This window comes from Tetrao urogallus (genome assembly GCF_951394365.1).
Source record: "Tetrao urogallus genome assembly, chromosome: 10".
Taxonomy (NCBI): domain Eukaryota; kingdom Metazoa; phylum Chordata; class Aves; order Galliformes; family Phasianidae; genus Tetrao; species Tetrao urogallus.
Window position 1 is genome coordinate 11,254,512 of NC_136823.1, and position 288,358 is coordinate 11,542,869.

At 46.2% G+C, this 288,358-nt stretch overlaps 4 protein-coding genes across 6 annotated transcripts; 2 read left to right on the forward strand and 2 right to left on the reverse strand.

Annotated features, from left to right (window-relative positions):
* Nucleotides 1-3,469: 3,469 nt before the first annotated feature.
* GRIP2 (glutamate receptor interacting protein 2) lies at nt 3,470-217,574 on the reverse strand (the record flags this gene model as incomplete). The annotated part of the gene is made up of 24 exons (XM_079540181.1): nt 3,470-3,658; nt 6,187-6,333; nt 7,325-7,561; nt 9,840-9,960; nt 12,655-12,808; nt 14,446-14,622; nt 16,467-16,606; nt 20,273-20,417; nt 20,706-20,851; nt 21,627-21,693; nt 28,382-28,462; nt 29,104-29,249; nt 33,664-33,850; nt 34,016-34,168; nt 34,721-34,846; nt 38,143-38,312; nt 38,872-39,019; nt 42,982-43,127; nt 43,578-43,653; nt 43,945-44,031; nt 46,677-46,822; nt 47,616-47,751; nt 50,365-50,445; nt 217,520-217,574. The coding sequence occupies 24 exons, from the start codon at nt 217,572-217,574 to the stop codon at nt 3,470-3,472; spliced, it is 3,261 nt and encodes a 1,086-aa protein (XP_079396307.1).
* Nucleotides 217,575-231,021: 13,447 nt separating this feature from the next.
* CCDC174 (coiled-coil domain containing 174) lies at nt 231,022-241,708 on the forward strand (the record flags this gene model as incomplete). 3 transcript variants are annotated; one of them, XM_079540189.1, is made up of 11 exons in its annotated part: nt 231,022-231,063; nt 231,551-231,655; nt 232,471-232,571; nt 234,110-234,168; nt 235,387-235,567; nt 236,814-236,909; nt 238,166-238,302; nt 238,628-238,722; nt 238,927-239,074; nt 240,392-240,532; nt 240,837-241,708. In XM_079540189.1, the coding sequence occupies 11 exons, from the start codon at nt 231,022-231,024 to the stop codon at nt 241,706-241,708; spliced, it is 1,977 nt and encodes a 658-aa protein (XP_079396315.1). The 3 variants fall into 3 exon arrangements, with proteins under 3 accessions (XP_079396315.1, XP_079396316.1, XP_079396317.1); XM_079540190.1 differs by having other exon boundaries at nt 240,395-240,532; XM_079540191.1 differs by having other exon boundaries at nt 240,404-240,532.
* A 4,500-nt stretch (nt 241,709-246,208) lies between these two features.
* Nucleotides 246,209-249,724, reverse strand: TMA7 (translation machinery associated 7 homolog). The gene is made up of 4 exons (XM_079540206.1): nt 249,699-249,724; nt 249,569-249,624; nt 248,215-248,302; nt 246,209-246,367 (listed from the first exon to the last, which is right to left on the reverse strand). Exons 1-4 carry the CDS (start codon nt 249,712-249,714, stop codon nt 246,333-246,335), a joined length of 195 nt encoding a protein of 64 aa, XP_079396332.1. The 5' UTR covers nt 249,715-249,724; the 3' UTR covers nt 246,209-246,332.
* A 1,479-nt stretch (nt 249,725-251,203) lies between these two features.
* Nucleotides 251,204-254,346, forward strand: CCDC51 (coiled-coil domain containing 51; the record flags this gene model as incomplete). The annotated part of the gene is made up of 3 exons (XM_079540198.1): nt 251,204-251,521; nt 251,848-252,012; nt 253,570-254,346. 3 exons carry the CDS (start codon nt 251,204-251,206, stop codon nt 254,344-254,346), a joined length of 1,260 nt encoding a protein of 419 aa, XP_079396324.1.
* Between the last annotated feature and the right edge of the window lie 34,012 nt (nt 254,347-288,358).

Sequence of the window (288,358 nt, forward strand, 5' to 3'; positions counted from 1 at the left end):
ACACAGCCTGCAATGCCTGGGCCGAGCAGCCCATCACTGGTGCAGACACTGCAACGTGTCTCAGGTACAAAATAATCAGCCAGAAGTCCCACAGCACCACACAGAGCTGCTGCAGGGCTCCATGCTCCAGCTGTGCGTGGCTGTGACCTGCCCTGGGCTGGATCCCTCGGCCGAGGCCTGCAGGCTGCCGTTAGCAGGCAGCTCCCTGCTCACCCGTGTGTCCCGGCTGCACTGAGCTGCCCTTTTCTCTCTGCGTGAGGCAGAGCCCTGCGGTCACGTTGCATGGCTGGGTGTTCAACCTGACACGGCACCGGTGCCTGGGCTGGCGCTGAGTGGCTTTGGCACGGCCCTGGTGCCAGACATGTGAAGGGCTCTGCTTGGCAGCCTGTGCCCCGAAGACAGCCAGAGATGACCGATAAGGTTTGTTTACATGGCAATGATTCCCAGCTCTAACCAGAAGTGTTTCCATGCCTGACCTCTGATAATTCCTGTGCTACCCACTTGGTGGTGAAGGGTTGCAAAACACAGCTCACCCTTTGCTTGCCAGCGAGCAGCAGTTCTTGATGGCTGTATCTGGGGAATGTAGAGCCTGCACTGCGTGTGCTGGAAGTGTAGCAGTGTCCCTTAATCCCTCTGTAAGCAAAGGGAAGATAGCCTCCCTGTAAGGATGTGAGCTCTCCCAGTGGGTTTGTGGCAGTCGTCTTTTAGACGCCTGGCTCCAGAGGCTGGATAATTTGGCTCCTGCAGTGCAGCATCGTACTGGCTCAGGTTGTGCTGGGGAGATTCAGGTTGCACACAAGGGAAAATCTTCCTCTCTATAATAGTAGTCAGGCACTGGAATGGGCTGCCCAGGAAGGTGGTGGAGTCACGGAGCCTGGAGGTGCTCAAGAAACATTTACCTGTTGTACTGAGGGACATGGTTTAGTGGGTGATATCGGCGATAGGTGGATGGTTGGACTGGATGATCTTACAGGTCTTTTCCAACCTTGGTGATTGATTCTATGACTCATGGATCTTGGGAATCCAAGTGCCCATCAGGTCACCTCCTTATCCCATCCCTGGGGGTTACCATTTACCAGTTACCAGTGTTACTTTGCAAACACTGCCACTGCCACTTCACAGCCACCGTGTGCATTGCCACACAAATATTTTGTCATGAAGTAGCCAAGGTTTGAACCACGGAGGCTTCCAGTGTGGCCAAGTTGATGTAAGCAATATTATAACCATGTAAATATCTCCACAGCCATGGAGTATGGGCACCACAAGCATCTGGATGCAGAGAGCTGCAGAAAAAGTCCCCTTATCTGCAGAGAGGGAAGCAAGTGGTCCCAAATCCCGCTGCTGGGCAGCAGCGAGTGCCAATCCAAAGCCTGCCCTGGGAGCCCTATGAGTAGTGGTCCCACCAACCCCATGTTTTGCTCATTGCCCTCACGTGGGTCCTCTGGGAAAACAGGGCTGGATGAAGAGTACTGCCCTACTCCTGTCCTCTAGCAGAATGAAACAGACCCACAACACGTGCATTTCATTTGTTTTTATTTAATTAAAAAAAAAAGTCATTGCAATGCCATTTAAATACAGAGATTTACAAATAGGTCCAAAACAGGACTAAAATATTTTTTGAAATGCTGTACTTTTAAATATTGTGCTTTCATAGATACATAAGAAAATCAGCATATAAAAATACTTTACAAGGAATACACTCTAATATATGGATAAAAATACACATTTAAGTAATGCATTTCATCTTCATATCATTCAAAATGCATAGGAAGGGATACAAGGACCAAGTTTTTCTTTCTTTTTTTTTTTTAAAGCCTTTAATAAAAGTCTTCATTAAAAACCTATGAGAAGCCCCAGCGAGCTTCTGCTGTTCAGAATATTGCATATAAAAACACTTTCGGCTGCACTGTCAATGCTCCACAGTATCAATTATGGCACATCATCTAGTTGTGGCAGCAATGGTATGGGATATTGCATACTTGAAGAGAAAATGGCTACAATGACAAGTAGCTGGATGGGACTGGACATGCCTCAAAGAAACACCCCACTATGCTGGGCTATTGTGGAAGGACAGAGCTGCAAAGTAGAGATGGATGCAGAAGTGAGTCCTGGCTCAGCAAAATGAGGAACGTGCTGCACACAGCTCTATGGCACCCGAACACAGCCCTGGTACGGGGTGGTGATGGAGGAAATGAAATGGTGAGTGGGGGAATGGGGGCAGTGGTCACCAGGGCTGCTGCCCACAACCATGCAAGTTCCTCACCTCCACCATACCACCACACGTGAGCCTTCATGGGCAAAGCAATGCCAGGGTGCCAGGATGCTAATGTCATCATAAAGTGCTAAGACATGGAACACAGAGCGCAGCTCACATCTGCCACAGGAGGAACTCACAGCAAAGAGAGGAGGAGGAGGAGCCCACAGCCAGATGGACTGTGTCTCCTGCAGACGGGAAGCCGATGCAAATACCTCAGCTGCCTCCTCCCCATGGCCTGGGGGCACACAGGGGCACAGGGACAAGCAGGGGCACCATGCTTGGAGGCCATGGAAAGGCCAGCAACAGGCAAGGGGTTAACAAAACAAAGCCACCTAGGCACTGCTAGTGCAGGTGGGGGCAGGGGATGCACAATCTCCATCTACCATGGGACTTCTCACATCACTGCCTGGCAGGGGACAAGAAGGTTCTATTAATTCAAAACATCAACTGCCCTAGATAACCACACTTCTGCTTTTTACTTGCATTATCTCCATAACCATCTGAAAAACAGTAGCAGGCATTTAGGGTCTTCAGCCTTGGGCACAGCCTTCTGCTCTAATAGCCGCTGTGTGGCGCAGACAACTGCACTGCTGATGGTGAGACGAGGTGCCCTGGGCAGTGGGCAGTGGGCACTGGGCTGAGCCAGCCCTGCTGGGGCAGCGTGGAAGGGGCCAGCGTGAGGCAGCTGCAAACATAAATTTCTGAACAAGAACTGCACCTAGACACCATCAAGTGCATTTTGAATTGTCTTTAAACAGGGCCCTCCATAGCCCGATAGCAGGAGAGAAAGGGACTGCAGGAATCAGTGTATGGAGAGTGTTTGGAGGGTGGAGCCGGGTACAACAGAAAAAGAATGGCATTTCAATCTTGCTGTATGTGATAAACAGAGCAAACAAGGATAAAAATAGCACCATGTGTGTCTGTAGGATGGCCAAGGCCTGAAGAGCGAGGAGGTGCTGGGGCAGGAGACCCCGTGCACCACAATGCACTGGGGATGCAACAGCTCACCCCAGCCCCAGAAATGCACATCCAGCTTCAACCTTCCCAGCAGCGTTGGGTGGCCTACAGGTGACAGCTCACTGAAGACCCACCTCCCCCCTTGGAGCTGATGATACACACAGCATTTACAAATACCAGTGCAAAAAACAGGAAGAACACCCCAAATACCAGAATGGCTCAGCAGAGGCCCCAGGTATCATCCGCTGCGGCTGCTCACAGTGTCTGGACGCTCGCCTTGACCTCGGCGCGGGCTGCCTGTGCCAGCAGCTCCCCGTTCCCCTCCGGAGGAGCGTTGGCAGCCAAAGGGTTGCGGCTGATCACCAGGTCCAGCTTGTCTCCAGCCTCTGAGATCAAAGGGACAGTCAGACAGCAGTCAAAGTCTCTCGTTCGGACGCGATTTACCTGTCGGGATGGATTTAGGATGTGCCATAGGGAGGAACAACAGAAACAGCAGGTTTGTTAGACAGAAAACACAAGGCTGGTGCTAAACCCACACCTGTGAAAACACACAGCGCCTGGGGGACTCTGACTGAGGGGTCACAGCAGAGCAGAGCACTGCCTCCCTCTCCCCCCTCTCCCCCTCTTTGAGCTGGGCACATCCTGCCTTAGCAGAGGAATGGCTCTGTAACTGGTAGAGGAAAGGGGAAAAAGCCTGGATCAGGCAGAAATCCTCACCCCTGGAGTCTAAGACAGTATTACACCTTTTGAACTCTACAGGGCTCAAAAATCAATTCTCTAGGTCAAGTCTCTGGGATAAAGGTTGCTATATAATTTTTTGTCATCATGGCTTTCACTGGCCTTAAATCTGTGGTGTAGGGCATTCAGCACCTAGAAAACAAACACAGCACAGACCGTGAGGCTTCAAATGACCACTTCCAGCTCAGCAGGCAGTAAATCAGGACTATACTGAATAGCTCCTGCTTCTCCTCACACCGTTTACATCTTTCATTTTGGAGGAGTCCAGATGCATTTCACATGGGCTCAAGAAGGTGGCTGTGGAGGCTGCAAATCCTCTCTGCAGGATTCAGCAGTGTAAGCACTTTTCCTGCTCATTTGAGCATCCTGAAGCACGTTTCTAGGCTGGGTCACTTGCAGGAGCCATCCTGGCTCTCCTGCCTACAGCTCCCAGAGCACCTGGGCTCGGTGCCACGACAGCCCCAGGATGGAGAGGGCTGGCAAATAGCATGGGGAGGGGAAGCAGGGAGGGGAGAAAGGAATTTCCCACCCACCTTTGTAGTGAACATAACCCCTCAGGCCAGGCGTTGATTCCTTCTCAGGATAAGGGCTGGATAAGTCCATGCAACCCTTGCATCCAAAGCCCTTTCTCAGGATTAATGCATGCCCATAGAGCTGGGCAATGTGATGGCAGCAGTGCCACCCTGCCCTAGCTGGCAGCTACACAGCTGAACTCGGTACTGCTTCTTATAGATGAGTGACCAGGGACAATTTCCAGGTTGCACACAGACAAGAAGAAATAACCCACAAGCTTGCTTTGCCTTTGTTCCATGCTGGCTGGGCAGCTCCAGTGCAGAAAAGCCATTAGTGCAATGCTGTGCTCTGGGCAATCCATCAGTCAAGAGGCAGAGGGTCCTTTGCAGGGACAACATGTTTTGTGGCCTTCAGCATTGGAACTTGCTTGCAGACACATCATCATGCCCGTAACCAGCAGCATTGTGAAGCATCCTCAGCAACGCATCGCCGTGCTTCTTGCTGGGATTTGCCTGTACCAGCTCTGCAATCCCTCATCCATCACTGCTGCACACGTCAACCCAATGGCAATTGCCTTGTCCTCTTGTAGGTAGAAGCTGTGTGGCACAGCATGTAGGAAGGAGGGGGTCTCAGAAGTCTCTGCTCCGCTGTGTTTCAGGCACACCTCCCAGAGCACTTGGCACTTGCAAAGACCAACACTTCCAACATTCAACAGAAAGGCAGCCTGCAGCCTAATTAGCTTCTTGTTCATTCCTGCACCATCTTTTATTTGAATCCGAGAAGGAATAACTGTATAGCAGCCAACTGGCTAGAGATCATTACAAGCTTAAACAAGGTTCCCCACAGCGCTGCCAGCTCTCCGGTTACCTGATGTACATAATATATTGGCTCTGATCCTGCTGCTAACAGCCACCGCCTAGAAAGTAGCAAAACTAAACATCTTTCTGAGTGCTTCCAAATACGGTCACAATATCTGCATTTCCAAATGGTGGCAATTTTTCCATCAAAGCCACACTTTCCTCAGTCGCTATTTGAGTCGCTACAAAGCAAAACTTGTTATTTTTCGTCCATATAAAGTTCCTTTCCAAACTCCAGAACGCACCGTGCTCCTATTGTCCCTCTGGCAGGCAGATACACCCAAGTTACTTTTATTTGATCAGAGCTTTTATTCTGTTTCTACATCAGTTGCTTCAGATTTAGTGTCTTTCGGAGGAAAATATCCATGAAAAACACTTTGCTTGAGAGATGGTTGTTTCTTAGAAAACTTTTAGTTGTCAAAGGCATGCACAGAACTTCATGAACACTGCTTAACTCCACAGGGGATTCACAAGAACACAGATTGGTCCACACGGTCTAGTTTGTCCAAAAATCACCCTCTTTCAGGATAGGAAAAGGATTGAGGGCGAAGAGGGAAAGCGACACGGCTTTTTGGTTGTTTTGGTTGTGAGCTGCCCAAGCTCAGAAAGACAGCGCTGGGACAGCTCTGTGTGGAGGTGCTCCCTGGGCTGGGTGTCAGCTAGGGGAACCAGCTCTGCTACCTAGAGATTTCTTATACAAAACACAGGTCTCATTGAGAGTTAGGTGGAAGGTGCTCACCTAGTTGGCTAACTATTACCTTTCATTAAAGTTAGTGCTGTCATGGATGGATCTCACTTCTCTCTTCCTCTCAGCCACTCATTCACTCCGTCCCAGCCTCCAGAACTGCATTTTGCATTTATTACCTGAAGCACTCTGTCATATGGCTTGAGGCCACACTGATCTGCTGGCCCATCCGGACGGACCATATTTACATAGACACCTTTTTCTAGCAGGCCATCTGACACACTGAATCCAAAGTCTTCGCTCTCTGGGTCTTTGCGAAGCGTCATCTGGAGGGGCAGAAGCAGAAAGCACACGTTGGAATGCTGCAGAGGCAGCACAAATATCTATACTGCTTAATACTATTCATTAGTTCTGGCTTACTGAGGACAAGAGCCAGGTAATCTAACTCTCTTCCCTAGATCATAATCACACTTCGGTCTCTAAAGGAGATGTGTGCTGCTAGAAGTGTATCTTGGCACAAGGCAGTATCAGGAGCCAGTGGAGGACAAGCAATATCAGGAACAACTGTTTCCCTCCACCACAGTCCCCCCTTTCCTTCTGTGAACTGGGAGTGCATCTCTACCATCCGGCTCCAACTGCATCAGGGTGCTGGTGGCTGGGGAAGCCCCACGGCTGCGTGATCCATGGGCAGGACAGTGCCAAGGGTGATGCCCCAACCTCACCTCCAAACACCTCCAGCACCAGATACTCCAGCAGAAAGAACTCTCACCCTATAACACACCTACTTACTCAGCTCTCCTCCATCAGGAAAGAAGGAGTTTTATTTAAAGTTGCATTTGCCATACCCTGAAGGACAAAAGCAGATCAAACAAGAAGAAGTTGTTTTTCCCAACTGCCCTAACTGCATGTTTCACTGTAAAATCACTAGGAAAGAAAAAGGAATCGGTTTTTGAAACCTCTCCAGCTCCCTTCCCTGCCTGCATTCTGCATCAACAGCTTCTACAGTTAATTACTCCTCCTAATTACCATTGCCTTGCACCACACTTAAACTGGCTGCAATCACCCACATACTGAATTCAAACAAGTATCCTGTCACTCAGGTCCTACCATTTGCACCCCATTTAGGAGAGGCTGGGAATGAAGAGAAAGGGGACAGAAAATAAATGATTTCTCGAAAAAAAAGCAGCTTACTGAATGGTGTGTGCTACTGGCAAAGGGTCAACAGGGAGCATTTTCTATGGGGCTGCAACACATCCATCAGCTTTTCCCATCGAGGTACCACTGTGCCAAGGCAAACCAAGCCTTGGCAACACAGACCTTGTGAAACTCGAGGGGGGTAGGGGACATGATCTCCTGCATCTCCTTCTCCATCTTCTTCATGTCCAGGTTCCTCTCATTCTTCTTGGCAGGGGAGCTGCTGCTCTCAGTCTGTCCGTTGTCACAGCCAGAGTTTGCCTTCCTCAATGGGCTCAGCCCCGATGGGTTGACAGAGTCCAGGAGCAGCTTGCTGCCCTCCAGGCCCAGGTTGTGCACGCTCCCTGTCATGATGGATGCCTGCGGGGCAAGGGCACAGAGTCACTCCGCTGAGGTGGCAGCGGACAGACAACGCAGGAATAAAAACGGCAGAGAGGACAACAAGGGAATCGAGGCAAATGAACGTGCTGACCTCAGGGGAGCTCCCACAGGAACTGGTGGATCTCCAGCCTACCTCTGCGGGCTGCAGCCCGTCATCAGCACAGCGCAGTGCTGGCAACGGCCCCAGGAAGGCAGCACCACTGCTGAGGCCAAGTCAGCAGAGAAATTATCATTTTATCTGTCAGTAAATGGGAGCCTTCAATGAGTCAAACTGAGTTAAAAAAATATGAAATTAAGTAGTTTTTAAGCCTGGTCATCCTTGATAGCATCCATTAAATGATGCCCCTAAGTAGATTCTACTCCATTTGGCAATGCGTTTCGCTAATGAAATTACATTGATCAAAGCTAATGAAGGAGTAAAGAATCCAGTCTGTGGAACCTCAACCGGTTCCAGAGTCTATTTAAACAGCATAATGAAAACCATCATTATGAAGTTCAGGCTCCAAACATCTGCAGTCCTATTAAATGTCAAAAGGTAGCGGAAAGAAAAGGAAAGGCAGGGAACAGACAGCAAAATTCAGCAGTGTTAACCATGGCAAGTCAAAGAGCAATTTCTCCTGCACACAGGGGAAATATCACCTGACTAAATATCTAATCAAGGCCTCTGGTTCTTTTTTGCAAGCTGAAACAATATAGGTAAATAAAGCAGATTCTGGTGGCAGCGATGAAAATGCCAGCACTATCTATGTTATCCCAAATGGAGATGGAAAAATATGGAAATCCTTTGAGTGTGTAGCAGGTTTTTGAGTGTTGTCCACACTCAAGGTGATTAATTTTTGAGAGAAGACTCCTCAAATATGCTAGGAAACTCACAAGCTAAAAAGATTTCCATATTTTATCCATCACTTTAGGATAACATGGGTAGTGCTAGAGGTTGCCTGCATTTTGCAAAATTTCTTTAAATTCTTTTTAAAAGCACTGCTCCAAATGTATCAGCTCCAAAGCCTTTAAGCAGCATGACTCAAAAGCCCACACATCCCTGCAAAAGGAATGGACAGAAAGATTATTTTCTCTGTCGTGGCATTTCATAGTAGCCAAACAAATCCCTTCTTTTGCATTAAGATCCGCCATTATGCAGAAGAAAATCATCTATGCATCATTTCAGAGTGGTACTTTTTCTTAAATAGCCACTGACAGTAATGGGAATTTTACACCCTCTGTTGAGGAAACAAGCACATTGGCCAGACATGCCCAGAAAACCATTTCCAACCCAGATCCAGTGTTACTGGACTGGAGTAGTGTGACAGCTGGCATCTCTCCAGGCACCCTATCAGGCACTGCATGGGGATGCCATTCCTGCACAATCTGCTGGAACAGCAAACCCATTTCCAGACTCCTCCCTTCTCCTCCAACCCTGGGGTACTACTTTAGCTACAGCCCCATCTTTGGGGCAATGGAGGACCCAGCCCCACAAGCCTTCCCCAGACCTCCCGCATGCAGGAGGCATAAGGAGGGAGCAGCTCGTGGGGTTGCACTGCTGGGTTCCATCCCACCAGGCAGATTTGCTGCCCACTGCTCTGCAGTCTCAAGGGAGGCCTTTATTTGCATCCCACAGCTTAGTAATGCAGGCTCCCCATCCAATAACCGGACACAATAACACGACCTCCAAAGCATTTTGGATAAAGAAAAGAGAAAGTGGTTCGTGAAGAGAGGAAACACCTTTATTTCTGCAGGAAGCAATTACTTTCTCAGATTTTTCCAGGGGAAGGCTGGCTGAAAAGCTTCCAATTACCCATTTTACTGAAACAGTTTCCGGCTAAGTGACAGCTGAATGCAAGATGCATGTTGTTCCTGTCTATACTTAAAGCAAGTTTTGGTCCCAATGGGTTTTTGGGAGGCTCATTTTGCTTGGCCTCTAAGTGCTTGTGACAGACAGTATCTCCCCATGTAAGGACTTATCATTTGATAGGGGAGCTTTGCCAACAGTCAGGTGAAGATTGTTGGCCAGCAGCAATTTGCAAAAAGAGCACAAAGTTACTGGTTGGTAATTTCTCGGCTCTGGGGGAAAGAACGTGCAAGCAACTGCCTGATGAGGTGTGGGTACCCACCACACATCCCTGAAATGCCACAACTCGAACCCTTCTTCACACCACTAACAGCACAGCGGTGCTGTGAGCAATCAACACATCTGGGGAAACTGCTTAGCATTCAAGTCAAGAGCAGAACAGATCAGCAGCAAATTCCGAAAGTGATTTACCTCAATCTCCCTCAAAAGTTCAGACTGGCCGCATGTTTCCAAATCCTCCAAAGCTTCTCCAAAAACACGCCAAAAACTATCCTCGTGAGTGGTCTCAAGGCCATTTTGGCGGTTGGGGTATCTGTTGTAACGTAGGAACCAAACATTGTCAGCACTCTTCTGCAGCAGGATGAAAGCCGCGAGGCTACAGCAAGTGTCTCACCAGTAAAAGCAGAGACTTGAAGAGTCTTCATATACAAAAGCAAACAATATGAACTTTTCAGACAAGAGTCCGAACACGAGACCTCCATGCATTTACTAACGGGGCAAGCGTCCTTCAAAGGAAGAATTAAGTTGGTGTAGTGATGTCAAAGTTCAAAGGGTAAATTAAAAAGTGCCTGTAGGAAGATTGTAGGTTTAGGAAGACGTTTTGGTGAAATAGAGAAGTGAAAGAAAAAAGGATGCGTTATGGGTAAACCAGGAGCCTCAGAGACTGTTAGTACAAAGGCTGATGGGATAGAGCTCAGATCTGAGACACAGAACACCTGAGAAGAGAGAGAAAAACACAGAGGGTAACAGACATGGTGAGAAAATGGTAAATACATTAGGTCTCTATGAGAGTAAATAATGCAAAGATGTATATAAAAATGATTGCCCTAGGCTGGACAAGTAAACGTACACTACAGCCAGCAATATCGACAGTGTCAGCATATAACCCATACAAACCAAGTTGCATTTTGCTTTCGGATGGCCAAGGAAGTAAGTTTTTATATTCAAGAAGTCTCTCTGTGCTCCATTTACAGTATGTCGTTTACATTGTGTACAGACTCTCTCCAGTTCTCTGGCTACAGAGAAAGGGAGTACTGACAACCTCTCTCTAGTCTGTGCAAACATGGTAATGTGAACAACATCATCAGCACTCATTTTAACAGAAGCCTCTTGAAGGCAATTTTCAGTGGTGCTACAACAAGGTCACAATACGCTCACTATGTGTCATGGGAGGAGGGTAACATTAAAGCAGCCTTAATGCATCTTCCATGCATCCATTTAGGAGCTACACAAAGATCCACCTGTGCAACATCTGGCAGCAGCCTGCACGGCTCAGTGGTCATCAGTGACACAGGTGGGAAGGGACACTTCTCCACCAGAGCCACTTAGCAAAGCCAAAACATTGTACCTGAGTACAAATCAAAGAGAGGTTGGCTTCAGTTATACGTAATAACTCTTTGGGCTATCAATAGCACACCTTTTCCAGATCTGTATTAACAGCAAAGTCTTTAGCATGTGCTTTGCTTTTCATCCGTTGGTTTAAAGGAGAGCTTGTAGCAGGCATAACCTCAAACGTGCACACTTTTGGTCCTTGTGGGATCGTGGCCTGCCTGCAGAGTGGTATCTGACATGGCTTAATCTAAATTATTTTAAATTCACCCCCTACCTCTTTTAAAGCAGCAGCTTTTAACACCAGGCAGAGAGGTCAAAAAAACACCCAGCAAGACTTCATAAAAACAAACCAAAATTCCCCCCTGAGAAGGAGTTTTCAATTCTTTTCCCTTACTCATTTCCTTCCTCTGCTCCAGGTTTCCTAAGAGGCAAAAGTCCCTTCCAGTTACGGATTTCTTGCCTATCAGATACAACAAACACCCAGGACTTGGATGAATCAGCCCTCACACCACTGGGTCAGCAGGTTTTTCCAGGCTAAGGGCAGCCAGGGTTAGAGAGGTTTTGTTTTTCTCCCTTACGAAAAGGGCTCGGCAGCACGAACTGTTTCACTTGCACTTTGACATCAGGGCTCGGAGCCCTCTTTAGGGACACACAGGGTTTCGAGGGCTCAGATTTGCTAACTTCAGCTGCCACTGGCCTCGCCGGGAAGGCCACGAGAGAGCAGCGACCTCTGTGAGCCGGCTCTCGCTGAGAGGCAAAACAAGAACAAAGTCTCAGCCACTGCCAGCCTTCCTGCCAGCTTGATCATCTTTAAATAGGTGGAAATGGCCATGAGATGTTCTAAGGGTTTTGTCTGGACAAACAAAAATTAAGGGAAAATAATTACAAAAGAAAAGAACTGACAGCAACAACACGACACACACAACTATGGGGACTCTGAAGGATGTGAAGGGGAGGGTTAAGTTACGGGGCAACAGGGCTTTTCTGCTGTGCATGATTCAGAGAGGGGCTGGGGCAGATTCAGCAGGATTTTCACCCCAAAAGAGGCGGCACCTGCAATCTGCTCTGTGTGCCTGGGAGTTGTTGTGGGATTTTTCTTCCACTCTGGCTGAGCTGGGGGGATTAACTTGGCTATGTTCATGCAGCGTGGTTTTGTCTGTGTGTTGGAAGGACCAAAGTGTGGTGGAGAGAGACATCCAGCCACACCTTTAGGACATTTTATCTCAGGTATACAACCTCACACTAGTCCTCCAAGAGCTTTTTTTGGCCTTTTTGGCTTTGTGGCATCAAAAAAGCTTGTGTTGAGAAGCTGCATCCTCATTCAAAAGTCTCTGGCCAACACAGCAGGGAACAGCCCTGGCTGTGCCCATTTGTAACACCTGAGCTAAGAAAGTACTGCAGCCTCTGGTATGAGATGTGCTAAGAACCTGTGGTCCTTGCAGCTGAGACTGTTCTAATTCCAGACATGTGTCACCAGCCCATGGCAGAGATGCCACAGAGCATCTCTGTGGAGGTCGTTTGACAGAGCAGATCACTACTCCACACCCACCCCACAGACGCCTGATGCCACGATGGGGTACTGCTGACCTCTGGCTAACCCACTCCATCACAATCAGTGCCCTCTCATCCCCACATCTGCAGAAGGGCCTCCCTACCTCCTCCCACCCCTCCGCACCTGCTGGGCTTGTCCCAGTCATCTTCACTGAAGCTCCCATCCATGAAGGGGTAGCTTTTCCTGGGGTCCGCAGGAGGGGTGCTGCTCTTTTGCCTGCTGTGTCTCCATTCATGTGGATGAAGGGCAATGCCTGCAGCCTGAGGTATGTACGTACCTAGGCAAGGCAAAAGGCAGGGGAAAAAAGGGGTAACATCTGGTTAGAAAACCCAAAAGGAGTAAATGCCAAGAGAGCTTCCATCCCCAAACCGCAAACTTGAAGCAATTTAGGTTACATACTGCTTTCATTTCAGTCTTTCCAAAGGAGGTATTCTTCCCATATCTTCTTACTCTAACCAAAGCAACTTCTCAGGATCAAATGGGTCCATTAAGAAGAAACTGGACAAGTTTAGCTAAGTTTGCCCCCAAGGACTTTCCCATACTGTGGGATGTCTTGTTCCAGAGATGTAAAACCAACCCTACCAAATCACAAGATCTCCAGGTCTCACGAGGAGCTGTCTGGACAGAAACCCTTCAAAACAGAGCATTCCTCAGCAATGTCGGTGCCAGCTGCCATGGAAATAAATCTCCCAAGTCCCCTGTCCACCTCCTCCTGCCCACTGAACACTTCAGAGAAATCCCCACAGCCTTTCCAAGAAACATCGTTCACTTCCATCGTCCCTGTGCCAAGCGAACAGGAAGAGGTAACAGAGAAACACATAATTAAGGGAGACTTGACCTCCCGCATGGCTAAGAGCACTGGAAATACCCAAAGACATTGCCAGAACTTCTTTTCAAAATGCCAAAGCCTGTTATTTCATTTAGCTGAGAGTTTCCTCTGTGTGTTTTTAAAGGTTAAACTGCTCTGGAGAGAGCAAAGTGCTCGCCAATGTTTTATACCAGGCAGGAGCATTTGCTGCTTGCTATAGCACAGGAACAAGGTCCCTGGGTGCAGGACCCTGCAGCGGACTGGGCACAGAGATGTATGCACAGAGGTGGCCCTTGGGTGCCAGCACTTTCACCTCCTCCTTAAGGAGACAAGGCCTGGATCCCTGGGATTCAGAGCCACCTGGTGGCACGTTCCTGCCAAGCCCAGCACAGCTCCCTGCTCAAACCTGAGCAGCGTTTTGCGGAGGTGCTTTAGGGTTTGTTTTCCTTCAACACAGGCTAATACTAGCTTACATCACTAAATCTGAACTGGATTGTTCTCTAGCGCATTCCTCCAAGTGAAAATTTATTCCCATGATGGAGCATCCTCCATCCCAATTGCATATGTCTGCCAGAAACCACAGCTGAATAGATCTGGCCTCCAAGACATCTGATCACTCACCGGGGAGTCAGAGATGCTGTCTCATAGTATTACCTTAATTATTTTATTAAGTGAGTGCTTCTAGTCACAAGACATTCTTGTGGATTTTAAGACATCCTGTAGAGGATTAATACAATCTACATGGCCTCTCTGGGGAACTAAAAGTGAGCTACAGGCCAAATACTTTGTAAGACATATGGACAGCGAATACTTATCTGATTATGTGAATTGTAAAATGTTTCAATGGCTTTGAAACTGCTGTGAATGGTATGATGCTATCTATGTAAGCCAGAAGAAACAATGCCAATAAAAACCTAAAATGGATGTATCAACTCAGAGTACCACATGAATGCATTTTAAAATACATTTTGTTCCTTGCTGAAAGGGAGAAGCTGTGCTAGCACAGTCAGACCACAGCCTTTGGCTTACATTCAGTCTCCAGGCAGACTTGGAAGCTCTATCTGTCTTTGCCTTGGCCCACAGACCCGTGAGAAAAGTCATCTTACCTTGGCTTCCATACCCAGCATCAATGCCGGAGCCATCCCAGGACTCCATAGCACTGTCTACACTAGGAATAGTGGTAGAGTACATCTCAGACAGCTTGCTTGTTTTCTGGGAGTCCGTCAGTTCGTCTTCAGGGTCACTCACTTCATTTATACTCCCAGACTTCTTGGGATAGGATTCTGAAACCAGAATAAGACACTTTAGAAGGCACAAGAACAAGACTCAGGGAAAGCCTTATGTTGCTGTGGGAGCAAGCTCAGGTACTCCAAGGCTCTTGAAGAACCTCTTCAGCTCTTCAAACGTAACTGAGAAAGGCCTGTGCCAAACTTTCTATTCTAAGCAGTTTCCATTTTTCAAAGTTTCAGTGAGATTTCCACAACAACACAACTTGGTACCAAACTATGGAGCTGAATTTTTAACCTCTCATCAAGACTGAACAATTTTGTACCAATTCAGGGCTGATCACCATCCAAAGAGCCTCCCACATAATCTCAAGACAACAGTGGAATTCCTGGGCCTTTTACTTTGAGACTGAATTTTCCTCTGATTACTGATGAGAAAATGGAAAGCTGAATGGCGATGATGAAGCTCTTCCCTTTCATTATTTTAGTAATAACAGCTGGTGGGAATGACCCCTCCCTGTCCCGTCAGAGGGTGCAGGTTGAGGTGCTGGTTTTGTGTGTGGGGCGACCTCCCCGCTGGGTGGGTCGAGGTTGCTCGGCGGGTTCGCAAAGACGAGAGGTTGGTGATGTGCAGGCCCTTATTATCACTAGACCAAGTTCCCTTTCAGGTAAAAGCTATACAGGGAACGGTTTCTCAGCACAAGCATTCTTGTACAGAACATAACAACCCCATGCAGCGTTACAGACTTGGGGATGAGTGGCTGGATGAGTGTGAAGAAGAGAAGAACCTGGGGGTGTTGGTTGATGCTCGGCTGAACATGAGCCGACAGTGTGCTCAGGTGGCCAAGAGGGCCAACGGCATCCTGGCCTGCATCAGAAATAGTGTGGCCAGCAGGAGCAGGGAGGTGAGCATCCCCCTGTACTCAGCACTGGTGAGGCTGCACCTCGAGTGCTGTGTTCAGTTTTGGGCCCCTAACTACAGGAAAGATGTTGAGATCCTGGAGCGTGTTCAGAGAAGGGCAACAAAACTGGTGAGGGGTCTGGAGCACAAGTCTTATGAGGAGCGGCTGAGGGAGCTGGGATTGTTTAGTCTGGAGAAGAGGAGGCTCAGGGGAAACCTCACTGCACTGTACAATCTCCTGAAGGGAGGTTGTGGTGAAGAGGGATTTGGCCTCTTCTCCCAGGCAACGAGCAGGACACGGGGCAATGGCCGCAAGTTGTATCAGAGGAGGTTCAGGTTGGACATAAGGAAGAACTTCTTCTCTCACAGAGTAGTCAGGCACTGGAATGGCTGCCCAGGGAGGTGGTGGAGTCACCATCCCTGGCAGTGTTCAAGACGCGTCTGGATGACGTGCTGCTTTAGTACTAGTGGTGGCAATGGTGATGAGGAGACAGTTGGACTGGATGATCTTATAGGTCGCTTCCAACCTAGTGATTCTTGTGATTCTTGTGAACATTATAAAGTCCTCATTGATTAAATATCCTGTCAGCTATCCACACCCTGGATCTCCAACTCATAGAACTTAGCTGGGATAAAAATGCTCACTGATAGCCTGCATTTGTCAATGAGGACAGATTATTTTACCACTATTCTAAAAGTCCCTATTTTCCAACCATTCAGAAGATTGCTCATCATGATTAACTGGCAATTACCTTGAAATTTCAATTACACCTGCTTCAATTCTCAGAACGATTAATGAGTCTCCAACTGGCACTTGCCTGTCAATTAATTCAGCAAGTGACTGTGACAGTTCTAAGTGTCAGAAGTGGAAAAAAGAGTATTTCATAGCAAGGATCGAGACACTTGGCTTCAGGGAATGAGATGGGGTTTCTTGAAAAGACCCTTCTGTGTGTAGGGTCTCTTGCAGACTCCCACCCCAAAGCAGGCTCCCCCAACTCACTCTCCATCTGTTTCTTGATCTTCAGCGTTACTGTCTCCCCTGCCATCTGCAGCAGGTGGATTGCTTCACTCAGTGGCTTGCCCTTGAGGCTCACATTATTGATTGCAAGTATTCGGTCACCGATGTGGATGGCTCCGGTTCTGGAGAGGAGAGGTGCTGTTAGGGACTTCATAGAGGCAATCCTCCTCAGGCCATTAAGCTGCTGCTTCAAGCAATAGCAAATTAACTCTCAACACTTTAAACATGTCTAGGTTTCCTCTTGGCATGCTGTATAATCCTGTTCATCAACACTACCGAGAATTTGGCTTACACCAGCTTTTGCCTGTATGTACATACATACAGGTACATGAACGTATGCCCACTTCAGTTTCTAGAACTCTTGGGAGCTGGACATCAAACCAGACTACATTTTAAACTCTTTAAAGTCATGGTGGGGGTGTACATGCATTGCCAGTGGAGCAGTGTCTACAGGTGGAACTGATGAGCAGGTTTCACAGGATGGACAGAAGACAAAGCTAAACTAACAAACCAACAAAAGACCCAGCTTAACACACACAGATTGTGTGGGCATAGATGAGCTGAGCAAGTTGCAAATCAGTTTATGATATCTTTTAAGTTCCCTCCAATGCTCCCTAATGCTGGCATGCAAAAGCAGCAATCCTTTCCTCCAGCACTGCTGCGATGTTCAGCTATCAGAGACCTTGCGTGATCAAGCCAGGAGATGCAAATCTGGACAGTCATATCTTTTTGCCCATGGCAACGTGCTTCTTTCCAAGGCTGTATCCAGTCCAAATTGGACTGCTGCTCCTGCAGAAGTGGGATCTCATACACTGTCAAGACAGCAGGCAAAACAACTCCTTGTGTTTCCCCCTTGTTAGGGGGACTTCAGAGGCATGCTGCTGCAAAAAATCTACTACAAAACATCTTGGATGTGGTTTAGTGGGGAATATTGATGGTAGGTGGACTAGATGATCTTGGAGGTCTTTTCAAACCTTAATCATTCCATGCTTGTATGATTTCACAGCACGTAAATTAAACCAGGAAACCACACAACAACCGGGCAGGACTGCTTGCTCTGCTGCTGCTGAGATATTCAGTTTGTCATAATGGTCCTACACAGCCACTAGATGTCCGTATTGTCCCATCCTAATCAGCCCAAAAAAGCCCTCGGGGAAAACTAAAGTACTCCAAGTATAGATCACACTGCAAACGGAGTATTTGTAGTTTCACCTACATAGTCAAAACCAAACCAAGCTGAACTGCTAGCACTTTAATACGACCCTTCCTGGCTGCAATGCCTTTGATTTGAGCCTCTGCCAGAGCGCTGAGCCAGGGCTGATCTCTCATGAACACTTCTCCCCACTGCCAGCCCCTGGACACCACCACTGCTCTGCAGGAGAACACAGAAAATATTAAAGAGATGTCACATCAAGGGGGAAAAAAGTAAATCAATCCCCTCCACTGTCCACTGCATGCAGGTGGCAGGGATTTACCTTGGGCATGGGCAGAGTCCACAACCCTTCTCAACACGTGCTGGTGCTGAGTACTCCTGGACAAAACCCTCCTGCAGCCTCCTCCTATGTCTGTTTGACCAGGTGGCATCAGAGAAGACTGCCAAGCTCTTGAAATCCTTCAAAATATCAGTGACTACTGAAAAATCACTTTTGGAGTACTATTAAACCTCAACCAGAAATGAACAGCATTGGTCCCTTCCCCACATAGGACAAAAACAAGTCCGATGGCCAAGGGCAAAGTCACCCACAGGCACTGAAGGAAGGGAAACAGAGAAGCCATCACTTGACATCAACCCAACAGCCTGTGCTGCCTTTCTAGGTTTCTATAGGATGGGACACGTACAAGGAGAAAAATGCTGAAGGTCAAGATAAAATCCAAGTCATCTGCATCTGAAGCCTTTTCAGCTAAGACAGCTTGTCACTGCTGTGACAGACATGTGACAGGTCCTAGAGGACACCCTGCCTTCCCCAGCACAGAGCCGCAGTGCAGATTATCCCCCTGTGCCTCCCCAGGAATGCAGCCCCATCCCCACTACCAGATGCCAGGATCCGGCGCACCCCACACCAGCGCTGCTGAAACACATGCTGTACTCCAGAAAAAGGCAGGCACAGCTTTAACTCCTGTCCTTCAGAAACCCATCACACCCTTCAGAGCCCAGCTAAGAGTGCCTCTGGCATGGATCTGGGCACAGTTGACAGGAAAGGCATAAATCAGGATAAAACTAGGAATATCCCTCTTCCTTTAGAAGGCCAAGCCAATCCTTTCTGCCAATCCCAGGAGAAAAATGTGCACCATCTCAGCAGACTATGCACCTTTCTGCAGACAGGCTTCATCCCAGCACTCCTCTCCCTGCAAGGAGCCAAGGTTACCAGGAGAAATCCCCGTGCCGCTCCATCCCCACGCTGCTCCTCGGCACAGGCACCACCATTTGTCAGCCTGCAATAGTGCTGCACAGCTCTGCTGCTCTCCTCAAAAGGCTTTTCATTCCTTGCTGTGTGCCAGTTCCTGATCAAAATTCAGCAGCACCGCAGCACTCGCCTGTGCTACGTTTCTCTGCAGAGCAGTCACCGATGCGCATCTGAGTTCGAAGGAAGAACAGCCACAGCACTGCAAAAGGAACTGGGAGCAACAAAGGTACACAACTGCTTCCATCGCCTGGCAGCATCTGAGTTTCATGTTCTGAACCTCTCTTGTGCTGCCAGTACAGTGCAGCACCGCTATGTAGACAAACCTCAGATACTGCATGGGTAGTGTTCCCTAGGGAAAAAAGACTACATCCTGGTGGTGGGCAGTGATACAAAGTCCCCAAAGAGAAGAACCAAGTGCATCCCTTTTCCTTACTTATTTCTTGGTATTCTGTACCAAAGGAAAGCAATGGAAATGAGCAGCACTACATGTACTAGGAGCTTGAGGAACCTGAGGCAGAAAGATGCACCAAACTGTATTATAGTTCAGCTCAGGAGGAGCTTGGTCTTCGAGCAGAAAGAACTAAAACACCAGAACAGAAAGCAAACTTCCACAACGTCCAGCATTTCACATGAATTTGTTCAGAGATTTTTTGCAGCACAGAGGAAAGCAACCCCATGAGAAGCATGAGTCAGGTCTGCTGGAGTCATCTCTTACAAGTCACAGCACCATACAGACAGAGTAATTAAGATACAGTGTATGACTCAGTTCCACCTTATATTCTCAGCAGTGTCCTGATCCTTTAAATCCCACACATGCATATATATTCAGACCCAGGCACACACAGAGACAACCTCCCTGGCTTCTAAAGGTAAATCTGCAGCTACCTTTATGCAGTACAAATGTCTGCTGCTCCGAGCAGTCCTACAGCAAGATTCCTTCTTACAGAACAGACTATGCAACCAACAAGGACCAGAAGAGCCCCAAGATCTGTGGTTTCCGTAGGCCACACCACTGCCATGGCTATCAGCTGCAGTTTAGCAGCACATGAACATTGACTAGATGGATACAATGCTTTTCAGGGCAGGTAGGCACTCTCCCAGTGCAAGCCATGGCATAAAAGATCACAGACTAGGAAGCATCTGAGTGGAAAAGAGGCAGATAAATACATTCTCTCAGCTGCTGTGTGCAACCAACACTAGATCTGATTCTACCCTGCCTAAAACCTCTCTCACTGCCTCCCAAGGGCACAGTCTTGGCCACCCTACATGTCAAGCACATGGGTCTGAAATGCCAGATGGGCAGCATCACCCTGGACTCAAAGCTTTGCAAACATCAAAATCCCTTGCCACACTGATTTGACCCTTCTGACCCCCAAATCTCACCTTTCTGCCAGCCCTCTTTTTGTCAGGCCCGAAATGACAATGGGATCAAAGGGTTCCTCCGTCCCAGAGATGGTTATTCCCAAGGGACCACCATATCGCTTCAGTTCCACCGTGTAGATTATGGCACCGGTTGTCTCCTGCTCATCTGAAAGAGAAAACAGCAATGCAGTTTTTTATTTTGCCATATCAAAAAGGTCACAGGAAAGACTTGTAGCATTTAGAAGCACAAGCTTTCAGTCTTCAGTTGTGCTCATACCAAACAGGATTTTAACCTTCCAAACTCCATTTAAGGGCACAATAACAAAAATAGACTATAATCAATTGGAAAGTGGTGACCAGAGAGGCAGCAGCCCTTATCTTTGTTAGTCTGCACTACCTACTGGGAAATGTCATTAAAGTGGACAGGCACCAGTTTGCATCAGGATTTCTGTACCAGAGTTATCTTCATCCTTCCTAATCTTCAATTTGACCAGGTCTTCACATTGCCTTAAAATCTGCACAGCATCCTCCATTGAGCAATTGTCGAGTCGGATGTTATCAATGGCTAACAGCTTGTCTCCCGGCTCCAAGGTGCCAGTTCTATGTGGAAAGGAAAAGAAAACTGAAATGCATTTGTATTTGCCTTTCAGATCCTGCAATGCATTCAGTTCTGCAGTAGTGATGACAATATTAGCTTTTTTTTTTCCCCCTCTCTTTGGTCTTTTCTGGTAAACAAGTACAAGCAGGGTCTGAGGCAATTATAATGTACAGAGAGGAAGTTCACACAGAGCATGTATCAGCACAGAACAAGACAGGCACATCAGCTTAATACTCTCACCTCCATGGATATATAGTCTGGGTAGCCTACAGCACTCAAAAATGTGAGTTTTCAGAAAAGGCAGAATATCTGTCAGTTAATGATCACACAAGCAAGTTCACTTAAAAACCAGCCCTTCATGAGTACTAAATTCCCCTGAAAGCCTTGCTAGGAGGTGTTAGAATCAGAGGAGCAGCCAAAAAAGGCTGAGTTATTGGCACAGATCTCCACCAGTGCCCACAATTCACTCGCTCAATTCATCCAGGCAGCAGCTGAAACACAGCAAACTACCTGAGGCATGGCATGTGCTCATAGATGTTAAACATCCAACTTCAGCAGACTTCTGAATCAGTGCCCCCACCATCCTCTCTATTAGCTTAACTTTTCATTCCAAACCCTACTGTGGTCAAAGAGAGACTTCTAGGCCTAGCATATGCTTGGATAACGGCAAAATCCATACCTCAGTGCTATATCACATGGGAATCTGTCTACCTAACCTCTTATTACTGGACTGGATATTTTGCCATAGGTTTGGCAGGTGGGAAATTGTGCACTCACCTATGTGCTACACTCCCCTTCTTGATGTCGGAGATGATCAAAGGCTCCCCAGGCTTTCTGCTCGCAGCTGCAAGAGACAAACAGGAGCAAAACTTAGCCTGCCATCTAAGATGGGAGAAGAAGTTGGGAGGAAAGGAAACGTCCTCTAACAGAATGGTGCTTCACACTTGACTTTCAGGAAGCCACAACCAGGAGAAAAAAAGAAGTAAATCCCTGCAAATTCTTGTTGACTGCCCTCCCCTGATGTTGAAGTAAAAGAGGACAGGAAATTCTCTAGGTGAAAAACAATCCAGAAAAAAAAAATATATGTTTTCCATGGGGTTCAGCTACCCAGACCACTCTGTCATACAACCAGATAACTCCAGACTGCTCTCAGGCGGAGGAGGGGATTCCATTCCTCCTGTCCCCCCACCAGACTGTGAATATTTTCAGCCCATGAGAGATGCAAGCATGCATCTCTGGGAGCATTTGCATTTTCCAATTTGCCTGCAGGACCTGCTGCTCTCTTGAGAAGCCCAAGAGGGATTTATGACTTGACTCCCTCCTGACCCCCCTGCTATCCATATAACAAACATACACCAAGAGCATAGTTCCCACCCTCTGTCCCTCCCTCCAGCCTTGCTGTGGGAACTGCACCACCTCGTTTAAGGCTGATGGAGCTTCTCAGCAAAAACTGCATGGGAAGGAAGAAACCTCAAAGCATCTGAATGTATCGGGTACAGGTCAGAGATTAAAATATCTGCAAGGTATGTGGCATCAATCACAGAGATCCACCTGCCTGAGCAGGAGCGAGAGGGTGCCCCAGAAAGTCAGACATAAAGGAATAAGCGCTTTTACTTGCCAACATCTCTGCTCTGGATTTTTCTATTTGTATTCATTTGTAAGATATAAAAACATATGTGCTATGCCCGTCACCTTTAAGGATACCCTCTCCCATATGTAACCAAACCTTCTGCACCAAACAGTGTGAAATGACTGCCAATCTCAGCTGCAACACAGCTGAGTGTAGAAGTTGGGTCAGAGCAGACCGTGACTGATTTCATAATAGCCATGGCAATGAGACTGCTGAATGATAAGGCACCTGGAGGAATTATTCTCCCCATGCCTTACCGGCTCACAGGCAGTTCCGATCTAGAAACCAAAAGCAGCTTGCAGCTGTGGATCAAAGAGAAATGGATGGATCGTGGAGGTTCACCAAGAGCTCACAGCTGTATTCAATCCGTATTCAGTGCACGGCCCAGCCAACCCATTCACCAATGTACGTCAAGAGGTGCGAAGGCTGACATGGCTAAAAATCAACACAGAAAGACCCACTCTGCCTGAGAAGGTCGCTTGCCATGGGCAAACAGTGCACAGAAACATGCTGCTATCACTACTGCTGTTCTCTTTTTCAACACAGGATGTGTCTTTGGGGCTGGAAGAGGTGCCCAGGCAGTGGTAGGAGTGGCAGTGATGGAGACTCAGCAGCTCGCAGGTGCTGAGCCCGGCACGCGGCGCTGCGTGCTTAATCGCGGCCTAGCCTGGTTCTGTCAAAATGATCCAGGTTTCCAGAAGTGCTTTTCACCATGAGGTTTGTTTATTAGATTCAAAGCAGAGGCTGTGTGACAGAAGAGGGTTAGAGAGAACCACAGTGCTGGCAGAGGGGCTGGGGACAGCCACCCCTACACACAAGCCAAACAGACTTCCTTCAGACCTGCTAAATGGAGAAGGAGAAAGCACAATGGCATACCCCTCTCCCTACCATCAGACTATCCAAACTGTGAACACACAATAGTCCTCTGTTTTAAATAACCATTCAGTCACCGGGTATGATATTGGAAGGCTTTACAAAGCCATCACTATTAGTCAGCACCCATGAGACTGACGGGTAAGTTAAAGGGACTTAATGAACAACCATTCTCTCTAGAGGCATAGGATTCAAAGAGAGAGAAATCTCAAAGCACTGAACAGTCACTCCCTGTTCAATTTAAATACAGTAGTTACTAACTCCGTTAATTCCCCTTTGGCATCCCAGTGCCCTTCCCTGTGAACATCCAGCCTTGCCTCCAGGCCTTGTTTTCCCATCCAAAAGGGGAGATGGCAGCCAAGGAAAGAGGGGAAAGAGAGACATCACAACAGAGACAGAAGCTGTCCTGTAGATACTTGCACCATCTTCTCAGGAGGTCTGGTTGTAGCCCCCACCTGCCAGGACAAACCACTTGGGGTGCAAGTAAGCTCTTTTTCGGACAGATTTGTGGTTTTGGTGGGTTTGCCAGTACAGAAGATAGTTGAAATCCCCCCCAGTGACCCAGAGAAAGCTCCATAAATCAACAGTTGGTGAAGGCAGAAATGTGGGGTGGGGGAGAAACTCACCATGAAACACTGCCTGGCGGTGCTGACAGGGCAGTGATAAAAAGGTGAACTGATCAATACTGTTATTTACTTTTTATAAATTGCTTTCAGTCTCTCGCCACCTCTGCTGGGATTCTGGCTCGCTCGGCATTTACTCTCTGATGGATGACAAGGCCAGAAACACATGTCCATTCTGTGTTTTTAATAGAATGCATAATGACTTGCATTGGTAAATTATTCCCCTCCAAGGAGCACAAGCACATATCTCACACGCATCAGCGCTTCAACCGGTTATAAATGCCCTTCGTTATTGATCAAGCTGAGGCAGCACTCTGCCAACATGTAATTAAAGAAATTGTAATAACACCAAGAAATACATTTAAGAAAGCAAACTCTTATAAAGGGAAAAAACAAACAAAATCTGAAACCCAATAATCTCAGAATAGCTAAGGAATGAGAAAATGAATAAAAGCAAATCAAAATTGATTACAAAAAGCAGCAGTGACAATCTAGTTCCCAGGACCCAACTTTTTCCTCTACCCTTCATTAGTTTTAGCAGCTGGGTAAATTGTCAGTGCCACCAGCAGGACGCTTACACCACCACAGATCTATATCCTTTCAAACCCTTCAGGTAGCAAAGCCTGAACAGAATACCTCACTTTGGTATAAGCATCGCAGTGAATCAGTTGCAAATCTGTGGTTGTGATGTTGGCAAGGCTGTGGGGACACAGTGCTGCTCATGGACACACTGCCAGGCAAGTCCCAGGCTAATCCAGTGTCAGTAGAGCTGGACTGGGTCAGCTCACAGATTCCATCTTCTCACTAGGACAGTGATTACACCGCTTAAGAGACTTCAAGTTATCTGCCTATCCAAATTCCGGTTTTATCATCCACAAGTAGATAACAGTGCTTATTCCTTATCTGCAGTACTTCCCAGCAAGGGCACAGGAATTGATTTGTAAAGATATATAAAGGTAATTTGATAAACATGCTATATAAAGCATTAATGTACAGCTGACACGACAAGTAATTTCAGTGCCCGTTTAAGCAGCCCCAACACCCCCATGCCCTACAGTGAATTTCACATTTGGCCTTTGGAGGGGGTGAATGAGCAGACAAAAGAAGGAAAACAGAAAAGCTATCTTTCGTGGAATCAACGACCATTTTCCAGAGGCTAACAGCAAGTGGATAACTAATTTTAAGAGGTCAGGTGTTGAACGCACAAGAAAACACGGCTATTCGCTTCTCGCTGTTAGGGATTTTAATTTGTGAGAGATTTACAGAAAAAAATCTACAAAGGATAACTGTGTCACTAGAACTGAATGCAGCCAGAAAGATCAGAGCACTACATGCCGTGTGTTCTGCTAACGGAGCCGTGCGGTTCAGGCTAACGAGAGCCAGATCTTCACACTGTTGTGTCAGAAACCTCACGTGGCACTTCTTCGCATCCCCACCACTCACAGCACCTCAGAGGTCTCTACAAACAACTGAACATCACCACCCACACATCCCCGCACTCACCCCCAGCCAGGAGCAAGCCTCTCTGTAAACCCATAGCAAAACCAGCAGAATCTGCCCTCCTCATACACAAACCTCTTGGGTTCTCAGCCCTTTTATGAGGCTTTCCGGCAGATTTATGTTTCCTCCAGCTGCTTTATATGAATTTTTTCGGCGCATCCATCAAGAACCCTGCTCTCCCCCACCTTTGCTCAGCCCATCTCCCGATTAGCTCTGAGAGTCACAGCACAGCAACAACTCGATTGGTTTTTATCTCTGTAGCACTTCTCTGATGAGGTCGTAACACTTCTTGCCTACTTGCCACAAACCTTCCCAAACTGAGGAATTAACCTCCAGTGGGCCTGCTGAAGCCAAGAGATAAAACTCAACAAAAACAACTCATGTTTCATACGATTTCCCGTTCATTGCAGAGGAGTTGGACTGGATGACCTTTAAGGGTCCATTCCAACACCAACGATTATGTGATAGTTCATTTACAGTGTGCCATACTATGATATTTTAGAACAAACCCAAATCTGGATGTGGCCATGACAGTGCAGGGGGTCTTGTACTGATCCAACCAGTTTGTCACCTATTTAATCTGCTCGTTTCCACTTTAAGCAGCAGTTATATGCCTTTCTTTGATAGAAAGAAGCTATAAAAACTCTTTCTAGATCACAACAAACATTCAAATCATTACAACTTGGAGGAACTGAGCAAAACAGAGAAGGGTTATTTTTACCTCTCCTCTCTGCTGCTTGCATCACACTCCTGCATGCACATCCTGTCTCTGCAGGAGGTACTTACCATACATCTGCTTGCTTTCGTTCTGACGTTTGACACAGGAATATTTATCTGCCTGGTCAGATGCAGAGTGACAAAATGATGATATAATTCGTTAGGGTTCTTGTGGAAATAGGTTTATGGGGACTAATTCATGAAAGCAGAATTAGGATTCAACTTTCATCCTTGCTCCCGCATTTTCTGCTATCTCTTGCTCTGTCTGTAGATACAGTTTTAGTTTTGACTCACCAACAATGAAGTATAATCTTAGGTTTTCATGTTTTCATTACTTAAACAACGTCCTGTAAACATGTTCAACAATCAAAAAGATCAAATCTATTCCTTCATTCAGCTTAATCACTGACAGTGGGCATCTAACTATTTAAAACCCAGGGATCGCTGTCTTTTTATTTAGCAGCGATTTCCAAAAAGAGTGTGAAATCGATTTTTTAAACACATTTCAAACGAAAATATTTTCAACATAAAAATATGTTTGAAGTGTAAATGCACATCCAAAGCAGATCCATTTAAGTGAGACTCCACAAATAAAAGCTCATATTCTTGCTAGCAACTTCCAGGTTCATTTTGCTCTCCGGTCCCAAATCAAATCTAAACTTTGAAGCTTAATAGGGGTGAAATCCTCTCCACGCTCAGGCCAGCAGATCCTTGCTACCAGATCCATCATCCTGGGTTTCCACCTGACATTGCAATGCCTACGCAGAAGGTGGGGAATGCAGTGTGAGCTCTGCCCCACTGGGTCCTGCTCTGCCTACAGTGACAGCCATTATGGACACTCCACTGCTTTTGGAAAGCACTCTGGTGTCTTCAAACAGTAAATACTAGCAAGCCAAACATTACATGTTATGAGTATTCACGTAGGACAAAATGGGGAAACTGGGAGAGGAAATGACAAAGTAATCACCCTGTAGATGTAGATGTCTATTCTGGGAAACAACCCACTTAGACCACAACATCTCCAATTAACTCAGCAACTAATGCTGCAAATGCCAAGAAGTAATTGCAAATAGCTTATCTACTTTAATGAAGCTTACTATTAAAGTGCTCTTAGCAACTCAGAGAGGTGATGGACACCCTGCCTCTGGAGACACCCAAGGTCAGGCTGGATGGGCTCTGAGCACCTGATGGAGCTGCTGGTGTCCCCGTGCATTGCAGGGGGGTTGGACCAGGGTTCCTTCCAACTCAAACGACTCTTCTGTGGCTCCATTCCCCAGAGATAGCCGAGTCTGTGCTCCTGAGGGCTGAGACATAAGCTCCCATTACTGTATTTTCACAAGCTGCTTTGTCTGATCTGAGATATGGTAGGTGCCTCTCGGCATGGCCAATCTAAGATGATTCAACTCAGGTTACCTAGCAGTGAAAGATATGACACCATTCACATATGCATACAGGAAAAATTACTGGTGCGAGTCATAAGATTTCAGCATACCCGAAATTTGGGAAAGAATCACAGAATCGTTAAAGTTGGAAAAGACTGCTAGGATCATCCAGTCCAACTGTCAACCTACCAACAGTACTGACCACTAGCATGTTCCTCAGTGCCACTTTACATCTCTTGAATACCTCCAGGGACAGTGACTGAACCACCTCCCTGTGCCAGTGCCTTCACTGCTCTTTCAGAGTTTTTCCGAATGTCCAGAATGCATGGATCTGCCTATGTCATCATCTCCTTACAGTGTCTTCCCCAGAGACGCCAAAAGGTCTTCAAATTAGAATAGACTCCAAAACATAAACAAAGATAATCAACCAAGAGCTAGGAGAAAAGAAAGAGAAGAAAGAAAAAAGTTGATGCCTTGTTCCCTTGGAGCCCACCAAGGCCTGGAAATAAAAACAATATTACTAATAATGTAGCATAATATTTAGTCTGTGGCACACAACAACTGCTCAGCTGCCCCTCAGAGAGGCATCCTTTGCTCTGACCCTTCAGCAGCTGCTTTTCTTCTGCAGTTGCCAGCTCTTGGAGGCAAAAGCCACACATCCACTTCAATTTGGAACAAACTGAAAGCGCTGTGAGTGCTACCAGAAAACCCCACATAATCTTTTTGTCTCTGCTGGGCCTCTCTGATGTGCCATGTTGGAAAGCAGCGGCTCTTGCAACTGCTAGTGCAAGGCTGAGCAATACTTACAGCTGATTGTAATTCCAAGCTCTACACCTCTTTTCTTGGGCAATTTAACATGGAAAGTGCCGCTGCTGGGTATGACAGACTCTATAAAACCAGAAACAGACAAAAAGAAAATAGGAGAAAAGAGTTTTCAGTGGCATGGATAGTTTCTTTGGAACCAAGAAAAAACAAGCCCATCAAACTCAGCTTTATAGGTTCAAATAAGGTTGTTATCTGATGCCCTGAGGACTTCAGGTTAAAATCTGGATTCTCATTAAAAATACATGCCCTGAACATCAAGTGAATTGCTCATATCATGCTGTACTTCAAATCTGCGCCATCTTTGTCAATTAAAATGAAAAAACCCTTTTTCTTTTAATACAAGGCTGCACACTTCAGCCAATAGCTTCAGCTCCCTTCTTGCTTCAAGGCCACAGATTAGTACAAATATTCATATTAATGGTTGAATGCTTAAAGAGTAAGTGGCCTCTTCATCTACTCGCTATGATTCTCTCAGCCAAGTTGTGAGAAGAAGGCATTTATGGAAGGATGAAAGGAAGGACTCTTCACTTTAGTGCACATTAGCGAACAACAGAAAATGGGAAAGGCCCTCAAAGGGTCCTCTCAGTCTCTGCAGTCTAGCGAAAACCTCACAGATTTTTGTAAGCACAATCCCTCCTACAGGTTAGCAAAAGCACTGGTAGAGTCCAGCAGGTGCTGAGGAGCAAGAAGTCCTTTGCAATTACCTGCAACATCAAATTCAATTTCGAGCACCACTTTGTTCGTCAGCGCAGCATCCCGCAGAAGCTGATTAGCTTCCTCCATAGTCCCGTCCTCAGTTGCAATGCCATTGATAGAAAGGACTCTGTCTCCCACTTGCAGCAGCCCACACCTGCAGTCCACATTGGGAAAAGAGGGAAAGGAGGCAGGGATAAAGGAGGAAGGAAGAAAAGAAATAACCCCACAACCAGCCATGAGTTACTTTTTGACAGGTAAATCTGTTAGAACACAGAAAGTAGTGACAAATCCTGCAGAAGTGGCCCCAAACAGATGATAATTCATTCTGCAATGTGTGTCCCAGGGCCAGTACAGCCTGGAAGGTCGCAGGGCATGAAAGCATTGTGGCTGGCTTCACCTCAACATACTTCACTCCCAAACAACATTTTTTGTCATATTTCCTGCAACTTCCAAAGAAAAAAAAAAACAGCAAAACCTTCCTCTACTGAAAGCCAACACCATGGCCAAGACATGCAAGTGATAAATTGCAAGGACATGTGCCCTCCTACCCTACCTAATAGTATACATCTCGTTCTGTGTGCCTGCACCCACTGGAAACCAACCTAATGGCACTGAAAATTGTGCAGAGTCCTCTGCTTAATACATGGCTAATACTGAAGCTACAACCCAATGAACTCACTGAAACATCTCAGCAAATTGGATAATCATTTATCCCTTGTAATTGCATTTCTGGAAGCCTAATGTACATTGATACTGTGTTAACTGCCCTGAAAGGCCAATGTTTATCGGCACATGAACCACTATATTCACTGTCTACCCTCTTCTTCACCAGGAAGGCAATCCTGCACATTACCTCCTGCAGCTGTAATCTGAACTGCATGATGGCTCTACAAAGACAAGAGTTCCCCATGACTGGCCATGGGCAACAGGTTGTTCATTCTCATCCTCCTCCACATTCTTCATCAGAGTACATCTGTTCAGATTTTCCACCAGTCACCTATCTGGAAGGCTGTCCACTCACTTAGCTAAGCATGAGAAAGCACTGATCCATCATTAATGTAAGCTACAGTGTGGTTTCCAAAATAGATTCAGAAATATGGGAACACAATTCACCTCTGCATTTGGAGTTGTTTTACCACAAAGTTTTCCCTTAAAAGGATCAGCTATCCTGTTTTAAGCCTTCTCTAGAGAACCTTTATTCCCTTGCTGTTTAATGATCAAACAAATTCTTTGCCCTGACCTTTGCAGATATCAACTTTGTAGATATTTTATAAAAGACTGTTTATTTATTTTTACTGATCCTTTCATCCACTCTTTGTCACTCACACCTGTTGCCGCTGTAAGAAAAGATGGTACTGCAGCTTCCGAGCACATGAAGGAAACATCAAAGGCAGTGGATACTGGCCGTATTATTCACCTCCAAACAACAGGATGTATATGAAAGGCCAGGTATCGAGACAAAAAACATTCACATCCAAACTGGAGAAAAATGCACAAACAACAGTTTTTGTCTGCGGCCCATCAAAAGCTCATATATGATTAAGTTTGGAGAGAGCCCAGGAAGGTTATCTTGTTAGTGGGAAGGTATTAAACTTGCAACACATTCACTCTGTTGCCTGAGCTCATGCTACCCATGGAAAACGGCAGCTATTTTAAGAGATGTAAATTCAGAAGCGTTTGTTCAAAGAGACCTGGATTAGGACAGACAACTCCATAGAGCATATGTGAATCCAACCTTGTGAATAACTTCATCATTTAATTACAGTCCTTTCCTGAGCTTGCAGATATATATGCTGCCATAAAACCATATCGGAAATACCAGCTCACAAATATGAAGGTGGTGAGTGGCACAAGAGAGAGGTCTCCTGCAGCACTGAGGGGTTTCTTGCTATGGTCACTTTGCACCATTTGGAAAGGAGGAACCAACACAGACATCACTTCATCATTTCAAGGAGGACACAACCTGTTTCAGCCACAAGGTCTGGGAGATTATGGGAACCTTTTACACAGCATCAAAGCAAACATTTACTGCCCTTTCCACCACAGCTGCCCTCTCACAAAACATGGCACTTCTCCATTCAAGGTAGATTTGCTGCGGTGTTTTACAAGCTCTGTTACGTCAGAAGAATTTTATTTCTTTTAATACTGATTGATTTGATCATGGTGGTCTAAATCCCAGTCTTGCAGGTTAATAAAAGTTTGTGAAGTGAAGCCGTAACCTCCTAGCTTCAACTAAAAGAGTGAGAAGACCCAATGTGCCTTGTTAACTCTAGAATTTCACCATCAGTTTCCAACTGCCACGTGTCTCTGTGCTGGGAACAGGGCCCTGGAAGTCAAAGCTCCTGCAGACCTCTCCTTGGCTCTGCTGTGGGATCCTGCATGAAGTCCACAGAGAACTTCCCCAGATTGATGCACACATCTCAGAGATGGGCACTCTCTCGGGAGACCTCACAAAGTACTTCGAGATCATGGGGAGAACTGCTTTGAAATCAGAACAAAAGTTCAATCATCTTCTACAGTGAGAGACAGCACTATGGATGTGTTGGAGTCCATGATGGGAAGATTTCCTTGGGATTGCAGAGATTTGCATTTTGTCATGACTATTTCCTTGGGCACAAAGACAGCAGCAGAATAGCAGAGGTGCCTTGCTCAACACTGAGCAGCACAAATTCAAGCTCTGGGCTGGGTGCGTGCTGAATATTTCCTTCACTGTCATTAGTATGAGTGGTCACTCCAGCTGCAGAGCAAGCACATCACCGGCTGCAGAAATCAACGTGTGGTGCCCTTACGCATCCCCGAGCTGACCTGTATGGATTAGAAGCACACATCCCTGCGTGTTTGCATATCTGTGCCTGTTTGACATCTGTGTGAGCACGCTGATGGGTGAGTCACAGCCCCCAGAAGATGAAAGCTGTGCTGATAACATTACGCAGCTGCTGAACTTTCCTTTTGCAAACTCTTCACACTCAAAAGCCAGAAATATGATGATCAAACAGCTGTCCGAATAGAGCTAGGAAACATGTAACGCAGCAGGAAGCATTGATTTTGGATACTGAGATGGACAAGGCAGATATTCTTCCACTGCTGTCTATGACAGCTGAGGGAAGATGGACAGACAGCTGTTTGTTTGGAGGCAGGCAAGAAAGGAAGAAATGTGCTGTCCCATTTGACCCTCCCTGCTGATAACTAGGGACACACCACTGTCTCATTCTGATTCCGAAGGCTTCATCTTGCACCCAGGAAACAAAACCAGGGGTGGAGTGGGAAAGTCTGTTAGAGACAGGGATCAATAAAGTGTCTACCTTCCAGAGGGGAAAAGCAGCACAGTCTAGGAAAGGAAGAAATACACTGCAGAGATTTAATCCCCAAATCAAATCCATACTGCAAACACAGACAGGACTGCTCCCTTCCACCACAAAGCAGAGGGCAGCAGCCAGGGGAGTGCAAAACCTGCTGGGTGGGAGCCGTGAGGGAGAGAAGCGCGTAGCACATTGAGACAGGCCGGGCTGTGCCATGAGGCTTTGCTTTCAACCTGGCTTTGGCAAGGGGATAAAGCAAAGCCAAGGCAGCTTGCAGCACATCTCCCTTCTCCCCTTGGGCAGCAGGCTTTGTTGCTGCCCGATTTATAAAAGAAGTTCAATGCTTTGCATTGTGAGCCGACTTCACCCTGGTAATAGAGGATAAAAATCCAAAATGCCACCACTTTCACTGCTGTTTGAAAGCAAACAAACAAAAAGCATAAAAGGCTTTTAAAATCCCTCTTAACCTGCATCACTTGGGACAATGCACTTTCCTATGCCAGTTCCATATCCCTGTGCTCCCTGCCTGGACTCGCACACTCGTGCTGCTCTCTACCACCCTGCCACAACCAGGGATGGCACAAGAAGGCAACACCAGTCCCACGCTAGGACCTGGTCTATCCAGCAAGAGTAACATCATTTGAGGGCACCTATACCAGCAAAGACTTTGGAAGAAGTTTAACCAGGGCTCCCATGCTGAGGTTCAGCCTCTGAAGGGCTCATTGCTCTCAGTATCCTCAGAGTCACAAACAGCAGCAATGCTGCTCCTACATTCTGCTGTTTTCCAGCATTTTATGCTATTTTTTCAGATCCTATACCAGAGCTCTCCTTGGTGGTTCAAAACTTTTAGGTCGATTTATGTAGCTGGATTCTGCTACAGCAAAACCAAGCAGATAACACTTTCCAGGGCTCACTCATATACCTTTTTTCCTCTTTCTGCAACTACACAAAAGCTTTATCTTTCAATGAGAAAGAAGAAAAAAAAAAAAAAGCAAAACAAAAGGGATGGGAATGGTGCTCACACACAGACACACACTCCCTCCTCTGAGAACAGCCTGGTGCCAAGACTTTCACCTGGGATGCGAGGGAGGCCGCGGTCAGCCGACGAGTGCAGAAATGGCAGTGACAGTAAACCATGCCCAGTGAAGAATGGGAGATATTACAAAGATGACAGTAAATATCTAAATGAGCCTCTGAGGAGAGAAAACAAACCAAACCATGAAATGGTCAGCAGCAGCACCATCAGCATCCAAGGGCAAGGTCTCTAACCTCTCTGCCGGGCTGTCAGGCTCAATAAAACGGACCAGAGGTGGGGAGGACAGGGTTTCAGTAGCAAAGATGCCTCCCTGGAGCTGAAGTCCGAAGCCGTTCAAAGGGTCTCCCCTGAGCACCACCTCTGTCGTCTCCGTGTGGACTATCTGCCCGCCAGGACCCACCGTGCTGGAGGCCAACGACACTGAGAGGAGGAAAGAGGCAGAAGTTAGGGCAGCCACAGTCACAGGCGGTGCCAAGGGGAGACCAAGGCCCTGACTGCTGTGATGAGCAGGCCTATGCCAGCCAACAGCCAGCAAGGTGAGCACAGCATCACGCCCAACCCATCCCCAGCTCACCACACACTTACATGAGCTCTTGTGCTCCTTTTTCTTCTGCCTCCTCCTCAGCATGGTGGTGCGGGGGCTCATGGGGTGGGAGCTGCGAGGTAGCGTGTTCGAGTTCTGGCAGGGGAAGCCCTGCGCGTTCATGGTGGGAGATGAGAAGTTGGCGGCCACCAGAGCTGGGGAGATACAAAGCATGTTAAGGATGCAGTGTGCTCACCTAATGGGTGTTCACTGAACTTCTATCGGTTTTGAACTGCCTCCTTTTCAGCTTCAGGACTGGGAAACCACAGCTTCAACTATCTGCTGAGCAACGAGGCTCCCTTGCTTGCTTCCCAATTCTAATATACATCTTGCATCAGCAAGGCTGAGCTGGGTGCATTGGATTTCCACATCCTTACATATCACCAGAGCTACCCTCCTTGGTTCACAGCAACTCAAGTTTTTCCCTTGCCTATATGGAAGTGCAGGACTAATGGATGAGAACAAAGGGTCTGCCCAGCATTCTGCTCTAATTGAAGTTAGCAGCTCTGTGTGTCGGGCTGTAGGTACCGATTTTGCACCAGATACTGATTTTGCACCTCAGCAGTGCACCTATGAGGAGGGATCCAACCGACCTCGAAGGAAATAAGTGACGCCCCAGGCTACTGAGTTGGATGTGGAGCAAATGGAGAGGCACAACACAAATGCACACACGTAAGGATCGGGGCAACACCGTGCACAGGGGTTACATTTGCAATAATCCTGTCCAGGCGTCTGGTTCCAAGTGGGCGTCTTGCAGTGCCCAGGGTGGTGGGTGTGACAGTAGTTGACACAGGGGTCCCAGCAGTGGTGGTGGTCACTCTTCTGCACCTTGACTGATGTCACCCAGGAGAGGAGAAATCACGACAGGCATGGAGAAACGAGAGAAAGAAAAGGTAAGAAACTGGGATACTGTAGAGAGGAGACTCACACTGCTTTTGAACAAGTTAGGGAGCAAGCACAGAGTGTCAAGCACCAGCAGCAAAAATGCATCCCCATGTAACCTCATGACACTTAATGCAAAGTGGCAGAAATTTACCCATGCCCCTCAAAAAACTCTGTGTCCTGAGCCAACAGCCTGACTAAGCCGTGCTGGCAGCACACAGATGTCATTACCATTTGCAGGCTGCTGTGCGACATGCAGAAGCTGCTGCCTCTAGCCCCAAGTTTCCAACAGAGGCCATCAGCATTATCCGACAGCACTGGGGAAACCTCCTTGTGCTGTTTCCCACCTTGTTGCCCTCTCCAGATGAAGCTCAATGCCAAGCAGTGCTTCCAGCACTTTGCTTGGCTTCAGCATTTGGGTGCTTAGCAGCTGCTCTTGGCCAGGAATCCATGGCAGGGTGCACATATGGAAGAGCCAGCAGTGGGCCAACTCCAGCTTACCAGAACAAAAGGGATTTTATACTCTGCTGCTTAAAGGCAATTACACAAGGCCACCAACACAAGAAGAGCTGCCAGTGCTATGGCAAACAATGAATTAAGATGTGGCACCAACATGGCAGACCCTTTTCAAGGCCACACAACTGCTTTAGTTTCCACCCTAAATCCACCCCAGCACATGTTAGCAGAGATCTTCTGCAGCGCGACATCTGCTGCCCACGAATCTCTTGTCCCAGGGGACGTGGCTTTGTTTTCATCAGGTAGTGATGCCACAAATCGTCTCTGCAGTGGCCAAAACACACCCTCAGGCACAGGTCCTTCCTCTCACTGACACCCCTTTTGCTCATGGATAGCGTGGGGTCAATTCAGTTATCCTTGCCCAGCAGCACTGGGATTTCTCTCCTGAATCCCTGCACTGTGCTGTCAAGACAGCTCTCAACCTTCCACCACTGGTGCTTACTAGCAACCACCCTTCCCAAATGAAACCTCCTCTGTTCTCCCCCTGTAGGTGGGAACTCCCCCAGCACAGGCACTACTGAGCTTTCTGAAGGTGCACACGAGGGAGAAGGACTCAGCTCAACCCAGTGTCCACGCAGAGAGCTCTTCTAAAGATCATCACTTAGTGCCTTTATCAATGAAAATCCATCTTGTGCACATGCACCACAGGCATCAAATTACTTAGGTCAGATTTTCTGACCAAAACTGCAATTATTTTAAAGTCTTTGTTTTAGTGACTTTAGCATTTACTCTATCAAGCTCTTAAAAGATCCACTTTCAGCTCTGGCATTTCTATTTTGTGAATTCAAAAGCAATCTCAGAGTCAGAAGGCTTTTAAAAACAATCATCAAATGAGTAAATGGAGCTGAATCCAGTCAAAAAAGAGAATTCTTAATAAAATTAAATACTGAGAATACGAGTGACAGAGCTTACGGGCCTATATAAAAAACGGTTTAATCCATTCATATCCATTTGTCTTTAAGTTCTCAGCTATAGCTGACACAACAGAAAAAAATGCCTACGAAACTCGGATGTCACTGCAGAGGGGAAGAAAATAGGTTTTGGACAATTTGGGGATAAAAACCTACAAAAGCCTTCCCCAGGCTTCCCTTGCTTTTCACCAGCCATCCCAGCACTGCTCCTGGGCACCATCCGCTCCCGCTGATCTTGTGAGCATAATCCTCCCACAGTCTTTCCAAATGCCCCCGGAGCGGCAGAGAAAGCTGACTCCATTTGACAAATCCTGTGCTTCAGCATTAGACCACAAAGACTGTATTTTTTTCCTTCTCTATGATCTCTCACGTCCTTAACGGTTTAACCAAAGGGGGGACACTCTGATCTGACGTGTGGAGGTATGGGTAAAAAGCCTCTAGAACACACAGAGCTGTCCTTCATAGATCTTCCTTCTCCTGATGCTGCTGAATGCATACATCCTGAATGGAGATTAAGACCAGGGCACAAATGGAAGAAGTAGAATAGTTCATTTTAACAGCCGCTGAAAAAGGATTATAGCTTTCCATTTTGTCTTGGGCACAAAGGTCAAGTGATCTGTCCCCTTTGTTAAACGGCTTTAATTCTGCACAGATGGGACTGGATGTGTAAGAGATTTATTTCTAGACACGAAGATGTTATTAGATTCTATATTTCACTGCATCATATTAAAGAAAACAACACAGATAATTTCTTCCTTTCACCAAACCTCTCTAGAAGATAACAGAAAAGGAAGTGGGCCAGTAGCTCTTGTGCATCAATATTATTAAAATGCACACACACAAAGGAAAGGTGTTAGAAAATGGTTGCAGAAGGGCTGAGACAGAAACAGCTGAAATACAAGATCTCCAATATGGACAACAGCGGTGGCGAGGCACTGGCACAGGCTGCCAGAGGTGGTGGTGCCCTGTCCCTGCAGACAGCCAAGGTCAGGTTGGATGAGCTCTGAGCACCTGATGGAGCTGTGGATGTCCCTGTTCACTGCAAGGGAGTTGGATCAGAGGGCCTTTAAGGGTCCCATCCAATTCAAAGGATTCCATTAATCTATCACTAACAAAACTGCAGGAAGAGTTGCAATAAATCTAATAGTGAGGCTAATTTCACAAATCTGTATATAGGAGAGCCTGAGTCAGCCACTTACATGGAAGGAAAAACTAAAGGTAGGCAACAAGGATGCTCACAGAGTGAATTCCTGATGATGTTTGAAATTCACAGGTATTTGGTGTTTGATGAGCCAGTATTTCTCTGAAGGAAAAAAAAAAAAGACAACACAGCAGCAGCTCTCATTCAGACAGGCTGGTCCAGAAAATGAAAGCTTGTGTTTCAGCTTTGTTTCCTAAGGAAGTCCAGTGGAATCCTGTCTAGCTGCTGACACGTTCTTTACAAAGCCTTGCTAGGCAAGCAGATGAAAGCTGAGCTTGGAAACGCATTTGCCTGCACCAACGCTGTTTCCCTCCCTCTCCATTAAAGTCTCTTATCTGAGGTACTAAGAAAGCGGCTTGCACAGCACTCAGCATCGCAAAACTCTGGGATTCCCAACGCCAATTTTCCTATTCAAGCACAGATGCTACCTTTTTTTTTTTCCTATTCACATCCTTGAACATCATCTAATCACATGCATTTCATCAAAATATTTTTTTTTTACCCTCCACAGATGTCTGTCTTTGGAGTTTATTACCAGCATTCAAAAGCAATGAGAGCCACAGTAGGGACCTCAACTGAGTTTTGAGAGCAACCAACAGTGATTGCATGGAGGACGTACCTGTTTCTGGGGGCTTCAAAGGCATCCTGCTTTGGTGAACAGGTAATATCTCCAGCTTGACGTTTTCTGAGGTGGCAGCTAAAAGCTGAGTTGCCTCTAGTAAGGAGCAGTGTTCTGTGCTTGTGCCATCGATGGAGAGAATATGGTCACCAACATGCAGTGCTCCACATCTGCAAAGGAAATAGCAAGAGTAATTAATACACACAGCCAAAATTCATGTCCTTGTGGTTGCAAGCAGAAATGGACAATTTCCCTGTTTTGCTTCATCTGAATGTATTTCCACATCTCTGCTTTTGCTTTCAGTTTGAACACGAGGTTCAAGCATTGACAAAAATACCAACTCCAACGGTTCAAGTCTACATCAGGGATGCTGATGCCTTGGGAAGGATCTTTTAAGTTTTCAGTAGTGCATGGTCATAGCCTAGCTCGGTGTTCAACCAACAGGACAGTAAGCCCTACCTACCTGCTCTAAACAGGATGTTCCACAGCTCCAGGACGGTCAGATCTGAGGTTTTTAAATCACAGCTCAGCTTATACCTGCCATGAGCTACATTCACTCATGGTGCAGAGTGTCCACCCATGTTAGGTCAGATATTTTTAGCACGCTTAGAACTACAAACATGTGGACATGGCCAGTTCAAGGCAAGGTGGGGAATAATGACATGACTGAAAAGGGGGCTGAAACGCAGTGAAGGATAGAGAACTGGAGCAGTCTGTTCAGCTCTGTACCTGTCCACCACGCTGGCCGGCTTGATCTTATCAATGACAATGACCTGCTTGTTCCGATGCGTGCTTGTTGTCAGCGTGATTCCTAGCGTTGATCCTGGAGTCTTTGCTATTTCAACTAGTAGAGGTCCCGAAGCATTAGTTACAGTATCTGCAAAACAAGAGAGAAGACTCTTCTCATACAGCCTTTTGCAGCAGCAAAATGTAAAACACAGAAGCAAACAAAGGGCTGGCCAATTCTGCTGACCTGTTTGTACCCGATGGTTTGGATATCCTATAACCTCACAACTCTGCATCACACAGCAAGTTAACAAAGAAGGACATTCAAGAAGCAAAACTGCTTCTGCAAAGAGTATGTATGAGAGTGAAGAGAGATTACAAAATTCACTTGTGAAAACCACCCTCTTGCCTCTTGTTTTTAAATAACAAGATCAAGGAAGAGAATGCTCAAAGTCTGTCCTGCCATCACATCAACCATATTAAAAGAGAAGCACAAAAAAGAAAGATCACAAGGGCATCATTATTTGAGAGTTCTTTCTAAAAAGGCCCAAAGGAAAGAGGATCCCATTTCCTGAGGCATTCAGAAGCTTCACATGCTGAAGACCAGCATAAGTTAGCACCTCCTGGCTACTCCAGCACCAGCACTGCAGTATCACTGCTTGTTTCTGCCTGTGAGAGCAGGCACAGAGCTTCCTACCACATGCTTTGTTTAGTTTGACTTCCATGAGAGCACTTCATGGAAACCCAAACATCAACTTCAAAGGAAAGGCTGCCAAAGCCCCCTGAGATCCTGATGCCTCCTCACTCCTTCATTATTCATGATGAAGCTTTTCACTTCCAAAGCTCTGCTCCACTAAAAACACTGATGCTACTTGGCTTCAAAATGTGATACATGGCTCATTCTAGCACTCTGATAAATGGGAGCATTGATGAGGATCCTGAAAACCAAGCTGCAGCAAGATCATTCCTGGGATTTGTTGAAGATTCTGAGTCTCTGGAGACAGATTTCTGGTTGTGTGGGGATCAGTCAGGGGATCAGTAGACTATGGTCTACTCATAGTGTCCTTTTTCCAGGCGGAGGAAGAAGAAGGAATGAGAGATAGTGAAGACTAGGCAAGGCTTCAAATGAAACACTATTAACTCTCAGCTGAAAAGGACTACTGGACAGACCTGCAGGCCCTGGCTTAAAGCACAGCTCCAGCACAACAAGAAAGTGCCCAGAGCACTTGGGTAAAGCCTGTGGAAGGCCCACTGAGGCCTTAATTAGCAAAGGAAGCTCCAATAGACCAAGGACCTCCAACAGCATCAGCTACATGTTGGTATGGCTGCCCATGTGCATCCAGCACACATCCTTTGAAAGAGATACATTCACACACATACATTCCTTCAGCCAAAGGGAGGAAGATAGGAAAACTGGTCATGGAAACAGAATGCTGGGGTGCTAGACCTCATTTATGTTTGCAATGAAAATAGGTCCCTTCCGTCAGCCCATGGCCCTTCTCAACCCTGCACAGCATGGGCCATCCTGATGTCCCTTTAATCTTCATTGCTGGTGCCACGGACAAAGCAACACATTCAAATACATTTTATAGAGGCATCTGATTGAGAAATACCAGCTGAGCCACTAAGGTTTGACTCAAATCAAAGGTCAAGAGCCTGCAATTTAGCAATATTTGTGAGGCTTGATTAACACAGGGCTATTACACCCAAGCTAATTTAGAACGAAATGCTGAGAGGACAGGGCAGGGCACGCAGTAACCTTCCTGCAGGGAGTCAATGCACACTGCTGCTTTGGCACCTGCCCCATCAGGCACGTCTGCAACCTCAAGCATCCATGGAAAAGGCGCAGCTCTTCTGTGTTCCAAAAGAAAGGCATCTGCTTATTGCCATGTTTATCTGGCATCAGCCAAGGGCCATGTGTCCCAGCCCCTTCGCCAAGAGCTAGTTTTCTAAGCGTAGTGCTCCCTTCTGGCTGCTTGCATTCCCATACTGCTTCCAGTAGCTGTTTTTCCCTTCCCTCATCCTTGTCCCTCAGTTGGTAAAGAGAATGTAATAATTGTGATCTGGGGACAAAGCACTCATCTCTGGTTGCAGTTATTAGCTGTTGCCTGGCAAAATCAGCCGCAAATATTATTAAGCAACAAATACTACATCATCTTGCTTTATGGGGGTGGGGAGAAGCAATCTATGAAGAAACTAGCTAAAAAGAGGCTGTTTTACACCTTCTTGGGAAGCATCTGTTCGTGGCCCACTGTATAGCAGCACAAGATGAATCACTGCACAGAACCCGACTTTGCTTGTGTTCACTCAACCCTGCCAGCTTTAGGTGGGAGAGTTACTCAAGAAGAAATACCGAGACACTTTAACAGCTATTTTTGCTTCAAGTCAGGATCTAAAACAATCAGCTTTCTGCAGCATAGGCACCAAGGGACCACACAAACAACAAAATTCCAAAAAGCCCATTACCCATGCACCACTAAATGTTTGCTTCTATACAGACTGGAAAGCTCTGTGCTAACTGCTGCTCGCCAGAGAGAACAGCCCTCGCTGATCTCTGCTCAGCTACTGCAGTCAAAATCGTTTCCAAAGGTAGAAAACAGAATTTAGGTATTTTTGCCCTGAGAGGGTCTGAGTGCCCCATTCCTGGAGGTGCTCAAGGCCAGGCTGGATGGGGCCCTGGGCAAGCTGAGCTAGTGGGTGGCAACCAGCCCATGGCATGGGTTGGAACTCAAAGATCTTTAGGTTCTCCTCCAACATAAACTGTTCTATGATTTTCTGTTTTCCATAATTTAAGGCTTTCCTCTTTTTCTTGAATGCCAGCCAATCTCTAAAGAGCAGCTGCTCCTGTAACATGGCAGAAGCCAGGCAGAACACAGGTAACTGCAGAGACGTTGGGTTTTCCTTCCAGCTCTCCCAGCACAGCGCATGTCAGTATGATACATGGTTGCCCAGCTCCTGGCAGCCTCTCCACGCAAGGATGCAGCTCTAAAATCAGTACGTCCATCCTTGCAGTATTTTTTCTGAAAGGAAGGGCAGTTTGGGGAACAGAGGCTGAGAAAGAAATGGAAAGCCTTCAGGAATTGCAGAAGGATTTCCATTAGTCTACTGCATCTCTCCTGCATGTTGCACGGAACAAGTCCTGGCACTCTCAGCTCTGTTTGCTCAGCAGTGGGGAGGTATTAAACTCCTTTTGATTTGCTTCCTCGCTGGTAAATCAGAAAATAACCTGATCCAACTCCTGCTCCTTGCTGGATCTCAGGCTCCCACGTGCTGTGCTGGTTTGTGAGATTTGCAGAAGAGACTCCAAACTACTCCAGCTTGCAGCTCCAGTGAAGGCAGAAAACCCTCTGGAGACAGAGCTGCAACATCAAATCTGAGCACACAGCTCACTGAGCTTCCAGAGCCGGCACAGCTTCAGACTCTGTGGTAACCTAAAACTCATTAACTATGCTCCCTGCAGTAACAGCTGTGTGTCACAAAGCCAGCTCAAAATGACTTTATAGTAGCTAATAATAAACTCTTTCCCAGAGCGTGAATCTGAAAATCAAATGGGAAAAAAAAAATAATGCCCTCAAACTCGGTATCTACAGTGTAGATAGATCATTTTTAGAAATAGCCATCCTCTGCCCTCCAGTAAGTTCTGTCTTCTCTAGGGTCAGTCAGTTGGACACTCCTCATTTATTTCAGAAGCAGATCTGAACTGAAAGTTCTAAGAAAAGAAACAGCTCTAGAATTAAACAGGGTCAAAATTCAGAAGCCAAGCCACAGCAATCCAGTGCCTGCTCACAGCTCATTGCCCAGCTCACATCTAATATCGGTATTTTCAGTGCTGGCAGAGCGCCGACATTCCAGCCCACCTCAATTCCAACTTCTCCTACATCAGAAACTCCTTTTTTCCCTCCTCTTCTGAAATCAGTCAAAGTTCCCACTGGGACACATCATCAGATAAGGGCATTTCAAATACCTTCAAGTAAGTCAGCTTTGAACTCGATCCCCTGCTCCCACATAGACAGCAACTTTTGGGCTGAAATCCAGTGACCCCACAGTTGACTCTAGCCCCATGTACTTTGCAGGCAGTCAGAGCAAATGCCACCCCAGTAATCCTGGCCTTACCCATGATGGTCACATCATACTCGATCTGGAAGAGTGCCTCCTGGCTGCACTGCCGCAGGATGTTGAGGGCGTCAGCGTGGGTCACACTGTGCAGAGGGATCCCATCAACGCTCAGCAGCCTGTCCCCAATTTTCAAGGACCCTTCTCTATAGGAAACCATAGGCAAAAGTTATTATTATTTTTTTTTTTTGCATTTATGTGTTTATATATATGTATAATGTCAATTAATTTGATCCTGAGGAGTTGATAGCTTGGGTTATTTATAGTGTCAGGCCCACCACATTAAATTAGCAGCATGACAATACATAGGCTACTTCTGGCTTTCTAACATAGCATCAGCTCTTCATTTGCACAGGGTTAATTAAGTGGCTGCCTGTGGAAGAGCAGCCTCTGATGTTTCCAAAGATAAGATAGGTCACCCTATGAGCACCAGATCCGTTCACCCCTGCACACCAAAGGTTCCACTCCACCTCTGCAGGACGAGCACAAAAGGCCTTGGGGAGACCCCAGCAAGGAGGACGAGAAGGATATTTGCCCAAAAGTGCAGTGAAAGCTGCTAGTCTGTTCTGTGACAGCAAATGCTGGAGGTGCAGTACCTGTCTGCTGGGCCACCCGGCCTCACGTAGGTGAGCACAAGCGGTCTGGACTTGTGCCAGTCTTCATGGGCTCCCCCTGTAAGCAAACCAGGAAAGCTGTAAGTCACTGGAGGTTTGAGACTCTGAATGAGAGTGCTGAGAAAGTAGAGACATTTATCATATAACAGCTGACACAGCTCAGAAGCAAAGCGTGCCCTAGATTAGGAAGTCAGCAGGCCTTCAAGGCTGCACAAGCTGCTCTCTGGGGCACACTTTTGCTTCTTGTCTGTGGTGTGACATTCACCTTCTTTCTTTTCTTTTCCTGCTTCCCAAATCATCTCTGCCAGTGTTTGTACCCCATTCATTTCTCAGCAGAGAAGCCACTAACCTCTGAGCACAAAGCCAAAGCTGTTGCCTTCCTTGTAGAGGGACACCTCAATGGTCTTGGGAATAATGCCAGCACTGCTTTCTGGCACTAAAAGGAAGAGAGAACAACTTGGTTACCCCCAGACAAACCTTTTCTATGCCACTCTGCAAGATAATAACAAAACTCAGCCAAACATCACTAAAATGAAAGTCCATACCCTATTGTATCTTCCCTGTTTAGAAGCACAAAATCCAATCTAGACAGTCTAAATTTTTGCTAGAGCCAACCACCATGGTCAGGGATGATTTGACCAGCTCAGCGTTGTGTGTTTTCTCTCAAGTCTGTCTTGGCTAATACTCTGACATTCAAGTAAAACCCTCCCATTTATCAACCAGCTTTAATGTGTTCAGCATTACTCAAAGCCCAGAAGCTTATGACATGGATGGAAACCTACTTTAAAAAAAAAAAAAAAAAAAAAAAAAAAAAACAGAAGCAGTGTAAGGAGTCGAGCCATGGTTGACCTTAAAGAAAATGAAAATCCCAAATCCTCAGTGCAAAAGGTTGAGGGTTTTTTTCCCTTTCCTCCTACATTTTGACTTTAAAAAAAGATTAAGTGAATCCTTTAAACTGATCCTAGGGGCAATTCAGTAATTTTATATTAAATACACAATACTATTTAATGTACAAAAGTAAAGAGAAAAAGAAAGAAAACTGTTTCTGCCTCTTGCCATCTGCTGCTATTTAATGATTTATTGAAGTACCGCTGTGAATATGAGACAATTTTCCAATCTTCTCCATCCAAAATGGTGCATGGCATTTTAGCTCATCCACTCCAAAAAGATCAATTCACAGTCTTCAAACCGGCTGCAACAAATGGCTGCAGGGATGACTGGAGAAGCAGGAGGCACCCAGGCACATCCACAGCAGCCCTTCCCCTGGCTCAGGAGGGGTTTTGGAAACCAGTTTCCCTTCTGTGCCAACTGTGATCAAGTTGGTCCTCGCTGCCAAGCTCCCCAAGGGCTTGGGACTGCCCCAGTTAGGGTTAAACTTACCCCAAAGATGCACAGCTGAGGCACGGCACCCACGTGCAGACAGGCAGCCCTGAGGACCAGGCTGCAGCAAGGCCAGATATACTCCCAAACCAGAGCCCTGCACAGCTGCTCTGCTCTTGCATTGAGTGCTGACGGGGACACAACCTAGATATACTTCAAAAGGGAAAAGCCTGGGGCACAGGAAGGCTCCCATACCAAGAGAAGGGCATAAAGCATCCACAAACAAGTTGGGAAACGGTCCAATTTCTGTCCTAATCATCCAAGCATGAAGTTCTGCAGCAGTCTTTCATAAGAGCAGTGGGAGCAGAGAAACCTCAGCTAGAATTAATGCTGGGCTTGGTTTATGCATGAAAGAGATGATATGACACAGTGGCCTGAAAACTAGACTCAGACCTGGTCTCTTCCAAAGCAGGAAATTATAAAGTGGGGAGAAAAATGGAAACCCACACACGCAAGCTATTGAAATACACTACATTTCTGGTTTTTGCCCGGGGAGAAAGAAGCGAGTGCACACAGCAACAGCAAACCCTCACCACAGATAAAAGCACACGAGCAACCAACAATGAACTGGAGCCAGGCAACAGCGGACAATTCCTCGTATTTTGCTGTGTGTCTTTGTTTGGATTAGTCACAAACAGCATCAATAATCTCATCTGAGAAAAGTCGCTATTTCAGTGCGTTCTTCCTGCTCAATCAGAACGGAGACATTCTGCCTCGCTGCTATTGATTGAGCTATGCGGTATTGGCACTGCTCCTCAGCTGGAAGGACAGCTGATCAGATTCCTAATAGCCAGGCTCACAGCTAAGCAGAAAGGTTAAGAGTTGTCATCTCCAGCAAGTGTGAGATCATGGAAAACTTGAACCGTGGGGTTTGGCTGTTGGGTTTGTTGGATGTCATTTCTATATTCTGAATTTTTTTAGGTAAATGCAGAAACTGCAGAAGAGCTGTAAAGTGTAAGACAGGTTCATATCTGGGGTAAAAAGCTTAGATTTCATTAGCTTTGTTTTTCCCTTTTTGTTTTTTCTACTTCTTCTGCCCAGTCATTCTCTGTTTGACCCTCTGAATAACAGTAATAACCAGGGAGATCATTTTCACAAAGAAAAGATTGTGATGAGCACACTGTGTCCCACAGCATGACACAAGCCCTGTTTATGTCACCCAGGCTTGCCAGCCTCTGACCCAGGCCCCTTAGCTAGAAAGCAGATCTCCGATCTTCTCATCTCTCTCAGATGAGCTTCCATCTCATCTGAAAACGCCAAACATTTCAAAGCATCTTGAGCAATAACAGCACTTTCTGCCATTCAGAAAAGAGTATCTGGCAATATATACTTAGAACTGAATAAAACCTCCTGTAGCCACACTCCAAAAGGGAGAAAAAAAAAAAATAAAAAAAAAAAGGCAGAAAAGCTGAAGGAGCATCAGGAGGCAGATTGGCCTGTGCTACCAAGTCACTCTGAGGCAAGACAGATCTAATCAGCCATCTCCTGCCGGTGTGCATGAGCAGGCACCCACTGTGCTGGAAAAAGCACTCTGCTCCAACCCCACACTGCGCGGCCGCATCCAGCGAGCACACGAAGGCAGAGCAGCACCATGCCCCCAGGTCCTGCTTCATCCACGGTGACCCAAGCACAAGCCAGCCCATCTGCACCCCAGGTCAAAGCGTGGCTAATGAAAGAGAGCAGGGCTGTCACGGTACCCACCGGCTGGGGGCAGCTCATACTCGACTTCCAGCACCACCCTTTCGCCCACGTTTTTCAGCAGGCTTATGATCTCGTCGTGCCGCAGCTTAGTCAGGTTGATGCCGTTCACCGACTTGATGTAATCCCCAACGTTCAGCTGGTCACTTCTGTGAATGAGGAGGGAGAAAGCAGGGGTAGCACAAAGCCTCCACCGTAACCAGGCTGGCAGTGCGTGGCAGCCTTTGATAACCATGAGATTTTGTGAACAAGGCACCAGGCAGGGCTGATCTCAGCTGTGTGATTGCACGAGCCTGTTCTCAGAGAGGAATGCTAAAATTGAAGCTATCTATCTTTCCTAGTGGCAAATGTTCAGATCTGTACATACAGTAACAATTGCCACATGCACTTTCACAACCTTCTCTTTTTGTTGCTCAATTCCCATTCACGTAGAGCAATCACTCAAAGAGAAGTGTACCAAGAGCTGTCTGAAATAAAATTCAACAGAAGAAAAGAAAACATCTTGCTTTTTGCCTGTTTTCTACAAAATTGTTCAATTACTCCCTCCCTTTCTCTGCTTCTTGGAGCCTTTCTTCTATCATGCTTTTCCTGAGCCAGTAACATTGCTTATACACTCAGTATTCAGAACAGATACAATATTAAACCACTTAGCTTGATCAAGATGTATTGTACCATGCAGCTCTCCTGACAAGGCTGCCTAATTTCACAGAATTCCAAATATCCCTACACAAAAATTCAGAGCATAATTGCACAGAACATGGGAAACAGCTGAAAATAGAAGGCATTTGACTTACTGGAGTAGCAACTTTGCATTGAGGCACTTGGGGAAAAAGGAAAAAAAAAAGAAAGCTTTGTGCCAGTTATTTTAATTATATTTGCAGAACATGTAACTACTCTTCCCCAGCTTTCCTGTGCCCTCTGTGCTCTATATCCATCTCTCACCTTGCTGCCAGTCCTCCTGGCCTCAGGTTGGAGACCCTTGGCTTCCCATCTTTGTCCGTGCCACCCGAGATGGTCAACCCGAGGGTGCTTCCTTCCTTCTTGATCAGCTCCACTATGGTGACCCCTCTGAACTCCTCTGAAACATCAGGAATAAAGGCAAACTCCTCAGTGCAAGGCATATCCCTCCCAGTCCTAAGGACATCCTTATCCTACAGGTGGTGGGAGAGCAGAGCTGCAATTACAATTCATAGAATCATAGAATAATTTGAGTTGGAAAGGACACATAAAGGCCATCTGGTCCAAACTCCCTGCAGTGAACAGGGACACCCACAGCTTCATCAGGTGCTCAGAGCCCATCCACCCTAATGTTGAGAGTCTCCAAGGATGGAGCATCCACCACCTCTCTGGGCAATCCATGCCAGTGCCAATTAGCAGGAAGAGAAAGCTCCACTTTCTTCAAAGTGATGTTGTGATGCAGAGGTGCGTGCTGGTAGACCTGCATGAAAAGCATGGCATGCAGGTCTGGAGGCAAGAGCAAGCAAGGCAAGGCAGGGTAGTGAGGGCTTGTGAGAGAATGAATTCATTGTGTTTCCAGAGTGGTGGCATCTAAGTCCAGGGAGATTACCTCCAGAACTATGTTTTATATGGACCAGGGCGGGTGTTTGGAGGGCTGCACGGCAGGCTCACATTCAGCAGGTGGAAGGATGTTGTGGACCTGCAGTAGCTGCCTGCATGAACAGAACAAGGGAGAACTTAAATGTGGTGATTTTAAAAACACCCTGAGATGTCAATGTAGTCATGAGGTAAAGAAGATAAGGTGGAGAGGTGGGATCTTGCCAGCACGAGGGAAAGGAGGAGAAGGCATGAACTCATTCATCCACAGCAATTTCCCCACACATTTGCAGCTGCTCTAAGTAAGACTTTTTCAGTAATACCCACCTTCTCTACAGTTACAGCTGAAGCCACGAGTCACATTTAAAACATAACTGGTTCAACACAAGCAAGCTCCAGTGCATTTTGCAGGGTCAGGCTTAGGCAGCTGCTGAACCAGTACTGCTCCTCCATTTTGCCTTCCTACAGTCCAACAAGACACTCTTGTTCATCCAGTACCTATGAGCCAAGCCTGAGCCGATGCCAACTTCAATCTCATTACACTTGCCTACAGGCTTTACAAAAACGCTCTCTCTAAACTATTTCAGCTTCAAGACTTGATGTGGAGAAGATGGGTGAGCTTGTGAGGAGCCAGCACTGGCCCAAGGAGAGACCAAGAGTTCAGCTGACTCAGCGAAGAGCAGCTCTGTCTTCATCCACGATGGCACTCACACAATGGCACTCACACTCTGCTCAGAGGATCAGCCCTGGGACAAATCAGATGACTTTCATGCCAGCTTTTGAAAAATTTGTCTACATCATGACCCATCCACCTCCACTCTCTCTGGGTGCTGAAATCCCCCACTGTTTTACAGGACAAACACAGCGTCCCTCACATAGGGCAACTTTCTCCAAAACCACTCAGGGGAAGGCGGTGATGGTTCTGGCAGTGAGAGCAGTCCCATGCCTGTGGACTGAAATTTACACTGCAAACAACCCAAGTCCTGCAAGGCTTAAACGAGATGCTCTGCTCGGAAAGGGAATATTTGAAATATCTTTCATGCTATCATTTCCAGACCAAGGCAGGCTGCCTTAAATGACATACTGACATAGCACACCTGGGCTTCCCTTCTCTTTCACTGGCAGAGCACACAGCATTATTAGGCACCATAGTACCTCATCACTAGCATTCTGCTCCTCATGTAATGCCATCGTGACTCCAGCAATTGCACCTCGCTACATCCTTCCATGCTCTACCTACTTGGTGAAGCACTTCCAAGAATAACCCATGCACCTGATTAGCACAAGTGGAAGACATCTTTGCAATCTGGCCACAGTCTGGAAGGCATTCAGGCACTGCTTCGTCCCTATTTAACATGGCAACAGCAGCTTGTTGAGAAACATCAGGTCCATAATGCTCCTGCTCTTTAATCTCAAACAGTTCTGGTCCCTTGCCATCTCAGTAACGTACTCCTCAATACAGTGACTCAGGAACTCAGGGGCTGCCAGAAACTTTGTGGGGACTCCTGACTGTGCTGGAAGGAATGCCATCCAGCACTATCCTGCACATTTACTCTCAACTACAGACACAACTGATTTGCACAGATGGTGCCAAAAGGAGAGATCATTAGCTCTTCAGTTAATTTTGATCCTTGATAAGGGTTTAAAAATGAGAACTCCCAGAGCACGATTACCCATTGTTGTGAGTTTGAGGAGTATTACTGCTCTGAAAAAAGGCAAGTTCCTGAGATCAGGCTATCAAGATAAGAAATATGGCACGCTGGTCAGTGCCTTTATAAATCTACTGCCACTATTAGAGGCACACACAGACATGGAAGTGAGCTGGTTAAGCAGGACCTGGTCCTTCAAGCCATGGCCTTTAAACATCTGATAAGAATAGTCTTGGATTTCTCCTATTAGTGTGGATTTTGCTATTCAAACAATTAAAGGGCTCTGTTCCCTTCCCAGGCTCCACAATACACAAAGCCAAATCTGTGATAGAGTGTTTAATGATCAGAAGTTAAAATCTTGCCCCGGGCTTCATTAGGAAGGTGACAAGTTGTCTAGAGCAGCCTTTTCAAACCTGCTGGCATACTGCTGGCACAGCAAGGCCAGCACCCATAGCAATGACGTGTTGGAGTGGGAGCCAATCCTTTACCTGGGATGCTTTGCCTCCTGGAGACCAGGGCTGAGTCCATCCCACCAGAGTCCTTGCTCCCCTTCGAGTAAGGGCCATCATCTGGAAGCAGGGCAAACAAAAAAGAAAAAAGGAAAAAAAGAAATTAGTGCCCAAAGCAACAAGCAACAGCAAAGCCAGATCACTGCAAAAAGTTTGTCCATGTTAACACTGGAATTGGGATCATAACCCCATCACAGACTGTAGATGAGAAAAACCATTACCGGCCCTGGATTCACAAATACAGCATTGTACAGACTGTCTTGCATTTTAGAGAGGGAGGGGAGGAAACGCAGTGGTAGTGGTGCAATAGCATTATCTGATTTATTCCTCTGGGAGATAATCCATTAGGAGAGAAGAAAATTCCTTTGCTCCTGTAATTATGTGGCACAGCTGAGGACAGGGAGAGCTGTCACATTCATCTCACAAGTTTTAAGCCTGTCATTATGCTTGTGAAGAAACTTAGGGTTTTTGGAAATGGAGTTATACATCAGGATGCTAACAGGGCACTAAATCACTATACTTGGATGAAATTGCCTATTCTTATAGATGCCATTATTTCAAAGTCACATTTTCCTGCTGCTGTACAGCCTCTGTACAGTATAGAGAGCACCCTCTTTTAAGTGACTTAAAAAAAAAAAAAAAAGAAGAAAGAGAAAATAGTATTATGCACTCTAAAAGCACTGTGCAGCACAATTTGAAATTTAAATGTAAAGTATTTAAATATCTTTGTATTCTCCTATTGGAAGACATATTGCACAGTGGTTACTTGCAACAAAGAGAGCATCCTTCCACACATTTCACTGGCATCTAGCTGAAGTGTCTGTTTGCTGGCGTTTCCTAAAAAGCTGGAGCTTTGTCAATCAATTATTTCCAGTGATGTGCAGTATCAAATGACTCCCACTCTGAGTGACTGCATTCTTGGATTGCCCTTCCCAATCCTTCAGCGGCTGTGAAGGCAACTTCTAAGTTGCCCATGACAGCATAAATACAGGTTACTGAAAACCCCATCCACATACTCCTGTCCACAGCCCTTCAGTAATTTGTATTTAAGTTACAGAAGTGTTTGGGTCTCACTATGTATGAAGGGAACAAAAAACACAGCCTCATTCAAGACAGTGGTCTGTACACTGTGTAATTACAACTGATATTCAGTTTGCTGGCAGCCCACTTTCCTCACAAACAGAAAAATGCTGGTATAAATTGAATCGTGTGGGCTACATTTAAATGCAAAGAGTTGGATTCTACTCAAGGGCTTGAACACTTTTAAAAAGTAAAATGAAACAAGTTTCCAACTAAAGTAATTTCCAAAAAGGCAAAGCACACACACACACACACATATATATATATATATACACACACATTAGTTTTAATTCTTGATGCTCCAGCTGAAGTAACTTCACAAGTTGAACAAAACTCTGTGATTTAGTTGACCCAAATCTACATTTTCAAGCATTAAAAGCTTCAGCTGAAAAATACGCACCCTTCGCACCCTTCACTTTTTCAATCTGTTTTGCAGCCAATAGAGGGATAGCATAGGTGCTCAGATCTTGGACTCTTCTCCTGCATCAGCTTTTCCATTGCCATTAGACCAAGAATTTCTAATAAAGAAAGAATTAGCACTTGGCAGTAGACCATCACCAAACCATGCCAAGTCTCTGCTGCCAAAGCACATTGAACTTTGGTACCCAAGCAGCCAGGACTGCTGTGAAACAGGGGAATAAAGCTCTGCTTTCTGAAAGAAGGAAAAATCAAGCATTCTGACCACGGAGATCTCATAGCATTTCTCAGTGACACCTATAGGGACAAGGTTAATCTGGGCTTAAAGACTGTGGAAAAGTTTAATGTACTTGGGATAGTTAAGTTCCAGCACCTAATTTTTTGAAAACAAAGCAAAGCCACCTGCCATCTCTCCTTCAGCAGAGGTAAAGTTCCAGAACTTTCATCATCTATCCACACTGGCCATGTCCATCTTAATTTCTCTCTCTAGCAAGCTTCCCCTACATCCAGCCTTTCTCTCCGCCATCCTATCTCTTACACACCTGCAGGCAGAAGACAAGGACACTTCAAGAGCACAAAGCAGGCATTTCCAAGGGGAGCATCAGGGCAATGCTGGTCCAGCAGTTCCTGATCCATATTGGTCAGCCCAGCAGCCGTAACCTCCTTTCATTCCTTTCTCAGATGGAGGAGGAACCTCAAAATGGCAGGACATCAGCACGAGATTTCTTTCTCAGCACTGGAAGGTGAGCCTGCAGATGTGCTTCAAAACTCACTGGGATGTACTACATTTGGACTCCCTTTGGTCATGCAGGACGCTAAGGATGATGAGGACCACCCCAGCATGCAGCTACTTTCCATTCAAGAGCATCACTGCCAACTTTACCCAGGTAATGTGCTTGAGGCAATGCTCTGCTGCAGGTGGGAACTCAGAGCCCCCAGGGAGCCACCGAAGATGATCTGAAGCCAACTCCATAATCCGCTGGCAAAGCAAAGCAGCCAACCATCTGCTTCCCATCAACACACCACCCTGGACCAGACAGCCACCAGCACTCCCTGAGCTCTGTTTTCCCACTGCAACCCCAATCACTATTGATGTGAAATCCCATTTTGCTAAGTTGCCCTCTCAACAGCTGTTTCTGGACATGCCCTGGCTGCCATTTCAGGTTGGTGATGAGTTACCAGCTTCCCCCAGCAGCCAACACCCAAAGCCTGATCTGTAGCCACTGTGTGCAATTAGCACTGAGCCCCCTGCACAGTGCTGCAGCCAAATCAATGGCAAATAATTAGCACCACAGCTTCCCTTCTTCTATTTCTTCTCCCTTGAAAACGTTGTTGATTATGCTAAAAATGTTGGGTTTTTTTCAACTCATTATCTAGCTAAAATGTTTGAACAGGAAGGGAAGCTGCCACACGAAGCATGCTGAAGTGTGAATTGGCATTTGCTTGCATTAGCATCCCTGCCGTGTGGCTCTTTGTTCATTTTCAGCCAGTTTCCTGCTCTGCCACTCAAGCTGGTATTAACGGAGATGCTTTAGAGGGGAGGTAGGAGGTTGTTTTGTTTTTTAAAATAAGAAATCCAGCTCTTTTTGCTCTCTCTCGGTCCTTTCTCCTGCCTGGCACAGCACCCAGCTGGGGGAAGGCTGGTAGCCTGACGTTCAGTCAGACCAAAAGGAGTGCCAGCCCAAGCACTGAAAATTCATGAATCCCTTCCTCCCTCAATTTGGAAAGGAACTTTTCTCTTAAGCCTATGTAGTTCCTTTCTTGAGCTACCCATGCTGGAGCCATTAGAGGTATATTTCTCAAGCTTTTCCTCTCACACACAGCAGGCCCAAATTTCTCTAAAGAAAATATTCTGTAATTAGTGATTTTCAAGCAGCAGTGTTACTGCCAGTTCCACATCTTTCAGAAAAGCTCACCAAGTACATTAGACTCTCAGTAACACTGAGCATGCAATGCTTTCTGCACAGTTATCCCATGGGAATTTTTGTCAGTACAAAAAGCTGCTGTAAGTTCTTCGAAAACATTTTTTGCTATTTCAGCATCACGCTACCAGCAGGGAGAGAAGTTTCCTTGTTCTCCTCTACACACATCCAGCCACGAGCTCTTCTTCCCTGCAGCAAGTGTTGCAGAGAAGGAGCGTACATCACAAACACTGACAAAGGAGTTGATTAATAGAAAAGACAAGAACTTGATTTCCCCGTTTCCCATGGCTGCCTCTGGTGAGGATTCTCTTAGGTCTCATAGGAAGTTTGAGCTTACTTTCCCACTCATGCCTTCTGTCTTATGAGTCTCTCCTCTGACCAAGATACTTATTAGACCATTGATCATCCAGCAGCCAGATGGCTGATTTGCAGGGGTCAACTACAAAATTAATTAAATCAATCCTAACTCATAGGAAATCCACAGTTTCCCTGTAAGAGGAATTCCTGATCTTCCAAAGTGGTTTGGTCCATCAAAGGACAAGAGATAATGGCTTTCTGAAGTGCCAGGAGAGGTTCAGGATGGGTATTAGGAAAAATTTCTTTTCACAAAGAGTGACGATGGAGTGGCACAGGATGCACAGGGAGTGGTGGATCCACTTCCCTGGAGGTGATCAAGAGCCATGGAGATGCAGCACTGAGGGATGTGGGTATGGGCATGGTGGGGGTGGGTTGGGCTTGGACTTGGTGATCTTTGTGGTCTTTTCCAACTTAATGATTCTGTGATTCTACAATCTACTGCCCAACTCAGTGAACGCTGGCCAAGGCTGACTTGCTGCCTCTCTGAAATGCTCCTCCAACCCTGTCCTGTGTGGTATGGAGCCAGTGGGGAAGTCCTGGGCAAATTCCCAGTAGCATCCAGCAGCCAAACTGCTCTCAAAAACACCACGACTTTTCAGTTACGTCTCCCACGAGATGTGAGAACAGGCATCAGGAACCTCTGGCATCAGTCAGATCTGAAGCCAACCTCTGCAACAAAATAAAAAGCTTCCTCAGAAAGAGTTCTGATTTAAGAGTTCATTATTCCTGCCTGCAGGGGGGAAAGAAAGGTGTTTTTTTCATTTAGAGAAGTTATTAGTCTATGTTATTAACACAGATCACCTCTTAATGAAAATCGTCATTGGCTAAATAAGATTCTGTGACAATTAAGCTTGCTGTCTGCAAGTGTTCAGGCTCCTGGATCGTCTTAAGACATTTCCTGCAGAGAAAGTGCATTAATCTTGTGGGAAGACCAAGAGGTAAAACCTCCCATTTGTTTAATGGAAAAAAGACAGTTGGAAACAGTTATTTAGCCATACGGTAATTGCACTCCCTATTTAGAGAAATGAATACTAAACCAGCATTAAGAACCAAATGCTGTTCATGCTAACGCAAGACAGTATTTTTTGCTAGCATAGAAGCTCAAGGTTGGAAACAGGAACCCAAGTGACCAAAACTGAGTGTGATTTGATCCATTTTGAGGAGAGTTACTTCTGTAAATCAGAGGATAAATCTGTCTGCAATCAAACAAGGAGCAGAGCGTGGGTCAGGACAACTCGAACTGCAGACACTGGGCATGGTCTCCATAGCATGGGATCTTAAAGTTATCTGAGTACCTGAACGGGCAAATACGTACTTCAAAACTGGATTATAACCATCTTCTTGCAACTTCAGGCACTTAATTACCTTTAAAAAGATCTGTCTCTGATAGGTTTGGAAGACTTTGTAAGTTACCATATTACTAGCTGGAGGACGGAGGAAGACATATATCGTGAACTCCATTCTGAACCTCAAAGTGAGATTTCACTCCCAAAGTGCTACAAGCCCAGACAGGGGCTGAACCATTGATGCTGGAGGACAGCAACAAAATGCCAGTCACTCTCCGAGCGCAGTGCTCCACGTGGCATTGCACATTCTTCAGTACCATTCCCTCTCTAGGAACACATTGCTCCAACTTTGCATCAGAATCAGCAAAGTTAAAGAAAACGGAGAGATCCCAAAGAAATGGTTAAAAACAAAATCTGTTGGCAGTCTCCAGGCTGCATTTCCTAGAGTACTGCAAAAACTGAGCCAGAGTTCATGCTTCTGCCCTACATAAAACCAGTCCAAGTGTACAGCAACAGATACACTAAATCTGTGCTGGCAGGACAAAGCAAGCCACGATTCTGTAAATCATGGTTAAAATCTGCTTAAAAACATGGGAAAAGAAGTCACTTTTGCTTTGGGGTTCTGCAGCACAAATTCATTTTTATGACAATGACCATTTCGCTGACTGCTTCCAAAATAAATAAATGAATAAACCCTATCTTTTAAAAGACCCTGAACTTTCAGGTTGGATATTTGGAAAACATTCTTCTCACAACAAGTCGTGATGCACTGGCACAGGCTGTCCAGGGAGTGGAGTCACCATGCCTGGAAGAGTTCAAGAACCATGGAGATGCGGCACTGAGGGACGTGGTTATGGACATGGTGGGCATGGGTTGACTGCTACACTGGATGATCTTACTGGCCTTATCCAACCTTAATGATTCTATGATACTGTGATTCTTCTTTATTCTCCAGGATTTGAGAATACACCAGGAGAAAAACCAGTGCCCATCCTAGATCTCATCCCCACCTCAGTCAGCAACATAACTCCCAGACTAGAGCTGCCCAGATCCAGCAGGAGCTTGGAATGCTTTTCCACTTCTGTGTACCAGGATCATTATCCAAAAAGTTTCCCCTTATCAGTGAGCTCAGACTGAAATAGACCAAGTTATTTTGGGAGCTGCCCCTCCTTAATTTCATAAATCTATGTACCAGCACATGTGGCACAAATGGCAGAGGCTGCCTGTTGCTATGAACAGCCTCGTATTTTTCCCTGCGCTGGCAGTAAGTGTCCTTACAGCACACATTCACCAGTTACGCAGAAGACAAATGAGGGCCTGGGGAAACGTTTCTTCTTTGACTTTCCTTATCACAAATTTTCCTGAAAGCAAAGCCAAAGAGGATGGCTGTGCTGTATTCCAGCTCCAGCAAGCACAGTTACTAAGTCACCCTGAAGATTACTTTTTTCTCCCCCGTTTGCCCACCTATTTCTGGTACACCTCCCTGAAGTGCTATAAAAATGCACCAGTACCTGCGCCAGCCCCACCGCAACCACGCTTCACTGCTTTCCCTGGAGTAAGATGATGCCTAAGCAGAGGTTGCTGTGGCATCTTCTCCACCCATCTGTGCTGCTCCCATCCAAGCTTGGAAGAACTTGTCCAGATATCAAGGTTATTTCAGGAGAAAGTTGTATGCCTGAATTCACCCTCCCCACTACACACAGCATGGATTTCATCTTCCCACACCCTCAGCATCCCCTTTCTTAAAGCCTGTGTTCATTTATCTACTAACCCTTCTAAGGCATGTATAATTTCATTACCACCTGCTGCTTTATTCACAGGAAACAGATTTATAGAAGATACAATAGCCTATTGTTCAACAAAAAACTACATGCTTTGTTCCTCCTTTTTTTTTTTTTTTCTTTTTCTTAATAAGAAATCAAAATTACTTTTAAAGGAACAATTTATTTCAAGCAACTGTTTTCAACCAGAAACTATGTACGTAATCATGTGCGTATCAGCAGCCTTTGTGAGATCAAGGTATGGGACAGAGGATGCCTCTGTTATATGGCAGGTTGGCCACCAGGAGATAACAGGGTGTCTTTCTTCTCCCCTGCAAACCCTCCACATGACATTGATGTAGGAATGACAGAATGGTTTGGGTTGGAAGGGACCTTTAAGATCACCCAGTTCCAATCCTGCTGCTATAGGCAGGGCCACCTCCCACTAGACCAGGTTGCTCACTGCCCCATCCAGCCTGGGAAGACTCCTGCTTTCAGAGGAAAGGATGGAATTTAAACATTTGGTAAATCAGTAGAAGATATAATTAGTGTATATGTGTGCACACAAAGCCCTTTTTCAGTTGGCTCTGCAGTGAAGCCAGAATTCGGAGAGATTTAATTCATATCAGCTTTCACAGGATATTAAAAACTGCCCAAGGACTGATCTGAGTCCCATCTGATAAGAATGAATGCTGGACCTGCCTTGCAATGCTGAGATGCAGTACTCCTTTCTTTAAATACATAGCATTCCATTAAAAAAAAAAAAAAAAAAAAAAAAGTAAAAAATGAAATGAGGCAATTTAAGAACCTGCACCCACCCTGCCATTATCATCCCGCTGTTATGTATCAGAGGCATTGTGACAGTGCATTCTGTGCCTCCCATTCCTGCCTTGGAAGCCCTCACAGAGTAACTTTATCTAATCAGCATTCCTCAGGGAGCACGCAGCGGCGGACCTGGAAGCAGTTGTTAATTTCCACTCAAACTATATTGAGAAAGGAAGGAAAAGAAATCTTCAAAAAATGACTTCTGTCTTGTTTTTCTATGAAAACTAACTTCTCAGGCTGCTTGTCCATCCATTCACCTACTGTCCTTTTGTGTCTCTGGAACCCAGTGGCCAATATCCTTAAGTGGGGGGAGAGAGAGCAGCTAAAAGAGGATTTTAGTCCTGTAACCTTTCTCAAAACTATTTTGGGTAGAAAAGACTCAAAGTCACGCTCTTGGCAAAGCAAAGAGAATTGCTGTGCAAACAGCTTTAGCCTCACCATCCGCTTTCTTTTGCATGGTAGTGAAAAGAACAAGGAGTGATGGAGGCAAAACTGAAAAATATGGTTTATTTGGTCCTCTGCTCATGCAGGAAATTATACTGTTGTTCTTAAATATCCCAGGGTTGCTTTTCTTCCTCAGATTTAAAAACATCAAGGACACCTCTTTCCCTGTTCTGATGAGGTTATGCTTTCTGCATTACATCAGCTCTTCAACCACTACTTGAAGGACAGACAGGTTGGGTCTTCAGCACAAATAGCATTTCCTATACAAAACCAGAACATCTCCTTGGTGCATCTCTTCCAAAACACCCCCCAAAAAGCCCATACCCAAAAGGTCCATTTCACTCAGTGAGCCTTTTCCACTTTGCTTTTCTTACACACTTCCCCAACAAGATTTGAATTTCTAGTGTTAGAGAATAAAAGCAGAGAAAAGCAGGGAGGAACTTCCCTTCCTGCAGCCCCTCTCACTCTCACAGGCATTCTTATAGACAGCTTCATCAGTTTGTATTTATGAGCAAGATGGAGGCAGACAGACTGCACACTTCCTCACCTCCCTGCAGGTCACATCTGCACGTGCACGCAGTAATATGTGCAGTAATTTTGTTCACAAGGGACAAGAATAGTGCAGAAACCAACTCCATGAGATTATTATTTCTCAACAGCTCTAGTGCTTGAAATGCTGTTATTAAAGATACATTTTCCAGTCAATTTTGCAATTTCTTTTGTTAAGTAGTGCAGAGTGCACTGGGAAGGGTCCAGCAACGAACTAGGAAGACGAAATATTGCTGATATACAGATTGTGTTATCTAAAGAAACCACCTTTCAAAACTAAAAATCAAAGATGAATCAGATACATTTGCAGACTGATCTCTCATGAAAATTATCCAAGTGAGCCGTTGTAATATGGTGAGAAACAACCAATGATGTCTAAAGCCATTCCCAAGGAAGAATGCCTCCTGGATACAACGGTGTTTATTAATCTGGGCAGCAGGCAGCAGTAAATCCTAGCTGACAAGGGAACACAGTTCTCCCTATTAACTCCAACCAAGCTTCCAAAGTTCTCTTCAATACGGAGCTGGATAAGAACCTGCTGAATCCAAACCCTGGGGACTTCCTTTATTTCAAGCAACAAATGCTGTGCTAAATAACTGTGGAGTGAAATCAAATAAAAAAAGACAGCTCTATTGTGGCTTTTTCAGCAGATGAAATTAAAAATTGTCAGTTTATTAAACCATAGCACTCAAATAATTTGTACCACTTAAACCTAGCAGCCACTACTACCTGCTTGTTTAAAAGCCTGAATTAGTCAAAAAGCAATTGCTTTAGTGGCAAAACATCACATCAAGGTTTGTCTGTGGTACACTCAGGCAGGTAGGCTTTTACTTTCAATACCTCAAGGGTTAAAGCCAAAAGAAAAATTATGTATGTCCATAATACAAAATGTTTTGCTTTGTTTCTGAGCAACAAAAATCTCTTTAGGAACAAAACCAATCAATCCTAACACCTGGTTAGCCCTTTTGAAACAGATCATTTCTGCAGCGATGATGACAATAAATTCTTTGACCTATTTTGCTTTTACAAACTCCATTTTGGTCCCTATGGTCTCTGCATTAAAAGTGGTACCTGGTGGCTTCCATCCTCCAAGGATGCATCAGAAGCTCAAGGCAGCACTGCATTGAAGAGAAGGGGAGAAAGCAATCTGATTTATAGAATCATTAAGGTCATGAAGACCTCTAAGATCATCAAGTCCAACTGTTCACCTACCACCAATATTGCACACTATCCATGTCCCTAAGTACCACATCTACCCTTTTCTTGAACACTTTCAGAGACAGTGACTCCAGCACCCCCCTGGGCAGCCTGTGCCACTGCATCACCACTATTTCTGAGAAGAAATCATTCCTAATATCCAATCTGAGCATATGAATCATTGATGGAGAGATAGGAGAGCCAAAAACTGGGGAGGAAAGGCGCAGAGATTCAGCCTAGCTGTGGGAACATGCGTGCCCTCCCCTCCTACCCCAAGAGAAGGATTACCCTCCTGGACATTATGTCACTGTGTATCTTATTGTGACACATGGGAATCTTTCTAAAAATCATTTTGCACCATTGACAGGGGATTCGGAACATGATTCACAGTAATTGGACTAAGCTCTTTGACCTGCATTATGCAGGGGGTGATAATGGACTGTGAATGGTTCATTTGGGCTCAAAACAACCCAGTCTTAAGGAAAAAAAAAATAGGAAAAGATGTAATTTGGGCTACAGTTGGCTGAAAAGAAAAATCACAGTTCAGAGAAAGGTCATTTTCATCCATAACAAAATATGTCTGTGATTCTGGCCAGCTTAGAGCAAAAGTTCCCATTCCCACTTGAAGAATGAGGACACATCAGGAGGATGAGGTGGCAACAAGGCACCGTGCCATCACTCAGCCAGGTAATCCCTTCTGAAGAGGCACTCACTGAAGCTGTGATGTGGTTTTTTGTTTTACTCCTACAGCACTTCCAGGAGAGCCCATGTTAGACGTGTAAAATAAGTGCTCCTGAGGGCACATCAGCACCTGGGCTCAACTTACAGCATGCAGCATGGGGATGGGCTAAGAGTGGTAAGCCAGTCTTAAGGAAACCTTCTATAAAACACAATTCCTTAGACAGTGATGAGTTGAGGAAAAACCCTTCTTACCAGTGAAAAACCTCCTTCTGTGCTAATCTCTGGGAGCAACAGCAGTTTGACAACAGCAACTCCAGCATCGAGGAGACGACAGCTTCAAGTAGAAAACCCATGCAAATCACAAGAGAAGAAAACAAAGGGAGGGAGGGAGGGAAGGAAAAGGTAAAACCACAAAACCCAACAATGGGCAAAAAAGGCACGAGATGCACTTCAGTGCAGTAATATCTAATAAAAGCACGAGCAAGGGACCTGCGGGTGAACTGAGAAAATAGATACAGACAAAATCTAAGGGATCCCATCAACACTAGCATGAAAAAGTTAGAAGAGAAGCAAATACCAAAGCTGTCCATGTCCTCTTTTGCTACTGCACTGATCTTAGAATCACAGCAAGGCTATGGCTCCAAAAGGAGCAATGAACAATCTCAGAATTCACAGCCTTGTGAATCAAGTAACCGTGGCTCTCTACAGAGCCTACATCTTAGAATCGTAGAATCATTTGAGTTGGGAGGAATCCTTAAAGGCCATCCAGTCCAATGGCACTGCAATGAGCAGGGACACCTACAGCTCCATCATCTTGGGTCAGTGCACCAAAATATCTCACAGCCAGATTTGCCTCTGCACTGCAATAAGACTCCCAGGTCACAAACGTTGGGTTCCTCTTCCAGGAGGACTGACTGCTGCTTAGGAGAAAACACAAATGCAGTAGATTGAAAATCAGGTGCTTTATCTTGGATTTGTACTGCATTCCGAAGCAAAGTGTTTAAAAACCAGTGGGAATCAAGAAATAAGGAAGAAGTACCAGACAGCATTAACTGTTTTAAAAGAAAGATTTCCGGCACCCCATTTAGACTCATTTCCAGTTTATCCATGAAGCTCTGCTAAACCTTGCTAAGACTTAATTCCCATAAATGTGATTCTCCCCTCTGTGTTTAGCTAAGTAGCAGTGCTTCAAAAAAAACAAATATCAAGTCGTGGGTGTTGGATTATTCATTCATGTGGTAAAAGCCATTATATATGAATATATACAGATGTACCCACTTCAGAATTGATCTAAACATATGTAGATTTTAGACTCTGACACACAAACCATCCATTATGCAATGGCCCATGTACGTGTCTGGGCTGCTTTTATCCTCAGCTGTGTCAGGAGGATTCGCAGTGAGAGATGGAAGAAGCTTATAGTTAAAAGACTACAGAAAGTTTAAGCAAGAGGCTTTCTTAAAGTGAAAGGAGAGAAAGGGAAAAAGAGAAATCAAAGAGCCAGGCAGTATCAGATTTAGCAGGACAAGATGACGAAATAAGAACGTTTCAAAGCCCAAAGGTATTTGATGTTGGAAATGGTGCGATCTGGCCCCATCAAACCAGCTGTTAAAAATTTACCTGAACTACCCATTGAATCTCACTTCCAGCAAACCCTGCTTCATTTCTGCCCCTCCTCTTGCTCCCCTTGCTCCCCAGAAATCACAGCACCACCATAATGGAGACATCATCTGGAGCAAAAGATAGTTAAGACAACACTCCAGCAGTTACTAATGCACTCCGTTTTGTGCAGCTACCTCCATGCAAACAATTGTCTGATTTGCTGTTGCTTCACACTGTATAGGAAGCAGAAGTCATTGGGAGAACACAGTCTCAGCTACAACCAGCAAAGAAATTCCCAAAAGGCATGGGAAATCCCGGTGCAAATCAGAACATATTGCAGCAAGCAGGGCTCTGCCATCCTCCAAAACGCTCACAGGGATTCCTACAGCTTACAGAGGGTAAGAAGTGGCAGTGAGCTCAGGAAAAATTCAAGTGTAACTAAAAACCACGCAGTATTGGGGATAGAGGAGACTCATGTCAGAAACACAGACCATTAAGTGGAATGCTTCACATTATGCTTCCCAAATACGCACTTAATTCTGATTCAACAAGGCACTTGTGCTAATAAAAATTAAAACCAGCAGGTTCTGTCGAGTGTGTAATGGATGTGTAGAAAAGCAGTGTGTGCAGGTATTTCTAAAATTAACCAGGAATACAAAACCTGACTGCTTCCCAAACCCCCACAGAGCTGGGGGCATGCTGCCCACCACTGGATGGGCACTGCACCTTACCAGCACAGCTCCCCAGTGCTCCTCCTCTACACTGGTGTAAAATGGGTGCAAGAAAGCAGAGCAGGGGCACTGGGAGAAGAAAAGATCAGCTCTGTGAACACTGGATACAGCAGATCCATTTAATGATTAAACAGACACGATTGTTTGCTTATAAAATGCAGCGGCACATAAATCTGCTAGGAGCTAATTGCCTATTATATAGCTCATGGTGCTGCTCGAGTTGGCTGCTGAATGATAAAGGGACATTTAGAAGGAGGAGGAAGCACTTTGTTTCCAGGCTCTGCCAGGGGAGCCAACATCCCCCAGCAACAGCAGGGTCCAGAGCTCACCTGAGTGTAAGGTATGGGACTGAGACACAGGGAGCACTGGGTGACGTGGGAAATGCATTACATTATAGAAATAAACATCTAATGAAACAAAATGTGTACATTCTTCCTATGCCGACAGGTTAATCCGACCCAAATGGGAATGCATTCCATGAAGAAATTATCCCCGATAGATCACTGGGGCAGGAGCAGGCCACACCCCCAGATTTCAGGCTGCACCATCTGCTGTGGTCATTATGCTGTATGGATCTGCCAGTGTGGTGATAGTGGGACCAGAAGGGATCTCCACTGGTACCAGAGGCACAGCAGAATCGTACTGCTGAAACAGCTCCTCTGGAGCTGCAGCACAACAGTGATCACAATCGGAGGTTTGACTCAGACATCTGACACTTGCACAGTCACACAGCTGGTTGCTCAAAGAGAAGCAGGGCCACGAGCTAGCTTGGTGATCTGGCTGGGAAAAGCCAGCTGCTGGAGTTGCACCATCACAGCGCTGCTATGGCAGAAGATCCCTAAGGCTGGTGGACTCTGCTGGAACTGGCAGTTCACATGGCATCAGGAGGGCACTGCAGAAGGAGCAGAACCCGGCAGGAAGTTGCTAAAAAAAAAAACTGAGCACCTGGCTGGCTCAGAGGCTGAGGATGACACCATGCACTGTCCTCAAAACAGCAGCAGGCATAGGACCCGAGAACAACTCCCATCCTTTAGGAAGGAGGAGGATGCAATGAAGCTGGTCCACAAAACCCATTTTCATTCACACACCAGAGCAGCAAGGAGCCAGATCTTACTCTTCATGGCACAAGTTCCTGCCTCTCAGTGTACTTTTATTTATTTCACAACTGCTCCACAGCCCTTCTCACCTTAATGCCAAATATACTCTCCCCAACATTACCAGCTCTTAGCTTATAGCTCCATTAGGATGCACCAGGTGAGCGCTCGTTACACACTGAGATCAGAAGCCAAAGAACTGCTGGGGTGAAAACCACAGCTCCTCCCATCTTTCCAACATCATTTCATGAACTTGCACAACAAGAAGCAGAGCAACTGAGGCACGATTAAGTGGAATCATCTCTTTGTAAGTTGGCTATGCTAAATAACTTTAAAGGCCATTTTGGGATTGCTATGCTGAGCAGTCTAACGATGATTTAACAAAAACGTGTGTGTGTGTGTGTATATATATTCCCCATTCTTTTATGGTTTCCAGGTGTTGGGACCAATTTACTTCACAGCAATTTCTAGGCCTTTTTTTTCCCCACCTCCTCCTCACAGAAACCTGCATCTGCCAACCATGTTGGCATCTACAGCAGCGAGGAAACAAATTTCCCTGTGAAGCAAATTCTTCCAGGATGAATTGAATGAAGGCACAGCTCATAATTGCACATTACTGAAAACATTTCTGATTTAAAAAAAAAAAAAAAAAAAAAAAAAAAAAGAAAGAAAAGAAAAAAAGAGATATTTTTATCCACATCCCCAGTTGAAAATTGCTAGGAAAGATGCTTTTGAAAAGCCGTCATCTCCAAGCATGTAATTATCAGATCCTTGAACAAAAACACACGGCCAAAGAAAAACAAAAAATACTTTCATTGAAATAAAAAACTGGGGTACAGCAATTGTTTGGAATGCAAGGAGAACTGCTGGGAATGGAAATTCACATAACACCCTGTCTGATTTTACATGTCCCTGAAGTTACCAGACCGATTTGAAAATCCAGAGATTAATAAATTTGGCAGCTGAGAACATCAAGCTCTGTTAGTAATTTCTCTTGTTATGAACAGAATAATAATATTGAAAAAAAAAAAAAAGTCAGAAGCAGAGTGGCAGTCAGGCTGTCACAGAACCAGAATCTCCTCACTCCCACGTAAGCACACTTGTCTTGAAACAGCATTCTGCCACCTCGAACAGACAGCCATACAATGACCTGGGGGTCCTATCCTATCAAGGCTTAAGACCATGCACACCCTGATGGGATTACTCACATGCTGAAAATTATGCAGTAGCTGAACTGACAGCTGAAAAGAGCCTTTAATGTTCTTATGCCTGGTAGCACTCAATTGCCAATTGATGAACATTGCTAAGTATTTATTTTAGCTCTACTTTCTCTCCTTCAGTTTTCCAACAACCTCTCTTTCTGATTACTTCTTTCTCATTTTATGCATGAGAAGGTGTTGCAAACACATAAAAATATAGGCACCCTCCCTCCAAGTTGCCCAACACTTTTTTCTGACCTTCCAAGCAAAATTTCATATTATCTACACAAGGATGGAAATCACATCTTAAGCAATAGACACTGGCGTCCGCATGCCTGTACCAATTTTAACACTGATTTTCAAAATAGATCATAGAATCATTAGGGTTGGTCAGAACTGCTAGGATTACCAAGTCCAACCCCAGCCCACCCCTCCATGCCCATAACCACATCCCTCAGTGCCACATCTCCACAGTTCTTGCACACCTCCAAGACAGTGACTCCACCATCCCCTTGGGCAGCCTGTGCCATTGCCCAACCACTCTCTCTGAGAAGAAAGTCCTCCTAATATCCAACCTCTTCTCCAGTGCAACTTAAGGCCATCACATCCTATCCTATCGGTGCTACCTGACAGAAGAGGCCAACCCAAAAATCAAATCCTGCATGCCTCACATACAAAAACTCTTTGGCAGTTTGGCTATCCTTGGCTTACATGGATTAACAAAGTAGAACAAACATTATAAAGAGCAATGAACCTGGACAAAAAGCCAGAAGCCAGGTATAACACATAACATAAAGTCACTCTCCTACTATGGTTACTTGCAGCCTGAATGCACCTATTCCAACTGCAATGAGATTTGCTTCAGCCAGTTGGCAGAGAGGTACATGTGAACTCCAATAGTCAGTCTCCACTAGCTGGAGAAAAAGCCTAACAAGCATGTGCTCAGCTGACACTATGGACCAGTATCTCATAGTCAAAAAAACTTCAGAGTCCTGAACGCCAAATACCTGTCCATCAGCAGGTATTCTTCATATCTCATAGAGGATGGGTAGGATATCGCAGGACAGCAAAGGAGCAAGATGTAGAGTTCAACTTGGGAAAGCATGAAATAAAATGAAACAGAAACAATATCAGAGTGGGAGCAGGAGAATGACAAATTTATCACCTTATCTTCAGTTCCTAGAATGGTCCATCTATGTGCGAGGTGCTGAAAGAAAAGGAGGACTAACCACAATCCTGAATCTACCACAAATAAGCCAACAGTAAGCCCACTCAACTTCCTTCTATAACAGAGCATCATTTCTGGGTAGGCAGAAAATGTAAGCTCTTATATCTCAATTTTAGAAATGCTTCTGACACGGTTTCACATGCTATTTTTATAAGCATGTTTGGGAAGTAGGATACAGATGATTATAAAGTGTACACAAAGTTGATTGGAAAACCACACACTGAGAAAATTCATCACTTACTCACAATCAGAAGGGACGGATGCATTAAATGAAGTTCTGTGGGGCCAATCCCAGTCTGGAAAGGCTCCAGGTTTTCACAAAATGACCTGAATGACTGCAGAGAGATTGCTCTTATTAAGTTTGCTGATGGGCACCAGTTATGAAGGATTGAAAGTAGGCTGGAAAACAGATTTTTGAATAAGTTGGATATTACAAAGAATTTCTTCTGAGAAAGAACAGTCAAGCACTGGCACAGGCTGCCCATGGAGTGGTGGAGTCACCAACCCTGGAGGTGTCCAAGAACCAAGAAGATGTGGCACTGAGGAACATGGTTCAGAGGGCAGTACTGGTGGTAGATGGGTGGTTGGGCTTGATGATCTTAGAGATCTTTCCAATCTTAATGATTCTATAAATCAGATGCTATGAAACTGGAATGATCCAGAAAACAAAACACACAGAGGTGCATTCAAGTAAACAAAATTGGGCAGGAATAATCAAATTAACAAATTCAGGATGGAAAAAAAAACAGATCTAAGTGACAGTTTTGCAGATGGGCTCTTCAGATACTGTGGATCACAAATGAAACAATTCCACAGACACCCCAGTGGTATCTAGAAAGATGGGTATAGCATGGGAAGCCTGTAAATCCTTTCTTTTTACCCATCTTACAAAGAGCCTAACCTTGAATGCAGGGCCTAGACTTGGGTACTAGAGTTCAAGAAAGGCAGAGAACAGACCAAATGAACTCAGACTTCTCTAACTCTCCATCCATTTTGGCTTAAGGAAATTAAATTCATATGATTCAGCTCCAGACCCCAGGAGCTGTCTTGGTACATGCACCCCAGCTTCTTTTCCTCTTCATCTTTCCTTTTGCTGCCACTGAGGCAAAGCTGACAAGTGACGTAAGCAGGTTGATGAGCAGGAGTTATATTAAATAGTGCTATTGTGATAAATTCTTTCATAAGAAAGATAAAATCTTTCTTCATAGAAAATTTATCTGTAAAGATTTCCTCCTGCCTTAGTCTAACTGCACGCTTCAGTCCTCTGTCCTTTCAGACGCTCTCTATTTCTCCCCACGCCTCTTTGGAAGTTGTGATGATCTGGGGCCATTTCAAAGAAAACACAGCACACAGCAGGAAAAATCAGCAGGCAGGAGGAGGCAAAGATCTATTAGATCTCTTTCCTTGGGCATTTTCACCCTGCAAATAAGGGATGCAGCTTGCAGCTCAGTAAGAAAGCACAGGAAATTTGTACTGCTCTTCTTCAATATCACTTATGCTAAAAGCACATCTTCTGAGGGCAAAACGAACAAAAAACAGAGAAGGAAAAAGCACAGAAGGACATACTGATCTACTGTATTTCTTCTTTGCCACTTGTATATGGGAACCTCAGCTGGTCACTTGCAGCAGCAAGGAGATTTAGCTGTCTCCACTGCTCTGCCCACTCCTGCAGTGATCCTGCAGTAAGGACTAACTGAATGCAAAGTTTAGTAGAGCAAAATATAGAACTTCTCTCCAGACTTCAGAAAGGCCATAAAGCATTTCAGGGAAGCCCTACAATTGCAAGAAGGATTTGGAAACACACTATAAAACATTGAGAAATCAGCTTAGTAGACAAGAGAGCTCAATTAAGCCTCAGCAAAATCAAATTCAAAATCAAACCCAATGCACTGTATTCAGTCCCCCTCAAAGCTTCTTTCTGTGCTTGAGGAAAAGGATGGATGGCAGACACAGAACAAGACAGCCATCATTCCCTCTCCACATCTTTGCCCTGTGTCATGCGCAGACGATGGCTCCTTCTATGGGCAGAGGACATCAGAACCTACAGGCACCTGAAAACTCCGTAAGAAGTTTGGGGCTAAGACCAAAAATATTTCTCATTCCTTCACTCAATTTGCAGCAACACAGCGACCATGGAGACTTGCATGAATGTAGGACCAGATGCCTCCTGTGACATGGAAGCAGACAAATGATTCTCCTCCACAGCTGGGATTCTTCTGGCACAGCCAGTGCCAGCCACCCCTGAGCTGGGGCCCACTTTATGGCTCAGCCCCAAGAGCACTGGAACTCCTGCCAAGCTGGTTTTTGATCTTTCTGTGGAACAGCTGCATTCCTGTCCTGCTAAATCATGTGTTTGGGCTTCTTCTGCCTACTGGTATGCATCGCCATGGTTTGGACAGCTTTGAAACGAGCCCCAGCCCCCTGACTACTCACTGCTTGCTGCTACAGCAAGTGCGTATCGCGTCTAGTCACCATCCATTAAGCAACACAACCAGGATGAGCTGCTCTGAACCTGGTTTATTTCACCTCTCAGATTTAGGGAGGAAAAAACCCCACAATTTTCTAGAATTAGGTTCGTGTTTTAAGGCATTGAATATTTGTACACCAAGGAGAGCACAAAGTCAGGCAAAGTAAAATGGTTCCAACACTGTAAATTACCTCTGTACTTCCAACTCCAATGTCTTTGCTTTCAGAAGGGGAACACTTGCAGCAGAGCAGAACAAGCTCCATGCAGTACATTTAGCTGCAACAAGCAGAGCTACAGCATCCAACAAAGTACCTGAACATCACACCCAGCTAGAAATAACAGAGTCTATCCATGCTGGAGAGCCTGGGGCCAGGACCTGGTGCTTGTGACCTCTGCAGAGGTGCCTTTCTACACTGATCTACCCACTCTTGAGCAGAGGTTAAATGGCTACATTAAATTCCACAGAAAAAAGCAAATAGCCCACCCTAGGCTTCCAGAGGTCAGCATCTCATTGAAATGGCAAATTTCTAGCTTAAGCCAAATTATTTGTTAGAAAATGTAGCAGTGTATTACACTGGAGAAGGGGGAGGGGATATGGCAGCAATCCCACCATGGTCAGCAGTCCCTTACCTCCTATTTCCCTGCACCAGCCCTCTTTCAACCACTGCTAAATGCTCAGCCCATTCACATGCTCAACTTGAAAAAGAGAAGAGCTATCATTAGGCTTCACTGAAACAGAAGAGTTGTAAAGGCTCCGCAGTATTTGAAGCCTGGGTTTGCTGATCCTCCAGCCCAAGGCGGTGAAGGCAGGAAGCAGCCTGAAGGGTGCTCACAGTGGTCACAGGGAGAAAATCTTTCCAGAGAAGCAGAGACACATTTTCAAAATCAAAGCAATTAAGTCACAGTTTGGACGCAAAGGTTTGGATTTGTAAACCTCCCCTCTGCTTTGAAACTGTTAGTGGTATTTAAGGTAGTTAAAGGAAATCAGAGTAAGTAAAAGCAAACTGTTGGAGAAGGGAAAAATGTATATACATATATATATATATATATACACACACACACGCACATACACAGACATATATAGGCTCACTCACCGAAGTCTGATTGCAAATCCTTTTTCAGTCCACAAAGCATGTCTGCTGTTAGCTATCAAACCATTCAACTAACTGCAGCAGGCACTCCTTGCTCTCACCCCGACTGCTCTGAGATCACTTTTCGCTGCCACCCGCAGCTGAGCAGCCCTGCAGAACACACACTGCTCCTTGCTTCACCGTAGGGACAGAAAAAGAAATCGTCCTGGACCACAAACAGTCCAGTTTGCAAGAACTCTAAAAATGTTGCAATCCTTCCGAAAGAAATGTCCTTACATGGCTCCCCAGTGTTGTATAGAAATAGGAAAATGAAGGCTACGGTCCTAAAATTCCGTGGTGGTTGGCTCGGATCGAGTGGCCATCAGGCATTGAAAAGCGAAAGTTAGGAGCGCAGTGATTAAAGGGAACAGCTGGTTGGAGGGGAGGCAGCCGGCCAGCCCTGGCTCCAGCAGATGCAGCGAATGCAGAGCGCTTCATTCCCGGCGGCATTGCCCCTCGTGCTGTGCCGGCTGGGAGCAGGCAGCATCCCACGGAGAGCTGTCAGCCCACAGCACGAGCCCTCCTGGGGCTTCCATGGGGATCTCAGGCAGGGGGAGAATTTAAAAAACAAAAACAAAAAACGTGGGGAAAGGGGGACAAGAGAAAAGGCAGCAGCTGGTCCTGCGGAGGTACGCACAGAGCTGCGCGCACAGCCAGCTGCAGAAGTTGGCTGGCGGCTGAGCCTCCAAGTTGCAGCAGCAGAGGAGGCTGCGGCTGCAGCGCTGCCTGACACACTTCCCTCTCCCCCACCCCCTCTTGGCAAGTGCTTGCAGAGCCTCCAGCACCTTTCAAGGCAATGTCAAGCTGCTGTCAAAGCATTACGCTGCCTCCAGAACACACGCCGGGTGCCGGGTGCTCGTAAGGGAGCATGAAGCTGCAGTCTTATGGCCTGCCTGCAGCGCTTTCTGAAAACTCAGCTTAACCCTTTCTTAGGAAGGGCAGAGCAACCGTCACCACACATGCAACCCCTCTGCTTGGGTCTGGGCAAGAGGTGGGGCTTTGGGGCAATGCTGGGACACAGGGACAGGGCAGATGCTCCTTGCTTTACCCTCAAGCAGTTGGTCCTGCACTAGGGGTGGCCATAGGGCACTGGACTGGAAATTGTTTCAATAGACCAGCATCTGCTCCCTTTGCTGCACTGAAGATGCAGTGAGGTGACCTCCCTCAGACACTCGGCAGGACAGGCAGCAAAGCTGCAGCACAACAAAGGTCCCCAAAAGTCATGCTGGGAGATACAGTCTGCATTTACATTCACCAGCCCTGTATCTCACATCCAAAAGGCAGCTTATCTATAGGCACTGCATTCCCCTGGGAACTGACATCATGTATAGAGGCAAGGTTGTATGCACAGATGGTGCAGGAGGAGCACAGCAGCACAAAGGCTGCTTCTCTAGGAGAGTCAGATGAGTTTGAGTCTACTTCAGTGTTTGGTTGAATGTGGCCAAGAGCTTGGAAGTTTTGAAGGAAACTCATGGGCAAGGCTTTTTCCTTAGGAAAATGAAACCTGGATAGCTCAGAAGGGCCTGAACAGCTGGATGTGCTAGCAGGAAGTTCTGCAAACTCCACACTCAGAGTCGGAAATGGGTTTCAGCCTAATGCCAGAGGTTTTTGCTCGGATTGAAAGACTCTAACATCTCTACTTTGGTTCAAACTCAGCTGTTTCACATATAGATAACTTACACAAAAGCAATAAAATTACTAAGTCAGAAAAAAACACTTCCAAAGGAGATATTTGGTCCATAATTAGTTTTTAAGAAGTCATTCAGTCTGACAATAGACTTAATTAGTAATTGAGCTGAAATTTGTAATTAGAAATCTTTTCACATGGCTATTAATGTTTTTCCTGCAAAGAAATCTCATCTTAAGGGGGGAAAAAAAAATATCTACATTTGCACCACAAATATAAGGAGAAGATGCTAATTTGAGAACAGCACATTGCTTTGGATGCATGAAGTGGACGTCTCCATAGGGTGTTTTAAGGCAAAGCTCAAAGCAATCACACTCATGCCACCATAGAGACCTTCCCAGAATATCTGCTGCACTGAGAATCAGAGAATCATTAAGGTTGGACATCAAGGCCAACCCATTCACCTACTACCAATATTGCCCACTAATCCATGTCCCAGTGGAAATGGCAGGAGAGGACAGGTCTGCTACACAGTTGTAGCTGCTTTGGGTTGTGGTGAGAACTGGGCAGAGCTGTCCCATCCCTCTTCTGCCATCAGAAAATGAAGAGGCATTTTGGAATTTCCAATCCAGAACTGTTTGTGCCATTTGCTGAGCTGGCACAGCCTGCCAGGAGCCCGGAGAGGAGCGGATAAAGATGTTTACTCTGTGGTTGCTGGCCAAAACCCATAAACACAATGCTTGCTTCCTGTTTCAGGTGGCAGTATATTAAAATCAGTTGAAGTGAAAAGCTCGAGTCTCTCAAGGGGAAGGAAAAGGGCACACCACACACATCCAAAAAAAATAATAGGCAGCCAGACAGACACATTGTGACATCAAAATATATAGGTGCCATAAAAGACCATGAGGCACCAACCTAAACCATCCGTTTTTTAACAGTCTGCACACTCCAGCTCTTGGCATTAACTTTATGATTGCATGCCCTGAACTAAAAGCTCTCCAAAAACACTCTACCAAACAAGTCTCACCTAAGAATGAGTTACTGACCCAAACACTGTGCCCACTGGAAACAGGAGTAAATTTAGGGGATAGGGGGTGTTACAAAGCCTTTCAACACTGGGTAATAAAAAAACAAACGCCATTTGGTTTTCTTGGCACATACTGCTCCCCAGGAGTAAAGTGGGCATACAGAATGCTTTCTCTGGTTTCTATTCAGTGTAAAAACTGAGCCGAGCAGAGAATGGGCTGAGGAAAGTTCATGTTGGAACAGCTTCCAAGTGGTCCCTATTGGAAACATCCATGTGGGCTTGTGAGGGGAGCATGCAGCTAAAGAGGCAGTACCAGCCCATAAGACATCAGTCCAGAGAAAAGGGCAATCTTTCTTTCCTAGAACAGGCCGACCTTTGAGCAAAATTCATCTGGTGCAAGAAAGCTACCCTTCTATATACATCTGTACTAGCACCTGCTTTTTATTGTACCTAACAAATACTCTGCTGCTTTTGAACTTGTTCTCTTTCCCCAGAGCAAACTTTCAAGTCCTCCCAGAACTTTGGTGGGAGTGGAGCTGGAAACTTCACACAGCCTAAATTGGTTGGGATGGCATTTACAGAATACACTTTTTATGCAAAGACGAAAGAGCACAGCAGAAGGAAGATCAAAAGCTGCTCAAAATGTTAGTGATTTAGTCCACTGCTTGATGGATATTTGTTCCTGTGACTTTAACCATTACTTATTTAATCGCCTCTAAAAGTATCTTCATCAGAAGTCACAGGACTGTGCAACACTACAAGATCCTGCAACGGACCATTTAGCACTGAACATGCTCTGAGCCTGGGAGAACACACACAGCATCTTACATCACTCCACATTAGGAAGTCTCAGGAGACTCTCTGAAGACAGCTGAACGAACGTAATGAACAGTCAGGCAGAGAAAAACGAGGAGGAAAAACACCCAACCACACGCACTTACAGTGCGCCGAGAAACGCCGAAGTTCCAAGCGCACATAAAGATCACATTAATAGCAACAGAAATTGCTTCGGGTTAGGGGAGGTTCGGAAGAGACTGACGCAGACGCTTGCTATTTCTTTTAAATTCAGATCTTAAATTGAGATTTGACGTTGCCATCCCCTTCTCCCCACCAACTTCTTCAGTTTACAAACGCACCTCTACACACTGCGGTCTGCTTTGGGCTGCAGTTCTCCCTGCCAGCCCATCACCCCCTCAAGACTGGTTTCTGGCACAGTAGACCTGGTGCTCCCAGGTGGATTGCTGGGAAGACTGATTTTAATTGGGAACTCCAGCCTGGCTCTGCAAAATCAAGAGGTCTGGGGAGCGTATGCCTCTCCTTGACTGATTTTGGGCTACAGCTGATGGGGAAGAGGAGGAGGGACAAGAAGAAGGTCCATTACCCTCTTGGTGAAAGAAATTTCACAGCTGATTACCCAACTATCCATGGCCCCACACTTGCTCCATTTCACCTGCTCCAATTTTCCTTAGCTGTGCTTATTCAGAAACCCCAGACAACAGCACGGCAGCCTGAGGCTTGCAATGGGGCTTTTCTTTGGCCTAAGCAGATGCCCTGTTTTTTGGAAGCTGACTTAAAACGTAACAGTTCTTTACTTATATATTTCTATAGGAATATGAAAACGGACTTCTTAAAAAGATCTTTTTAAGAAGTCCGGAATTTAAATCATTTCATAATGGAACCAGAGGAAGAACTCTGATTATTCTTTCCTTTAAGTGTGAACTCCACAAGCCAGTCCTAAACATTAACTTATTATAGATAATGAACACTGCGGGATACATTTACCCATCCAGTAGGCAATCAGAGCCATTGCTGCACACTTACACAGAGATGGAGAATGTTGCTGAACGTACTTCCAAGACCCCCCGCCCATCTCCTTCATCTCCAAGCACACTAAAACACTCACTGTACATTTTTCTGCTTAACCATTTTCAAAAGAGCCATCTGCATCTGTCACTGCCCATCAGCAAGGGGGGAAATGGTGGGGGAGAAGTCAGCAGTGAATGCCAGCAGCCTCCTGGAGCTCTGAGTAATGGCAAGAACCAAGCTCTGCAGTGACCCCTCCATGGAACACCAGCAATCTGGCACTCCCCAGTGATGGATTTTGCCTGTGCACCAGCATCACTGATCTATCTGAAACACATGTTAAAGCAGCATGCTCCCCTCTCAGGAGGGAAAGGCCAAAAGCTGCAGTGATTGGATGTTCCAGTTTTTAAAACCCAAAATTCTTGATCTCTTCCCAGTAACCAATGTCCCCCAGGCAACCTTCCTCCCACTCCCTCCTAAGAGCAGGGGAACATTTCCTTCCCTATTCCATGTAGACGTAAACACAGGCACTTTCACCTGCCAAAACTACAAACAGTGTGTTTTCTTGGGGAAAAACATCCCAGTCCTTAGAGAGTCCATCCCTAGGACATTGATTGTTTCTCTCCAAATTGGTTTATTCTTCATTGCAAGACCAGAAACTAATCATAGCCTGCAATGGCTCAGCCCTTTCTTTCTGCAAGCATCTGAGTTGACTTCGCTAGAACATTTTTAGCTAAAAGGAGAAGCGAAAAGGTGCATCTTGAGTCAACAGGAGTCAAGAGCCATTGCCAGAGCCACGCCTGAAGCTGTGCTCTTGCATCACTTCAAAGCATTTTCCAGATTTTGTGGGTTTAACTTTAATGGTTAACCTGCCTCCTCCAGGCAATTCCTCCTGACTGCCTCCTTTAGCTAACACTTCAGTTGTGAGCCCCAGTTGTACAAACAGGCCCAAAACTCCAGTATAAGAAGCTCAGACGAAAGCAGGCACTGTCTGAACTACGGGGAGCAACCACACTTGCAGGTCCTTCACTTAAACCCCTACTTCATGTTACGCAAAGGCTAAGAGCAGTGGTCCTCAGGACAGTATGGAGTACATCCTTCTCCATTAATGCTGTATATATGCTATGCAATTATTTTCTTAATCACTGAACATAAGGGGAAATCCCACCTTTTATCCCAAACTGCGTATTTTTGGATTTGGGTATTCAGAACAGGAATAATTCAGGGCTGTAGACTCCAGAGCTGCTAAGAGGAACAGTGGAAGAGAAATAGGCTGAAGCAAGATCCTCTACTGTACAGCCAGGCCTAATGATGCAAAAGAGCTAATTTGGGGACCTTGTAAGCAGAGGTCACCCCAAAAAGCTGCATCTCAGCTGTGCGATCACACAAGAGAAATCATCCTGAGCACACACTGAAGCAGCCCAGCAGGGAACTGAGCAGGGATGAAGGAACCGTGCAGAAGAGTCACGCCACAGAGGGAAACCAAAACACTCAGCAGCTCCCAACTTGTGGGCTAGTAGGGATCAGTGCTTTAGCATGAGAGCAAATTGTTTGCAGCTACAAATCCAGAGATCTTTGCAGCAGAAGACTGGAAAATTGCTCCTCTTGCTCCAAAAGCATCTGGCACTTGAACCCAAACAAAGTCTCCTTCCAGTAGCAGTCCCATGGGCTCTGGCACATCTCACCCCAAAGAGGAGAGCAATGCTGCACTACAGCTTACAGTGGCTGGAAGGAGAGGTCTGAACACTGAGTCAGTATCCAACATCACTCCTCTTTGTGGAAAGAAAACCTCTGCATCTTCCCTTAAAAGATTTCTCCTGGTATTTTCAGAGATACCGCTGCCAACACATAGGGATAAATAAGCAAGTGGGTCATAAGTTTTCACAGTTGTCACACAGTTTCTTTTCAATGAGTAGCAGTGTAACAATGCATTAACAATAAATGAAATGCCATGTTAACACTAATTTGCATAGTACAGAGCCACAGTGCTTTGCTTCCTGTATTCTCCCTCCAAACTCCTGACCTGCATATGAATCGGGAGGAAATTTAATTGCTGGGGCATCCAGCAGAATCACTGAATTCCTGCTTAATGAGCCTTCATTTGTACTCTCTTGCATCAGACACCTTCTCTCCAAGGTGCTGTGTTAACTAGCTGAGATAAGAAATGTTTTGCAGGGCTATTTTCATATGCATTTTGACAGAAGAAGAAATAGCAGGAGGAGCTCCAACTGCAAAAAGACAATGTTGGTATCAGTCACACGATAAGGCTAGCGAGATCCCAAGAGTACTGAGCCATATTCCTTACAGGCAAAAAAACTGTAACAGCTTTTACATCCACTCGTACACCTTGCAGCATTTACATGAAGCAACTCTTCTAGAAGAGACACAGCACAGCAAGGTGGGATGTGGCCAAGGTCTGCCTGGGAGACAGCCAACCTGCCGAGCCAACGCCAACCGTTCCAGTGACTCAGAATAGCACAGCCCACACCGCCCCCAGAAGTCAGAGCCTCTGGGCAGTTTTGCATTCAGACAGCTCATTGAGCTTACCTCATTCTGAAGTCCTTGGCCGTGGTCAGAGGGTTAATTTCCTTGCTGGGCACCTCAGCCTACACAACTGAACAGTTTCCTGAATAAACAGCCTTGGTGCCTTCTGTGTGGTACAGCCACTGCCAGCAGCACGGGTAGGGCTGGCCACAGTCCCGGGACCAAAGCTTCAAGCCCACTAGATGATACCATGGGCATCAGCCATGGGAAGCACTGAGGGGAGGAAAGACAATAAGCAAAGAGGGATGACCCCAAAGGCCTTGCAGTGATCAGTTTTCTGTCCCAAGGTGGGCCATAATGGAGCCATACACAGCAACAGGCAGCCTCCAAGCAATGGGGGATCAGTGAAAAATAATAAAATATTTTGGCTTTGGAGTGCTCAGAGCTCCCTGAGGGACTGCATTTTGTTCTTATTGTAGGCTTGCAAGATGGGATCAGCCTTCCCCTCCCATCTGGGCCCCACAGGAACAGCACACTGGTAGGTAAAGGTTTATCCTTTTTCTTACGAGTTATGGGAACCTGTAAAAGCGCTGCTCACAGCTCATCATTGACGTGGGTGTAGGCAACAACAGTGGGTCTGTGCTGGTTGCAACAAGCAGAAGATGGACCACAAAGTCTGTCTGCCATTTGTATTATAAAGGGAAAGAGTGGGGAACAGGGTATGGCACAAATCAGGCCTAATATCCCAGGGTAGCTAATTATAAAGGATGTCAATCGACAGAAATAAAACCACATGGTCAATAATAGTATTTTTAAAAAGCTGGAAATTTTAGTCCATTATCTTCCCAGCTGAAAAGCTTTAATTGAAAATGGCTAATCTTCCAGTGGGTTCAGAAAGGGTTTACAAGCTAATTGCTCTCTTTTCCTCAGGATTAACACTGTGTTCTGTGAACAGGGGTGGAGGGCAGCAGATGTGCAGCCTTTACTCTCTTTAATCCAAATGCCCCCACTGCCACAGATGCTCCCAGTGCTGTGCAGTGGCATAATGGAATTGCTTTCTCACACATAAAATGGCTGTTCTGAAATGAAATTACAGCCATCTATTAAGAAGGGAACAATAAATTTCCTCCACCACACATCCCCATCATGAAAGACACAGCATTAGCCTATAAAACCCACGATGGAAGTAAATCTTGCAGGAGAGAGCAGCTAACAGATGGATTTACCATTCTCCTTTCGTAACTGGTAGCCAGTGCCACTTGGACGTGGGCAGAAAAGACATTATCCCGAAATCAGTGGCGTGCTTCCACAAACTTCAGGGTGGCCAGGACCTGGCTGCTGCTCTCTGGGCTGGGAGAAGATTTACAGGAGCTGCTCAAAGATCAACTTCCATTTAAGCTGAGAGAGCACAAATACTTTTGCTACAAGGCAGGGAAACCTGCACCCACCCTCCTTGGAAAACGAGGCATGCAATTCCTCCTTGAAAGATCCAGGAGGGATAACCAGACAAATGTTTTTCATATTCCCGTTATCAGATGGTGGGAAGGCCACACCATCCCTTGTAGCAGTGGGCCTGCCTGCCCCACCCAGACCCTGCCTTCAAAAAGCAACAGAGCTCCTGGGGCCACAAGCAGTGGGGAGAAGGATGAAGCATTTGGTGTTGAATTGGCAGGAAAGCAAAACCAGCATTTGCAACACAAAAGCTCAGCAGCGCTGTTCTGAACAAGAGCAGTATTTCCCAGGAAAAGGCTAAACAAAGGATCGATCCCATCAAGGAGCAGTGCCCCACAAACAGGAGAGCATCACCTGGGCTCCCTCCAGGATGGTGGAGAAAGATGCCTTTCCCTAGAGAACAATTCATCTCAGCTGCTTGGAATAAAGTGCCTAACTTCAGCAATCTGTAAACTAGAGAGGAGATTCATCTCTTGAAAGAACAACAAATACGGCTCATTAACTGCTTCCTCTATCCCTCCTCCTCAAGCCTAGAGTTCCCTGCTGAATCACTGTCACAGAGAACTTATCAAAACCCAGCAGGACAGCACGGCAATCACCACCCATAGAAGAACATCTCAGTCAAACCCGGCAGTAGAAGACACGAGTCTATGGAATAGGCACCAGACAGAGAAATCTCTCAAGCTCAACTAAGCTCTGGAAATTGAATATATACACATTTCGGCCAAATATTCACCTATTCAAACCCCTGTCTTTAACAGTCACTGAATTGCTGCCTTAAATAAAGTCCTTCAGTAGCTGGAGAAGTTGAGTATTTAGCATTCAAATGAGGATGAACTGGTTGCCAGTCATCACTCTGCAATCAGCAGGGATCTCTATCACACAAAGCATGTCCTCAACTGAGGGAGAAAACCGAGCATGCAGGTGACAACCACCCATACAATCAAAATCTAGATGGATACTAATGGTAAATGCACGGGTTAGGAGGGGGTGCTCTCACAATTCCATTAACTCAGTGACCCAGTGTGCGTGCAAGAAGCCTCTCCCTGGGCACCTCTGGATGACACCAAGAAGCAAGTGCATACTCTGCTGCCTCAACTACACGTGGCAACAAGCCCCACAGTTAGCTATTCATTCATTATCACCACAAAGTTCAGAGCAGTATTTAGGGCAGAGCTGTTCCCTCAGTATCTCATTTCCCTGTGCTGTCCATTGTTTCTGCTGTTCCGGGGAGCAGCATGCTGTAGAAGTTCATGCCTTAGTGCTACATTTCCTACTCCATTGGTATATTTCTGTGCAAGGGGAATGGAACAACCCCAAGAGCCTCCCGGCTGCAAGCTGCACTACTGCACAAAGGCAAACACATGGAATTCAGGCCAGAATCAACACTGTAGGAATTATTGCCAAGAAACCACGTTTAGAAGCTGCAAGCTTGGCAAAAAAGAAAAAGGTTTGACTGCCTCTTTTTTTTTCCCCCTAAAGAACAATTTTATTTATTTATTTTTTTTAAGGCACAAAGAGAAAATATGAGTGTTTTCAGAAGAGCTCTAAAGCCTTGCTTTTGCTGTCTCCCACCTTCATGCTAGCTGACATCCCTGACACCAGTAATAACCAGACTTACTGCACATCAGGAGCCGGCACTACAGGTTGAAAAGAGATCCCTAGAAAAAGTTTCTTCTAACAGAAATACTCTCCCCAGTTACTCACAGAATGGTAATTTAAGAATATTCATTCTCTAAAATATATTGTACTGTAAAGCCTTTTCTCTCAGCTATTAATTTGTTGCTAAGAAGCAGAACAAGGCTTAATAGGATGTGGAGATTTGAGTGAAAATTATGGGCTTGCTCTTTACGTAGTTGTGAATGTATGTTGAGAGATGGGGGGAGACAAGAGGAAAACAGGCTTTGACCAAAAGGATCAGAGCAATGAAGCTTACAGGTGCTCTGAGCCAACACACAGCCTGAGGATGGCAGAGGGCCATCAACGCCTCCTTGTAGGACTCCAGGTGCCACCAGCAGGAACTCCATGCTCCTGGAGAGCATCGTGTGCAAAGCAGATGGTGACGCAGGGACCTCTGGTAACGATTACCTGCATTTCCTGTTATTTTCAAGTGTAATTAAGAATCAGATTCCTTTAGAAGTAGCATGCAAGCCCGTAGGGTCTTCTTTTCAGGCAGGCCACTGCAAGGGATATTTGTGATCTGAATTGCAGCTGTGTTAAATAGTCTATTAACTATACAAAGCATAGATAGCCTGAGTAACCCCTGGAACAACTCATTCTGCACGTGAAGTCCTTTGGGCAGAAGAACGGTGAGTTGGAGGAATAGGAAGACAAGTGTCCTTCACCAGTCAGTCCTATCGCTGCCACGTCAGCTACCTCCACCTCCCAGAGGATCTCTCCCCTCTCCCACCTTCCCCTCCTCCAGGGACAGCCTCCACATAGCCCCCACTGCAACCACAGCCACGAAGAAACAGGATTCACTGCTTGGGGCAATCCAAGCACACCAGTAGCCCTCACTCCCTGTAGATGGCATGTGACTGGATTTGGCAGTTGAGCAAAAGAGCATAATTCCAAATAAATCCAGCCAGACTGAGGGATTTCAGCACAATTAGGAGTATAATACTGTATTTAAAAGCCTCCTAAACAACCACAGCTAACAGAGGGCAGCAAGCTCAGCAGAAGCCCATCCCTCATTCTAAGGAACCAAAGCTGGCACTACATGGATGCAGACCCTCGTGCTCTTTAATGCCTCGGCAGCTGCAGGAGACAGAAGCCCTTCCCTGGACTTGCCAACCCTGCAGATCTCTTTGACCAGATGCCCCAGCTTGGAGGCATCCAACATTCCCAGTGCAGCACCAATGCTGTGCACATAACCAGGCTTTGGGGAAGTTCCCATAGCAACAGGATGCATTTAGGTATTTATATTGCAGAGCTGATTTCCACCATCTTGGCCACATTTAAGTGGCTGAGGGAAAGAGTCTTTAAAAATAAGGTGCTACTCCTTCATGGATGACTTTGGTTGCCTTTCACTTTATCCACACAACAGTTTTTAAGCCTCAGATATTGTGTTGATAAGTCCTCTTCCACTACCTGATCTTGGGAAAGCTATGACTATTCCCAGGGAGGGAGCCCTTCTCTCCACCAAGACAATATTGCCACCTTTTCACTGCCACAGCTCCCCACAGCACCCCTTCACCCTCTTGAAAACAAAAGGTGATTTGCTTAGGACTAAACTTTGGCTTTTGCCAATGACAGTTTCACATTCTCTGGTCATGAAGCAGCAAAAGTTTCAAGCAAGTTGTGGATGGCAGCTCCTAAGAGATCATAGGGTCACAGCATTGCTAAGGTTGGAAAAGACCTCTAAGACCATCAAGTCCCACCATCCACCTATCACCAATATTGCCCACTAACCCATGTTTCTAAATACCACCTCTCCATGCACCTTGAACAACTCCAGTTGACTCCACCACTTCCTGAGCAGCCTGTTCCAATGCATTTTCACTCTTATGGAAAAAAAGTTTCCCCTGATGTCCAAGCTGAACCTCCCCTGGCACAGATGGTGCCACCAAACCTTCCTACTCCCTCCCGAGAAACACCCACTGGAAGGCAGCAGAAACTATAAACAACAAGAAAAAAAGCAGTGAAAAGGATGGGCAAGGAAGGGATAGCTTAGGATTGAGAAGACAGTGGATTAATAGCCTGGCATGTATGGCAGTTTAATAATAGAGCTGTCACAATAGGAAAGATTTACTAATTGCAGAGTCATTTGCTATGGATTCCCATCAAGCTGCCATTTAAATAGCTGTGCAGTTTTTAAGATGGCTTTCAAAAGAGGGTGGGGGGAGAAGAGACAACACCCATAGTACTCATGCAGTGAAATTTAGGAAAGCATTGTGTTACCTCCCAGAGGATCAGGCAGACAGGGACAGCCAGGAGGGAGCTGGCAGCACAGTGAGCCCAAAGGAGCCGGAGGCAGGTGTGTGCCTGTGTCTGCACATCTGGGAGCAAGGCTCTGACCTCAAACCCAGCCCTGGCAAGCTTTACACAGCTTTAGTCAATGACCTACTAATACTTCCAACACCTCCCCAGGCTATAGCTCCAGCATGTCCTTTTGTAGAATTAGTCAGCAGCAGTTTTAGGTGCAAAAAGTCATTTTAAAACACAAATACGAAAGCCCTGATCTCCTGGGGTTGTCAGCAGAGAGACCAAAGTTGGCCCTTCCTCTGACTGAGTTCAAAGCGAGCTGTAAGCTCACCGTTCATGCTATCTCAGCATGCACATCTTAGATTACGCAGCACCCCAACCCAAGACACACAAATCTGGTTGAGCCTCAAGCTTTAAACACTGGAAGAGTACTCTCATCCTTTTGGAAATTAAAAGGGGCTCTCGGCACAGGCAGCAGCAGTTCTGTACCCAGCACTCCTCCTTTCTTCCAGCATGATGCCCTGGGACTCCTCGCAGAACAAGAGGGGGCAGCTACCCTTTGCACCATGGTTCTCACAACTATGGGAGAGGAGGCAGCTGAGAAGCACTGCCAGGATCCACCACCAGCATGCTGCCAGAGTACAGGATCCCTGCAGGACTGTGCAGGGGGAGGCAGGGGAGATCAGCCACTACAGGAGCCTAAGGCATCCCACCCACCCCACAACTCAATACCTTCTGCATGCTATTACAGCTCAGCTGAAATGCTAGAGAAAAGGCCATTTTAATCCTCTTTTTCATTAGGGAAACAAGAAAGTTAGGTCAGAGCTTTGCAGATTATCAACAATTAGCAGTCTACGTGAGAGCATGGTTGGGGCTTTCTAGGCATTTCAATTCCGTTGTCATTTATTAACCAGCAGTGACTCAGAGGCTGCTTTCCTCCCACATGCTGTGGCCCAGAACTCCAGATCTTTTTCACCCGTTTCAATCCACTAGTACAGAAGATAGAAACCTATTAAACAAGACTGCTTTGGCAGTGCATCTGCAGCTAATCTGACACATCATGAGCACAATTTGATCAGGTATTACGTTTGAGGTTGTTCCCAAGACTGTTGTTCAAATGCATTTGCAAAAAGGATGCTGTATTAAGGTAGTACAGGACACTTCCCAAATCAGCTTTTAGGGTAGAAGGCAGCACCAGGTCCCATTCAGCCTCAGTGTCATGCCCTTGCTACAGATTTTTTTAAGTGGTTTTGGTCTACCAGGAACACATTTAAGTATAAAGGAGTTGAGTGTTACATGGCATTTTCTTCTCAGAGGCACAAACAATCCTCACTTTTTACTTAGTGGGGATAAGATGGCTGAAGCATAAGTGGCTGTATTTTATGGGATGCTCTACCATGAGTATGCTTAAACAGAACTCAGCTATAATGAGCATACAGGTGTGAGATGAGCCTTCACTGAGGCAAACGTTGTTGCCCAGGGACAGGTTTAGGCTTAAGCAATTTCAGAAGCGTTGCCCTGCATCTTAGACCAGGCTCTTCAGCCTTGTTAAGACAAGCTAAGTCTAGCAAACATGTTCCCTGTACATTCCCATTAAGGTGAGGGCAACATTTATCCCCAGCTCCCTTGCTAATTGAATACCTCCCAAGAAAAAGGTCTACTCCTCTTGGGAAGACACCCAAGGAAAAGCATTCCCGGTCACCTCCTGCACAGAGGCTTGGGAAGCCTCTCTTTGGAGATCAATAGAGGAAGTTAGTATCATTTGATGTTGCTTCTGTACAGAATCTTGACGAGCTATCACAGTGTCCAGGTGTGGGATCCCTCTTGTGCTGCTCTAGCTTGGAACCCACAGCCAGAGAGCCCACCATCAGGCCCTTCTGCATTGCCACAAACACCTCTGCTACACACTGGCAACAAAGAGCATCTGCTTGTTTAGACGAGTACACACTGTCACCCTTGCCCTGGCTGGCACCACTGGGAGCTGGCTGTGCTCCAGGAGCTATTGAGGCGTGCTTGCATGCCTGCACTAGCAGGACCTACCTTATACACCATTTGTGTGCTACCAGACACCACCTCCCTGCAGATTACAAAACCCAAGGATTAGGCACCCAGCCAGCAAATGAGGGAGCAAGCAACTAACCAGTGGAATAAGTTTTTAATTTCCTGTGAAAATGTTGGGCTCAGGTAGGGCCAGAAAAGGATTAAAACAGTATTTGAATTAGACAAATGAGGGAGTGAGGGTAAATTAAGGAAAAATCCATTTCAAAGCAACTCCTAAGACTGATAAGATAGAGGTAGGGGGAAATATAAAAGGATGACAAGAACAACACTGAAAATGGCTGAGTTCAAAGACACACAATCTAGGATGCTCTTACAGTTTTCTTTTACTCTATTGGCTGCTTCTGGCCTGGATTCCCTCCCCCAACCCCTCTATCTTATCTTCCTTGCATACAAGATTAAGAAGAGAGGAGTCTGCTGGAGAGCAGAGCTCATGGAATGGAGTTCAGCCATCACCTACTAGCACAAGAGCCGTGTCTGATAAGAAAGTAAGTAAAGAGAGCAGCCAAAAAGGCTAATGCTGCACGCCATCTGCTATCACCTCATTAGAGGTGGATCCAGGATGCAAACATGAGCACCGTGCCTAACTAGCACAGACACACACCAGAGTAGCCTGACAGATCAGCAGAGCTGACTGCAAACCCTAACAAAGCTGTGTAGGAGGGCTATTCTTCTGTACCATTCACAGCAGGGAAGAGCCATAGGAGATGCCAGTGTATTTTGGATCATGCCATGGTTCTGCCTTCAGTTTTACAGCTGTTTCATTTATTTATTTTTACAGGAAATAGAACTGGAATGCCCCCCTATTCTCCCAACCCAGGAGAACTCCCACAGTACAGAGTAGTACATTCAAAATAGGTGCCAAGAGCAGCCATCAACAGGTGATCAGGAGTCAGATCCCACTGTGATCCTTCCAGCTCCTTCCAGGCAGGACCACAACAGACACTAGCTCTCTGCTAGGAAGACACGTTCATTAGCAATGATGCCTCCACAATTTTCAATCCAAACTGAACCCATGATATGCATTTATGCTGTTTGTGTGTTTTAGGTCAGACATTGCCTGGGAAGCCCTATTACCATGTATCGTTACCAACACTGCTCGAGCCACCATTCAGCCACTAATTAACAACCATGATGCTTTCAATTGATGCTTTCAATTCTAACATCAATATTAATATGAAACCTTTATTAATGCCACAGTGAGATTCCCACAAGCACAGCACAGCACGAGTGCTGCTGCCAGAGAAGGGTCACAAGCAAGGGTCTCATCTTACTCATATATTCCCCCCCAGTAACACTGATGCAGAAGGCCAGGGTCAGAAGGACAGAGGCACATTCATGCTCACAGCCCCGTACCTGTCACAGTCCTGACTGCCACCAGCACAGGGCAGCAGGCTGGTTCCTGATGTCCCTCCAGCTCCAGGGCTGGAGAAGTACAGGACCATGAGCCAGCTCTGCCCTCTTGTGATTGCAGCCCAGCTTCAAACCTTCCCTGTTCCCTGTCCTTCAGAGACAACAGAGCTTCTCTCCAAAACGGACCCTGCTTTTAGCAGACACGATAAGCACTATTTAGTAAAGCTTCCAAGAGTTGCAAAGACAACGTCGGGATTCAGCAGGTTCCTCAGTAGAGCTACAATTCCTGTTCCCCTCTGGGAGCAGCCCAGATCTCAAGTTTGCTCCACCTCTTGCCTTGTACTCAGCAGGGACCGGTTGCCTCATGCTGTGGCACAGCAGGCACAGGATATGCAGGGAGTATGCTGGGCATGCAGGCAGGTTTCTAACATACAAATTAGGTGGGCTCTCCATGTCAGCTCAGCTCTGAAACAGAATGGAGAACCTTTACCGACTCCATCCTTCTCACTCACCCACCCTCCAAAGCCAAGCCAGCTCCACAAACAATTCCTCTGTGCTACATCCCATGCAGGGGAAATAGTTTTGCACAGGAGAAACCCTCATTTTATCACCTGCGAATCCCATTTCCCATTCCTAAACGGAGCATCACTTGTTTAGAGGCTGCTAAACCAGGCCTTTCATGCACAGCAACCCACTTAAGGCTGCAAGGCGAGCAGCCTGCTGCGAGCTGGGCTCAGCCTGCAATGCACGCAGCTCCGCAAGAGAGCAGCATGTGCTCGCAGTTGCGAGGGCCTACAGCTCCTGTAAAATGGCTAACGCAGGGCTGGGGGAGGAGAGCAGGGACAGAGAAGATGCAGTTCAATGTTTTTATTCCCTCACACGCACACAGGGTCACAGCATCACCCGGCAAGAAAAAAAAAATGCTGCTGCAATGCACGGACTGTTTGTTGCTGTTGTCCATATAGGCTGATCAGAACAAATAGCAGCTGTACAATTAAAAAATAATAACAACCATCACAAGAAACCCATGTATCAGGCAGAATCAGGCACTGCACCAAGTCCTTCAGGTTTGTAAGCCAGGAGAGAGCCTGGCCTAGTCATCATAATGATTCATTCACATTCCCAATGAATCTAACACAAGCACAAGATACTCCTTTTATCTTCTCTCTCATCCTTTCAACATGAACAGAGATCCTGGTTTGACATTTGTTCTTGCTGCTCCCCTCATGCAAAATTCACACAGGAACTTAAGTTTTGCAAAGGCTCAATAAAGAAAAAGTTAACGTACCAAAGCTTTGCAGCTGGTGGGAACCTCAGCAGAAAACAACGCGGTGGGTTTGTACGTATGGATGTGTGCATAATGCTGCAGGAGTTAAGAAAACAAAACAGCACAATGCCAGGGCAGCACAGCTTATTAATTGTCAAGGTAATACTGTTAAGAATATTTCAGTATACGCTGGAAAAAGGAAAGATGACCGTTAATGCATGAAGGACCTTGTAGTTACAGCTGAGCATGGAACGGAAAATACAGAAGCTGCAACATGTCTGTCTGTGAGCTTGGGGATGGCCCATGAAATCCCCACCATAAGCGCTGCATAGGCACAAGAATGTAGGCGAAACTGGTTACGTATCTCAGCATTAGTAATACATATACACATATGTACATGTTGATCACCCTCAGCAGAAGCAGACATCGCATCACCACTGCACGTCACCATTTAGACAAAATGACACAGAGAGACTTGACAAAGGGTTCTGAAGTTCTGGTGGGGATGAGGGCAGCACAGGATGCCCTCATCAATGTCATGAGGACAAAATAAGGAAAAAGTCATATCTCACAAAAAAAAAAAAAAAAAAAAAAAAAAAAAAAATCAGGGTTCCAAGCAAAACACCTTTTCTCATCTCTGCTATTTTCATAGCTAACTTACAGGCTTTTTTTTTTTTTTTGTTATACACTAAAATTGCGCGGTTTTGTATGCAGTCTCTTGACCATTTTGGCTCCCCCACACACAGATATGCTGCGAAGAGATGGAGCAAGAACTTTTATTGCTTACTAACTGCCCTATTCCCTACAGACAGGCAGGCAGACACAGACGCCATGCAGAGCAGGTCCACAAATTAGCATCAAGTCTCAGGTGTGTCAAACACAATGAGTGGTGATTGATATAGCCTTCTAATTAACAGATTTTGTCAGCAAAAAAAATGGAGGAAAACTGCAACACTGCCCCAACTACTGCAGTGGCTGACACAGACTAAGTCAGCTTTCTCAATCCGTCTCCTCCCAGAGCCAGCTTCATACAAAGCATATCTTAACATCCCTGGGATGCACGTTGGTCATCCTCCAGAAGCTGAACACACACAGCAGCAGCTCCCAGCATCAAGCAGCAAGTGGACAAGTTGTCCTGGCAGCCTGGTCACCTTCCTTTCCTGGAGAACAGCTACAAAGACCATCACAGCAAAACAGCTTTGGCCATAGCCCAATTCAAGCCAGCGCCCAGCACCAGCCCATGCCAACAGGGACATTTAGAGTGCAGTATCTGACGGCTCTTTTGATTGCTCCCTACAGCAACAGCTGGGCTGGAAAGTCCTATCTCAGAGTTCCTCCCTACCTACATGAGGTAACTCTGATCTCAAGGCAGAAATAGGAGATGGAGTGGTTTGAAAAGGACATAATCCATGGAGATTTTCAAAGTAAATTCTGCTCCTGTTGGGTCCCACAACTGCAGGACTTTGATCAGAGCAGTGCACCATTTGCCATACGCCATTCCTCCATGGACATTTGTATTTCCCTCACATCTTGGTCCCACACAGACAGTAGGAAGTCTGTGGTCTCCCAGGGGCCCTGCTGGCCTCCAGAGCATTGTTCTCCTCCCCAGTGGCACCAACACCTGGCCTTTAAACTTCATTAAGCAAAGATCAGGCCAACAGCCCAAAGGTTCCAGACCTCCTCAGGCTACTGAGTGACACAGGTGCAAGAAGGTCAATATTCATTTGTAACCCTGCCTCGAGGAGCAAACCACAGGCAGATCGAAAGCAAGCTTGCTATAATGCTGTGCAACAGCTTTATATAGGAATTGTTTGGGAAATCTAATGTCCAAAGGAAAGTATTAAGTAGCAATTAGTTGGATAATGTACCCTTACACACAGCCTGGAGTCAGAACCACAAAGGGTGAGGGTAATTTTCAGAAGACACAAAGGGAAAGGGAAAAAACAAGAGAGCGAAACACATATACAGAAAAATCTATTTCGACCAGTTTCCTTAGGAAGCAAGTAGGTTCTTAGTGCCCATGCATTTCAAGAGAAGTAAAAAAAAAAAATTGCTGTCTTCAGAGGGTGTAGATTTGGAAGGATTGTGTGGGCTTAAAATAAAGGCTATTTCGATTGTAGCACTGCAGTGAATTCGGATTCCTTGTCTTTCTGGATGTGCCTTCTGTTCCCAATAAGCAGCAGGCAAAAGACTTAAAGGACTAGAAATAAATCTTAAGCTCAGGTTCAGCATCACCCTATCTGTTAGGACAGCGATCCCCACCTCCAACCTCTTTGCAAATCCAAACTGCCCCAATACTGGCAAGGGAACATCTCCCCATCCCCACGTCCCCGTGGTCCTCAGCTCACTGTGCTTGAGCCAGCTTTCCCTGGCAGGAAAAAGGTATGGGAATGGAAAGTCTGTGCAATTTAAACAAGTAATAAAATGCCCAGGTGAAAAGATTACTCATAATATGATTATGGCAAGTCTTTCCTGAAGTAGAAAGATAAAACACAAGAGGAATTTAAGATCTCCTGAAGGAAGCAGTCCAGTTTGGCTTCCAGCACAGCACACGGATGCTGGCCGTAAGAATGATGGCAGAGACCTTTGTCAGAATGGAGAGGAACAGGGAAAGGAAGGGGCAGCTCTCTGTGGTTATTTTGTTAAAACCTGCATATTTCAAGTTACTTTTAAACATGAGTCTCAAGGCTGTTCTTCCTTAGCCTTAAGAACTGCAGGAACCAAAGGATTAAAGCAGAAGAGCCAACAAAAAAGCAACCTGCATCACAGCTGAGCGGTCAGCACTGATCTGCGCACCGAGGAGCTACCAGGAGCAGTCAGTGACCTGGGTCAAGGAGAACATGCAGTTCCCACTGTTCCAGTGAAAAATAAAAGCACGGCATACCACTTTGTTGTGGGGACGATTCAAGCCCTCACAGCAGTCTCCCACCTCAGAGCAATTCATTCACTTTGGACAAAGCCGTCGTGTGCCACCACACTCAGGGCACACCTCCATCCCCAAATCCCTCCAGGTGCACCAAAGGAGGCAACTTCCCACTGCCTGCACAAAGGAAGCATTTTCCCACTTGATCCCAGCTTCTACAGCACACTCAGCTTCACCACACTGCTGCCTTCCAAGCATTTCACTGGTGCCATCAAATAAACAGGTGCCCCCTGCCACCAACAAAGGGAGAGCTTAAATCCAGTTGGCTTCAATATGCAAACCCAGACTCATTTACAGGAATACACCTCCAAAAGAAGGCAGTCTTTTTATTAAGAGCACAAAAGTAGGAGAGACAAAACACATCACCTTCTTTCCCCTCCCCAACTTGCTCGGGCAGCACGCTGGCACCGAGGCAGCCAGGGGTCACCCAAGTTCCTGTTCCATTAATGAAATAATCAGCCCACACACAGCCCTCCACCAAGCAGCTCACAACCCACCCTGCTCCCTCCTAGGGAGATTCAAAATCAAAGGAAAAAGCAGAGAGCAAAAGGTTAATTAAGCCACCGAATCAACAAAGGCTCCAGCCAGGATTACCTCGGAGTGCCCTCCACCGGAGGAAGGTCTGCAAGAAGTGCATGCTCTTTTTCTTCAGTCCCAGAGGAGGCGGCAGCATCAGAAGGGCCAGGTCTGCTGGTGTCCACTCACAGCTGCTCCTGCATCCCCAACCTCCTGCCACCCCCAAGCCCCACCTTGATCCGACCCTAACAGAGTGCACCTGGTCTGCTCTGCTCTGCCAATCGCTGATGTGGAGTCTGGGGCTTCACTCTCTCATTCTCTCTCCCTCTCCAAATAAGTAATTAGCATGAATAATTACAGCTCTGATGATAATACCCAGCCACCTTTGAGCAAAAGGGAGAAGGCTGTAATTAACTCTTTCTTAGGGATCAGAGAAAGCAGAACTCGCACAAGCCTAATTATCTTCTTCTGGGACACCCCCTGGCTAGCGAGGAGCTTCGCAAAGGGGGGGTGCCAGAGGTTGGGTACCATCCAACTCAATTTTGGGCATCCGCTGCCCCAGAGGCCATTGGAAGTGCACATTTACACAAAGGGGAGAAGACCTCACCATTCCCCCTTGCTAAGAGGATCTTCTAGAGACACTGAAATGGAGAACACTGTGCTGAATGGCAACTAAAGCACGCTCTCTTGCCATTCCCAGAACTGGTTATCAATTGACTTGTTAGACAATGCTGTCATGCTTTATCACTATCGTGGTGTCCAGAGGTGCCATTAGAGTGCTGCAGTGTAACAGCTGGGTACTCTGCCTTCCAAACGCTCTGCTCTCTCAATAAAAGAGCACAGGTTTTGTTAGTGTCTCCTCTAGTACTCTGTTGACCTGCAATGTTTTAAGAGCGGAAAAATGCGTGTTTATGAACTCATATCACTTGCTTTAGAAAACCTGCTGAAATTTTTGCAAGACTCCAAGCACTTAAGAATTAATTTTCATGTTGTAATGACTGCACGTAATAATTCTTTTATTTATGAATTCAAGGTGCTCAGGTCATGGTGCAATATAATAAAGTGAATTAAAACACAATAAAATATTTATTTAGATAATAATTTGAGAGATTTAACAATTTTCTAAGGAGGACTTTACCAAGATGTTGTACAAAATGTGCATTTTAAACATTTGATCAGTTTGTACGCTTCTCTGTAGCAAAACTGTCCTTTCCTGCTAATTTCTTGAAAAATGAGAGGGCAAACATTCTTATCTCCAGTTTCCCACCGACTGTTATGTATAGCAATTTCCCTGCAACATGTACAGTTCCAGGGGCACTAACAGCATTAGGTGACAGTATGAGGCAAAGCTTATGTGTCAAGACCCAATCCTTCATACAGAAGGGACTCTGGGTTTTTGAATTCCACTTTGGCTGTGAATGCTTGCCCAGGCAGTGAGTCCAGCCCCTGCCCTGGATCCCTTCCAGCCCATGTGTTATCCTCAACATCTCTGTCCTAGTGGGTTATTTATGAGCTATTAATGGGCACTGGAGGTGGAAGCACATGCTATGATTCTCTAATCAGAAAAAGACATCATTTCCACCAGCTGGATTCCCAGGGAAGGGGGCAACTCCTTCCAGATCACTGCTTCTCAACCAGGGAAGGGGACGGTGATGGTAAACATTCCCCACCACACCAGGCACCACCAAAATAGGGATAAGCCAGTCGGAAAATTATGGTTGGTAAGGAAATTGCAATACGGATAGCACTGGGGGAGAATAAATGGGTGCGCAGGCAGGGACCCAAGCTTTATAAACAAAGACCCAGGGCCCTGTGGCCCCATTTCATTCAGCCATTTCATTAACATGTTTGGTTACTGCTGAACAGCAAGGTTGTGAGTGATGCAGCCCCTCACAGCTGCACTCAGTACTGCTGCCTTCAGGTGTTACTGCTAAAACTTCCAGTGCTTTCAATTAACACGTAGCAAAACCATTAGACATGAGGTGTTACCAACAAATAATGGCTCTCCTGGGCTCCTTTCCTCATCACCGTAAGTTTCTGTTTAATTTATAGACCCTGATAAAACATAGAGAAATCCAGCCTAAGACTCCATCAGCTTCCTAGGCATTAAGCAATCTGCTTTCCTAACACATTCGGTGGTGAGCTGGCACTTGGCTACTTCATGGAGCGGTGAGCTGGCCAGTGGCAACTGTAGTGGGGTAAAGGCTGGACCCAGAGCCCTGAGCCACATCTGTGGGGCCAAAGCATGAGCCCTCACCCCCTGCTCTGGGTTGTTGCTCCCTTCAGAGCCCCCTGGAGTTTCCACAGCTGTTGAGGCACCTATGACAGGCAGGAGATGAAAGAAGATGCAAACACCAGAGGAACTGAGGAGACTGTCTTGTAATGAAAGCACAGCTAATTCCTTGCTAATCATTCATACCTCAGGCTTTGCCTTATCCAGCAGCGGGGGCTTCATGCAGGAAGCAGCCAAGAATGCTCAAGGAGGGAGGAAGGACCTGGCAGCCCCCGGCTGCATGTGGTGAGAGGTTCTGCAGCCCTCCTGCAGAGGACAGGCGATGGTTCGGCTGTTGCTGAGCACTGAGCTCACCCTTTTGAAAACAGAGCTCTGGTACCCACCGAGCACAAATTCCCCCTACTCCCATGCACACACCAGCACTTCAGGTAAGCACTTTACCATGGGCAGCAGCTTTGTTACATGAGCGCTGGACACAGAGAACAGAGAAGCACCTTTAGGTCTTTGCAGCATGTCCAAAACAAAGCAGCTGAAGGAGCTACGCCCGGGTGATTACAAAAACTTGAACTGAAAGCTGTTCAAAGGCATCCAAAAGAGAAAGGGAAGAGGGTTGCCAAGCCTGACTCCTGAAATAAAGTCTCTTCACTGACACGTTCACCTCCAATTTGTAATTATCATGTCTGACAGCATCTGGAGCCAAAGCCACCCCCATCCAATGCCTCTCCATCACTCAATCCACCTCACAGCTAGCAGTTGTGTTGGCATCACGGGTTGCTCAGGGCTAACTGTCCCCACATCCCCACCAGAGACTGCAGCACTGGATGGACCCTTCCAGCACTGCAGCCCTGGTCTCCTCGTGCTGTGCTTCAAGGTGGCTCGCAGGGAAAACTGTGAATCTCAGCAGAAACGGGGGATGCACTATTCTACCCTGGTAGTGAGGGAGAGGATTAAATAATTAATCACAAAAGCAAGAGAGTGTTAACAAGTCAGGCAGGATCAAACCGCATGGAAGATGCACTGCCCGCCCCCAGCTCTCTTCGGGGTGCTGACAGCCTCATTTTAATAACACACCTCCTAGAGCTGAGAGGACATCGCTCAGATGTACGGATCCCAATCCTCAATGACTTGGTCATCAGCCTGAGACCTCCTTTGTTATCAGGCAGGGCTAGAATCAGCTCAGAGCCATGTTTCCGTGGGAAAGCAGTGTTCTGGCTTTTGGGTGGGCTTTATGCACTACTAAAACAAACACACAATAACTCCAATTCAAACAGACCCAGCACAGATGCTGTGTTACTGTGTGGGAGTTTGCTATGGCTCCAGTACCTCTGTCCTGTAGAGTCTGACTTGCATGCAGCTGAGTGTCAAGACAAAGTCAAGACTTTCTCGGGACAAGGACACGACAAGCAGCAGGATGCTGCAGGATGTGTTCACAGCCACGACAGACGGATGGGGCAGAGCTGAGACATGGTCAGCAATTCGGAATTTACTCAGGCGCTCGCTGCCTTCGTGAGGCTTTGCTGCAACACTTGAACGATACACGTGCTGAATATTTTGCATTTCTGCGCATAAAACCTCACTCAGCCAGAATGAGGTTGCGTCCCTTGTGGCTCATCATTTACATTAAAATCCCCTCCACTTCGCAGCATGACTTTCATGTCCCCCCATCATTTAGATAGCAGAGGCATATGTATGTATGAGGATAGACAGGAGGGAGAAATAGCGTTTTTAAACATTCATTGAGCCAGAAGTGTGGAAGATGCCAGCACACGAAGGGTTGAACTGATGTGGAAATGCGGCTCTTTGAAAAGATAGAATTGAACACCAAAACTGGTTCAGAGCAGCTGAATTGGTCCCCTAAGGGCCAGTGGTAACAGAAACCTTCAGTCTAAATAAGAACAAGTGAAATATTCAGCAAACAGTATGTGATGCTTACATGCAGGGGAAAAGAAGTGGTGAAACTGTTGGAAAATGAAAATATCACATTACACCAAGCTCAAGTAGAGGAGACAAATAAAGTGGGTTCCCAAAATCAAGGTGTCTTTAACCACCAGCACTTATGCACTGCTTGCAGCCTGAACCTAGCACAACCCATTGAGCCAGGTGGTACGGCGTTTGTCAGACAGACACACGGACAAGGCCTGAACTTACTCAACAAATCCTCAGTTCTTGACTGTTTTCCAATAAAAATATATCAGAAGTACTATAATCATTTTAATTTACCCTCTGAGGGATGCTAGAATTGATTTTTGTTGTTCGAATCAGTCTGTTTCATTTCTTTTCAATATTTCCTTGCTTTTTGTTCTTCTCAGAAAGAATTGTATAATGCAGGTTTGCTAGTACCTGAATTTCCTGAGTCATTTTAATATCTATTATTATGATCACTGCTTGAAGACAAAACTGTAAGCAGCAGCTGCTTCCAGGGCACGAAGGGAGTTCATCAGAAAACACAAGAATAGATTCAAAGAAAGAAAATGCATAAGAAATGAACAGGGAAGCAATGCTTACTTTACGGGGGGGAACACAGACACCCTATCACTATTTAAATTCCTTGCTTTCTGAAACCGTCTCGTTTTTATGAATGTTCAGCTACCTATTATGAGAACAAAGAGGAGTTATTTCTTCTTATTTCACCAACCTGGGATGAGTTTGTCAAAGAAAAATCTTGCCAGTATCCCTGAGAAACACGGACATGGGTGTTGGTAATATCTGGGGATATTACAGGAACTGATAACTAACTGGCCACTGATTTATTTTCCAGGGGATCGCTGAACAGACAATGGATGAACCGGTGCTCTGCCTTGGAGCTCTCCCTTCCAGGCAGAGGAAGACAGCAGGAGACACCTGTGTTACCAGATCCATCTCTCTGAGCAGTTCATGTTGCACAGGCGGCAGATTTGAGTGGGAAGTATTTTTTTGTGTTGCTAGAACTGAACTATTTTTGGGGTAGAGGTTGTACATGTCGCAGCTGAAAACCTAGAGGAGCTGAGAGGTCAGTTCCAGCCCCAGGCCTCCATCAGGCACAGCAGGGACTCGCACGGGGAGCTCTGGCTGTGTGAAAGTCCTGAGCACCCGGCCATGCAGAGAAAATGCTGACTCTCAAAACTTCTTGCTTAGGTCGAAACATCGTGGTGAAGAGCACACACATACAGATCTCAGCAAGCGGTGATACTCAATTGCTTTTACTCTTTTGCAGTGTCTTTGGCCCCAGTGCAATGGACGCCGATCTGTCACAGAATCACGGCATTGTTAGGGTTGGAAAAGACCTCCAAGATCATCCTGTCCAAACCACTCCCACCGTGCCCACCAAACCACATCCTCCAGTTCAACTTCTCCCCTTTCCTTGAACACCTCCAGGGACACTGGTGACTCAACCACTCCCTATGCAGCCTGTGTCAGTGTATCACCACTCTTTCAGAGAAGAAATCTTTCCTGGTATCCAAGCTGGACCTTCCCTGAGGCAACTTAAGGCCATCACCTCTTGTCCTGTTGCTGTTACCTGGCAGAAGAAGTAGAGGCAGCACAGTCACAGCAGTGCTGCAGTCCCAGCAAACTGCTGCAGAACTCTGAACAAGCGTCCAAAGCACTTGGTTTCTGCTCAGGCACGTTTTCTTGGTTGAAAAAGGCCAGTGTGTATGAGGAAAAAACATTATCTCATGACTTCTCCTTTACAGCTCAATGCACTCGCATGAGAAGGGACGTATTGGTCATGAACACAGACAATTTATTTGAAAAGGCAGTTAGCTTCCTTTTGGTTTTGTGTTTCCTGAAATAGATTGTAAAAAAGGAATCACAGACAGACATCCTGGGGATTGATAAATCGTGTGGTGATTTCCAAAGGAAGGAAATGCTTCCCTGTGCCCTCCCATGACCAGTTACCAGGCCCTGAATTACCTCTGTTAATTTCCACAGCTTCGTGTGATTAATCTGGCTATACTCCGTAAAGCAAGAGAGCAAGAGGGAGGGGAGAGGAAAGGAAATTGCTCACAAAAAACTAGGTTACAATAGCCCTCAGGGTCTGAGTGAAACCAAGAAGAGGAGAAAAGTTCAGCGCTGGGCTGCCAGGCTGGCAAGGACACAGCTCCAGCACACAGCATGTTTGGAAAAGAAGCTTTTATAAATGCTTATGAAAAGGAAAGAATGCAAACCAAGTATTTCTTCAGGAATTACACTAAGGAAAGGTTTTTTACAATAAGGGCAGTGAGGCACTGGCACAGGATGCCCAGAGAGGTGGTGGATGGTGGATGACCCTGGAGACAGCCAAGGTTAGGCTAGATGGGCTCTGAGCACCTGATGGAGCTGCAGGTGTCCCTGATCATTGCAGAGGGGTTGGACTGATGGCCTTTAGGGTCTCTTCCAACTCAAAAGATTTCATGATGCAACTAGCTCATATAAGAGAGGACAGCACAAAGGGAGCCTGCCCTGCAGGGACACAGCCTGAACCTTTCCCTGCACCCACAGGTCTGTGTAAGGCAGCAGGGAGCCAGGGGAGCTGGTGGGGCACTGCTCCTTTGGGGCTCTTTGCTGCAAAGTGCAACTGGTGACCATCAAATTCATTGGAAATAATGGGAAAATGATCCTAATTTTAGCCTACAGCAGAAGCCAATCTTGTTTAGTTTCTATTTGCATCCATAACTCATAAAAGCATTCTTTTTTTTTTTTTCTTTTTTTTTTTCATACAGATCATACCTTACTAACACAGCGCCTTGGTATAATCTCAGGACTCCACCAGAGCCAGAAAGCTGAAAACTCACTTCATGTTATTTTTGCCCTCTCATCCTTCTGCAGTGCATTGTTAAAATACTTTGTGTTACTAAAACCACTTCATTTTATCCATCACAGTAAATCCACTGAAGTAGGAAATGGAAACCTCATTCCAGGTATTCACAGAGGCAGGATAGGAAACATAGATGTACCAGTAAGGGTATAAAATACCTCCCGCCAGCAACAACAGTCTGTAGAAATCTAGAGCTCCTATCTTTCCAGCAACTGATTTTGAATATAAGAAAAAAAAATATATTTTTGTAGGTAAATATAGCAGAAAGAAGGAAGAAAATTCATTCTTAGTGATGTGAAGCTCTAATTTTGTCTGGTTGCTTCTGATGCCACAGTGCAGGGCAGCCTGGTGGGCATCCCGGCTTCTGAGACTTTTGCTGGGAGGGAGAACAGCATTATCCAAATTTACCCGGGTGCCCATACAGCAAATTTAGAATTTCAACTGTCAAATGTGGGTGGATCTTCATAATGAAAACAGAAATACTTCCTGCCACGGTGAGAGATCAGAGCAACTGAGAGGCTAACAGAGGTAAAACAGCAGCGAGTTCCCTGACATGGCCCTTGGGCATTTGAGCAGATTGGCCTCTAGACCGACTGCACAACCCTGCATCAATTCCAAAGGAAACGAAGAAGTGTGATTTGGCACATCCCTGTGAGTATGCAGCCTGATGCTGTGCACACGGAAAGCAACGACACAGACAAAAAGCTCTACTGGAGCAGGGGAATAGGAGACAAAGGTGTTTCCTCAGCTGTTCTAAATGATTACTTCCAGGCTGCTTCATGTTATTCACTGACTTAGAAATAAGCACCAATCTCACAGCTGGATGTAAGTCAGTAGCAAAGTAGCTCAATTACTTATCAGGGAAAAACAACTTTCTTTGATCCATGGTTTTAACATCCAAACCCCCTCTGGTGTCAAGTCCACAGCAGACTCAGAGTAATCCCAGACACAGTTTGCAAGGAGAAAGATGCAATGTCTGAAATAATACTTAAGATAAAAAAACTTTTTATACTGATCCTGGGCTCACATCTGTGAACGAAGTTTTATTTAAAAACAAACAAACAAACAGTTAAATAGCAATTGTCAAACCACAACGTCATCTGAATATGTGCCTGTCTCATGTACTCTGAGGATGAGCCTGGAGACGGGTTATGAGAGACCTGAAGAGTCAGATGGTCAATGACAAATCCAGCGCTCAGCAGAGGAGCTGGGTCTGCACAAGGTTCTATATGCAAAAGCAGGAAAGGAGGCACAGGCATACACAGGAAGCACAAGGAATTGACCCCTTTTTTTTGCAGTAGTTTAAAGCTTGTAAAGCCCAACCTGTCCTAACCAGGTGGGGTTTTTATGATTTCTGTCAGACATCACGCAGCAAGCCCTGTACATGTGCTCATGAAATACTCTTCATGGCTACTCTGTGTAGTTCATGTCCCTGCACACACTCTGGTTTTAGGACAGTTGTATGCTGCTGAAAGACAGCAACTACTGAAAGGAAAAGTAAAAGCTTGTGACTTCAGCAGCGATGAAGCAAAGCCACAACCAAAACAGCCTGGGACTCACAGTCCTGCACAGTGGCTCTGCTGTAACGATTCACTGCCAGCCTCTAGGCAGCAAGGGTCCTTTTTCATTCAATTACCTCCCTAGGAGACCAATATCCTCTCTGCCACTGGAGCCTGGAGAAAGATGAGGGATGAGCTGAAGCTGAAGGAGCCACACGGCGCTCAGAGCAGGTGGCAGTCACCTGGGATGCTGCGACACCAGGCTGAAAAATGAGCTTCATTAAGAGGCATAAATAAAACATGCCTGATCATGAGTTATTCATGAATTATGGAGAGGGCTGAAGTGTAGCCATGCTGACAGAAGAGGAATCGTGGCCTTCCCCAGCGTGGTGGCTCAGGCTCAGGGAGCTTTCCTATGCTTACCACTGCCAGGCTTTCCTGGCTGCAGAGAGAATGAGCCCATCAATATTCACCGCAGCAGCCTCTGAGGTATCTTCTGCTATGGAAAGTGCAGCTGAGGATAAACCTCAGGAGGCAGTGACCAACCTGAAGAATGGATGGCCAAGCAAGGGTACAACTGAGCTTTCAGCCTTAGCTCAACCTCTGCACCATGGCTGCATTTTGGGCAGAAGCCTGGCTTCTCTGTGCGCTGGCTGTGCATCAGCTAAACAAAAACTGCTTTGTTTTTTACTGGGTACTCCAGGTCTGGAGGATGAATGCACCAGTAATGATTGCTGCCTGCTCCAGGGATGGATGCTCCGTAGGACCTTCCAATCTCAACACTGGGCTGTGCAGCACTCTGGACTTAGCACCACTCCAAAGTTGGAAACAGCATTTGCACCTTGGCCCATTTTTCACCTCTCCTGTTTTTTATGTTCCTTTTCAACAGGAGATCCAAACTATTTCAGTAACTCTTGCAGTGACAAAAACCCAACTGCTGAAATGCTTTTTGCTATGAAGCACAGCCAGGATGCTTTATGGCACTGTACTGCTGCATGGCAAACGCACCAGCACAGCGTGAGAGCTTGTTCCCAGATCCTGGGACTGACTTCCACGAAACTCCTCACAGCAAAATAATGCAAAAAAAACCCCGATGTCCTTTTATGCTGAACAGGACAAAGTAACCTCTGTCCAAAGAACAAGTCAGGATGCCTAAAGGCACAAATATGGTGACTGAAAAATCTAGATCTCAGTATAGCTGCTGTGCCAAAATCCATGATTTTATTGCAAGTCTCCCGTTGTTAGACAGTTTTTCTGAACACGTTCTTCTTGTTTGTTCATTGGGTGAGGGGTTGGGTTTTCTTTGCTTTCCTTTTCACAGTTTTCACTCAACACGAGAAAAGAAAGAACAAAAGTAAAAGGACACATCTAATCCAAACTGAAAAGAAAAAAGGGTAGTAAACATGCCCCAGTGATACTTAAAAGGCTGGAAAACCCAGAGATAAGTAAAAGAAAAACAGAACATCTGTTTTCCTTCACAAATTTGGACGTCTGGCATGTTCCAAATGACAGCTTTTGACAAGAAAGAGCAAAATGACTTTTATTACTCTAACATTATTCACACCACACACTGGGAGGAATCAGAGTGGACAAAAATAAACATTTTAAGCTCAAGCACCTCCAACCTCCACTTTTTTTCAATGCAGCAGCAGATTCAGGCCTCTGAGTGCTTCTGCAGAGCCCCTGCTTCAGCTGAAGGCCTGGGGGAGCAGCCAGCGCTCACTTAAATTGCTCTAATTTGCTAATTTTCAGCCAACACATGTGTCTGGTTAATGATTTAGAATCTCCACCACTACTGTTTATTTATTTATAAAATATAGTTGATTTGCTGCAGTAATTGGAAACTATAAGGGAAACCGGCCCCCACTCTCCAAACAGCCCAATTTGAGCTCAGCTGAACGTCAGGCACGGTCACACAGAAACTGCAGCAGTGGGATGCACGGTGGTGACACAGTTATGGGGGAACAGCTCTTCCAGCAGATATTTGCTTCATAGCATTTGCTCACGTTATTTGGCTTTTCCAATGGGAAATCCCACTAATACTGAGGAAAGTTGAATCTCTGTACAGGACAAGGGGCTGTTCCCACAGGCTGCTGGCTGCTCCCACTGGGGATAAAGGGGCCCTGAAAGGTTTGTAGGCCCTGTGGCAGGGAGGCACTGCCTATGGGATTAACTAGCATCCATCATGCCAGGAAAAGCTCAAGGGCTCAGCAAGAGAAGGAAAGCAGGAATCCAAGAGGACTGACAGCAAAAATTTCTTTCTGAAGTGAGGGGATTAGCTGGGGAGGAGCAAGAAGAGCTCGAGGCAGGGAAAGGAAATGCAGCTGGAGGAAAGCTTGCCTAAGATGTGCCAGTGAGAAGAGCTCTGCCAGGGCCCCTTCTGAGAGGATGAGAAAACTTAAAGCTATACAAATCTAATGGCAGCTGACAGCTGAGATTCCAATACATGTCACACTGTGATGGCAGCTGAGCAGAGGGGCAGTCCCCCAGCAGGCAGTGCCACGTGCTTTGGGGACACGGGGTCACCTTGGTGCCCGGACAAGAGGACAGACAGATCGACAGACACTTGGGCTGGGACATCTGCCACTCCCTTTTATACTCCACTTTGCAGACCCTTTGCTCTATTTTCCCTCCTCTCTCAGAAACAAAACGTAGCTGGGCTTTTCAGTGCCAAGTGACAAAATTCCCCAGTCCTGGCCATTGCTAGGATGCAGCAGATAGCCAAGAGGTTAGAGCTACGTGATAGGAAGTGCAGCAGGGTTCACTGCTTGCTAGCACAGCTCACACTAGCTCCCATCCTTGCTTGCTCCCCAGACATAATAGGCTCATCCTGGTGGCAACAGGGCTTAGTTCTGCTCAGTTTGGGGATGCTCTTTAAACAACAGCTGTCCCACAGCGTACACAACAAGCGTACAACATCTCTATCTGGCTGTTTATTTCAAAGCTCTAGTCCCAACAGCCAGTTTCTGCTCAGTTTAATCCTTGATCAAAGCAGTACAACTCAGTACTGGATTAGTGATTCTCTTATTTAAATCTGTCTCTAAGATAAGCATGCAATATAAAGCAATTCTAAACAACAGAACAAAAGCCACCTCAACTTCATCAGGTAGACCAAGGAGAACACTTTTTTAACCTTCATTACAATCCCAAGCTATATTTCCAGTGTTCTGCAGGCAGAAATGAACTTATTCCTCCCATGTCTCAAGTCAGAACAGTCTTTCCCAACTTCCTTGGAAAGCTGCCCAGGCAGCAGCCTGGCGGACAGGTCCAGTAACCACAACCTGAAGAGGGATGAGGGGTCACAGTATGGCACAAGGAATTTCTCTGTTTCTCAGTGCAAACGATTCTGCAGGGTTGTGAGCTGAGTAACTGTCCTGCCTCAGATTAACTTGTGCTGAGATATACTTAACGCAATGCTGCCTCTCACTTCCCAAATCATCCTTAATTTTCAGCCCAGGCACTGCCCCGTTATCCTCCCCATTTTCTCATCCCTTCAACTCATTCCTCTGCTGGAAGGAGTGAGGGGGACAAACACCGGATGGCCGAGCAGCACCACGGGGCCAGCTTGTGTCCCAGCACCTCCCCCAGCACAGCTCCAGCAGGAGGAGGGAAATCTTGTAAGACCCCACACGCACCTAAATCTGCTTCACTGTAATAAAAGCCGTGGCAGATGGATAGACTAAAAATCGTAAGAGTTGGTCAAATATCTCTGAAAAATGGATAGCATGCAAGAAAGTAAAATAATCCTATTGCCCCCAGCCCCTGCCAACACATATGCAAACACAGCCAAAGAGTTTTTCCCTCTTGTCCAGCAAAGGAAAAGCAAGCGTTCCGGTGGGTCCCCTCCAAGTCCCTGCTGCAGGCAGGAGCTCTCTGCTCTCACCATACCTTTATTCCTCCGTCTCACCACCCCGAGCCGGCACTTGAGCGAAACAGCGAACATCTTCCGACCGCAGCCGCCAGCTCCCGCTCACATGGCTCTAATGCTGCTTCTCCCCCCGCACCTCTGCCTGGCTCTGCGAGGGGCTGCCGGCTCTAAATTAATTTATGATTACTGTGAAATGGAGTCGTGCTTTATGGAGTTGCAGAGGGACTGAGAGGGAAGGGTGTGGGGGGAGCACAGCAAAGACAGCGCTAGAGGGGATGCGGACCCTTTCCAACAGGAGTTTTGGTGTGGGGCTGTTTTGTCTTGTTATCTTGTCTAGATCAATAAAATCACCAATTAATGTATATAGATCTATCTCCAGCCTCCTGCTGGGAAGCTGGCACTGCATTAACATATTCATTTGCAAAGTAACGTTGCTCCCTAGCACATACGGGGGTATGTCTGCACTTCACAAAGCTAATCCAGAACTTATCAGAGCAAGAGCACAAAAGCCCTGAATTTTATGGGACCAGCTCACCATAAACCCAGCCCTGGTGCACACGCTGAGTCTTTAGCACAAGTTGTGTAGAAGAAACTCTTCCACAAAAGAGTGGTGATGCAGTGGCACTGCTGCCCAGGGAGGTGGTAGAGTCACCATCCCTGTAGGCTTTCAGGAGCCGTAGAGATGTGGCACTGAGGGATGTGGTCAGTGGGCACGATGGGGTGTGTTGATGGTTGGACTTAATAATCTTCAGGGTTTTTCCAAGCTTAACAATTATATGAGTCTATAAAGAACTTTTAGAGTCTGCAGAAGCCAGCAACAACGTCCCGTAGGCCCAAGAGCAAAGCAGTCCTGGGGACACACAGAGCACCAGGGAACTCCAGCTCCCCAGTGCCTGACACATCTTGATTCTCACCTCCTCCTTGCAGAACCAGACAACAAATTTTACTAGAATCATAGAACATCCCGAGCTGGAAGCAACCCACAGGGATCATCGAATACAGCCCCTGGTTCCACAAAGGACCACCCAAAAATCAGACTGTGTATCTGAGAGCATTGACCAGACATTTGGCATCTGCTTTCAGACCCAAATGACACCAGGAGTAGTTCACAGACTTTGTAGGAAGTCTAGAAGAAGGAAATATTCCTTGCCTTCTCTCTGGGGACTGACACTATGGCTGAAGTGGTTCTTAGCACAGTCCCAAAAAGCCTTCCAGGAGCTTGTGGGGAAACTCCGGGTGCACAGAAGAAATCCCCACCAGCAAATCAATGGCCAAGAGTCAAAGGGTGCCCACAACAGATGGACACTTGGGAACTGACTAACGCAAAGTCTCAGATCGCCTTCTCTAGCAAACATTTCTGCTGATCTCATAGTTGACTTCAGAGATCACAACTTCTTTCCACAGATCAACCACTGCAGGCAGCAACGCACTGCATGGCTTCAGGAGGACCTTTAGAGACAGGACGTTAATTCCCTTCTGACATCTGCTCTTAGCAGAGCTGTGCTTCTGAGCCTTTGCACTTTGTTACCTGGGTCACCATTCACCTTTTCAGGCTGGAAGGACAGTTACACCATTTGGTAAATTCAGACTAAGAGGTACTAATGCAGAGCCAAAGGAGAGCCTAACGCACACCGACCCAGAAAGCTTTCCAGCAAGCAGAGGGCTGGAAGCTGCTCTGAAAACAAGTGGCACAGCACAAATGACAGTCCCGCAGGAGCCGAGGCTGCATTTCAAATTCAAGAATTCCAATTACAGCCCTCTAAACTCAATAAACCCTCAGTGCTTCAGAGATCAATCTTTATGTAACAGCACCAGAGATTTCCTTCTTGACTCAATCCTGTTTTCTTTAAAATATAGAGTTGAAAGCATTGACAGGTGTGTACATATAGATTAAGTATAGATACATTTAGATGCAATGTACGTATTTAAAGCTTCGTACAGAAGATATGCCTGAGCACATCTGCAGTGTGTGAGAAACAGGCTGCTGTTGGTACCCAGCCCACGAGCATTGCTGAGCTGGGTATGAGGGGCCAATGTTGGGGTCAGGGATGGGGCCAGGCAGCAGGGCTGACCCTCCCGTACTGCCTCAGCTGTAGGAGCCCAAGGCAGCTGATCTCTTCCCTCTTCCTCTTTCCCCACCTGTCCATCTTTTATCTCAGAGGACTGGACACTCTTTGCACCAGGGACTGTACCTACTGGTGTGTTTCCTGCCACAGCAAACTGTCCCAGCCGCATCCCTGCAGCATACTTCTCCTTCCTAATTTCTGCTTCCCTACCCAGTTGTGGATATCCTTTCCACCACCATCCCACTCTTCCTGCAGAGAAGAAGTTTGTACCTAACATTTCAGTCAAGCAGTACAAGTTTGGCTGAGCAACTGAACTTTAAGCTTTGCTGGTATTATTTAACAGCCAGCAAGCCTGGAAATATGGATGTTACTGGGAAACATACATCCATGCTGGGCCCTAAATGTTCTGGTTTTTGAGATAGAAAGCTGATCCCTTGCTTCCTACCCACAGCTACTTGCTCTTTTCTAAGTTCCTCTTCTTTCTCTCACCTCTACTGAGAAGATGAGTCTCCAACTCATTTTGCAGGAGATGTAGCAGAGGAAACTTACATGGTTTGTCCAACCAAAATGGAGAGGTTCAGGTGGGATATCAGGAAATATTTTTTCTCAGAAACAGCAGTGAGGCACTGGCACAGGCTGCCCAGGGAGTGGCAGAGTCACCTGGAGTCGTTCAAGAACCATGGAGATGCGGCACTGAGGGACACGGTCAGTGGGCAACACTGGTGGTAGGTGGACAGTTGGATGATGATGTTAGGGGTCTTTTCCAACCTTAATGATTCTATGAAAATATTATTTTGCTCCAGATTGTACCTGCTGTAATGATGCTGAATTGCCAGTCAACAAATAAGACCAGAGGAAAAGTGCCACTCCTTCCTCTCTCTGGTTTCATCACTGGAATTTAAGCGCATTTGGATGCAAACTGTTAAGATTTGGCATTCTCTCCTCTGAGAGCTGCAGAGAACTTGGCCAGCCAGGGGAATTGCCTGGATGTCCCAAGAGAATTGGCTTAACCTCAGAGGAAATTCCAGTTAGAAACAAACCACAGCTGTTTTTCCTTGATACTGAAACAAGCGTGTTTTCAGCTCTCCTGCACATAAATCCAGACCTCATTTCAGCTAAGGAAATGGCTGTAGGGACACTGGTCATCAGAAGCACACAACAGAAGGAGTGAGAAATGCAGCAATTAAAGTAAGAGGATAAAAGAGCATTTGTATAATGGGAAATCTATTACCATTTATCAAGGCTGGTATTTGAAGTGGCTCTGCCAAGCCTCAGAATCCATTGCGAATAATGCCAGAGGATAATGAAAACTGATATACACCGAGTATCACAAAAATAAAGCAAAATGCAGTGTGATTAATGAATATACAGTATTCAGAATAGATGTGCATGCTTCTGTGCATATCTGGTAATGATTAGGCTTTTTTTTATAACGGCAAATTGTAGAGGAATGGAAGAAAACAGTCCCCTATTCACATAAACATTCAAAAATACCTATCAGAACAACATTAAAGGAGCAGTAACTATTCTGAGTAGAACTTACTTTAAATTAGTTCATTCCTTCCTAGAAGCTGCCGTACAGCTTGTTCCCTTCCTCTGCAATAACAATGCAAAGCCCTGCGTGTCTAATCCATATCCCGAAAATTACACATTGTACTCAGGGTTTTAAAAGGCAGCATGTCTCTTGCAAACAGGTGCAGTTATGGATGAACACATTACCATTACAAATACCAACGGCACTGCTGTTGTGAATTTCTTCCTATTATTTTCATCTCCTCTTCACTAGTTTGAAGGATGTTCTGAGTTCATTTTATATAGGTATCGATTCTTTATGACTATGGATGCTGTCAGTGGGAAGACCAATATAAGTGAGGGTTTTCCTTTTTTTTACCTTAGATATTTGCACAATGTCTGCAAAAAAGTATAAAGAGACATTTATTGGTACCGGGCTAACAGCCATTTTATCATTACTGTAGATCAGAATGCATTGAACTGGTTCACCGGTGTACATCTTTCATTAGAAAATAAAGGAAAATAAAGTTCACTGTGATGGCTGTGCTCAAGAAACAACACGTGAGTAACTCCTAATTGGGGTGATTTCAGATATCGCCAGAAAAAGGTATGAAGCAACCTGTGCTCTTTTAATACAGCACTTTGTTAAAAAACTGATCTTTAGTAAGCAGACTTTGTTGTATGACTGTCTAAAAAAAGACCATGTGGAAAGCCATGCAGTGATAGGCTGAAGATCTCTCTCAAAAATATGAATTCAGTAGAGCACATGGAGATAAGCCACCACAATTAGCAGACAACAGATCTCCACGAAAGAGTGTGGGAGCTCTTTGAGAGAGGCAGAAGCAAACAGCATTGGCCAAACATGCCATTAAAGCACTTGGAGACAAGTAGTCTGTCAGACAAGCAAAGCTGGATCGATACAGAAGCAGCAAATCCAATGCAGTAACATCCTGAACCAAACTCGGGCCGAGTCGATCTATGGCAATCAGATATTCCATGGACTCCTGGAGATGACTGGGCCGCATGTTAGGGATGTAGGATGTTAGGCACGCAGGATGTTAGGCTGCGGGGTTCAGACTGAGAGCTCAGCAAGGCTGAACTTCTCACACGCTCACTCTGCCCACAGCAAAGGCTGGGGAAGACACCCTGACACACTGACACCTGCACTGCTTTAATTGATCATCCTTAATGAGTGAGCCCAGTGACAGCATGAACAACAAATGGTCTCACTGAAACCATGCTCGATTAGTAGACAATTCCCAAAAGGAAATGGTCTAAATTATGCTTTACAAGTACATCGCCTGGCCCTAATTAGCGAGGCTGCAGCCTTCCCCTGCGTGATGCCACAGCGTCCAATCGAGCAACAACGGGGGGAAGTTTGATCTGGTACCATTAGGTTTAATTACCCTGACAAAAACTCAGGAAAGTGACAGTCTGCCATGAAACAGATTTCAGCTAAATAGACAAACAGGTTTCAGTCATTAACCTTCACCCTCGGGGTTCTGAAAGCCTTTCTTCTTTTCTGTACTCGCAGGTGAATTCTCTGACACATTCTCTGTATATCTTGTGCAGCTTTTTACAAATCCAGCAGCTCCACAGAAGGTCCCGTGGTAGGAATTGAGCAGCTCACTTTCAGCTATGTGCAGTCATGTCCCTGAATTAGAACTTCCCAGCCCCTCCAGCTGCCCAGCACAAGGTTCATTGGAGCAATGCCCCAATCTCATCAGTGTTTCAAAAGTAACACTCACAGGGACTGCATGCCAACCCAAATCACTGAGATGCTCATGATTCGTATAAACTGGGACTAGAATTCAGCAAAGGTGATGTAAAGACAAGGGAAGGCTAAAGGTGATGGCTGCGTGCTGCTTCCTAGTTGTCCTCTCCATAACTCACGCCCCACTATGACAGGAAGGCTGAATGCTTACAATTTTATGGGCATTTTCAACAATTCAAGTGGGAAAATAACATTTGGATTATGTTCCAAAGCAAAGAAAATGCTAATTTAAATATTCACATCTCTTTTTTTTTTTTTTTTTTTTTAACTTCTAACTTAGCCATCTCTTCATCATCAATTTATCAGATAACAAGAAGTTCCCAACAACTCATCTGTAAAAATATTCTATTATTTTTCTCTGGAAGTGTTTCAGAGGTGATGCTGCAGTCTTATCAGCATCCACAGCAAGCCAAAAACTCAGGTTCTGGATGCTCAGTGTCTGCACAACACCAGAGCATAAGAGCAGGTACTCACTTGGAAATGCCTCAGCGGTAGCAGTAAATAGCAGCTATTTTATTGCAAGAGAAAACTGCAGAGATTTGAAAATTAGGATTGTTGTGTTATCCCAGAGAGCAGTGAACAAAGTGGTGCTGCCTATTTCTCCTGGTAAGAAATGTTGCCTTGCAGGTGCCCAGATTCATCCAAAGCCTATATTAAATTTTTCCTGAAAATGCTGAAACCATTCTCTAATAATTAAATGGCACAGTGTGTTTGTTCAATCTGCAAATCCACGGACAAGGCATCAGTCTTTCCAAGGAGACCGCTGAGTCTCCTGAAGCAAGAAATTAAAACACTCTTATCTCCATGCACTGCACTGCTCGCTCTGACTGCCAATTGAGTCGGGAGAACGAAAGCCTCTTGCAGACGTGGGCTGCAGATGCCAGCATAGACGGGGTCACACTGAGCCTTCATGTATGTTCTCCCAACAGCTTTCTCACTGTACATTACGTTGCTGCTGTGCTAATGAAGTAATTAGTTAGTAACAGCCTGAGACAAGTTAGCATGCCAAAGGGCAGAAGTCATTTCCTTTTAAGCAGGTTCTCATTACCCCGCTTAAGTGCCAGCTGCAGTCTTTTAACTGAGTGCTGTGAGGAGGTGATACACAAACACAGCCGTTACTTACAGAGCACCATCGCTCCTCCTGCCCAAGAAGGATGCCAGGAAAGCTCTGTGGTGACTGCAGCACGCAGCTTAGCTTTGGAGTTATAAACTGCACCGCTTCAGGCGTGTTATGCTGGGAAATGTTAAATTATTGTGCAGAATCCATACCGTTCCTGCCAGGAAACATAGGCAGCACGTTTTGCTGTGGTCTTATTCAGATTACTAGGGATACACTGATGAAGTTTTTGGCCTGTGTCGTTACAGGACATCAAATTAAACTATCTTTGTCCACAATCAAACCTAATGAGCACGTTCAGTGTGGCATATAACTGCCATTACCTTCTTGCCTGCAAAACTGCCACACCAGTTTACTGGCAGAAAACTTGCTCATCGGTGGGAGCCAACAGTAGAGTAGGGAATTGAGCCCAGCCCTAATTAAATGCATACATCCATCTGAAATCTCATCGTTAACTTTTCCTGCTTTAAGCATTCTTCCATTCACACAAGGCCTGATTTTCTTACCCCGTTTGACAGGAGGTGCAGATTTGCCAGCCTGTAGTTATCAGACCCAGAGCTGCACTGCTGCAAGGTGACCCAACGCTCACTCTTCCAAAATTGACAGCACCCATAATTAACTACCGACTTGTTTGTAAATGCCTAAATCATAGTAATTACCATCATGATGGCATAATTAAAAATTGATGTAATCTCACTGACAGGTGGTATTTTGAAAAGCACTTACCATCAATTTAATACTTTCTACTAAAAAGGATATCTTACTTTTGCCATCCAAGGGATGCTTCAAGAACTTCAGCTCCCACGTCAGCAGTCTTTAGGCCTCATTTATTATCCCTACTGCTGAACTACCCTTCACCCCCAAAATCTCCCTCACCCAGGAACTGCTATACATGTTTCTGTAATCAGCAACGTCAAACTCACTCCCAACCCACTGCACGATCCAAGGCCATGATTTCATTACATGAGCATTCACATCCATGCTCTTGAGGAAAAAGACCATCTCTCTCATTACGCATTTTCTCTCTCGTCCACTTCCTGAGCGTATTTTAAAGATGACTGCGATAGAAGGAGTGGATTGACTGGACCACATCAGTCCTCTGAAAGCACAAACCTGCAGCTGTGATTTAGCCTCTCTCCAGCACTCTGCACTACATGAAAGGTGAGCAAGAGACATGCAGAAATTTATGGCAAGCTTAACGACGTGCGAGTATATTTATCAGGGCAAGATTACAGAGATTTAAGGAACTCATCTACTTTTTCTTTTTGCAAATATTAGCCTTCAGCAAAGACATGAAAACATTTGTCTTTATTCTAAAGAGGATATTATCAGCTAATTAATTTCTAGCACCAAACAGTCCAGATGAAGAAGGGTTTAATTGCTGAAAATGTTGAAACAGAATATTTTCACAGCAAAAGTTATGTTTGGCTACAGCGGCTTGATTCTGTTTGATCAAAAGCTTTCTGTATGCAACAGCCCTTGCTGGAAGGTAGATATCCCAAAACCAGACGTGAGCTTTCAGTCACCTCTGAACCTCCAGTGTTTGCCAGCAATCCCCTTTCTGCAGTGCAGGACATGCAAGTGGGGTGCCCAGGAGGAGCTATGAATAATGCAGCTCCATGACCCTGTTAGCAAAGAGGGAGATGCTGGCGCTTTGAGAGGGCACCACGCTCCTTAGGAAATACAGCTTTCTCCTTCTACTGGTCACCACAAGGGAAATGACTTAGAAAGGTGGGGAAAGGGCAGCTCCTTTTAGCTCAATAGACTGGTTTACATCTTGAGATGTGAACTGCTAATGATCGCTTCATTTACAGTGAGCACGCTACCATGGGGCATAGGCATACTGATTGTTAAGGTCTCCAGCCTGCTCCCTTCTTCAGGATCCTTTGCCTTTAGCTACACGTGTACCTGCTTCAGTGCTATTAACCCTGACTTCTTCACAACCACCAGCAAACCCTTGCTTTGAGATTTCCCCCTTCCACCAGCACAATCCTCCTCCCATGAGCAGTGCACTCCTCAGTGCCACATCCCAGCACTGCAGCAGGACCTGCAGCAGGTCGCACCTCAGCTGCTCACAGCCCTTCAGCAATATCGCTGGACAGATTTCCATATAAAAGCAGCAAACATTTATTTAGAGGTTCCACAAGACACTCTTTCAGCTACCATCACTTTTACTAAACAGCATCTCCACATTTCGGAGTATGTGGAGCTATTTAAAGAGCTGCATTTGAAGAAGAGAAACACAGGGATGCAGACATCTCTTCTTCTAGCATCTGAATTTATGGCTGGAAATGAAGTTATCAGTTCTGCAGTGATTTACTGCTGTACAACGAAACCCGTGAGATATAAACAGAGGAGACAACCCTGCAGGACAATAAATTGTCACAAACCGAACTGTCATCAGGAAATGCTTAAAAACCACGTGAAAACAACACCAAAGATGGGACACAGAGGACCTTTTGGCAGTTGCTCTTTCGCTGGCAGAGGGTGCAGGCAAAGGGGAGATGGCAGTCCCTGGCCTCCTCCCAGCCACAGCTGGGATGGGATGGGGGCTGGAATACCCTGTGGCTTCTCACCAGCTTTCATCCATGGTGTCCAGAGCTCAAACCTCTAAAGCCCAGAGGTTTCCAAAGGTAATCAAGATTTATCAGATCCAAAGGCACCTACAGCACCCAAACACTTTGGATGCCCTGGACACATAGCTTTGTATTCTGATATTGGTATTGTCCCACTGGTGACCAGTGACCCACGTGAAGGTGTTGACTTTCACCCCAAGGAGCACAAGATAGGCTCTGAGAGGAGACCAGCAGCAACTACTTTGGCTCTTGATCTCCTTTGCCTGCAAGGGCTATGGCTCTGAGGGACATCGCATCCCTCCAAGCCTGAGTTCTTCTGGACTTCAAAGCCACAAGAAGTGCAGGAACAATGCTGGGCAGCTCAGCCAGTGGCTCCATGAGGATGGCTCTGTTTTAATTATGTGTCTGAGGGATTTCTTGCGGGAGGATGGAGCAACTACATCTGGCATCACTTAGCAATGCAAGTGTGGGGATTTAACACGTGATCTGAAAGGCTTAGCATTGAACTTTTGAATGCATTTATTTAAATTACAAGTTGAATAGCTCTATATTTCTAAGGATGGAATATACGTTGGTGGGGTAATGGCACAGGCTGCCCAGAGAGGTGGTGGTGCCCCATCCCTGGAGACAGCCAAGGTCAGGCTGCCCTAATCTGAGCATCTGATGGAGCTGAGGGTGTCCCTGTTCATTGCATGGAGGTTGGACCAGATGGCTTTAAGGATCCCTTCCAACTCAAACAATCTTGTGATTCTATGAACATCAGAAGAAAAACTACCTCAGCTCTTAGAATGGTTGAAATAAAAATGAATAAACTTAAAAAATCACCTCCAGTGTAGATTTAAATTCCCCACAGCCCTGCTGGGGTGTGGATTTATATACTCAGAGCCCTCGTACAGCACAAAGAAAGCAACCATAGACCAGTTCCCCATCCCATACCAAATTTCTCTTTCTGTCGAGGATAACGGGAGATTTTGCAAACAGTCCCTTTGGTGTGTCTGCCTTTCTGTGTGGATGCCACAAAGCCAGGCAACTCAGCACTGCTTTGAAACGGTGGAACAAAACAAAGAAATCCAGAGAGACTGTCCGTGGGGAAAGGCAAGGAGCCACAAGAAGATAAAACGAGAAGCAAAGAGGAATCCTTATGAAAATGCATGAGATGTGCAAAACCGACAGGCCAATTAAACAAGCCTAAATACCATCAGAGATTATTCCAAGCCACTGTCATGTCCTATTGTTCTGCTCGCTCCTTTTGTCCCCCTCCCCAGCATCTGCAGGAGCAGCTCAATGGCCACCCTCCAGCCCTGCTCGTCTCCCCAACCAGAGACAACTGCACGAATTGCAGCTCATGGCTCCTTGCTTTCTGGTGCACGCTGCTTCCTTACCCATCCTAGGCCAGCTGCTGACATTTCTGCTTTCTGAGCGCTGCTCCTGCAGAACGCACACGACTGCTGAGAGCCTGCGGGGAGCGGAGGCTGCCTGACGCTTCTGCAAACACCGTGCTAATCTGTTTAAGATATTAGACTTCTATATATGTGTTTTTAATAATAAAGGCAACATTTAGATGCTGCCAAGGTATCAGAGAGGCAGTGGCACAACACAGAGGAGCCACCTCCACCATATAAACAATGGAAAATGCTCTCTTATCTTTTCATAGCACTAGGCCTCCAGGCTGCAAAGTAAATGATTGCATTCATTTACATTTTATTGTGGAGATATAACTGGCTGGAATAACTGCCAGCAAAGAACCCAACTGCAGGAATGCATTATTTTTCTCCCCATTTGCCTTAACAGATGGTTTTTTTTCTTGGCAATCCATCTCTATCACTGCTAGCGAGATGGCAGAAGGGGCATTAACCCACTGCCTATCTTGCATTTAGGTTACAAAAAAAAAAGCCATCAGTTCAGCTTCTAGCAAAGCCTCTCAATAATGAGTCATTACAGAGAAGAGACTGTGAAGGGGGGTCTCCATCTGAGTCACATCCAGGCAGTAAAGCTGGCACTTTTGCTTCCCATGAACAAGCAACACACAGAACAGAAGCCAACCCACCCAAGACATCCTCAGCTTAGTCAGTCACCCCTATTTCCCTTACAACCAATAGGAAGGAACAGGCTTTCTGGAGAATTACACATCAGCTTAAGTTGGAGATGTCTGCTTTGGGCTGAGAAGCACCAATTCCTCTCCTCTCACTATTTCCTTCCTTTCTTATTTGTTGATCTGTTCAACTAAAAATTATGTGAGAAATACCACAAGAAGTTTAAGCAAAAATAATTGAGCTGTATTTCACTGGAATAAATGGTGGCACAAACAAATCTCAGACTCTTGAACTACCTGACAAGGTTAAGCAGGAGAAAGTCCAGGCAACTGGAAGTGGAATGAGTGAGTAAAATCAGGTCAGATGAAGTCCTACCACAAGCAAGGATGACTCAGTCAAGGATGGATGCTCTATACCTACTGCTGACTGCAAAAAGCAGAAAGAGCTCAGAGACCACAGAAAGAGAAGATTTGATCCCACTGGGGTAACAGCAAGCCCTGTTAAGTGATTTCTATGCCAGCTTGCTTTAGGCCTGACCCAGAATGCAGAGAAAGATGGCAAGGCATGATGGACTGCAATTTACTGATTGCTACAATGCAATAAAAAAGGCAATACATCCAAAAGCAAAAAGGGAAAGCATGAGCTGTGCGTGCCCCCCTCGCCCCAGAGTTTGGTGGCTTTCTACCACTCATCCATATTATTTGAACTGCTTCTGCAATCCGGATTTAGCAGAAACCATTTTTTATGTAGAAGCTGAAGCAGACAGCAGAGATGTCACTAGGATGGATTGTCATGACGCAGGCCTGGGCCTCAAGCTCAGAAGCCATGCCCAGCCCTGCCCCAGCCTGTGCAGCTCTGGGCAAGCTCCCAGCTCCCCAGCTGCCAGCAAAACCTTGCAGCCAAAGGGATGCTGCTGGAGCAGGGCCATAGGGCACTTCAGGGCAGCACTCATGAAAGCAACTCAGAAGAGCAAGGTGGATGAAAAAGAACAAGCCCATAAAATGTTCAAAAGCTGCAACGCTACTACTGCAAACAAACTATCAAATGTGACAGTGAAATGAACAGTGACCTACATTCAGCATGAGTGTAGCTTCCTCTCATGTAGTTTCATAAGCATTCTGTATCCCTTTGATGCTGGCAGTGTGGAACAAAGAAAGTGCAGCCTGATGACCAAGGGCACAGCCCCTCACATTTTCCCTCTGCTGGGTCACTGCCATGCACATTGGGGCCGTGCCAGTGGGTACAGTAAATGCCCCTCTCTCAGTTCTGAGCTCCTCCTGTTTGGCTTTTGTACAGAGAGGCTAAAACCAGAATCATTTTCAATGACACTGCAGCCACAGCACAGTTTACTTGGAAGATAAGGATGGACAGAACAGGATCTGGGTCCAGACCGGCTGTGGCTTTACCACACTTTTGCAGACAAAAGCATTCCTCAGAGAAACAGTAACCTAAATGTATCCATTCCCCACTGCTCTTCTATCACACAAATATACAAGCATCCAAATTTAAATCAAAGCAACACACGTCAGACGTAAACCTCACTGAGCTGTGCACCTTCCCTGCACTTTTAGGAACACCATCCCACCAGAAGACAACTCTTCACTGTCCTCACTCCGAAGCTGAACAAAACACCACCCCGACAACCCCAGAAGGTTCCTGGAGGGTTCCCAGCCATCCCAGCTCCCTGCCCTCACCACTTCTCCAAACGATATTTTTAAGCCCTGGAGAACTGTGACAGCCCTGGCTGGCTGTGGGAAGCTCTCCTGTCACATCGGTGATGGATATTAAGCACAGGCATGCTATCTGCGGGCAAGCAGGAGCATCCCTGTTTCCTTACCACAGGTACAGAGGTGCAGGCGGCACAAACCACCCGGGTCACAGAGTTCCCGGCCTTCCCCTTCCTCCTCCACCCTCAGCTCCTCTCTCCATCTCCTCCTCCTCCTCGACGATTTCTTAACGATCTTCAACACCTTGCTGACTCGATTCATTTGGTCCCACGGCCACAGACAGGGGCTGGGATCGCCCTGGCTGTGCCTCAGCAGCTGCCCGTGACGCAGGGGCAGGCAGAAAGCAGGCAGGTCACTGGGAGGCACAGAGCGCTCTGTGTGCATGCGAGCCTCTGTGTCAAAAGCTGCTTTCCACCCAAAGAGAGAGTTTTGGGTGCCGATGGGAGCGGGGGGGGGAAGGAGGGAGAAGGATTTCTTTTGCCTCTGTCCATCCACAGCTCTTGTAGACAACAAGAGGAGGCATTTCTTATTCTGACGACTTGGGAAAGCTCATAACTCACAGGGGCAGCAGATCCTGTACAGGGCTTTCAATTTCTGGTTTTGACAATACATGCATTCTGGCAGATTTCAAATGCTCCTCAGGCGAGAGTCAGCATCAGCTCAGAAGCAGCAGTGATTCTTAAAGAAAAAAGAATTCTGGCTTCATTTCAAAGATTAGAAATAGCTAACGCAGACAGCAAATAATAGCTGCAACTAAGGGAAATGTTAAAAACCTTACACTATGCAGGAAAGAAACTTGGCCTTCCTGGACTTTAATAATTACTTACATTTATCCATTCCCTTTCAGCAATCACCTTCTCACTGAGATTTTTGCAGAACAGTAATTTCTCCAGTTTCCTACAGCCACAGAGAGGTGAAGCGGCTTCATTTTTGCATAACAGCTGAACAAATCCCTGCAAACAGCCTCTCTCCCTGCTTTAAAAGTGAATCAGACTCTCTAAACTTTTGGAATAGTTCAGAGTCATGACATATTTTCAACAACCCTCCGGTGTTGTTGAGCAGACTTCAGCAGGTGTCCACAGCACCTATCCAGGCCCATAGCTGCTCTCAGATTCTTCTCTCCCTCATTTGGGTGGCAAGAACTTCTCAGAGCAATTTCCTGTCCATGGCAGTGTCCAATTGAGAGCCTCAGAGTCCTGTCCACTGTTACTACGTTGGCACTGCAGACCAACTATCCATCTGGGCTGTCTCCGGGAGGAATGAAAGGTCTTCTTTCTGGGCAATGACCAGGAGGAGCCCTGTCCAGATGAGGTGGTGGGGTTAACGGGATGGAGAGATTCTCCAAGCAGCCATGTGTGGGATAGACATTGTTTTGCTGGGCTGAAGGACCAGGAGCCCAGTAATGTACCTAAAACTCCTCTTAGAGCAATACAATTAAGAAAAAGCCCTGCAGTAAACACAGTATTAATGGATGTACAAACTAAATTATCGCACGCTTTCAGGCATTATAGAGCCATTCCTTTCCCTGCTGCACGAGGTGCAGCTCACACAGCACTATCCCAGCCACGTCACGGCCAGCCTTGCTCAGCCCTGAGTCCATGCATACACCCACAGCCACATCAGCACTGCCACAGAGCATACCCCAGCAGTAAGCTTCAGTAGATACACTCTTGTCAGCTCATTAAGCCTCAGATTTTAATGAAACAGCCCCAAACAAGCAGCGCTGTGCAAACTGCAGCACCCCAGGAAACTGCGATGCTCCCATGCATCCCTCAGGGGCAGAATTCTTCCGCTTCCACTGTGGTGATGGTCCATGATTCCTGCTAACATTTGTGTCCTCTACAAATGGGGGCACTCATCCTTATGCAATCACAGAATGGCCTAGGTTGGAGGAGACCTTAAAAACCATCTAGTTCCACCCCCCTGCCATGGGCAGGGCTGCCACACACTAGATCAGGCTGGCCAGGATCTCAGCCAGCCCAGCCTCAAATGCCTCCAAGGCAGGCAGGGGCAGGCTGTACCCCGAGTCCTGCTCCCCTCTGCATACTGGGAGAAGTGGCACAACTCAATCCTGTCCTTATCCAGATGTTCCCCATCTATCTCAGTCCCACTTCAGACTTGTTCCGTTTCCTCTCCTTTCCTTTGGAGGATGGCTGCAATCATTCACATATTCCTCATCAGTGAGATTTATGAGTACAATTCCATTTTATTTTGATGGTTAATACTAGCACTAATGCTGCTGTCATGTCTACATAATTAATAATGAGACTAATAATGCCAAACCAATCTAAGAGTAACTTTATTGGCCTTCGATGTCATTAGTTAGAGCTGACAAAACCAATTCAATTTGTCATCTGTACTGAGTCACCATTCCCACTTACTCATATAACCTGGATTTGGGTTGTACAGAAGCCTGAATTCTGCATCCAATAAGCAACGCAACAGAGGTTCATCTGAGGGTGATGCTGTAATTAATATTCTAGAAAACTGCAGTCTACAGGAAAACAAGACAGCATTGAGCAACATAAAGGATTTCGCTGGGAAGAGCTTTTGGGGGACCAAGGAGTCCTTATGCCACAACCTGCACGTGCCCCAGGTCTGCAGGCACTACTTGCACTCAGCTCAATCCTCCCTGCTACAGCATCATGCAGGACAAATGGAGAAGGAAAACTGTCTTTAGTGCAATGTTGCTGTCTGCCTTAGTGTTCCAACATCTGCAGAGCTACTGCTCTCTGCAGGTCAGGTTTTCACAATAAAGTAACCAGGAGATCTCTTAACAGACTGTTTTGGAAAAGTTCTTTATGGCCAGCCTGATGGCTAATCCCATAGACTGCACTCTTATTGCTCTCAAACTTTACAGTCAAGGCAGCAAGTTGTGCCTTTTTCATCTGAAGGCTGAAACCAGTGCTTCCAAATGCTAAGGATTTAAGGGTTGAAAATTGTTCAACCACTCACTAAATACTATCAGGACTGGAAACATTTTGGTTTGCATTCAGGTAATCAGGTGCTCTTTCATGTTCTATTCCCACTTCACCTTCAGTTTCTCACAGAGGAGCTCAAGTCCTCTGGTGTGAGCCAAGATTTGGGTGGAATTCAAGAAAGTTCAATAATAACAGTTTAATATCTCTAAATTAATCCAAACTTTACTTTTCCTTCCTTTTCCAATCACAGTCCTAGAGCTGCAGCATAGCAGCCATTAAATGTTTTCCAAAGCAAGCCACACATCTTTCAAATCAGTCTCGATATAGCAGTTTTATTTTTGTGCTAAATGATAAGGAACAGCATTAGCACAAGGGTCATTACGTGAGTCAGCAGCACGCAGCAGCTGCCTCTCGCCCAACAAGAGCGAGAACAGGCTCCTGTCTGCCTCAGCCTGGGCAACTCTTCTCTCCCTGAGTCTCACCCTGGCAGCTGAGTCGCCCTACACACAACAGAATCCCAGAATACTCTGATCAGGCAGCCCATGCACAGGTGGGTCTGCTGGAGACACAGCAGGGGCCCTTGGTCAGTGCTGAGCCAGCTCATCAAGCGATGGGATGCAGCCTGCTCCCAGCACTACTTGGCAGCCCAAGCCTCCTCCCCCACCACAGATTTTCCTGGTTGCACACATCCGCGATTCTGCTTGACACTGGGAGGCTAGAGACGGCACAAACTACCATGGTGCTTGCTACAGCGATTGCTCACACTATGCAGGGCTGCAGCAGGCTTCCTACTATGAAGGTTTCCAATATTTTAGCAAAGAGTTCACAGCCATGACCCCCTATGGGTTTCTGCTGGCCCCCTGTCATTTAACTCCCCCCACCTTCCTAACATTCTCAGGAGGCATCACTTGGGAACCATCCCAGTGGCTCAGGGCTCTGCCCTCTGGTCTGGCATTCAGGGAAACAAAGCACACTGAAAAAGATGGTACTGCAAAGTACTGCTGGTTGAAGGAGCTGAGTTACCTCATTGTTCTCTTAGACTGTTAAGAAATGGAACAACATCTCTGGAGCAAATTTCCTCTATTGATTTCTGCAGTTCAAACCCAAACCTCAGTGTGATTTCAACTTTTTTTTTCCTCCACTCTCAGCCATCAACCTGCCTTTGCCTCCACACTGAAGCCACATGGCAGCAGGTTGGTTAAGGAAGGACACTGCAGAACCATGCCCTGTCTGTGCAGCTTATTTCATACCCTCAAGCTCCTTGCGGGTCTCATTTCCACATAGGCCAAGTAAAGCAGATGTCTAAACCCTTACGCTTGTGGAGTTAAGTATTACTGAGTCCTGGCATGAATGGCAGTGAAGTTCAGCATCTTGTCCCCAGACATTTAGGCTTGCTCTTGTAATCACCAGAGATACACCCAGGTGATGCTGGAGCTCTTACTGAAAAAACAATTCATGCATGGCATCTCTGAATAAATGACAGTTCTTGCTAAAGAACTTTGTGATGGTAAAACCTCCCTGCATTTTATCAGGGCTGGGTTTTGGCTGCAAGGTTTTCTCTGCTCCCCCAGAGAAATGTTCACGTTTCCATGCTATTATCTGGGCTTGGACTTTCCCCAAACAACATGCCAGCTCCGGCTGCTTGCAAGGGGCTGGCAGCCCAATACCAGCCCCTGTACCACAACTTTGGGGTGGATGTAAAGAAAGGGGCAAAGAGAAGAATGGGAACAAGGATATAGAGTATAGATAGGAAGAATGGCAAGAAAGGACTTTTCTGATAAAATATATTCTGTTCCAAACATCTGCATCCATCTAAAGAGAATCTGAAGAACACTCTTGTTCTGATGAAGGAGAAAGCTTTAAACTTCAGGAAAAAAAAACAAAATACTAAAGCCTGTGGCAGTTTAGGCTCATTATCACCAACAAACAGCCCCAGAAGGCATACTTGAAGGTTTCTGGCTGACTCAGCTGTCAAAACCTGCCATCCTAATCAAGGCTCACAAGAGCATTTACACATAGTGGAGCTTCATCCAAGTCAACAGTCCAGCTCTTGGTATTTAAGCAGAACCACACGCCATGTAAAAAACACCAGCATCACCTTATTTAAGGTCTGACTTACGTATGGAAATACTGTTTCAAAAATTTAACTCATTGTACGCTGTTCTGGAAAAGAACTGAGAGGAGAAAGGGATAAGTGAAAAGAGTCAAAGAAGTTTTCTTAAGTTTTTGTTGAAAGATTAATTTACCAACTGGGACAGTTTGAAGGAGAAGCAAAAAAGGCACAAGGAGTTGTACTTAAAATTGCTATTTTTTGCTTATTTTGGGAAACAAACGCAGCACAATGATTTACCTGTTTGACTTTTTGATTATTATTCCTGCCTGTAGGAATTATAAGGAATTATACCCTGTGGGTTGCAGGGAATGGCTGTGCTGCTTCCAGCTGTGAGCCCTGCCAGCGGCTGATGGACGGAGCTCTGGGCACCAGCAGGGATCCCCGAGCCCACGGCCACCCCACTGCACTGTGGCACGGCCACTCGTGCTAGCAGCACGGCATTAATTCCTGGTGGAACAACAAACCCATCACGTAATTGTGACAAAAAGCATTAATGGCCTTGCCTTTTCGCATGCCAAAGCAATCTTAATGCATATAACCACCGCGAGTGATCGACACAGCCTTATACAAGCAAAAAAAAAAGTCTCCAGTCAAGTGAATATGGCTCTGTTATTCCAGAACTTCTGACAGCATCCCATTATGTCAGATTGCATTGGCTAAGGTCATATAATCCATCATAACTTGACTTAATGAGGCAATTAAAAACAAATGCATTTCATGGACAAACTACTTGCTCTACAGCCTTTCCCCGGATTCCACTTGGCTTCACATTTTCTTAGGGGTGAAGAGTTTGAACTGAACTAAAGAGCTGTTTATTTAACTTCCCTACAAGCACATGAAGCAGAAATCCAATGGGGCTGGTTTTAAAGCGATACTCTCCTCCTAACAGCAGTTTAACAGCTACGTACCTAAAGGATGAAACAGTTCTGAACAGACAAATGCACACAAGAAAATAAAAGGCATTTTGATCTTTGGAGATGTAGAGGGAGGGATAGAGGGAAGCAGCAGCAAGAGAAGGATGATTCTTAGGCTTTGAAGAAGGACTGAAATAAAGCAACAACCTCCAGAAACATCACTTCAGGCTGGGACAGCAAACCCACACGGCTCCCTGGACCAGGGTACATCTGGGAACCAAGGGCTCTGCCATTTCTCCCAGTACAGACAGTGCAGGAGGCTGTCAGCAGTTTGAAGAATCCTCCTGCACTCGTACAGGAGGCAAAGCTGCAGGCCAGAGAGAATCTGGCTACTTGGACTGAGAGAACCTCTCCCCCTCACATAGCACCCCTGTGAGTCAGTACATCAGCAGGCAATTTATTTTTACTGTAAAGCATGGGTTATTAGTCACCACAAGAGACAAGGCGCCATGCTAGCTGGGCTGGCCACCTGGGATTTATTGTGCTTTTTCTCATTTAAAGAAAAAAAAAAAGTCACCTCTGGCTCCTATTTCACACCCGTGTTTGGCATACCCCAGTGGAACCACGCAATCCTGGGTGCCTGGGCCATTTGGAGATGCACAAGCAGCAGTGCAACTGCTCAGTATCAGAGAACATCAGGAACTACATTTCAGGCAATTACTGATGGAAGATTTAATTTCTAACTGAGCGGTTTCCAGATTTATCCATCACTTCAGTGCTGAAGCAGGGGAGCATTCTGAGGCACACTTACCTTTGCAGCTTCATTGGCCATTTCTAGAATACCATATAAGTTTGGATATTAGGAAAAATTTCTTCTCAGAAATAGTGGTGATGCACAGGCTGCACAGAGTGGTGAGGTCACGGTCCATGGAGATGTCCAAGAAAAAGAGGAGATGTGGCACTGAGGGATGTGGTCAGAAGGCATGGTGGGGGTGTGTTGATGGTTGGACTTGGTAATCCTAGAGATCTTTTCCAACTTTAATAATTCTGTGATTGTTGGCAAGAGCTCACGGCGCTGTCTGATTTCCTGGGCCATTCACTGGTATTGCAGGTGACACCAACACACTGCTCTTCTGGTGAAACTCATGAGCAAAACTCACTGAAGGGATGCACAGCTCCTCTCCCATCCTGAGCAGCTTGAAAGGAGCAAACATGCATTCAGCAGCAAGAGCAACACAGACACAGACTCCAAGGAGAGCCGTAGGCATGCAGTGCTCATGCATACACAACAGGGACAACAGTTTTGCATAAGCACTGTCTATACATAGCCATAATGGATATCCACTTTGAAATATGAATCAGACCATTTTGTGCAGATGCAGACCTGGAACAAACTGGTTTGCATTTGTAAAGCTGAGGCCTCTTCTAACGTTTTCTGAGTTTGAGTCTGCCAAAGCAGCACTGAAAAGTTTGGTGCCAGGGGTTGCTTTGGCAAAAAAATGCCCAGGGAGGTGGGGTACATCACTTCATCCCAAATAAAGGCCACTTTAAGGTAGGACAAGCCGCAGGCTTGCATGGGGCACTACGTATATGAGGATGTGTGTGAATTAGGCCAGGGTATCTGCATATACAACAAGCAGGGACTGTTAGCAGACCACACTGTGGAAGAAATGTATTGCCCTCACAGCAGCAAGTTGCTGCATTTATTTTGCCCAAGAAAAAAAAAAAATCCTACAGAACTTCAAATGAGGAAGAATCCCTGAGTCCTCAAATATCTTCACAGCTATAGAATTGGGTGACCTGAAAACTATACCACTCTCTCAGTAGAAAAACGGGATTTTTATAAATACGTGTATCAGCAAATTAATATTTGATGTTTTCTGTACGTATCAGTGTTCAGGGCTTGCAATATTTAAGCAATAAGACTTGTCAGAGAGTGTAGTAGCCATGAGATAATTACATCCCTGGGGTATTTTGATGCACAAAGAGCAGACAAGTGCTTGTACAATCTCAAGCGTGTGATTATGTCACCATTACAATTTCACATGGCAATAGGTTACTGCCAGTTAAAAAAAAAATCCTACACGATGACCACTCCATACTTTTCTTGGCTTAAAATGAGGTGAATGCTGAAGTTTGTTCTTTCATTATCAAAACAATAATTACACCATTGTATTAGCAACGCTGTCATCATGACTGACAGGATATTTCATCAGAGGCTGCTTTCCGCATTTAAAAACACCATTTAACAGGCAAGAAATTCTCAGCCTACAAGGTGAGTGTCATGTTTGCCCCTGCATTGAGACTGCTGCACTGCCTATCAGAAGGAAGCCATTGCTGGAGTGTTCATTTAGTCCTTACTAACATTTCTGAATAAAAATAAATGTCCCCTGTCAGCAAAATGCTAACATATGGGCTTTGGGATGAATTCACCCTCATTTAAGTACTTTGATGAATCAAGACCTAAGACATTTCTTAGATACCTAAGCCTAATTCTGCCCTCCTTTTATACTGGTGTCAATCTAGACTAACCTCATTCCCTCCAACATGGCTAAATCCAGACTGACACCAGCTCAGGCAGCCCCAGCCTCCTGCTGCCAACACAGCTCCCGCTCATTCCTTCAAAGGCTTTCCCACTACAAAACCCAGCTGAAATACATCACGAGGGCAAAGCCTCCCTTCCAATTCCCAATGTGGTGAAGTCTTGCCAGTATCAGGGCTGAGCGGGGCTGGCAAGGAGAAAACAGAAAACATCACGTGCGTACAGATTCACCAGTGCCATGGATTACTGAGAAATGTTTGTATCTGGTCAGTGCTGGGGAGTTGGACTAGATGTCCTTTGGGAGTCCCTTCCAACTCAAACGATTCTGTGATTCCACAGTTCCCATTTTTTTGGACCACAATTCAGGCAAAGCATGGGAAAGGCTTATTTTATCCATGCTTCCAGGGTGGACCTGGAGAGAAAGGGTCTGCACACAGGGAGCAAAGCAGCCAGCCTCTGCTCCTCCTCTTGCTGGCCCAGGTGTCTGCAGGAATGCAACACTATCAACTTCACTGCTATGGCAGGATCAGTGGGAAGGCTGTTAAGAGGCACAGAGCTGTGATTACCCGGAGTGTTTCTCCCTGCCCTTGTAAATAAATGACTTACTGGCTGCATGACCAGCAAATTGGTACTCCCCATCCCTTTCAAGGTGATTTTTGCCAACCCTCTGATGAGCCATAAGTCACAGCCTGAGCAGAGGAGGAAAGATTTACACAAGCTGTGTAGAGAAAAGCAAACAAACAAACCATTTACAGCTTCCTATAGCAGCATAATAGATTGCAAGTAGCCAAAGACAACAGCCAGAGTGTCACCCTTGAGATGGTCTTGAGACTACAGCATTGTTTTTCAAAAGCAAGAGACCGGGACAAGTCACACTGGAAGACGAGGTTGCAATCTCAATGGGTTTCTAACCAAATAAATAAAGCTAATGAAAGGGACCAGACATTCTGAAAACGGACACAGCTCTTACTGCTTTGCCTCTCTCTGGATCTGCCCTGTTCCTTTACCCTCGGCTCAGCATCATTTTCCCAAGAGCATCTTGGGCAGAGAATAATAATACTAATTATAAAAATATCCTGCCACAACACCAAACATACACCACGGCAACACATTTTTTCCACAACATGAGAAAGCATCACCAAAAAATAATGTTATTGCAGAAAAATGTTCTCTCCCTGAAAGCTATTTGGATGCGGAAGGCATGAGAAGACCCAGTTTCTAAGAAAAAAAAGTGAAACCTTCCCATTCCCCCATGTTTGCAGGTTGCTTTCTGCTGATGTCAGGGCAAGGAAGTTTGGGGCAAATCCTTCAAGATGTCGCTGCAAAATACCAAGCTGCACGTTAAGACCTCGTGCCCCTAATTAATGATTAATTAGGGCAGTAAAGTGTTCTGCCCTCTCCAGTGAAGTGAAGAGAGTCCAGCTGAGATTCAGCTGAAGCAGTGATATGCTCAACCTGCTGGAAAAACATGCCTTGTGTGGAGTGGGCTCAGATTGGAATTTAGCGAGGCGCAATGGTGCCAGAACCCAGGAACTGGGTCTGCAGGCAGACACACTGGCCCCGAGCAGCTCGGCAGCTGTCAGCAAGCATTGCTCTGTGCTCAGGGAGCCGTGTGTGAGCACTGTCACTGCCTGCACCCCATCCCCAGCCACTCCAGACAGATTGCATGCTAGAAAAACCCCATAGGAAAACAGAACCAAGTGCAAGAATATTAAAGCTATAAACTGTGTGATGGAAGCGTTATGAAGTGTGCATTTAGGAGGGTTTGTAGTGCATTAATTCAACCTGACTGCATAAATATGGAGGTAGAGGGTTTAATTATATGACTCGTACTATTTTTAACTCAGGGTCTCTTCTTTCCCTTCAGTGGTGTAACGGTGCTCACCAAAGAGGCAGCCCTTCCACTGTCGTGGGTCTCAGCACCCAACTCACTGCACATTTCCACCTCATGGGCATGCCTCTTCTACAGGATTAATCACTACAGCATCCAAGCGCTTCACTAACATTAAGGAATTAATCTTCAAAGCTCCCCTTTGCTCTCCTGCAACAGAGTCCTGCAAGCCGCAAACGGCCAGCAGAAAGGCTTCATTTCAACACCCTGTTCCAACTTAGAGCCACAGAATCTTTGAGGTTGGAAAAGAACTCTGTGATCACTAAGTCCAACTATCAGCCCATCCCCTACCGTGCCCACTGACCATGTTGCTCAATGCCACGTTTCCCCTCTAATTAGACACCTCCAGAACAGGGACCCCACCACTCCCTGGGCTGCCTACGCCAGTGCCTCACCATCCTTTTCCAAGGACTTTTGAAGTGAACATTTAACTTTGTCCTTGCAGCCCTTGGAGGAAAAGTTGCCTTGTTCTGGTCAGCAAAGGTGCTGCAGAAGGAAGCAGGTTTAGAGACCACACACTCTGAGAACTCTCGGATTGGTGCGTGCTAAACAAGCTTTTCCCTCTGACGAAATATAGGCCAGCACGTTCCTTGCACCCTCTTTCTCAAGAGGCACAAATCATTAATTCAGACATTTCATTAACTCAGACTTTACATATCAAAGAGAATTGCTCTGGGTTTGCTTCTGCACGGGGCTGAAGATGCTGCAAACACCAGAACCCAGTGGGAGAGGACACCCAAGTACCAGCACAAGCAGAGCATCGCGTTGGCAACGGCCTGCAGATGGCAAAGGCTGTGCAGGTGCAGGTCAGCACTTTGGGGATGCTCAGGAGGGAGGCATGAAGGGAACTAGTTCACCAAAAGGTGAGCAAATACAAGTTCATTTCATTATCTTCTCCAGTTTATTGTTCACCTTTTAACGCTAAGTAATGACATGCTACAGGCTGCTCGTGCCCTGCTTGACAAAGAAGAATCTGTGAGATACCTGCTGTGCTTACCAGCTTCCCACATCTGTGGAAATAACGCCACATGTGCACTCCGCCCTTCCCCCTCGTAGGCTGGGAGGTCCTGCCCAAGGAAAAGCTTTGTTCCCGTGGGCTGGCCCTGTGTGACTGGGGAGAGCAATTGGAATGATTAGGGAAGGCACACGGCAGGTCTGGCAATCACTGATATTCAAGCAGAAGCAACTCATTTATCACAGAAAGAATTTCAAAAATGAAAAAATGCAACTCATTCATCACACTTGTGTACCATCAACAGCATCCTTGTTCATGCCATACATCCTTGTCCAAGCTTTGCAGTGACTGTGCTGCTCAGTGCTCAGATCAGGCAAGGAACAGTAAAGAATAAAAAAAGAGTCCAGGGAGTAGAAAAGCTGCTTAGAGAGAAAATTCAATTCATTCCAAGAGACTCCTGAACTTACTGTTTCCTTCTTGCCTGCATGAGGGAGAAACTGCTGCCACACTACCTACGTTGAGGGAAGGTCTCTGCTACTGCCAGTACAAACCCAAAGCTGCGGTGACACAGCACTGCATCTGCACCCCACTCATAGGGAACAGGGCTGCATGGGCTATTTTCAGCATGGCTGGGATCACTTGTGTTTCCAAAACCCCTCTTGGTTTGTGTAGCTCTCCTTCCCCTGCTTTCTGTCATCTGGGACATGCAAAGCTTCTGTTGCTGACGTAGCACTCAGCCTCTCTGAGCACAAAGTTTTCCAATACCTAAAATCCAGCTCCTGGAAAATGCATCAGCCTATGACCATATATTCTAATCCTCACTTCATCCAGGCCGTTCATTCTGCCAACTGCTGTGGCAGGCAAAGAGTGAGGAAGGACCATTCCATAAACATATGTTTTCCCACCTGAATTCATCATTAGATCAACAGCAGAAATAGTAGGGAAGGGAAGGATTCCTTCCAAAATCTTATGGACCACACACTTGCCTTGGAGGTGAAAAAGACTGACTTAAACCTGTGCCCTGGCCAGCTTAGTACAGCGAATTGAACCTGGATTTGATGCACATAATGCACAGTTCTTATGACAAGTTCTTAAGTTTTTCAGCCTCCCCTTCCATTTTGACCAGAAATTTCATCCAGGATCAGAGAAACACTCCTGAGCAGCTCTCCTCCCAGGTTTTATCGCATCACTACTACACACTCTGCAATCCACTCTGGAATATAGCAAGCAATAAAAATACAGATGGTACAGTGCAAAAACCCATTGGAGAGAGCAGCTAAGGGACAGAAAGCAGAAAGAAAATCATAAAACACACACAAAAAAATCATTCTATTGAGGAAAGCTAATCATGAAAATAAAAATAAGCTACAAAAAAAACTATGTTGAAACAATCTCAGTCTTCTAAGCTTCCTCATACTGGGACTTTCATCTTCTCACAAGGAATAAGAAGCTGGAGAGCTGAGCTGAGGCTTGAAATGGCCTCCTTTTACATGGGGAAGGATTAAAAAAAAATCAGGAAGAAAAAAAGCTAGGTTGGAGAGAAGTAATTAAGCATTTCCCATCAAACTGACGTTTGGCATCTGCTAAGGTGCACACTTTGTTTCCACTTATGTACAACATGATGCGATTTAGCCTTAAGCTAAACAACTCGCAGAGCCCACACTCAGGCAGGCTGGTGGCAGGGAGTGGGAGAGGGGAGTCAGAAGAAAGCAAGGTGATCACTTCCAAGTCGTTCAGGAAGGCAAGAATCTTGTAACCCACATCCTCTTGCAACCCACAGTTTTGCCTGCATTTTAACGTGTCAGTAACATCACTGTGAGCTCTGCTTGTTTGCTGGGGTGGACGTCGGCCTCTTCCAGCAACAGCCCAACAGCTACATCTTGCAAAAGATCAGGAAAGGTTGGAAAGACCACTAATATAATCTAGTCCAATCATTGATCCACCACCACACCACTAAACCATGTCTCTCAATGTGACACCTACCCTTTCCCTGAACACCTCCAGGGACGGTGACTCCATCACTCCCTGGGCAGCCCGTACCAATGCATTGCCTCTTTTTCTGAGGAGAAATTTTTCCTAATATCCAACCCGACCCTCCTCCGGCACAGCTTAAAGCCATCGTGGTCATGGTTCCATAGGAAGGCAGCAGGGGCTTTAGGTGCAGAAGTAGTAATACAGCAGTGTTTAAGCTACTCAGATGAAAAATAACTGCCAGCTAAGAAAAAAATTGCAATTAGGGGTCTTAGCCCTTGAGAGGTCCTAAGCAATTACACAGGAGACACGTCCAGAGCAGAGTCCACTGCAGACTGGTATACAGGTGCAAATTGGCTGGCAGTCTCCGTGCTCCTGACGTGTGTCAGGGAGACGTGGGACCGCGCAGCTCTTCCAACCTCAGCCATGCCTTGGGGCCAAGTTCTTTCTGCAGATTCTGCAGCCTATGCCCTGCCTGGAGGTATGAGGCCTGCATCCCCCTTCCTGGGCTGCCGGCACACAGGCTGCGCATCCCCCAGAGCAGAGAGATGCCTAATTAAAGCCATTTCCCTTCATCTTCGCCTCCTTCCCTGCTTGTGCTGACAAATTTCTGCCATCCATATTTATGACTCCAGTTAGCAACAAACACACGGGACCGGCACAAAGACATTTTTTTCTGTGGCCCGCAACTGCATAAAAGGGGCCAGCCACAGACCCAAGGTAGATCTGAGGCACAAGAGCCCAAAACAAAGATGCATCTCACAACAACAGCATTCACCAGTGGCTGAGATGCGAAGGAGAAAGGAATAAGCCACGATAAAAGGGAGAAGTGCAGGATTTGCTGTGAGGTGCTTGCTGCAGGCTAGCTGACAACATCTGCCCCTGGCCCTCCTGAAACTGTCTCTCATTTGCATTTCTGTTAAATGTGTGATTCTATTTACATACATCCAACTAATTCAATCAAAACTGAACTTCAAATTGGCCCTCGAGGGAATCCTTGAAAACACTTTTTATCTTTATGCAGAAATGAATATTAGAAGAAAAATTGGGCTGGAGAACTCTCTCCCAGCAGCTAAATATATATCTATATATATCATTTTATATAAATATATAAAACATAAATTGCGTGCATCAAAACCTACCTTAGCTTGAGGCAGAACACAGCTCAACACAAAAATCACTGAGTGCCAGTGAAGACATGGGCTTTAATTTCATGGAGATCCACTGAGGTGACACAAAAGGAAGCGGCCACCTCTTCTACCTGCCAGCTCATTCTCCAGAGAGATCTGGGCACGACACTCCCCTGGCTTTCAAGAGAACTTTCTCGTGCTTCACAAAAGATTCGAAAGGCCAGAGTGCTGAGAAAGGAGACCAACCAGTGAGTTAAAACCCACCTCTTATCTTTACCAAACTTTTCTCTTTCCAATAGCATCAAGTTCCCCCTTGGTACTCACAAAGCCAAAGTGCAGAGGATGGTACTTTCTCTTCATCCATGGGATGATAAGCTACATAAGAACCACTCTCTCCCTTGACAGCTCCTTCTTCTTCCTTTAAACGACGGCCCTCATCCTGCAACCTCTGGGTCACAGGGTAACTGTTAGAGCAATTCTGTATAGCAAGAGCAGAATTTTCAGTTAAAAGAACATAAGGAAATTAATGCTAGAAAAGCTTCTGTAAAAAAAGATGCTGCTATTTTAAGCACTGCTCTATTTGGGCCAGCTCAAAAACATCATAGAAAGAAAATTTCATATTGAAGAGGAAAGACAATTCTGGATGAGTGGATTTCATAGAGGGAAAATTATACAGGCTTTTTTCACATAAGGTTCTTTTCTCCAAGGTGCTGGTGAGAACTGCTGTTGGCTACACGAGTTCTCCATCTTTCTCAGTTCTTCTGAGGAACAGCCACCACAAGGGCACTGCCACCTAAGAAAGACTTGAGATCCAAATAACAGCTCTTTACACAACCCTCAGCCCTCTACCAACTATTTCCCCTGAGGTGAACTGAACTTCTCTGCCAGTGAGAGGGAAGCTCCTCTGTCAGGAGCCTGGCTGACGTGGAGGAGTCACTGGTGCTCTGCAGTGGAGAAAAAAAATCCTACACACAACGACCAAAACCCAAACGAGCTCATTTTTCAGAACAGCCAACAGTTGTTGATGCTACATTATGAGCCAGACCAAGGATCCCTGGAGCCTGGCATGCCAGCAATGACACAAGAAGCCATTCAACCAAGAACAAGTGTACAGGACACCTCCAACCAGCCTTGCAGGCTCCAAATACCTTCTGGTCTGGATTTTTCTGAGTCTGATCTAGACCAACACATCTACCACTCACTGCAAGGTGAATGGACAGGAGGTCCATCAGGGTCTATAAAACATTCTGCATTTACAGCATCCCTTGGAAGCAAGTTCCACAAGTTTCCTACGAACCACTTCTTTTCATTTACAGGTTTTGGCCCATTACCCTCAAGAAACACGTATAGGTTGAGGTGGGATATTCTGAAATAGCCTCAAACAAGGCTTGTTATGAAACAGCAGTCGGAGTCAAGTAAAAGTCAGCAGTACCAAAATTCTGAAGTAAAAGGCGACTGCATTTAATGAAGTACAACTGTTTTACTATTACCATTAAATGTTATTACATTTCTTTAGAAGTCAGGCTGATACAAAGCATCTGACTCTGCTGCAGGAAAGAATATCGGATGATGGAATTTGGAAACTGAAACCTTATAATGCAACATTTCTAGTCATTAGCTAAATGGGAGCGTATTGAACTCCTTAATCACTAAGAATATGTGCAACAAAGACAACAAATTGAAACAGACTTTGTCAGTCGGATCCAAACAAAATATATTAAAACAAATCCAGTAAGTCTGCAATGACAGCTGCTATGTGGACCTAAGCAAATAATATTAGAATGGTAAAAGGCTTGGAGCCACAGATCGCTGACAATTTCCATTCGCTTTAATAGGAACAAAAATCAGCAAGAACAAAACATTCTCAAAACTTCCTTACAGCATCTCTCCCCTAATCTTAACCACATTTGGTGCCAAGTACTCCAGACAGAGCCACCACATTCTGTTTATGCACACCCCCACGTACATAAATCTTCCTAGTCTACTGCTTATGCCAATGAATACTCAAACTATATTTTAATTTTCCCCTGTATTATCTTAGAATTCAAAGCAGAACCAGCAACTTAGCAGGGTCAGGGCTTTCGCCACTACATGGCCAAGACTGAAACACCCCCAAAATCTGTGTACAGTACAAAGCAAATGTATTGTTCTGTTCTTTATTCAGAAGTGTTAACAGCCACTGAAGGAGAACACCAAGCACGTGCACAGCCCTACCACAGTCATCCAGGTTAATGGATGCCTTTAGCAGCAGCAGCAGGCGCCCACTGGGCAGCTGAGCGCACCAGCCCCTCCAGGTGGAAAGCTCTGCCAGAGCACATCAATGCAGAGCACTGTTTGCATACACAGCAAAAGCACAGAGGAACTCTTGCTTTATTAGGGCCACAATCTGTGTGAAGCAAGGAATGGTTTTATTAATTTCCTCTCTGTGCTCAAGCAAAAGCTGACCAAAGTCTGCCCACTGATCACAGCAGTGCTAGCATAATTTCCCTAGTGACACAGCACCAGTTTGCCTTTGTGTCTACACCTGTCTCAGAAGAGGCCATGTAGGTGCAAGAATGGAGTTTATGCTCCATGCAGAGTCTCTCATACTCACTCTGCTAGGACTGCTGGTAAAAGAACTGTCCCAGTCTACTTACTGCCAAGTTGAGATTGCCAGCTGAGCTGCCAAGATACCACAAGTTGACAGGAACTGGCCAGCAGTAGGTGAAGATGCACATCCCAGTGTAGGCTGAGATTCACCATCAGCTGTTGGTCATCAGTGACCCAATGACATTTCAGGGCTCAAAGAAAACTTATTTGGCCCATAACAAAAAAAAAAAAAACAAAAAAAAGGGTTCTTGGGTCTACCAAGATAAATTCTATAAAACTTACAAAAAGAATTATCTGCCTATCACTTGTTCCCCTTCTGTGTTCACACCTTCATCTATGTCTGCTACGGACCAATCATCTTCCCATGCTTTCACCAGTGACCAAGGGAAAAGCCACAGAAGAAGGGACAGAAGATTCAAAACCCATAATTGGGCTCTTGCTGACATGCCTTAAATCACTCTTCCAAGGGACCATACTATCTCAAATTCCAGAGAGAAAAAATAACCAGGCTGCTTAAAAGAGCAGCAAGTTGGATGGTGTGAGCACCTCCTACAAGGAGGGACCCTACAACAGGCTGGCAGTTATGGCTGTATTTATCAGGACTGGTTTTGGTTTTCACTCTTGATTTGGCTTTTTCTTATTTGTTTGCTATTTCAGCAGAGATTTGGACTAATTAGTCTTTTCTCAGAACACCTCTTTGGCTGTCATCAATTATTATACTTTTTAACATGCCAGAAGCAAGACAAATACCTTCGGTAAAAAAGGCCAAAACTAAGAATGAAGTCAAGCCAATTAAGGAAGGAGGACCCCTAAAAGTCCTATGTTATCTCCTACAACAGATGTGTCCTCAAGCCTGCCTCATTTCTGCAGCAGGACTCTGATTAGGACCAGACTCAACCAGATCATGCAACCAATATATAAATGTTCTTTGTCATTCCAGAAACCTTGACTTCAATCAATATAAACTGTGATTATGAGGGCCTGTCAGACATTGCTATTTGCATCTGATACCATCTGGTAAACCTATCCATTGGCGTTGTTAAATCAGGTTGGGGGTGACACAGAGCACTCACCTCAGTGATTTCTGGATGCAGCAGAACACAAATCTTGCAGCCACCCTGAAGGAAGCTGGTGCATAACGTAGCTGACATCTCTCCACACTCAGCATTGCTTCCCTCCCCTTCTTGGTGGCCTTTCCTTCTACCTGTAGGGCTTCTTGCTGCCCATGCCCTGCTCACCAGTAAGCTGTCACATTGCTTTCCAGTCACTTCAAATCAGAAAAGATTCCCGGGTTGAACTTTAAAAGGGGAACACATTGCTAATGGGACATCCTCCCAAAGAAGCTTCCTTCAGGAAACAGCACACGTCCTTCTTCCCTTAAGTGGAGAATTTCAAGCTGAAAACATACCTCTTATTTCACTTGGTCTTTGCACTGTCTGCCTGTATCCCTGTGGGAATTTTGTATTGAGTCTCAAGTATTTCCTAAACATCTTGCTTGCAGGGTAAAGGATATTCTTGGCACATTAAGGTAAAGTGGCCAGATGCTTCAGCTTAAAGCTGTAATGGAAATTATTCCTAGATTTGCAATGAGCTGTTTGTAAGACAACACTCCATGGGACGACCAGTGGCCTGTTCCAGGCAGCAATTCCTGCAGAGCTGTCACAGCATTCAGACAGATGTCACTGCACCAAGGACAAAGGAAATCCCATCTAATCGTTATGTACGTACAGTACGTTTCCAAATAGATATCAAGGAATTTATCTTGCTGCCTGTTTCTAAAAAACTGCAACTGAGCAGAGCAGCTTCTTAGATAAAAACTAGCTGATCTGACAGCCACAGCAATACAGAGCCCTGGACGCAGTGGCATTTCAGTGCTCATCCTCACACACAACCCCCCTGGTATTCAATTCTGGGTTTTGATGATCAGTATCACCAAACAATTCTAGAAAAAAAAAAAAAAAAGCTGCAAACCACCCCCACTCCCTTAAACCCAGCTTCATGTCTTAAACCATTCAGGGAAGCTTTAAGCAGATTCTATTTTAAAACTAAGTCATTCCCCTCCACTGTCAAAGACACATCTTATGAAATACAGAAAGCCTACGTGAAGGGCTAAAGGAGACAGCAGTCATGTTATTTAGTGCAATCAAATTTCCAACTGAACACAGCTCGGAGAACAGCACCAGTCGCAACCTAATATGGCAGAGAAGGGGGGAAAGGAGCACTTCTACTCTTTCTTCAGACAGCTTTGCTGTTTAGAGAGGTATAAAAACAAAGACAACTGGTGATAATTTCTGGGTTTTTTTTTAGGAGATAAGGAATGAAAAAATAGGGGCATCCATATTTAGAGAGTCAGTGAGACCAACTTGGAAAGAGCTAAAAAACAGATCACACTGAGGCATTATTTTTGTGTTTACTCTTAGTCTGTCCGCACACACTGGAGGTGTAGTTTCCATGCCTTCCCATCCCCTTTTTGGGGGGACCCCACATCTGGCACATGCAGTGTGACCCCACAAGTCTGCAGTTCTCAAATACACGTGTCCTGGGCACAGACCCCTCCCTAGATGCTCACCTGTGGGAATACAAGAAAAACTGCTCAGAGCAGCAGCTGTGGAGCAAGATAAACAGCATGAGAACCAAGGACACCTCTAGAAGAAGAAAGAGCATCTCACGGCTCTGACTGGATAAGCGCCTGCATGAAGGGTTGAAGAGTGTTTTGTAGAACGCTCTGCTGATGTGTAAAGGTGGATGGGAAAGTAGGGGTGGATGGGAAAGCTAGAAAAAGAAAACTTGTGAAGGTAGATAAGTAATGTGAGAACTTGAAATAAAGGGTTTGGATCGTTCACATCCGACTGCATGCATCAGACACTGCAGTCACTCACCCTCAAAGTCCCAACTCCTAAAGCTTCAAACCCAGCCACCACTCTGGCCACTTGCAGATGACCTCCTGTTACTAGGAGAGCTGCAATTCTCAGAGCTCCCCTCTCCATCACTGCAATTACTCTGCAGCTGTTATTCAGAGTTATATTCTTCTCCTCTGAGTAAAGTTACCCTACTGCTATTATATCAATATGGAGACCCTCTGACTTATATATTATATTTACGTCCTGGCTATTATTTGTATGTTTATGCTTTCCAGTGGGTATAGTTACCTGATGCTATTATCTGTGTAGTTAGCTGTATCTTCCTAAGGGTACACTTACTTCGACAGCTGTATTTAAATCGTCTTCCACGACTACAGTTACATTGTCAGAATCACATAAATAGTGCGGTTACGCCAAGCAGTCAGCAGGCAACGCTCGCAATGCTGCTATTATTTATACAGCACCAGGATCCCACTGGTATAAATACCTCACTGACTGCTGAATTACTTTGCTCCATGTATAAATGAAGAGAGGGAAGGTGGATCTCCATCACCTCATGCCTACATTGGAGTAGCGAGCAGTACAGAGTTTGCAGGTAGCGGAAACTGGAGCCCATGCACTCACCACGTTGGCTTTACAGCTCAACATTTCATTACTCAGACACAAAATTCCTCACTTCATCTCAGTATCATAGTTTTTCATGTGAAGCACAGCAGCTGCCTATACGACTTGTATTATTTCCATCACTGCAATATCGAGATGCCAAGTCTTGCCAGTAAAAATTCATTAAATACAAGCCTAACTAGGAGTAACAAGGTATGGGGTGACAGCCAGCCAACACCCTTCCGAGATAGCAGCCATGCGACAGTGCAAGAGAAAGAAGCACTTCTAGGTATGGCAACAGGCAAAAAACCATCAGCCCTTGATCACACACACTGGGTCTCATGATCCATTTCATCTGCATCTCTCCATCAGTCAGCTCTGCAGGCTGGGAAGTCTCAGCCTTGTCACTACCCTCCCCAGCACATCCTGCCCTCAGTCCCTCTCCACCTCTGACTCCAGTCCCAGCCCCTCCAACCCAGCATACATTCGTTCATCCACTGCCTCCATATCTGCTTCGCGGGGCTGCAGGAGTGGGCTGTGGTCACAGCCAGGGCAGGAAGATAAGGTTGGACTCCACCAGCAATTGCTATCCAGCCACTTCCTGAAGGCACTGAGCTCTTCTTGTCTAACAGGGGAAGGATTATATTGAGCAACACCTGCTGCTCTGTCAAAAGCATTTTCTGCTAATACGTGTAACTGTCCTTTCAGAAAACGCTCAGATCCACGCTCCCTAGGAATTGGCAGAAGAGATTACTGTAGCAAGGAAAGCCAGCAGCTCTGCAGAGATTTGATGGTTTGACAGGGAAGCTCCTGAAGGAAGCACTCAGTGAGAAAATACAGGAGTTCAATAGGATGGGCTCTAAGAGAGAGGCCTTTAATGCTACACTTAAAAGTTACACGTGAAACAGTTTGGGGATTGCGTCCTTGGAGCAGAAGAATCAAGAGACCCTCCGCCGGGAGCCAAGGAAGAGTATTTCCAACTCCTCCACTCAAGGCTCCAACAAGATTCCTTCTTCAAACAGCAGTACGAAGAAATCCCCTCACTTCCATATGGGAGATTCAGGCACTACTCAAACCTCAAACATCCAGGACTCCTCCTGGCTTCACAGCCTCTTCCACTGAAAGGTCCCCAGGGATAGATACCACCTGCTGTAGCAGATGGGATTTTTATAGCACAGGATTTCCCCTTGTGATGCCTTCTGCCTATATGAGATTTTCTACTTGAGGTTCTCAGAACAAACCAACAAATCTTTATAGAATTAAATAATAAAACTGTAAAATTTAATCTTCGGAAAATAGAGGCCCTCGACAAACGTTCATCAGTCTACAAAGGAGCCATAAATTATGATATACTTTGTATTTGAAGTAAGACCAGCAGCACAAGCGATTAGTCCAGGCTCATCAGGTTTAACTCACAACTCAGATGATATTTAGCTCCAGTATTTAATTTTAGCACTAAATGCAGATGTTACCACTGTTATCTGCAGATGAAGTATGTCTAATTTTAAAGTCCTCCTCTTTTTCTGTCACACCGTACCCCAAAACCTGAATTAGAGCTGCAAGAAAAAAGCAGAATTGAAATACCATCCAACTTTCATCCTATACAACAAGTCCTAGAAATATCACAAGAAAATGCCTTCCACAGCCAACCAAACTGTGGCTACCATGCACCAAGTCCTAAACTCCTTCAATTCACAGCAGCTAAGGCCAGAACGGGCCTTTGGTAATAGGTGGAAACTCCTACCTAACGTAGACCATTATTTATTCACAATAGTGAATAGTTTGATGAAAAGAAACTTTCAGAAAAACATCCAGGTGTGATTTGAAAGCACCTAGAGATGGTAGCTCCACTGTATTCTTTACCTCTGTGCTCTTGCTGATTATTTAAAGCTACTCTTCAAAACATTCATCTTCCTCTGCTTTAGATACACGTGGTGCTTTACATTCTCCATCTCCCAGCTGTTGGCTCCTGTCACACATTTCTCTGCTAGATTCAAGAGCTTTTCCAATACCCACTGTTTTCCTATGTGAGAAGTATTTGTTTGTATACTTCAACTAAGCCACTACAAAATCATTTCAATAAGCAAGCAAAAGGACCCAGAAATGCAGTACCTAGCCAAGAGTCACAAGCCCTACGTACCTAAGCCCTACAGCCTCCCAGACTACAGAAAACCATTGAACGTTGCTGCCACACAGCAAGATGTGCCTCGTGACCCCAGTGTGGCTCAGACCAATGTGGCACCATGGTGTCCTCCAGCTGCTACCATTGCTTTGCTGTGTGACCCTGCAAAGATGGGAAGAAAATCAAATCCCAAAGCGCACAGAACTCCCAAGGTGTCAGAGAGCTCCTCATCCAAACTACAGCACTTTGTACACAAAATGGTTGGTTCAAACACGCCGAGGCTGATGGTCTGCTCTTCCTGCAGCCATTGCTGCCACTGATAGCACATGACAGCATGAGGAAAGCGATGGCACATGTGGTGAAGGCAGCAGATGCTGACAAATAGCCTCACCTCAAAAAACCAAAAGCAAATAAGCCCAGGGGAAGCTATCAACACAGCACCCACACCGAGATCCTCCTGACTGAAAAACCTATGATTTGGGAAGGAAATGTTTTACAAAGCCACTGAAAGGGGGTCTGTCTGATATTTGCTCAGCACAGAGGAAAACAGCACCTGGCTGCAGAACTGGAACTTTCTTCTGTAAGAAATGCAGGCTCTGCAGATAAGGCTGATGTCCGCGCTCCACTGACACCCAAGGTCATTTTGCTATTGACTGAGATGGGGTGATGCTTTCCTCTACAGCTAAAATTATTGTAACTTCTGGATGTTCAGACAGTGCTGGCCAGTGCTGGGTCCACTCAGGTTGTGTCTTGGCTCACATCTCTGCTTCTCTTCCTTTTACTTACTGGCCATGCTTTTCTACTACGAAGGCTTACATTCGCAAACCTCAATGCTTGGTTTTGAGGAAATAAAATCCCAACAAGCCTCTTAAAATTCATTCCTTTTGGATGAAACACAGAACTCAGAAGACTGTCAGTGCTTAACCTGTCAAATTAAACATCTGAGAGTATTCCCAGAGTGACCAAGCCTTATGATTTCACTGGGATCATACAACATTTGGTGATTCTTTTAAATCTGCAGTTCCTGAAGGCAAGTAATTACGTGCAAATCTCAGTTTTCATTTTCGAAAAGGCTGTGCCTTTAAACTTCATGACTGCCGATGAAATACTCCGAAAACATAAACTGACTGTCCCTCAAAGGCTAAGGAATCATAATTCACATCAAGGCCTGCGAATGTATTATTTATAAAGAAAAATAATAATTTGATATATAGACTCAGATGTTGAAGCCAGGGACAGCAAATGGAGATGAGGAGAATTAATCGAGGAGGATATTTTAGGAGAAGAAAGTGAAAGAAGGAAGAGTCAAAGACAACACCATTTTCATAGAATCATTAAGGTTGGAAAGACCTCTAAGATCAAGTCCAACCATTCACCTACCGCCAATGCTGCCCACTTACCACATCCTTCAGTGCCACGTCCACACAGTGCCTGAACACCTCCAGGGATGGTGACTCCACCACTCCCTGGGCAGGCAGTCTGTGCCAGCCCCCAACCATAGAAATGTTTTCTAACATCCAAACTGAACCTCCCTGGCACAACTTCAATTCTGCATGTGAATGAACGGCCTCCAGAGTGTAATTTGAGGTATTTTCCTCAGCTCAAAGGTAATAGCAAACACAAGAAAGTACTAGAGAGGCCCAAGGTGGCACAGCAAGGACAGAACAGCAAGACCAAGGCACTGGGCAGCCCACAAGGAATGTTGTTCCAAGCAAAGGCAGATATGCAAAGATGCTTGTGCAGCATTTGTGCATTGACGCCAGAGCTCACTCAGCCAGAAAAGGCTTAGGGGTCTCAGCAATGCCATGGCCAGAACACTGAGAGCAGCGAGTTCATTTTTTATTTCTTTAGCATTCTTACAAGGCAGTGACAGAGGATGAAGCACATTCCTCAAAAAGCATTCACCCCGTTAAGCACCCAGAAGTCCTCATCCCTTCTATAATTATCAGCCATGGTGTCCCAGCTGAGATCCCAAATACATTTAGCCAGAGGATAAAACACGTCAAAAGCTCTGAGATGACTTTGGTCCCAGCAGCCCCTTGCCACTCCGTGCCACCTATGTCCATAAATCGCCACTGCGCTCCTGCCAACACTGCCTTTAAATCAGGATTTGTGGGGAGGTTGCAAGCACAGCAGTAACTCTTAAAACCATCTATTTCTCCTCTGCCGCCGGCTGCGGATCCCCAGAGCTGTCCTGCAGGCACTCACCCCAACGACGGTGCCAACACCAGGTCAATGAGAGGAGGCTCGTTAAACCTGCAGTCACTTCTGACCACGCATGGAGTGGTAATTTCAGCTTAATGAGACCCTACCACCGGCACACAGCCTGCCGCCTCGTCAGCCTGAGAAGAGCTCTGGAAGTAATGAATGACTCCTGCTGTTTCTCCCAAAACAGGGCATCACTCATCCTGACAGCGCAATGGATGTGTTCCCCACAGCTACACAGGGCGCAGAGGCACCTATGCAATTCACAGCCATCTTACAGCGGTGCTAAGGGGGTTATGTCTTCATTTATTTAAGCAAACTCTTTATTGTTCATTTAACACCTAAGTGTTTGCCCAAGCATATTTGCTTTAAGCCCCTCTGCTTGTCACAGAAAAAAACAAAACTAAGCTCTCTGGCTCCTTTCACCCTTGAAGAATCTGAAATCCACAAAAGCAACAGAGAAGCAGAAGAAAAGCAGCTTCATTTACTACTTTTCAAGGTAAGAAGTTAAGGGCTACATTAAGATATCAAGCCTCAGATGAGGGGCTCCTCCACATCTGATCCAGTTTCCAGTAATTAGCCAGAGGTGGTAACACCAGCATCTTTCATCCAATTCAGATGCACCTTGGTTCCCTAGGACTCCAAACCACACTGTTTTTCATAACACCAAGTGCCAGCTTTCCCATGCAGGTGTATGGGAGAATACCTGTGGATCTGAATATTTCACAAATATTTGCCAACAGGGGAGTAAATAAAGAATAACGAATTGGTAAAAGGTTCCCTACAACAGGATAAGATCAGTGGGAGCACAGCCACTGTCTCCTGAGCCGCAAAATCTTGCCTAACACAGAGACATGCTGACCAAAGTCTCACATTGCTTGTTCGGGCTGCCATTCCAAAGACAAAGGGGGACTTGAAAAATCTCCTTGAAAGCCAGCTGATTTTGTTGCTTTATCTTCTTTCACACTCTGTGTTGTTGCTGATTGCCTTTCAGCAGATGCTGTGAGTGACAGGTACCCTTCAGATTCTCCTGCTGCCCTGTCCAGGACCATGAAATTGTGAAAAAATTGCAAAGAGAACAATGCAATAACACCATTCTATCTGATCGACCACGGCTCTCACGTGACAGCTGCTGCTTCCAGGCCTCTCTTTGTCCTTCTGGCAACAAACATTAAAGAAGCATCCTGGAAATCAAAGAGATTTTGCACAGCTGGGAAGGAAACCACTGCAAACGCAACCCCTCAGCAAACCAGAGAGTAATACCAGCACAAAGATGCTGGCTGGCTCTTCTAGGTCCTCCAACGCCATTGCATTGGTCCTTCAGCATCCACCACCAGCAGAAATGGGGACGAGACACCACCACGTCCCCTTCGTGAGCAAATCCAACACCCTCAGACCATTTGGTTCTTAAAGAAATGAAAATCTGCCTGTTGCTATTACTGCTCCCTTAGCACCAAATTAAGAGCATTAGGCTGTTGTGTTTACTCAGCAACATATGATTATGGGATTGCTCAGACACAGGGTGGGTGGAGGGAGCTGGAGCGTGGGGAGGAGAGCAAGGAGGAGGAATTACATTTATTTTCACAGCAGCTCTTGGACAAAAACTCGTTAAGCTTTAACTCACATCCCTGTAAGCAATCATAGCACATAAACATAATGTAATACACAGTGCAAACGAAGTTCTTTAGAAGAAAAAAGCCTGGACATGGTCCAAAGAGGGTGGCACCGTGCCCACGGCTCCACACAGCCCCTTGCATACAAGTGGTGATGCACCACACCGGCCTTTGTCCAACAGACAAGAAGCCAGAGCGTGTCCTTGGTGAACCACTGCTTTGCCCTTGTCCTTGGTCAGTGCACAGCGGTTGAGCAGACAGCCACGCTTCCAGATGTCTCTGCTGACAAAAGTAGGACGAGGAGGAAAGTGGGGACTGGACAGAGATAAAGCATTGCAATAATATCACCCGCTGCAGAAGTATAACCAATTCCTGAAATTGCTCCAGCTTGTATGTAAAACCAGATGCAATGCAAACTTGCCTCAGGCTCAGTGAGACGTTTGCATGTCAGGGGATGGAGGCACAAGGGGAATCCCCACCTGTGTGGTTTCAGTAGCTGCACAAGGGGAGGACATTGGGGTCCAGAGAGGAACGCAGTCAAACAGAGCTCTGCCTGCCACAGTTAAATCTGGGCACCCCAATCAAACCAGCATTCCCCCAAGCACCATTCTGCTTTCTTCCGACCTTGGGAAAGAGCTGAAGTCTAAGGACACATTCTTTTTTGACACTAGGGGAGTAGCTGCAGAACACAAATGCCACATGTGTTATTTGGTTTGGTCTTTGTTTTGTTTGTTTTTCCATTCTCACTGTTGAAACCCAAGGACAGCAAAACAAAACCTCAATAAATCAGACACACAGAGACATGGTGGGGCCATGTAACCCATGCAACCATGAAAACAGGAGATGGAAATGAAAGCAACAAGGGTCATTGCAGAGGGTACAAAAATGTGGCAAAGCCCAACTTGACTACGGCACCCAATTCCTGCACCCAGGGAAGTCCTGAGGCACCAAGCTCAGAAGAACGAGACCCTAAATCTTGCTACTTTTGCTTACATGCATCTTAAAACTGTTGGAGAATTGTCATAATTGTGTGCCTACCAAAGGTTTTCTTTGGGTTTTGGGGTTTTTCTGTTTGTTTGCTTTTTAATTTATTTATTCCTCCCTGACACTAAGCAGCTCATTAAACCCAAGTGTTTCAGGGCACAATTTTAATTAGCCCTTAGCTGTCTCTGGTGAAAAAAGACCTGCTGAAGTTGGCAGGGACTCTCTCTTGACCCTGAACAGGCTGAATCCCAGAGTAATTGATGCTGGAAATCAGTACACACTTATTCTTCTCATTGTTTCTCCCTTTCTAAAAAGGATTTTCCTTCTTAAGTACATTACGAGCCAGTGTGCTGGGGATGGGGGGCACTGCCACAACCAGGAACACCAGAAGCATGGGTCAGCCCCCCAGCCAGCCTCACTGGGGGTTGGATGCAAAGGTGTTTGTGAATAACCCCTTGCTGCCATGGTCTCCATGACACAGCCTTAGCATTTTTCCTAACCCTAAAGCTCACTCCCAACCTTTATCTTCTCATCTGCTATTTAAGCCTGTTCCTTCTCATCCCATTCACCATGGAGGATGCCCAGAGCCACCTCTGAGCCAGACTTGAAGCACATGACAGATGATGCAGATGCAAACAAAGGCAACAACAACCAGAAGTGGCTTCAGGATATAACAGGAAGATTTTATTCCATACATGTTCATAGCAGCACTACTGCACTCTAGAAATGCACACAAGGGCAGACTTCATCATTTAGCAAATATAGACGTCTTATCCATTACTAAGTAAAAACACTGACGAGGATACTGAGAAAAGCAAACATAATCTATCTGCTCCCTTCAAACGTAACAAGCCCTCATTGCCTGACAGAGAGAGCGGCTGCCATGGCCACCCCAACAAACAGGAAAATCACCAGGGAAACATCCTTAAACCTGCACCTTTATAAATAACATCTAGCTCATTAACGTAGGACAGGATAAAACACTAGGAGCCTTTCATTTAATCCTTATTTACTAAGGACGTAAAATCTGGGTCTTGTAGTACAAAGATTCCTCCATTCCTAGGGGCATTTCCTTTTGCTGTACACACAGCACACAGGCTGTGCAATGTGGCCAGCTGCATTAAAGAGGATAAGTTGGCAGTGCAGTGCACCTACAGCTCTACTCTGGGAGGAAAAAGTGGATTGTGCAGATCACCTCTCACTCCTTTCTCTCCTATACAGCAAACAGACAGCAGAGGTCCAAGCAGCTCCAGAGAACAGACAGCCCTGACTGCTCACTGCTCCTTCCTGCATAGCAAATATCTGTTTTCCCCCATTCCCTCTCACCTTGAAGGAGAAAACTTCTATCATTATCCTGAAATTAGCAGTGCTGAAAAAGTAAGCAGCCTTTCACACTGGGCAGCCCGCTGCTATTTGTGCTCTGCCATGAGCTCAGCCTACTTTCACCTGATCCCCCACAAAGGCTGTGCGCTGACTTAGCAAATTACATGCTGAAATGGGAATGCTTTGGAATGTATGGTTAAAAACTAACAAGTAGATGAGAGAATTCAAGAAATGACCGAGCAGCATGCTCTGCTGGGACACTGCAGTCCACTACTTAGAGCAGCACAATGCCCCGTGAGCATCCCAGTGCAGCTAGGCCATGCTGCTGAGTGCCAGGGCTGGATCTGCTTTCCCACAAGCACAGCGTGCTGAACCCAAGGACAACAAACGTTGTCCCTGTCACACACAGGAGACAAATGCCATGCGAGGAGACAAGTGAAAATGTTGTAATCAGTTTGCTGGCAATAACACAGCAAAAATCAATGTTGTACTATTCCCTTCCACGTTGAATTGTATCATGTGCAGTTCCTGCAGCCTGTGTTCTGCCATTTCTGCTTGTTCCCTGCGAGCAACAATCACCACACCATTACCCCACTGGTTGAATGGCAGCCTTCAGGCAGCCTCTGCAGCCAAGTAGGCTGCAGGGCACAGGTCTTTCCACTTGGTCCTCTTAGTTCTGAACAAACAACGAGCAAGAGAAAGGCAGCACCAGGTGCCTGAGCAGCTCCCCAAACCCAGCTGGTGCTCCAAAAGAGACCAAAAAATGTGTTAGTGAAACAGAGCTGTCCCGGAGTTGATTTGTGGCTGGCTCCATCTCCCAAGCTCCTGGCTCAACACTGCGCTGTCTGGAAGGAAGGGAGGGAAAATCTGCTCCCACAAACGCTTAGCAGATGGCTTTCGATTTTTCCCAGGTGCTAAGCACACACAGATCCCATTAAAGTCTGCTCAAACTGTATGAGTGCAGAGCTAGACCATAAATCCCAGCTTCCAGGTTCCTTTACATCCAGCTTAGTTATGCCTTGGCTTATTTTGTCACAACATTGACCTTAAACAATAAGTGAAAAAATAAATCAGTATGGCTCAGCCGTTCATTTAATCTTGTTCCTATTGGGCTTGGACCAAGCTGGATTCCACCAAGCCCTCCTTCATGGGAGCAGCAACCACTCCATTAGGTGATACTGAAAAAGAACTAGCCCAGAGGAGTTGCCCCAGACCTCCTCTCCCACTGCCACAGAAGGGTTGCTTTTTGCTCTACAAAGTTATGCTTCTGTTCCCTTCAACTGCAGGAGAAACATCAACCACTGGAGCCAGCACAGGCGTGGGAGAAGCTTTGAGGACTTCTAAGAAAATCAACATCACTGAGGCTGGAGGAGATGGGAGGAAGGAGGGAATGGGCAGATTCATTACAGCCTGTGAGGAGTTCTTCTCTGCCTTCAAGAGCAGAGAATCACAGGACCTTTTGAGTTGGTAAGGATCCATAAAGACCAACTCCCCTGCGATGAACAGGGACACCAGGCACAGAGCCTGTCCAGTCTGACCTCAGCTGTCTCCACGAATGGAGCACACACAACCTTCCTTCTTACAGCCCTGTTAGATACTGAAGGGCCGGGGCTGCTCTCCACAAAGCCTTCTCTGCTCCAGGCTGAACAGCCTCAGCTCTCAGCTGGGGGCAACACGGGTGGTAGGACAGATGTTGGACTTGGTCTTATGAGTCTTTCCCAACCTTAATGATTCACTGATTCTGTGACACTTCCCAGCACATCCTGTGACGCCACAGCTGGCAGCGAGCACGCTGTGCCACACTGCTCTGCACAAAGCTCAAGTTTCTTCCTCCCCCCTAATCTGTGTAAAAAATGAGCAGACATTTGTACACAGTGCACACTGCTGCAGCCACTGCAGATGCACGGGCATCCTGCAGGCATACAGGGTTCTGCTCATCTCAGTCTCTCTCTGCAGCTTTGGAAATGCATTCCTCCAGACCGTTCAGCTGCCATTAACACGCATGCAGAAAGGCACATGGACAATTTAACTGAGCAGCAAAATGCCTTAAAAATCTAGTGCAGGAAGCAAAAATACCACCTGCAAGTGTTAATTAAAAGTATTTGCTATGTTAGCAGCATTATTACAATACTCACAGAGCATACCTGAACAGCTGCACTCCATGGCATTTATGCAGGCACATACAACAGCTGAAGGACTAAATCAGACATAGTCAAGTGTTTGCAAATTGCCATTTCCCAAAACAAGGCCATGCCTCTTGTGGGACCCCCCCCCCAAAAAAAACCCCCAGGCTGTGTTCACGTACCACATGCACAGGCAAACCTGGCTTGACTTAAATCAAGTCAAACTCATTTTCAAGACAGCTTATAGCAGAGGGAAGCAATCAGCTTTTGATAAAAACAAGACAGACCAAGATTGGGCTTTCAAGCTGAGAACCACAGCACTTTTCTGCTCAAGCATCCCAGCACAGAATTTCTCTTAACTTGTGGGCAAGTCTTTCAAAGCAGCTCCGTGATCTTAGAGTGCAAATCTGATTGGAAGCTCTTTGGAAAATGTCCACTCACATCAATGTACCAAAAAAAAAAAAAGAAACTGAGACAGGCACCAATTAACGATTTATTCAGGTCTGAAGTGAATGAAATGCCCACTCAGAGGCTTCTCATCCACTTGTCTGTGGTTGCTACTAAAAGACAGAGTCACAGCACTTACCCACATTCATTTAAAGAGTTTTTCCCCACTGGCATTTCTTGTCACCTTTTTACAATGTACCTTCCCATGTACCTCAATACCTGCCACTACTTTGCAGAGACACAAAGCTTTTAAGATCTGAGCTCTCAACAAGACATGCAGAAACAATGAGACCGTACCAAAATATTTGCCTCTCTCCCCAAAGCCAGCTCTCCCCTTCCCACCACACCCCAGCCTGGCTTGCAGCAGGGAGTGCACAGGGACCCCCATACACCGTGAGAGGTTGTGCTGCTCCTCCTATTCCCAAAGTACCCAGCAGATGAGAGACATCAACCAAGACCAAAGCCTCCTTACACAAGGCCTGTGGAAATAAAGACATCTTCGCATGGCTCCCATCAGACATTGATGTGACCATCTACAGGTGCCTTTGTTTGCTGTTGCTTTTCAAACACTGAGTGATTGGCAATCCCAGAGCAAAGTTTACACTAATTCAGTAATCACACTGTATTTATTGAAAGGCTTATAATCCTGCAAGCAAAGACGTTCAAGAGGCTTAAGGAAGGGAAAAGCTGCTGACAGGAGAGCATGCAAAGAGTCACTCATAATGGCATCTTAAGTGGGTCTGTAATCAACAAGATACACATGGCACAGGGAGCCAGATTAAACACGACCGCCTTGCTAAAATGGTTTGAACTATGATGTGGGCATGAAAATGAGGAAGGCAAATAAAAGCTTGTTAAAAAAAGGGGGATAAAGAGGGAGACAGGTCTGCATAATGATTTTATTCAGGTCACCAATGAGCATTTCAAGGCTGAAAGTCAAGCTGTCTGTTTCCTGAAAGTCCCTCAAATGTTTCAACTAAATGGGCATTTTCTCATCATCTGCCAACATGCGGGTCTGATTTTCTCCCTGCCATTTGTAGGCACTATGTAAGCTTTCATGGGCATGAGTGCCTGTGCCTAAGCACACATTTATACAAGCGCTCTCAGCATACCCCACAATTATTCTGACCACCAAAAGGAGTATTTTGGCCACAAAGTAGCTACAGACCATCCCCTGGCAACGCAATCTTTTCCCACTCTGTCCCTCAAGGTCCCTTACATTTGATACTATGAAATCACAAGACATCATCGCCTCTAGAGCTGACAAGAGAGCAGTCTTCACAGTCCATTTAACCTCTCTGTTCAAATGGCAAGTCAATTTTTGTGATGCAGACATCTGTCCCAGTAGGAAATAAACCAACACTCACCAAACTATTCTTCACAGATTACAGAGGAGCTATCAGATGGTAAAGACTTCTCTCCCAGTGACTCAGGCTTTGTTTGAGTCACTGATGGAAAAATGAAAGCCTTCCCACTTCACCAGACAAAAATGAGAAAATCATCCCATTGTGAAGAGCAGAGCATACAAAAAGAAAAAAGAAAAAGAAAAAAACCTGTCTGCTGCTTCCCAGGGCACATCAGTGCCTGTGAATGGGCTAGGAGCTGCAGTGCTGTGCAGGGACACTCATCATTCCTGAGGCTGATCCCAGCATCCCAAAAATCTGGGACTACCAATCTGTTAAACATCACATGGGAGGTTCACTCAGATTTGCAGAGCTCAGCATAGAGCAGAACTGTGTCCTTGCTACACCTGGAGGATAAAAAACAAAGGAAGATCTTATCTTTTACTTTTTGGATGGGCTCTGCCTTGGGCTTTTTATGGTTCTAAGGGAAGGGGCCACACTGCCTCTCTCCTACCATCTGCACATTCATGTGCCTTAGCTGGTAATACTCTGGGGGAGGAGAGCAGCTACAGATGGTGGATGAGTTGAGATGAAGTAGCGCCCATTTGTCAAAGCCTTAAGCAGCAAAATCTATTCCCCTTCCCCAGGGAAAAAGACCCAGAGCAAAGCAGTAAATGGCTCAAGGTCATGGAGCAACTACTTATCCTTACTGCACTTGATGATTCACTGAAGCCCAGAGATGATGGACTATTGGACAAGGTGCTGCACACAACACAACAGTCACCCCTACATCACCCTATTCTCTACTGCACCACTTCTCCACCTCATCATCTTCAATTCATTTATCCTTACAGCATTCCATGGAACAAGAGAGTGCTGTAAGCTGTCATCCCTATGTTGAAGACAGTAGCAAACACACGGGCTAACACCTGGATTCAGCCTTACAAGTTTCCGCATTTCACATTCCTTACAGACAGTCCATCCCCAGAGACGTGGATCCAGCCAGGAACAGCCCCTGGGTACAAAATCTCTGTTGGGGCTGAGGTTTGCCTTGGTGCTTTGTTCAAGGTCAGAGGGAACTTGAGAAAAAGAAGAAAATTACACCAACTTCTCTAATGCATCAACTAGATGACCTTTGAAGTCCCTTCCAACCCAAATCATTCTATGATTCACTACAGCTGGTATAATCTTAATGCAATAGTGACCACTAGTGTACTCACACCTCCTGACAGCACAGGATGCATTAATGGAACCTCGACCCAGCCTGAGCCTTCATTACCACTCGTAAATCAAATACATTCTGCAGTTAAGTCTCATGTTACACCTTTGCACCACTGCACACAGCCACATGGGGAGTGGGATTTCCTGGAGATGGCTTAATAGTCTCAGGTGACGTGAATTTTGCTCAGGGACCATCCTGCCAACTGAGGACATGCAGAGCAGAGCACACCAACTCTGACTTACCCGTGTTAAATCACAAGTTTCATTCTCAAGTGGGCCCAGTGGAAACCATTCAGCAGCACCACAGCTGCTCTGCCACACTCCACAACTTGCCATCCTGCACACATGCACCTTCCAGAGCTAGTTCCTCGTGCTTTCTTTTCCCTCAGTGTAAGCTTTTGCAACTGATTTTGCAATAAAAATGTTAATATCAGCAGACATAGCTCAAGAAAACATTTGGGAACAGGACTTCATTGGTAGGCAGAGAACAAGCGTGGACAAGAGCTGAAACACATCCCTTCAGTGTCTAAAAGTGAACAGCCTGTCACTGGGAAGGCACAGCATGTTTTCACCATCCCTTGAAAGAAAATGTTATAGACTTGTTTCAAATGCCAGTGGTGTCAATCAAATGAGGTAACTGCAATAAATCAACCAACCCTAGAAATCTACAGATCCCCCAAACCTCCTTCTTAGGCTTCTAATTCACACTAGATGTACAGGAAAAAAAATGATGATGCTCTCAACACTGGATGTGAAACACTTCCCTCCAGTGGAGAGATTCAGCATTGCTTATTTTTTTCTGTGTGTGTGTGTTGTTGTGCGTGTGGTGTGTGTGTGTGTGTGTGTGTGTGTGCCATACACCCTCTCCCTCTAATTAGGCTCAACCAACACGTTTGTTTTTCTGGAGAAGATCTCCATCTCACCTGTGCCATATGAAGGAGCTACAAACTGAGTAGAGCATCCACAAGATTATTTCACAGACGAGAAAGATAAAATAAAAGGCCAGCTAAACAACCCAAGGACTTCACTGCATCTTCACCGTAGTATATGAACCAACCGGTGTCCCATGACCTGTGCTAGAACATGAGACATTTGCCCACTTTCAAACTGACAGCTGAGTGCATCCGTACAAAACATTCTGAAACACCTACCAAACTCTTCAGTTTTACTTCTTCCCCCTAAGCATTTTGCCGCAGGAACTGAAGTGCAGGTGCCAAAATACTCCAGCAGACCATCGTTCTCCTGCAGTGTCTCTGCCCAAAGTACGTGCTGTGGACTCTCCTCCAGGAATCTCTATTGATGTGCACTCCCAAACAACCAGCCCTAATGCTTAAAACTGCTCAGTCCTTATACCAAAGCTCCAAATAGCTAGGATGCTCAAAGTGGTGAGAAATTAGATGAGAGCTAATCTTACAGTGACTTTTTCCTGAAATCATCCCTAGTTTCAACTAAACTGGCAAGAACCTTTCTGGAAGGTGCCAGCACCACCTGACATGTTAAAAATGGCTCAGACCTTCAGTGGAGTCTATGGAAATAAGATTGTGGCTGATGTTAAATGCATAAGCTCCTCTGGGGTTCCACCACCATGAATAAATGCATCAGTCCTAAGAGGGCTCTGAGAAACAAGCCTACACACAGGTGTTTGTCTATCACTCTCAGAGAAGCATGCCAAACCTTTATTCCCCCACCACAATTTTGAGCTCTAAAGGTCACTGGGGGGCCTCTACTCATTGTTATGCCCCTGCCCCTGGTACATCACACCATCACTGAGTGCTTTGCCTATCAATTACCCCCTAGAGGCCCCTATGTAAACAGATTCTCCATTGCAGAAGCAGTCACAGGCTCCTCCCCCACTGATTATTCCTGCTGATAGCCTTCCTGGCAGTTGGTAGCATCCTGATTACTGTCAGAACAACTGGTACGTCAACAGAGGATTTATTATGGCTTCAGGTGGGAACAAAAGATGAACTGTTACTCGGGATCTGCTTTTCATATGGTGTGACTAAATTCATCCTGGCAACCCGCAGAGGAAAGGTTCAGTATCTCATTACTAGTGCCCTGAGCTAACAAGGTCCGCTACTCCTCAGTAAAATAATGAGCCTTTTCAGTTTACTTTAAATCAACATTAAGTACACTTTAAAGTTTACCAAGTTCTTTTCATGGTGGCCAGACTTGGTTTACAAAAAAAAAAAAAAAAAAAAAAAAAAAAAGATTAGCTCTACATGGGCAAAAACAGGACTGAACATAGGATTAAACACTCCTCTGCTCATTGAAGAGGAGTTGGACTGGGTGACTTTTAGGGGTCCCTTTCAACTCAAACAATTCTATGGTAAAAGCTCCGATGATCTTACAAAAGCTCAGAACAGTGACCATCACTGAGTTCAGAGGAGGATCAGAAAATACAGGGTTCTCCTTGGGTCAGGCATCCCTACAAAACAAGAGGATAACAGCATCCCTTCTTACTAAAACACAATCCATTCCCAACTGCTGTCTTCCCCAATGAACCCTGGGGAAATTGGACTATTTCCCTATGATCCATGCAGAGCCAGAAGCCCGTGTCATCTCTTCTGGGCATCACAAGAAAGATGTGATGCCCCAGAAGGAGCAAAAGCCACAACTGCAGGAGTCAGCAGCTTAGGTTGGACTTTCCTCACCCCAAGAAGCCACCTGGACTGCAGACTGTTCACTGCCCAGAACCAATCCATGTTTAGAGAAACAGGAGAGCACAAGCTAGAACGCTGCTGAGTCCCTGACCAAAAGGCACAGTGTGACCACCTGAACACAGTTTGGGGATGAACAAAATCCCACTCCCCCATTCACTACTGCAGGATAGCCTGAATGCCCACCCACTGATTGCAATATGCTCAGCAAAGAAGTCATTTGCAGCCACATCTCCGAGCTTTGTGCCTGGTGCAGGTTTATAAACAGCCCCCTGTTATTTCATTGTGAATTTTGCATTCAGCATAGCCTTTAAGCAGAGGGTCTCTGTGCAATCTGCCCTTTGCTTGTGCAAACTAGTAGAACATCGGTGCATTTGACATTTGGTGTGGCATTATGACCAGATTTCCCATTCTCAGCAACAAAGTCCAAAGGACAATTGATGCAGGCGAGGTGTAGGAAGTGCGATTTCAATAGGTTAGGCCTTTCAACTGCCAAAATGGGCTTTGCTGAGTAAAATGATTGCAAAATTGAGCTAAATTAGTGAACAGGTAGAAAGAATGAACTGATGTCCCTGCCGCCTACATCTCTGCCTTCAAAACAATTCTCTTAGCTGAGTCAGAAAATCGACCAACTCATCCAAATTAAAAATCTCTCTCTGAAACAACCTGAATGGCCCAAGTGCCCTGCACACTACAAGTGAGGCCATCCAGAGAACATAGCACTGTACAGGAATACTGCTGGTACCCACATCAGCATCTCTGCAGTTGGCACCTCCAGCACTCACAGCATCTCCCCACCCAGTCCTCACACTTGGTGAGACACCACCACTGTATGACTAAAAACAAGGAATGCTAAAGCTGTTTGTGTTTGTTTCTTTCCCTCCTATTCTCTCATCTTATTTGCTCCATTTCAAGTCTCAGCGTGATTTTCCTATTGCTGACAGCACACAAAGAACTAAGGCTGCTGTTGGAGGAGAGAAGGAGGGAAATCAACTTCCTCTTAGCTTCATGCATCACTGCTGAACATTGTTAAAAAAAAAAAAAAAAAAAAAAAAAAAACAAAGAAAAACAAAAAACCATCAGAGCCCCACTAGCTTTGGTTTTGATATATGCAGCAGAAGAGAAGCCAGCGTACTTTTCTGCACCTCCAAGACACCACCTCCACTGCAGTGATGAGGTTGGATGAGCAGGCCTGTAATTCTGCCTCCAACATCAGCTGAACCACTGGAGTTCACAACCAGATGAGAATATTGGCATTCTTTTCCTGTTGTTTCTGCGTTTCTCTACATTCTACAGGACTATCTAAGGAAAGAAGTGCAAAATTGTGGCACGCAATCTTGCTGACTAATCCTTTACTGCTCATTGGGATCAGTTTTCTACTTTTCCTCCTTGGCCACCACAACTCAGAGCCAATCACCCACACAACGCCAGCCTGCCCTGCAGCACAGTGGGGCAGTTGGGAGAGGTCAAGAAGTGATGTGCCACAGCTCTGGGATGGACAGCACACCAAAATAAAAATGAATGGCGTTGATCTGAAATGACCACGTCCTCCTGGTAGAGCTAAATAAAACGTGAGATTTAAGTTCACGTGCTCCATCCATCTTCAAAGAACGCAGAGCAAAGCCATCTCTCCCCTCTGCAGTGAGGACAGGCCCTTCAGAGGACACCCCGCTATTAGCATCAAACAGTAATCAGAACGGACTCTTAATGAGCCATAGCAGGTTGTGACATGGCATGTCACAGGCCCACAGGACACATTACCTTGGCTTCTTGGCTCATCTCTGTCACAAAAGCTGCTGGCACAGGACTCCAGTGGCCACAGAAAATAAAAAGTAACTAACATTAGAGCTGAACCACTTCAAGTTCCAATGTTTGGGAACCAGATTTAAGCCTGTAAGTTATCTCCATCACCTTAGTTTCATGCTATCAAGCTTCATCTACATTCCAAAGAGACCATCCTCCTGAGATTGAGATTCATCCCATAAGACTTCATGTGCTGCATGTTGCACAGGGACAGCTACACCTAACAAATTTCTGCTTTAAGCAGAGATTGCAAAAGGGCTGTGCAACGTCCTGATGCCGCTGATCACAGCATCTAACAAAACTACCCAAGTCTGAATACCACATCCTCTGTCCAGTTCATTTTAGGTACGTTCCCACCCATGAAGACTCAGTACTAATACCCAGAGTTGCCTTTGCACCTTCATTCTTTCCAGGACTGTCCAAAAATTCAGGAGACAGAACATTTTAACAGAAGGTCAAATCTTAAGATCTTTTATTACAGAATGGAAGAAAGGTCAGAGGACAACAGAGAGGCAATACCAGAATTTTCCTTCTTCCACCTGAAGTATGTAAAAGCACTCTGCTTCAACATCCACTATGCCTCTGACCCCCTCACCTCAACATCTTCCCTACGAAGAAGGCATACTAATACTTTGATGTCTTGCTATCAAAGCCTCTGATCACAAGACAGAACCATTCTAGTATAAATCAAGAGCTGTCTTCTATTAAACAAAGCAGCAAAGAAACATGCCACTAATTTTAACATAAGCTGGGAGACCTGAGAAAGGCAAGAGCCACCAGCATGCTATGGAGACGGAGAACACAGCATCCTTTTGCTAAAATCTGCATGGACATGAGAGGATGGAGTCCACGTTTTTTTTAAAAAAAAAAAAGATTGAGTTGGCAAGACAGACTGGAGTTCAGCTCCACGCTGCCAAGGACTGGGGGCTCATCCAGGGGCTGCCCAGCTGAGTGGGCAGCAAGGACAGCCCCTAGAGGAAGAGCAAAAGGGGAAAAATTGTACAGCACAGCACCAATTCCAGCCTGCAGCAAAATGATGACAGTGACAAAGCTCTTAGCAAGCTCTTCCTCCTGGCATGGAACAAACACAGATCCCCCCGGGAAAAAAGGGAACAAAATCATCCAGAAATTGAGGAGCAAATGGCAAACACACTCCTTCCTTTCTTTGGGAAGCCGGTGATTGCAGCTTTAGGCTATGGAATACAAACTGGCATTTAAAGGAAAAGGCAGTAATGGCGAGATGACAGTTTGCTGTAGTTTACAAAGCCTGCAGGGATGATGATGCTTTGTGTTAGGTGATGCACAAGAACAAGGAGACAATGACAGAGGCAGAAGAAATATCACCCACTTCTTCGGCTATCCTGAAGCTCCAGTGCAAGAGTCAAAGCAATTACCTCCACAGCTTCACAAACCTTTGCACCTCTCTGTTAATGTGTCAGACTTTGTTACATTAATTGTACCTTATTCTGCCCCAGGGAACAAAATAAAAGTCATTTGTTTAGAGAATAAACAAGGGTACACTTTTATTTCCCTCCTTTACTCTCCATCCTTCTGTTCTTCCTGTATTTTATTCTCTGATCAGATGTGCTCCTGCAGTGACATCTTCTATTCCATATGCCCTCCTCCCTCCAGAGACCCCACAGCAGCAGGGCAATATCCATTATCTTCACGAGTGCCCTGTGGTTTTACAGCAGATGATGCCAAAACATGTCATAAAAGGAGAATCAAAACTCCTCTCCATCCCAGGGAAACGGGACAGCTAACAGACCTGCCCAAGGAAGCTCAAGAGAAGCATGCAGGTGCTCTCTGTGGGATCTTCCCCATGACCGAGGGATCTGAGCAATCCTCCTCCTCTTGCTCCCCATCCTCCCCTCAGACCAAAGTCTTTCTCACAGCACCAGCTCTAACACTCGAGCTCTGCAGGTGTGAACACTCAGGCAACAGTAAATTTTACACTCAGCTCCACATTTGCAGCCATCCAGCCATCCCTCTGTAAACACTGCGCTCAGACACGCTGCTCCAGATCCACTCTGCTGCAGTCACACGAGGGCAGAGCACGGCGCTGCCAGGTGATGTGCAGAGCAAACTGCCACAACATGAAGTGCAAACAGGTTTAAGGAGTTGTTCAATTAACAGCTCCAGGCTGCGAATTACAGAGCGAAAAAAGTTTGCCATGATTTGTGTGCACTGAACAAACACGTGAATTTTGCAATTTCTTTGTAGAGGAAAAAGGAAAGGAAAATGCATAGAATGAATTGTGTGATAATTATTTTGTCCTTTTTCTCTCCCACATCTTCTCTCCTCTCCCCTGTCGAGATATGTAATTTGTGGGTGTGTTCCCTCCAGCCTTCCAGAGCTCTCCCAGACTTCTGAAATGAGTTTCTTGCTGAACCTCTACAGCACAACTACACTGAGATTGAACCGAGCCATCTGGCTCCTAACAGAAAGCGATTTCTTTTATGGCTCATGGGTTGCCAAATCAAGATTATTCAGGCACAACAGCAATTAGGGGTTTGTTATTTTCAGCAGGATATGCAGAGATTTCTTGTTTAGGATAACTAGAAGCTACTATTAAAGCAAACAAACGAGAGGAACAACTGAAGCCCAGTTGCACACTTTGAGACACAGATGCTCCTTCAAGAGGAACTGTCTATGCTCAGAAGTTCTGGAGGTGCTGCTCATCTGTCTCATGGCAAGGACCATGCTCATGGCCTGCTTCTCTGCTAAAGGGAAAAGGAAGATACATGCAACAGAATCATGTACCACTCTGACAGCATATTGAGAGTCTTAGACAGGATCGTGCTTGTTTGCAGAGGGTTACAGCTCTTGCTTGAGAGCAGGCATTTCTGTAAGTGCAAAATTGCAAAATGTACCATCCACACTGAAGGTTCATAAGGAAGATACAAAAGTATTTGCACACAGGCATGTGCAAACACATGCAGGAACACCTGGGGACAGATCTCAGCTCTGTCACTACACGTAAGACTGGCACATACGGAATCAAACCAAAACCTGGCTCAGAGGGGACACAGCTCTCAGCTACACTGCAGAAGAAACCTGCAGCCAGGCATGCTCGGCCCCTTTTGAAAAAGCACAAAACAAAACAGCTCTTCAAACGTAAGGATGCCTCCTCACAAAAGTCTACAGGCTAGAAGTTGAATTCTACCAGCAGAACCTTCACGCAGCACCATGGCATGAAAACCTTCATCAAGGATGGCAAAAATATTTCATAGAATTCCAAATGCTCCAGCGTTTGGAGGAGCAGTGATTTTCTCACAGCTCCGTGAAAATACTCATGGTTAGTCAAGCTCATACACTTCAATTAGCTTTTTTTTTTTTTTTTTTTGCTCCTTAATGACTAATATACAGTAATTAATGAGTTCCACTCCATGTATTTCCCCCTTCCATTCTCATTATTATTATTTATATGTTACGCCCATTAAAGCCAGCTAACCGCTCGTAAAGCACTTCCCTTCCTCAACTGATAGGTGAAAAGTGATAAAATATAAATATGTATCAGCCCCTTAATCAAACCAGAGATGATAGGGATGCTCACAGCCAAAGAAAGGCTGTGTTTCAGAGGGGGGTTATCATCCGCCACGCAAACCAGAAGATCACGGCTGTCATGTGCATGCGTAATGTACCGTACAAAGGAACTGCACATTATTCTGCAGCTTTTCCTCATGCATCTTGCCCGTGGCAAGCGCTGTGCAGCAGGGAGGAGGCCGGGTTGGAGCTGCAGCGATGCACAGAGGGAGTGGGTGCTGCTGCTGCTACCTCAGGGCTGGCCCAGCAGCTGTCTGCCTGCCTGCCGTGTGTTCTGCGCATCCATCTGTACCCACTGCCAGCCTGAGCCGATGCGTGCCAGTAAGCACTGGGCTGCTGCTGGGCACTGAAGAGCAATGCTGAGCATCCATAACCTGCTGTATAGCAGCACTGGCTCACTGGCCACTGCAGGAAGGCAAGAGGTCTGGGATCTGCTGTTGGTTGTGCAAGCACACTGCTTGCACTGTTGCTGCCTCTGGCTCACATCCCAGTGCCACAAATCAAAACCTACATGGAAACATTTCCACTAGAGAAGGTGATCATCGTTCAGTTTCAGTGGCACCAGTCTCATACTCCTCAGGTCACAATGTTGCGCTGAATATCTGCAAAATGCAAACACATCAAGCAAGGAAACTGAGGAGTACAGCAGGCAGCAGATGATGCCAGTATTTGCAGTAAGGAGCGGGCACAACGTATCCTTAAAACCCTGACTCAGAGCAGGTTTTCTCCCTTTGTTAGTCACACATCACACAGCTTGCTTGAACAAACTATGAACTTCAAATTACAGGCAGCAAGACTCCTGATTTATATTTCCAAATAGGAAGTGTGTGCCTTCAATGCATCTTCACCATGGAAATGAGGGGGAAAAAAGAAGAATGAGGAGCCTACACCCCAAAAGTGAAGTAGTGGGGATGGATTAATTAGCATAGGGCAAAAGAGATTTGAAATAGCAAATGCCAAGAGATTCACTGCAGCAAACCACCTTAAAAGAACAGGACTGTTTTAGCAGCAGATGGTGCATTGGACTTCCAAGGATGCCCTATAGAAGATAAATACAAACACCCATGGGAGCCAACTTGAAGCCCTGACTTGAAGCTCAGACCTTGACAGCCTGGAAACCATTCTAGGTCAGGCCAGTGAAAGGAATCCCAAAGAGCACAGCCTGGCTCCTGAAAACAAATCCATCCTTTTAACATTCTTGAAATAAACCATTTCTTGTTCTTAATTTTTGTTTTGCCCATATTTCAAACATGGCCAAAATTCAAGCACCATCTTCTCTATTCAGCAGGTGCACCCTCAGCAGCAGCTCTGCTGTGCCAGCAGCTCCTTGCCTGGCACCAGTGAATTTGGGAAGCAAGACAGGTAGGACATGTCCTTTAAGGTATCATTTCCCTGCCCCCTAATAATGATAACTAAGCCCCTGGTGCTCAGGATAAGGCTGTCATCTAGTGGCAAGCAGGAAGCCTGCAATTAATTCTCTCCCTCAAGACAGCAAAACTAAGCCCAGTGAAAGTCCACAAGCTCTCTGCCATCCCCGCTCCTCTCCTCTTCCTGCTGACCCGCATCAGGAAATGACAATAAGGTCACTTCGCATTACTTCTGCAAAGAAAACTGATCTTGTAATACTCTGGTCTAGTAGATTCATCTCTTGAAATCAAGAGGTGCTTTTCCTTAGGCCGAGGACAAAGACAGATTAAATCCTTCAGGATTCCCCATGGAGATGCCACGGGCATCTTTAAGCTGTTCTGAATAGCCCCACTACAGTGGGTCAGCAGCCCCAAGCATCCTAGCTCAATTATTTGCAGAACAGCCTGAATGAAAGGAGGAAATCAGGATTTTTTTCTCGTTCCTGCACAGGCTCACCCCACAGACATTACTCACATCATTAAAACAGCATCTGGTTCTGCACCTTAGCACAGTAACAACTCCACATTTTGGTGTCAGTAAGACAGCAAGAGCGTGCTAAGCAACCCCCCGTGCCTCCCAATTCACACCAACTGCTTTGTGACTGCCAGCCTTGTTACTTCACAGCACTGCTTCCTTGATAGCATGCTTCACTAGTAGTAAGCCTGTCATTATTTTCCAGCCCCCTGCACAGGTAAATTGACTCTACCTTCAGTACAAGGACAAGAAGCATGGTTCAGTGCCCCTATTTTGTAGTCAGATACATCTAGAAGCACCCCCAAAATCATCCCTCTTACTCTTCCAGGTCATACACGGCTTGTATTGTAACATCAGGAGTCAGCAGGTGCTGGGAATGGAGGGAAGCACACTTCAGGATATCACACATCTGGTTTTATGGTTTTTCTGTATATCCTTTCAGTGTTTCTGGAGACTCACGGTATCATAGGTGGTGTGACCAGCTGCTACATCTCCCTGTACACACCAGCTAAGAGGTTAACAGTGACCCCACAGCATCCTGAAGGAGAAGTTTGTTAATGAGAAAAGGAGCAATCTTCATAGTAATAAACTCCAGTGAAACAGAAGGACAGGCAGAGAAATTAAACAACCTCCCCACTTCTCAGGAGCCACTTCCTCCCTGCAATCTGAATTCATTTTGTTCCTTTGACCCTAGCACCCCATCCCCCATCACCAGGGCTTTGCTCAAATCCCACCAGGCTTCTGGAGGCAACCCAGGATCAAGTGCCACCTTCACTTTGCCTTACAGAGCAAATAATGTGACACATGGGAGCTCCAACCTGTCCTCCCCCCCTCCAAAGATGCAGATCTCCTTGTGTTTGGGTCCAACAGATGTTGGCAGCAGTCAGCTGACGTTTCTGAACCTCTGCAGTGATCACATCAGGCAAAGAAAGCTCTGAGGCATGCACAACCAAGAGCTCACGCAGTCAGCACAGACACACATCACAAAGTTATAGCTTTCTAAGGCTGGTCAACATTTTTCCAGCATCACATTTGACAGATAATTGTCCTTCTGATCCTTTTAGTCAAATGGATCTCTCCCATCCATGAGTAAGAGGTTGTGATTTCATTGAAAAGAAATCAAACTGGCATTCAGGTTCACAGGAGAAATGAAAAAGAGAAACGCACCACTTCTGCAGAAAACATCAACCAGGACACGTTCCCCCCCATCTTCCACTGCCATTCTCTATTGGAAAAGACAATTTCCATCCAGCTCTAGTCATTTTGTCCCTGTCAGGTCAAATTGGATCAACTCAATGAGCACCACTTTTATTTGTGGTCACGTTTGAAATGGATAAATCAGGCTATACACATCAATGGAAAAATCCCAATCAAGGGGGCATCGAAGAAGAAAAGGGTACATTACACAGAGCAGCAGCACGTGACTACATCAGCAGGTTTCTTGCTTCCTGCAAGAACAAGAGCCGTTTCTGCACTGAGGCAGGTCAGCTCACCGGTCTCAGGGGGGAGCTCTGCAGCTCCATGCACAGGAATGACAAGCAGCCACACAGAGTGGCAGCACAAAATCCAGGTTTACCCAGCTATCCCAAAACACACCCACAGCTGAATTAGGCCCTGATCTCCCTGCACCTCTCAGCAAAGGAGCATCCCAACCTCAGGGCTCAGATTTCAGCAAGAGCAAAGTGGATGCTTGCTCCTGTTGCGTTCTCACTCTCCTTCAGTAAAGCAGGGGAGAACCACAGCACAGTGCACAGGAGGGCTGTATGGTCGCTAACACCTTAAGGCATCCTTCTAGGGACCTATATGCACATCCAATATGAGTAACAGGACTTGGATCCATTAGGGCTCTTAGGGACAGTCCTGAGCAGCAACTATACCTGCCACTTCCACACCTGAGCAACAGTCCCCACAGTTACTCCAGCGCAGGCTGGGATCCAGCAGATTAGAGTAACATCAAAGAACTGCAGCTGTCAGAAGAAAGCACGCTGCTTGTCATGGAGCAAGGTCCCTGTACCTCTGTGTGCAAGAAGGGCAACAAGGCGAGCAAGAACTGGCTCTACTTGGTGGCTGGTTTTCTTCTCTTGTCCCTTGTCATTCCATCCTCAGCTAAAAGACAATGGATAAAAAAACCATACAGCTAAAAAGCACATTTCTAGCGTGCACAATAGATACTCAAGTCATTGAACTTAACAGCATCCAACATTATGATGTGAGAAGCTTAGTAAGAGAACCAAATCTCAGTGTTTCAAATAGCAGATTTCTATCTGCTTTCCTGCTCCCTGGAGCAGAAAAACCACGTTAGGAGCCCAGTGCTCCAGCTGCAGGGTGTGTGGCGGTCACTAGCTGGCATGAGGCTGGCATTCCCTCTGCAGCACATATAAACAAATATTAGGTGCTTCTGCGATTTCATAGAGAGTTTTCAAGCCATTCCAGATATCAGCCAACCAGACAAACCCTGAGTCCACTGTGCTCTGGCACATCACCTCCTGTGTGCACTCCCAGCACTAAAAGCACAAACACATTTGCTAACCCAATGTGACTTCAGAGGGCCGAGCTGCGTGCTATTTCTGGAAACATGCCCTGAGCAACACTTTCATTAATCTACAGCTGTTTGAGCAAATTATTAAGGCTACAAAGCTACAGATCTTTTCCCTTTAAATCAGACCTAATTGTAAGTGAATATTTCTTGTGGGCTTTAAAAGTCTGCTCCTGGAGCAGGAAATGTGTAACAGCCACTCCAAATACAATTTTATGGATGGATTTTTAAACATGAGAAAACAATGCGGACACCCTACATGCAGCATAACTGGAGCATCAGCTTTAGATGCTCAGAGGATGGTCTTTGTGCTTTGCATGTAATAATTGGCCACTGCAACACATTCCAGTCAGCTCCACATCCACCAGGTTCACTCCACAGCCTTCCCTTGTACCCAGTGTGCCGATGTTTACCTCCATGACATGATGCACTGACAACACAACAGCCCTTCTGTTGCGGAGCTGTGTCATACACTACATTTTCCACAGCAGATCAATCTCCTCAGGGCAAAAACCATTCCTACATTCTTACATAGCACTTGACACAACGGAGACTTAATTCATTCAAAATTTCTGGGCATTGTGACTACAGAAGGGATCACAATAACAAAAAGAGGAAACTAAGAAGGGACGCCTCGGAAACCCGAGAACTGGCCCCAAAAGCCAACCACAGCTCCTGGAAAATGACAGTCCTGAAGCATCCTGAGTCAGCCCAACCTTAACAGCTGACTATCAAAGCCTTCTCTTGGTCAGCCTTGTACCACCTGCTGGAGCAGGTGAGAGAGAACCTGCTCTGAAGCAGGGATGCTCCAGAAGCTTAAGGCTGAGAATCAACACCTTGTCCATTCTGGGGATCTTTCAGTCCTTGCACCTCTGCTACCTGCACCAGCCAAGTCTCACTGGCTTGTACTGCCTGTTTCGCTCCCTCCTTCCACACACCACCACATCCCTCCCAGTCTCATCTCTTTCCCTTTCTCTGTTTCACTCCCCACTCTTGCCTGCCCAGGGTGACTTTAATCTCTGCGATGCGATGTCACACGCAGGCAGTAATCCCTGCTCTCCCCTATCAAACGCTGTGGGTGTAATCCTTTCCACATTTCAAAGGAGCTGCAATCTTCCCGCTGCACCCCTGCCTTTCCCCCTCCTCCCATGGTCACACAGCCATTTATGTAAACACCAAAGGGCTCAGAGACACTGGCACACCACCTTTGGATGGGCACGTGGGATGCTTACGCTTTCCAGCACACTTGCTGCAGTTCACTGCAAACTCACAGGTATGTTTGGCCGATGCTGCACACATTGTCAGCCTCTCCAGAGTAAAGCTGAGGCTCCCCATGAGCTATGCTGGCTCAAAAAGAGGAGCAGGTCTGTGTTTTAAGCAGCATCGCTCACACAGCGGCACTCACCACAGCCTCACATGGCTCACAGTGTGTCAGCAAAGGGTCTCGTTGGGCACATCCCTCCCTGATCTTTTGAAAGCCCAGTTGACTAATGAAAGATATTACGTTCTCAGCAAGGGTTATGCACTTTCTGTTTCCTATCTGATCCAACTGCTTGCTGCTTAACCAACTGGATGAAAAATATGCCAATGGAGACCTTGATCCAAGCTTCACTGAATGTGGTGAAGTCATACCAGCAGAGATTTTAGCCAATAGCCAGCAAGTTTCTTAATAGCCCAGAAGAATAAGGAATTTATTCTGATTCCAGCTGTGCTAGCTTAAATCCAGATTGTTTCCACTGGATTAATTCTGTAAAGCAGAAGAGGGGAAAATACTCTCAGTGCTTTCTACAGTCAGTTTCAATCACGCAAGTGAGAACACGTGCCCCTTCTCTCAAAGGATGCCATTCTCATAGCTCTACTAGCCTGCCAGCCTTCCTGGTAGCCATAACAAATCTCTGATTCCTCAAACTTTGCATGTTGCCAGAGGGAGCACAGCCTGCATACACCATAGTTTGAATCATCCCTTCTACAGCTGAACATGTCCAACGGGATGCAAGGATGAGAGGGGAGAGCCCCAGGTTGCACCAGGGAAGGCTCAGGGTTGGATATGAGCTGGTGGAGTCACTGTGCCTGTTCAAGAACCACGGAGATGTGGCACTAAGGGACACCACCAGTGGGAGTGGGGTCAGTATCATCTGTTGAATTAGTTCTGGTTCCTTCAGATGGGGCTTCTGTTGCTACAGTGGCAGCATCAAGCCAAGATCTCATTCACTTTTTTTTCCTACCTAACCACAGACAACAGCCAAACATTTTCCAGAGCCCTTGCTGAAGGAGTAAAAGCTTTCCTGACAAACAGTGCTCTCACACTTGATTAAGGACATTGTACAGCACCTGGATACTCTGAACGAGCAAAACAAGCAGCAATTAGGTACTAATTAAACCCTTTAAGACTAGAGAGAATGAAAACAGAAGCAGAGTCTGCTCTCAGGTACATACCACACAACAGGCAACCACGAATCCAACATCCTGAGATATACTGGCTCTTTCCATTACTCCTCCTCTTACAGGCTTCTCTACAGCCCAGGTGGAGCACTCAGAATGTGTCATTATCCCATATCCCTTAAGACTTATACATTGCAAATCAGAGCCCTAAGCCTTTCAGCTAAGGATGTATTCACTGCTTTTTCTTCTTCCTTTTGAACACCAGCTAGAAGGACTATTAGCACAGCTAGCTTGTAGCACCTGGGCCTGAATTCTTCAGTGTACCTGAGGAATGAGATCAACTCCAGGGCCCAGGCTTCCACCTTCAATGTCCTCCTTTTTGCCTCTCTGTCTGCATGGTCCTCACCACCAGTGACGGCTGCAATGAACTGCAGCAAACAAAATTCAAAGCACCGTCCCAGCCCCAGCGCTGCGAGGTTCAGGCATAACAAAACCTGCAGCCTGCTCCTCCTCCCCACGGCTTCACACAACACTGCGCTGTCTTTCTTCCATAGGAACACCTTCATGGGCACCCCATTTAAAAGCAGCACTTTGCACCTGGTACCAGGCACATCTTTCAGCCCACTCCCCGAGCAGGACCAGGGAGGTACTCTAACATCCCTTCCCTGCAAGGTGGCCCATTGATAGAGACAATAGGATTAACAGTACTTCAGTGCTTTCTGCAGGGCTTTGCTAGAACCTCTGGTCCCTGGCTCAGGATTGCTCCGCTCAAGCCTTAATCTCTGCTTTCTAGGGACTCTGCTGGGAGGGAGGGGATTTAAGCAAGCACTTTTCTCGGTGAAGCAAATACTCCATTTACTTTCTTTCTGATAGAATCAGTATCCGCTAATGAGGCACTGTTGTTTCAAGACAAGTAGTGCCAGCCTCTTGAAAATGTTATTTTGATCCCTCCTGAGCCTGTACGTGCAGCTCTGAAATTGCATACAAGCCTAAACTGAATTCAGATTTGCCCATCTCAGAAAAAATGGGGTTGCCTTCCTTTCTCAGTGCATCAGCTTTTTCAAACCCAATTTCTCTGCCCATTATATTTCTCACAAAGTCTGACACATCCTCTACACGTCCCTAATAGACAAGCCACTTCATATGTCCTAGGGAAATGTTCTTCCAATCTCCCAAAGTACAGTCATCAGCAGCAATGTTCTCTAAAACACATCAGACAGGCACAACAAACTGTCCACAGCACTTTTACGAATTACAGATTCACTAGGGAATGGAGCTTAGAGTATTTCATTCCACTAGGACAGTTAGATCACAACTAAGCAGCCCTAGCAGAATTACCAATATGATTAGTAAAGGGGTATTAACATTTAAAGTGGCCATTAGCACCACCAGTGTGGGAAGGAACCCAGGTAATAGCATAAGGAAGGTAAAAAGCGGTTGGGAAGAGACCGCTCATGGCTAATATCAGACAACTCAAAGAGCAAAGGAGAACTTGAGCAGTGGAGAACTATGATCAGTTGTCAGCTATCCCACATGACCATACAGCAGAGAAGATCTCGCCCCATCTGCGCCCAGCAGCCTTGTGCGCAAGGCTGTACTCCTGGAAGCACCATCCCTCCCCACTCTCCTGTAAAGCACTGCACAACCTAAGGCCTAGAAGATCATCTTTTTTTTTTTTTACTTCTTAACACTCCATGGCCATGCTCAGGGACCTGCATGAGTCCTGAGTGTCTCATTAACTTATCCAAAGGGAAGCAAGAAGAGAAGCAAGTCACGTGCCTGCTCGCATTCTGTCCTGACAATTATTTATTCAGGTATAGGTTATCTGTTATATATTATTTATGTGTCATGAATATTTACTAGTAATGGGGAATAAATAAATTACCTGCTGTCTGCATCTATGTGCTACGTTAAATCATCCCTGTGCTCTTTAGCAATGAACAATTTCCCCACACCGGTGCGGCAACCCAGCAGCCCCCAGAGACATCATTGGCCTGCATTGCCTAATTGCCCTAACGAGCAATCCCAGATGGGGCCCTGAATTTCCTGGAATCATTTCTGGGACTTTCTCATGAGTGTGCAGGTCACAAGCACAATCCAAGCCCATTCGTAGAATCATAAAGGTTGGAAGGGATCACTAAGACCACCAAGTCCAACCACCAACTCACCATTACCGTGCCCGGTAACCAGGGCCACATCTCCATGATTCTTTGACTCTTCCAAAGGATGGTGACACCACTGCCCCACCGTGCAGCCTGTGCTCATGCCTCACCACTCTGAGAAGAATTTGTTCCTAATATCCAACCAGGAGATAATTGTAGACAAGCTTTCCTCATTTCCAACAACTATTGGCCAAAGCTCACTAGGAAGAGGCCAATGATCTGAGCACAGACAGTGATACACAGATTCTGCAGAAGATGGCTCACACGTGTCATCCTCAGCCCCACCTCTGGCCACAGCCAGGCACACTGTAACTGCACCTCTGCGTTGAGGCCCAAGACTGACTCTCCCTGTATCAGTGTAATATAGAAAACACTGGGAATTTATGGCCTTCCCCACAACACAATTGCAGCCTTGTGACAGAAGCCACAACACCCAGGACAAAACCCCTGTTAATTAAAGCCCTCTTGATCCCCTAAAATATTGCATTCAGCTAAACATCACCCTTCAGACGCTGAGCAACGCAGAGATCACCACTTTCCAATGTCTGAAATCCTGCTTGGCAGTCAGCAGCAAGCACTACGGCCTCTGCACCACGCAAAGCTACTGCTTAAGGGCACGCACGCTGCCCTGCTTTATGAGAGCTTCTAAACCTGCTGTGCCCAAAGAGCACATCCAAACCTGTCACAATTCAGAAGGAGCCATCAAAAGCTGACCAGAAAGGAAAGCAAAAAGGTTTTGCTTAATTAAAGCTGGCTTCATAATGGAAATTATCATGGTTCATATCAAACATCAATTAAGAAAGCAGGATGTGACTGCTGGCTTTGCTCAGAACATTTGGATTTACGAATCCAGCTACTCAGTGCTGCCTACACAATTTTATCCCTCATCTCTATTTTCTCTTTAGGTCTCAACAGCCTCTACTTTTTCCCAAACAGGCAACGGAAAATCTTGAAAACATAAAGTGCACAGAAACATTTCAAAACTCTCTGGCAACCAAAGAAGAAAGGAAAACTTCTGTTGTTAAAATCCCTGCATTTTTAATCTCATCTCCTGACTTTTTAATGCTCCTGCCACGAGCTTTGAGCTGGTAGCCCAGAGGAGGAGAACCAGACAGATGAAGGGCAAGGAGGTGCAAGGGTCAGTTTACTGAAAGCACAACTGCTGCTCCTCGTCAGCTCTGTTAGTAGGCTTCAGCCTATGCTAAGCTAATTGCTGGAGCTACACTGAAGCTCCAGAACTAAACTGATTTCCATCAGGTAAAATCCAGCCATAGCTGCTTACATGCCACAGTGTTACAGGTCCCTCAGCTCTACCTGTCTGAGGAGCAGCAGGCAATCACCTGGACCCAGCACCTCAGCAAGGCTCAGTAAGCAAGCCATTCAGAATGGCTCAGGAGGCATTTTTCTCAGTTTGCTGAGTTCTACCAGCTGTGCTAGAGCATCTATTTTCCACTACAAGGCTGTCTTTTGTTCCTGAACTCTCCACCAAATTTGAATGGATTGGGATGACATTTTTCACATTGTGTGTCTGCCTTGGGCTGTACAAACACTCACACATACATATGTGTGTGAATGTTTGGGGGAGGCTTGGGGCACGACAGGGACATACCACACACGTGAAGGATGAAGTCTTCCTAAGGAAGGAAGAACCCTCTGCCACTCGTGTTGTTTGGGCTTCTCTGGGTGAGGGCAGCCTGTGACACATGAGGACATCTCAGAATAACCCACCTTCTCCCTCTCTTCTATGAAAAACTTAACAGTGGAGGCAAGTTTTGCTTCCCTCCCAGTACAATCTACCACACTGCCTCATCAACAGCACTTCCCACACCTCTCCCCCACTACATTGCTCTCAACAACAGGAAATTGTGGCCATTTGAGGAGATGGATAGGAGACGGAAAGGCAGGGTTGTTGAGGGGCAGATATTGAAAAACATGCAAACCTGAATAGCAAGGAATCCTTTAAAAATCATATATAATTGCTTTTTAAAAAAAATCATGATCATTATAATTGAAGGAACAGAAGTATCTCTCATCCACAAAGATCAATCAATGACCCACAGTACACGTTTACCTAACAGTCGGCTCTTTTTTCAGGGAAGAGAACAGCAATTACATCCATAGTCTCTCTCCAATCACAGGAGGATCCCGATCACGTTCACAGCTCACAGCCTTGGGGAAGGGTCCCATGTGATGCACAATTATGCCTGAAGAGGTGGAGGTGTTCCTCTAACAACATTCTCACACCAAAGACTTCACATATTTCACAGAGGGACTCACAGCAAGGACAAGAACTCGAGTGCTGCTGATATTAATTCAGTTGACTCTGTAACGTTTTAACAAGGATTTAAAGTCTTTTCCAGGGCATCACATCTCCCTTGCTCACTTTCCTTTCTTGCAGTCCCCAGGATACGCAGCAGTACCCAGCTCTGTAGCTTGCATCATGTCAAATTGCAGCCCTAACGAACAAAGCATTTGTTCCTATCTCACTTCTTTCTGCTGGCATTAGGACCCACCCTGTTGTCCTCACGCACAAACACACACAGATGGGAGCAGACCCCAGACACGGATATTGAAAAAAGATAAGAAAAGCTGTATGAAGAATTAGAAGAAGCAGGTGATGACTTTTTACATGACTGAACTGGAAATTAAGATCTCATCTTTGAAACGGCCTGGGTGCCACAGACACCTGCAAGTTTTCCAAAGTCAGAAAGCAACAGGAGCAACTGTTCCCATGTGGCTTCAAGAGCTGCACCAGACACAAAGATGCAGCCAAGCATCAATGCAAGCAAGGTTCAACCACTTCCACTTTGGGCCAGGTAGAGTTCATCCTCTGCCCGTCACAGTGCATGGAAGAGCTGGGTGCATTTGCCACCCCACTGCTGCAGATGGAGCTCCCAAACACCTCCTCCAACCTCACCATCCTGTCCTCACATCCCTGCTTGCTGTACCTGCTCCTTGCCTGTTGGAGGCACGCACATCCCTGCTGTGTGTGGGACACTACCATGAGGCCAATATTCTTAATTAAGCTCATTATGGAGACTCACTGTCATGTTTTCAGAAATCACGGTAGCAGACAAAAGCAACCACAAAATGTACCAAGTGCAAGCAGAGATTACATTAGAGAAAGAAAATCCAGCAATCAAAATTACCAACATAAAACACTCAGAAACCAAGTGATTCAAACGGTGAATGGGAAAAGCGCGTTCATGCAAACTGACACAAAGACTCCCCATGGACTGCAGAAGGCAATGAAAGAGCCAAAAAGGAGATGCAGGCTGCTTTGAACCTTGTTTTCTCTTTTTTAAGCTGATATTTTTTCCCCTCAGCTTTCAAACATTCATTCGCTAACACACAAGGCACTGACTACACAAGCCCCTACCTAACCAGGGGCTGGAGCAAGGTGAGGGAAGGGTCCTGTCCCACCTCCATAGGTCTCAGCCTGGAAAACCAGGCCTGGCCTTGCAGGAATTATTACAACTCGCTCATCTTATGATGTCACACGGTAAGTAAATATATGCCAGTTAATGCAAAAGGAAAAAGACGTAATCTCTGAAACATTCACTCAAGGAAGCTTCTCTGAGAAAGAGTCAAGATTTCAACACAGCAGAGAGCAGAACCAAGCTTCTGCTTTTCTCCTTTTGATGAAAAATCATTTTGCTCAAAGGCTCCGCATCTCCCCAGGCCCTCCACCAAGGGCTGCAAGGTGCGACGGCTGACCAGACTGAAACAGCTCATAACTGCTCAGCGAGTCAGAGAAGGTCGCAGTGAGCGCTGTGTCTTTCGGAGGTCAACCCAAACACAGGGCAATGAAAGGAAAGGTTTGAAATAATCAATGGGTCTCTTTTGATTTAACAAAGGGAAAGGAGAAGAGCACGTGAATGCAAGGTCTCTTCTCTCAAGGCTCACCCTATCTGCCACTCCACAGTCATATTCCTGCCTTCCCGTCACGCTGGAACAGCACATCTCCCCCCAGCATGTCCTGTCCAACACTCCCCAGCATCCGTGCTTCCCCATCTTTCAGTTTCTATCAGAAACACTAATTATCAATCATGACAGGCATAAGTCTTTCAAATTTAAAGGAAGGTATCTCACATGATTCATCTTCCCTTCGTTTGTCAGAAATATAAAGTGAGAAATGAAAGCAACCCCATCATATTTGTCAGACCCTTCAAAAGCCATGCAGGAAGCTCATCCATCACTCACTATAAACAACCAAAACAAAACGGAGATGGAGCAGCACAGGGGCCCTGCTGGCTCATTCCCAAAGCACTGTGGTTTGAGGACAGCACTGGAGGCAGCTGCCACCTCCACATGTCTGACCACGCTCCCCTGCCCCCCCCCCCCCCCCCCCCCCCCACAACAGGAATCCTATGTGCACCCAACAGAAGACAGCATTTTATGAGAACACAATCTTTGTTGTCAGTATATTCTGAACATTCCAATTTGGTTGGTGGTCTCCCACCGCTAACTGCATTATCCCCAAGGTGTTTTTGTAATAGGAAATTTTTAGTCATTACTGTTTTCTCCTCAGACAAACTGAATTTTCAACTAAATGCTATTTGGAAGGAAAAAAAAAAAAATAATTGCATCATTATTACTCCCACTTAAATACATTCTTGCAGAGCTTCAGGGCAGCTCTGGTTTCCTCCTCTCCTGTCCCCTTCTTCTAAGGACAGTGTAACCTTGGAGGTAGGACCTGTGCTACTGTGTAACACACTGAGCAGAGCATCACTTCCTTACTCTCATTCTGTTTTGCTTTTCATCAATTTTCTTTGAAAACCATTCTCTAATTGGTTCTGTTAGGTCACACACACACAGGCAGTTTCTCTGCACACTGATAAAGAACAGTTAGAAAACTAGGAAGGTTATTCCATGGCAAAACCTAAGTCTTGAATGTGTGACATCTTGAATGTGTGACATTTGCTGAAAAAAGGCACTGACCACTGTCTTTCAGATTAAATAGGAAGAGTGCAATAGCAAAAATTCTGAGTAATGTTTTGCTCCCTTGGAAATAACATTTCTCCTAGAAAAAGAATTGCGATGAAAACGTTGTAACCAGACAAATGGCCTTTCCATGAGATGCAAGCCATACAGCACATTAGAGAACGACTCCTGCCTTTCTCACTGGGGCTTTCTACAATTTTCTTTTGCTTTCTTCTCAAATAAAGGTCAAAATATACAGAAAAATACTGGAGCTGCTCCCTGCATGCGGGAAAATGAAAAAGAAAAAAAAAAGCTTTACAGATGTCAAGGTTCTGGCAGAACGATCAATGAATTAAACACTGCTCTGTGTCTGACAAGTGCCTACCTGTCCTGGTCTACTGTCTGAGCTCCTATGGGATACCCACAAAATACACAGTAAGCAATAACAACTCTACCAGAACAGCCTAACCCCTTCACTTCTGAATACCTCTGGCAGATGAATAATCACGGTGCTAAAGATGACCACTGCCAACAGACGTCCCCTGCTTGCCACTGGGATGTCCCATTCACAGCATGCCCAAGGCCAGCAGCACCAGCAGCCAAAGCACAAGCAATGCTGGCCCCAAGAGCCACTTTTCCTGGCACAGACAGCCCCACATCCCTGGTGGAACAGGGAAATCTCGGTCAGCTCAGTGCGCTCCTCATCCCACTGCTGGCAGAGTGCCCACATCTGTGCTCACAGCTGGATGCTGCTGAGGGGCAAACGTGAGTCATGGCCACACACAGCCAGATTTGGTTTGGCCCTCTATATCTTGGTCAACTGAAGCAAAAGTATCCCTGAATAAAGACATCAGTGATCTTACCAAGCCAAGTTCATTAAGTCAGCCTGAGCTGTGCCCAGGTGGATCATTACCTGAACGTTGACAAATGGAGAAGCAAAGACTCGAGGTGGCAGAGTTTGGAAGACAGAGACATGCCTTTGTTATGTAAGCTCAGCTTCAGACAAAATCCAATAATTAATTTCCACTCTGCAAACACAGCTCTTTGCAATTCCATCCCACTAAGCTCAATACTACTTTCCATTTAATTTCCTCCATGCTCAGGATGTCCCTCACTTTCTTCACCCTGCAGTTAATTACTGTGATACATTCCTCAGTTCACAAGGTTGTTTTTTTTTCCCCAGCCACAATGGTTTGCAGAAGTGCAGTCAGCTCCCCCAGCTCCAGTTCTCCCCCATCACATTTTGAGATGCGTGTCAAAGCCCTTTAAGCACTGTGCTGGGACATTCTAGTGGTTGGCGACCCTGCCTGTGACAGGGGGGTTGAAACTAGATGATCATTACGGTCCTTTTCAACCCAGGCCATCCTATGATTCACCCCAAAACTCCCACTGTTATCTCCCACGTGAGCCACAGCTCCTCCACTGCTGCCTTGCTCAGCCAATAGAGCACAGAATGGGAACGTGGCTTCAGGCAAGGGCTAGGTGAGGACACCTCCGATTTCCTATTGCAGCAGAAGCACGCTCAGGTCATGATGAATCTTCCTCCTTTCACACCCATGTCGACAAGTGCTCAACACAAAGGGACACACAATGCTGGGTTGTGTGGCAGCACCTCCAGCACCCAGCCATGCTGCCAAGCCCAGGCGAGATGCAGCATTCACTCCTGTAGCCCCCAGAGAAGCACTGACAGCACGCTGCGCTGCCTTTGCAGCATCTTGTCTCCTCCAGCCCAAATTTGTGCCATTTTCCAGGTCTCTGAGAGCAGACAGCTCTGGCCCTGCAGCAGGACCCTCCCAGCAGGACTCACTGCTGCTCTTCCCCATAGCAGCATCCACCAAGGTGAAAAGAGAACATTGCCTTCTCCGTTGCCTCTAGTCTACCCCTCACCTGACCCAGCAGGGAAAGGCACTCTTTCAAGAAGAATTTAAGCTCAACCCTGATGAGATGAGACAGTTATTCCCTCTCCTTTTTCCAGCTCAGACTTCACTCTCCATCTCTGCTTCCTGACTCCTGTTCTCTTGCTAGTTATCCTCCACCAGCCTCCATCATCCCAAGATGCCTCACACCAAACTGTGTGTTGGCCATCCAAGGAGGATGCTCTCTGTGTCCCTGGACATGGCCCCTCTGCTTCCAGCCTGGGGATCTCTGCACCCTTCTCTCATCCACTGGGCAGGCACGTCTCAGGTTGGACTTCTTGCACCACTGGGTTGCATGGCCATGAGAATGCACAAAGTTCAACCAACTCCATCCTCTCCTCATGCCAAAACAAACCAAGGCTGATTGTTCCCCTTTATTTTATTAGCTTGATATATACACAAATTTGCCAAGATCAAAGTTAAATAAGCCCAGAAAAAAGAGAAGGATTCTCTCTCTAAACAGAGAAAATACATCAGAATACGAGTGATATTTTCAACCTGATCCAAGCCACCTCACCCACCAGCATCCCAGCTACGGATCTGAGGCCTGGCATTTCTGCCCTACCTCAGGGTGAGCCCATAGGAACCAGGGAGAGAGCAGACCGCTCTCCTGCCCTGACAGCTCCGGAGCAATCCAGCAACATGCTCACAATACTGCTGCCTGACATGTAGTTTTAAATACAATCCATCAACTTCGTTTGCAGGTTAAATGTCAAGAATTTAATTAAACTCAATCCCAAGCAGCAAAGACTAATACCCAGAGACCAAAAAGATAATATCCGTCTTTTCTTTCTGGGAAAAGGGGAACCTACTATTTATTATTTTTGAAGTGTATATATTTAACAACTGATGACTTTGCAGGAATGTCATACTTATTCTGTAGCTGAGGTGCCAGCACGTAGAGGCAGGAGTGAGAAGCAGAGATACCCATGAAGGCAAGGGATGCACAGCTACAAGCCAGAGATACAGAGACCAAAATTCAGATTTCCAGCTGGGAATTTGCCACCAGAGGGAGTTAAGGCAATTGAAGAAAACACACTTCATTGAACATGCAAAAACTAACTGAAGTGCTGTAGATCCCAAGATATGGATTCAAGAAAAGCACCTTCTTTCTCCACACCAGCCTTTCCAAGTCAGAAGGTAACAGCTGGACAGCCGTCCCGACCCACCAGCAGCATGTTAAACTCAGCAAGTCTCTCTTTACTCATCCTTTTAGCAAGAGATCTTTGTCACTGGCCAAAAACCCACACTGATGCCACCAGGAAGGCAGGTGTAGCAGCTGCCCACTCTGTGCCATGTCCTTCTGCACAGCTGCTCATCCTCATCTGCAGGATCAGCCACCCTCTTCTTCTTTACCCTCCTGGCTCAGTGTCCCAGTGGGATTCTCCAAACCATGCCCAGCACAGCAGAAATCTGATCACAGAGGCTTCTGAATGCTGCTGCGATACGGCTCATAAATAATAACTGACGGAGGAAGCAGAGGACGCAGCAACAAAGATGTGGATTTACCACCACTGTTTCTATGAACCTGCACTCTACTGTTAACATGTAACACTGCTCTGCAATATCAGACATCGATCTACCCCAGAACAGCTGCTGGCTGGGTTTGAAAACAAGGCCAGCCATCATCCTTACACAAGGAAACCTCATTTAAAAGAGATACCATTGGAAAAAGCAGGATCGAACTTGAAGACATACACAGATGACATTTGGCTACCTATTTCCAATTCTAAGGGAAAAGCAAACGTATTCTACTAACAATTAAAGAAACACATTATTCGTGTACTTATTTCAGTTTGAATAATACAAGCAGCATGGATGCTGGGCTGCAGCAGGTCACGCTTCTCACAAAGCTCCAGCACATCTGAACACCAAACCCACAGCGACTCTGCCTGGGATCCCTTCCACACCCAGATTGGAACTGCTGTGAGGGATCAGCAGCAGGGACACCCCAAATCAGCCCCCAGTGACACCTCAAGTGGCTGCTACCCAGAGGGGAGCACGCCTGCTGTCATAGATTCATAGAATCATTAAAGTTGGAAAGGATCATCCAGTCCAATCATGTACCTACCACCAATACTGCCCACTGACCATGTCACTAAGTACTACATCTACCTTCTTCTGGAACAATTCCCTGGACAGTGACTCCACCACCTCCCTGGGCAGCCCATTCCAATGCCCAACCACACTTTCTGAGAAGAAAAAAAGAGAATTCTTCCCAATATTCAACCTGACGAGTCCTGACACACCATGAAAGCTCTCAATTCCACCGCTGTTCTGCTCAGACCATAACAGTGGGATGGAAGAAGGGAAGCAGTGGAAGTGAACCAAACCTCTGCCCAGCAGAGACATTTTGCAATTACTTAGCATAACAAATCAAAGCACGCAACAACATGCCCTCTGGGTAAAATCTAGAAGAAGTGCATTCATCTCTAAATGTCATCAGCTGAAAGAACATTTGCATCCACATTCTGTATCTGTCAGCAAAAGGGCCTTGGATGAAATTAAAACAACCTCCTGCCCTACCACAGCAGTGTTGCGTGTACCTTCTGCTGCTCTGCCACCACTTCCCCTGCAATCCTCTCACCTCCTGGTTCCTGACATCTTAATGCCTCACCTCCTCTTACCAACAAACAATGCAAAGACATTTAAATCACCCAAATCTCTCATGGGGGAACGCTGCGGTATCAACAAGGCAGCTCCAGCAGCAGAGGGAACGCCTCTACCCAGCAACGCCGTCAAAAGCAGCACAAGGCACTCCCTGAAAGCTGTTAGCAATCCACGTTCTTGAAGGACTCAGCCCATTTCAAAGGATGCGTGGAGGAGAGGCTTCTGCACAGCTTGCGTTTCAGAAGTCTAGCATGGAGGTGGGGCTGCTTGTCGCTAAGCCCCTGGGGACACATCGAATTCTTGACATACAGGGATGCAACACATTTAAAGCAATCTAACGTCTTCTGCTTCACCATCTGAATTACAAAATTGCCTTCCAGGCTGAGGCTCTGCCAACAGCTCTTCCGTGCCTTACGCTGCAGATCTTCTGTCCCTCTGGGTCACCAACGTGATTTAGTGGTGACTTGGGACCAACATCACTGCCCTGTAATAAGAAACTAATCTCTTATTTCTGACCAGCTAGTGACCTTCAAAGTCCCTTGCCATAAACCACAAAGATGTCTGATTGCAGTAATTACCCTTGGTAAATCAAAAGGTCTCAAGACTTTTCTAGGCAACATCATTTTTAGCAGCCATCTGTATTTTGGATTTATTGGAAGGCTGGAGTTGTTTCACATGGCTACTCAACCATGCATCCTAGGGCCATTTTAGGATATTTGTGTTCAAAGTAGCAAAGTACAAAATAAGCTCTGATTAATACTGTAATTGAGGGTCCTGGTGTCTCGAGCACACCAGCTGCTCCCAAAGTGACAGAGAGAGATGGGAACGGCAGTACCACTGGTGAGGGAGGAAGTGCTTCAGTGTAAGTAACTCAGGCATCTAGGAAATGGTCTAAAGAGGAATTCAGCTCATTAGAGATGAAGAATTGTTCAGTGGCCACAGAATTCAGGCTTAAATCTCTGCTTCAATACCACCATTTAACATGACTGCGGATAAATCACAACAGGCACTTTTCTGTGAAAGAGAAACAATTCCTCCCACCTTTGGAAGCTACACATGGCAGGACAGTACTTGAAAGGTCAGAGCAGATGGTGAGGGAGGCCATCAGGTGGATGGACAACAGAGTGATCATTTGATTGCTCTGGGCAAAAAGCATCAGGCACCATGAGCATGGCCTACGCAGCAAGCACCTCGATGTGTTACATCACCTGAGCCACAGACCGGAGTTACAAACCTCTGCATGCAATCCACCTTGGCTGCCTCTTCATGAAAGCTCAATTTGCAAAATGTATCTGAGAAGACTGGCCTCGCCAGAAAACCTCCCACCAGTGTTAGTTTGCATGTTCCCAACAGATGTGCTCCTAACAGCAACAGTGGATGCACCTGAAGAAAACATAGCTTAAGCATCTACATCATTCATTTTAATAACCACGAGCATCTAAACCCCCAGCTGGAGCTGGCCACAGCATAGAAAATGCTATGCACCCACACCACCATTCACAATTTCAATCCACAGATTAAAGAAGCCATTGATAAAATAAGACTAACTGAAGAGTATCTCTTCAGTCTTTTCAGTAGAAATAGGTGAAAACAGGAGATTACTGGCTGAAAGTAGCAAAAACTACCTACAGCAGACAATTCTACCCATCAAAGGCACAAATAAAAATCAACTGTTGATCCACCACCTTTGTTTTCACAATTACTTCTTAGAACACATTCAGCTTCTTGCTTCAAAGCACCCTCAGAGCTAGAGCTCCCACTCTGAGTTCCCAAAAATCAGCTGCTGTTGAAAGCAATCAGCGTTGCGGAGGACTCGGAGTTTGTCTGCTTGGCTTTTAATGATGTGCATGGCTGTTCAGACGGCTTATGAACCAGTTTCACCATTATCAATCATAACAGGGGGTTAGTCAGCCCAGCAAAGAAACATCAGGCTCCTTTGTTTAGCTTTGCTACACTTGAAGAAAAAAGGTACTGAAGTGTTCTCAAGAAGCACTCAGCAGAGGGAAGGATACATTAAACCATAAACAGAAATAGAACTGTGAGAGCAGAGTTGTCAGTCTTCATGGAGTTTATCAGCCAGCCCCAAGCTGGGTCAGTAATTACTCCAGCACAAGACTCGTGCAAAACAGCAGGGAATGGGGGACAGTGTGAGCCACCTTGTTGTTTTCTATCAGCAAAAAGCTTCAGAAAAAGTGTCTTGAACTAAAACAAGCGATGCTTGAAAAAGGAGGGGGAACAAAACCAGCAAAGATGCAGCCATCCCGACATGAGGGGCCTGAGGCTCCAAGAGCTGCTGCTGGCTGCTGCTGAGTTTCTGCTGTACTCTTCTAGGAAGGCAGTGGAAGTCATTCAGCTCCGTGACTCAAATCCTGCACAAGAGATTCAGGCCACCCACTCATGCCAGCAACCGGCTCACCACTATGCAAGGCAATGTCAGGAGGATAGCAAAACTCTGCTCCTTGCTGCCAGCCAGACTGTGGCTCTCATTTGTCTGTGGGTCTTACATGTTGTCCTGATGGTCTGACAACCATTGCGAGCCTCAAATGTCACTGCTCGAGGTCTTCTCAAGGGGTATCAGATGCCATGGTTAAGCCCATGGATCTCAGCCAGCTCACTGAGGGCCTGTCTCTGTGCTCGAGCAGCAGCCTCACCATCCTTACATCACCTGCTGCACATCTTCCCCTAACTTCTTCTACACAGCTGCACCAACCCTTCCTTAAAACCTCACCTGGCCTCTGAATGGCTTTTTGTGAGATCCTGTTACATCTATCTGGTTACATTCCACATCCTGCATGCAAACCATGCGCTGCTCCCTACAGCTCACCAGCTGCCAGCTCCCCCCCCAGCAGCACAGGAATGCTGCTGCTACAGAGAAGTTCTCAGGCTCATTCTGCATCCATACAGGATGCCAACTGCTTGGCAAGAGCCTACACGGAAGCACATTATATTTATGATCTTATTACAGCTTAAAAGATTATCTCTGTGTCATTTTCTTGAGTTACAGAATCAGGTCTGTTTTTAAATGGGAACCAAGCACACAGCCCAAGCTGACTTCTAAGCTTTAGTGGATGTTTGCTGGAAGGCCAAAGCACAGGTAACAGTGAGGTACAGCAAAGGGCAAAAATAAAGAGATGAAATACAGCCCCCCCAGAGTTCAATTACTTCTGACTCATTCTCCTAAACGAGTTCCTTGCCTTCATAAATCAGAGGGAACAGAAACACTCATGCTGCTGAGAGAGGGTAATTATTCCTGTGCAGTGTGAGGGGAAAACACGCACACTAACGGTGCCAGCTCACAAGACTGTGCCCATGTTGCAGTGAGAAAAACACGCATTTAGAGCTGCACAGGGGTCTGCTGAAGCCACACAACAGCCTTGAGGCACAACACTGTGGGCTGCAGGAGGACGTGGGAGCCCATCCCACCTGTAATCCAGGAGCTGCAGGACACAGAGCATGGGGATGTCTGCAGGAGCAACAAGCCCCAAGTACCTCATTAGTGCCTACAAGGGCCCAGCACCCTCACTCCTACCTCTCCTACCTCCTGTACCATGGGACTCCAGTGTGTGGCTCAACTAGCTCCCTGACAAGCACCACAAGGAAGGAGCACAGTGTCAGAAATCTTACTGATCTCTAGAGCTCTCCCTTTAAAGCAGGGCACTTTGGAAAATCCAGGATGTTTCCACAACTTTTTCTAAGGTGCGTGGATTTGGATTTAGGAAAACAGAAGGTCCACAAACAGCACAGAGTGCATATTGCCAAATACCTTCTTCTGCAATACCTCCTCCCCCCCCCCCCCCCCCAACAGGCTATCAGGGCATTTGATGGTGCTGCAGATTGCACCCTCCTGAGCTGTCATCCTGGATTTACTCATTCCCAGATTTAGTTATTGGCAGATCAAATTCTTGTTATCAGCTTTTTTCCGCCTACTGTGATTTTTCTTATTAGGAACAACCTAAAGCCTAGAGCAGAAAGGCCTTTGAACAGTTAAAGCGCACACCCTTCTGGTTTTAGAAACTTGGTCTGGTGAAGAAAGTTACATTGCGGATTTTCCCTGAGAGCAAACTTTACTTCAGAGCATCACAACTATGATGCTGCTCTCCTGTCAGCCCAAATCTTCAGAGGCATTTAACAGCAGCAACTCACAGGAGCTGATAAATGAGAAAGAATAGAAGCTAAGCAGATACTTCTAATGGACACCAATGTCTGAGGTTATCCAAAATTACAAAGCTAGAAAAACAGAGATAAACTAATAAGCAAACACAAGTGGTAGATCCAAGCCTGACCAAGGATTATATGCTCAAAATCAATTATGGTTCTAAACAAAGGACTGATGTTTCAAAAGCTGTCACAAAAATTACTGTTTCAATCCTCTTGTCTTCCTCTTTCATGTTGCAATGCCACCAAAATAATTCGGGGGGAGGTGGGGGAATAAAGATCAACAGCAATGAAAAAAGGGGTAAACCCAAAGAACATCAGCCTCATGTGAGAACAGTCACAGCCTGAGCCTTGTACAAAGCCAGATGCACAGAACATCCATTCGGTCTAATGTTCAGGTGAGCAGACAATAAACTCTGCTCATTAAAACACTCATTTCTTTTTAGGGCAGCCATCTGTCCTTAGCATAGACTCAATGCAGATGTCTCTACCATGCCTGAACAGCAGCCAAATGCCAGGCAAGGGTATCTAAATAAGACCTGACATCTACCTGGCCAGTTTTGACCCAATTCTATTTGATTTATTTACTTGATTCTCACGGGCAAGATCTCAATCCATGACAGAGACACCAGAGCTACTCCTGGGCTCCTAACAGTGAGCACTATGCTAAGCATGCTGCCCCGGCACAGGACTGCCCAAGCTAACCCACTGGTAACTGGAGTTCACCCACTGGTAACAGATCCCTCAGCCACCCATAGAGGTATTAGGGGGCACCAAGAGGCAGCACAGAGTATGGTCACATCAGTAGTTACAGGCAGGTGAAGGGATGAGATTTTGCATAGTAATCACATGGAGTTAGGAAGCCAGCAAAGGAGGAGCAAACAGGACAGCGCTGCTCACTGGGAGTAGGCTAGTTTTGTGTCGCTACACAGCAATCTCAGGGGTAGTTCACAAATGCAGCCAATTATACTAAAAATAAGAGAGACACTTTTCACAATTCTGATGTGGTCTGCAGTCCTACCTCTGGTAAGCACCCAGACCCCCAAAAACACTTCATCTTGACAAGGTAACGTTTGTCTTGACCAAGGGGAAAGGTCTCACCTGAATTCAGCTGTGTAGGTCATCTTTGAGATGTCCATCCAACTACAAAATGAAATTAATTTAAAGACTGTTCTCCCATCCAGAGCTTCCTTTAACCTTTTTCTTTTTATTAACAGAGATAAAACCCAGATGCACTTCCAGGAACAGCTTTGCTTCTTTAGTGTCAACACTGCCCTGAAACAGGTGGTCATAAGGAACAAAACCAGCAGAGCCCAACATTTTCCAGAACGCTCTGTAGAGCTCCTGACCAGGTTAAGAAGAGCAGAGCTCAGCAGCACATGTGCTCCTTCAGTAGGGCAGGGCTGGCACTAAAGAAGAGTTCACAAGATCTTGTTCCCAGAAATGCATCTGGTCTTATGGGGGAATGGGGTACGTTGCCAAAGGAGTGACTTGTCCTCCTGCCACCATGACAGGACACAGACACGGGCTGAACAGTGACATCTCAGTAAGCACAGTGTACAAAACCACCAAATTACCGTCCCATCACCATACAAATTAAATCAATTTGTCTCCATTTGCACTCTTGACCTTTTCTCTCAGCAACACCCTGTTCTCCCTGGACACCTCTCTGCCAATCCACCACCCAATTAACCTTTCATTAAAGGCTTTCTAGACATTTGCAAAAAGGCCACAACACCCGTGCTTAGCACTCTATTTCATATGCATTACAACAACCACACAGCCCAGCTTACACTCCCTTGCAGAAGCAGGACTTTCAGCCTTACCCTTTGGCACCAGAGCACAGGTGGGACTACAGAACTCACTTCTTCCAAAAGTTCTCTCATGACCTTTACTCACAACCTTGGTATCTTCCCTTAGTTGCTTCTTTCTCAGCCTAAGGAATCCCAATTTTCTTCCTGAGCCAGGAGATCAAGAGCAGCAGGTGGTGCAATCATAGGCTTACACAGCTGCATCGTGTTTTCTTCCTACTGCCTTTGCTAATAACTCCTAATGTTCCAATTGGTTTTGATCAGCACTGAGCTAACGTTACCACAGAGCTCTGCATTATAACCCAGGACCTCGAGCCCCAGGAGCTCACAGGCTCCTCACAGCTCATCACCTCACGTACAGACAGAACTGTCGTCTGTCTGACTTGACATCTCCCACCCATTAAATTCATCCTTCATTTTATCATCCCACCATTCCATTTCAGAACATCCTTCTGCACATCTTTACACTCCACCCTTGTATTTGCTACCTCAAATAGTTTGTTATTTTGCCAAAACTCATCTCTCTTCTATTCGTTCCTTTTTCAATTCACTGATGTGCATCTGAAGCAACCAAAGGCATCAGAGTGAACCTTACAGTATTCTACCTATGACTAGGTTGGATAGTAGGAAGAATTTCTTCTCAGTAAGAGTGGTGATGCACTGGCACTGCTGCCCAGGGAGCGGTGGAGACATCATCCCTGGAGGGGTTCAAGAACTGGGGAGATGTGGCACTGAGGGATGTGGTCAGTGGGCACGGTGGCGGTAGGTGGGCAGTTGGACTGGATCATCTTGGAGCTCTTTTCCAACCTTTCCACCAGGAAAGCCAATTTACTTCCTCCCTCCATTCCTCTTGTTCCAACTTACTACTTCCACACATAAGGATCTTCCTTATGTTTTCACAGCAGGTCTGTTTCCTTAAAAGTCTTCAATGAGGAACTTAGATAAAAGCCTTTCAAAATCCAAGCAGGCTTTATCAACAGAGCTCTCTACTCCACACAGCCGTACGCCCCTTCAAAGCAGCATTTTGCCCTTTGCTTTCCTACGTATTCATTTGCAGCTCTTCTCACTTTGAAAGCAAATTCTGAGTTTCATGGGATGCTTTCAAGAGGAAAGCTTTTCTAGCTGCAGGTACTTTAAAAATTCACACAGACGGAAGAATTATGTCCCAGTGTGCCTCTTCTGTAATCTCACAAACACCTCCTGGACCCATTTTCCCTTTAAGTAAGACAAAAAGAAATCTTTGCCCAAACATCACTATCAATACTAATGCAAATCTTTTCATCTCATCTGTTTTTCCTCCACCTCTTCAGAGAGCACAAGTCAGCCTCAGACTAGGTTTAGCAAAAGCTGGTAAACATCTTATTGCAAATATTTATTCAGGTATTGACCCCTAAAGCAAATCAGATTCACTCAAAGTCTCTACAAAATTCAATACCTCCCAGTGGTTTCTCCCATTTTATCCAGCTGCAGGACCCCATGCAGTCAGCACAGCCCCGTGCCTCCCTCCACACCCAGCTCTTAGTGCCCATTGCTGATAGCTCAGTGCCAGGGCAGAGTCCAGCAGGGAGAGGGAAAAGCCAGTGCTGTCACACACCAGTCCTACAGAGAGGTGCATCAGCACCATGCACCACTAGTGGCAAAGAGATGTGGAAAGGCACCTGAAGATCTGCGCACTCCCTGAATTCCACACCTCACCCAAAGGTGTTTTGTGTGGATACAGAATGCTCAGAATGCTGGCCACTTGATTTCTGTTTTCCCTCTCACCCACATCTCCCTAACAATTGTAACACAGTCAGACCCTTCTGCAGAAATTACCACTCTCCCCTAGAGTCACATAAAAACATGAACCTAAGTGCCATTCCAGAGCTACTTATGAGAAACCGCAACGCCCGGTAGGGACAAAATCTTTTCAGAAATGCTTACACTGCGGGGCAGGCACCTTGACGTTAAAACCATACAGAAAGCTGACAAAGGGAAAACAGTTCTGTAGAGCAAACGTTGAATAGAAACAAGGAGTTTGGTGGCTCAGAAATGCAGTGACAGCCCTCAGATAAATCTGTATGTCCAAAACACATCAAGCTCATCCTTCATGGTGCATTCAATGCAGCATGCACAGCTGGACAGCACGAGCCACATACCTTTGTTACCCAAATTGAGGGCTTCAGAGAGGGCTCCAAATGTGAAAGCTATGAGTTTACTATGAGTTTATGAACCAGAGGAAGTTTCTGCTACAGACTTGACACCAAACAAAAATGATTCACAGTTTTTAGATGTGAGGTCTTCCATGTGTAAACACAGCAAAGAACACACTACTATGGTACTACATTAAAATTCCATTTCCTCCCCTCATTTAACATCCGTAGGTCACACTGGGTGTAATCCTTGGAACAGTTCAGATCTGCAGAAAGACCCTTGCAGAAAGATCTGGAGGTGAAACTGCTAAGGAATAGGAAGGACGTGCCTCAAAGATGCTCCCAAGCCAGGGGCTGAGGAAAGCTCACAGAAGAGCAGCTGCTTTGGTGTGGGGACTGGACCTGTGCTGCCAAGTAGGCTGCTGGTCAGGGAGCCCCCACAGCAAATCTGAAACATGCTGCTGCCCTAAGCTCCCAGCTCCTCCTATCTCCATAGGGCTACAGGAGCTGGCAGCAGACAGCACCTGCCACAGCACTGGGACGCTCACAAAATTTCTGCACTATCAAAGGACCAGTAACTTGAGGTATTTCTCATTTATGCTCACATATTTCATAGCATCTTCTGAGATGGAAGGGACCCTTAAAGACCATCTGGTCCAAATCCCCTGCAATATACAGGAACATCTACAGCTCCATCAGGTGCTCAGAGCCCATCCAGCCTGACCCTCACTGTCTCCAGGAATCCACCACATCTCTGGGCAATCTGTGCCAGTGCCTCACCATCCTTACTGTAAAAAAACTTCTTCCTTACAGTCAATGTAAATCTCTTTTAGTTTGAAATTATTTCCCCTTGTCCTATCACAAAGGATCCTGCTGAACAGCCTGTCACCTCTGCTCTTCTAGTTCCCTTTTAAATACTGAGAGGCTGCTCTCAGAGCCTTCTCTCCTCCAGGCTGCACAGCCCCAGCTCTCTCAGCCTGTCCTCGTAGGAGAGGTGTGCCATCTCTTGGATCGTTTCTGTGGCCCTCCTCTGGAGGCACTCCAACAGGTCCACAACTCTCCCGTACTGAAGGCTCCAGATCTGGATGCAGCACTCCAGGTGAGGCCTCACAGTGCACAGCAGAGGGGCAGGATCACCTCCTTGACCTGCTGGCTGCACTGCTTTGGACACAGCCCAGGGTACAGTGGGCTTTCTGGGCCGTGAGGGCACGCTGCTATCTCACATCCAGCTCCCACCTACCATTTCTCCACAAGAAGTATCTCCACGTTCACCTTGCAAATGAACATTTAACATCAGCAGTATGGCCCCATAGCTTATTCTCCTTGACCTTCTGGACCACCTATGGTCTGTGGACAGTAATTTGGTGCTAGCTGGTTGGTGGGAATTTGTTACAGCAAATAAACACAAGGATTATGTAATATCACCCTTTATTACCTCCCTTGGGGAAGATAACACAGAAGGAAAAGAGGCTTCCAGTATTGACAGATTTCTTTACAGAATTTCTATTTTTGGCAATTTTTCACTTGGTACGTTGCCACAAATGCAATATTGAATAATTACGGTGCTTCCCTGCACTTCTTCCCTTTTCAGCTAATCACCCAAACTCCACAAGCAAACATAAAATCAGTGGGTTTACCTGAGTCATCCCAAATGTGTTCTTTGAACTCCGCTCTCACTGCAGCGTCGCAATCGTTTGCACATTCAAAGTCAGGACGTGACAGCAGCCCTGCAGCTTCAGAGAGGCTGTGCCAGATGCCCCACACACCAGCAGCATCTCAAGGAGAGCAGAAACACTTCAAGTGGAGCAAAACCTGTACGTGTATCAGCACAGGGAGACATGGAGGCTCCCCACTGTCGTTAGGGAGGAGGAGCGAACAATCTCATCCTAACTTCTCACCTGAGTACACTACTTGAAATCACTTCCCATAAGACACCTTCAGAACATATTTTGCCTCCCTCCCCATTTTTAATACCCCCTCCTTCAGGCAGCTGATGTGTTTCGCATGCTTTCATCAAGAACAAAAAGTCCAAAAGGAAAAATACATAGACAGCATAATGTTGACATTTGATGTTGGTATTTAGCCATAATGTCAACTTTTCTAGCTTCACAATTTGTCAGCAATAATCAGAGACAGGGATCTTTTTACATTAGGAAGTAAAAGTCTCTTTGAATTGTGCATTTAGAGTGTAAGAGCACAGACAGCTCTCTAAGGGAGGAGGAAAGACCTTACCTCGCACAAGCATTTGCAAAGCTTTGGGATGGAAAGGGAAAATAGCACGCTGCATAGGACAGCAATTTAACTCCCCAGTAAGGGCTACAAAGACCACGTGTGGCATCAGAAACTGGGTCAACACCTTCAGGTCTGCACACAAAGCCCCCTGGCTCTGCACTAAGAGTACACCTGAACTTCCTCCCCAGAAAGCAGCAATTCCAGCACTTCCCACATGAAGCGATGCTTTCAGGCTGTAAACGCAGGTTACAGTGAATGGAGCTGATGGCAGCTGAGAGAGAGAGCAGGGCAGTTCATCTCCCAGCCCATCAAATTGCAGACTGCCAGCAGAAGCCATTTCCTTCAATTCAGAATATTCCCTCCCTTTTCCCCCTTTAACAATGGGCCCAGAAAAAGCCACAGACATCTGCCAAACCCAGATGGCTCACTTGGAAATCGACCGCGTGCCTGTTTATAAGGAAAGCCATAGAGCCAACAGAGCAGGGCTGAATAATTATGTACATTGGAAGCTGCTCGTCTCTGAGTTGACAACTATAATGCTCTATCAGCTTTGTTGTGGGCAGGACCGGGAGCTACTGCTCAAACACGGTCCCTCAGGTGCTGCATGCAAGTGATTTGAACCCAGGAAGTGAGACCTCGCATCTCTGCCTGCACTTCCCATATCTCAAAAGTCTCTGCAGATGGGAAACTGCACTCAAGAAGAGGGATACCCACAGGACTATTCAATAACTGTACACGCAGCAGCAAGAGAGTACAGGTTCTGGGCTCAGCTGTAAGTGAAATGTAATTCTGCCCTTTAAAAGAAAGAGTCGTGAGGGAGATAAAAAGGAAACATAACTCCACATTGAAAAGCGTAATTTCCAGGGGATTAAGCTATTGTGCTATTTGCTCATCTATTTCAGCTGCTGCTCAAGATGTTAACCTCACTACTCCCAGTGAAGCAATGAAAACAATTATCGAGCCGGCGATGCGATTTTCAGCTGAGAAGAAACACGTATTAAGGCAGGAGGGAGGAGTTCCACTGGGATCAACCGCTTCCAGTCCTGGCAGCACCCTGTGACCCGCAGGAAAGCAATCAGACCTGCAAGGCAGCACGAGAGCAACAAGCAGCCAGGGGACAACACATCTGCCAAACCACAGAGCTCACAGGGGACACAGCATCGACGGCCCTCAGAAATGGCACTACCTTTTCTCTGGGACCTCCACTGTTACCAGCAGGTGCTACCAAAAGCAACGCTATGATAACGGAACGACCACGAGGAGCTCAAAGCCCTCAGTGCCTCTGTCCATCCGAAAGCCAACTTTTCTTCTAATCCAGCCTCGTTAAGAGTTCACTGGAAGACAGAGGAAAAGAATCAGACGTGCCATCTGATCCCAGGAGGTGCTCCGATCAACAGCAGTGCGGCGCAGACGAGGCACCACGCAGCCTGGCAGGGTGCCTGGTGTTCCAGCGGGTAAATGACGGGGATCTGCACTGAACGCAGCACGCAGCCTTAATGGCCTTTCAGAAGCCCTCACGCTGTGAGCAGGCAACACCAAACAACCGCACTCACAATTCCACTGCAAATTATGTGAATTTAGCACTTGCAAAAGATGTCATACTTACAGGGTTCAAAAATCGAAGCAGCTTGCTCGTGGGCAGAAATATAGCAAACATATTTCATTTTTTCTGTCCAAACCCCCTTCCTCTCGCCTGCCATTCACTCCCATCAGTGCCCACAGGCACCAAGCTGGAGGTGAGCAGGCAGACAGAAGCACAGAATTGACCTTTTGTTACATCTTGTTTGTTCTGCTGCTAGCAGAAGTCATGGCAAAAGGACACTTCAAGCTGCTTCATTGAGCCTGGTGCACTTTTGCAGTTAACCAATGAGGCTGGAGAGCTGCTGTAAGCTACTCACTTCACCACCGTTCTTGCTGCCCGTGCTAGAGATTGCAAAGGAAGTGGCATTGCCTCTATAAAAGAGCATTTTGCAGGTGTCTTCCCCTGAATCTTTCTCTTTAGCAAGTTTCAAGGAAAGAAAATTTGCAAAATATTCTTTTATTAGCCACTATAGAGGCTAAGGAATCTGGTGCCACTATATTCCAAGATGTTTCTCTACTTTGAAAGAAGAGAATCAACTCACCAGCAGGGCAATCGCTGAGTCACGGCTGGGCACCTCCTCTGTCCTTCACCTTTCCCAGGTAGCAGGCAAAGCACCAGGTTACAGGTGGCACAAGGCTAACAAACGTCAGAGTGTGATGCAATAAAGAACGCTTCCACACCTCTCCTGCCCCAGCTGTGGTGACTAAGAGCAGGAAGGTCTCACCACGTGAGTGAGACCTTTGAGACCACCCACAGCCACCAAGGAAGAGCACTGCAAAGCCTCCCTTCCTCTCCCAGCACCAAACTACTCCCAGACCTCTCAAGCACAGTCCCTGAAAGCCACCAACAAGCTGAGCCCATGCAGTTCAGGTTCTGGACACAAAGTGCTCCCAGCCCCAGGAGCTGAGGCCTGCAGGGTTCAGTCAGATCCACTCCAAAGAAACATTTATTTTTCATGGAAACTAAAGATTCACTGTTCAGAATTACATTAAACTAAGAAGATGAGGATTCCATTAACTAATCTAATTTAACCTGATCTGTTTGAATTTCATTAGATGTGGCTGCACTGGAGACTCAGTAATGAGACTCCAGCACATTGGGATCCTGACTGCCCTAACTCAATCTCCCAACCTGATGCAGACAGCTGTAATTGTGCTAATTAGCTGCAGAACCTGTGATGTACTTCAGCTGGGCTCGGGGTGAAGAGAGATTAAAACAAAGCCAAATGAATGAGAAAGTGCCAGTGTACTTGCATACGATTTACAGGCGAGGAATAACGCACCGTGTGCGCAGACATCTCTCAACCAGGGTGGGGGAGGGCACAGTACAGGAACAAAGTGTCCCTGGGTAACATTGGTTAATTGGCTTGATAAATTAACAGGATGAGACTGAAGGTAAAAGAAGAGTTTTCTAATTTAAATAGCCTCCCTACAAGTTCTGCCTGCTGTTGGAAATTATGTACCAAAGCTATTTTGGAAAACAATCAGAGCCTCGCTATTTCTAAAGTTAGCCTGCTTGGTTATTTTACATCCAGAGAAACCCTCACTTGTTCTTAAATTTGTCAGTACTCCCACAGAGATCAAGAGGATGCCAGTTTGTGTGAGCAGCCAGACAGCCCGATGGCAGCACTCGGCCCCGATCCCGGCTCAGGGAGATGAAGGGCTCGTGCTGCTCTCTTGATCAGGGCACGCGTCACTTCAGACTGCACATCAGAAGAACCTTTGAGCTTCAGCGTCACAGAGACAGCCTGCAGAATAAACTATGTTTATTGCTGTGGCAATAAGTGCAGGAAAGCAGAAGCACAGGTGAGGCACACAGAGCGTTCAGACACCACCTTTTCCCCTGCAAAGCCTACCTGACTGCTGCAGGAAGGGATGAGGGTCCTCCAGCCAGCAAGACAGAAGCCAGGACTGACAATGACAACATAAAGATCCATCTCTGGGCTCTTGGCTTTCCTCCCCCCTGGAGGTACAACTGCTTGGGGAGAGGAAGGTAGGATGTCAGAGAGCTGGCTGGACTCTCCTAAGAGACGAGTTCCAAGGGCAGAGTCAGGCCACTCTCCTGCTGATACACATATTTGCAAGGCCCATAAGCAGAAAAGCCCCTCCACCTCCTGCCCCTTTCTGAGGGGCACGTTTTTCTGTGCAAGAGGAGGATTTAAACAGGGAAAAGTTTCAGAGCCTGCCACAGCTCCCAGCAGCACCTGGAGCAGTTTGTGGGGCACAGAAAGGACTCGAAACATCAGAAGCCTTTGAGAAACGTGACCTCACACAATGCAGAAACACAAGGTGCACCCAAACAGCACCAAGATCTTATTTATATGACTACAGGAAGGAACTGAGTCAAATTGATCCCCGCGTCTCACAGAGCAGCGGCTCCCAATGAAATACAGGACTGCTCGTGGCTGGACTGCAGGCTTTCCTGTTCCACACCATGCCATGTTCATATTGATTGCAGAATTACTTTCAAATTACAAGTGCGAGCAATAAAATTAACTGCATGAACTCCAAGCATTACATTCCTCTTGCAATTTCAATTATCGATTAAGTACCATGGCAGAAGCATTAAGCCTTGAAAACATTAACAGCAATTATTACTTTGCTAGTGTGGGACAGGTTTTTTTTAATACACACATACACACACACACACACACACACACACACATATATATATATATAATCTATTTATTTTAATTTAGGGAGCAAACCTTACACTGCCTACCCTGGCAGCTGTAATTCAGATGCCATCCCGCTGACATTGGTGCCTAGAAGATAGAAACCTGATTTCAGTCTAGGAACTTGGTTTCAGTCAAGGCAAGTTGAGAGTACTGACAGCAAACACAACACCCCAACCAGTGGATAAGCATCACGTTCAGCTGGGCTGGCTGAAAGAGCTTTGTAATGAGCAACACCCTGACTGTTTCGAGCTCCTGGCTGATCTGACAGTATTTACTGGAAGGAGCCACCCATCACACCCCAGAGGATTGGGTGAAATGAGGTTTTGAAGGTTTATTCACACAACGAGGCAGACTTCATACCCAGCCTGCTGGTCCAAGATGGGTTTTGTGGTTTTGTTGTTTTCTGAAAGGAAAAAGGAAAGCCTTCTTTTATTTTTTTTGTTTTGTTTTTTTCAATAAACCCTAAGAAGCAGTTTTGGTATCATCTGTGATCCCTGCCAAACACCCACATATTTCATGAACTGCACTGACAGAGTGAAAGCAACAGTAAAGGGCTCCAGGAGACCCCCACAGAAATAAGGCAGCCCCACGGGGCTCATTCCTCCCTTCAGAGCAGCATGCTGCTTATGCTCACCTCCTGACACGGCCAGCCACCTCCAAACGCCCAGCAGCTTTCAGCCTGGAAGCCTCCATCTCCATAATTAATGCAGTGAACACAAAGCTGGGGGGGGAGGTGTAGGGAGAGCGTGGCAGTGCTTTAGCTACATCTCCATTTATCTTTCTGGAGCAGGTTTGGAGCTACCTCAAGCAGTAAAGCTGTGCTTACCCAGGGGTGCACGCCTGTTGACACCTCTGCAAGAGGATGGATGAGGTCAGCAGAGGGTTCTGTGCTTGTTTATCTGCAGTAAGCGACTTAAAGTTGGAGCCAGGAGGATTTCCAGTCCTGCTCCACTGCATGCAAGTTGTGTAAAGCTCCGCTTGGCAACTGCTCCTCTGGCAAAGCCAGTCTCTGAAGGTTGGCCTCCAGTATTCAGCTAATTTCTGTTCCTCCAAACTACACTAAGCTGATAAGCCGTGCTGAACACCACTTCTCAAATCACTCAAAATCTCACACAAGGGTAAGACAGAGTTCTGAAGTTGTCCCAGTGCCTTCAATTTCCATTTTGTTCATGTCATTTCATTATAAATCATTTGCACAGATATGCGGGACCCACTCCTCCACATTTTCAGACAGCACAAGTCTGACTCAAACACCAGCCTGGCAACAAAGGCTGCTCCATGAACACAGCAGTGGGGAACAGGGTCACACGCACAGGGCCGTGGCACATCCCCATGGACATGAGCAGCTGTATCCCAGCAGTATAAGCCAGCGCCTCCCATTTGAGTTCAGCACTGCAGTCCGTAAGCACACCCCAAACACATCCCAGGGCCAGAAAGCTTCACAACATCCTCACAGAGATGCAGCGAGATACCATGTCCTGGGATCAGGTCACATGCAGGTGGGACACTGAGCAACAGCATCTTGGTAGGAGGAGCAGCAGCACCAGCTGTGCCAGCCTGGGGCACAGGGCAGGAACCAAGCTGCCCCTGCTCCAGGAGGGAGGAAAGCAGCCTGTGCTAGGACTCCCTCCCTGCACTTTCTCTCAGGGTGGATGGCTTGGCTGTGGTTCACAAAACCTTGGCTGTTTCTTAGTGATAAACCCGGCTCAGAAAACAACACTTACTTCAGGAATCAGCAACGTTAAATCTCAGGGGTGAGCTCTAAAGGGCAGCAGAGCACATCGTATATCGCCAGGCACACAGCACGCAGGACAAGCAGCAAGCATTCATTCAAAAGCTGGGTGTTGGAACACAGGTAGACGTGACCCTGCATCCCCTCTCACCTCTTTGGGTTTTACATTTTGCCTACTCGATGACAAGGTCCTTGCCATTTCTGCACCTTTCCAGGGCAGTTCTGACCTTCCAGCAAGAGACAAGTCCCTGTGCATTTAGGGTATACACAAGGACATAACATTTATGATCTTCTTACACAAATTACAGCTGCCTGCATATCTTGCAGCTGAAGGATGGAAGTCCAAAAGCACAGGTGGGTTTCAAGAAGACATCAGCAATTCACAGTTAAATCTCGAGGTGTAGGAAGCCCAGCTGCTAAAGGGAAGCAGGAGGAAGGCTACAGCCAAGGAACAAATACCCAGTGCTCACACACTGACCCCATGCCCTGGGCATCCTTTTGTGCCACCACATTAGGTCACTGTGACTGATGGTCTGACCCAGTCTGGCAAGCCACCCCTTCTAGTCAGCTGAGACCACTTGCTAATTCATTCTTAACCCAGAATGCCCTAGTTCTCTGGAGCAAAGACACCAACATCACATTTGAACCTTTCTGGTTGATAAGCAAACTACAAGACTGGCCAAAATCAAATTTAAATCATCCCAAAGAACATTAGAGCTGCTACATAAGTCCACCCTACAGTGGGGGATGTCAATTTGATTCGTTTCTGAGATATTAACGCACCAATTAGCTCTGTTTCTCTGGGGAGAAGTCATCCCATAATTTACATATTTTGGCCATATAACAGGGAGGAAAACAAATTATGAAAACATATGAAGTATTTGGATGTGCTCAACTACCAAAGATTTCATAATGAAAACAGTCATGACACTAGATTAGTGTTTCCCGATGCAAAGAGGATTTTGTTTAAACTAGAAGTGTAACAAGGAATTATAGCAGCTGTGCCTATCATTATTCTGCTTAGCCTGTTAATGGAATTGGTTTGCTAGAACCAAATTGGTTCAAAAGATTAATTAAAAGCAGGTGGTTCTGCTCAGCAACTCCTCCACACCATGGAGAGAACTTTTTGTGGCCAAACCAGTTCTGCATTTTCTAACGACTTGCAGAAGTTCTCTGGGGGCAATGAAACAGTAAGGAAATTAAATTGAGAACACTGCCTGCATGGCAGCGCATTGCAAGGCCCTCCTTTGGAGAAAGTGTCCAGATCTGTGAGATGCCCTGTTGAGCTTTCTTCTGTGCATCTCAAGAGGGATTGCGTTGGCATGAACCATTCCTGGGGACTTAGCAAGAAGATGTCAGTCAACAAGGGCTGAAATTCATGAATTAGCCAGAAAATGAGAGGTCGGTTGGAAGTGGAGTCTTCAAGTTACACATTTGGAGCTTTTTGTCACCCTCTCTGTTGACCACATGCAAGTCTCATCCAAGAGCCCAACCCATGGCAGCACCATGCTGGTTAAGTGCCTCCTGCAGGCAAGGAGTTTCAGCACTGCTATGCAGCAAAACCCAGCTACATAGCAAAAGTCTATTAATTCGGGGGAGGAGCGGGGAGGAAGAATTTTGGATCTAAGAATGAACTGGGAGTCTGAGAACCATGTGAAAGTCCAAGGCGAAAGTCCAAGGCTTACTTAAACTCTTAAAAGCAAACCAAATATCCAGTTGTTTGTTTGTTTGCCTTTTAACCTATCCTGCAGTACAGATTCAAGCCAGATACTGTCTTGAATTAGAAGAAAAAGATGCACTGAGTATTTGTGAAGGCACAAAGCTCCTTACCCACCTCTTCCAAATCATCCTCGTGGTAGATAGGAATCTTGTGCCTCAAGCAAAAGACAGCTTGGATAACCCCCCCCCCCCCCCAGTGCCATGTTTTATGACAAAGTACCAGGAATATTTTTGGCCTGCATGGCACTTGACATTTGGCTGAAAGCAAGCCCACAGGCAATGAAAAAAAAAAAAAAAGTGGCTTTTTGGGTTTCAATACTTTTACTTTTTGCAGACTTTTCAGTAACTCTGCCTTTGGACAGCATTGTTCACTGACTTTTCTTGCAAACTGGAAGAACACTGACGCACCTCAGGGGTCAGCACAGAAAGCAGGCTCCCAAGACTACTGGCCCATAAGCTGCACCATTCCAATGCTCTCAGTGAGGCAGAACTGGAAGCACTTTTCACTTGTTAAATCAAGGTAGCCAGAGCTCCCTCTGCAAAGCATATCATATCAGAACCACACCGACATGATGGACATCATAAAAACAACATTTGAAAAAAAATAAATAAATAAAAAGAAAAAAAAGAAAAGCAGAGACATACTGCTGAGGAGGACTCATTAGAACATGAATCTCTTTGGAGAGAACATCAAAACCCCCTCACCTGTGATCTTCCAAACACCACTCGTTCCCAAGAGCTCAGGATTACTGTAGAGCCAGACTCACCAGGCTTGAGCTCCACACTGTGTCATATTTTCTCACTTTAACTTCCAGAGGAGCAGAGGGAAGAGGGAAAAGTGCACCTTAACAACAATTTTAATTGTTTCTAATTTGCTATGCTTCTCCCAAGCACCTATTAGGTCACTTCACAGCAAACTTCCATGCCAATCCAAAACCCAAAGCAATAGCAGCATTTGGAGGGGATGAAGACGACGATGGATGCACATTCCTCAATCAATTGCTGGAACCAGGTACTGTCAGGTGCCTAAGAAGTCACCCACAAACCACAGCTGAAACACACTACTCAGCAGTTCTGTTTTCACCATGGGTCAGCAGGGTGCTCACCTGCCTCTGCAGCAGGAAAGGCTCTGGGGACAGTGGCATCACACTGCTGTCCTTGTGTTACTGACCAGAAACCCCAATGAGCTACTCTTCCCTGCTGTTACCTGGTTCCCAGGCACAAGGCTGGGAGAGTGAGACACCAAACTGATTTTGTGATTGAGGACAGAGCACCATTGATTTCCCAGGTTTTTGTTTTTGTTTTGTTTTGGTTTTTTTTTTTTTTGGGGGGGGGGGGGGGGGGGGGAGGGAGGCACGTAGGGTTTGGGGTTGCAAATATAAAAATTCAGGGAGAAAAGTCTTCATAAATGAGGAAAGACTCCAATAAGAATTTTAAACATCCAAGTGTTTCACAGAGCCATGCTGCAAGATCTGTCCTTGCTGCCACGGCGCATCCCTGCACCAGCAGCCCCACTGCTCTTACCTTGTTTGTACAGCTTTGAGCTGCTTCCACCATTTAACCACTCTTGACTTCTCCCATAGGTGCTACACATATGCAACACATGTCTGCATTACACATGGTGTGTGCTCATCTCATGCCTCTCAGCTTTCTTTTTTCACTTCAGTGCTGGATAGCAAGACAGCTGTGATATTGCTGTGCAACACTCCCTGGTACAAGACAGGCTAAGAAACGTTCCAACCCCCCTTCCTTCTCTCCTTCATTAGTTTCTCTGCAGCATTTCTTTTAACAACAAAAATAATCAAAAGTCACTTTCCAATTTTTTTCCCCTCCACTCATTAAAAATAAAATAATCTAAATTCATGTTTACAGATGAGCACATTGAAAGAGAGTTTGAACAAATGAACAAAACAACTTAAAACTACTGTTTTAAGATGGATTTTCCCTTTGGAAACTATTTTTAGTTGCAAGTGCTTTGATGTGCTCTGCTTAACACCTAGATGAATGTTTATGTTCACCTTTCTTTAAAGTTATTTTCCTTGAGCTTCCATTGGAAAAACAAAAAAAGAACAACAACAACAACAAAAGCATGGTGTTTGCTTTCCTGCTCAGTGCCTTCCAGCAGTCCCTTTGTGCTGGGTGATTCAGAAGCTCACCTCTCCTTTGCTTGGCTTTCCTCAACTGTCCTGCAAGATGTCAGCTTCACCACTGCCATCCAGTCTGGCCTATTTCCAAAGCTCACTTGAAATGTGTCTGCTGAAAGGTCTCCTATTCTCCTTTGGCACTGTAAGATTTAAGACTTAATCAGCCTTCAGACACTTGGATTCCACAATCAGCTGCTCTTAAAAAAAAGAAACACCCCAAAAAGCCACACACACTTCCATTCCCGCCAGTAACTCCATTCCAAAAGTTACTAGAAGTAACCCTTACTCTAGTGTATCTCTTACTGCGTTCCTTGTACAGTCATACTAAGAAGTTGCGGCCTCTTTCTGGCCACAAATCTCTCCAGCTGATGCTCTTTGAACTCCAGCTCCCACCTCACCTCCCAGACAGAGAAGTTCACATGGCTCACACAAACAGAGGCACCTCAGTGTGCTTTCCTCTTTGGTGCTCCCTTGAGCTGAGCAAGTCAGTAGCTCCCCAGCCCCAAGCATGGCAGTCTCACTGCTCTCACAGGCACAGCTGCCATCAGACACAACAGACACAGTATAGGAAGGGCTCTGCTCCACCAGACACTTATCAACCACATCTGCTCCTCCCGAACCAACAAGGGAGCAAGAAATGCTTCTGTCTCTGGATTACAGAGCCCGAGACCTCCAGTGTCCCCCAGAGAAGGCTGGTGGTTTCTTTTGCCCCAAGCAAAAGAAAGGGCGGTGAAAGAAAGCCCAAAAGCCCTTCGCAAGGTGAGCCTTGGTATCACTGGAACCAGGGAGAAGAGCCCCCACAACTGAGCACCTGGCAGCAGAGGCTTAACACTGCTCTTTGGAGACCCTGAGAAGGTACAGACTCAAGCACTGGAGCATAAACAGCCCCACTGGAACCCCACGGGTTTCTCTCTTTGTTTACAACGCTGTCACTTAGTGTTACATCCACAGATGGCACCTTCACTCATGGAGGGAGTGCTGCACAGAAGTCAGCAGATCTTGTTACGAGAGATGCAAGCAGAGCATGAAACTCAGAGGCTATTAATGTTTTCTTAATGCGTGAACTGAGCTGGAACGAGAGCAGGAGACAAAAATTAAAAGCTTGCATGGGTGTGGATGGTGCCTCCCCTGTCCATTCCCTTGCTACCCAAACTTTTGAGGAGGTTGGCAGCAGAGGGTGGCAGAAGGGACACACACCATCCTCTGCTTTCCCTTCACTGGTATCACTACAGAAATTTCAAGCAATACTGGAAAAAAAGAGCAGGGTGCTACAAACCCACTCTGGCTGCTCTCCCATCTGGGCTTCTTCTATCACTCAGAGGCAGAAATTCACTTGAACACAGGATCTTTGCCCTCTCGGATAGCACGGCTCTTGGCTGGAGATCAAAAGCAACCTTTGGGCTGTAGGATCTGGCTGTTGTAGGAAAGATTACAGCGTTACAGGCTTCTGGCTCCAGTTTGAGAGAAAGAGCAACACACACCTGAGCAAAAGCACACATTCAGACTATGAAGTAACTTGTTCTTACAGGGCCAGTTAAACACTCAGAATATTGCTGTCATGTTGCTTGTTTCCATCAGTGAACCTACAGGAACTCACACTGAATGAGAACATCCTTTGTAAGATACCAGTCCCTACAGCTTTTGGCTTTTCAGGGGGTGACTCTGGATGCTGAAAGAGGTTAAACAATGAACCCACCTTTTCATGTTCCCCTATTTTTAAGCAGATTATTTTTCATCTGGAGCAGCAAGCGACCCAGCACTATTCCCCATAAGGCCATCAGGGCATAAATACACAACTGCAGCTATGAAGGGGAAAGCTAGCAGGGGGGCAGAGCTGCTGGGGCAGGGAACGCATGGTGCAAAGCCTGGCCCAGCACTGCAAAGCTCTGCTCTGGGACAACAATCAGAGGCAGAAGTGGGGAATAGTGAACAAACTGCTTTTTGGGGCTAATGGGAACACGAGATGGGATTTCCTGAACACCCTCAGGGCTTGTCTTTATATAAAAGCTGCATGCATTTAATTACAATCAGTTACATTAGCTACATCAGTCGATTTAATTAAATTGCAAGGACACTCATAAGTTGATTTAACTCTGTCTCAAATGGATTTAGCAAAAGTTGGCAAGAAACTAAATCAACATAAACCAAGATTAAATCAACTGAAGAGCATCCACACAGGATTTTGCAGCAATTTAACAAAACGGATTCGAAGACTCCTTTTAAATGAAACAGGGTAACCTGGCACAAAGAAAGATGAACTTTAGGGAAGAAAACAAAGTGTTTGCCATCTCAATAGAGCTGAAGGAGCTGAAGGGAGCTGAGAAGTCCCTTCTTTTTCTCCACTTCCTGCACTTCACAGTTTATCTTTAATATGTACTTTTGGCCACATATAGTTTGTTTCATTCATCATCTTTGGAAGCATTTGCCCAGCAAACATCTTATTTTGTACCAAGAATGGAGTGATAGGAAGAAACGCAGTGTCAGTTGTGTATGTGGAAAAGCATTACTTGGCAGAGCACCGAGTGGCCATGGGAGAATCCATCCCATCCTCCAACCCAGAGGTGCTCAGGAACAACAGAGCCTGGTAAGGATTTGTATGCTTATTCTCTTTGATTCAGTTGCTCAATTCAGGTCTGGATTTGCTGGTTCTGACCTCTTCTTGCCACCACCACCACCACCCTCCAACTGCACAAGCCATTTATTTTTTTTCCACAGCTGCATTTAAGCACAAGAGAAGCCACGTTTCCACTCACAAACCAAGTACCTCTTGCAGAAGACAGGAAGAGTCCTAACCTCCCCTGAGAAGCAGAGTGATTTATGACCACTTTAATGCCACTTTCTATACTGCTATAAACTAGTCTTGCAGCTCCATGACTTTACAAGGCTGAAGCTAGAACAGTGTCCTTAGTGCTACAGTGGCCCCTCTAGTAGTCCTCCAAGCAATGATATGGATGTCATAAAGTTTAAAGACTGCCCTTTTTCTTCCCACCTCTCCAGAAGACTTTAAGCTCTGCAGAAACAGGGGGAAAAGATGCAAAGGAGATCTCTGTTGTACACACAGAGCGTGCACTGTGGTCTGCCTAACCATCTGTAGTACTGCTTGCTTTGCAGCAGCCTCCTCACATTCCTGATATCTGGACTCTTCTGGATGGTTATATTATGGCAGGAAATTAGGGAAAGCCAAGGGCACAGCAGCTGTTTCTGTCAGTGGGTGATACCAGGGATCTACAAAACATGGTCCTAACCATGAACAGGCTAAAGGATGGAACAGTGGTGAACCTCTCTGCCAAATCAGGTTTGACTTGATATGGTATGTCTATCAGCTGAAGCTATTTCGTTGATTTTCATGGGAGATTTACCAGGCTCTGAAGGATGAAAGCTTTTTATGGCTTTCATGCAGCTGATGGCTTTCTCCTCTGTTTAAAGCAGAAGAAATCTGCTTTCCTGTTAAAGATATGTGCAATGGGCAAAGAGGAAAACAAGATACTGTGCACAGAAATGTGCTGTTGCCATGTACAGCAATGGCATTTCTCAGCATCACTGTTCCTGCAAACACCTCCTTCCTCAAAATAGCAAGGGATATTGCTGAGAACCCAAACAGGCTGAACAGCGGCTCAGTACAGTGGCACAAACTAGCTCAAAGGTACTAAAACAGCAACAAGAGAGCAAGGCATCCTGCTTCAGACAAGGGACAGGAGGTCACCAAGCACCCCACATAACATTTTAGTGACTCCAAGTTTTTAGATATGATATAGACAATATGCAAAGCTGCAGGAAGACATGTCAGCCCTGCTTCCAGGTCACCATTATCAGAAGATATGCCAACAGGCAGTGCAGAAACATGTCCTCGTGTTGGACCCACTGCCATGAGGAAATCCACGCTGGGTGGCCTCACGCTGAATTGCAGGATGAATTTTGACTACTTCTGCAATAGCCTACCTATCCTTGAATCCTAAGAAATAAAACAAATTCTTGCCCTTCATGCCATTTCAAAGGACGGTCCACTCCACAGCCCCACAGCGTGGATGATGCGTTTCCCTTTACTAGCCTCAAATGTTGCTTTCATTGCATTTTCACATCCCTTCATTGTTCCTCTTCTTTGTTGTTTCCCTATGACAAAATAGAATACACTTGACCTACTCTGGGCTGGTTATTATGGTATGTATTTTACCAACATCCTTTCTTACAGAAGTACTTTCTGAGGTAGACTCCCTATCTTCATTTTCTTGCTTCCTAAAAAAGTTTTTCCATGTAATTAATTGTTTTTCTATACTCTGAATACACCCTAATTCTACAGAGCTTTCCACAGTGGAGTGGCCATCACCACTATCCAAGCAAAGGTCCAACACAGCAACATGAGGTTGGTTAGACATCTCAGATACCACTCACCATAGGAGGTTATGCTTTGTAACCCAGAAATCGCTCAAGAAATCCTAACAAGTCAGGAGCAGAGGAGCAGACTGCTACAATTAATAGCTATTTCACTCCTACAGCATCACCCAGAGGTAGTGCTCACTGTCACAGCAAAGCTGCCTGATGGGGAGCTGTGCAGGCAGCCAGCCCACGATCCTGGCAGATCCAATGTTCTTTCTGGCACTGGCTTTGCTCCTGGCACCTTCCTGGGGGGCTTCGTTTGTCTCCCCTGCCCTCATTGTGCAGGGAAGTGTTAGTTATCACAGTGGTACTTCTACATCTTTCCCGAGGGGATTTTTTCATTAAGTAACCCTCTAGCATGAAAGGCAAAGAGCTGTCAGCAGCACAGCTAATAGAGTCATCATCCAAAAGCTGGTAGCCATGCTCTACAGAGTCACTGGTAAGTTATTAACTCATCTTAGACAAGATGTGCAAGTGGTGAAGAACTGAGACTCACATCAAAACACTCCTAAGAAAAGGTAACTGAATGACTTCCAGCTGCAAAACCCACAGCAGGGAGGTGAGAGCAGGTGTGCTGCAATCTCCCACAGCTCACAAGTGGCAATATAAAACACTCCAGCATGCCGTGCCCAGCTGAGTCTCAAGGCGCCAGTGCAGGTGATCCCTGTGATGCTGCTGCCCCTGCAGCAAGCTCTGTTACTGCGAAATCCATCCATGGACAGCTTGCTTACACTTCCCCTCCACTCCCCAAGCAGGTAATCTTGTTATGGAGTTCTCTTCTAGTCCCACTTCCTCCATCCCCAGTGAGGTTTTTACTGTTGGCTCAAAGCAATAAAAAAAAAATCTCAACAAGCCAAAAAGGCAGCTCTTTCCTCCTTATCACCTCACTCCCCCTTAGTGCCTTCAGGAAAGCTTTAGCAGCACAGGGCTGGAGGGCAAGCAGAGGATAAAAACCTGACTGTCAGCACATGTGTACCAGGCACAGAACACAATGGTCTGGTGAACTGGGGCTCTGGGCATCACATCACAGCATCAGCCTCTGCTCAGGGCCGTACAAGCTGAGCTGCTGCTCTGGACACCTCCACTAGGGAGCCACAGGCTTAGAAATACCATAGCCCAGCCCAACCACAAGCCTATTTTATAGGAGTGAGGAGCAGCACTGAGTTAGGCAATTTACCTGGTCCCACAAGGCTCAGACTGGGACAATGGCATCTCTCTGTAGCGAGACTTTGTTAGAGCTGACGAAGAAGCAAACAGCACAGCCCTGCTGCTACTGACCTGCTTGGTTCCTACTGACCATGGTATGAACTACTCAAAAAATAAAAAAAGAGACATCACCCAGCTGGCTTTCAGTGCTGCAACACACATTTGTAACAGGGAAAGAGGTCACACTGTCTGAACAAGAAGGCTTCTCATCCAGAGTGGGCTCAGCAAAAGGGATCTATGTCATGGGTGGCAAGCCTGGGGATACCCAGATCAGCTTCCAGCAGGACACAAAGAAAAAGAACATGTAGCTGTTTATGAGGCATCACTTCTGCCCTCCTGCTGGCAAGGGGAGCTGTACAGCAAGGTTCAGTCCTTAGGAAGAGCAAAGAAAAATCTCACCTGCTGCCCACACCTGAGCTGGCTCCAGCACCCAGGAACAGGGCTGAGCAGTTTTTAACAGGAATGGCAGCCATTCTACTAACAGCTGCATGCACATTACTTGCCATTACTGCCAAAAACTCACAGATCCACTAGAGACCACGCTAATCAATTTTTATTTGTAATTAAACTGAAGCCTGCGGTATGTTGGAGGAAATACGGGCAGAAGGGACTACCCTATGTCGAGATCTTCTGGAACGAGGAGGCAGGGGAGGATTTACACCACGTGGTTGGTCTTTGGGGTAAGCCAAAGGCGAGAGGCCATCTGCCAGTCAGCCAAGACGAGCTGCAGCTTGAGATGCCAAGTCTTTCTCTCATTCATTTTCTCCTACTCTCAGGCACCTCTCAGGACCCCCACTTTGCCAGTTAGGTCTCTGAGCACTTGGTAAGCAAGGTTGAGGTTTAACAGACTGACTGGCATGTCCGCATTGCTCACCAATGCTCACTAAGGGGCAACTCAAATTTCACTTTGATTGAATCTCAGATCAATTTTCCCCTGCCTGGAGATGAGCAAAGGGCTGTCCCTGGCTGGGGATACCCACCCCCTCCATTTGCCTTAGCACAAGAGCCCTGGGCTCAGCAGAGGACCCTCTCTTTTATACCCATCACCATCATTGCCCATCTGCAGATGCCATGCCCTCTCCATCCAGGAGACACTTCACAAGATTGTGCCCAGCTGGCACAGAAGGGGGCATCTGGAGTCACCAATTTCCCTGTTAACCCAAGCAAGAATTACTTGATTGACAACACCTCCAGTAATGATGAAGGGAGGCAAAGTTAGGCAAACAAATCCCATCCTACAGCATTTCCATGTGGAGCTTGCCAACAGAGAGATTCTCCAACTGTCTGCTTAAAATGAAGTGTTAAGGAAAAATAAAGGAAGCTGAGAAGTAAATATTGCTGACAGCGAACAAGAGCTGCCAGTGTGGAGCAAACATGCAGCTGATGAGCTGAAAGCAAGATGGCGTGAGAGGTCTCAAAGCCTCACCAAAAAAGCAAAGGGGAAGCATTACTGGAGAGGTGGGAGAGCAGTGAGGTCCAGACAAGCTCAAGCTGGCTGTGCACTGGGAGACCAATGAAGATAAAGCAAGCGCACAGCAGACAAGAAGCCCTGAATGAAAAAAGAAAACTCCGCACAAGAGGTTCATAAAGACCTTGAAAACATGAGACAAGTCACCAACACTCACTGAAACCCTACCAGGGGACGTAAGCAGTTGGCTGCAAATTCTCGGTAGGGAAAGCACAGATTTTTTAGTGCTAAATTTATGTTTCATTCCCTACTCCAACAACCAAAAGAAAAAAAAAAAACAACACACACACACACACAAGCAGACAACCCTGAGAACTAAACAACCTGTTGCTGAGCTGCTTGCAAGGACTGATTGCAGGCTTTGCAGGACAGTTTATTTCAGCACTCAGGTGTGAGCTCCTCTTTTGCTTGTTGGCAATGCAGAGATTTGTGCTGCTGGGAGCTGCATACACTGCAGAGGCAGCCCTCAGGAGTAGTTTAGGGTGCTTTACTATTCTCTTTCTTCTTGGGTTTTTGGTGGGATCTCTGTTTTGCCTGGGACAGCCTATGCACATAGAGCCTCCTCTTCCTCACCAGTGCTGGAGTTGATCCCCTCCCATGTACACATCTGCAGTACCCAAGCAAGCACTGACATCCCGGCAGGAACCCCACTGTTCAGCTCCCAGTGACCCCGCCTGCAGATGGGAGAAATGCACAGCCCAGGGAGCAGCTGCAGTTTGCTGAGCAAGGCTTGAGAACAAAGGCAGCAGGACAAAACACAAGTAGGCACGCGCTTGCCACAGCCATTGGGCTAAAGATTACACTGGCAACCAACAACCACTGCTGGAAAAGAGGATTTCAGGTTCACTATTGAGAGCTGCCTGTACCCACACAGGTAGTGCTGTGCCCATAACAGCACTGCTCCTTGGCAGTAAGACTGGCAGAAGACTTCTGCTGCTCAAAGAAGTGCTTTAACCTGAACAAACACCAGGGTTTACATTCCACTGTCACTTATTGAAAGAGAAGAGCGACAGCCTCACAGGTTACTCAACAGCCTGAAAAAGCTGAATGGACACTTTCCATATGTAATTTGCAGGACTGCAAACCAAATAATTCAGTTTAGTAGATCTAAAACAGTGCAAGAAGTCCAAAGAGAAAGTTCCTCTTGTGCTATGTTGTACTGATTGGTATTCCAGTGGGTTTAAAGAAGTAGGAACTGAGCTAGCAGTGTGATAAGGCTTCTAGGTGAGGTGAAACAGAGGAGCCCTTTGGGAACATTGCTTCTCAATTCACTTCAGTTCCACACATAACCACAAGCTCTCAAAACTGAACTTGAGAGCCAACAGCACTAAGGCCATGGAAATTAGCTAGAGGAAGCGTGTTGCTAACACTAACAGGAGGAGCTCATCTATCACTGCTGGGTAATCCCACACAACAGGGTCTTTGCGGTGAGCTGGGGGAGAAGATGGAGAGACGTTTGCAGAAATGCCAAGGAAGCTTTAAACACCAAGGAAGGCAATAATGAATTACAGCCCAAACATCACAGTCCTGATCATGCATCTCAAACCCTGACTTACTCAGGTTGCCGTGACGGGGAAAGCTGCAGGCCAGACACAGAGCTCCTACAGCACCAGGAGATGCAGCACAGCAGCTTTGCTTGGAGCTGGTGAGCAGCAGTGGAAACTGGCTGCCAAAATTGTGATGAACCAATAGCCAAATACCCCAGCACTCTCTTCTCTCCCACTCACATCCACAGAGACAGCAGCACAGCAGAGACAGAAGGACCCAGTACTGCTTTGCACACTGCCACTGCCCTCCATTTAATTACAGTGCAGCCAAAAATTCGCTCCTGATGGCAGTAAGATTGCCCATACATCAGGCACTGCAGACAAGGAGACAGTCCCTCATCCAGGTGACAGCCATCTCCTGCAAACGCAGGTGTCTGCGGGCAAGGGTTGTAACACATTCATGTGCAAGGAGAGAAACCCCACTACTGCACTGATTCTTAATTCCAGCTGTGCAATGCTGAGACAGCTTCAGAAAACCTGTCCCCGTGGAGCTGCTGTTGGGGTGGGCATTTCTTCAATACCTCCAATCACCTGCAGCAGTCAGTTCCTCCTGGGAGCAAACAAGCTGATTTTTTTTTTTTTCCCCAATGAATTTTGGCTGAGAAATGTTTCAAAAAACAAAACAAAAAAAAAAAACCACCAAACACCACAAAAACCAATAACTGTTTTCTAGTTGGCAATTAAAAAAAAAAAAGAAAAAAAGATAGTGAGGGCCAAGTTTCTCCCATAGAAATTAATTTTAAATGCACTTTTTTTTTTCTCCTGTACTGTTCTGCTGTGTGTTGATACAAGCACAGCTAGCAGCATTTGGGAGTAAGTTTTCCTAAGAAAACAGTGGGGTGGGGTGGGCAATTGGTCCTTTATGTCATCACAAATAGAACAAAGGAAATACTAAGATTTTCTAGAACAATTTGTTTCACTATTAAAAAACCAATGTTCCTAGGAAAAAAAATAGCCATGCCAAGAACAAAATTGCTGCATTACTCCCACTTCTTGATTTGAGGCAGCAGGTACCACGTTTCTAAAATAAGAAGTGCTGAGGTTTTGACTGACAAGCTGACTCCCAGGTCTGAATGACTCCTTGGTGCCCACAGGACTGGAATCATGGGGAAGGGAATCCCAGGAAACCCAGGAAGGGAGACAGAAGCACAGACAGCTCAGCTTTTACATTTAGAACTTTAAAGGACTGGATAAATGCAGCTTCAAGATTTTGCTCCGTTTGATGCATCAATGAAAAACAGAAGTTTTTCAGCAACCCCACTCATCCTTTCCCCCACCCTCCTCCCTTTAAGTACCAGTGAATATCAGGGAGAAAAAAAAAAAAAAGGAAGCCTTGATTCACACTTGTGGATAGAATTTGGTCCATGTATCCTTGATGTCTTCTGCTCCCTGTTTTCCCTATGAAGCCACATGAACCAGCACATTTTCCTGAAGGCATCTCTAGATATGTTCAAGCCTGTACTTCCCATCCATGCTACTGATGCTGTAGCAGCTGGCACCCTGGTGCTGCTTGGAAGCACAAGCAGGTCCTCCTTCCTTTCAGTGGATCATCAGTGAAAGTGTTGACTTGTATCAGACTCATGATAGTTTGGAACCTCAAAACATCTGGTTTTCTATTGACAACAAATCAGTGAAACTGGACTGAGACGAGCTTTCCAGACACCACAGAACAGTGTCATAAAGCTTGGAAAAGCCTGCTAAGGTCATTAAGTCCAGCCACACACCTGACACCAGAACTGCCCACTACCCACATCCCTCAGTGCCACATCCGCTTGTTCCTTAAACACCTCCAGGGATGGTGACTCCACCGCCCCCCGTGCAGCCCATGCCAGTGCCTCACCACACTTTCTGAAAAGAAGTTCTTCCTAACCCCCAACCTGTACCTCCCCCGGTGCAACCTGAGGCATATTTCCTTCACCCAACCTGCGTTTACACAGCTTGCCTCCCCTAACTCTTCAAAGCAGATGAAAGAAATTAGTATGAGAGTGAGCTCACACCGAGGGAGAGCGTTTCTTGTAATTTACAAGCTCAGTTTTACTCTTAGAGAATTGGCCAATATTTAATATATAACCTTATCTTAGCACCTCCACAGCAGAGCTTCATAAAAACACTGAAAGATAACATTCGTAAAATTCTGAATACATAAATTACAGGCCCATAATGGGAGGTTTTAGTCTCCACTTCACATGAAAAAGAAGAGTAGCTATAAATTAGAAGAAATACCAGCTCCAGAAGAATACCTCTGTGCTAGATCTCACTTTATATATCTAGAATAATGTTCCATTTTAGACAGAGGCAGATCTGTTTACTTATTTTCCTGAAAAACAGACATCACAGTGTCTCAATCTAGAGCCCAATACATTATTTTTCTATGTGCCTTGCTATATGGCAAGGGCAACATAGTTAACATTAACCCCAAGGCCAACATACACAGCACCAACACACCAATGGACCGGAAGATTCACCACAGGTGTTTTGCTAAGAGCAGGAACAGCCACTTCACACAAGGATCCAGATCCTTGAGATCATGCAGCTGAGCCCTGTCAGGAACCCCCATCTCATCTCTACTCTCCAAAGCCGTAACACTCCATGGCTCATGGAGAAATCAGTCATCCTGAAATGCAAATAGTTTTAAAGCAACTAAATAGTTCAAACTCCCAGCAGATGGAAAGAAAAAGTCATTATTTTATAGTGACAGAGGTGTCGAGGTGCTTCAGAGAGCAGGCAGAAAGGCACAGTCCCTCTAGACCTTGCAATCCAATTAACTTAATTAACCACGTTATTTCCCTAGTTCCTGGTAACTCCTTAAATCAATGAGCTAAGACTTAACGGTGAAGTATGTAACTAGGAGCTTTATTGATCATACCTGCATACAACACTGGCTGAATTCCCAAAGTCATGGCTTGGCATAAAACCTATGAAAGATGTTGGTAGCCAGCTTTCCCCTCAATTATCCCAAAGCCCCGTGCAGGCACCAAAGACAGGAAAGAAGAGATGCAGAGCGTGGCAGAGGGCAGAAAGCCACAAACAACTCACCTGTAGACAGTCAAAGGAAAGTACACCTAGAGCTGGACACAGCTGCTTGCAGGGACAGCAGAAAGCAAACAAACAGTGCCCAACATACACAAGCTGCAAGGTAACGTGGAGACCCACAGGGAAAAGCCAAAGGTGCACTAGCAAACAGAAGCGACCCCAAGCGCAGTGGGGGTTCACTTCTATTACACCATGCATATATTACACTATCAATATATTTTTGGCTTTCATCCACATGTCCTTTCTCTTCCCCCCACAGACAAGCACCCGTGCACGCCAGCAGTCTCCTCACACAGTGCAGAATGCAGCAGGCACAAGGCTCCCAACCCCCCCCAGTTCCCTTCCACCAGCTCTAGACCAGGATGATCCATTATCGACTCCTAATGACACTGAGAGGAGGTTGTTCATTTTCAAATAGGTCAGTGACTCATCATTTTAACTCACTTCCCTCCACTAAAAATCAATGAGCTCCTGAAATAGGATTATCTGGGATGATTGGGGTTTTAATATCTCTCTCACAGGGAAGGCAGACCCTAGAGGTCCCTGCCAGTGCTAGGTCGTGTCCTTCAGCCAGGAAGCAGCCACCAACTGGGAAGAGGACATCTTTCCACACAGGGTTTTTGCAACATTGGGCAAATCTTTGTGTTTGTTTCCTCTCCCAACCAGATAGCAATATCACACACCAGGAGAGCCACACTGTGCCTGGCCAAGACACAGGGAGCTGCCTCCATTCATGTGGCTGAATAAATGAGCTCTCTTGCTGCCCCTACCCATCCCCAAATCATTATTTATTGCTTCAGCAAGTTCAACAAAACAACAACCCCACTGTACAGGGGTACAGCTCTCGCACAGCTAGAAGAGATCTGGTGCCTACATAAGGGCTATGGAAAACAGCACTGCCCCTGGAGTCACTCCACCCCAGAGTTAGATGCACATCAAAAAGACTGCACACACTCACAGACAGGATATTTCTCTGAATAGAATATCACGGAGGCCATCACCACCTGCCTCTGTAACACAAGAGCTGCTTTGTCAGCAGTTCTCCCTTACACTCTGCTGCAAACATCCCTGTTTCCACACAGGGGGTCGAGAAACCTGAGCACAAGGGATCTCCCAGCTGCACAATTCAGCACAGCTCACACCACGCAGGAGGATGAGCTCCCACAGCCAGCTGCACACAGCTGGATTTCTGTAAGCAGCTCACAGCTGGGACAAAGCCAACAGGTGAAAGAAATTCCTCCCTCTACCACTGCACTCCACACCATGACAGCACCCAGAAGCAACACTGCAGCCTACCATCAAACTTCACAGCATGGTTTTGCAGGAGGAAAGAGCTAGGCAAAGGAAAACAGCACCTTGAGGACTTAGTGCTCACTAAGTCAAGGGCAAAGCAAGGAATCATAGCCAGGAATCTGCATCCCCACACCATGCTGGGCAGCCCCTAGAGGCTGTGGAGGGGGGAAAAGCAGATGGGTTACAGAAGATGGCATTCCTTGGCCTAAAGCCATCTGCTCTCCATTATTTAGAGGCAGAAACTGGATCATGTTCATCATAGTGCTGCCTGTCACTGAATTGCTCCGGGGCAACACGGGACCCTTGGCAAGAGGCAGCTGGCTGTCAGGAAGGGCAGCAGGAGCAGCACAGGCTCACAGAGCGTGCTACAGGCACATGGATGCTGCTCAGTCCAGCTCAAGTGAAGAGACACCACAGCCAGCAATCCTTACCTTATTGCAAGCCCCAGAGACAGAGTCCCAGCTAGCTTGCAAATTCTTGTTTCCAGCCCTCAGCCCACTTATTATGAACTCCCCCTTGTGAGCCCAGCGACAGCATGGACTAAAGGAACAAAGAGTAAGACAGGATGTGCTAAAAAACAAAACAAAACAAACAAACAAAAAAAAGCCAATTGCAATGTCCAGTCCAAATAAAAACCAGAAGCTACCTCCATATGCAACCAAACACCCTTTGCAGATGGTAGAGGAGGAAAAGCAGAACAAATATGATTTAAAAAGCAAGAGCAACAGATGAGCTTCATGCTAGGCTTCAATGGGTCCTCCAGAGGCTGGGGAAGCAGTGGGACCGATGAGAGAGAATTGTGACATCCCTCAAGCACTGCAAATGTATCGCAGAGCAGAGATATACTCTTCATTTTTGGTCTTTTTCAAGGATGCTGCACAGCTGCCATAATTCCAGGTGTAAAGGTACTAAGCAGAGGAAGATGGCCATGAAGCTACATTCAGTAACTTCACTTTCGTATCTGTTCTGAACAGAGCATCACAACCTTCACCACAGTCAGTACTCATCTTCCAGATGTGAAAACTGGGACATGCTGAGGTCAGCAGTCCTATTAATTTCAGCTGACAGAAAAAGCCTCCACCGCCCCGAGAAATCAAGCAATAACTTCGTCCAAAGCCACCCACAGGGCCAAAGGGACCTGCAGCTCCAACCCCAGCCAAACCTGCTGAGGAACACAGCAGCTATCTAATGCAACAAGGAGTTCACACAGGATGCAAAGGGACAGCCCATGAAACACAATAGGAGTAGCAAAGCACGACCAGTAAGCAGCACAGCCACAGCATCTAAATGCACAGCTGGAGCTCTGCAGCCTGCCTGAGCCTACTTCTGTGTGAAGCCATAAAGAAGCAGCATGCAGCCCCACATGGGGACAGAGGTGGGTTATTCACAGGCACCTCCCAACCCACCAAGGAGCTCCCAGAACTTGTGGCTCCAGTGTTAAGGAACAGTTTAAGCCCTTCTACTAGCCTGAAGCTGTTTGCAAGTGTTATTTAACCACAGAAAAAAAAAAAGTAAAAAAAAAAAGTGGTGTGTTCTAGTCTTACTCCTCAGCTACTCGTATTGATTTCTGCATTGCAGAGTTAAAGCAGCTCTTGCCTTGATGTTACACAGCTCTGCTACTGGACCTCTGCTGGCTCTTCCTGGGACTGAGCATTACAATTCATTCCTATCCACCCCTCATTCCTTCTAATCAACCTGGAAGCACTTCCTGATGGAACGAAAAGCCTCCTGTAAGTCCCAAGGGAAAAGGGGACTGACTGCAGTGCAGCACCATCCCCAGCCCTGCATCACAAGAAAGATAAGACCAAGGATTAATGCAGAGTGCTGAGGAGAGCTGCTACAAATATTTACTAACTCATCCTCCCACTTCCTTGCTAAATCTGTCCCATTGAGACAGCCCAACACATTTCCCTGAATTCCTGGTAGCCAAACGCAGTGGATCAGGGCAAGATGCTTTCATAACTGAGCCTCCACACCTGGAAACATCTTTGGAAAACACACAAAGGTCTGAGTCTGCATCATTAAAGCACACTGGGACCAAGCGAGAAGTGAGCAACTCAGCATCACCAATTGCTGTAAAACTGTCATGCTGCCTGGCAGTTTGCCTCATCTTATTTTTCTGCTTATTTCTTCACTTCTTGCTTGTTGCTGAAGCTTCAAGGCCTCTGCTGCAAGGGGATGCAAATGAACAGCAACTGCCCCCTACAGCCCAAGTCTATGGGGCTGATGGTACAGCAACAGCTTATGACCAAAGTGAGGCCAAAGGTAAGAAGGGCACAACACCCAGCACAGTCCTGTGTTGGATACCATACAGTTACCTATGTTTTGCTTCAAGAACAGATTTCTTTTTGGATTTAAATGGAAAACAGGAAGGGAAGAAAGAATCCAGAGTTCAGAAGTGAATTTATTTTGCAGCCTCAGCAAGAGGTTTCCACCCGTCAGAAGAGAGCAGCGTTAGTGGCAGGGTCACTGACATTTCTGCTCCAACACACAGACAAGACATGGATCTGACCACAGCTGGATGCACAGTGCTCTCTGTAGCCCCTTCTCTTTAAGGCCAGAGTGGTCTCAGCATGAGGTACCTGAAGCCATCGGAGAGAAGCATGTCTGAATGAGCTGATTTCCCAGGGGAAAGCAGCATTCCCAGTGCTTGGTGGAATCAGCAAGTTCTGCCAGAGCCAAAAACAATAATTCTGGCTCTAAAGTAAGAGCCAGTAATTACTAACTGCCAAATATCTAACATTAATGAGGGGGAAGTGAGAACTGTGGTGATCTCCCCGCTACTACAGTTTGTTTGGGTTACTTTATCTGAATTTCTTCATCTTCCAAATAGAAAGAGGAATTAAAAAAAAAAAAAAAAAAAAAGGAGAACAGAGGAAAGGCAATTGACTCTCTTGACAAATGAAAGCGCTGAAAAAAAAAAAAAAAATCATCCTACTTGAATTTTATATGAAAAGCTTCATTACTTTTCCTCTCAATGAAACAAGCCCATGGAAGACCAAGTGCAACCAGACAGAACACAGACCCAGCCGTGGGGAGGTGTGTTCACCCAGACCAAAGGCTGCAGAAAGGAGAAGCTACCATCTGCTATGGAGGCCATCATCACAGGATTTATGTTTTGGACAAAATGCCCACGCTAAGAGCATGGAATAAGACTTCACTTACACCATGGTCAAGCCACAGAAGTTTACTGGTTCCAGGAGCACAGAGACCCTAATGCAGTGTAACCACATTCAGCCCAACGCACGCAGACAAAAGCACAGCCCATCCACAAGCCATCCTCACCAGGACATGCTGCAGGAAATGCCAGGTTCTGGAAAACGAGACCACTGCAAAAAGATGACAGTAAGGCATTTTTTTTGTTTGTTTGTTTTTTCCCCACTTGCCCTAGAAGTTACACAGGTCTTCCAGGCCAAGATCACTGCTTTCAACTACAGGGGTTGGGCCTGGCTTAAAAAAAATTCAAAAAAGCCTGTTTATGTGTTGTATAGCTATAAAACTGGCTGATTTGGCATCTTAGGCTCACCTACAAAGCTATGAGTTGGTAATTATTCCACTACAGTTACACCTCTGTAAACCTGCTTCTACTCCAAATAAGCAATTTTATTCCATTATGATGAGTCAAGTAATGAACAATGCAGTCATTTTTATACTAAGACAGCGCATCCATAAGAAGGTCTGCAGTTTTAGCCCCAGAAAGATAGCCTGCCATAGAGCACATGTACTGGGAAGAGCCCTCCTTCGGCCACCCCACCAGCAAGTCTGGCTGCAGGGACAGCTGAGCAGCTTCCCAGCGCTTGTGCCTACTAAGAAGGGATTAAACAGCAGTGAGCTGGAAAAAACCAACCACAGCCTGAACCCCAGTCACAAAACCATTCTGCAGAACCCTACTGGCTTTGTCTCTGCTCATCAGAGATGAGTTCTCCAACAGCTGAAGCACAGGATCACATACAGCAGTGCGGATCCAGCGCCCTGTGACAGCGAGACAGCCAGTAAGGAGGGAGCAGGCAAGCACAGCAGCTACTGCTCCCTCATCTGATGGGCACCTAAATCCACATCAACATATTAATGAATAAAGAAGAGTCCATCAAAGTCTAGCAGGATTTGCCCTGGCTGTCCCTTCAGTTTGATGAATGAACATTATCCCTTAAGCACTACCACCACAGCCTTCAAGCGATCCTAATTCCCCACCATACTTCACTCGAGGGTCAGAACTGCTCTTCTTAAATTTTCTTTGAAAGCACTGGCCTGTAGAATTAACACGACACCAAAACAGCAGCCCATAAATTCTTGAACACCATGCATGCCAGACCTCATCTCCAGCAGAGCTTGGATGCACACTGTACAAGCATCACATGCAGGAGCATCTTAACAAGTTGCATTCAGCACAGATCAAACAGCCCTTCAAGTATAACTGCACGCTAAGTGACAGCTATGGAGCTGAACTCCGTAGCTGAAAATTAAGAGCCAGTACAATAGAGCATGTTATCAGAGGTTTGGACAAAAGGACTCTGTATGAAAGCTCAACAGACTCAAGCCAGCACTGAGAGATGGGTCTACGAAGCCTTGACAACTTCAGGAGCTCCTTTCTGAATGACTGTTACTACTGATGTGGCAAGCACACCCGATTTTAAGCAGCAGAATATTCCAGCTGATTTCAAATTACACACAGTACAGTTCACAAGATCAAAACGTTTATGGGTAAGTGAACAAAAGGCAATCCATATGATCTTTACAGTGAGCTCACTTGAGTTATTCTACACATTACCTGTGCATCTCAAAGAGCACAACAGCGTGAAAGATCTCATTTTCTGCTAATTGGACAAAAGCACACAGTTTCTCTTTTTCTTATTGGGACATCTCTCCTTGATGCCCGTATTTTAATCATAAAAAGATTCCCACCTCCAGCCATAACCACAATCCACAGCTCTGGAGCCAAGCACCCCGCTGCACCACCCTACGGACAGAACACAAAGGCTGATCTTACAGCCCAGCCATTACAGCCTCCCCAAGACAGACCGCCTCGATATTTTTTACCTTCCCACTACGAACATTTAAATAACTCCACCAAAGCCACCAACCACCACCTTCCTGCTAAACGCTCCCTGGGGCCACTCTGCTGCCAAACTGCTCCTGCAGCAATGCCAGGCAGACCGGGACATTTCATAACTGGTGTTACTGTGTCACCTTCGTCCCACAACGCAGCCCACACTGCACCCCCTTTTCCCCACACACCATGGGACACTTCAGCCCACAGTGTTGGGGCTGCACAGCAGCGCTGTGCCCCTATATGCTCCTACAGCTGTTTCCAAGGTAACCAGTGCAGAGCCATATACAAGGGAAAGAAGAAAACAGCAGCAACACAATCCTGTGATATTTCCACTTTTTTGAGTTGCTGCCTCCCCCCCTTCCCCTCCAGCTGCCCTGTGATTCACGCAAGGGTCAGTAACTGGCTTCAGAACATCAGGCTTTCTTAAGGAGATGCCTAGATTTTAGAACTAAGGATAAGGCATCATACCAGGGTTTTAAGGTATCAGTCAAATGTTCTGATTTTACTAAGGAAAACCACCTGGGGGAGGAATGGAATTGATATCAACAAGCTAAATTTACACCCAAATCCTGCATTCCTTCATAGCCAAAGGCGGCAAGCACGTCAGGTTCAGCACAGGGTGCCTGCCCACCACCGAGCCCCACGTTACACAAGTGTGTGCAGCCAGATAACATCTACTTCCATCAGCGCGGATAAAAACATCGCTACTGCTCAGTCTGCAGACAGCTCATCCTTTCTGGGCATCCAGGTTCCACATCCACTCATATACACCAAAATCCCCAGAGATTCTCCCACCTGCCCACCTTTCCCAAAGCAGCGATCAGCCTGTGCTGCCTTTGCTACTGAAAGCCTGGGAGCAGCAAGGACACAGTCCCCCCAGCCTTAAAAGGAAGGCGCACAACCCATGCACAGGAACTGAGATGAATTAGAGAATGCAGCATTGCTGCACCCTGGTCAGCAGTCACTCCCCTCCCTTTACTGGAAGGAAGGTTTAAGGCAGAACACACGTGGAAAAAAATCACTGGGGGTGGTGTTTTGAAACAGCAATCATCCTCAGTACAGCTCATGTACATCCTGTGTTTTCCTATGGGATTTACCATGGCTGACCTTTTCAGTACCAACTGTGATTAATGAAGCTTCCAACCCAGCACTGAATGGCTGCAAATTGCAAGAGATGCTCATCACATTAACATGCAGTAAGTACTGCAGTCCTCAACGAGCACACGGATGGGACAGGGAGCATCTGTGGGGAGAAGCTCCCTGCCTCACATGTTCGGAGCAGAATTATCACATCTGCATAGCTAGGGAGATGCCAACGAGGCAGACCCAACTTGTTTTGAATAAGGAAAACTGGACGTCAGTATTTTTTATAGGCTGGTTGGAGGTTGGCTTGCAAAACCTGGCAAACCGCAGAGATGCCTTGACAGCACTAGACATAACACGATGCAAAACTTTCTCTAGAGTCCAGTTAAAGCTCATACTGTGCTTGTTAATGCTGCAGTGCTACAACAGCCCAGCAAAGGACTGAACTATGTACTGCATACAAGCATCAAACCGGCTGCCTTGGGGGAAAGCAGGAAGTTCTCTACAAATAGAGCACATTCTTTAGCAGATGCATAGCTTCTCCCTTGGACAGAGCATCACCTTCAGTCCGTGAGATTTATCCGCTCCAGAAAAGCCTCTCTGATTAACGCTGACTTCCAACTATGCAAGCCACCCAAAGAAATCAGTGCAGTGCCACCAGGAAAAGCATCCAACATCCCTGAAGGGATGCAAGGTGGAGACCAGTACATCGGTCAGAGATGTGCTGCAGTGCTGGGGCTGAGGTCAGTGCAAGGGAAGATGAGGAGGAAACGCATTACACAGACCCCAGAGATGAGAGCCAGTGCATATAAATCAAGTAACGTGGCAAACTCTACACAGCTGCATGTCAGGGCTCCCTGCTATACCTGTTCTGTAGAGCCCCCAGTCCAGCAGTGCAGGAGCATCCCTACGAACCGCAGCAGGGCAGCGTTACACAGCACTGCACCAGGGCTGAATTCACGCAGGCACGTCTCGGCTTGCAGAACAGGGGATGGATTTTCTCTTCTATAGGAGAAGACTTCTGATTCCTAACAGCGCTGTGCCTGGAAGCCGAGATCCCAGAGGGGTCGAATATCAGAAGTAAACAGCGTTCTCCCAAAGCCAGTGGGAGGGAGGAAACGGCGACAGAAAGACAGAGCAGCTGAACGACTCAGCCTCGACCCCGCACGATGCACCGAGCGGCACGGTCTCTCCGCGCTTACTAATCAGCAGGACCGGAGAATTCCCTGATCCGTGCATCGCTCACGGTGCAACAGTGCTGCTTCAGACCTTTACAAAGTCTGCTTAGCACGGCAAGGCCTGGGGAGGCAGATAGGGAAAGGATGCAAAAGAAAAAACTCAACTCCCTGTTAAACACTCGCAGCAACGGGCAATAAAGCTGAGGTTCAGTTTGCTCGTGCCCGTCCCGTTCCCCGCACCTCCGTTTCGGGCGATTACGACAGAACCGCGCTTTCCGAGGCTAAAACTTTCCCACCGCTGCCCCCGGCTCCACTCCGGATCCGCTGTGCGGGACTCGGGGCTCCGCCACGCGGTGCCACCCAGCCGGAGCCTTTTCCCGACCTCCCCGAGCCGCAGATCCGGCGTTCGTTTCACACACCTCGCTCCGCAGCACGTAAGCAAAATCATTCGCAGCCGCCGCGAGCAATAGTAAGCGGCACAATAGGAACGAGATTATCGCCACGCGTCCTCTGTGCGATTCGCAAACCCGCTTATCCCCATCTTGGAGTTGAGCACTGGGAAGAATCACCGGCTGAAGGCAGCAGCACCAGGAGCTCGAGAAGTTGGAGCTCAGAATGCCCCCAGCAGAACCGGGTAACGGGGCGGTCGGCTGCACTCGGGCTTTCTCCCACCGCTCGGAGAAAGAGCAGCGAGACCGAGCGCCAGAGCTCACCCCCGCCCGAGGGCGAGAGGACAGATCGGCTGCAGCGAAGTTTAACGGCATTCAGACACCCCCCCGCCCGCGGAGCTCCGTGCCCGAGCTCAGAGACCCTCCCCTCCTACTCCAAAATAACGCTAATTAGAGCAAAAGACGGAGAAGGAGAACGAGCGCATCCCTCAGCCCTCCTTCCCCCGGCCGCTCTCACCGTCCTCTTGCATCCGCTGCAGGCACAGGGCGAGGCTCTTTCTCCAGCCCGGCATGGCGGCGGGCAGCACCGCCGCCCCCCGGGGCAGCGGCACAGACTCGGGGGACCCGGGGGGGGCCGGCGGGAGCGGCGCTGTGAGCGCTCCGGGCTCCCCGGCGCTTTATGGCCGGGCGGGGCGAACGGCGGGGCCGGGCCGGGAGCCACGGGAACCGCCCCCGTCTGCGCGCAGCGGCGCGGCCGAGGGGCGACGGATGTTCGGCCGCCCCCGCGCCGCCGGTGCTCGGGAGGACGCTCGGCTCATTTAACGCGTCGTTTCTCTTTCTGCTTCAACCCCGGCGCCTTTTGCAGCGAACGCTCAGCCCTGGCGCGGGCGCGCTCGTGGGTTCACGTGTTCGTGCCCGAGTTGGGCTTTGCTGGGAGGGAAGTTGCGCGACGGTCGGACTGCCGGGTTTCGTCTTTGTCATGGCTGCGTGCGAGCAGGTGAAGCCCACGAGGGGGGCTGGATAGCATCTTTGTCATTTCTTCATATTCCAGAGGTTTCGGTGCTTTTATGCGAACACAAAGGAGATGTTTATTGCGTGCACCGTGGTTGGTGTGCTTTTAATTTCCTGGGAGCAGCGTATCTCTGCAATGACTAGCTGCTGCTTTTTGTTCTTTGTCGGGCCTTTCGTTATCTGCCTGGTAGGTCTCTGCATCTCTGCCTCCTTTTGCAAGAGCGATAACGTTATGTGCAACAGCTGCAGACCAAGTTGTCCTCGGGATAGCATGAGCTAATTCCAGGGTCAGGATGCACCTGGACCAGCACGGCAGCTGCAATGCCATCCACACAGAGATGCCTACACGGACTCCAGCTTAGTTTTAAGAACAGTTTTTTTGTATTGCTGTAGGATAGGCAAGGGTCAGCCCTGCCCCTAGCTCACGTCTGAGAAGCGTTTGCCATTTTGATTACGAGCACCCAGGTCTGCAGGGCACATGCCAGGCACTGGGCTCAGACACATTTCTGCAGCCTGGTGAAAGCTGTAATGCTATGGCAGGCCTGGGCGTGATCCTGCTCAGAACTCCCTCCTGCAGCTCCTCTTTGTCTTGGAGAAAAGCAGCTTCAGTAGAAAGACAGACCTACCAAAGTCAGTGGCTGCAGCAGATCCTGAGGGGTGAGAATCCTAACAGAGGCACTTGAGTTAAACAGCCACTGATAGATCAGCTGAGTATTTTTCATTCCTCCTCTCACAGATTCTTGAAGAGCAACTTAGGAGCTGGACTGGAGAGGACCTGTTTTGAAGTTGCCATCATTACAGTATTTTCCCTGCAGAGTCACACTCAGGTAAATGCAGTCCCATGAGAATGGCTCTCTTCCTTTAAGCATAAGAGTTTGCAGCACTGCAGACAGCGGTTTGTCACACCTGAGCACTGCACAGGAGGTTCCCATCACAGCAGAGGAGAAGGTCACACACTGACTCCCCTCCATGATTCTGAGCAGGGAGTTACCCAGCAGCTTAGGCAGTGATTGGAGTGATGGCACCTGCAGACTTAGTGCAGCCAGCTGGAGCAAGTGCTTCCAGGAGCTTTCCTGAGGAGTAGCAGCAGCAGGAACAGATTGCTCAGCCCCTGCTAGCAGCACAGAAACAAGAAATCCTTCATGCAAAAATTCACAAAAACTTTTTTTTTTTAATTACCATATTTGTAATTAGAAGTAGAAATCAACTCCCCACTCAGCCAGAACTTATAGAGACACGTGGGGACTGAGGTAGGTCAGGATGGGGGCTGCCTGCATTGCCGACCTGCTGCCATTCTTTCTCTCCTCTAAAGAGGAGCTCTCTTCTCAATCTCTTCTCAAAGAGATCCTTTCATTAAACTGTGATGTTTTTTTCTGCAGATCACTTCCCAGGGGGAAACACAGCGCTCTGCAATCTGATTGCAATGTATGTGGTACATTGGACTAGCAGCAAATCACAACTCTGTAGCTGGATTTGATCAGGGTACGTCACACTGACTCACAGGAGGTTTGTGATGGGCACAAAACATTACAGCTGACCACGAAACTCCAAAACTTTTTTTTTTTTTTTTTTTTTTTTTTTTTTAAGAGAAGAGGGAGGAGCCAGCACTTGATCAAGAGACAAAACACAGCAGGTGGGGCCAAGTGTTGCTGGGCCCTGGTCTGCCTCAGCCCCCGCACAGACCCACCGCCTGCCCTGCTGGGTCTTTGTTCCTCAGCTGTAATTTGTAATTGCTTGATGATGTACAGGTTCTGTGTGTGAGAACAGGGTTCCCGGAGAAGTAATCATTATTGATCTAACGTTGCCCTTAGTAAAAGTTTTGAGAGTCTCAGGATAACAGGACAGATGAAGGCACTCCTAAGGTCAAATTGACACTTTCTGTACCGAAAAGTTTGCCTGTGTTGCCATTTACACTGGCTACTCTCATAAAAACCTTTCTGCCTTAATGTCTTTAGACCATCAACGCTACAACAGTGCTACTTTTAAAGAACATCAGTGCCACAGAAATAATTAAACATGAAAACAGCAAGCACAATACTAGTTGAAAATGTAGCCTAGGGCTTTTAGCAATTGAATTTAACACCTACGTTATTGTAAAAAGACCTAAAGCTAGTACGGAGAGGCTCCCTAAAGCACCCCCCATTAGCCTAACTTGAGCACTAAAGTGGGAAATTGAACCAGAGATAACAAAGCAGCTGGTCCTGAACGGCAGGATTGTTCCCAACAAGTTTGTAAAGAGCAATCTGTGCAGCTCCTCAAACACTGCACCTTCCGCCCAGCAGCTTTCTTTGGCACACGAGGAAAGAGTTGGGCCAATTGTGCTTTAAATTCCCATTGCAGCTGTAGGAGGGAAAGATGAAAGCACAAAGTTTTTCAATCTCAGGAGCTGGCTGTTGAGCAAAGGCTTGGGTCTGTTGCCAAGTGTGCAAACCAGGCTTTTCAGATCAGATCTGTTTATTGTCACTCTGTTGCACGCTGTGTGCGCAGAACAGTGAGCAGACACTGATATCACACCTTTTGTGAAAGGAGGTTTCAGATACAAAGCAAATCCCATTTTCCTGAGAGGGTTAAGGAAGGACATCCAGGCTTTTTTGCCTTGACCCGTATGTCTCTAGGCTTCTCCAGCAAATTCTCCTGTCACATGCTCCCTTATCTTGCAGGTCACAGACTTTGTCAGCCCACAGTGACAATAAACTGACTTCCTGCAGCCAGGAAAGTTAGGGAAAACCAGACAGCTTTTGCTACCAGCCCCAAAGCAGTGATTTTAGAGGGCTCCTTTACCATTTCTGAGCCAGTGAGGAAGTAGCAGTTGGGAGACCCTCGGGAGCAGCATTGCTGTCCACTCCCACCAGCAGCTTGGGTGAAGATGTACTGCCACTGAGGAGCATCCTCCAAGGTCACACTGCTTTACCATGGACATGGCATCATGAAACACTCTGGGAAAATGGGAAGTACACCTCGATGCAGCTGGGGTTTCTGCTATTGCAAGTCTACCAACTTAAGCTATGGGCTTTGCCTCCTGTATTGATTTACAGCTACTGCCTGGCAGAATTCAATATTAAGATCAAGCTAGAAATTACTTTGACCTCTGCAATCCTACAAAAACAAGATCTACTTAGGTATCTAAACTCATCTTCTCATTTCTCTCTCCCTCTTCAGCGCTTACTTTGTTAAGAGAGAAGTTCCCTTTCTCTGTCAAGGTTGGGCTGCTGAGTGCTGATGCAGTGCACCCTGTATCCCTGCAGCTCTGCATGGGACAGGCAGGGGACAACGGGCAGCCTATTTCCATCCCACAGTGACAGGTAAGTGGCACACAGCTACTTTAACAAAGTCTATTTTCACCTCCCAGGCACATAAAGTGGGGCTGAAGACAGAAGGATAAGTATGTCACAACACCATCAAGGGGGATTTGTTTCACTCATGGATGCTACCTATATGCAGCAGTGTCCTGTAGCCCACAGAAGCAGTGAACAGGATTGAGATCATGGAATTTAGAAGTAATCCTGTCATGCTGGAAGGTTAAAGGCAGTTTTAAAATGGATTATTTTTGTTGCTTCCACCAAAGGTTGATCAATAGCAAATTCACCTATTAATCCCGCTTGGTTCTGTTTTGCCTCCAACACAGACAGTATAAACAGTTTACTGAGTTTGATGTCTGCTTCTTGTTAGGAACTTCAAGGCACACATTCATACTACAGATTTCTACAGAACTACTCATGTCAAATTAGGTTTGAAGGCTGAAAGCAGGCTGTCATTCCAACTTTCCTGGGTGATTCTCATGCCTCTGAAAAGCTGAGCATCTTTCAGAGAAGCAGAGCATGTCTGTGGAATTCACTGACACAAGAATAGACCCCATCTATAAGCACCATGAGCGTGTGGTTACCACTGTGCTCTGTCCCTGCTGGAAGGAAACTCAGAAGGGCTTCTTGTTTCTGCCCCAGAGATGTGCTCAGAGATCATCAGCTCTGAAGCTGGTTCCTCACATCTTTCCTTGCAAGTCACAGCACGAGCACAAAGGAGCTCAGACCAGCCCTGCACCACTTTCCAAAGTCAGCCTCACTGCTCTGTCAGAAACATCAGCACTGAAACAAGACCGAGCTCTGTCCCTCCCTTAGAGGGATGCTCAGGGCCATGCAGCACTCAGCTCCACCGCAGCTGCTGCACATTGATTTCCTGCCTGCTGAGGCAGGTTTCAGAAATTCAGGACCATGTTGCATGTTACTCTGCATAGCTCCCAGCAGTTGGCACAGGGCCTGAAGTACTGCAGCTGATACAGTTCTTAACAGTATCAGTATTTGCTTGCCAATGTACAGTGTAAAGCAACAGCCATTCTGACTGCGTCTAAAGCCTGGTTTGGTTGGGCAGCTGACAGCTTCATCAGGGTTAGAGTGAAGATGCCATGAGATCTGGACTGCTCTTTAGGTGGACCTCCTGAACTCAGTCACAGCAGTGTAAGAGCCACCTTTTAAATCTGATTGAAGATGCTGCTCTTGGAAACACATTTCTTTCCCTTTCAGAACTGCCTGCAGGTTTCCGTCCTTCCCCTTTTTTGCCTCTGTTAATTTCTGCTTTGTGCATACCATCTTTTCCCCCTAAACACACACATTCAATACTGCCTCAAAGTCTTTGATTCCAGGCAGCAAGATCACAATTTGCCTCTGGCTGCACAAGGTTTCACCCATTCCCCACTGCAGAGGTGCCTCAGGAAGGATTCACCCAGATAAACTAGAGGATCTAGATGATCTTTGAGATCCCTTCCAATCCAAGCCATTCTATGATTCAATCACTTCAGAAGGAAACCAGAAGCCGTTTAAATGAGTTTGAGGTGAGCTTCAGTTGTGCTTCAGTGGCAGATGTTTTGGCACATGAGAACAGGCTCAGGCCCACCATTCATTCCTGCAACAATCTCAGGCTCCCTCCTGAGTCTTCCTTAAATCAGAACTGGCATCACACACTCATCTATTCCATTAAAGATGCTTCAAGCTACTGCCTTTGGTACTAAACAGGGAAACACCACCTACCCATCTCTCAATCAGGACCATCCACACCGGCATTTCACAAAGACTAATATCAATGTTATCACAAGATTCAGTACTTCCCTTTTTTTCTGGTCAGTGAAAGTAGTAGTAAGTAGTTAAAAGTAGAGTAAAGTAGAAAGTAGTAGAAAGAAGTAGTTAGAGAAGTGAACAGGAAGCAGAAAGGAATGCTACAGCTCCATTAAGGTATGTTAATAATCCTTACTGGGCCTGTGTTGCTTCCTTGTCCTTCTCATGGCAAGCCAGCCCCAGCTGTCAGTAACACATTAATGACCTCAGTGCATTTCAGGTCAGGAAAGGAGGAGAAAGACAGTTATAAATCATTGCAATTGACCTGTTAATCTTAATGGAATCACTTCATGTACCTGCAAATACATGCAGAGGGGATAGGAAAGAGATAACTGTCACTACAGTGTTTTGCCATACGCTTTCAGAAAGCAAAGCAGCTACTGGCTATTCTGGCTCATCAGGTCAGGCTTAGGTAAGGTTGATAGATTTGATGATCTCAAAGGTCTTTTCCAACCTAAATGACTATGATCTCTCCCACACTAGCTAGCAAGAAAGTTAGTGCTTTGGGCAAGAAGTGGGGGGGTGAAAAGGAAAGCTGCCTTTACCTTCAAGGAGTGTAGGCCCCCTCCTCTGCTGTTTTATGAAGTACTGGCATTGCACACTTTGTACAGCTCCCTGCTATAGATGAGGAGTTGCATGGCACTCATCAAGGCTTTAATAAAGCAATCACTGGACTTGTGCCTGATGTAATTACTCATTTTGAAATATTATTCCACTTCCATTCCACTTGTCTATATTTGACTAATGGCAGCAGTGCCACACACATTTCTATGTTCTCTATGTGCAGACACTCAGTATTTCTTTTCCCAATTATTTCTAAAATAACATCCATAATCACTGAGCTTTCTTTTGCAATCCATACAGCAACACGTCAGTGCCTTCTGGGCTTCTATTTTAAGTAATCTTTGTATCAGGAGCTCCGTTCTGGGGATTGGAATCTGTTTAACAACAGGACAGGAACCACTCAGGAAAAAGAAATGTGTTCCCCTTAGGAGTGAAAAGGTGTCTTAGTGTTCCTCCAAGAAGCAGCCTTTTTGGAGAATTCCTTACCTAAACAGCCTCATACTTGCAAGGGCACTGCCAGCTGTGAGTTTGACAGAGTGACAGCTGCTACACTCAAGCCACTTGCCTTATAAGCACTCATCCAATTTTTATTTCACAGAGCTGGGTAAAGCATAATCCAAAACCCAAGGCCCACTGAGCCATGCACACTTTGAACTCACGACCTGAGAATCCAAAGGGAGTCCTCTTGAAATTCTGGGTTCTCCACTTGTGAAAAGTAGTGTGAGGAAACAGGACAAGTGAGACTGAAGGAATGGGGAGAGGCTGATGATTTGTTCCTCAAATGCTGGAGAGATGACAGAACTGCAGGGGGGAGACGGTCATTTATGGAAGGCTACCTCTGCAAAGTGCTCACAGTACCACAGAGAAATGAGCTACATGGCTGCAACAATAGTCTTGCACTGCCCTCTGCTGCACTGAGATCCAGCTGCCAGCAATTCACCTCTGGGACTTGCTGCTGAGAGTGAGCCATCCACAGCTCTCTTTCTTCCTTAGACACAGGTTCCTTGTACTAGGAGGATTTTGCTATATTGCCCTCTGAGCATTTATTCAGACATACACTACCAGAAAGACAACGTGCCTCTTCCACCCCGTGTTCTGGGGGCAACTCGGGGTGACAGATGGTGAAAGAGCACTTCATTCAGATAAATTGAAGCGATAAAATGAAGAGGAATTTGAACTAGAATGAATCAAAGTCTTCAGCCGCAGCGAAAAATGAAATCCTATGATTTTAGGACATCCAGCAGCAGCTTGCCACCACCAGAATAGTAGAGAAGGAATATAGAGTAGCTTTGTTTTTTCAAAACAAAAAGCCATAGCTGCCACTCAGCCACCTAGACAGGCATGTGGTTGATAACTGCCAGGTAACCAAGGCCCATAGGCTGGAAAAAAACCATGCTCAATTATGCCGATTCACATCTCTCCAGTGCATCATGGTAGAAGTGACCGTATGCCATCTTAAGTTCAAGTGTGCAGATTTAATCATTCCCATGCATTAGGAAATCACAAGCAGAGCTACAGTCTGCTCAATTACACCAGCCTGCCTCCTGCTCAGTGCCAGGAATCAGGCCCTCCATAACCACAAAGGGTTCTGTAGGGGTGCTAGGCCCTGTAGCACATATTCCTGCCACCATGCCAAGTCAGGATACCAGAATTTGCTGCTACAAAACCTGTTGGTTTAAAATAATTCAACTTAAACCATGGGATATAAACAGAATCATTTCACAGGCAGTGAAGGCGACATAAATATGGGTTACACTATCACCCTGACACTAAATGGACATAAATAACAGGGTTTCAACTAAGAGCTAGAAAGCAGCCTCTGCAGAAAGTTACAGCCACAGTGTACATGTGTCTGTCTACCTGCCACGATCAATAACCAGAGATTTCTTTAAGAAAAACAGAGCATGAAGCAGGTATGTGATCTCCTAAGACTCCAAGTGTTATGCTCTCATAGTGACCTTTTAACAGACACACAGCCTCAGCACTGTACAAAGCTACATCTGCTGGGCCGAGCTCAGAGTACAGGCAGGGCTGTAAGCAGAGCATGAATTACTGGCAGCATCTTCACAGAGATCCGGAACAGGGCTTTCAAAGAGAAATAGATTGTAAGGAGAAAGATCTTAAAGAAAAGGGCAGAATTATGCTCTTGGGTCTTTTTGTTTGCTTCAAATAGCTGGCCAAATGTTTTGGGGTTTCCAGCAACATCAGTGGGAAGCATTGAGCCTAATTCCTTCCTGTGAGCATCCTAGATCACAGCCTCCCCCATCACTGTCGTATTCCCCTCTTGCCTTACCTCCATCCTGCATTCTCTGCAGACAAAGAGCAAGGCTCTTCCTCCAGCTCGGCATCCCAGACCCAGCAAGAAAGAAAGAAGTCCGTAGCCTCCTGAAAGGGCTTGCAGACGTGCAGCTAGAATAGAAAGCCCAGCTTCTTTATAGTGCTGTGCCTTGATAGGGCAGCAAGCTCATCTGTGCTTGCAAAGACAGGAAAACTTCAAATGAAAGCCTGATTGCAAACCATCCAGGCTGCATCTTGCTGCAGGGATGGAGCAACTTCACATGACAACAGCAAAAGAAGCAGATGGCAAGAGAAGAGTGGACAGATGAATGGGTAAAGCTCAAGGAACTGAGCAGTTCCTTAAAGGGCAAGTTTGTCTTTTATGCCAGCTGCATAGAAACTACAAATAACAAAACATTCACCACACGATTGCATTCCAATAGGTTCAGGTACCTTTTCAGGGGATGAGCCTATCACCCTGCCCACTCCCAAGTGTCTTTGGAGCTTCCTTGCTTTGTACATCACTAGTTCAGACAATTTGTATCTCTTGGTACAGGAAATAAGAGAAACATGTTTGCCTCCTGAGCTGGCACTCAAAGTTTTTCTTATTTTTCAGATCTAAGAGCATTTACACATTCCCTGAAGAAGGAATCATCATTATGTCCATTCTCAAAGCTTGCTAAAGTGTATATAAATCACCAGTCAGTAACAGCTTTCTAAATTCATTTCACTTGCAATAACTATGGCCCTCCCACATGTGCTGTGGAAAAATGGCATTAAGCCCATTTCTGATCTAAGTTGTTATCTGCTTTCAGGGAATCCCTTTTTTCTGGCTGCATCAGAAGAATCACAGTCTGTTCCCAAGTACTCTACTCCCTTTCTTGTAATACTTGAGAAGGAAAGATGTTGTTGACACTAAACACAAATGAGCACCTTATTCTATGGAACTGGCATTTTATAAGAGGCTACTTTAGACATGATTTCAGTTTCTCATCATCCAGCCAGAATTGTATTCTATACCTATTTTGTAGCTTGCAAGAGAAATAAGCTAGCACAAAAGCAGGCTGCACTGCAGCTTATGACACAAGCAGCAAAGCGCAGTAGAGCTCTGTGTACCAGGGAGACATTACAAGCACTATTATCACCATTTCTGTCTTTGATTTTCTGCCCAGGATCACACAAACACTTCAAGCATTTAATCAAAGCATTAAAATATTTCTCCTAACCCACAGCACACATCTAGACTTATGAGCAGCAAAGTTTGGGTTTGTTTCATGTTCCCTCCACCTGTTCCTTTTTGCTGCACCAACTCAGCATTTCTATAACTACAGTGCCAGCATACAAAAACTTAGGTTATTTTTCAGGTTTCCTGTTCCTTGTGTTCCTTGAGTTATGTTCCTTGTGTCAAGTGGCCATGAAAATGCATGAAGACGGTGTGCTAGCACCAACATGTCACAAATATCCAACTGTTATTGGCCCACAACTTTATTTCATCTTAAAGCCGAGATGCAGAAAGTCAGTCAGGTTTCATCTTACCCCAGGGCCTTGATGTGCTTAGTATCTATGATACATCAACACAATTTAGTTTTGGATTGTGGCAACCAGGCACAGACTCAGATGTGAATGATCCAAAATGTTTATTACAGGTTCTCACATCACTTTATATATTCACAAGTTTTCTTTTTTATAAAGGCAGATGGGAAAGCTAACTTTCCCATCAACAAAGTACCCACAAACACTTCCTAAGCGTTTACCCAAGCAGATCCATGAACCATTCCTTCTGCTTTTCTCCTCTTCTAGATCTAACACTGGTTCTCAGCCTTTCACAAGCCTTGCTCCACAGTGCCCGTTCTGAATAGTCTCTCTCGTATTCCCACATTGGATTCCTATTTAAACCCTTTTTTTTTTTTTTTGTATGGAGAAGACACCCAAAATTTCCAAGTAATTTGTTTTGAGTTTGTGCAACATCTCTCACTAATCTTGCAAGTTGCTGAGATGCCACTGTTTCATGCAAAATTGCCTTCAAACAAACTGCTGTGACCCCCCATCTTTCTCAACAACAATAAACAAGCTTTTTGTGTTGATGCAGCTTTGTGGAAGTGAACACAATTAAGCCTCGTGCTAAAATGAGCAGCATACCAATAAGAGCTGAATCAATTATTCCCCAGGAATTCAAGGCTATCGGCAGATTTAGATCAGACACAGCAGCTTACACAGCATTCACTGATTCCCTGTAAGCATCACACAACTACACTGAATCTGTATTATACACACAGTTACCCTGCTTCCTCACCTCCTTTCTTTAGGTTAAGCTGGTTTTGCTTCCCACCCTGGAAATGTTCTCATTCCAGCTCCCCCACTCTCATTCATATTTTATTAATGCCTGTAGGCTGGATTAAAAAGAATCCCCAGATCAGCCTTCCACAAATTAGAGCCAACACCGAGCCCTTCTGAGGGAGCTATAGATGCAAAAACTTGTCAGGAAAGATAGGACTACTGAACCACCGCTCAGGAAGCACTCTGAAAGCCACCTGCCTGGATGCACACTGAGTGCCAAGTCCCACACACAGGCAAGCACAGCAGCACACACAGCAGCCCCACGTTTCTAGCAGGCAGGTGGGAGAGCCACACTGCATGCGTCTCTGCTCCTGCCTGCTGGCCTTGCTGATGTTAACTGAGGAAGAATGGAAGGCACAGCTCCTCACCTCTTGAGCTCATCTTTTGTACAAAGCATCAACGGCACTGATTGACTCATTCTGAGTCAGGCATGCCCAGGTAGAGCTTTACTACCCACAGAATCACTTGTTTCTTGCAAGCACAGAATCACCAGCTCTGTGTCTCATTCTACAACATGTGCTGCCCTTCATCTTTTAAGAGCAATTCTTTTTTCACACCCAGTCACCTAACCATTCAGTAGCACAGATTTTCCTTGCAATCCTGGCCATGCCATGAACAGAAAGGATCAGTTTTAGACAGATGCAGTCACCTCCAGAGCCTTTCTATCTTTGCATGTTCACTAAACCATCTGCATAATACCTGTGACATAGAGAGCTGCTGAGATATTGCTTAGCCATTTTGTGCAACACTCAAAGCAGGAAGAATGCTGCTCCAGTGCAGCATCTGGACAGGTAAACACAAATAGTGTCAAGGAAGGAAGAAATACATCAAAGATGTTGTCCTTTTCCAAGTTTGCAAACTCACATTTTTAACACTAGAAACAGATGGTTTTCTTGTTAAGAATTGAAAAATCAGAACGATGCAACAAGCAATGAAAAGATATGGGCAGGTCATAGAGGAAAAAAGAAGCAGCAAAGAAAGAAGGCAGCAAGGAGCTGCCTTAGAGGAGCCACAGGCTGTGCCAAGCAATAAGGGATCCCACAAGGTCTGATTCCAGACTTAAGAACAGGACAGATGACAGCAAGGTAGGAGTGGCTTCCAGAGTAGTGGCCTGAGTCAGCATTTGAATCATCTTTCCTTTCAGTCAGAAAAGACAAAGAAGCACTGAAGCACCTACAAGCTATTCAATATGACATTTCTAAAACCATTCATGTAAGATCCTAGAGCCTCAGACACTAAGCTTAGGAGGCAGTCACAGCACCCTACAAGTCAAGTTTTCAAGAAGTCAAGATGTCTCAGAATGTTTTTGCATCTGCAGTTACATGGGGAGATACAGGTCCAAGTCTGACTATCAGCTCTTCAGTTACACTTCACATTATGAGACTCTCAGGATAAAGAGGCTCTTGAGCTCCTGAAAGTACTTAACACCTACAGCACTAGCAGTCCAGAGGGATGAGCAAGCAAGTCCTATCACCGTAACATGGAGTATGAGCAACAGGGAGAAGAATCCATGAACTTCAAGGGGGAAAAGATAAAAGTCAAAAATTACTAAATCAGAGTCAAGCCTGGGTTGGGTTTGGGCTGTTTTTAATTCTCAGTATCGTCAGTAGGTGAGGTTTGGAAAGGCACTTCACACCTTTTGTTGGAGTGATATTTAACTAGAACAGCACAGATGTTTTCATTCCTTTGTTCTATTTATCAGCAGTGCTCATGTCTCTTCTTACACTGCAAATTAAAACAGGAATTCTTGTTGCTCTCCAGAGAAGGGTAGCTCATGTTAGATGTTGTCTCCCATCATTTCCCCTTATTTTAAGAAACCAAAAGGAAGTCAGCTTCACTAAGGCCACAGACAGCTTTTCTGAACTACCTCTTCAATACTCATGGGCGTACAGGTGTAACTGCTTTAGCTACCAAGTATCTGTGTCAGTAATCTGCAATTCTATGCCAATGAACTACCCAAGCATGGGCTGGATCCGGCTTTCCAAACACAAAAGCAGCACATTTCAAAAAGCCAAAGAACTGCATGAGACATTTCTATCAGCTGTCACATTGCCAAGCAACAAGATCAGCACCGTATATTTTATCACTTTATTGAAGACAAGTGAAAGGCAGCTTCCCCTTGTAACTCTAGATAATTATGATCTGAATCACTCCAAAATTAAAACATATCAGCTAATCCTTTTATCTCACAGAGAGAATAAAGCAGATAACGAGCTACCCAGGGAAAGCACAGCAGCGACTCTCCGAGACCAGCCTCCACTCATCTGAGGCTCCAGCACGCGCAAGGGGATTTGTATTGGGGCGTTATGGACAGGGCTCAGTCCTCATCAGCTCACATCCCTCAGCACTGACCCGCGAGAGCCAACGACAACGACCGCAATTCTGCTCAGCACAGCCTCAAGCAAGGCAGCGGTTACAAGGCTAAATCCACATCCAAGCAGCACTTCTCCTCTCTAGCAGTCACTCACCAACTAAACCAGAACTGAAGTCACTTTTGCTATGTAACCCCCCACAATCCTTCCTTGCGCAGCCCCAAACTCAGCACCTATGCCACGGAGACTCCATCCTCCCCTCCGCCCAGCAAAGCGGCAAGGAAGGACCCATCAGCCCATACCAGCGCTGCCGTAACAGCGCCGCACTTTACGACCTCGCCGCACTTTACGGCATCGCCGCAAAGCGGGGACGGAAGCGGCCGGCGGGAGGTTGCCGGGGAGCTCGGGCCGCCATGGACCGGAGGAAGAAGCCGCTGGACGTGGCCGCCTCCTCCGTAAGCGAGCAAGCTCCGCCGCGGCTGGGAAGCAGAGAAAGGGAGCGGTAGCATCCGCAGCAGCGCCTGCGGCTCGGCTTACAAGCGGGACTCGGCGGTGCGAGGCCCGGCCGGGCAGCGCTGTGCTGGGCTCCTTGCTGGGCCCGGCGCCCGCGGTGCGCTGAGCCACGGCCGGTTAAAGGGCCCGGAGTCTCATCGTGTCGGGGTGCGCTGTGAAGTGAGGGCGCGGGAGGGGAGCGTCTGTTTGTGTGCCGGCCTGCTGCCCGCCGCTCTGCCGTGGGAAGTGCCCGCGCAGCTCGGCTTGCCGTGAGCGCTGCAAGCTTAGCAGTGACCTTCTCGATCAGATCGCTGCTTTTAGGGTCCACGTCTAACTGCGATTAAATGCTCGCATAGATGTTAGTAGTCGGTTATTTTACTACATAGAGGAATAATTATTTCCAGTTACTGATGGTCGGCAACGTGTTTGTTCCTTTTGCTGATGATGTAGTTGGTAGATCTCAAAGCAGAACTCTTCCGCAAACAAGAAGAATTCAAGAAAGAGAAGCTACTGAAAGATGCAGGCATCTTTGCAAAGCCCAAACCCTCCAATAAGGTAGAAACGGTTTTCTGTTCTTATCCTTTCTCCTTAAATTAAGGCAGTTTGTACACATTTAAATCTCAGTAAAAAAAAAAGTTCTATTGCCATTTGAGTTTTCACCATGAGGAAGTTTTGATTTCTGTCAGCACATTTTCAGATGTGATTTCTGTGCACAGCAGCAAACTGCTGCCCATGCCTATCAAAGTAACCTCTGAAGTTTCATTCTCTCAGGAGCCAAAGCTTTTTTTTTATCTACAGAGAAATATGCTGCTGCTTCACTTCAGGAGTTTATTCGCTTCCCTGAAGGGGGGAAGATGGTAAACTCATCCAGAACCACTGAGCTTTCTGATAAATGCCATACTGGGTGCTCCTCTCTGTCACAGTGCATCACAGCGAACAGACAATTCTCACTCATTTTTACTCTTTACTGTATGTTTTCTATCTCTGCTGTGACTTCTTAGTACTAGAGTTACTGTACTTGAAGGTTGTGTTGCACTGTAAACTGAAAAGCTGTATTTTTAATCTGAAATGAATGTAGGAGAGAATATGAGCAGTTCATAACTTTGTTATTTAGTTATTCATCACTTTTTCCATGAAAACTTTGCTAGAATAGATTTTGCCTGATATATATTTCCTTATACTTCTCACCCTGACCTTCATTATCACACAGTACAGCAATGTGTCATTTTAGGTCATACTTGCTGTGTTCTACAGCACAGCAGGTAGAATCTCAAGTCAAATGCATTTACGAGGCCGTTTAAAAACCTTACTTGATTGAGTGATGTTTATCATTTCATGATTGTTTGTTGTTACAAAATCATATCCTGCAGAAACCAAGCATCTGGACTAAACAAAACACAGGAGTTGCAAAACGAGCTGAGAAAGACATTGAGCAGAAGGCAGAAGAGGATCAAACCTTAGATCAATCAAGGTAATTCTCAAGCTCTATAAGAAAGGAACGTTTTGTAGAATTTGTTTTTCAGTAGTTAGAAAAGTACATTGAAAGTTATGTGCATTCTAGATGAGCAGCTCTCATAGGCCAAAAGGTGAGACCAGCATCAGTCCCATGCTCTATGGGAGCAGTGTATGGGCTGTAGTGAAATGCTCTTATGCTCTAGAGACATCTGCCCTTACATCATCACAACTATCTAGATGTATAAGGCTGCTGAGATTTGAGTATCATTTTTAGAGGCGAAATCCAGGGCAGTGATGCTTCAGAACTTACATCTCAAACCATTTATTAGACTTAACAAAAGATGGCTCTGTAAATTTGGTTTGTTCCCTAAATAGCTTGGCTGTACAATAAAGTATATGATGGAAAATACAGCAGTAGTAGTAAAGTAGCACAAGCCTAGGCTGTAACAAATGAGAACATGCCACAGTATAGTAGCAGACACTGGAAAAAACTGCTTATCTTTAGAAGGCTTTCAGTATGCAAGGACCTCCAGAAAAATATCCTTAGCTCCACTGCCAACCCTTAAATGAGGGCTGGGAAGGGCTGGATCCTGGCTTCACCCCTTGCAGTCACTCAGGGCCATTGCATGCACCTGAGCTCCCCTGGGTTAGCCCTGCCTTCCCCCAGGTGCTCAATCAGTGCTGCAGGCTGTGACTTAGCATTTCCATTACAGATGAAAACACCATTTATAATCAATGTGCTGTTTTTCTGTAAGTGGATTCTAGCTCGTCAAAATTGGTTTCTGCTGTTCCAGAAATCAGCTAAAGTTTTCAATTTAAATTAAAAAAATCATGTTTGTATGATAACTGCTGAGTCACAGCCTGAACCACTGACTGAGCACCTGGGAGAACAGGTGAAGGCAATTCAGCTGCATGACAGGAAGGGGTGGAGCCTGGCTGCACCTCTCTGAGACCTCACTGAAGGGCCCCCGTGGGGAAAGGATTTCTGGTTGGAGAGCTCTCTTTTGTAGAGTCCTTCCTGTAAGCCTGGAGTTTTAGAGATGAGGTATCTTTTCTTTTCTTTTGGAATACCATTCTTTCTGTGGTAGTCCCTTTGCTGTTGCACTCTTGTATCACCCTTTTACTGCATTAATCTTTCTGGCTGTAACACTGTTGTTTGTTTGTTTGTTTGTTTTCCCTGTATCTCACACCTGTAAGTAGTCTTCTAGTATTTATCTGACCAACCATAATAGTTGTGCAGAGGTAGAGTATTAGCGACTTCATACCCATGCCTTCTCAGTGTGTTACACTGAAGACTGACTCTGTAATTTCAGCTATGATTTCAATTTATTTTTCAGTATAAGCTCTGGAACAGGATATCTGTGTTTCTTCAGAAACGTCATTTAAAATTTAAAACAAAAAAGAACAACAGATATTACTCTGCTTCTAGTAGATATTTCAAGCATTCCTAGCATTACTTTCCTCATTTACCTAAGCATAAATGGTTCATAAATGGTTCCAAATGGTGTTTGGAATTGGTGAAGTTACAGGTTGGTTGGTTTGTTTGTTTCTCAGGAAGAAACTTGAAGAGAAAGCGAAGCTGTACGAGAAGATGACAAAAGGCGATTTCCCAGGTGAACAAAGCTAACCTAAAATAAGTAGTTTTGTGTGCACTGATGTACAAGATAAACTTAAATAATTGCTTTTTTTGTTTTAATTTAAATTGGAATTATTTTTTATAGTGTTTCCTATTAATCAATGTGGTATATCTAAGGATAGAGATATGAACTTGTTTCCAAAATTCACCCTAACGATTGGCCTATCATTATCTAGTGGCTTGCAGCAGTATAAATTCACTGCTCGTCTTCTTACTTAAAAGTGTTTTTTTTGGAGCTGTTATGCAAAATGATTGGCATGGGTAATTTTGCTATCAAAGAGAGAAAATCATGTAAGTACTGGAAAATATGGAATTACTTTTTGAAGGACAGTCTGTCCTAGTAAATCACCATGAGCTTGTTTCATTCAGTCAGCCATTAAGTGGGTGGAATGTGTTCTGTTTTTTCAATATAGAATCTTAGAGAAAAAAATAACGTGTTCTCCATTATGCAGTCTTAGCACTTGATTGCTATTTTTTTGTCCTGCAATCTAACTGTTGGGATTTATGAAGAAGAGCAGCAATGTGTCACGCAGATAACAGAGCTAAAGAATCCTGATCTGGCCCTTTCTTTTTTCACGTATTCAGTCACTTGCAAGAAATACTTATTAGACCAGAATCCAGATGTCTTTGCAATTAATATCTAATGTTTCCCTTATTAGTGTCCAACTTTGCCACATGTGCCATCGTCACTGTTTTCCACTTTTCAAAGAAGTACTCTAGAGCCTGTTTCCTGCTAACATAGGAAATGCTAAGCATCAAATAAGTGATGATTTAGTTTAGTGAGTGCTGTTGGTGATGGCTGGGCTGGGTGATCCTGTGGGTCTTTTCCAGCCTTAGAGATTCTATGTTTCTAAGTATTTGTACTGTTGTGTAACAAACCCTAGAGCTTTGAAATAATTAATGAGCATAGAATACTTCAGTGTGGAGAGGGATATCTTTTCTGTATTTCACACATAAATAATTGCTTTTAAAAAGCATAAAAGCTGTGTTCACAAATGGAGGCTATCATTGTGGAGCCAGCTCACAGCTCCAGGTTTGTTTGACCCGAGGTGAGATGTAGGTATTCCCCAGAGGTTTGGACAGGGGTGTTGCTGGCAGCTGCGGAGGTGTCTGTGCCCGTGATGTACCTATTGATTTTTGTGTTGAGTTCTGTTCTCCTTGTGGTTCTTCCCTACAAATTGATTTTCTGCCTCAGATGAAGAAACTGAAGATTTGTACCTAGTGGATTTCACTCAGAAGATCATAGACAAACAGCGAGAAGTACAGGAACTGTATCAGAACGAAGCTGCTAGAAAGACTTTAGAAAAAGAGACAGATGATGAGGAAATTGAACCAGAAATGGAAATACCACCGCCAGAGGACCCAGATGAAGAATGGTTGGTACTGCTGAGTGGGCTGCTGAGGCTTGGCAATTGCATGAGAAAAGAATTCCATTCCACAGAATGTGCAGTGACAGTTATTGGGTTTTTGATGCTTTGATTAATACTACACATAGAGAAGAGGTGGTTCTTCCTATTTCCTGTCTTAAGAGACAATACTTTGTGTTCTCACAAAGGCAACACCACAATAGAATCTACCTCCGGGATTTTGAGGAACACCAGTGAGGGAAATGTACTACAAGTGAGATGTGTTGCAGTAGCTTCTCTTCTTCATAGTTCATGGAAGTTACAAAACTGGTCTGACTAAATGTTTTCTTTATCAACAAGTGAAGAATGGTTATGGAACAAAGATTTTAATTGTGGTAATCAGTTAAAACAGCAATAAGCAATATGAAAAAGAGCACTGTGCCTTTTTTAGGCCACAGTAAGATTTGCAGTGTAATTTTCCAGAATAAACTGCTAGGCTGGAAGGGCAGATAATGCAGAGTGCTACTGGTGTCATACTGAGATGGAACCGTCAGTGATCCAATGATGAACTTGATAAAAGTACAGATCCCTTAAAGTTTGGTTTGGGGAAACTAGGTTGTCAATCCTATGCTTTCAGCTGTAATGTTAATTCTCTAACTTGGGATAATAGAAGCAGCATGATGCCAGGTAGCTTTTAGCAGCACTGAACAGTAAGTATAGCTCTTTATCAGCTTTGGTGACAACTGTAAATTAAGTGCCTGGTGCTATGAAGAGCTGCTGAGAAGCACCGTGTGTGCTTCAGAGGAACGCCTTGCTTGCATTTTACTCAGCCTTTGTTGGGCATGTTGAATGAATGCTATCAAGCTCTTCTGAATGGGCTTTAGGTTGATAACTGAAGTGTATTGTAGCATTTTCATATCTGTAAGAAGTCAATGCTTTGCTGTTATTTTCACCATAGGAAGCAAGTATTAGAACTAGTTTTATTTAGTGTGAAAACTTGATGATGTTTTAACTTCTGAACGTCTCTTTATACCACCTTGTTATCAGAGCAAACAGAAGGCTCAAAGGGAGACTGAGTAAATGTCTCTGGTAAAACTGTCACGTGGCCTTTCAGAATGGGACGTTGGGAGTCTGACAGTTTCTTCTACCTTTCAGTTAAGGTGTATATAGAGAGTCTGAGAGGTGTCAGATGCTTTTTGGAAAATGTCACTGCTGCTGTTGTCTGTAAGCCTGCAAGCAGAAGTTCTGTGTGAAATGTCCTTTGCTTTCATTACAGGGTTGATTATGTTGATTCCTTGGGCCGATCCAGACGCTGTATGAAGAAGGACTTGCCAAGTATACTTAAAATGGATCAGGAACTTCAAGGGAAAAGGTATTGCCCTTTCTCAGTGCAAAGTTGTTTAATCTACTGCTTTCTCTAGGTTTGCTCTAGGCCAGCTTCTGCTGGTTTCTGCACTGTGCCTTAAGAAACAGCCAGAGAAGCAACACAGAAATTGTACATGACAATAGTTTTATCAATGTTTCCTATTATAAATTCAGGCTGAGTTTCTATTATAAACTATGTCAAGAATTCCTTGGCAGCTGACCATTTGAATGATGTGGCTGGTGTAGTATTTTTAAATTGCAAGAGAGTAGAGGCCGTATGAAATAAAAGCACAAGTGAAATTTGTAATAAACTGAATGAAATTCTTAATAACCTTGTTATGTAGTTCGTAGAGAAGAGTTCTAATAAACAGATTCAGCAATCTCTCAGATACCTGATGCTTCTTTTAAAACTGTGGTCCATGTAAGCTAATTGTGGTTTATTAGAGCTTCCAGAAAATGCCAGAGAAGTGATTCCTGGTTCCAAACAACCTGAAAACTGTTCGTAGTCCTTCAGCAAATCCAACTTTGTTAGATCTCTACTGCTTTTGCTTTTGTTAACAGCACTTTAACTGGTTGTTTTTTCCTATTAAAATTATTATGGCAGCACAGAGTTGTTTTCAGAATGTAATCTAAGGGTACCTCAGCAGAGCTGCTGGTGTAGATACTTTCACAGCAGCAACTTACTAGTTTTCAAAATAAAAAGAGAATAGGAGTGTTCTGAAATTACAGTCTCTGGATTGATATGGATGAGCATCTATCAGCAAAGCTTGCTTTAGCTAGATGAAAAGAGAGAAATGCTGCTGCTTCCCTTGAGAAAGCAAATATTTCCATGCTGAGTACTAATTGACTTATAGGGTAACTGACTTGGCTTTGTGCTATTCCAAATGGCTTTCATCTTCTCACATCGATCTGAGATACTTCTACGTGTGGTTGCTACCATCCAAACAGATGACAGTAAGAGCGAACGTGTAACATTTCATCAGCCATTCTGTCTTTGATTAGGATTTGATAAGGCCTCTGAGAGAGGATAGAACTTTTAAGTGTTTTAATAACATGTTCTACTGTACCTTGCCATACTCATCATTGCTTTATCTCTAAGTGGTGCCTCCTGTGATATTCTGTAGAAACTGCAGGAGTGGGTTAGACCTTCATAACTATAACATATGATAGACATCATAACTGAATGTCACTATTTGTTACCGTGGAACCAGCAACTTTGTTCTCCCTAATTCCCCCCACTTCTTTGTGTTTTTTTTTAATTAGACTGGACCCTGATGGGAACACGCTGTTATCTGAAGATATGAAAAGAGAACTTCAGAGGCAGCAGTGGGAAAAAGAAGAAGAAGAAGCCCTCCAAAAACCCATGGGGCCCATTCATTATGAGGACATTCGAGAAAACGGTATGCCTCATGCTTTGTGTACTCAGCTTCACACAGATTAACTTTGGAGAAAGCAAGGGAAAGGTGTTCTTGTTGCCCAAATGGCAAACTTCACATACATGTGAACCACGTTTGTATTAACTGTTCATATTGCTGGGACATTCTTCTAGCTCTGTTTTTCAGTAAACTATGTTTTTTTTGTCTCCTTGAGGAGGCTTCACTTCCTACATCATCTAACTAAGCCTATTTTACACATTTGGAAAAAAATAGAGAGGTGTATGTGGTCATTCAGTGCCTATATGCTGCCAGTAAACTGAGGATAACTTTATTGACTTTTTCTTCTCAGAGGCCAGACAGCTTGGTGTTGGTTACTTTGCCTTTTCTCGTGACCAGGATCTTAGGCATAAACAACGGGCGACACTGGATATGCTAAGAGAGCAGGTATGGGAGCATCCTGACTTGGTTGTTTGGTTTTTTTTTTTTGTCTTATGATCAGTGATGCCTGCATTTGACTGAAAATTGTCTCCTTTTCCCTGTTGAAACATAGTACCTGATAATATTGCTTTCAGTCCTTCAGCAAAGGAAGATACGTAGTTGATTATAGTAACACGGGAATATTAATTCATGTTTTTCTTTACTGTTAAGACACTGGATCAAAGAACTAAACGAGAACAGTTAAAAGAAAAAAGGAAGGCAGCTCTAGAATCAAGGCTGTCTAAACTTCGAGCACGGAAGGTGAAGAAGTTAAGGGAAGAAGGATTAGAAGAAGAGGCAGAAAAACTGGAGAATGGAGGTATGAATAGATATCTTTTCAAGACCACAACAGTTGCTGTTCCATCTTGTACCGGACCAATGGGTGGGCACACAACTGATAGGCTTGGAGATTTAAGATACAGATATTATATACTCAGTATGCGCAATATAAATTAGAATATGAGAGTTCATATAACTATGTGAATGTACAGTCAATGCGTGTGCAGTCAGTGGGTGTACAGAGGTAAGGCTTAGTAAGATTATCACGGTGGAAAGATAAAATAAATGGCGATGCTCACCGGTGTCATAGGCTTGCAGTAAACTTCACAAGGAGCGATCTCCAGCAAGAGATCCTTCCTCAGTGGCAGGCAGCCCTTAAATGGGATCTAGGTGAGGTGGGGCCAGGCTCCACCCCTTCTGGTACCACAAGTGATTTCACCTTCACTCCTGCAGCTGACTCATTGCTTGCCTAGGTGGTCAGTCAGAGGTTCGGGCTGTGATCAGCAGTTCCCATACAGTGAAGATATAAAACTGTTCCAGAAATAGCTTCATAATGCAGGAAGAAGTGTGGGATGTCATGCATGGACTGATTCTTTTTGAAGTCATGCCTGACAGCAGGAGTTGTGCAGGTTAATGAAGCGTGGCGGAGCTGCTGAAGTTGTACTGGTTGGCTTTTAAGATAAGTGAGAATAATATTAGCAAGTTGATTTCAATATCATATATTGACTTGGAGTTTCAGTCCTGTCTGTAAGCAGAGTGTACCTCTAGCTTTCAGGATTTGAGATGATGAATTTGAGTTCTAATCCCATCTCTGCCTTGTTCCCCTTATAACACTACTAGTCACTTGTCCTGTCTTCCACTGTAGCTAATATTTAACTTGTCAGAAGTCTAGCCAAGCCATTAACTGTGAAGCGTTCTGGAAATGATGAACAGTAATGTGCTGCTGCAACTTACTGTTGTTCAGAAGAAAAAGAATGGAAGTGTTCCTCTCTAGGATTGCTGAAGTGGAGATACATGCTCATGTTCTTCTTTTTAACAATTTTCTAGTGTCAGTATAACACTCAGCACATTGCTTTTTGGGCTACTAGGCAACTGATTTTTTTCACCAGTCTTTTGATATGGATAGAAAACTCATGAAGTACACAGCCTCACTACCTGGCTTACCCATTAAATTCTCTGAACTAGTGTGAATGAATTAAAAAATAAACTAGGGTTCATTTCATTGTTAGAATGAAATTAGCTACTGTAAGCTTTCTATACACTAATCTAACTTGTCTCTGTATAGCATTGCTTCCTGTTCTGCCTGTGAAATTCATTTAGGAGGTTGTAACAAAAAATGTTCTCTTCTTCTGCAAAGTAGAGGTGAAAGACACCAGCAGCCCGGTACAAGCTGAGCCTGAAGTTCCAAGACCAAGCAGAAAGGTAGAGGTTGTCATCCAGGAGAGAAGAGATACGAAGCCTGGTGTGCCTTATGTCCGTGAGTGGGATAAAGGCAAAGGTAAGGAAAAAAAGGGTGAACAAAATTCCTTGCTCTCTTGATGCTTTTCTCCTGACTATTTCTTATTTTTTTTTATATTTTTTGGAGCAATGGGAGTTCTGCTCTGTTTTCCTACATTGGACAAATATATAGTCTTACTGTATTAAAATCTTCTAATTCAGTTCTTACTGAAGTCATGTTAGCCAGTGATGTACTAGGTGAAAGTAACTTCAGGTGGCTTTAAGAACTGCATCTTCTGTTTCTTTGTTTCCTCTCTTCTCGCTGAAATCAATATTTAAGCTACTGTTTTCCCTCGTTCTAACAGAGTTGATGTTTGGACAATGGTCGAAGAAGCAGGAAGAACTCAGAGATGAGCGAGATCCTGAATTTGCACCACCTTCTGATTACTTTATGGGACAAAAGAAGGACGATAGTTACAGCAGCCAGAAATTGAACAGTCCTGAAACCTCTCCTGGAAAAACAGAACCAGAAATATCAGAGGACCAAAAGAAGTTATCAGTGCAGGCCAGTACCCACAGAGCTGAAGTCGTGCCACCATCTGTACAAGCGTACAGCAACAGTGTTCAAGGTGGGCCAGCACCAGTTGAGGCCTCTGGCAGTGATGCTGAAGATGGATCAACATCGGCAGAGACTGACAGCAGTGATGAGCAGGATGGGCTGCCGTCAGCACACCCCTACATCTGTGGTGCTCAGAACATGCTGCCATCAATGCCAGCTTATGGCTACGGTGCTCATCATGTGCTGCCACCAATGCAGCCTTATGGCTACGGCGCTCCGCATATGATGCCACCAATGCAGCCTTACGGCTATGGCACTCCACATATCATGCCACCAATGCAGCCTTATGGCTACGGCTCTCCAAATGTGCCATTTTCAATGCACGCTTACGGCTATGGAACCCAGGATGCAGCACAGCCAGTGCAGGCCTGTGGCTGCAGCACTCAGGATGCAGCACAGCCAGTGCAGGCCTGTGGCTGCAGCACTCAGGATGCAGCACAGCCAGTGCAGGCCTGTGGCTGCAGCACTCAGGATGCAGCACAATCAGTGCAGGCCTGTGACTGCAGCGCCCAGGAAGCACCTCCTCCAGGGCAGACATACAGTGGTGACAAGCAAAATCAGGAGCCACTTTACCAAAGTTTAGATGATATGCTGTCTTATTACAGACAAGTGACTTGAACTGAGTAAAACAATAAACAAGAACTGAGATTTAAAGATCTGGAGTAGAATTACCTTCTGAGCAAGAATGTTATCTTCCTGTGTCTGGGAAAAATAAGGTTCTGTAAGTAGATGAAAATTTCCTGTTAAACTAAGCTACCTTACATCACAGCTGTACTTCTACCCTGCCTGTTCTTTTTTTTCCTCTTTATTAAAATTATGTACTTTTTTGTCACTGCTTAATTAGCTTAGTATGTGTTCTTATTCTTTACCGCTTATGCCTGTACTTTCGGGTATAGCTTCTGCTTTGAAGGTACTACAGGTTCAGTAATATCTATAGAAACAGTATTGAAATGGCAGACCTGCTGTTGCTAAGTACAAAAAGGTTTTAAGAAATGTTACCCACTTTATTACCCAACTTCAGGGACAGAGTGCAGCATATTAGCTAGCAAGCAAGTGTGGGGAGTGCTGTCTATGCTCATAATGCCTTCTGAGTTCCTGAAGTCTGTGTCTAACTTGTAATTCTGTGAAGCAGATCAGAGTTGGAGGAGGGCACTACAGAAAATGATAAATGATAAGACTAAGAATAAATGCTCCACTGAATTGGAAGCCTTGACACCTGAAATTACTGTCTTACTGGTTTAGAAAATGCTTTCTTCATTGATCAAGAACATTCCTGCATCATTCTATTACATTTAAGGCTTTATTTAATACTTGTTTCTGAAATCTGTGTATTGCAGTGATACATAAAGCAAGCTAACCCACACCAAATAAACTTACTGCAGTCTCAGTAAATGACAGTTGTATTTAGTAACCGTTTGGAACATTTGGAATTGTGAAGGCAACTTAGGTACCTCTCATTTGTATTTTAATTGCTCACAAAAAGAAAAACAAGAAAAGTTGGTTAGAACAGGCAGTTGTGTATTTTCTGTAAAGTTGAAGGGCAGCGATGTTGAAGCGGTGAAAGGGCAAAGATGGCCTGCTGCTCTGGGCTGCTCCTGTGGGACCTGGGACTGTTCTGACCTGAGCAGAACGCAGTCGCTGTCCGTCAACTGTTTTAACCTCAGCTATTAAGTACTTCTGTTTCTCCTTTTTCTGCCATTGCTGACATGAGGAATACCACCCCACGCAAGCACCACTGGTAGCAGTTTATAGGCACAGAATTCTACAGTCTTGTATTGTTATCAGATGGCTGTGGGACTGGTGGGGCTTCTGTTTCTCTGAACAGACCTAGAGTTTAAGGAGAGCAACGCAATGCCAGCATCCACCCGAAAGGTGCAAAAAGCATAGCTGCTGCTGTCCTGAACTTAGCTGGGCAGCGTGGCATTAGAGTTTATACTTCTTCCTTTCCTTGAAACACTTCAGGATGAATAAAGAACCTGAAAACAAATAATGACTGTATACCACTGACTAAAAGGAAGAAGCTATGAATCTGTCTTTTTGCAAATGTAACAATACGACGCTGTTTTCTTTCCTCTTTAGTTTGGTACAGTCTCAGGTTGTCAACATCCATGCTCTACTCTTACACATTTGCTCTGAGAAATCCTGCCAGTATGTATGAATTTACTGCTAGGGTTTTGTAGTAATGCTGCAGATCTGATGATTCTGATCCTAGAGCAATTTTTCAAATGCTGTGTCACCTCACATTGAATTCTAAGTTTGAAATAGTTGCCCTATGCTTTAGGAGCTTCTGTAAAGATAATCTCATAGTAATCTCATAACACAATTTCAAGCAGAAAATGGGCTTAAATTTTTTGTGCATTAAGACAACAGTAGTGGAAGTCTGATGCTTTTAAGCCATTGTCTGTGCAGTTCTGTTAGATGTGCACACAATTGTGGAATTGCTTGTCAGAATTAACTGCATTTGAATAGAAGTGAAGCATTTTAGGATGTTAGAGAAGTTTCATGTTGAAGACCTCACATAAATCAGTTAAGAGGGTATGACTCAGAGTAGGGTGTGATGTTCTTAGAACTGAAGTAACTCCAAAGAGTGAGCAAAACATTTTAAATTATTAGAGCAGGACTGGAGTTCATTATAGCAATCACATCCTTTAGTAGACGGCCACATAAACAACATTTCCATCTATTCTGGTACTATTTTAATCATTTGCATTCATTTCCTTCTGCCCTCTGGGCTCTGTTTTCTCTCTGCCCTTCAGACTGGGGGTAATTTTATGTACATGTGTGATTTAAGAGCTATACACTCTTCGCATTAGTTTAACACTGAGCTGCAGCTGTGCTAAGGAATGAATGTCATTCATAAAGTAGCATTATGTAGAAACTAACAATCAAAGTGCTCCTTTGTCAGCTTTATTTCCAGAGCCTGATGTTAAACACAGGAGGACTCTTGGCCAGAAAGGCAGTTCAATGCCCATGTTAAACTAAAGCCTGCTGAGAACAGCTCTCACACAGCAGCGGTCTGTCACTTTGCCATTTGGTTTCCTCCCCTCTTGCCCTGGTTTCTGGGTGAAACACTTGTGTGTATTCTCTCATGCTGTGGAGCATGTGTTTCTGTTCACTCTTTATTTCACTCTGGACCACCTCAGTAACTTTACCCTGATCAGCAACCTAATTCATTTCATTTAGTAATTGTCAGTAATTTAGTAAATGTAAGACTACTGCTTATTTGATATACTATCAAGGCCCCATTCCTCTTCCCAATCTTGATGATGTCTCCCCTTTTCCTGCATCTCCCCAGGATACCTACTTTGATGCTGAGGGAAAGCAGGTGTGCACTTGGGCTGTTTATAAGGATCTGCTACCATACTTCAACCTATGACTGATGTAAATTACCTACCTAACCAGCTATCCTGCATAAAAAAGAATTCCACTTGTCATTTCAACCTTCTTTTCACCTAGCTCTGCTCAGAGTCATTTAGCATATTTTAGAGGTTTATGCTGTCGGTACAACTGTGACTCCCCCTGGTAAGCATCTTCCTCAGTCTTGCCCCAGTTTACTGCTTCTCTCTCAAACACTTGTACCCACAACCTCACCTCCTTTTCTGCATTGTTTGTGTGCACCTCAGGTTTGCTTATCAGCAAGAGCAAACATTACATGGTTCAAAATAAACAGATAGGTAAAATAAATAATGTAGCCTCGCGTGAAGTAGCCTGCTAATATACAAGTTGTTTCCCAAAGCTCTTCCTCACTTTCAGAGGCATTTACTAACCCATTTTCAATTGTTTGGTGTTAATTGTGCCAGCCTTCACACTCAGAACTCATGATTTCCAGTGTTTTTGGTTCTCATGTGTCCCTTTTAGGTACAGCTAAAATAAAAAGGCTTACCTACCAGAGAGAGGGAAAGCTGTCAGCACAGAAACCAAGCAGCCTAGGGAAGGTTGTTTCCCTCATTAGCACGCAGCTTCACTTCCACTGTTCTTGTGTAGCAAATGTGAAGCTTCAGGGAAGTGTTCATTTCCTACAAGAGTCATTCTCACTTGTACTGGACTGAGGAATGGGAATAATAATGAAAATGGTGAAAACGATGATGTTGGTGTTGGGTTTGGACCAGCTTGTCCGTATCTTAGTGCAGGAGCAAGCGTGCTTTTGGAGCTTTGAACGTGGTACACACTGAGGGCAGCCTGGATCCTCCTGCGATGCTGTGTGAGGTTACTGTGAGCTTTACAGCCTTGCTCTGCTTTCAGCTCGGGGCTGCCTGAACTAAATCCCATCTAAGTAGATAACAGACATCTCTGGCAGTGTGAAGAAGTCTCAGAACAGATGTGAATTACGCAAATACGAAATGCTTTCTCATGCTTGCACTGGGAGTTTGCAACCATATTTTCTTCATGTGTTGCTGGAAATTTTGAGCACCTTCAAACAAAATCTGAAGCAAGTTTGCTATCCTGCTAGCAGCTCTGTGCTTGCTCAGCCTTCCTGTTGCTCTGAATTTGCAGGATAGTTCATCTGTGCTTCCCAGCCTCCAACTGCACGGGATGGATTTTCATTGCCCAGCCATCAGCGTTTTGCTGCCGCGGAAGCTACTCCTGAGGTGGGCGCTGCTCTGTGAGGAGCCACCGCGCAGCGCCCAACGGTCACCTCAGGGCGAGGCGGGAGCCGACCAGGCGGGAAAATCCGCTACCAGCCAGCGCATGCGCAGCGCGGCGCTCACGCTCAGCCCGCAGCGGTGCAGACAGCAGCCCCCTAAGGCGAGAGGAGCATTGCGCATGCGTCAGCCGCCCTTCTGCAGCTGGGGGAGCCGCGCGGACGTAACCAACGCGAAGCCTCGCGCGGCGGAGGGCACCGCGCATGCGCAGCATAGCGCCAGGCGAGGGTCGGTGACCGCACGATGGCGCCATCGCACCGCCAAGGCGCGCGGCTCCTGAGCGAGCTGCTGCTCCTGCAGCGCGGCTGGGCGGCGCGTAGGAACGAGCAGCGTACCGCGAGCTTTTGTTCTGGTACTTGCAGTGCCTGTTTGTCGGTATAACCCCATCTTGGACAGCTGCAACTAAACCTGAGCATCCAGATTAACTTTTGAAAAACAAAAGCTACAGTAAAGAGAGAAAATATCACCTCTTAACAAAAAAGTTTTATTCTGACTAAACAAAATGTACAGTGCTTCCCAAGTGTTATGGGTTCTCTTCGTCTTCTGAAGGCTGCAGATCCATTCAGGAAGTGGAAGGTGTCTTATCCTGCAGCTCGGAACTACTTTTTGCCGGACTTCTTTATCCCACCGCTCGCTGCCAAAAGAAACCAAACCACCACTCAGACATCGCAGGTGACACAGCTGTGACAGCTGCAACAGCCCCACCAGGCTGCCCGTACAACCCACACCCCACTGCTGAATGGCCTCTGCATGTGGTACTGCTTGGATCTTATATGCTTTAACTTCGTGTTGAAAACCACAGTCCCTCTTGGAACTAAACGCACCCCCAAATTTACAAGGGCACAAAGTACTTCAGCAGTTCTTTGCTCCTCCATCGATTACTTCTTATACAACAGTCTGGTCAAATCAAATGTAAGGCTGAAGGAATAAAAGCATCAGTATTTCTACAGCAACCAGAGCCCCATTTGGGGCTGAAGCCCCAATGAAGCAAGCACTGGAATTACCAAAGCATCTGTTGTTTGCAGCCCCTATTTCTGACGACAGTAAAGCAATGTGAAAGAACACAACATATTAACGTGGCACTGAGTGCAGCACATTTTGTAAATGCTGTTTGGTTTTGTTTTACGGCACGTCTCATAGCTGACCTGTGGAAAGCAGAAAATGACAATAAGGGCTGATAGTCAACAGCAGACTTTGCACCATGATAAAATGATTCTAACAGCGTTGCCTTGCTGAGGCTCTCGGGCGTAGTCTACCTTCTTCAACAATGTAATCTCTGTCAGCTCTGGCAAGCACTGGGCTAGAACCAGATAACTGAAATTTAACCAAATAAGAGGAAGAGCAGTAATGGCAGGACAGAGCTATCCAGATGTGCAGAGCTACTGAAGTGCCTGATAAAGTTCAAAATAGTTGGGACAGAAGAAAAGCTCGGGGAATTTTTTTGCATGTTTGTAATGCCAAAGACATTCTGTAAGTCCCACACCCAGCACATTTTTTGTAAGCAGATAAATCAGAGCAGCTAGATCCATTTGAGATAAACAGACAAGAAATACCCCAAGTCAGTGGGACTGGGTTGTACTCTGCCCCAAGAGCACAAACTCACATATGAAGTTGCAAAACGGCTGGCTAAGATTTGTAATTTATCAATACAGCCACTGTGTCAGAGGACTTTACTGTATCTCATTCTTCTATTCTGGTGATCTGCCAGCTACACTGCCAGCATAACTCCCAGGTGCAGAAAGAGCTCTGGGATGAAACTAGAGAACCTGAGAGTAACTTCGATCTCTGGCAAGATAACAGTCTGTAATAAAGGCAAAAATGGATAAATGTAGTCTTGTGAAAGTTAGTAAGGCTTCTGTAAATGATAGGGTTGAGTGGACAGACAGTATTAACAGTATTTCCTACTGCCATCATTTTAAATATAGAGCAGGCTGGGTGAACCATCACAATGCAGCCTGCAAAATTTCTTCTTTCACATAGCATACTGTAGCTTCACTTAAGCAAGTGAAACCAATCACAGGTTTTTTTGGTGAGGTTTTTTTCCCCCCTTCTGTCGTGAATCTCCTGCTCTTGAATTTCATCCTCTAAGATACCAAGTAATGGATTTGTTAAAATTTCGCAATTGTGAAAAAGCCTGTGTTTCTTAATACACCTGGAAAGCAAAGGATGGTATGCTAAAATAAGAGCAGAAATCTCTCTGCACCATCCCACTAGAACAGCTTATCACACCTGGCATGCAGTTACACCTCCTGAAACAGAAACTGCATCAGTAATTTGGATGTTAAATTGCACAGTAAAAATAATAATAACTTAAAAAATAGCCTCTCTTTGTTACTTATCATCTACAGCTGCCATCAGCCTCCCGGTGTGTGCTGAGTAACTTAGAGGTACAGATCTTTTTATGTTTGTCAAGCAAAAACATTAAACTTTTGAAGCCAGCAAGCCACTCAATTGTTCCTATCAGTATGGCACCTCACTTACTGAGGGGCCCTTTTCCAGCAGCCTTTGCTTTCATCTCCTCAAGTTTCTTTTGCTCCTCCTTCTGCTTTTGTTTAAATGCCAGATCTGTCTAAAGAAAAGAACAACAGTGTGTTAATATCTCCTGCCCTGGAAAAGTTGGAAAACAGCTGAAAGCAATGAGAAAAAAATATTATCAAAGAATCATAGAATCACAGAATCACTGAATCATAGAATGGGCTGGGTTGAAAAGGCCCACAATGCTCATCTCATTCCAAGCCCCTGCTATGTGCAAGTCGCCAACCAGCAGACCAGGCTGCCCAGAGCCACATCCAGCCTGGCCTTGAATGCCTGCAGGGATGGGGCATCCACAGCCTCCTTGGGCAACCTGTTCCAGTGCATCACCGCCCTGTGTGAAAAACTTCCCTCTAATATTTAACGTAAACCTCCTCTGTCTCAGTTTAAAACCATTCCCCCTTGTCTATCACTATCCACCCTTGTAAACAGCCGTTCCCCCTCCTATTTATATGCTCCCTTCAAATATTGGAATTATGTTCTAACAGCAATCAAAACCTAACAGACTAAACGGATGCAAGATGGCTCAGTGCTAGTAAAGAAGCAAAACCTTCCAGAACAATGACAAACAGTATTGTTTGGGGCTTTATTTGTGCTGCACCACAACACAGAGATGGACCAAACTTTTACTTTGTGTGTTTGATTTTTCCAAAATTAAGAAAGTATCACCTCCTGTAGCATCATCTCACTCTGCCCTCTGAATGATGTTTGCATTAAAACCATTAATCTCCACTGCTACTGTGAATCTAGTGCAAAAACACAATAAATCTTGGACTAATTAGGACACAAGAAACAAAGTTTGCTTTTACCTAAAAAAGCATAACTTAAAAATCTTTCCATACATGTCACTACTACTCACTTTTTAATGCATTCGTATTAATTCTGAGAAATACAATAAAACTGCTGGCAAACTGCACAGGCAAAGCAGCCACTGCACATCCCTGCCAGAACATCCTCTGAAATTCAAGAGAGCTCAGAGCTCTGTCTCTTACATATGTACTCTTCATAGGCAGCACCGCTAAAGGGATTATAGGAGTTTTCCTCGGCACTCGGGATTTTGACATTGCTCACCAATCCAATTCACGTTTCTCTTTTTCAATCACCGGTGCCTCACACAGCCTCTACGTTTCCCAGAACTAACAGCTTACACCTCCACTCCGAGCCCTCACGCCCGAGGATCCGCAGCAGGAGCCTCAGGTCCATCTCCAGCCCGCGATTTCCGTGCCCGCATCGCACGCACTCCGAGGTGATGCGGGAGCTCGCTCTGAGGTAAGATGCTCGCCTCGCCCCCCCGCCGCCCTACCTCATCCAGGTCCTTCGTCTGCTTCTTCGGCTGCTTCAGTGGTTTCTTCTTGCCGCCTAAAAAGAGAGGGGGCGGTGAGAAGAGAGAAGGCGGCACAACCGACGCCTGCAGCCCCCGGGTCCGGCCTTACCCTCTCGGCCCGACATGATGCCAGCACCGCTCCACTCCGCACCGTTTCCGTCTGACCCCACACGGCCGCCGTAGCACTTCCGCCGCTGCCACTTCCGCTTCCCGCGCCGCTCCTCGACCCTGCGGGCAGGCACGGGGGAGGGCGTTGTGTGAGGGGTTGCCCGGAGGCTGCTGCCACGTCAGGTAGGGCCCCGCTGCCAGGCTCGTCCGCCCCAGCGGTAGTGGGGAGCGAACGTCCCGCCGTAGCGCTGTCCTTGGGCTGGGGAAGCGCGCTTTCCTCGCGCTGGCGATGTCGGGGCGCGGCGCGGTTGCGCTGCCGAGAGAACAGCGCGGCTCCGTCGGTGTGAGCGCGATGAGTCGCGTCGCTTTGGCGCGCGGTGAGGCCGTCGCGGAGCTGATGGCTGCTGCTGCTCCGTGCTGCGTATGTTTCACCGGATATAAGTGGGCCTTCAGGGTGAGGAGCCAAGTTAAAAAAGACCTCATTGCAGATGTCTTCCACTGGGGAAGCCGTTTGTGTTTGCACGCGTGTTGCCCCCAGCCGGCTAAAGTTAGCACAGGTAACCGTTGCCAAATAAAGCAGAACAACTGCAGTAGTGCTCGAGGTTTCGTGAATGCTGTGAGTTTATAATATTGTTCTGGTCAAATTCTGACCTAGCCTTACCCAAACTGTATAAAAATTCATTGAGGCTTCATCAAGCTTCAGTGCGATTTTGCCTGTTTATGCAGTTTTCAGAGGAATGTGCTGAGCAGAAAATAAAAGTTTTCCTTGCACGTCACTGCTGGTGTTAAGCAGCAGCCAGTGTTGTTTCTGCAGGGTAAGCAAGGATTTTAAAACTCATTTTAAAATGCAGCCATAAAGATGCATTCACTGCCTGATGTCTGTATGAACACTTGGCTCCTCCTTGTAGCTCAGTTTTGAGAAAGGTTCCCAGAAAAACCCATGTTCAGTTTAGCATTGCTGTGTTTTCTCTCTGCCCGTTATATATTTGTCTTTCTACTCTTCAGTGCTTTGGTTGTCTGTAGAGTGTGAGGTACAGGGAATGATGAAAGCCCATTTCTTTCCCTTTTCAAGGTTCTTTTTTAATGCCTCTTTCTCATTTCTTTTCCAGAATTGTTAGCACCTGTGATATTAAATGCCAAACTCAAATGTGAAAGCTCAAAGCAAGCTGTCATATGGCGATCACACCTGTGCCGAAGCATTACGTTACTCTGCAGCTACTCCTGCTGGTATCTGTGCACAGTCACTATGCAGTGAGTTAATCAAGAAGAATGGCAGAAGTACTTAATTACAGCAGAAAAGCAGGGATCTGTGGCACAGCTGTCCTTTGCTGAAAACTGGAAAGTTCCCTGTGTAAGTAATGGTGTAAAACTAGCAATGGTTTATCCATCTAATTGTGTTGGTATTTTTGGCATGCATGTTTAATTTTAAGAGGCATTTACCAACCTTAGTTTAATAACTTTTTTCTTTTTCTTGCAGCACTTTTCTTTGGTGATTGAGTACAAGACATGGGGCCAATGAAGTATAAATCAAGTGTGTCGTCAGTGTCCTGTGGGTTGCAGTATCACCATTCTTTGATAAAGCGGAGTCAGAAAATGAATGTACACTTAGTGAGGACCTACTGTGCCTCCGGACCGAAGAGGCCCGAAGCCAAATCAGCCATAGAAACTGCTGTGGGTGTTCTGAACCGGGTGGCAGAAGCTGGGGCTGCTGTGGGGAAAAACTCCCTGCAGAAAATATCTGCAACTGGCAGGAACTGGTGGGACAAATACGAAGAGTTCGTTGGGCTCAATGAAGTTCGGGAGGCCCAGGGAAAAGTGACGGAGGTAAATGTGGAGATAATGTAAAAAAATAAAATTGAAAATTATGATTATGCCATTAGGAGAACTGGCTGTGAGGCTGAAGAGAGCCTCCAAGGAGAACAGTGTCTTTTTTCCTGCTTTAACTGGCTGTGCAGGTACTGTGACAGAGCCCTAGTCTAGTAAGCTCAGCACGCGTAGCGTATCCCCTATGCTGTGATGAGTTGTCCCCTATATTGTGATGAATTGTGTTACTTTTATTTTCCTCCCTGAAATCATATGACTAACAGTTTACATCTATCTGTTAATAAATCTGTTAATGAGTCTCTAAAACAAACAATCTCTCTTCCCAGGCTGAAAATGTCTTTATGATAGCTCGAGGGATTGTACGACAGGCTCGTGAAAATGTGGAAGCCCAGCAGGTAAAGCTGAAGGAAGTTCGGGACCGCTTGGACAGGGTCTCTCGGGATGACACCCAGTATTTAGAACTGGCTACGCTGGAACACAGATTGCTGCAGGTAATTTCCTGGTATCTGAATGCTGGCAAACACGAAGAAAAAATATGTGCTTTGTTTCTGTCACCAGTGACTGGTTCTGCAGATGTGCGTTAGTATATAAGTCCAGTAATCTGAGTTAATTTTTATGATAGTTGTTTTAATTGAAGCAATGTGGGGGACTTGATCTGATGTGGAAATCATGTTCATCTTACAACAGGGTAGTGCATTTGGAGACAAAAGCTGGAAAACCTAGAACATTGTTTGAATGGTGACAGGTGCATGGAAAAAAAATATATATATATTTGATTCAACCAGTTAGTTTCCATATCATGAGAGAAGTGCATTTCCAGTTGTTAAGCCATCAAAGCCATTCCCCTTTCACCTGGCTGCAGCTCCCACACAGTTTACTAAGACTTTTGTCAGAGAGCAGTAAGAGCAAGGCTGCTCCATGAAGGAGAACAAGCAAGAAGATGAGGGGGACCACAGAACAGGCAGGAGCAGTGTCCTGCACCAACAGAGTGCAGTCCTCATGCACCTTGTCAGAAGAAGCCAAGCAGGCTGGCAGTAGCAGCGCAGTCATCCATAGTCCATCAGTGACAGATAAAAGCATGATAGCAGCTAAACTCCAGAAATCTGAGTGAAGCTGCAGGAAACAGGCTGGAAACTGGCACATCTGTGGCAAAGCTTGGGCAAGTAATAAGTTAATAGCTATGCTTGAGCTTAAATGGATCTTCTGAATCAATAAGCAGAGCAGCAGCAAAGAACTAAAAAGAGCTGTCCAAAAAACAGATCAGGTCTGTGTAGATGAGATTTCAAGAACAGAGCTCTGCATCAGTGTGGAGAAAGATAGAACTAAAGTCATCACTGTATGGTGGTACTGCTGCCTTACAAAAGAAATACATGCTCAAAAGACTGAGATAGTTTGGGGAATGCAGTCAATTGACAGACAGGTTCACTATCAAAAACAGTTCTTCCTTTGCTAAAAATTTTTACTGCAGGAAAATAGCCATGAAGTTTTCACTGTTTTGCTGAGGTAAACTGGCCTACAGCAGGAACTGCCACACCAAAGCCAGGAGGGGCAGAAGAGGAAAACATATGTCTTTGAACAGGGGAAGAAAGAGAAGGCAGAGGAGTGAAAAGTGTACGTGATCATGAGATGAGCCTTTCCAGGACATCCTTTCCAGGACTATTTTCAGTTCCTGTTTTAAGGGAATTACAACTGAGATGGAGAAGTGGGGTGGAGGTGGTGTTTGGAGAAGCATGCAGAGCCAGAGAAAGCTTTCTTTATGGGGAGGGAAAAGCTGCCCATTTGTAGCACTTTTCTATCGTCACCATGTGACAGATTATGCTTTAGACAGTCTTCAAATGTAATTCTTGATGATCTTTTCCATGTCTTAGCTTTGACTTAAAATGATGCCTCACCAATTTAAGTGGGATTAATAAAGAAAATCATACGTTTAAAGGGAAAATCTATGAAACAATCTCTGAAACAACTGATGGATGCACTTTTTTCTTTCTTTATAATCTGAAGTTACAAAATGGTGAAGTTATAAAATCAAAGTGCTGTGTTTCTTGCAGGAAGAGAAGAGGTACCGAGCTGCCTACTTAAATGCAGAAGAATCTGAGCGAGAAAAATTTTCTCTCTTCTCCGCTGCTGTAAGGGAGAGCCATGAGAAAGAGAGGACAAGAGCTGAAAAAACAAAGAACTGGTCTATTATTGGTTCTGTGCTGGGAGCTGTTATAGGTGTTCTTGGTTCCACCTATGTTAATCGAGTAAGGCTGCAGGAACTGAAAGTCTTGGTGCTTGAAGCACAGAAGGGCCCAATAAATCTGCAAGAAGCCATCAAAGAGCAGGCATCCACCTATGACTTGCAGCAGAAGGATCTCAGCGATGTCATAGCAGACCTGAAAAACATTCTGCAAACAAGGACGTCGCAGGGAATAAAAGAAGGTGTTTTATTGGCAAGAGAAGACAGGAGTGACTCCATAAAAATAGATTCTCTTTTAATTCCTCTAAAAGAACAGCTTAACTACACTAAACAAGTCAGTTCATGTCTCGGGAGTTTACAGCAGCAGTTTACCCGTCTGCAAGAAAGCACAGCACAAATCATTTCTGAGGTGCAGAGCGTTAAACTTGCGCTTCATTCTAGACCTATGGAAAGAGTAGCAGCCAGGTCATCCGGGGAGAGTAAGGGCCAGGCTGCTGCTGTGAGAGATGTGATTTTAGAGCTGTGTGATACAGAGCGGAGACTGGAATCGCAGATCAAGAGGAATTCTATTTACAGCACTGCACTGACATGTACTGTGTTTGCTGTTAGCCTGCCAGTACTCTATGTTTTACTGAAAGGGAACTGATCTCTAATAAATTGCCATCATTTACTAGATTAATCAAAGTAAACCTGCACTGTGCTTAGACTGCAACTCCAAATAAATCTGTGCTAGCATTTCTCATGCCTTCTGCTGTGTGCTTGGAAACTTGTCAGGGCTGGCCATCAACTGCTATAGGCTCCGTGTTAACTCTGTGCTAAGGCTTTGAGTGGCTGTGTGGCTTTTAACTCAAGTGAAAGAGAGTCCACTGTTTCATCTGTTGATTTAATTTGCTGATTGGCTCTTCCATTGTTTAGTCTCATGTATTATGCCAGCCGGTGAGCTTCTTCTGGAGCTTTATTTGTGGTTTTCAGTTCAAATGATTCTTTCAATCTGTCTGATCTGTTGATCAAAGTACTTCATGTGTAATCCTTTATAATTTCATTCCTGATTTAATAATTTTGCAGTTTGTCTGTACACAAAACATGAGAAGTCATTTTACCAATCAGGTAGAGATATTTTCTCCGATGTTTTTAGGGGTGGGGTTACTTATTTTTGGTTGTTTTTCTGTTGTTGTTGGGGTTTTTTTTACTCTAGGTGCAGTAGTTTTCTATGTAACAAACAGCAGGAGTGAAACAGGCAAGGAGGACTGAAGCTATCGTGGTGTAACATACAGCTTCATGTGTCTGTACAGTCAGGTGGTTCCTTTAAAATATGTTTAAATCATATGTGATTACTTTCTGATTACAAAGCTTCCAAAAGCATTTCTGGAACTGTAGCCACGTTACTGGCAGGAGCAGAGATGTGTTAAGTGCAGTGATTAAGTTTATTCTGCAGGTACGAGTCAACTGTCCTTTCTCTACAGGCTCCTTGACCCATCGTTCCCTAGCTGCTTTGTGCTTGCAGTAAGCAGCTTTGGGAATCACTCTCTTTATCCCCAGTAGCTTGGAGTTGTTTTTAGTCATGTCCTGTCTGGAAATGCTGCTCTACAGCAGTATTTCTTAGGTGGTATTTTATGGTAACGGTGCTGTGCAAACTACTCCAAAACAGCAACTGGAAATAAGTGAGTTCCAGCTGTTTTTCTTGGAAGGGATGAAGAATGGCTGGCTGAGGAAAAACGCTGTCTAAACAGCTAACCACGAGTGTCTGCACGGCCTGACACAGTCGTTGGTATTTGTCGGTATCATTTTCTCCCTGTGATGGTAGCAGATAAACAAACCAAACTTGGAGCTCAGGTTCTTCCAGGCTTTACTTCTGTGAAACCTTTGCAAAGCACTGACAACCTCACTTCATGCTCAAATGCCTTTGTGTGAGCATTTCAGAATGACTAAGCTGTGTTTAGTACACAGTGATATGTGAAGCCTTTTCCCAGTAACCATGGGAAAAGAGCTGGAGGTTTTGATTGTAAGCTTTCAAGGCTGAAAGTTGTTTGGGACAGCGGCATCTGCTCTGAGGCACCAACATCGTTTGGTAGCAATGGGTGCTATTATGACTGAATAAACAATGTTAGGAAAGGTCTGTGCTGATTCAGTACTTAGAAGATGAAATATGCAGAGGGTGGTTTTGGGAAGGATTTCTGCTGATTCCACTTGGAGTGTAGAGTTTGTTGGGGAAGCTGTTTGATCCGAGGGCTTGAGAGCTGGGATAAAAATTCCCATTCAGCCCCATCAGGAAGTGCATATACAGATCAGTGCAACTTTTCAAATCTGTAAAATTTCATTTTCTCATTTCACAAAGATTTCTACAGGTTATACTTCCTGCAGAAGCGCGATGAAAATCAGAGACAAGTGTGCAATGAAAGAAGAAGCGATAGTACAGCAGTTCTGTTTGTATCTGAAATTTGAGCAGAGCTGCATGAGGCGATACGAATCAAGGTGAAAATAATGATCTCATCCTCTGTAGGGAATTCAGAGATTCAGGAGTAGGTTGTGTGCATTACGTAAAGTGACAGCAGAATCATTACAATGAGGAGAACAGCAACTTGTAACAGCACTTGAGAGGACAGATGTGTGCTCCCTGCCTGAATCATCACTCTGTTGTGGCAACGGTGTGCAGCTCGGTGCTCTGCCACACGTGCAGCCCAGAGGCAGAAGGTGTGACTGTGCACAGCTGTACCTGGAGCTGAGGGCAGTATCCAGGACGACAGCGGAGCACGGGCTGCACACCTCGTCTGGTAGCTCCTTCGTGCTAGTTCTCCTCATGGCAGCACAGCAGTAAATATGCAAGTCTGAACAAAAGCAGCCCAGCTATATGCTGAAGTATTTATTGGAGTGCTCCCACCAGTGAGGTGTGTTTGCAGTACTGGCAGTGACTTACGCTGCATACAGTGACATCTCCTTGCATTTCTCCTGGCGGTTCAGGCACAGCCAGGTGAGTGGTTTGTTGCTTGTGTTCTAGCAAAAAATAACACAAACCAAACAGCAGTGCTCTGTTCATACCTGTGGATTATTAACAGAGTTTACATTAGTTTTGCTTTTGGGAATGGGGTCTCTCAGCTGCAGCTTTCTTTGTGCAAGAGAATTCTGCCTGCTAAGCCCTTCAAGACTGACATTCTTGCACTCTGTGAGAGAAGTTCTCTCTGGGTAGGATGGCTCAGACAGCCGTGTTTCCCAGGTGCTCACCAGCTGAGATGGTGGTTGCAGTCCTTTTTGCAGGTGCTAATGAGGCCAAGGGCTGACCTGTGTGTCTGTAAGTCAGAGAAAGCCAGTGCAGTTTCATGTTATTTCTGCTGCTAACCAAGACAGAGAAGAGGGAACAAGTAACAGCAACAGGAAGCCTGTGAGTGGACAATGACTATAGAAAATTAAATGGCAGTTGTCTGAACTTGGCTCCAGCCAAGCTATTTTGAGTTCTTGCTGCTCCATGAGAAGCCATTCTTAAGTGCAGAGCAAACAGCCTAGCTAGTGGCTATGGAAAATACAAGGAATGAGATCACTGCTGCCTTCTAACAGTAGGTGCATTCTGAAGAGAACTTGCCATTTCTTCCACAGAGGAAAGGAATATCAAACATCACTTATGAATACAAAACAAAGGCGACTATATGTGGTATCACAATCAGTGTGTCTGTTTATTAGTACTTATGGTTTGGATGTTCAGACATCCTGACAATCCTGGTTGGAAGCTGCAGGTGTTCCTGTTGATCTGATTGTAACTATGTTTGGCAAAGACAGTTTCTTGCATAGAATACCTTCTAAAAACAAATACTTCCTTCTGTGTGGTGCTGAGGACACAGTTATAGAACAGTTCTGCTTACTTCAGGAGAGGACTGAGATGTGCAGCAGGAGGGAGGATTGTGTACACATGTGTGGAATCGAATAAGACCCTAAAAGTATCACATTCACAACTATGTTTTTTTATTATTATTTTTATTTTTCTATAGTCATTTCAGAGTCAAATTTGTGCAGTGCCTTCCCAACCAGTTTTGAAATCCTACACAAGGTTAATTTTTAAGGCTGCTTTGCCCACTTCTGCTATAAACCTTTAATTTTCAATGGCTGCAGCCTATGGTGGCCTTTCTGTGAGTGCCTGAAGCAGGCTGCCCATTAAAGACTATTTGATTTGAGTTTGGGAGCAGGCCCTTCAACATGGCTGTTGCAAAGGCAGAGGTGCCTAGGTGCAGGGAATGAGGACCGTAGTGCTCTTTCTGAATGTCCTGACAAACTGAAACCCTGAAAGCTGCAGAGCAGGGCAGATGCGGCCGATGTTCTGCTGGTCCCTGAATTGCTGCTGGAGATGCAGTTCATGGCCAGGAGCTAGAGACAGGACTCACTCGTGATTTCCAAACCAGTTTCATCCCCTGCTCGGAGAGGAGGAAGAGCAAGAGAATCAAAAGGGGTATAAGCAGCTGCTGGTCTTGTGATTACCACAACGGTTACGTAAGAAACTCAGCTAACCTGCTTAGAAGCAGCAGCGAGCAGGGGCTTCCAGAGGGGGAGGATCCTGTGTGGATTTGAATATATAAAAAGCCTTCTGAATAAATGGGAATCAGAAGCTGCTGAACGAACAAATTAGTGCCATGTTAGCTCTTTGTGCCGTGCCGTTCTCAGCCCGACAACCGGCTTTTATGGTTGTTCTGGGAGCAGGATCGCCGTGCAGAGCGACGGGAGCTCCTTCCTGCAGAGGGAGCGCGTTCCGCTGCACCGCCTGGGATGCACCGCGGCTGCGGGGGGCCCCGAGAGGCGGAGGGCTGCAGCCCTCCAGCACGGCTCTCCGCGCCTCTTTTCCAGCGTGTTCTCCCGGCTGCGGGATGGGTTGGGTTGATGTGCTGCTTTTTAAATAAAGCTTTCCAGTGCGTGTGTTAGGGGGTGGTTTTCTTTTTTTTAGGCAGACTGGAGGGGCTGCAGGTCGGGACTGGCTCTGGAGGAAAGGTAGGCAGGGGATTAGTGTCTTGAATCAGGAATGGGTTGGGGCAAAGGGAAAAAAAATAATTTATTTTTACACTCTTAGTCACCGAAGCTGGATTTTGGTGGAAGCAGTGCAGGTTCAGCTAAAATGTCTGATTCTAAGATGATGATAAGTTGGGTGAACAAGCCCTAACCCCAACAGTGATGCAGAGCTGGGAGGGTGGCAATAGGATGGATTCCTTGGCCTGGGCGAGGAGCAGTAATGCTGTGTCCCCAGGGTGTCCCTGTGTGCAGTGAGCAGCTGGGCCTCCCTACAACCAGTCCTTCCTCTGCGGGACTGCACTCATGGACATCATTTCTCCCTCAGAAAGCAGCAGTTTGTTGGATGGGAGTTAGAGATGGGCAACACAGCGTAACAAAGAGAGTGGATGTTCAGTGACGCTTCTGGACGTGGGACTGTACCAACAGCGATCCTCTGAAATGTCAGCAATGCACGTGGGAGGGAAGCCGGCCCCGGCCCTTCAGAAAACAGCTTTGTGCCTTCAGTAGCTCTGTAGCTTCTCCCCCAGCATTGAAGCGGGAGCGATGGGGACGCGGAGCGCTGAGCACGCGGCTCGTTCTGTGCCCATTTCCTCCTCCCGTGAGCTTGCTGCGTCCTCCGAGCCGCGCTCAGGGCTCAGGGCTGGGTGCTGCCGGCACGGCCCGTCCTTTGTGTGGCCTTTCCGCACATCTGCCCGTGGCTGCAGCAGACGCGTGGCCGTCGGCCTTTGTCATCGCTCTCGGTCCACCTGCAGCGCAGCGTGCCACAGCCAGCCGTTGTGTGGGGACGAGGGCAGGCAGCGCGGCACGGCCGGCACGCCTGGGAGCACAGAGGTCGCAGTGTGAGCCAGAAAAATGGGCGCATTAACGGCGAGACTGTGCGGAGCCGTTACCGACGGAGGGCTTTGTGCCGCCCGGCCGTTCCAGCGGGGCGACGCGTGGGGCCGGCGGTCGAAGCGTGCCACGTTTCGTTTCCGCGCCGCCATCCCCACCGGCTCCGGGCCGCTCTGCAGGGGGGCTGCAGGTAACGGCGCTTTTGTTACGATCCCGGCTCCCTGCGCAGCGCTTCCCAAATACCGCGCGGGGCCGTCCGGCACCCCGGCCACCTGCCGCTGCTGCGGGCCGGCTCCTCCGGGCAGCGCTGCGTGCCATGCCGTGCCGCGCGGCTCCGTGCCGCCAGAGCCGGCACAAAGCTGACGCGGCCGACGGCGGCTCCGCCGCGCGCCCCTCGCTCGGGACGACCCGCGGCCCCTCCGCCCCACTCCTCGCTCGTCTCCACCGGCTCCCGGCCCGGCCCCCTCCCCTCGGCAGCCAATGGCGGCTCGAGGCCGCCCGAGGGCTCGGCGCCGCCGGCGGGGGGGTCCCGGCCTCCGCTCGGACCCCGCGGGACGGGAGAGGGGCGCGGCCTCGGCGGGCGGCGGGCTGCGATTGGGTGGGGGCGGGGCCGGCGCTGCGCGGCTCGGTGCGGGCGGCGCGGCTCGGCGGGGAGCGGCGCGGAGCGGGGCGGCAGGTGAGGGGCGGCGCGGCCGGCGGGGGTCGCGGTGGGGGGGGTGCGTCACCGGTACGGCCGTGTCCGGGCCGGGGGCGGCGCTGACGACGCGGTGCCGGGGGCGGCGGGTGGCGGCAGGTGCGGCCCGGGGGCAGCGCTTTGTCTCCGCGTGGGGGATGGGCGCGGCCCCGCGGGGACCGGAGTGTGGTGGGGCCGCACGGGGCCGTCCTCTGGGCGATGAAGCCCACCCCGGGCCGAGCCCGGCGCCCGGCGGCGAACCGTGGTCCTGGTGCGGTGGGAGAAGGAGGGGGGGGGACTCCGGTAGCGGACTCCCGCGGAGGGGGGCGGTAGCGGGGCGGCCCCGGGGGGAAAGGTGGGAGCGGGGCCGGGCCGGGTCGGGTCCTGGGCCGGGAGCTCCGCCCGTGTGCGGGGTGCCGGGAGCTTCCCAGCCCCGCGGGGCCGTGCAGCTCGGAGGGCCGAAGCCGGCATCGTAGCGGCTGGAAGGATTCGAAGGGGCGCGGGTGACCCGGGCCCAGCAGATGCGGCGGCGGCGGCTGGAGCGCTGAAGTCTCCGGCACCGCTCCTGGTACCGCCGTCCAGGCTCCGCCGTTAGACCCGTTTTGCTGACTTAGAGCCGGCTGAATCGCGAGCTGGGGGAGCTGAGCCGTCCGCCCCAAATCCCGCGCAGCGCTTCTCCGGCACCGGTGGCACACGGCAGGAGGCGGCTCCGTCACGGGCACCTCCGGTACGGGAAGTGTCGTGCCGTGCCGATGCCATTGGAGCTCTTCCCGTCGGAACTTTCTGCGCTCGGTGATGCCCGGCACGGCGCTGATCGCGGTGCGTTCGGTTCGGGAGTCGCCGTTTGAATGGAGGCGGCCGTGTGCTTTGTGTGTGAAATACAGGAATCGGTGAGTGCTGCGTTAATGGGGGGCGTGTGGGTGCGTGTGTGAGGTGGGCAGCCCAGCTGGGGCTGGAGGTGTTGCTGTGGGTCAGGAGAAGGTCGGAGCACTGTCCTGTGTTCTGTGAGGAATGGGTGCTTCCAGTAATGCAAACAGCACGGAGTCGTGCAAGTAGTAATGGGTCATTTTGGAGGCAGGGGTGTCTGGCAGAGCTGGGATCTGCAGGGCTGGGGCTGGGCTTGGGTGGCTGTGGGGCCAGAAAGCTCACAGATTGCAGGGCCACCTATGGAATTTTCTCTTGAAATGTCTTCCAACATGTGAAAAGAGTTAGGTTAGTAATACGATTAACGATATTTAATCAGATTAAAATTACCAGCATAACTCTCTCGAGAAAGGTGAGCATGGACTGTCAGTGGCTGAGCTGTGCCCTCTGCTTGGTGCCGGGGTGAGGAGGGTCCTCCGAGTGCTGTGCTGGTGGGACCCAACACACCCACAGAAGGTCTGTGCTGTAGGATGGGGCTGCCTGCCCAGGGCTGCTGCCCAGCTCTGTGCAACAGAAAAGAACTGAAGCTGCACGCTTCCCAGAGCGACGCTGGGTATGGGCACAGCATGCTTCATGCTGCAGGGTCACCTGCTGAGGGGACATTCAGGTGGAGGTGAGGCAGCCCCAGTGCTTCCCGCTTCTCAAGCAAACCACAAGGACTACAGCTTCTCTTCCTCCCTCGTGCACCTGGACACAATAGGAGCAGAAGTAGAGCCTTCCTGTTGCTCTTTGGTGAAGCCCCGTGTTTGATGCTCATCTGTCTGTGGCTCCTTCATTACCTATTGCAGAATTACTGAATAGATTCATCTTTGGCTGCTCATCAAAGCCGTGGGGGAGCTGCTTCTACCTCGGTGGGAGCATGGCAGCTGGCTCTCGTTGTGCTGGTATTGTTTTCCTCATCCTGACATCTCAGTCATCTCTGACCTGGTGGCTGTGGTGATGTCTTTGCACGAGGTTTGCATTGCTCTTTATCTGAGCATTGTCTCGTTTGCCCTCAGTGCTGGCAGGGAATCCTTAGAGAGCACAAGTACGTGCTTTTCGGGCTCTCCCCAGAGCCATATGGGCTTGGCGTTGGTGCTGTGCAGCCATCCCCCTCCCCACAGCCTGGGCTGCAGGCACTGGCACTGCAGCATTGCTGAGGATGCACCGACCTGTGCCGACACGTGCTGTGCCACTGCCAGGAGAAGCACAGGGGTTTGCTGTGATCTCTGGATGTGCTGCTGAAGTAAGGACTTGTTTTCACTGCTAATAATTTAGGTATTTTTTAGCCAAGATTAACTAAGAGATCAGAGTGATTTTTGAGGTTACAGGAAGCAATTTAGGTCTCCATCTCGTTAACTACAAGCCGGCACTGCCTCCCGATGCTTGTGGAAAAAAGTGAAAGGAGCAGATGGTGTCAGCTTAGGTGGATTTTATTTTTGTCTTCCGTTTGGCAGAAGTTAAACTCATTTTGATTCTGAATCGCTTTTAAAGTGAGGATACAACTTTCTAACCCCTTATGTCACCTCCTCAGAAAAGAAAAGCAGGAGAGAATGAAGCAACAGCAGAGCTTTGTGTTGGCGTGATCTGATAGGAAGGTCTTCGAAGTCAGTCGAAAATAGGAGGTGAATCTTCAAATGGTTCAGATCTGAAGGAAATTCCCAGATACCAGACTTTAATTGCACATGAACTTTACTTGTTTGCTCGCAGTATAAACACTGCGAGCGCTGCAAAGAGCGCTCCTCCTGTGCCTGGCAAGTGGGTGAGTCTCACATTGCTTTTGGCTTTGAAGTTTAACTTTGGAACGGCGCGGAGTGGGTGGGCTGTGCTCCTGCAGCCTCTGCTCTGCACCAGGGCTTCTGCTTTCAAAACCCCTTCTGCCCCATAGCAAGCCTCTGTTAGAAAATGGTGCTTGTTTCCTGAAGTGGATGGTATCGTTTTATCTTGCTGCTGCTGTCTGTTCCCCTTCATCTCATGTCTGAGGTCTTTTGTCCGTGCCAGGGGGCTGTAGGTGTCACGACTCAGGGTGAAGCTGTTGCAGCAGGACGCTGCTTGCTGGGTTCTGTGCTTCAGGGAGGCAGAGGAAGGCTGTGCCTGGCACTGCGGAGGGGGCTGGTTGTGTTCAGGCATCTGTGCTGCTGGAACGAGCTTTCTGGCCAAATTGCGTTTAGCTCTATAAATAGAGTGGGTGTATTTGACGTCTTTCCCCACTGTAATCTTTCTGAAAATTACAGCGTTAGCAGAAGTGTGTTCAGCTTAAGGTTTCTACACATGCGTGCATCCAAAATGATTTTTGTTTTGAACACTTCCCATAGCTCTCCTGTCTTGAGCCGTATTGCACTTCGTGTAGGTGACATTGCTGCTCTGTGTTGGGTCATGCAAAGAGCCAGAGGGCACAGGTCTGTGCTCTGCTCCTGGAGAAGTGTGCTCTTGGTATCAGAATCATTTGAGTCAGAAGGGATCCTTCAAGGCTGTCTGCTTCAACCCCCCTGTAATGAACAGGGACACCACAGCTCCATCAGGTGCTCATCCAGTCTGACTGTGGGTATCTGCAAGGACGGGGCACCCACCACTCTGCACAGCCTTGTCAGTGCCTCTGTGATCCTGCTACTGCTTACCAGTGGCTGCCCCATACCCTGCATGGCACTGCGAGGAGTCCTGGGCTGCAGTCCCCATGCGGTGCCGGCCTCTGCGAACAGCTGGCTGAGCAAGCACAGGAGGAAGCTCCCAATAGTGCTCCCGAGTGCTCTGCTCAGATGTGCATCCTTGGCACAGGAATTTGAGATGCAGAAAGGAGCGGGATGTCAGAGATGCACTTGTATGTAGTGGCCCAAACCTCATCAGAAGTCATGTTAGCACTGAAGGTGTAGTGTTTTAGATAGCTTGGGCTTAACAGCCTTGAAGCTACTTGTTAACACTTCCAGCTTTGATTTGAGCCTTACTGTATTGCATGTTCCCCCCTGGAAGTGCTGGAGAAAGCAGATCTGTGGATTACCGTGCAGGAAGTTTTCACATGAGGGGGTTTGGTATCTTTTGGCATCGCCCCTCTGCTGCCTTCCCCACTCCAGAGCCCTGGGCTCCTCTCACCCATAGCCAACAGATGGCTGGAGTGCCGGAGAACTGAAGCACAGAAGCAGCTCTGGGCTTCTGAATGCCACTGTCAATGTTCTGATCTCCATTTGCATGCTGTTCGGCTTCCCGCATGCAGATCGCAGCCCATTACTGATTGATTCTGCCCAACAGAATGGTAAAACGGGCGTGCGGCGGAATTAATTGTATGGGAGCGATGCGTGCCGCTGCGGGGAACAGAAGTAGGAACTGGAGGCTCTGTTTATTTGCCAGCTCTTGTTTGGTGATTACCATTCCAAGAGAAGTTGCTGAGATGAACTGTGGAAATGTTGAATACAGGGGGAGACTAATTGTGAGCTTCTATTCTGACCCATAGCTGGGATGCATCCTGGCTTGCATTTCGCGTCAACCTGCGACTGTTAAGAGAGATTCAAAGCAAAGACCATGAGGACTTCTGGCTTTTGTCCTCCACATGGGTGCAGCTTTCTTGTGGCTCCAGCTGAGTTGTGTTTTCATTGCTGGGCTTCCCAGCTCAGCTGAAGTCTCTGAATTAAGGCTTTAAAGAGTAGAAAGCATAGGCAAACTGGTAGCCACATTGCAAGCCCATGTTGTTGCAGAGCCGACCACTGAAAAGCACCCACAGCATCCTGCAGCATGGACCACCTATAGCCCCAGCTCTCACAGTAGATCAATGAATGCCAAACTCGTTAGCTACAGACGAATAACATCTAAATAGAGGTTACCTTTTTGAGTTTCCTGCAGGGGGGTTGCGTGTGCTGTTAATGTACAATTTGGTACTGATGATTTTTACCACCTATTGACCTATAGGCAGATCTGTCTTCTGTTCCTCTCCAAGCTGGTCTTCTGCGTGTGAGAGATGTTGTCCCTTTGGCGTATTTTGGGCGGGAGGTTTGGAAGCTCTGGTGGTGGAAGGAGCATTGAACTTCTGACAGCTGCGAGGAAAAAAAAAAGCACTACAGAACTTGCTTTCTGAGAGAGCAACGCGGTTTCTTTGAAATGAAAACTCATTGTGTACGTGAGTTAATTCCCTTTGTTTTTTGTGGGATGGAAAGGTCACTTTGTATCTAAACTATGACAAAATCAATAGTCTAATCAATTTCTAAAGTAGATTTAGTGTAATGACTTCTGTTGTGTGCTGTGAGCTTTGATGTGTGAACGTGTCCCAAAAAGCCACTAGAACAGTCAATGCAGAGCATCACGGCAAATAACCTCACAGAATTTGCAGGAGAGTTTTCAGTCCCATTCACTGTGTCCACAGGGCTTTTTTTCCCCTGCCCAGTCCCAGCACGGCTTCCTCCTGCTGTTCCCACTGAAAGAATGGATCCCTGAGAGCAACAAAAGCAGTCACGCAGTTCACTTGAGCAGTCATGCATAAAGATGGGCAGACTTTTCTGCTGTGAAAACCAAAGGGCAGCCTCCCCTGCCACCAGTTTTCCATGGGTTCTGAGGAGGATGCTGAGGATCTTGCACAGGAGGACGGTGTCCTTAGCGTGCACCGGGTGCTGCTGTTCCCCTGGGGCTGTCACAGCAGCCAGTAAGTGTATTGCTCTGCAAATAAAAAGGTAAGGTGCAATGATAGCCGTGCCTCGTCCCACGCAGCCAGCTCAGAGTTGCTTTATCTTGAGAGGTGTGAAGGGTTTGATACACGCATCTGTTTTCTAGCGGAACAGCAGCAGCAAGAGCTCTAGTCCTCATGGCATGGGGTGCATGGCCGACGCGCACAAAAAGCATTAATCCTTTGTGCAGTTATCTTGAGTAACTGATCTCTGGTGAGATTTACGAGGGATAGTTATTGTTTTAAATGTACTCTGAGGGTTCAGTTCATTGTTGGAGCTACTGGAAAGAGCCAGGTTAGAGCACGGCAGCAGGTGGCTGCATCCATGTGATGTGCTTCTTCGGGAGTTTGGCTTGGAGCTGTGCAGCAGTGTAAATAATTCATCTGTGCCAACATCAACAGCATGCCTCGTGATTATTTAAAAAAAAAAAAGGCTGATGCCTCTGAAATCGTGGGTTCCAGGGGATGTGTCAGAAAGTGAAATATTTCTAGCGCTTGTCCTCCGTGTCAGCGCTGTGCTCTGTATTGTTCAGGACTTGTCAGGCTTCCAGAAATTAAAGTAACTGCTAGCATTGGTTCAGCAGACAGTGTGATGGCAAGTCCAAAACCATGGCTGGATGTGACAGGTCTGTTGGGATTTTCTTGCTTGAAATCCTGAATAGTATGTACGTCTTGAGCAGAATGGGAATGGGGTAGATGAGTAGTAAAGGTTTCTGTAGAGCTTCTGTAGAGATGCTTCAGTGGAGTCTTAGAAAGCTCCTTGCACTCCGATAACTGACTATTAGCTGGCTGATTTAATCTTTGCAGTCTGTGATTTCTGCAGTTCCCTCCGTTATTCTGCAAAACGGGTTCAGTGAAGGAAAGGACATTTGATGCAGGCGAGACACACAGGTGTCTGTGTGCCAGAGATGCTGAGCGCTGCCCGGCTGGGTTCCACCAAAGCAGTGGCTCTGGTGGTGATGTGGGTTTGGGGAAATGGCAGTAAAATTGGTATGTAGGGAAGAAAGAAGTCCAAAGGTATTTGGGAGCCAAAGAAAGGTGCCTCGTGGCAGCTGACCTGACGAGACTGACCTGTTGATTGTCAAACCTATGTGGAGGTGACTTGGTTAAAGCACACGCGTAATTGACTCTGAGGAACTTCTCTGCTGGATTAAAGAGAAAAAATTAATGGCTCAAGGCAGAAGGCAAATAAGAAATTAGACTGGCCTTATTGCCAGAAAGAATGATGGAGCCATCGGAGTAAACTGTTAGGATGTGCACTTCTGTTTTGGCCTCCAAACAACTCTCACCTAGTTGCACAGAACTGCTCAGAGGGTTTTGTGGCAGCGTAAGCAGAACAGTGCAGTGGTGTATGCGCTTTCTGCAGGAGGTTAGAGTGGTCTCACATTGAATTACGTAGCTCAGACTGGTCCTGTTGCAATTGGTTTCAGTTGTTCTGTGCTTCAGAAGTAACCTCAAGCCTAATGCAGCTGTTGTTCCTCACCCCTCTTTCTTAACTCCCAAGCTTTGTTTGTGTCCAAATGTTTTATGTGGTGGGATTGGTGCACCCTAGGTGGGAACAATCTTCTTCATGACAGGAACATTAACTTGAGGGTTACATCCTCTTGATGCTTCTCGTGGTATTTCTTATGCTGTTACTGCTCTCTTTATCTTACTATTGTTGCTTTACTTAAACTTTCTACAAAAGTAGAGTTTTTATTAAGCATGTGGTATATAAACCACTGTCTAAAATGAGGAGCGGTGTTAAATTCCAACTGCTTTTAAGGAATTTCAGACCGTTTCATTAATTTCCTGTATTCGGTGCTGAAAATCCCATAGAAGAAAATGTGATAAACTTCATAGTTTAACCCATGATTGTCTCAGAATAACTTGTGATCGTTTGCAGGCCGATGGCTAATGTTCAGTTCTGTAAAGCTGTTTAAATCATTGAGGTCACGCAGCCTGAATGTTTGGGTGATGCAGGGCAGTGGATTTCCCTCAGTTTATGCCAACCATCTGAGCTGAGACTGGCTGTTAGGAGTTGTGTGTGATAGGTGTTCTGGGAATGTGGTGGGCATGGGTCGATAGTTGGAGCGGATGATCTCTTCTCCAACCTTAATGATTCTGTGATAGAGGACTTGCCATGCCGAGTGCGTTCTAAGACACCTCCAAGAAAAGTAGGTTGGAAAACAGACCTGAAGTCCGTCAGTCCAATTGGCAAATCATTAACTTTGTTCTGAATAGGTTAAGTAATGTGGTACTCGTTCTGTTTGGCTTCTGATTGACTGTGTAATGGCCAACATCAGCAGTCTCTGTTGTGCACTGGACTGCAAAGTCTGCTAATTAACGCACTGGCAACATGAAACCAGTGTTTGCACTGAAGAAATTTGCTTCTTGGGGCCATATGGTGGGTGGGAATGTCAGGATTGTGTTGTGACTCTGTGGTCGTTCATGTGTGATGCCTGGAGCTCTGGTGTTCCCTCAGACATGTAGCCAGGCTTGGGGCCGTGTGTGCTGCTTCACAGAACCTGGTAAGGCCAAAATCAGCGCAAGGCCCGGAGCAGCAGACGGGCTCGCTGTCTCTTGACCCACTACGATAGCTTTGTTTCAGTAAATGAGATTTATTTGTAAGATATGATAGGCTTTTGCCAATTTAAGAGCATTTGGTGCAGTCAGCTCTTTGCTTTTCTTCTGCTGTCTCAGCCCTGCCTTGGCTACTCCTTTCCTTTACTCGCCAAAAGCAACAGAAAAAGAGGTATTCAAGCAGCCCATCTAGTTGTTCGCATGCAATCTAGCAACTCTGAGTGCTGGAAGTTGGCCTCCTCCTGCTGTATGTCCGGTAACACTAGCCTCTGTTGTTTCCTTGTGCTTTTGAAAAATACTCTGTTTTGGTTTCTCGGTGAGAGAGATGGTTGGCTGTCAGTGTGTGCCAACCCACCTCGTTACTCTTTTTGAAAATCCTTCATCAGATCTTTTCTGTTATATGCTTTAAAAGGGGAGAAAAAAACTTGATTCCCTTCCCCCTGGAAACAGCAGTGTCCTTGTTCTGCTGAGCTGACTGCTGGCCTCACCAATCCGTGCCGTTTCCTTTGTCTTCATTTACTTCAGAGTTCAGCTATAAGTTGTTTCAGGCTGGGCTATTTCTGTTCTGTATCTTTTGTACGATCTGTTACGTGAATATCCTAAATGCTGAAGGAACTGCTCTTCAACAGAAACAGCCTGGTCTTAAACTACCAAGCATGGCAGGAGCAAGATGGTTGTTGCCCTCCGAGTGAAGCTCTGTGTTTTTGCTCTCGTAAAACACTTTGGCAAGAACATCCCCATGCAAAAGAATTTGTAGGTCAGGGCCTGAACCAGGGCCATCTTCTGCCTCCAAGCTGGCATTTGTCAGCCACGTGCCTTCTGCTCTCCACCTTTCCCCATTCCTCCTCAGCCCTGAACTCCCCAGGGGCTCTGCAGCCCTGTTTGCTTTAACTGGGAGGCGTTCGCCTTCCCTGCAGAACCTCCACTGCCAGCTAAACCCGGAGCAGCCATGTGGATTTATGAAGGCATGGCATGCCTCAGGAGTGCCCCTCTGAAGGAGCTGGGAGTGATGGAAGAGATCCTGCCTGATGTGGCATGTAGCATTCTCGTTTCTCTTCACAGAGACGCAAAGCAGGAATTCCCCGAAGCAAGGTAAGAAAAACAGCTCGCTCAGCTGACTCAGAATGAGACTCCAGTTAGGCTGCCTGGCATGGAATCAAGGAGGTGGGTGATGGACAGAATTACAAGAGTGCATTTTGAAGTGAGTTTTTGGTGGGAGATGACATTAAATTGCAGGAGCAGAGGGTTGTGTGCTTTTGGTTAGTGCTAAGAGCTGGCATTCCTGAGTTACTGACTGGGGCTCTTTTCTGCGCCTTGGCCGTGGGCCATTCGAGCGCTTTGCACTTGAAAGAAGAAAAGTTTCAATCTCTTTGGGTTTGCAGACTTCTTAGCGTTTTCAAATAGAGATATGCCAATGGATTTGTTTTTCTAATTACCTTTAATTACGTTTGTAGACAACTAAAGCTGACAAACTACAAATTAAAAAAAATCACCAACACAAGTGGCGAGCTCCGTGGAATACCTTCACCTCTCTGTGATCCCTTCCAGCCATCTGAGCACAGCCTGCATTTTCCTTTCTTGTCTGGCACGCGCACACAGGCGTGTCTGAACTTTTTCTTTGATTTCTTGCAGATCTGAAACCAATCCCTCAGAAACTGCGGGTGTTTGCACAGGGCAGGGTGGGTGGCTGGGCATTGGGGCTGACCAAATGCTCGGTAGGTGCAGAGCGGGCTGCGTTTATGGGGCATTGGTGCTGGGAAGGAATTTCCTTTCCTGGCTTAGGTAGAAAGACTGCCCAACGTACAGCTTTCTTCCTTTGCTTTAGCATTCTTTGAGGTTGTTTCCTATTTTACGAATGCATCTTTTGAGAACTGCCAGGAAAATGTCTCTCTCAAATGGAAATGGAAATTTCTGAGCTCAGAGGGATGAAAACCTTTGGGTCTGAGCTCACCGAGTGAAAAGAGGATTACCAACCGGCCATTCTTTGGCGTGCAGAGCAGTGGAGCAAAGTCTGCAGAGCCTCTCCGAAAGTTATTGGCTTTCCTCAGGAAGGGAACTTGTGAACAGAATTAAATGAGCTCAATCCCATCCCATTCCCCACTGCAAGTGGAGAGAGCAGTAGGTGCTCAAACAAAATGGGGAACTTTTCAAAGCAGATATCTTGGAAACTCGTGTAGAGCCAGTGTTTCTGGAGATAAGAGAATTCATGGTTTTGTGGCTGTGTCTTGACCTGACAGAACACAGGGTAAGGGAGGCAGTGCTGTTTTCCCGGAGCTATTAGAAGAGTTCTGAAAGGAGGATGGGCTGCTGGAGCAGATGCAGATGGCACGTTTTCTTTGCAGGGTGTAAAGTATGCCAACGTGTAAACTGCATCTAAAGAGAAAGACACGAGACAAGGCCTGCACATCTCTTTCCTCCTAATTACTGCAGCTCAGCTGCTGCTGTCTCTTACATATCTGAAAGGTGATAATGATACTGTCTTGAATGGCAAAGCAATAGTAGGGAGACTCCCTTTTTTATTTTCTAAGCTGTACTCTGGAACAAAGAAGTTATTCAAGAATATCCTGGGTTGTCCTAGGACATGTTTTCAAGAAGCTGGAAGACTTCTCCTCAGTGTTCTATGAGAAATGGTGCCTGAGATTATTGACAGTGGTTCCTTTGGGTGCAAATCCAGAAACAAGGCTTTTAGACCTCATCAGTCGCAGCACCTAAAGAGGGAAAAGATGGTCAGTTTGGAGTATCCTGGAGAAACAGGGACTTCAGCGGGGTGAGGATAATGCTGTGGTTGTGATTGCATTGCAGTGGTGAAGAAAGCTTGGAGGCAACCACAGCTCCCAGAGGGTCCCTCGAGGACAGTTCTGGATTGGGTGTCTGTCTCTGAAATCTCATCTAGCTGTGGTCTCTGGCAGTTCTGCTGGTTAGCTATTAACTTGTTCAATATCCCCTCAGCCCTGGCCCTGCCCTGTTTCTCTGTATTCCTGTAAAGCTGGTTTAAGAAACAGCTTTGTCGAAGTTTCTCTTCCTGCCTCTCCTCGTGCTCTGTCAGTCTCAGGAGAACTTGCTGGCACTGGTGCCTTTGCAGTCTGGATTCTTTTGCCCTTTTGGCTCTGTCCCTTCCCCTCTGAGCAGCCCCTGGGGAGCCCCATCTTGGGGCAGGATGTGGGGTGGCTCTGCTCGGAAACCGAGCAGCAGGGGAAAGGCGAAGCTGTGCTGAATAGCCCTGCTTTTTTTAGCTGAAGGGAGAATGTCCTTCTTCATACGCAGGCTCTTCCTGCTCATGCCCATGCATAGCCCCTTCCTGCTCACCGCATGCTGCTTTCTCTCGCTGCCTCGGGGCGGCATTCAGGTTGGAGCAGATCAGAAAGAGCAAATGGCATTAAGAGAGCTTTCTACAGTGGCGTTTGCCCTCTTTTTGCAGAGGACTCTGCTTTTTACCTGCTCAGCTACCTATTTCTGTTTCCTCTTGTAGGATGTTTCTTAGCATGCATCTTGTAACTGTGTTGGGCCACACAGCTCTTCCATTCCCTCCTGCAGCAGCCAGCTCCCTTGGCATTTTCACAGGGAGGGAATAAAAGTGGAAGCAGTGGGATGCCTGTCCATTTGTATCAGCCTGGGAAAAGGTAGATTTCTCTCCAGAACCCTTTGCCTCAGGCACGTTGCCGGAAGGCATCTAGATGCTGTTCTTCAAACACGTGCAGTTCTGAAGCCAATGTGCAGGAAGCTCATGAACTGCCATCAGCTGAAGACAGGACAGTGTGACCTGCTGCCTCCTGAAAATCGGTGAACTGAAGAGCTGTGACTCCTGGATGCTCAGGAGATGTGAGCAGGCTGCAGCCCTGGCTGCACTGCAGGAGGGTCTGCTCAGAGGTGGATCTCATCTGTATTTATAGATGTTGTACTTAAGGATGAGGTTTATTGGGCAGTGTTGGTGGTAGGTGGATGGTTGGGCTGGATGAACATGGAAGTTTTTTTTCCAACCTTAATGATTTTATGATTCTACTGTAGGAATTTATCCAAAACCTGAGTCAGAAGAATTAGAATTTGCCTAAATGTTTTGGCAAGGAAGTGATTGCCTTCTTTGCAGACCTTGTGCGCAGGTTTTCTTTCTTCAGAGCAGGAGGAATGTAAGGCAAATTTGAGTTTGGAGCTGAAAGGCATGTTTTTAGCAGAGGCATTGGGATGGGCTCCAGCCCTTTGGTGCTCCCTAACAACAGCGGCGATGGGCTCTTGGAGCCAGCAGCCCAGTCCCAGCTCTGGTTCGGCCTTCCACAAGTGACCTCTGTCCCTGGATGGGAGCATAAAGAGCCTCAGTGAGCTCAGGCTGAGCTGGGCTTCTGCATGTCTGCTCTGGGGAGAGAGTAACCTCAGTGTTCCCAGCTCCTGGCTGCTCTGAGACTGCTCGCTTGGTTTAGCTGCCAAAAAAAGACATCTGAAAAGCATACATTGCTCTCCTGTGTCCTGGCTTCTGTAAAGTACAGGTTACAGTTGGCTCCTGTGTACGGTGCTGGGTAATTTTGCAGAAGAGAGAACAGCACTGCTGCGGCTATCTGCACAGTGCAGTGAGGTCTTGGTTGTGCCCGGGCTCCGGAGTGCTATTCTGGGCGTTATTAACTGGATTACGTTACACGTAGGGCTCTAATGGCACAGAGCCGCTCTCAGGATGTTAACTGTTTCTATTAAGCTTTGTGTTTAGAGCTCTGTGTGGCAGAGGGTGATGCTGGCCGAGCGTTCCCACAGCTCAATGGTCTGTGTGTCTGTAGGGCACAGGGAGGTTTGCGTTTGGCTTGCACACTTGCTGATTTGTGGGTGCTGTGTGCGTTCATTGCTTTGGTGTAGCAGTTGTGTAGCTGCAGGTGCTGTAGCAGACAGGCTTTGCGTACAGAAGTGCAACAGAAACCGGTAGTGTGTCACAAGGGATAAAGCCATATGTAGTGTGTTGTTGGACAGAGTGCCTGGTAAGACGCCATCGAATATGGGTTCTTGTGATTCCTGATAGCCCCTGAATGAGCACTGCTGAGATTTGGTTCTGTCTGGGGTGAAAGCAGCTGTGCAGATAGCAAAGGGCCTTCCTGGAGCTGTGTGGTTTTTGTTGTTTTGCTTGTCTGCTTTCAAGAGGGAAGACGGATATCCCGGCTTTTGTGGAAACAAAACCAAAACCCAAACAATCACAAAGGAAACCCTCTGATAGGTTTGGTGACCCAAGCAAACTTGGTGCCTAATTAGTGAGAAACCTAATGGTTTTCCTGGTGGGATCCACGCATCTGTGCACCATCGGAAGTGCAGAGAGAGGTCAGAGGTGGTGTGCAGCCTGGCCCTGGCAGCAGCACTCTGCCAGCAGCGCTGTACTGAGCTTAGGGCACAGGTGGTCGTGCAGCAGAGCTGCGGCACTGAGACTGGGGTTGTGGTTGTGCCAGTGGGAGAACACTGCTGGCCCCGAGGCGTGGGCATGTTTACTTGTGCTGCTTTGTGTTAAAAATGGGGGGTGCGCTCTGACACAGGGAGGCTGTTTGCACGGTCGAAGCCATTAAAACAGGAGGGAGTGCTGGGGGGGTGGAGGAGGTAGAGTCAGATGGGGCTGTGAAGGGGCAGCAGTGGGAATCAGTACCAAAAATGAATTTTGCATGAGTGGGGCGTGAAAGAGCAAATGGTCCTTCAGATCAGGTTCTGCTCCTGAGCCCTTCTCCACAATTTCCTACAATGTAAACAGCAGATCTCCAAGCGTGACAGTGCTGGGGGTGAGCTCCCACCCAGACACTGGGCTCCTACTGGGGAGCCGCTGTGTTGGGAGACCCGTCGGCCCCCAGCGTGGCTCTTGGAAGGCAGCAGGGCTGGGGTCCTGGGGCAGAAGGTAGGAGGAGGGCTGGGCCTGCTCTGCTCCCCCTGCCCCCCGGTGCCAGGGAGTGACAGCTTGTGGGCAGGCAGCCAAGCTGGGAAAGGAGGAGTGTGTGAGGCCTTCGGCTTTCTCATGCTTTATCAGGCTGCAAAGAATAGCTCGATATTCAGCCAGCGTTGGTGCGGGTCAGGAGAATGGAAATGCGAACTTAACTCCTGACACGCCGGGGGAAGGCCCGACTGCCAGAGCGAGGGCTGCTTCCCAGGCTTCCTGTGCACCGAGAGCCTTTCTGAGCTGTGCCACAGCTGAGCTGTGACCCGTGTCACAGGGGACACCCCCAGCAGGGGCACGTTGGCTGGGGGCAGCGGGCCAGGGACGGTCCCGGCACTGATGGAGCTGGCAGAGCGCTGCACGTCGGCACACAGGGAGTTAAGTGCTGCCAGTGGCTGAGGGTGAGCCCACCTCGGGGTGCCGAGCTCCATTCCCACGGCTGAGGCCACGGCTGGGGGAGGGCCCCTGGGGGCTGGGAAACGTCACCAGGCTCCTGCGGGCCTTTGTGGGGCTGGGAGAGGGCTGAGCCGCCAGGCAGGGACTGCTGCGTTGTCACCGCTCGGCCGTGTCCCCTGGGTGAGACCCGCCTGCGGGCAGGTGGAGGTGGCCTGTGGGCACACACCCTGCCAAGGTGTCTGAGAGAAAGGAGAGCAGGGTCGGAGCACCCGTCCGGCCCCTGGAAATGCTCTGAAGCCCGAGGCAGTCTGTGTGAGTGGAACCCAGCGGCAGCGTCAAGCCAAGCCCTGGGCTCAGGGTTTAATTCTGCTGGGCTGTGCTCGTGGTGTGGCCGGAGGTTGGGGTTTAGTCTGTGCCAGGCTGACTGGCCTTGCTCCCACCCCGGATCGTCTCTGGAGAAGATGAATTGCTGTGGTCCTCATACAGGCTGTGCTGGCACCAGTATCTGGAGGGCAGAAGCTCTAGGAAGTGTCTGTAAGATGAAAGCTTGATTTAAAAAAAATGATAATAATTTTTTTGTGCATGGCCACAGGAGTCAGCAGCTAGCAATGAGACAATAAATACGCTGTGAACACCAAAGCGTGTAGAGATTCTCCGTCTGAATCTCACTGATGGTTAACACAAGCACCCTACCAACGCTGTTAGGCAGCAGTCCTCATCCAGCTGCCTGCACACAGCCGAGCTTTGCTTGGCAGCATGCTGCAGCTCTGCGCTGTGTCCTTTCCCCCCAGCAGCAGGGATGTGGCTGACGCATGCTCTTGGTGCAGGGAAGCACAAAGAGCGGCTTGGGACCCAGGTGCAGTGAGAATGCACCAGCTCCTGCGGGGACGGAGGGTGTGTTCCTATTGTGCGTGCTCCTGTTGGTTCTGTCAAGCTTCCCCTCATTATTCCTGCCTTGAGCTGTCTCAGCCCCAAGGCAAAGCGTCCAGAAGGCTCTGTAGGCTTTGCCCTTGAGAGACGTACGGTCCTTGGAGAATGGCTGTTCAAGAGAAGCAGGGCAGTGGGCTGAATTGAGGCTGTTTCAGGCTGCACAGCTCTGAGCTAATCTCCCAGAGGCAGAGACATTACTCACCAATCAGGAATGTGTCTGTATTTTTCCTAATGAGAACAAAACATTTTATCCCTGTTCATTAGCGAGAAGTTAGGGTGTACTGTTGCTATGCCAACAGACTCCTCTCCCCTGCAGACACACTGGGGGTGTCTTCCATGCCGTGGTTGGAAGGGTGAACGGGAAGGCTCGTTCTGGCGAGAAAAAGATCCCATTGTTTTCCCAGGGCCGCCTGGACTTTGTGCAGCTGGCCAGCCCTTGCCTCCTCAGGGGGAAGGGAGCCACTGCAGGAGTCAAGTGCAACAGAGGTTCAATTTATTGGAAAAAGAGTCTTCACACTTCATGTTATGTTGTTTTTTCCAGCTTGAAGCATACTCTTCAGTAAGAGAAATGAAGGTGTCTCAACGTTCCCAAGAGTCCAGATGGTAAGCAAAACGCGCCGGGGGTCAGCACTGGGACACCCAGGGACTGCTGCAGCCCGCTGGGCTCCTCTGTGTTCCTCATTGGCCCTTTGTGCAGCCACTGTCGTGCCAGGCGGCTCCTTGCTGCTGCTGTGTAATGAATAAGTTCACCTGATGGGCATCACCACCTGTGGTTAGCAGGCAAGTGGGTTTACTGGGCACGTGGTCCCCTGGAGAGAGCGAGTGGCAGCATGTGAGAATGCACACTTGTTCCTTTTATGCAAGGAGCTCCTGCCAAGGACAGAGGATGTCTCAGAAGATGTGATCTGTAGGGCTCTGGTGTAAAGACAATTATTAACTCCAACGGTTGCCTGCCCATTTTCTTATCTTTGTCTTGGTTCTGCATCCCTCCCCATGAGCCCCTGTCCCAAGGGACTGTTGGGATGTGTGGACTGCAGCAATGTGTACATAGGGCTGCTGTACACCTCTGCTAGTTCTCTGCAGCTCTGGTGCTACAGTTCCACCCCTACTGCAATGTAAAGTAACTTGCAAATTAGAATTCTCTGTACAAGGTAATGAGCTTAATCTGCAGAAAGAAACAAACAACTGTGCCACTTTCTGATGATGCTCTGTGGCCAGAAGTGGGCTGATGAGTGTGACTAAACCTGAAGACAGTCTGCTAGAGCAGGGTGATGTGCATATCTGGCTGTCAGTCACTTTGCAGCACGGTGAGGTGTTTTGTGCTGGCTGAGCTCGGTGGTGTTGACAGCTGCAGACCTTGAAGAAATGTCTCCTGAAACTGGAGTTCTCCGTTCAGACTGCATGCTGTTCAGCTGCCTAGCTGTGACTCCTATTCCCATTCACCTGGCAGAGCACTCTGAGTGAAAGTGTGGAATTTGAATACTGGAATTTGAATATCACATGGAGGGTGGTACAGCAGAGATCCAGACTGAATGAGCTGCTGGAGATCTGCAGATCTGCATGAACTTCTGGCTGGGGAGGGAAACCCTGGCACCTGGACACTAGCTGCTGGCTTAGATGAGTCACTGACTATTGCACTGAAGAGATTAGTATCACTTGAGAGCACGGGAGCCCTTCATCAGAAAGTATTTTGCTTGTTGGACTTGCAGCTGTAGCAGCAGGAGGGTTCCATAAAAACAAAAGCAGTGAACAAAGCCAGAAAGCATCCCCTAGCCCAGGCTTCTGTGTGTTTGCAGCTTGTTTGATTCCAGTTTGGTAGTGGAACTAGATTAAAGTCTTGAATGTTAAAGAGCAGGCTTTATGAAAACCTTTTTTGATCTGGAGACTCTGAATAAATCTCGAGCGCATACAGCACATGTGCAGGGATTGGTGAGTTGAGTTTCCTTGGCTTTTTGCTGGCTCTGGGTGGTTCAAGTAAAACCACTAAATCACAGCTGTTTGAAATATGGAAGGAGTAGTAAGTACTTGAGATGATTTGAATTCAGTCTTTTCTGAGTCTGTGCTTTTAGGGTGCATAAAATTAAAAGACCATAGAGAGGACTGCGTGCTGCATACAAGCGATTGTATTCTTTGAGATAGCCAGCTGATTCTGTCCAGACCCTACTGAAACAGTGCCCCAGCACAACTGCACTGGAAGAAATGGTTTTTAGTCCATTTAAGTGCAAAAGATCATGGCTGAACAAACTAACTTCTGGAATGTGAGTTACGGTCATTATCCAAGTTGCGCTCTGCTTCATTCTTGTGCAGCACGAGTAGCAGCTCGGTGTTACCTAGGAGAGCGCTGTTTGTTCCCTCCTCTGCTCTCCTCCTTTGTAAACAGCATGGGGAGTGATTTCTGCCCTACTTTGTGTCCCACCTTTTTTTTTTTTTTTTCCCTTTAGAGTAAGGATAAACATACAACTGATGTGCTGTGGGCAGAGCTAGAACCAAGAACCTTTGCTTTTGGGGCAGGGGGCATGTTTCTCCCCGTGAGGAAAATGATGTTGCATTTCAGCTGTAGACATTCCTTTCTCGTTGCTTCCCGTGTCTGGCAAGCAGTTGTGTGTATGCAGTGCTCTGCAGAGTGCTCAGAATAGTGATATTTTGGGTATTGGGTATTTCTAGGACACATACTTCATCTGTGGTGTCAAGCCTCTGTATAACTACCTCAGACTCCTTGTTCAGTTCAGTGAAAGACAGATCCAGATAGTTTGATCGTCTTGCATCTTGTCTCATAGTTCTGTTTCTGAGATGTCCACTGCATGCTGAGCTGCTCTTCACAAGATACACACACGCTGTTCATTTATTTATTAATCCTTGTAATAACAAGGTTTTTGTTTCAAAAGTGAGCATAAAAAGTGAGCATTTCTCTGAGCATAAAAATAATGCGGGTGTACACATACCCAAGTGGGATGAAGGACAAAATTCCAAATATGTTCCTACATTTTGCTTCTACAAGCTGGTGATATCTGTACCATGTCTGTGTGAGAATAAACACTTTTGTTATGTTTCAGTGCAATTTTTGTGTAACTGCAGGGCTGGAATGGTTTGATGTCACCGAAGATGCAGGCAGCACTCCCATACTGTGTTCTAGAAGCTCAGCTCGAAGGGGAGCCAAGTGCTTTACCCATCGGGTGCAGCAGAAGAGATGAGAATGGTTGGGTTCTGCTTTGTTAGAGGAGCATTTGAGCTCTGTGTGCTGTTTGGTACCCACCACCTTGGCAGGAGGGTTCTCCCCTTTGGTTGGAACCAGTTGTGGGTTCTTTGGGAAGTGAACTGGTCCTTCTAGCCCTTAGTAGCCTTAAATTGTGAGGTAGGCTTATATAAAAAAAAAAAAAAAAAAAAATGTTGTCAGCACTAAGCATTGTAATGTTAAATAATTCATTGGCTGTCTTTTGAATTGTTTGGTTTTAATGACCTCACCTATATTTCTCTAATTCTAGAGACACTTCTACATTCCTGTAACTTAAAAAGGCTTGTTTGACTCCTAATAGTGAAACTGGTGAAGGGCAGAAAAGCCAGATGTTTCAGCCTGACAGGAAAGTTTGCTTGGTAGGAGACATGTATATGGAGAATGAGTCTTGTATCTGATAATCAAGAATGTAGGAAGCAATTAGGATGGATTGCTGCATTTGTAGAAAAAATCACAAAGGATTTTTCAGGAGTTGTGATTTAAAAACGGTGTCCAAACCCAGACATATTAGTGTGATTGTAGAAGAACAAGGTCCAGTAAGGACATTGTAATTTTATGTAGCATCAGGAAATCACTAAATACTGTGCCTGCAGTCGAGGGGAAAAAATAATGGATTGAAATATTCATAAGGAAGATGTAATAGAATAAAGATAGCAAACAACCTCTAGTACAAGGGATAGCCTTCGTTAGGGTAGGTGAGATGAAGAATAAGGATGTCGTTTGTACTCTCAAAGTACTAATGCAGAGAGAATTTTTGACAAATGCACGCTGTTCTGGAGGAAGAGCATCATGGAATCATAGAATGGCCTGGGTTGAAAAGGACCACAATGATCATCTAGTTTCAACCCCACTGCTGTGTGCAGGGTCGCCAACCACCAGACCAGGCTGCCCAGAGCCACATCCAGCCTGGCCTGGAATGCCAGGAGATGCAGTTGAATGCTGTATTAGAGGAGCAGCAGCTATTTTTTGCCTCTTCTGGGAGTGTTGGAGAAGCATAAGCGTTGAATGGTGTAGTAGGCTTAAAAACAAATAAAGACTCAGTCCTTGATGTGTGCCTGATGATGGGTAGCCTGGGAAGCTCCCTGCCACAGGATGTTGTGAATGCCAAACATCTGTGTGTATTTGAGGGCACAGGGCAGTTCCACAGAAGAAGGAGCTATTGAAGATTCCTAAATGCACGGAACCCACCTCTGTCCCAAGTTCCTGAGCTGCACATCACTGCAACCAAGGAGAGTGTTCAGGGAGGCAAAGAGCTGCTGTGTGCTTACTTCATTCTTACGGCTTCAGGCCATCGCCGGAGCTGGAACAACTGCGATCTGGTTTGTCAGAACTGGGAAGGGGGAGAGAAATAAAAATAAAACTTGTAAAAACAGAAACCAGCACAGCTTGTGGCTCGAGTTTCTGCTGCGCTGGTGGCGATGTGCCGTGTGCACCTCTGCCTTGCTGGAGGCATTGCCTGTGAGATATTAAAGCCTGCAGACTGTTGACTCGGGTTTGGAGAGTATATACTGGGAAACTTGCAGCTGGGGAGAGTGGTGTGAAGGTGTGCATTCTAAGCAGGGAAGCTGACATTTTCCCTTCCCCTTTGGTGTGTGCTGTTCCTTGCTGCCCTAAGATACTGCATGTTTTCCTGAGTTACAGAGACTGTCTTACTGCTGATAGCCTGAATCTTCTTGGTGTGGATTTCCCCTCTTTAAACAGTGTTTCTTGCTTGGTAGTGTGCTGTAACTTAATTTGAACTAAAATGAGTGATGTGCAGACCTTTAAACAATTCAATCTCTTTTCCAAATGTTTTCAAACTCACATAGGCCATGGTGAGTGTAGGTTCAGACTTTTTAGAAGTTCTCAAAAACCTGATCTTATTTTAGGACTTGTCTAAACATTTAAAAATGACAGGGCTCAATTCTAGTTGCTTCACCTTTGCAAGCCTGGCCTTGCACTTGGTTTTAAATGCTTACCCAAATCTGCAGAGAATGCAGTGCAGGATGAGGTGTTTCTTTGAAGGTTTCCTTTTGCTTTCAGTAGGATGAGAGCTATGCCAACCTGACTGTCCTTTTGTCCGTAGGCTCTCTACTGTTGGATATTGTCCCATTTTTCTCTTCTTTGCTGAGTATCTTTGCTCTTGTGATCCTTGGGGAACAGCTATGGAAGGCTGGCTGGTAGCAGAATATACAGTTTAGATCTTTAGAGGCTCTTAAGACTCAAAGCTCAGCTCATGTATTTGGTGAGATTGGAGGCTGTTTGCAAAGATGCAGAAACCAACGTGCCTAAGTCCCATGTTCTGTAGCAGAAGTCACTCCATGGGCTGGCAGAGAAGCCGTGTGCTCAGATTTCCATTGCTGTTAGAAATATGCTTTAACTTGTGGTTGGCCCTGAGGTGGTCAGGCAGTTGGACTTGATGTCCTTTGTAGGTCCCTTCCTACTGAACTATTCAATAATGCAATTTCCAGTTCATAATGATGCACGTGTTAAAGAGAGCAACTTCATCTTAGATCTTTTTAATTCTTTGTTTCTTTTTGTTCTTTAACAAAAAATTGTTTGCATTTATTTGCAAATATTTTTCACTTTCTTGATGTGTCATTTGCTGGACTACATTAAGTTTTGTTCCCTTTTGGTAGACTATTACATCATGACCACGACATGTTGCATCTAAACTCTCTGCTGTTCCTAACAAACTACTGTAAATCTGGTTTTCCTGTTTCCTGGGTGCTTTAGCCCAGGGGACATCCTGGCAAGATAGAACTCTCTTGAAATACCAACAGTCAGCCAGTTATACTGGCTGCAGTGCCTGCTCGTAGGAGCTTGCATTTCCAGACTAGTGTTGCAGTTTATGCAACAGACTTGTTAGTGCATCTCTGTGTCCCTAGGGTGAAGATCTGGGTTTCCCTGAAAGGCAGAGGGAAGAGCCAGTCAGTCCTGTCCAGCTAGTGGGTGTCAGACTGCTCAGGTAGGTGGATTGCAAACCAGATGGAGAACAGTCTCAACCAAAAAGTCTTTAAAATTCATGGCTGCCTTGAAGAGGTAACCGGTTCTGAACCACAGAGCTCCTAGGACAGCACCAAAAAACCTTTTTCAGCTCTAAACAGGACTGCTTACGAGAGAAAGTTAGGATGTCCTCGATTTGAATGCAGATAAGAACAGAAGCTCACATTACAAAGCCATGGTGGGTGAATTTTGTCTTGTAATTAAAATTCCTTATTCTGGATAAGGTGTGAGGACCCGTCTGCGTGACTACATGTTAACAAAGTGACTGCAGAACTCTTGCTCAAGACGGTTTATTTCTCCACCTACCAAATCCTGCAGCGTCCTGGCCTTCTGCTTCTTTTGCCACTCAATTTTCTTACTGCACGCTTTCACCCCTCTAGCCTATCGACCCGTAGAAGTATGAAGGAAAAGCATTGACTGCAGCCCATGGGCTGCAGTAGTGCTACCTCTATATGCAGTCTGGTGCTCTGAATTTTATTGCTGAAACGAGAACTTCCACGTCTGGACAATGGCTGGGGTGTAGGGCTGTGATGGTAGGGCAGAAGAGCACATTGCATCACTGCTGCTAGCCTTTAGCCTTCTGGTTCCTTGACCACAGACACCTTGAGAGCTCTTCAGTTCATGTACCAATGCTCTGTCTTGGGCTAATTTAGGAAATGCTGGATAGCAAAGGTCTCAGTCTGTGTAGGAAGGTGGTTGCTCAGGGCTGTTGAGACTCTGTGAAGTTGATCCTGGCTTTCAAGTCTGCATCTTGTTCACTCTTCTGCAGTGGAAGCCTGGGAACTCCTGTGTTTTCTATGTGTTATGAGCAACTTGGGAAGTTGCTCAGGCTTTTTGAACTGCTTGATGCTCTGCTTTCTGATTTTGGCCTTACAGAAGCTTTGGTATTGAGTTGTGAAGATGGCAGAAAACATCCAGCTCAGATTGTTATCTAGCAGACCTGTGTAACCTAATTACCAGAATATTGAGCCGAATAGTTCATAGCTGACTGCTGATAGTCTCCTAGGCTTAAGTACTAATTTATGGAAGATTAATTGATTAAAGCTTCATTTCTGATAAAATGAGTTGAGTAATACAAGATAGAATGTAACCAGCTTGGTTTGAAGGCAAACCACAAGCAGATTGTGGTGGTGGTGTGGAATTCTGTTGATTTCGCTGTCTCTTCTGGGTGGGAGGAGATAAATGCGACTCGTGCGGTTGCATTGCATTAAATTTATTTGCATATTACTGACTGTATTCATGGCTGTAGCCAGAACTGCTGACGCTGTTGGAGTGATGGGGGAAGACGGTCAAACTGCTATCAGGCTGTGTGCTCTCCGGAGAGTTACTGGAGAAGGCAGAAGAATGAATCTTATTTGAAATGAAGGAAAACTCCATGGAGAAGAATTAATCCCTCCCTGCCTCGAGTGCATTAATTCTTCATAGAGCTGTCGTGGTACTAAACAATTTGAAGACTCCTGAGGTGCTGAGCTATGCTGCTCCGTGTTTTCAGAGTGAAAAGGTTAATTTGAAGCAGGCTGCGTTATGTAAGGACTCTGATTTGCTTCTTGACAAGGGGATGGTGGACTTCGGGATGCAGTCCTTGTGTGCTTGCTTGTGGGCTGTAATGCTGCTAGCAGGAGCTCCTTGTGCAGTAGGGCCCTCTGGTCTCTATTCCACCTTGCGGTCTTGCAGGACTGCTGCTGGCACAGAGACCGTGGTTTTCTCTTGTGGTGTAAGTGTGGAGCCAGCATCATTTCACAGGGATGAAATCAAGGCAAGATGCTGTGTGAAATGTAATGAAGAACAGTGAAGCCTACCTGTGTTGGGTATTTGGAGCTACCTGCCAGCCCAGTAAGGCAGAGGACAGGGAAAACTCTCTTAGCTGTCTGTTCCCCATTTCTCCAGAGTTCTAGATCTGGAGTAACTGGGAGCTGCCACTGCTTATGCAGGAAGCACCAGAGACGTGCTGGGGAGCTGCTACACTTGATCACTGTGGGTTGTCCTTCTGGAGATGGTTACCATTGGCTCTACTGAAGGCACCACAGATCCCCCACAGGAAGGAAGCAGGTTTGAAGGACATTGAAGTTCCTTTCCTCCCTTGCAAGGTTGTCCCAAGATAAGAACCCTGGCTGTATGCAGGAGAGTGAGGCTCTCGCCATGGGGTGTGGGGGTCCCAGTGTTGGCCCTGGGAGGCACGTGCTGTGTGGAGGTCTTGTGAATTCAGTGATGCAGCTAATGCGGGACTCCAGCTTCCCTAGCAGCACTGTGGAGCCAAAGCTGAGAGCAGGAGGGATTTTGTCTGGGGCTGGGAGAGGTGCCCCTAATGACAGGGCAAGCGGTGCAGTGGGAAGGCGTGCCTTCCTGGAGGTGGAGGCCGGTAACACATGAATCACGCCTGTTTGAAGTAGTGATGAAATCCCCGGCGAAGGATTTCTGTAATACCTAGCCAAACAGTCTGGTGTGCTTCAGTTTCCTTTCTCTCTGGGCAGAACGGATGCTCCTGACCTACTTTTCCCAATAGCAGCTCTGTTAAACACTGCCCAGCACTATACGTACAGCATTTGTGTTCTCTGTGTTGTTCACTCGGCTGCTGAGCAAGAAGCTTCCATCAGGCGTGTAGCAAACAGGGGAGAGCTGGTCTGGGATGGGGCTGCTTGTGCTTTAAACCCACAGCTGTGCCACTGCTGTGCAGCACAGCTCGGACCTCTGCTTGGGGCTCCCAGGCTGCAGAGGGGGATGCTCTGCTCTGCTGCTGTGCTGTGCGTTAGCTTTGTGCGGCGCTGCCAGGATTCAGCTAGATGGTATCTAAATGCTAATAGGACAGATAATGCCTCGAGAAATAGTCGATGAGGTTCAGCTTCCATCTTCCTATTATGCGATTAAGAAGGGCTAAAGTTACATTCCTAATATTTAAAAGTAAATAAAATCTATAAATGTACCATTAAAATAGGAAGTTTAAATATAACTGTCCTCCTGAGGCAAATTGCAGAGCGCTGTCTAGCTCAGTATCCTGCCTTTGACAATAGCCAGAAGCAGATGCTTAATGAGTACTGTAAGAGATGGGGCATGTGCGATGTGATTTATTTATTTTCTCTTCTCCTCCTCTCCATTTGATGCTCCCAGCTTATGGCTGTCACCAGTTTAGGGCCCTCGTTGGCTTGGAGCTGAATCTGATTATCAGATCCCGACTACATTCATTTTTATAACCCCTTTTAACTTGTTTTTGTTTCTAGTCTCCATGGCATCCCACAGCGGTGAGCTCTACAATTTAATTGTGCACTTAAAACGTTATATAAAATATTTTTACATCCAGTGAAAATTACCCTTGAACCGACTTAGAAAAGTTTAGAAAAGACGTTTAACCTTGTCAGTGCTCTTGTTTTTCTGCACTGATACAAGTGGTCATCAGTTATTCCGCATTTCACATCCCACTTCTATTTGTTGTGTCTCAGATCTCTCCCATTTTCCCTATCTTGTCCTGATTGCCTCTTTGTCCATCTGAAGTCCTGCTTTGCTCAGTCTCTCCTTATATGGAAGCTGTCCCATGCTTTTGATCATCTTTGTTGTCCTTTTTGTCATTCAGTCTCCTTTTTCAGATGTGGGAAGCAGAACTGCCTGCAGCATTCAACAACGAAATGGTGATGTGTTTCCTTTCCTAATCACCCCGAAGGCTGTATTTCCCTTTTTTGCTTGATGCTAAATGCTGATCTGACATACCAAGTTTCCAAAGTTTTCATGAGTGATAACAGCTAATTTGGGTCCTCGTATGCTTACGTAATTAGGATATTTTGTGTTACTCTTGGTATTAATTGACATGCAAGATACTGTGTAGTTACTTAGGAGTGCATGAGTTCTGTAACTTTTTGCAGTCTCCTCTGTATTTAATTGTGCTGAATAATTTTATTCTCAGTAAGCTCTGCCAGTTCCAGGCCTATTCCACCTTGTAGATCGTCTTATGAATATACTGAACAGCACAGGTTGCAGAATGAATTCTTGGCAGATCTCTCTGATAACCTTCCTCCCTTGGGAAACTCTTCCACTTATGATTTCCTGTCTTTTAACTACTTATTAAATCATGATAGGGACTGTAATTCCACAAAAGCTTATCTTTTCTTTTTCCAAGAGCCTTAGCTGACAGTTCTTTCAAAGTCAGTTTAGTTCATATTAAACAGATTAAAAAGCTGTCTCTTGGATCTCAATTAACTGGAAATTGGAAATGTGCTCTTGGAATTTCCTGGGTACTACAAGACTTTCTCTCTGCTCCCGTATTACCCTGTATTTCAATGATTCTCTGCCTGAAGTTCTGTAAATGAGCTTACTTCTGCAGGATGATGGATTTAGATTTGCCTGGATTTGTATAGAAATGGTAGGTTTGCTCAGCAGGCTGGATCAGATGGGTAACTTTAAGTGAGCTCTGCTCTCCCAGAAGGATTCTGTCACAGCTAAATTAAGCTTATCTGGGTTTCCTGGAACTCCTCTACACATTGGGACCTAGAGAACTGGAGACTTTTTTTATTTTAATTTAATTGCCTGGAAGAGTGTTTGAGGCTCAGCTGGTATTTGGGTGGACCCGGTGTTGGCATCTGATGTGACAGCTGGGTGGGAGAGCAAGAGGTTCTTGGGTAGGTAAATGAGCTGGGGGTTAAAGACAACATTTGCTCTGTGATAGCATGTCTGGGTCAGGCTGTGAACAGGGCTGCTGTGCTCATCTGAGTCAGGTACCTTGTTTCACTTTACTTTTTCTTCAGAAAGGCTGGAAGTGCTACAAGAGAAATTCTGTCTGAAGAAGTTCAGATCATCTACTGTATCCATGCTGAAGGCCTGAAGCTGGAATGATTGCCTGGTGCTTGTCTGCCTTTGCACTTCTCCTTAGGCATTTCTTGTTGTCTGTTGCTGGAGACAGGATTTCTGTGTAGGTGGACTTCTGTCTGACTTAGAATAGCTGTCCTTATCTTCTTGCCCAAGGAGGATTAAGAAGGATTAGTTTTGGAACTGTTCATGCAAAAAGTGACTGGAAGCTTCTCTGACTGAAAGTACTGAGATGAGCAAAGTTAAATGAAATGACAAGGCAACTGACTGGGGTTAAATATCCTTGGGGAAGTGCCTGTGGGGTTAAGGTGGTAGTTTCTTTAACTTAGGAGCCCTAGGAAGAAATCCTGCTTTCATTGGGATACATTGGTTTAGTCAGGAGCTGGGAGGCTGAAGGGAGGAATTGCTTGCTGGTGTTCTTTGGCTCGATCGCACAGCAAGCTGGAGCTGATCCTAAAGGATTCAAATCTTCAAATGCATAATGTGGGCAGAAAATTAGCCTTTTGTTGTGCTGAAATAACAGGAAGCTAATAGCTGACTTGATTTTCCGCTTTTTAAAATGCATATAGAATGTGATACTTGAGTTCTCTTTTTGTCGGTGTTTGGAAATTGGGCTCAGTGAAAAGCTTAAAATTATGCAGTGGCTATGGAGAAAACTGAACTGCAAGCAGCTTGTGATGCTTTCTGTTCCTTGTAAATGTTTATGTAGTTCAATTCACGATTTAGCTGTGTTAAACATTAACTCTTCATTAGCCACTGGTACTGGAAGTTTAAATTGTTGGCTGTAGCATATCTTAGTATGTTCAAGAGGAGAAATTGGATGTGCTTGAGGTGTTAGAGGAAATGCCTGTCTGCTCCCATCAATTAATTCTGGTATAGCTAAAATTAATACTTGGTACAGCCTACAGGGAGTAGAAGCACTTACTCAGTTTTTCCAAGGAAACCTAACAAAAGTATCACTAAAATGTTAGTGGTATCAAAAAGTAGAGAAGATGCTGGATTGGCGCTGGCTCAGGTTGCACAGAGGTGGTGGTGCCCCATGCATGCAGACAGCCAGGGTCAGGCTGGATGGGCTCTGAGCACCTGATGGAGCTGTGGGGGTCCCTGTTCACTGCAGGGGGGTTGGAGCAGATGGTCTGTAAGTCTCATAGGACTTAATTCTGTGATACAGTGTGTGCGTAACATTGTTTTTGTACAACATCTTCCAGCCTGAGAAGTACCCATGTTCCAACAGACAGCAGTAATTATCAAGGGTTTAGAAAACATCATTTGCTCAAGTGTTTATCTACTAATGCTGTTAATTCTGTAGCCTGAAAGTGTGCTGCCTTCTCCTGCCACTTCACATTTTCTGTTTTGTCTTTGGAGTTTTCTAGTTATTTTAACCTCAGCTTTGGTGTTGCTCACAGCTGGCCTAACAGAGCTGCCTTGTCTGTGTCAGCCCTGCTCTGATGGGATGTGCTGCACAGGGGATTCTCCTCAGTGTTGATTTTATTTGGAAAACAGAGGTTTGTGTTCATCTCTGCAAGTGTTCTTAAACAGAGCAGCAGGGAACTGGCCTGGTTGTAGTAAATAAGACTCCAGAAGAGATGTATTTATTTAATGGGAATGTCATCCTCCGTGGTGGAAAACAGCAGGTCTCTGTTGAGCATATGAAACTTAGAAGGGGGGCTGCAAGTCAGGGCTTTTGTGCAGAAAACACAGCGCTGGTGTTGTTGCTGACACTGCCTGACTCAGACGTGCTGGAGCCCAGGGGTCGTTGTGCAGCTCGAAGAATTATGCTTTTAATTTTTGTGTCTTGTGGGGCCTCCCCATGGGTGGATCTGTGAACAGTGCAGTGGGAGTT

What these genes read in the sequence shown, in the direction of transcription:
- TMA7 (XM_079540206.1), bottom strand. An exon ending in AGACGAAGGACCTGGATGAG is followed by an intron (nt 248,303 to 249,568) that starts GTAGGGCGGCGG and finishes TCTTTTCTTTAG; the next exon opens with ACAGATCTGGCATTTAAACA. An exon ending in TGCTGGAAAAGGGCCCCTCA is followed by an intron (nt 246,368 to 248,214) that starts GTAAGTGAGGTG and finishes TTCTTTTGGCAG; the next exon opens with CGAGCGGTGGGATAAAGAAG.